Below are 249,414 nucleotides of genomic sequence, written 5' to 3'. Positions count from 1 at the left end.
AATATATTTCGCCAGGGCTTTATGCAAAACTGCAGAAATGTCAACCCACATCAGCACATGCAGCATGGTATTCGGTATATGGTGGGGATGGTCGATACAACCTTGTATGTCAACTAGTCTGACCACTCCCGCATAAAATAAGTACAGTGTCTCTATGCTATCTGGCTATAATGAAAGGTTGTTGTCCTAAAAAATACAGAAAGTTGATAATATTAAAACCGGGGCTTTGGAGCAGCCGTAAATTTGCATTGCTCCAGCTGCGGATACGGAGCTTTCTTCTATCATACATTAGCTCCGGAGCCGCATTATTACCACTGCCCTGGCTCCAGCTCCGGCTCTGAAAACTATCGAAGGTGTCTGTCTATATCAGGGGTGGGCAACCCGCGGCCTGCGGGCCATATGTGGCCCGCGAGAAGGTTTTGAGTAGCCCGCGAGCTAATTTCATATTATATTATCGAAATTCTGTTATATTATCGAAATTGAATTGCTCAGATTGTGAACTTGCAATGCCAACAAAAGATATGATTAGTCTGGCCCCGACACTTGGAATGTTGATGACTAAAATATCAGTTCCGACGCATTGGCAGATCCAGGGTCCAGTCACATTTTTAGTAAATCGTCGTACATTACAATAAGTTAAAGAAGTAGTAAAGTTTTTCCTCACACTTCGCGTGTTCAATAGTCACACGATTTCTTGCATTGTAGCAAGAAAAATGATAATGAAAAAACGCCTGATATAGCCTGATTTATAGTCTCACTATATTCGCAATTACGAGAGGAAGTCTTTTCGCATTTGCGCTCGCAGAAAGATCGTCGACGATGAAATGTAGGCTCAAAATGATTGTCGTATATTAGCGGAAATCTTCGATATCGATATGTTCAGATGCCGAATATTCCTGTCCTTGCAAACTGAACACAGCGGGCAGTATACAGTCGACCTGCAATATACCCAAGTAATAATAATATTAACTTTGAAAATTTTACGCGCCATGTGCGGCTAGTGGGCAGCGCACTGGTTCGTCAATTTCATGTGGCCCTTTAGCCGAAAAGGTTGACCACCCCTGGTCGATATAGATTACTAGTTTACCCGTAGGTTGGTTATATATAGTAATCTAGAGTCTGTCAGCCGTCAGTAACATCGGATGCAGCAATGAAGACATAGGTGCCTCCGTGCCGGCTTGTGACGTCGTAATGAATACTTGTCAATTGTCGATAACATCATAGTTGCACTAAAACGCACTTTACTCCGTGCCATTGCTGTGTACAGTATTAGAATTCTGATGCGGCGTTTTAACACTGGCACTGTACTCGTTTACATAAACTCATACAGCTCAATTCAATCTTTAAATGTGCGATTATCATTCAACTGTAACTCTAGTAGGAGCAAGATGGGTGGATATCACGACGTTACCAATAGAAATTCGAAATGTAACAAATGGCCAATGGTTTGACTCGTTACCAGTCCATCCGGTGTCGATCAAGTTTATCGAAATATAATATTTTCTCGTTGAAACGAATCGAATAATCGAATTGAACGCATTGCGCCATGCCCATAACGAATTAAACTATGCAGTATGCACATTGCACATTTGTAAGTCACAGTGCGCGATAATCGGGAATACTTGAGTATCAAGCAGACATCAAGAATGAATTTACGAAACAGATGATTACAAATTGGAAAGTGCGTATCAAATCAGTAATATGTCTCCAACATGAAATACCATGGGGTCCTGACATCGCATTGAGTGGCTCGCACCGCGACAATAGGCCTTTTGCAGGACTTCGATCACGTGACTAGATGCGCATAGCAACAACAAATTGGTTAGCAAGCTACTTTCTCGCGCACCTGCTTCAGTGCTAAATATCGCATAGTGTACTGTTGATTTCTGGTTGTAAACGTTTCGGAAATTTGTTGTAGAAGTCATCAGAGATTCACCTATGCTAGATGTCAATCATGTACAAAGCATTTCGAATGATATCGTTAGAATTACGCAGAAATCCATCGGTAACGTAGTCGTATTACCGTACTCAACTCTGATCATATGTACTTAAATTTATGCATTTGAAGTAAAGCGATTGGCTTGTATTCTGGTAAGAGTATTTCTTAGTTCAAGCAGTACTATTTGTCTGTTGTGGAGCGTGATTTTGGATGGAAGATATGGCTGAAGCAGCCGGGACCCGAAAGGATCAGGATATACTGTCTGCTGGTTTGGGTGCTGGCGTGCTGCTATAAAACAAATGTCGCTGAACACATCGGAAGTATCTTTTGGGAGAACCTGCCGTCAAGACTAAGCAAGTCAGTGCACTTTATTGTTGCCTTATACAATGCCAATTTTATTACCAATACTTCGCAACTGCGATTGAAGTGGATTTGGCAAATCACACTCGATTTTGATAAATAGTTGATGTCACATATGTGCGATATTTAGCGAACTAAGGGAAGTAACTATCATATAACTCTTAGAGCAGCTCAAACGCAGTGACAAGATCGGTCATCCTATACCCAGACGTGGTCAACGTGGTCATTGTTGGGAACCGAGTAGAAGTTATGCCTTAATTTATACTCCAGTACAAGTAGCACTAATTACTTCCAGGACATGTCCAAAGTACTTCAAGTGGAAGTAGAAATGAATTTCTGAAAAGCGGTCAAGAAATTCGTTACATGAAGTAGATTTGGTTGAGGGTCACTTAGTTTTAGAAATTGATGCCATGTGACAACTGTAAACATTACATGTTGCATCTTCTTGATCAACGCAAAAGGGTGATGACACCACAAATAAGTGCAATTTTCAAAAATTAATTTAGTTACCGTGGTACTGGGGCTATTTTGCCCAGTTGTTATGACAACCTCACGCTTGAAGGGGATGCAATCATGCGCCAAAGCTACTTTCTAGTTGACAAAATCCCAAACCTGACAAAAAAGTACTACCTAAAAAGTGTCAAGTAGAAGTGGAAGTAGCCTAAACTCATAATGACGCTAGTACTCAGGTAAAATAGTACTTCGTTTCTGAGCCCCTCTGTGTATTGGCTCATCCAACTCAGAAACATCCTCTAAAGACGACTAACATTGTTTCTTTCGCATTGACTCCGTAATATTCTGAACTTATGATATTCTTTGATTCATTGAATTTACAAATAAACTTGCAAAGAAGATCGATTTATTAATTTTTGTGCATTCGATACCCAGAGCATAAGAAATAGTTGAAGAAAAATGGATGTTAACCTTATCAAATTCAATAACTGCCGAGACTGTTATGCATATGTATTTTCCTCTACCTCCATAGCCACTTGTCTAGACATATTCATAGCATCCACGGAAGAGCGCTTGTCTTGCTGTACACAAATGAAATATCATTTTCAAAGCAGACATCAACATCGGGAAAGAAGTTCAGGACAGTTAGTCAGTGGTCAGATCATCTGCTGACATTTTCTGTTGGCATGAAACCACGCTGCCTTCCACCGCATGACCAAATTATATGTGGTGATAATAATTGGCTCCAGGTTGAATTCTTGACGAGGGCATCATCAATTTCTTAGTTGCCTATGTTCGGCTCTCTTGGGATAATCCATCAGATCATTATTCCGTATGCATGTGGTATAGCCATATGTCTTGAAACTCAAGATATTTGCACTGTGCCATAGAGTGAAGTAATCCAATCCAGGCAATCAATCAAGTAATCCAGGCCCCGGGACAGTTTGTTTCACCCTCAATTGGAGCTGATGATCATTTTCCTTCGGGTAGTGCCGTAGTGGCACTTGGCAGCATGACAGAATGATCAATAACTTGTAATATAGGTGTAGAGGTCTAAACATTTTGAATTGTTTAACTGAGAAGTCATACAATAGATTAGGATATTTAATATATATATGGTATGTAGCACATTGCATGAATTCATAACACATCAACGTACTGGCACTGGCAGTCATTGTCTCATAGGCTTAAAAATAGCAGTATCCTATATTGCAATCGATATCAATCATCAAAATGCTGCAATGATTACCAACTACCGCTACAATACAACTATAGTATACTATTCACACCTAACTTAATGCTGCAATAAATATCACGCAGTCAATGTCCTGCAATGTCGAATTTTGTGTCATAAAATCATAGTTGACTACCAAATAACGGCTACAATGTCGATCATTTTGACGCAAGGAGTTTACATAGTTCATCAATCAAAGACATCCAACATATTTGAATCATTGCGCATCTCCATGACACTTGCGAACGTTTACAGCCCGAAAACAATAATATACTGTATCCGAAATACGGCTACGTTAACGACGGATTTCTGCGTAATTCTCACGATATCATTCTATGTGCTTTGTACAGGATTGACATCTAGCATAGGTAAATCTCTGATGACTTCTACAACAAATTTCCGAAACGTTTACAACCAGAAATCAACAGTACACTATGCGATATTTAGCACTGAAGCAGGTGCGCGAGAAAGTAGCTTGCTAACCAATTTGTTGTTGCTATACGTATCTAGTCACGTGATCGAAGTCCTGCAAAAGGCCTATTGTTTGCTGAGTGTAACGGCGTTTCGGGCTACTCTTCTGCCATCCCATACTTACGCTCGAAAATCCTTACTGGGGTGAATGACGATCATGCGCAGTAATGAATTCCAATTGGCATGCATAATTGCATACTCAATAACACTGTCCAATTTCGCGGCCCGATTGAAGTACTATCACGAAAGAACGAGTATTTGCTCGTTCGATTCATAGCAACGATGAGATAGAATTTCTCGGCTCGTGCTTGTCATATCGACATGTGCACCGAAATCAAGTTTTTATCCCCTCTTCCATTTCGCGTAATACATAGTGATAATTATTTTCAAACCGTACAATTGGCCAACAAGGATGTGCTGATGATGAAATTGCGCGTATGCCGAATACCCACAATATTCACAGGCATATTTCGCATACCGAGGTTCGGCACTCATGTAGGAAAATTAAACATTGAACATATGACTGCTTTGCTGTTAAATCCCCAGGAATATGGTTAGTCGGAAAAGGTAGCGCCAAAGAGGAAAATATTTCTAATTTCACGAAAGCCTGCTGTTGAATTATGTGAACTCAGCAGATATGGTTGTTGCATATATCGTCGCAGTGGAATCAAAGTATCTTATGTCCAGTTTTCAAATTCTGAAGCTCCCTTTTTTAAACTTGAAAAAAGTCGACTTTTCGAAAATTTTTGTATTTCTTTCTGTCATATCTTAGCCATGGTTATGTCTGTCTTAGTATATCAAAGTTAATCCGGGCCAATATATGGCTGAAAGAAGAGGAAAACTTCACTCAAAGTTAATTTTCTCAAAATGTGTAGAATGGACATAAGATACTTTGATTCCACTGCGACGATATAATAGCATCTTATGAAATACGTCGCAGCCGAAGCTACCCCGCAAATAACTGTCTCCGGCTCCGGCTGAATTTTATGTAGAGCTCCGGCTCCAGCTCCGGTAAAAATGCACGGCTCCGGGGCTACGGCTCCGGGTTCCGGCTCCAGCTCCAAAGCACTGATCAAAACAAAGAAGCAGTGACTGGGCTAGGGCTGGGCAGCAGTGTCAGCATGGCGAAAAAAGGTGATCAAGTAGGTCTTTTTAAAAATGATTTTACAGAGATCGGATAACAAAGTGCTGGTATCGCTTTTGATCCAAATAAAAATCCTTAAAATTCCCAGCGGCGTTTATAATATTAAAGGACTCGGAACATTCAAATACTTATCCCTGTAATGTTTTAGAAAGCATAACCGAAGTATTGTTGGTGGCGCATGATCGACACTTAGCTATATTACATTGGCAAACACAATTTTTGTTGACTTTGATCAGACAATAGTGTTTCGACTAACTTGTGGGCGCTGAATTGAAAAATGACTTCCGTTTTCTCTATCATGTCATGTTTTTGGGGTATGCCCACCCCATTGTCTCATAACCCACATAAAAGTACTATACTTTTAATATTTTGTGTTTATTGTATAAAACGTTTCAAAAACCACAAGCAGTCGAAAGTAAATCAATAGACTTCAAATAAACATTTGAACTGCTTTATTTGGTTGATTTAAACCAGAGGTTTTCAAACTCAAATGTGCTTGCGGGCCAATTTCCTAGTTTTTGATAACGTCACAGACCGCAGCATCAATGATAGAGATATTCCACGCATAATATCCAAGTAGGCATTATTTGACGGGAGCTTGCTGACAGGCATTCCACAAACATCGTGAAAATGTAATTTACTATTGTACAATTTACGCTTGACACGGAAAAAATCGCATTTTCAAATATTTGGATAAAATTGTTTTGTGACGGTCATGATTTGTGAAAATAATGAGTTTTAGGGTGAACTTTAAGTTCTTATATCTAAAAAAGATATGCGGCTATTGAATATATTGTCGAATACTTGAAATTCCAAAATGCCGCATGCGGCCCGTAGACCGCGTATTTGATGCTTTGAGATCTCCGATTTAAACAGATATTGCTTCTGCAGGTCAAATAAAGTGCGAGGTTTGGGGTCCAAATTTACGCTAATAACTCATAATTCTGTGGATTGTCTCGTTTGATACTCGAGCAATAGTCAACTAACATATCTAATCTCCAATCTACTGTGGTATCTTACCCCTATCATCTTCAGATATTGGGGGATGCTTTCTCCTTGCCAATCGCTGACTATGCCAAGGTTTTTCGAGAAATTATTTAGATATTTTAGCTTTTTTGAATACCTGCTGTTCGAAATAAACAAATGGCAGTGACACAAGTGTATCAGGGTTACATATGCGATGGGTTTCTGTATTGTTTTGATAACAGACAAGCATGTGGTCTGCTGAGGGAATAGACTTCGATTTCGGCTTGTAAAGGTGTCAGTCTAAGTACGGGGTGGGCAAATTACGGCCAGCGGGCACCGTTCTCTGCGGCCCACGAGAGTCTAAAGAAACTTATTAAAAATATTGGTGTATTAAAAATCGAATTAATGCAGGGACTTGATTAAACTTTTTCTTAGTATATTTCACCATGATAATTCGAAGGCAGTGGTTCTCAAAACTTGGGGCACACCCCCTTGGCGTGAAAGCATCTGAAGGGGGGCGTGAAGCTGAGCTCGACTGAAAATTCTTTCGCCCTCCGCGCGATTTCCATCCATATAGTTATTGCTCTGTATTTAGTTTGAATTTCATATTTAATATTCTCTCATTCACAGTCGTAAACTTCCATGCCATCAAACTACCCGTTAGGTTTGCTAGCATCCTAGTTGCGTTTTGTGATATGACGATAACACTGGACAGCAATTTTGAACGAATAATTTTTTGATTTTGATTTTGCACTTGATTTAGGCTAACTTTGGCGTGCTGATTCCAAAAATGCCACTGGTTTTCTTTTGTCACGTCAACTTTTTGCTCTGAGACATATGCCCAAAATATGCAAATTTTCACGAATGTTTCACGAATTTAGCCATATTCCGTGTCCGTTATTCCATTTCCGTGTCATATAAAAATCCACACTTTTACCACATAATAAGTTATATAGTCAAGTGCTCGATTGAATTATGTATGAAAAAGGCACTGGTATCGATATAGGCCGATGTTTTCACCCATGTTTGGTTAGGCAGTGCTTTTCAACCTTTTTGAGCCCCCTTCGCACTTTTTTTTTTCAAAAAAAAATTCATTCGCACCAGCCAGTCGAAATTCATTACACAAAATGAAAATGAAGAAACTCATCACTTTTGTATTGGAAGAGCTTCTTGGAGGTACAGAGCTTCAATATTTTTCATTCAGCGTATCGTATTATTGATTAATCAAGTACTGAAATCAATGCTGTCGAAAAATCACATATATAGCACTCCCGCTGTTCTCAAGGTGTTCGTTGTTTCCGGGTGCATCGTGCAATGATTTCCTTCGGAGCTTGGAAGGCTAACCCAAGAACAACATGCACTCGCAACTAGGGCTGGGCAAAATCGAGTACCTGAGTGATTCGATTCTGAATCACGTAAAATGCTTCGAGTCGAGTCGAGTATTCGAGTATCACTCATTATGACGCCACAACAGAATGTACTATGTCAAAGTTCAAATATGCCCCTTTTATGCCACCACGAAGAACATAATGCCTGTTATCCGTCACATTAACGATACTTCGGTATTTTTTCGTTCATACCGATTTCATTGCACTTCTTGACAATGTTGTGGGATGATCATGACTTCGGAAATGTGTTATTTCCAGTAACGTTCGTAGCTTTGTACTATGTCTCTTATGCTGCGACACGGCCAATCAAGGTTTCGAGGCTTCAACAGTGGAAAATAGTATCGAAACAATAATTCTCGTTAGCAAATTAACTTTCAGTTGCGAGGAGCGTATAATTTCAGTACTCGAAAAAATCGTCTTTTACTACTCGACTCGAATCATTAAAATTAATACTCGATTCAGATTCGAGTACTCGAATCATTGTGCCCAGCCCTACTCGCAACAATATTACTTTTCCACTAAGTCGACATGTTACGTCATCGCGATGTGAATGTGTTCGCATTTAAAACGCACAAAATAGTGAAACTGCAATTGAATCGTAGCATCAATGTTGCGACTAGCACCTTTCGTTCATTTTCTGACAACATTCGAAAATATGCTTCACCGTACTAATGTATGTTAGCCGATTGGAGGGTACGGTGAGCGTTAAAATCAGGAATGCATTGCTATACAAACCCCCACAATCTGAGTGATTGATGATAGTTATTTATGGATAGCCTTAGACTTCATTCCCTTCTCATCTATGGAGTACACAAATCAACATATATTTCAAGAATAACTTGCGGTATCCTTGTGTTGTCAAAGCCGACACTTCTTGAATAATTATAAGTCACATAAGATTCATGATTAACGCACAGTTATATCGGCCAGGGTTGCCAACTGCATAAGCTCTTATTAGGGCAAGCGTTCAACAATGACAAACTGACTGAAGTAATGCCAAATTATCTTTACTATCCCAAATATACTTATACATAAAGAGTAATAAGTTTCAACAGTCTAATTAAGCTTCAATTAGGCTGCAGAAGGAATATCGTAAGACATACGTCTTGGTGGATTTGATTTTGCGCTGCAGCCATCGGTGAACTAGTTGGCTCCAAGAGGACCCGCGTGAAGGCCTGTACGCAAGACCTCGCATCACACTTCGAGACCCTCTTATCTACACCTTCACCGGACATCGATGTGCTCGTTGCACCGCCTTCATTAGCAGCAATTCCTCTCGCGATCAATACAAACCTGATCACGCTAGCTGAGCTCAGGATAGCCATGCGTGATGTACCAAAATTCAAGGCCACCGGTACGGACGGCATCCCAACGGCTGCGTACACCTCGGGCGTTGCACCTTTTCTCCTCGACGTCATGAACGGTGTCCTCGAAGGCGGCTCGGTGCCGCCCGAGTGGCTCGAGAGCGAAATCGTGCCTATCTACAAGAAAGGCGCTGCGAGTAACCCAGCGAATTACAGAGGCATCTCCCTCATGCAGACCGCGGCCAAGCTGTTCGACCGAGTACTGCTCCTTCGCATACGTGAGCAAGTATCTACCAAGCACCTGAATGTCCAGAATGGATTTCGACCATCCCGCGGTACAACAGAGCATATCCTGGCACTGCGCACAATCATTGACACCTGCCGCTCACACAAAAAGAATGTCGTGGCTGTCTTTGTTGACTTTGCGAAAGCCTTCGACTCGGTCTCGCGCCCAGCCATGGCGAAGATCCTCAGATTCTATGGAATTCCTGAGGTGATAAGGTACGCCATTATGGCCCTCTACATTGACACACGAGCGCGAGTCCGAACAGACGACGGTCCAAGCGGAGATTTTACCACTTCGGCTGGCGTGCTTCAAGGTGACACCTTGGCACCATTCTTGTTCGTGATAATCCTTGACTTCGTGCTACGAACGGCCTTCCCGGACAACTCGGACTTCTTTGAATGGCAGCCACGGCAAGGAACGCGTACGCGTACGACTCGCGAGGCTATCCACGTAGGTATTCTTGCCTACGCGGACGACCTCGCCTTGCTTGCCCCGAATACCGCGTCGGCACAGCGCCTCATCAACCAACTAGAGGCCGCCGCCGCTCTTATTGGCCTCCAGATCAATGCCAAGAAGACTGAGGTTCTGGCCATACCAGCTCTGCCGGAGAACGCGACACCAATTCAACTGGGAGAAGTCAGGCTCAAGAATGTCAAGAGTTTTATATACCTCGGTATTGACGTCGCGGACTATGGAAAAGCACTGAAGGCGAGGCGAGCAAACGCCTGGGGCGCGGCAAGACGGCTACATTGCCTCTTCCTCTCAAGTGCCTCACCCCAACTCAAGACCCGCATTTTCCGTGCCACTGTCGAGCAGGTTCTTCTTTACGGAATAGAAGCCCTCACGCTGACAGAAAAGCTGGCTAAGACACTCAACGCCAACTACGATGCACTCCTCCACTACGCACTCGGCATCCCGGAGCACATATCCACCAATGCTCTGCGCAAACTCACAAAAACAGTCCCATGCCGTTTGCTGGCTGCTGAACGACGCTTACGCTTAATCGGTCATCTAGTGCGGCATCAAGACGATCAACCAGCCGCCGCCATCATCAACCACATTCCGACGGAGCCATGGCGCAGAGATGGCTGGAATAGAACCACATGGCGCTCAACAATAGAGACCGAGCTAGCGCAACGCGGGCTATCGCTCGAAGACGCCCACGACCGCCCACGCTGGAGGCGCTTGATAAGGGCCCAAAACTGATATCTTGATGTTCCTTTGTTTCCTGTTTTCTTTTGCCCTTTCATTTAATTGAAAGCCGATATATATATATTGCGCTGCAGAGGGTATATACGGAATATAACAAAGTTTGTAGTACAAAGACGGTACGAATACACACTAGGCAAACTTATACGGAATATAACAAAGTTTGTAGTACAAAGACGGTAGGAATACACACTAGGCAAACTTTTCTATGGATCAGCAAACTTAGCGATATCACCAATTATTATATGTAATAGGCCTATGCCTTACTTAATGATCTAGACTCGACCTGAGATCATCAGTCCAAGAACAGGAAAGCTTGTCAAAGCCTAAATGGTGTAGTTAAAATTCCACACAGGCTATTGCAATGGTCAGTAGATAAACTGTCCACTGACCAGTGACTTGATATAGTTCGATGCAATGCAATATAAAGACACCTATGGGCCGCACAAAATGCTCTGGCGGGCCGCGTGTTTGAGACCTCTGCTCTAATACTTGGTTAGGTACACGAGTAAACAACACTTGTTACAGATCTAATGCGTTAGTTGTTATAGTTGAAGAAACGCAAAATTCTTCTGTTTAAAAACAGGAATATGTGCCGAAATTACAATATTTTGCATTCAAATATGCCAAATGTCAACACTGGCATCGGCTACTATTACTAACATTCCTACAAGGTCCGTACACGGACGATGTTTCCGAGTCCGAGCAACTGATACTGATTCCACTAAATCTTTTTCCAGGCAGTGAAGTAACCCTCTCGCGCGGAAATATTCTCTCAAACTTTGCAATATACAATTGTACAGTACACGCATCGGGAGCGTTCCTCACTTGTGAACTAGAAAAGCCCCGCTATTTACCAGTTTTTAAAATTGCTTCCAAACGGTAAAAGTTAGGGTCTCACTGTGCTTTATGGTATCGTATTAAGTTTATTTGAATTATTCCACGTCAAAAAATTGAGAAACATGGACAATTTTCATTCGCACTCATCCGGGTTTTTCATTCGCCCCATTCGCACCACGCTGGTCATTCGCACTGATTTTTTTTTCATTCGCACAAGTGCGAACCGTCACACAGGTTGAAAAGCACTGGGTTAGAGGATGCATTCATCCGAGGATATCTCACACACATATTTGATGCAAACTGCAAGATATGGCAAGAAAAATAAACATGACATTTACTATCAGCCATAGGGCCAATGCCCCATTCAGCTTATCCAGTGCAACCTGAAACTCCTATACGCTTGATAATTTGGATCAAGATGAAGATAATAGGGATATCAGGTCAAATGATGAAGAATTTGAAATCGAAGTTGATCCAGAACGTAGAGTAGTCCATCAACACGAGTTATTGATCTGACATAAACTTTGGGACTTGGAATAGAAATCTTCGGAACTTTTAACATCCTTATGACGTGAAGAAAGATTACTTGGCTAGGTGGAGAAGGTATCTCACTTCAGATCAGTATAAACAGCCTTTTCTTCGTAGGCCTAGTTTCGGTAGGTTTGTGTATTGTGGTGATACTGGTATCGGCATGATACCGTTACCATGGATTGCTGAAGGACTTAGGAATCCCGATGTACAAGTCAAGTGAATGGCAAATGCCTACAGGTAGCTCAGGAGGATCCTAAAGTGTGCCATTCTCCAAAATGGCAAAGTCTTAGGTGCAGTAACAATTGCAAACTCACTTAGTCTTCGTGGATAATACAGAAAAGAGTCATACAGAAACAGTAATAGTAACAGTATCATGTCAATGATAGTATCACGGCAATGCACAAATCTACCGAAAGTAGTCCTACGATGAAAACGCCGTTTCTCATGATCGAAAGAGAGATGCCAAAAGAGAAGCAATTCGCGAGGATACCTAAAGTTCCGAATATTTCACTTCCAAGTCCCAAAGCCTATGTCAGATCATTTAACTTGTGTTGATTGACTACTCTACGTTCTGAATCATCTTTGATTTCAAAATCTTCATCATTAGGCCTGCCATCCCTAAGATCTTCATTCTGATCCAAATTCCCGAGCTTATGGGAGTTTCAAGTTACACTGGATGAGCTGAATGGGACATTGGACCTACAGCTTATAGTAAATGAGTAGTTAGATAAATGTGCGATCGGTGCGCATGCAAGGATTATAATAAACAAACAAGAATTATCAATATAAAAGATAGTGAAAGAATTAGCTCATTCTCAATTTTGCAGCAATACTCGAGGGGAATTCCCTTCTGACTGTGCGGCAATCAAAAAGGGGGAATAATTACCAATAGAGAGAAAACGAACAAAGAATCTGGATTGACCTTTGTACTCAGACATGAGACTTGAGTACTTCTACTTGTACTTTTCCACTCGCCTCCTGATTCTACCTGCCTTTATTCTGGGGTTTGCGAATAGGTTGAGCGTAATCAGCTTCCAAAATATCGATTGACCTTTTGTACTCTGGCCAGACGTGAAACTTATTGATTAGTAATTCTACTTGTACTTTTCCACTCATGATTTAATCTGCCTCGCTTGACCTCTGGACAAGGACACGAAACTACAGCTGACTTCGGTCGTACGCGACTGGGCTTGGTAATAGTTGCCTGCCGACAAATCGCCCTGACCTATCGTTTTGTGGTCCAATTTCGTGACGGGGCTTTGGGAATAATTGCCTGTCAAACCACCCTGATTGACTTGTCGTTTCGCGATTGACTCGATTTCGTGTACGGTGGGGGCATAGGAATAATTGCCGGTCGTGACGTCAATAAAGTTTTCTCCTGACCGGTGAGATCCTGGTGCGTGTTTTAGGTGTCTATACGTTCGGCTGTGCATAGTGACGCTTGTAGTCTGTTCCATACTGTCGTACTTGCTCTTGCTTTGTTGTCGACTTAAATAGTAAGGAGAAATGATCTGCTAATTGTCATAAATATGTGTGTTATTTCGAGTCATATCGAGAACCAGAAAGAATGTCGTGTATTAGAAATAGGTATTAGGCGCCCCCGACATAGATTAACTTAAATAAAGTAACATTGTGAATATAATAAGTAATTAAAGAAATAGCTGATTCTCAATTTGGCTTACATCAACGTGTTAATTTCCGATATTACGTACCTAGTAATTGGTGCAAGCAACTGCTGTTCCATACCTTTACCTCGTTCTAGCGTCTTAGGACAGACAGTCCCAACCAAACAATGTGACGGGTTCTTTTACTGCTTCACGTCTGGTCAAGCGTAATCATGCCGGTGTCTGTAAATTAGGCTTACCATATTTCGGAAATGAAAAAAGAGGACACTTTTTCAGAAATTTCAGACATGCAAAACTGGAGAAGAATTCTCAAAAACCGGTAAATTTTTCCCACTTCATGATCGCTCATTTAGCATGTTCTGTCCAAACCTCGTCTTCGCGGTCCCAACGAAGCCCGCCGTCACAGTAAAAGCATTTGGTTCTGTCCGAATCGACGTAGTAAAACCCCGCTTTTGCTAACTGTTCAACACTAGCCTTAATTTTATTCGGTTCCCAGCCCTTGTCGAACGTTGCGATTCTTTTTGACAACGACGACATGAGAGGATTCACGGGGTCAAGACAAGGAAATAGTTGCTCAAGACATCGCTTTTCGTCCTCGGAGGGTTCCTGTGGTTCTTGCAGATGTAAAGTGAGACGTCGTATTTTGTCGTCAAGCAACTTATCCAAATTGTCTCGTTCGTACTCGGTTAACGCCACATTCCCCGAATCGTCGCCACGTGCGAAACAACAATCCGGGCGATACGTCAAGTGTATTTCAGATATATCGTCTGTAGGCCTCCAATTGCGTAGAACGCCGGAACAGTTGAAGCACTGCGTTCTGTCCAGGTCACCGAGGTAGAATAAACCTTGTTTTGCCAACTCCCCGACCGCCCGTGGTATGGGATAGCTGGGCCATTTCTCAAAGGTTTCGCGACGCTTCGACTCCTTTCGCAAGTCGAGATTCCTAACCCGATACTCGTGCTCTTGATCAACGATATTCGCAAAGTTGATGTTGGTGTTTCCAATGGCTTTAAACTGTCTCAATAAACTTTTGAAATTCGATTTCACAATAGGTATGTTCAACGCGTCTCGTACACAATTCGCGTCATGATGCCGTGCACTCGACCCGGTCCATCTTTCTAGGTACACACTGCATCCAAAGCATTTGATTTTGTCTTCAAATCCTAGCCAGTAGTATCCCTCAGACGCTAAATCGGTGCGTGTTGCGTATGATACTTTAGAGAATTTGGCGAACGTGGCGAGTCTGTATAATTCAGTGCGGTGTGAACCGGAAGCGATATACACTCGTTTCTGTCCGGGCGGATCAGAGTATCTCTCCATTGACGTTATGCCAAGCTCTTTCATAAACATGGAGTACTAAGACAGAGCTTTTTGTGTCTAAACCTGTACCATAGCTCACACATATATATTCCTAGTTTATCCTTGCGAGCTCTATCGATTACTGGTTAGTTGTACTTTTATGTGTGATTGACAACCGTTAGCTGTCGCTATTGCACCATTTATATATGCGTTATACCAGGAGCGGTCAACTTCTGCAGTCCGCGGGGCGTGTATAGCATAATTAGGTCCTCGGTGGTGCGAATTGCTGAATCGATACCTTATTCGACCACCGATCAGCATATGCCAGAAATAAATCGTATTCAATCAATGTATTTTAACAACAGCAATGCCAATGCAAAGCCGTATCTCGCCGATATTAACGAGGACAAAGTGGATTTGAGAACAGTATTTTTATACAGGCACCGCCATGTCTGCTTCTCTCTCACGGTGCAATACTTAAATAAGATTTCATAGTGGTCTATAAGCCCGATACCCTAAATTGACAGAGACATCAATTCATTAAAGTTGTTTTCTAACGACATTACAGAGAACAACGCGTACCAGTAAACACAAACCGAATTGTCCCACTGTTGCGTCAATTCACCGCCGACTCAGTATGAGACACTCTCGACCAGCGAATGTACATTAGGCAACCGAAACAGGTGACCTTGCGAAGGGGGTGTTTTCGATAACACCGATACGGCAACTTAATTCTTTCTACTGACAATGTGATGGAGAGCGGCTTAATTCATCAGACAAAGACTGGAGGCAACAATAACTAGCAAACACAAATCTAATGGCCACACCGACATTAACAGGTATTCGATAGACCCGAAAATACCAACGTCACCCAACTGCTGTAATGACACGGGTACGATGCGGGGTACGAAGCATTTTGAACGGTGTTGCTCAGTTGCGGTTCTTGGCCTTCCAAGACCTCTGTTAGCATCAGTCTATCTCACTGTTTGGAGTGCCAATGCCAAACGTCGTAATAGTGATCACTCGGTCATGTGTAAAATATAGAAATTGACGCCTGGCCTATTTGCAAGACCTCATGGCTTTGGCAAACTTACTAAAGCGGAAATTCACAAAGTCACTTGCGTACGTGCTTTCATGCCTTTGAATGTTTGTTATCATCGAGTCTGGTCATAAATAGACATGGGGACAAATTTAATGCGTTCAGCACAATACACGTTTACCACATCTCATTCCGGACCGTAACCGATCGTTTACCGCACCCTCTATATGGAAAACGTCGCTTTTGCTCATAGGTAAGCCGATGATCTGTGAAAACACACGCGCTAACGTGCCATTTCGTTATTCCTTCAACGTCACATGACCGCCTATGAAGGCTTTTTGGGTGCCCACCAATACAGTGTTGAAACGTGATCCATAGGGACCCCACTGCGTGCTATACGCCTAAATAAATATGTGAAGTGGATGCAGAAAGTAAATTAGACAACGCAAACCAGTTGACAACGTCGATTAATAGACGGGGGTTGATAAATTTTGTCAAGTGACTTTTGAATGGATGTTATTTGTTTGTTGTTTGATGGATAAGATTGTATTCATTCATAAACTTTTAATATACTTCTTGTGGTGCTAAAGCTGAATATACAAATGACAGCGATTGTGGCACGCTCGATTGATCACAGCTGATTTACGTACATTGTTGACCGGTAAAGTTATTGTCATCGTTGTGTGATTTTTACTAATATACTCCTTGAGGTGCCAAATCTGATCGCACTAATAACACCTGTACAGACGAATCAAACAGAATTCCGCCAAAGGGGCGATACCAAGTCTCCTTGTACGTAAATTATTATACAACGACACCTATATTACAGCAGAACAATCTTGTCTGGACGGGGGAGGTCACGAAACATCTCCGGACCCGGCGCAGATTTCATCAGTTTTGGTTAAACCCGGACTGGATGCGGCCAAGTGTCTTTGAGAGTCGGATTTATGATACATCTTACCAGCCTAATACATGGAAATACCACGCCTTTACGTGCCAGTCGGATTTTTTGGACTTTGATTTTGCAGCCCTATAGTCGCAGTGGATTCCGATTTTGAAATCTCCCACTCTACTTTACACCTCACCTCAGGCTATAGATCGCATAACGTATGATCTGCCACAATTCATTGCCATTATTGCACCACCGAGCGCGTTTCAGCCAAATAAGGTCAACCCACTGATCCCAACGGGTCATTGTTATGGTTATTGTGTTGCGGTTACCCGATTGTTTTAAACAATGCCGATATTTCAGACTTGGAGGACATATTCTAGGTGGATCAGCACACGATCAATATTTTAATTTATATTTTCGGAATCGGTGCAACAGTAGCTTTCGATCAAGACCAGATTCAATAATTTCTGCGCTCGGGAAGATAGCTTGTGGATTGCCAGAAATCCTACAGTCGCTTACGCAAAACAATTCTGCATTCCAGCCCCGGCGAAGCGGAGCGAAGCTGCAAAATTGGTCGTTGCCATTCCATGTTTAATTTCTATAGTAACACTCTGTCGAGTCAATATATCCGTAGTATGATGCTGCCAATATGCTCGGCGGTGTTGGCATAACATGTGTTGAGGATATGTTACGGCACACACGAGCACAACTGATTGTCTGCGGCGAAATTAGTCGAATTCGAACGACAGTGCGTGGCTGCCGAAGCAATAGTTCCTTAGCATGATATTGTAAATATGCTTGGAGGTGTTGGCATAACAAGTGTTGAGGATATGTTACGGTACACGCGAACACAACTGATTACCTATAGCGAAATGAGTCGCTCTCGAACGACAAGTGCGTGGTGAGCTCGCGATCGATCGTACAGACGGGTAAAGCATTAGTTCGCCAACTGATCGATTCAAGTTGTACATCATGTACATTATACAAAAATAATATGCCGCGGTAAATTGTATATCATTTACAGACACCGGCATGATTACGCTTGACCAGACGTGAAGCAGTAAAAGAACCCATCACATTGTTTGGTTGGGACTGTCTGTCCTAAGACGCTAGAAAGCGGTAAAGGTGTGGAACAACAGTTTTTGCTTGCACCAATTACTACAATATTGGAAATTAACACGTTGATGCGAGTCAAATTGAGAATGAGCTATTTCTTTAATTACTTATTATATTCTAAATGGTACTTTATTCAAGTTAATCTATGTCGGGGGGCGCCTAATAATATCGCCTAATAATATCGAAAACACCCCCTTCGCAAGGTCACCTGTTTCGGTTGCCTAATGTACATTCGCTGGTCGAGAGTGTCTCATACTGAGTCGGCGGTGAATTGACGCAACAGTGGGACAATTCGGTTTGTGTTTACTGGTACGCGTTGTTCTCTGTAATGTCGTTAGAAAACAACTTTAATGAATTGATGTCTCTGTCAATTTAGGGTATCGGGCTTATAGACCACTATGAAATCTTATTTAAGTATTGCACCGTGAGAGATAAGCAGACATGGCGGTGCCTGTATAAAAATACTGTTCTCAAATCCACTTTGTCCTCGTTAATATCGGCGAGATACGGCTTTGCATTGGCATTGCTGTTGTTAAAATACATTGATTGAATACGATTTATTTCTGGCATATGCTGATCGGTGGTCGAATAATGTATCGATTCAGCAATTCGCACCACCGAGGACCTAATTATGCTATACACGCCCCGCGGACTGCAGAAGTTGACCGCTCCTGGTATAACACATATATAAATGGTGCAATAGCGACAGCTAACGGTTGTCAATCACACATAAAAGTACAACTAACCAGTAATCGATAGAGCTCGCAAGGATAAACTAGGAATATATATGTGTGAGCTATGGTACAGGTTTAGACACAAAAAGCTCTGTCTTAGTACTCCATGTTTATGAAAGAGCTTGGCATAACGTCAATGGAGAGATACTCTGATCCGCCCGGACAGAAACGAGTGTATATCGCTTCCGGTTCACACCGCACTGAATTATACAGACTCGCCACGTTCGCCAAATTCTCTAAAGTATCATACGCAACACGCACCGATTTAGCGTCTGAGGGATACTACTGGCTAGGATTTGAAGACAAAATCAAATGCTTTGGATGCAGTGTGTACCTAGAAAGATGGACCGGGTCGAGTGCACGGCATCATGACGCGAATTGTGTACGAGACGCGTTGAACATACCTATTGTGAAATCGAATTTCAAAAGTTTATGGAGACAGTTTAAAGCCATTGTAAACACCAACATCAACTTTGCGAATATCGTTGATCAAGACCACGAGTATCGGGTTAGGAATCTCGACTTGCGAAAGGAGTCGAAGCGTCGCGAAACCTTTGAGAAATGGCCCAGCTATCCCATACCACGGGCGGTCGGGGAGTTGGCAAAACAAGGTTTATTCTACCTCGGTGACCTGGACAGAACGCAGTGCTTCAACTGTTCCGGCGTTCTACGCAATTGGAGGCCTACAGACGATATATCTGAAATACACTTGACGTATCGCCCGGATTGTTGTTTCGCACGTGGCGACGATTCGGGGAATGTGGCGTTAACCGAGTACGAACGAGACAATTTGGATAAGTTGCTTGACGACAAAATACGACGTCTCACTTTACATCTGCAAGAACCACAGGAACCCTCCGAGGACGAAAAGCGATGTCTTGAGCAACTATTTCCTTGTCTTGACCCCGTGAATCCTCTCATGTCGTCGTTGTCAAAAAGAATCGCAACGTTCGACAAGGGCTGGGAACCGAATAAAATTAAGGCTAGTGTTGAACAGTTAGCAAAAGCGGGGTTTTACTACGTCGATTCGGACAGAACCAAATGCTTTTACTGTGACGGCGGGCTTCGTTGGGACCGCGAAGACGAGGTTTGGACAGAACATGCTAAATGAGCGATCATGAAGTGGGAAAAGTTTACCGGTTTTTGAGAATTCTTCTCCAGTTTTGCATGTCTGAAATTTCTGAAAAAGTGTCCTCTTTTTTCATTTCCGAAATATGGTAAGCCTAATTTACAGACACCGGCATGATTACGCTTGACCAGACGTGAAGCAGTAAAAGAACCCGTCACATTGTTTGGTTGGGACTGTCTGTCCTAAGACGCTAGAACGAGGTAAAGGTATGGAACAGCAGTTGCTTGCACCAATTACTAGGTACGTAATATCGGAAATTAACACGTTGATGTAAGCCAAATTGAGAATCAGCTATTTCTTTAATTACTTATTATATTCACAATGTTACTTTATTTAAGTTAATCTATGTCGGGGGCGCCTAATACCTATTTCTAATACACGACATTCTTTCTGGTTCTCGATATGACTCGAAATAACACACATATTTATGACAATTAGCAGATCATTTCTCCTTACTATTTAAGTCGACAACAAAGCAAGAGCAAGTACGACAGTATGGAACAGACTACAAGCGTCACTATGCACAGCCGAACGTATAGACACCTAAAACACGCACCAGGATCTCACCGGTCAGGAGAAAACTTTATTGACGTCACGACCGGCAATTATTCCTATGCCCCCACCGTACACGAAATCGAGTCAATCGCGAAACGACAAGTCAACCAGGGTGGTTTGACAGGCAATTATTCCCAAAGCCCCGTCACGAAATTGGACCACAAAACGATAGGTCAGGGCGATTTGTCGGCAGGCAACTATTACCAAGCCCAGTCGCGTACGACCGAAGTCAGCTGTAGTTTCGTGTCCTTGTCCAGAGGTCAAGCGAGGCAGATTAAATCATGAGTGGAAAAGTACAAGTAGAATTACTAATCAATAAGTTTCACGTCTGGCCAGAGTACAAAAGGTCAATCGATATTTTGGAAGCTGATTACGCTCAACCTATTCGCAAACCCCAGAATAAAGGCAGGTAGAATCAGGAGGCGAGTGGAAAAGTACAAGTAGAAGTACTCAAGTCTCATGTCTGAGTACAAAGGTCAATCCAGATTCTTTGTTCGTTTTCTCTCTATTGGTAATTATTCCCCCTTTTTGATTGCCGCACAGTCAGAAGGGAATTCCCCTCGAGTATTGCTGCAAAATTGAGAATGAGCTAATTCTTTCACTATCTTTTATATTGATAATTCTTGTTTGTTTATTATAATCCTTGCATGCGCACCGATCGCACATTTATCTAACTACTTAAATGTTATGTTTATTTTTCTTGCCTTATCCTGCAGTTTGCATCATGTATGTGTCTGAAATATCTTCGGATGATTGCATCCTCTAACCAAAAATGGGTGAAAGCATCGGCCAGGATCGATCCCAGTACCTTGTTTCCTAATAATTCAATTGACCCCTTGGCTACATAACTTATTATATGATAGAAGTATGGATTTCTATATGGTATGGAAAAGTAATATGGCTAAATTCGTGAAAATTTGCATATTTTGGGAATATGTCGTAGAGCAAAAACGTGACGTGATAGAAGAAAACCAATGGCATTTTCGGAATCAGCATACCAAAATTAGCCTTAATCAAGTGCAAAATCAAAGTCCACATATTTTTCGTTGAAAATTGTTGCCCACTGTTATCGACATGATAATCGTACGATGTGCCATTAAATCGGCGATGGCAGAACATTCAAATTGCAGAAGACCGCATGTATGTCAAGCGGGAAATCGTCCTATATAAGTCATTCCATAGTTTCTCAAGCTGTTCCTCCTAAACAGGCTATGATAGGCATGTTTCGAAGATAAATATTCATGTCGTTTTGGGGCGGCCTCTCGAGAATCTGGCAAGGTATCCGATTTTTGTCATGAAGTAACACCCTCTAATTCTAATTCTAATTCTAATTTTAATCTACTTCGTTAAATGTTCTTATGCTCCAATTCTAATTCTAATCTAATTTGTGAAATGTTCCTATCCTCTATTTCTAATTCTAATCTAATTTATTGAAATTGAAATCAATTTCAGCATTTCGAAATGCTTTATTTCGCGTTCTTCCAAACTCAAAAATCAAATCTCGGTCAACGATTGGTGACCCCAGGTATACGGCAAAACGAGCCAAGATTGGTGTGCAGCAGAGTTGGATCAATTGTAATTTGTAATTGAGCTGAATGTAATTGAATGCATTTTTTCATGTAATTCTAATTTTAATTGTAATTGAAGCATTTCTATTTTGTGTCATTGTAATTGTAATTATATTTTGAAAAAAAAATTGTTCAATTACAATTTCCAATACATTGTTATGGAAACCTGACAATCACAACATAAAATAATCAATCAATCAATCATTTATTCGTCACACCAGTAAAAATCCGGTACGAACCAGGATGACGACAAGGGGCCGCAAGGCGTTAATACACACTCCCCACCTGTAATAATTAGCCTATTTACGTCGGTTTTCTATGCGTGCCGCGTTATAACTAGATAATTCAGCCATGCTAAACTGTTTCCCATACTTCAGCAGCAACAGAAAACTTTTTAATTACAATATGGGCTAAACCAGTGGTTCTCAAACTGGGGGGCGTGCCCCTTTGGATGGCGTGAAAGCATCTGAAGGGGGGGCGAAGCTCCGGTAAAATGAAATTTTTTCCGCGCTTGGCGCGATTCACCTCCATTTCATAGTTATTGCTCTGTGTATAGTCCGAGCTTCATATTGGAGAATTCTCTCATCAACACTCATAACCTTCCATAGCATCAAACTATCTGTAAGGACAGCGAACGTTCTGGTTTCATTGTGTAATATAACGATAAGGCGGGCACGAAATATTTCACTGTCATAAAGGGGGCGTGTCTAAAACAGTTAAAGAACCAGTGGGCTAAACTAAATCCTAATATTTCAAAAATGGATGAACAGCAAATAAAGTCTTATGAAGCCTGTGCTGAACCATTTCCTACACCACGGTCAGAGTTTTATTTTTAAATCTCCGACCAGTATCGAGGCTTGCTGCAGCAATTTCAAAAATAAATTCAACTTTCTAACCAAGGCTTCATCAAACTTGATCACGCATTTGTGGAGCTTACCTCCAATCTTGGCCAAATTTACAGGGGCTAGAAATTTTCGCACCCAATGTTCATCAAATGCAATCTAACAGTTTCCAAGCAAGTGAAAATGTAAATGCGAACCAAACTGTTGTAATTCGTAGTTATCAGGAGGTTCTTTCCTTTTGCATTTATTTTAATTTTACTCATCATATCGGCATCATCCTTATCGCTGACGCCTCACCAATTACATTTCACTATCCCCACTCAGCTCCGAGTAGTCTAATCATTTGATTACGTTTCATTGACTGTCCTGTAGCCTATTCGCTGTTAGTCGCTCAAACTTTTGGTTGTTAACAGTCGCTTGAAACATTTTTCTGTGTTGGTAGTTTTCAGTACCCATGATTAGGAATAGTTCGACTACATTCCAGTTTTTTTAATTGAAGGGTATTCTACGTATCATGAATGAAACATGAATAGCTTGAGATTGTTGCTAATTACGTCGCTACGGGTGTCAAAGAACACCTCTCTACCGAATCAATTACATGTTTACCAGTAATTGTAATTATAATTGTAATTGTAATTTATGACATGTTTAACAGTAATTGTAATTGTAATTGAACTGAATTATTGTAATTGATTTAACTCTGGTGTACAGTACAGACGTTAACCATTCTCATGCTTATAAGAATGCCCTGTGATTCGATATTCAATCTTTTGCTGTATTTATTTCTCATTCACAATTTCATTCAATTTCCAAGTTTTTGCGAATTCAGTAATTTTAAATCTAATCTAATTTGAAAAAAAACTGTGTAGCTCTGATTCTAATCTAAATTGGAAAAAGCTGTGTAGCTCTAATTATAATTCCAATTCACGTCTGAAAAGCTTTTTCTAGTTCTCCGAGTCTGACTATAGGTTCTCCGATCACCATCTTGAATAATAGTATACTGCATATAACATACCTCGCTCAGTATAAAGTGATTATATCCAGAACCAGATCCTCCACTGCTAGCGGTATTGCATTCATCGGGAGTTCTACCGGCCACGGCATACCGACACATTACTCTATCGCAGTAGTTAGATAAATGTGCACGACGCCCCCATTCGCGATTTATAATAAACAAACAAACATTATCAATATAATAATTAATGAAAGAATTAGCTCATTCTCAATTTTGCATCAATACTGGAGAGGAATTCCCTTCTGACTGTGCGGCAATTAAAAAAGGGGGAATAATTACCGATAGAGAGAGAAAACGAACAAAGAATCTGGATTGACCTTTGTACTCAGACATGAGACTGGAGTCATTCTACTTGTACTTCTCCACTCGCCTCCTGATTATAATACATTGTAATTTTACTGTATTTTTCCACGATCCATAGCTGACCTCGGTCGTACACGACGGTGATAATAGTTGCCTGCCCTGACCCGTTGTTCCGTGGTCCAATTTCATGACCTGGGAGCAATAGCCCGTCAAACTGGTTGACTTATCGTTCCGCGGTTGATTCAATTTCGTGTATGGGGGGGGGGGTCATAGGAATAATTGCCGGTCGTGACGTCAGTATAGTTTTCTTTTGATCCATGAGATCCTGGTGCGTATTTTAGGTGTCCATACGTTCGGCTGTGTCAGGTGACGCTTGTGGTCTGTCTCATACTGTCGTACTTGAACCCGCTTGCTTTGTTGTCCACCCAGACAGTAACGAGAAATGATCTGTTATTATTATAAATATGTGTGTCATTTCGAGTCATACCGAGAATCAGAATGAATGTCCTAGTAGAAATTTGTATTAGGCGACCCGACATAGATTAGCTTGAATAAAGTAACATTATGAATATAATAAGTAATTAAACAAATAGCTGATTCTCAATTTTGCTCGCATCAACGTGTTAACCCCCAGTATTACGTACCTAGTATTCGGTGCAAGCAACAAATGTGGCTGTTCCATACCTATACCGCGTTCTAGCGTCTTCATAAGGACAGACAGTCCCAACCAAACAATGTATTTATGATGGGTTCTTTTACTGCTTCACGTCTGGTCAAGCGTAATCGTGCCGGTGCTTGTAAATGATATACAATTTACCGCGGCATATTATTTTTGTATGCTGTACATGATGTACAACTTGAATCGATCAGTTGGCGAACTCATGCTTTACCCGTCTGTACGATCGATCGCGAGCTCACCACGCACTTGTCGTTCCAGAGCGACTCATATCGCTATAGGCAATCAGTTGTGTTCGCGTGTACCGTAACATATCCTCAACACTTGTTATGCCAACACCTCCAAGCATATTTACAATATCATGCTAAGGAACTATTGCCTCGGCAGCCACGCACTGTCGTTCGAATTCGACTAATTTCGCTGCAGACAATAAGTTGTGCTCGTGTGTGCCGTAACATATCCTCAACACATGTTATGCCAACACCGCCGAGCATATTTGCAGCATCGTACTACGGATATATTGACTCGACAGAGTGTTACTATAGAAATTAAACATGGAATGGCAACGACCAATTTTGCAGCTTCGCTCCGCTTCGCCGGGGCTGGAATGCAGAATTGTTTTGCGTAAGCGACTGTAGGATTTCTGGCAATCCAAAAGCTATCTTCCCGAGCGCAGAAATTATTGAATCTGGTCTTGATCGAAAGCTACTGTTGCACCGATTCCGGAAATATAAATTAAAATATTGATCGTGTGCTGATCCACCTAGAATATGTCCTCCAAGTCTGAAATATCTGCATTGTTTAGAACAATCGGGTAACCGCAACACAATAGCCATAACAATGACCCGTTGGGATCAGTGGGTTGACCTTATTCGGCTGAAACGCGCTCGGTGGTGCAATAATAGCAATGAATTGTGGCAGATCATACGTTATGCGATCTATAGCCTGAGGTGAGGTGTAAAGTAGAGTGGGAGATTTCAAAATCGGAATCCACTGGGACTATAGGGCTGCAAAATCAAAGTCCAAAAAATCCGACTGGCACGTAAAGTACTGGTTTCTCCATATATTAGGCTGGGTAAAATGTAACATAAATCCAACTCTCAAAGACACTGCTGTAAGGGGAGTGTCGTTGTACATTAATTTGCGTACAGCGAAACTTTGTATGCGGTGGTGCAATAATGAGGATGAATTGTGCCGGATCACGTGATGCAATCTAGCCTTCTTTCGGTGAGGTGTAAAGATGAGCGGGGAGATTTCGAAATCTGACTCCACCCCGACTCGGGTTGCTAAATCAAAGTCCAAAAAATCCGGCTGGCTCGTAAAGTCCTGTTATTTCCACATGTTGTGAGGGTAAAATATAGCACAAATCCGACTCTCAAGGCCATTTGGCTGCATCCAGTCCGGCGATAGCTCGCTTCACCGTCGATCAGCTGACTGACCTTATTTTGCTCGGTTTCGGTGCCAGGGCTGGATACGGTCAAGTGACCACCCAGGCACGATAGTTCTACTATCTTTACACGATATGGAGATGATGCTGCATATTCATTTGCGTACAGCGAAACCTTGTATCGAACCATTGTCGGAATTATGTTCAACTATACAGGTGTTATTAGTGCAATCAGGTTTAGCACCACAAGAAGTATATTAGCAAAGTCCTATCCACCACAAAACGATAATACCTATACCCTACCAACAAACAGACAAACAAACTTGTCGCTTGAATACTTGTAATTTCATTGTGGTCAGATGTACGCAAATCAGCTGTGATCAATCGAGCGTGACACAATCGATGTCAGTCATCAACCCGCCTGTTTGACAAAACTCGCGTTTTCGGGTTGACAGCAAAACAATGCGATCCATTTGATGTCCCCGTCGACCCTCCTATTTAATAGGGTTACCATACGGCCTCATTCAAGGGAGCATATGTCCTCCTTTTCCCAGATATGTCACCCCTTCGCCCAAATGTACTCTCTTTCTGTCAGTTTGTCCTCCTTGTTAGCTTAACATACCCAAAAAACACCACGAGTAACGTAAAATGAGGGCCTAGATTACAAAAGTCGGGTACGTGGCCAAATCGGGAAAATGACGCTATGATGGTATTGTGCAGGCTATTACGTGGATACGGGGGCCTGTGTAAACATGTGAATAGTAAAAGCGCCCCAAACTACCGTGAAAAAGAACGAGCGCACTCGACATGTCGGGCCCACCTCAGTACAGCCAAATGATCCAATGTCGTAGCTAGAATAGCCTGGTTGGTGGTACATCATTCTCACAAGATGCACTTTGGAATGCGTGTGAAATCGACATCGCCCGTTACTCGACTGAAGCAAGTCGCCACTGCAATCCCTCTCTGTGTATACACAACGTAGGCCTACTAGGTACTGCAGATCCAGACGAAACTACGCATTCTAGCGAGGTTATCGAGATAGCTGGAGTGATTTACAACACATGCTAAATTTACTTCAAATGGAAGGACAAAATGTATAGCTTTTGAAGTACTCAAGTAGAAGTAGTTTTAAAGAAATGTCAGTATCGTGAAATCGCTTTCTATCCTAATTATAAAGAGTAGGCCCCCATAAAACTGTCGAGCCAAAATACAGTTTCGAAGCGACCCGGTAATTTGTAAATCTTATTTATGGGTTGCACGGTGTGTTCATTGATTAGAGAGAAGCAGACACGGCGGTGCCTACATAACGAGGCTGTTCTCAAATCCACATTGTCTTCGTTATTATCGGGGGGATATGGCTTTGCAGTGACATTGAGGTAGTTAAAATATATTGGTTAAACACGATTTATTCCTCATAAATGGGGATCAATGGGTGAATAATGTATCGATTCTGCAATTCGGCCCGCCAAGTACTTAATTTTCTCCGGCCCGCCGACCGAAGGAGTTGCCCGCCCCCTTGTATAACACATATGTAAATGGTACAATAGCATCAGCTAACGGTTGTTAATCATCCATAAATATACAGCTAACCGGTAATACAGCCCTCAAGGATAAACTAGGAATATCTGTGTGAGTCGCCTCGATTGACCCATGAGGCAAGTTTAGACACGAAAGTACTTTGAGGTGTGATATAATCCCAGTAATTGTACTGTATTTTTCCACGCACACGTACCACAATCGAAAACGGGGTTCGTCCTTCTGATTCCCAGCGTTTGCCTCGAAGTAAAGTATCGGGTATAAGTGACCATGGATCTACGCCAAGTCTGTCCACCACTTTTGAGTAGATATTTGGAAAGACCGGCTCGTGATCACCTCCATACAAGGCCTAATAGTTCTGCGTACAGCGAAACTTTGTAACGACCTATGTGCGGGCTGTGCATGTGTTGTTAGTGCAATCGTGTTTATCCCCACAGGAACGTAATCATTTGAGGATGAATAAAATCTTACCCACAACGATACCAACTTTAAACCCCTCAACGACTCCAACGGTATGTATTTATGTAGATTTCATATTTTTATGAAAAAGCTAATCGACCACAAGATACTGTTACGTACCATCTCTTTCGGTAGGGTTTGTTAGTATTGTAAAATGATGATCGGGAGCTACGGTCTTTTACACTAGGTCTAAAAGGGTAGGGATATTCGTTAGTGATACACCCGTCTGACGGTGGGGTATTCGACAAAATCACTCTGTTTTTGCTACGGAAACCATGATCACACTTACGGGCTCTCATCACTTCTCGTACGAATGCTTGTAATTTCGGTGTGATGTACTCAACACAGCTGTGATCACTCGAGTGTGACGCGATCGAAGTCGGTCCTATCAGCTGTCTGAGGAAACTCGTATACTCAGTAAGAGATAGAGAGAGAGAGAGAGTCTTTATTTTCATCCAACCAAAATACATAACACACGGCAGTGATGGTGGTACAGAAAATATGCTTGCACAGTATTCGGTATTAGATAGGAATGATCGATAAGACCGTGAAGGTCATCTAGTCTGATCACACCAGAATCAAACGGGTACACTTGACTCTAAACAGTCTGGCTGTAAAGGTTGACGACAATGCGATATATTTGATGTCCCCATCGATTCTCATACTAATGGGGTTGGCGTACGTCCTCCTTCTCCAGGAAAATATCCTCGCATAAATGTACTCCTTTTTGTGAATTTATCTTCCGTTTTAGCTTAAAATATCCAAAAAGACCGTGAATAACGCGAAATAGGGATCTACGAGAGGCGGGTAGGGTCTATCTTGCTGTTTTCGCATAATTCTGTTATTCAAATGTAGGATTTTGGTGTAGGTCTGATTTATAACTTTGTAAAAGTGAGGTAAACTCATTGCAAAACTACTTTCTGCTTTTAAAGTCAAACGTGCAAAGAGTAAGTAATTTCACCTGAAACGGTTGAGGAGTAAGTTACAACGACTTGGGTATATAGCACAAATACCGAGTACTCGAATCAGTAGCGTCTTTTAACACCATTACTCAATCCAAGTCCACAACATACCTAAAAACGGGGTATTGTTTTGTGTATTTCAGTGAAGAAAATTCAATTTAAATCTCAAACCACTTTATCCTGTGCCCGACCTCATTAAAAATCGATCAAAACCTGATCACCACCTGCGTAATCAATCCGCTGTGTGTAAAATAGTATACCATGTTGGTGTCGATCGTATATTAATTTTTCGTGCGATTTGCGTCGATCTGCTGTCGAACAGATATACTTTTGCCTATACCCTTGAAGTATACAGTATTACCGCGTTGTCTATATTACGGCTCTGTGGTTAGACAATACAGATTAGAGACGCCCCGGACTGATCAATATAGTCGGATACTCCCAATCTGCTCAGTCGTGGTTCTTGACCCTCCAAGACCTTTGTTAGCATCAGTCTATCTCACTGTTTGTAGTGCCAATTTCAAACGTCGTAATAGTGATCACTCGCTCATGTGTAGAATATAGAAATTGACGCCTGGACTATTTGCACGAGCTCATGGTTTATGGCAGTGGTTCCCAACGTGGGCGATTTGTCGGTCCAGGGGGGCGAAAATAGCCAAGGGGGCGATAGGGGGGCGAAAACGGACGAAGGGGGCGATAGGGGGGCGATGTCGCGTTGAAATGGCTGCATTGGCGTCCATGGCCGTAACTGCCACACCCAAGTTCCCAATTGAGATGGGGGGCCGGAGCTCGAAGGGGGCCCACAATTTTTTCGTGAATTAACATTAATTATAGAGTATTATTTTGGAAATTTAGGCAACTTTTTCAAAAAAAATTCGCGCTGCGCGCCATTTCGTGGTCGCGGATTTCTTGCCTATTGGATATACCCTTCCTCCAAGAAATAATACGCATGAGGTATAGAAATGGGCATCTCGGCGTCAGCCATTATCACATCATGACGCACCAAGACATATGAAGTTTCAGGCCATGTAACATGCGACTCCGAGAAGTGGTGCTAGAACGAGAAAACCTTGGCGGAAAAAGACTTATGCTGACCGACTTCGATATATATACGATATACATATATATTTAATTATCCATAGGCGCCTAAATGGCTGGCGTCAAATGTTCCTGTTCTGTCCAATCAGAACCTCACAAATAAATGCCATCTCGCAGAGAAAAATTAGTTGCCAGTGCCGAAATACCAATTTGAAATCGTGTGCGACTTTTAGTTTAGTGCGTATGAGCGATTTGAATATCTTTTGACATAGCAGACAGGCCACGAAATGTCATTACGTAACGAAGTCATTATACCCACGGGTCCGCCCGAATATGTTCAATTATTATTTACGGGCCCTACATTTTCCAAGACACCTCACTCAGCTTTACCGGTAAATCTGAATACATGAACAGAGAGAGGATAAAAAATTGACAGCAATATTTATGCAATTCCTGATCATATTGACCGATTCAATCATGAAAAATATAAATTTTTCGCGCTACGCGCGAATTAGGTCAGAGAAGTCACTTTTTTTGTTAGTCAACTCACCAAAATTTAGCTGGAAGAGTGTAATTTCGAGGTCGAGCCGAAAAGTTGACCTTTTTTTCTTAGTCAACTTGCCGGTGATTTCAGTATGTATGCCCATTTTTGTGTTCCCAATATTTGGGGGGCGATGATCGGTGTGGAGTTTGAAAAGGGGGCGATGAGTCGAAAAAGGTTGGGAACCACTGATCTATGCTATGGTCCGGGTCTGTGTGATGAAGTTACATAATTGTAAGTTCCGCTATACTTCATTAAATGCATTTCGAAGACTGTGCGGTTTAGGGTCTATACCGATCATTGTCATCTAGTAGTACCGGTGGTACGGTATCTCCTTATTTCGTATCACATGCATGAAAAATTGCATTGCAGTTGCTCCTCACGATTTGTCAGTTTCCGACGAGCAACTGTTCGTGGAGCTGGGTATTGATCTGAATATCAACTGCTCTGCATTGGGAACTCCGATTCCGAAAGTTACCTGGTATCACAAAGGCAACTACGTGGCACATCAGAAACGTGGACTCGGCAGCTCAACACTAGTGCTCATGGACATAGGTCCCGATGATTTTGGCATGTATGTGTGTAAAGCTGTGAACGAGATTGACGGACAACTGAGACTCATGGAAAGATTGTCTTTCATTGAAGGTAAATATGTTGCATAAACCCCATGGATCAGACCTGGGCAAAGTGCGGCCCGCGGGCCAAATGCGGCCCGCGAAAGGTTTCTTGGAATTCCAAACACGAAACCTGCTTTTTGAATATTGATGCGTGGACTAAAACCATATGCTGTATATACTGAACAACAAATTCAATGTAGCGAAGTATGAGTAGCAATTAAAGTCACAAGATATCACTCTTTCCAAATAGTTTAGTTCAAATCTTCTTTGTAGCCATTGTCACATTACGCATCACACGGTCAGTATTTTGAATTTTTATGTGATACGTTTCCAGGTCTCTAATTCGTAAAACAAGTCAAAAACTGCTCGCCATTACTATATGACTCATCATATCTAACACCGATAAAGGATGAACGGGCGTGTAAAAGAATGGAAGACGAAAGATGAAATTCAAAGAAGGTTTAGAGCGCTAAATAGGCTACTTATATTCTGTAGTCATAGCTAAACCTTTAGTTTGCGCCGAACATGTCGCCGAGATTTAGGATTTTGAATAAGACAAAAACACGAAGATAGACACTCGGTCAAGGGAAGGCGAATTTCCAAAAAACTGCAAGCTTCGCTCAACATCATGGCTATTTAAGCTGGACAGTGGACACTGTTAAAATTGAAATAGGATGGAGAGTGTAGCTAAAAATTTTCACTCGGCCTGCCGAAGTATTTTGTACTTCTCATTTGGCTCGCGGAGAAAAATAATTGGCCTCTACAGCCATAGATTTGCAAGGTCATTTGCGAACACAAAGTTGATCTCCGATAAAGGGTACCGTACGTCCGGATTTACCTGGTCATGTACGGAACCCAGGAACTGTCTCTAAAAGTCTATGAATCTCAGATATTATCTCAATTCTGAATTTCTATAGCTTGTCACATACTTTTCCATGTTAGATTTCTTGCTTTGATTATTGCTTTGAGAACTTAATAATGCGTTGACATTTTACTCACGCTTGGCATATATTTGACATATATCGTGACAATCTACTGCTAATTGGGTAGAAATTTTGAGTAATATCGTCTACTCAAATAAAATCAATAATTTTGTAGTTAAATTGCTGATGTGAGTATTATTACAAAAGTCATTCAAATATTCTGGTGGAGGATACATATTTTATTTTAAATGATAACAACATAACTTTCATGATGTTTGTTCATTTTCCAGGCTCAACGATTCTGGAGTGAGGCGGAAACTTGATTCTGGAAAAATGGGAATATAAAACTTTTTGGACACACCTGTATAATTGATGGTGTACAACTATAATGTTTTTATGAGATTTAAATGCACATCATATATACGAATCGTATGTATTGTATGTATTCTGATTCTAATAAATAATGAAAAGAAAATGCACACATCAAGTAATGCTTTCAATGCATTTATCGTTGTTGATTAAAAAATAAAAGTAGAATTTTATTGGTATAAATAAAAGAGGATGTTATTTCTTATGACCGCTATATCTATATCATTGCATCATGTTATTTCACGTAGTGAATGAGTCTTAGCACTTCAACAGTCTGCCGAAAGGGGTGATTATTTTCCGTATTATTGCATCGCCGAAAAGTTTATTAGAGTCACAAAACTTAAATATACAATTGAATTATGGTGTCCTACAGTGGTGATGTGGACACAAGCAAATTTCACGTCTTACTGCGATTGTATACGTAACATTTTTTTATTTGGCTAAAGGCAATTTGACAGTAATTTTCTTACTGACTTTCCGAGCGCGAAATTTGATAAAATTAGTGTCGATCGAGAGTTACCGGGTACTGATTACGAAAATATCGAATTTATTGTGATAGCGGTCCTAGAGTCCCCAAGATCATCCTCGAATTTTGATTGTAACGGAATTTGGCATTGTGACGCAGATATGCCCCCTGGAAGCAAGTGACGAGGAGCGCAAACCGGCACAGGGTATTGGTAATTGCTGCGCAAGCGATTGAGCATTCATTCTCTCATTCTCACTGCGCACTTGCATGAACACTCCGTTACAATGCAAAATGAAACGCTGATTTTGAGCGGTTCTAGAACCGCGAGCACAATAAAACCTATAAAATGGTAATCAGTACCGCCGTAGCTTCCGATTGATGCCAATTTTGTCAAATTTTACGCTTGGCAAGCCGGTCAAAAATTTCCAACAAATTGCCTTTAGCCAAAGTGTGAGTGTGACAAAACAAATCGCAGTGAGATTTGTTTTCGTCCACATCATTGTAGGACACTATGATCGAATATTACTTGAATAATATTTTATATGTGATATGAAACCACGAAACGGTGACACTGAGACATTGCTCGGTCTGGACGAATTTGATATCAGGATTGTGCAATTCCAAATTGGAAAAGATCACTGGCATACTGCCGTTCTCATTTATACATATTTATGTATACTCGCATAGAACGAAATGCACGGTTATTACGTAACAAACGTATCTCGAATGCGTGATCTCCACATAACCCCAAGATAGGCTCACCTAACCTTGTGACGATCGATCGACCGCGAGCTTGGAACCACTGTTCTAGAATGTGCCTGCTGCATGGATATACTTTGTCCTGAAAGCACAATTGTTGATACATTAATATATCCTTTTCGAAATTTAGCCCGGTATTCCGAGCTTGTGAAACTTGTATATCACACTTCCCCGTACCAAGTCATGTACTAGTTTTGCAAATCAACCGTCGACGTCCGCTCGAAAAGCTTTCATAAATGCATCAGGAAGAGCCATGACGCAGTCCATTGTTGACCGGTGCACCCGATCACCACTTTGTGCAAGACTAATTAGACCAGGGATCGGGTCGGCTATAGCTATCACTCGCGAGCCATCGATGGCTCTTTTAGAGACAGGATGAGGCTCTCTGATAGTTTTTTTAAATCGGCACTTAAAATTAGCATCTTGTTTATCAATATTGCAGCAACATTTAGGAAAATTTTGACAATGGCCAGAACAGAACATTCTTGCGTTGGCTGAGACAAGACATCATGAAGTCAAGATGGAGTCGCATTCAGAGCCTTGGAAACCTCTTTCGAAATCTAAAGATTTTTGTTCAAGTATTGACTGCTGATACATATCTGCGCATTTATCAATCCAATATAGTAGTTGCTTTCTATAATAGGGCAAATACGGCACCTTCCAGTTATTTATAAGGGTAAACATCGGACAAATATAATTCGCTGAGCTCGATGCGAAGGATGTATAATTGCAAAGACAGAGTGACTGTCGCGCTGGCTACCATCACTCGCGCATTCGCTGTAATCAACAAATTAAAATGTAGGCATGTAGCCCGTCGTTATGCTTTCGCCGTATAATTTGAGAATTGAGTATTAAAGTTCAATAAATGATATCATTGACCAAGATTCTCCGTTGAGGAAGTTATTATCCCGTTTTTTTCATACGAATTGACTGAACCGCGAGAGACTGCCAATAAAACAATTGACGTATGGCTATTGTCTACCCTCGCATGTAGTGCACGCATTCCTCGGAAAGCCACTTAAATGTAAAATCGTGTTACTTAGAAATCAAAAGTAGAATTTCCTGTTGTCTGCAATTGTTGGTTTTGCTTTGAAATATTCATTTTAATTGCCTTAGGTTTCAAAAAAATATCATACAGTTCTCATGCAAAATACAATTAAAAATATGTAGCTCACATGTCACAAGGTTCCTGACTAAGCTAGTGTTTCATGCTCAACTGTCGTTTCTCATTGTGTCGCATACTCAAATGTTGGGCAGTAGGCTTGATTAGTGCGGGTAGCATCATATGACAAATGTCATGTTACGAACTGCGATTTCGTGCCATAATGACGTTCGAATCTATAATTGTGAGGTAACAATTGAATGGCATAACTTTTGACTCTTTTGAATTTACAAATTAAAATATGGGGCCAATATGGCTTTTATGATGAAAATGGCTCAGGACCTCTGATATAGATTACGTATTATAGCGGAGGTCGGGAACCAATGGCTCTTTTGGGTATAAGATATTATTATTTGACAAAGTTTCAATTTTGTACCTAAGTTACCAATATTGTACCAACTATTTGCCACATAACGGTCAGAAAAATTATTCTCGTGGCAGCATAAACAAGTGTGGGGTATCGAAGATTAGGGGCCGGTATCCCTCTCTTCTAATCTTCACAGAACCGGCGACTGATATCACCCGCGAATTCGATCTACCCATCTTCACACTATACTTGAAATCTTGAATTGCATTATATCTTGATTGATCAAAGAGGATTGCAGACATGGCGACGCTTGTATGACGATGCAGTTTTGAAATACGGATGTTCTTCCTAATCTACGCCGAGAAATGAACTGCCTCGGAAGTGACATTCACAATTACAAATTCAAATTAAAAACAATCTAATGGATATTCATGTTCTTGATTGGTAGCCTTCTAGTATCGCCGGTAAAATGTAAATGTGAAGCGCAGCGTTATGTTAGGCCGATTTATTTGATAGGTCGAACGATATTCAGATTTTTGGAATCAGCGAGACAATTACATTCGATTATTATCAGTGATTATTAATATAAATTCTAATCTATTTACGATGAGTTGCGCTATCACAGATGAGGGTTGGCCCGTCTTTGATTCAACTGTGCCGTACCGCTCCGTTCGCGCTTTATTTTCGAACAATATATTTGAAAATTCCGTAATTTCGGGAGTAAAAATGTTCAAAATCTGGTCATTCATAAACATCGATAGAAAGTATAACAACGATCATTGACCGTTTCAAGGTGTGTACTGCTGTAGTAGCAATGTTTGGCTCCACCAGTCTCCAAAATATAGCGCACACTACGAATCCCATGTATACTATTGATACCAATAATATGTCACGAATTTTCAATTATGACGTACCCACAGTAGATTGACAGGTATGGCTCTTTTGAAGTTACAATTGAAATTATTTGGCCAATATGTATCTTCAGTCAAAAAAAGTTCCCGACCCTGTATTTTACTGTCCAATTGTGATTATAGGGCGGTTTCGATGTTACTGTTTATGCTCTGCGAATGCCATCAGACATATTTACTTAGGGATTCCTCAGACAGTCAGTATTTTTTGCCTGAGAAGCTCTTATTGTATTGGATAATCTCAAGTACTAATGTTATACTATGGTAAATATTGTAGACTGGTGAAAAGTCTCATTTGATATGGTTTATTTATGACAGGGGTCGCTAATTGAAAACGGGTCGCAGGCCGCAAATTTCGCAGAGGCCGCGGGCCGCAACTATGCATTTAGACAGAAAAATGCCACACAGTTTAGCAACCACGTTTTTAAAACTTTACGCCAGTACAACGCACTGCTCCTTAACGTTCGCGACGGTCATATTAGTAACCACAAAAGAAGCGATACTTTATAAAAGTAGTACAGATACAACAAGTAATGTAGTGCACGAACATAAGTGCCACTGTGATTGTGGTTACGTGGGAAGAACGTATAAACCATTATGTCCCCAGATTTATCAGAACACGTGCATCAGGCTCGGTGAAAACATCACCCTTAACTCATCTGGTTATGCTTGATGCTGACCGATCAATGGCCATTATTTCTGCCATCGGCAAACATCTGTTGGATAGTCCGATTTTTGCGAATAATTATCGTGGCGACAGATTTCGCGTCGTTGGGAGGGGCTGTTCACACTTCGATTTGTGTGCCTTGGAGTCGACTTTTATCAAAATACACCAACAAAAGGAGTTCGTGTACCACCTACAAAGTAGTACATTGAACGCTCTCTCATTCGAAATTTCATACTGGTGACGACATATATTGTGATACGATTGTTGATATACAATGTTCTTTCCAATTCTCTACTAGTTGCTGACGATTACCCCTGACGAGTGTCAGCCGAAAATATTCTGGTTCATTTCAATATAAATTAGGGTTGCCATATTTCTGTGACCCAAATTCCGGACACACTTTAGCACCCACTAGCGGATTTAAAAAGGAGTTATGACGTCACACTAGGAAAGCTTTCTCATAGACCAAAGGTGGTCACGATCTGGTTCAGGAGTATGTGGCTGCGTGTTGTGTAACCGCGACCGAAAGCACATGTTTTAAGCCCCTTCCCACCCAAATCAACAATGATTTTGAGCCCACCATAGGGTAGTCGATGCAACTTCTGGGGGGGGGGATAGCTATATAAATCTTTGGTTTCTATATGCATCTTGTCGTTAAATTTTTTGAACGTATTCTGTCAATAATTTTGGTTGTTCGGTTGTTCCATATATTACTATAGATAGTTACTACAGTCTCCGCCCACATGAGTTAGCGGTAGAGCTGGTGGAGGATGATGAGTTCGAAAATACAGGGAGCGTAATTGTACATCTTTAAGTCATGTTCATGCCCAACCGATAAGATCGTTTATCAGCCTTATGCCGGTGCGCACCACGGAGCTTTATAAATACCCCACATCCAGTGGTTTCCAACCTTTTATGGTCGCAACTCCATCTCCAATTTGAAAATGTTCCGTGGTCCAGATAAAAATTTGACGAGCTGATTACTAAAAGAAGTCAGCACCTTTGCCCGGACTTACTCACGGGCTATATTGGAAACTGATTACGTTCAACATACTCGCGAACCCCCGAATAAAGGCAAACGAACCACTATATCTTTGAATATAGCATTTAAACGGCCTTAACGATCTCTAAGAATATACTGTTCTCCTATAATTGCGACTACAATTAGGCTTATTCCAGTAAATGAAAGTTGTTTTTATTTATATTTTATTGCAATTTTTGCGAGGGTGTGGTAGTCTTATACTAAAATCAATGAATGTGATGGTAAATCGCACGCAGCGCGAAGAAAAATATTATTCATCAGCATAAATATTCCTAAAAATAATGTTTTTATGTTGTTTTACGAAAAAATTATGAGCCTACGTCGTCAAATCTTCAAAATTCCGGACATTTGGCATATTTTTGAAATTCCTCCCGGACGCTAGTTTGAACAGTGAAATTCCGGACATGTCTGGGAAATTCCGGACGTATGGCAACCCTAATATAAATATACTATTCAAATACAACAAGCATGATAATCACTTTCGTTTTATTTTGAGCTATGATCTGCGCACGATACCCGGCAACGATTTTCATCTACTAAACACTAAGAAATTAATATTGGGGCTGGCGAGACACGTTACTACAGCTGAAAGCCTGTTTCATCCTAAAGCTTGATCTTGTGGGAAAGCCCTAAGCCGTTATCTAAGTGTCTTGGCCTTGGCAGTGTCTGGATCATTGAGATTCAAGTCAATATATCCATTCCTAACGGCTGATTCTCTCTCGATGGCATGCTGTTGGCAGCGTCGAAGCCGTTTCAGCTAGTGTGGAATAGTGATGTTGGGCACCGGCGACCAACTCATTTTGAAACAACAACAACATTTTGAAACTGAAATAAATTGCAGCATTTTTAAATACTTTACCATGCGTTCTTCCGAAATCTCAAATCAGAGCGAGGGTCGCGTGTTGGTGACACCTGCATGGTCTATGACAGTGGTCCCCAACCTTTTTCATCTCGTGCCTCCCATGGCCGAAATCCAAGGCAAAATTTCCCCCTTAGGATAAATCTGCCCGATGATTAAAAAAAGGTCATTTTTACCGCGCAAACACCTGTTGACTGAGAGAATAAGACGGGCGGTACCGAGTGTTTTTTTTCAGCAGTGCTGTAATAACAATTTGTAGAAATCCAAAAACAATAGTCGTGGTCCCAATCATACAAATTCTAGAAGGGTTAACTCAACAGATCCCGACACTTCCATTTGTGTTTTCGGCTTACCATACACCAATCGCTAATATTACTGTTATGAAAAATCAGTATGTCTAAATTTACTGGTCTCGCGATTTTTTTCTCAAGCTTGCGTATGTATTTGGTTAATAATATTGGTACTTTCATATATAGGAGGGTTGACCAGACTCGAGTCTGATTCGAGTCACCATTTTTTGATGACTCGACTTGACTCGAGTCATTTTCTTAAAATACGGAAAAGACTCGACTCAGACAATTTGGGTATTGACTGGACTTGGACTCTGGTCATTGTGCATGACTCGAACCAAGCCATATCATTCGAGACTATAAGACGGCCAAGACCGACATTTCATTGTAATTTCGAAGAACAGTAAAGTGACCAGTGACCACCCTATTGGAATTTCGTCTATTGATCCTGGTACTTGACAATGCGACAAGAAACTGCTCAAAGTGAGGAAAATTGGTATATCATAAATCCAAATCATTCAATATGACCAAACAGTGTTGACTGGAGTGTGACTTGGACTCGGACTCGAGTCATATTACCATGACTCGGACTCGACCCTCTGCTCGGTGACTTGGACCCGGACTTGACTCAATGGTGAATTGAAAATTACTCGACTTGACTCGAGTCAAACAAAACTATAAAAGTGAGATTGACTTGTGACTCGGAGCCTCATGATTTGGTTACAGCCCTGATATATAACATACACGTGATCAGATTCCCTGCTGGAGCTCATTGAAATTTAGGACACACATCACGTTTCCGCTACATTGCACCAAGTTTAACATGTATTTTTTTAGATTGGGAAGCTGTTCACTAAAATTAATCAAGGCTAGCGATCTCCTTGACTTGAATCGATGACGTTGGAATATTTTGTCACTGTCTAAAAATGTTGACTTGAAAATATAAGATAAATATTTTCACTAGAGGCCTTGCTGTGATATATTCGGCACGTCATTTGCTCGCTTATGATATATTTGATTGAGAGGCCGTCGCTGGCCTACAAAATTGTCTTGCGAACTGCAGCACATCTGAACTAGTTTAAAAAAGGGGGGAGGGGGATATGTATGTGAAAAAGATATTTAAATAGCATTTAAACATACTTTCAGCAAACAAAAAACAGATATAAGGAGCATACGTTCGGATATAACTGGTTGGCGACATGACAGTTCGGACAATTACAATTTGGGAAATCCGTTACAATTCTAAAGTAGAATTCCTCCCTAAAAATTGCAAAATCCCCCCCAAGGAGGGAATTCCTCCTCGGTTGGGAACCACTGGTCTATGAAGATATTGTTGGTAGGCAAAACATTCGGTAGAACACTGAACGATTGTTTTATCATATCATTCGTTTGATTAACTTGGCCAGAGCTGGTCTGGTTTGCTCTATAGTTGGTACTGTTGTTTGTTTACTAACCAAAAAGATTCGGCGCTTATCGCGCGACGGCCTTCTGCACCACGGTCAATGATTCTGCAAAGTTATATTGGAGTATAGCGGAAGTAGGACTTGATAAGGCATGTGTGGTGGTATTTAGAGCATAATAGGTGAACTGTACTGTCTTGTTTATTGAGTATGCTCTGTTCATAAACAAATATTTTACATGCACTTCTGTTTTAGTATGCTGGTATTAGTGTTAGATTTCAACAGGCGAGCGGCTGTTTTCGAGCTGCTTAACGTAGCTTACTTCTCCATAGTAGGCAGCAGGGTGAGGTGGTGCAGCTGGGTAAAGCCACCGCGTGTGGTACGAGGGGTACTTGCTCGATTATCTACCCAATGAATGTCGATGTGTCGTTGGTTTTACGAGCTCTTCCCAACATCATCATTCATATGACGTCTTCACAGAAAATCCAAAAAAAGGACCAGACCAGAGACAAGGCGCGTGCGAAGAAGCTTCAATTAAGGAAGACAGCAATCGTGAACGAAATAAATTTAAATTTTACGAATCATGAAACATGAACTAGCATTCATTATTACGGAGAATTTGGATTGATATGATTACTAAAAAATAAAAATAAATTAGGTCGTTTTTTTCGATACAGCTTGCAAACGGCCCTCATACGTATTATGGGTTGGTGTTGACCATTTCGTAGTTTACATTGCTGTCAGAATCCTGATATTCCGTATTATGCCATTTTTTAGTTGTCTCTGTATGATCGCCTGGACATATGGTAATAACTCTAGTACAGTGGTATAGGCTTGACGATGTAGGTGTTGAGTGACTAGCTATTGTGTGGTCGACCTATCTTCCGTTTATTTTAGTTCAGATGTTCTCAACCGGGGCCCGCGAAGCATCTTCAGGGGGTCCTCGAAACCTCCATATGTACAAAATGGTTGATAACCTAACTTGTGTTTTTAGACTAGAGAAATCACGAAGTAATTTTCCTTCATAACTGCAAAAACTTCACGACTCACATAAACAGAATCGCTGCGAAATGAAACATTCAACCGTGCTTTCTCATTTTAGTTGTCAAATTAGTAATTGCCTACTGATACAATTATACCGGTATTGAGAAATGTTTTGTTGGATTTTGGAAAAAATTGTTAGCGAAAATCCATTTTCTTTTATAATATAGGTCTGCATAAGCGCCATTCCAGAATTACTTCAAAAAGATGAGGTACTAGATAGAAATGACAAGGCTGCTGGATGTTATATCGGTGACATATATGCTATGTTGCGATCATACTCTAATGTGCCGTCGGAAGCGTTCCGCATTATTATTACATTCGCCACCACCTATCATTGCGGAAATGGATTTTCGACACTTGTTCATATCAAATCGACGGTGTGGATTTTAAAGACATGGCCCCATATTACCAGAATTGCAGCTACAGAATTCGCTTTGAAATAATAAAAGCATTTGCTTGCACACTCGGTCCCTCTAATTTCTACAAAAATAGCATGACGCTGTTTTGAATAAAGGTCATTATTTTGTTGCTGTTTACCACTAGCCTGAAGTTATTATTTGCACGATAATGGAGCTAAATTTGAACTAAAACTGTGGGGGTCCGCAACGCCCAAAGCGGGTTCGCGAACACCATGTCAAAGCAATGCCCAGAACACTTCACTAAGGTGAGCACATTTAGTACATATATAAACTCGTTGGATACAGAAATGTAGGCTTGTGACACCCGAAGTGGAACGCTAGTAAGTGCATTCGGAAAAAACCGTTCTAGCTGCTGAAAACCAACTTAAGTCAGTTCAAGTTAGGCTGATATCTTCGTGTTGAAATATTGCACAATGACTCTTTTAATACGCATCACTATCTGGGAGCTTCAATTACCGAAGTCGTAACAATAAGTAGCTGTTACATTATTACAATATTCTTAACAGGTCCGTTCCATAAAATGCAGTACTCACTAATGAAATCTGTTTTGTTGTTATGTTCTGTACTGACGTTGGCTTTAGCAGGTGAGAATTCAAGGTTACAAATTCTTGGAAACCTGTACATTCGTCGTACATTTGCCAGGACTAGAGAACACGGCGAAATTTGGAGACACCATCCTCAAGTATTATGACAATCATCATGACCTCGTAATACCATTCGCTGCTTCAGTGAGCTGCAGTCAGAAGGGTGGAGAATTGGTTATGCCTAAGCACAAAAATCTCAACGATGCGGTGGCCCAAGTTTCATAGTTAGTATGCTTTAGACATTAAAATATAATTTCCGAAACAGTAGAGTCATTTTCTTCTTAAGCGGACGCCGTGTTTCGATCGGCGGAGGAGATATGTTTGGGGAGGGTAGTTATGAATGGAACGACGGGCATAGACAAGAATGGTCCAACTGGTAAGTTGCTTTTAATATAATTCCTCTATTTTCATTTCGAGATGGTTTAAAGAATTTACCTCTTTCAAGTATTTCAAAATGCACATCCTCGCGTTCGAAACAAAGGATACCCATATCGAGAGAATTTAAAGTATTCACAATGACGGAACGGATTGCGTCGAAGTGACATATTTGTTCGTCAATGCCTTTGGAAAAGAAATCAGAAAATATTGCGAGGAGATAGTACGAAATATTTAAAAATATTTTCGGATCCTGGTTGATCAAACGCAACCTGACAAGGGGATCAGGGAAATTTACAAAATATCACTTTGACTGAATATATCTATGCCTCAAACATTGAAGATGTTGTAAAAATTGATTATTTCTTTGGTATCAGCAAACCTAGTAGTGGCCAACTTCGCGTCAACCTGGCTAAAGAAAAACATAACAACGTCCAATTAAACGAAGAAGTTTCACTTTGTTTTGCGTTCCGGCGCTAAGATGAGTACACCATGCAGTACAGGAATTTGTGATGTCAGCTGCGATAGAGAAATTTCAAATTAAGATAGTCAATATCCGCTGTTCTTAACTGGCGTTCCTAGAGCCCATCATAGGGGTCCACCGGCGATCAAGACTCGCACTCAGGTCATACGCATCATTTGTGATGACACAACTGTCTTGGCCATCATTGGCTGCAGGCGATTAGACATGATCAGTAGTTGAATTGTGACTATTCCTGTTACATCGTATGCAATGGCGTACCTAGGAAACGTTAGGTTTCGAAATTGTATCCGTGTCGTATTTGTATCGTATCTCTCGTGCAAAGTCTAATGTTACTTTTTTTATGATACCAGCGCCATGCATATAGTGGCCCGCAGTTGAAATGCAATAAATTCAACCATCCCTACAATACACTACCCACCTATACATCGTGAGAATAGAAACATAAACTTCATTCGTTCAGTTTAAATTATACGAGAGGGTTGGTGAAGGTAAGCACAGCGCAATTTAAGCACTGAGCCGTCTAAGAAACAGAGATACGTTGCAACTGGCATAATCTGCTACTACTACGACAACGTAAGCTGTGATCATTCGTATGGGGTAAATTTATTTGTGAGGCAACAATGGAGGATCACTGAAAGGTGCAATCAGTGAATGACTGGCTGCTCTTACAAGTGACACCGGCGTATCGCGAACATACATAATATATGGTGATTTAATCAACACCGTTTACTTGACGACTTGAAATTGACTCGTAAATTTGGCCCCGAGTCACGAGTCAATTCACATTTGTGAAGCGCCGAGTCAAGTCAAGTCATTTTTGCAAAGTGACTCGAGTCAAGTCAAGTCATACGAAAAAGTCTAAGAAAGTGATAGCGCTGCATCGGCGAGCTCAATTTCGTCCGTTAACATCTATCAGTGAACATAAATGTATATTATATTATGCATTCTACTCTCTTACGTATTCTGATATCTAGGATCTTGAAGGTATTGTTGACACTTGATCTACTCCACAAGTTCTATTGTGAAATTGGCGTCGTATGTTTTCTATTTCTCTAGGCTAGTGGTGCTAAAATTCTTCAAAGAATTCACGAAACGGTCCTGTGGCGATATACTATGACTCACTATCTCTTACGAATCAACACAAAACAATACGTTTGATTTCGTGGTGTTGATGGGGAAGGAAGCCGATTTTTGCGACCAGCTCGGCTGTGTTTTTGAGAACGCTACTATAATATCGTCATGAATCACATTTAACCTGCTTAAATTCACATTTCACCCACTAAAACGTTGATTGTGTGGCGAGATAGCGCAGTGGTATATTCCGCGGCTGCAACATCAATGGGTGCGGCTTCGAGTCCGACCGAGGTCGACTTCAGAATTCCGATACCTACGTGTTGGAGGTTTACCTGGGCTCCTCCTCGCCACATCATCCGCGTCAGCGGTGTCTTACAAAAGCCTAGAGGTGGGCCGTGCTATAAGTCGGCAGCTACTGAAAATAAGATGAATATCGGCCTGCTGTAAATGACCATAGTAGTCGACAGACACCATGAATACCCCAAAAACAAACAAACAAACAAAAAACGTTGGTCTTGACCTAATCGCTGGGAAACATATCCTTCATATCCCATTTACTAGGGTTACCATAATTTGGGAATCTGAAAAGAGGACACTTTTTCGAAATTTTCAGACTTACAATACTGGAGTGAAATCCGGAAAAATGGTAACTTATTACCGAGTTTGTGGTTGGTTGACTAAAAATAAAGGCTGTATGTTAACCCCCTTTACCTATACGAGTAATTTCATGTTAATTTCACATTAATTCAATGGTTCCAGTAGGCACCAACCACTGTGCACGCAGTTACTTTTTTGTCGCGTGAAGCTCGAGGTAATGAGATTGAAAATGTTAAGGAATAGATTTTATCAATATATATAATTACTTTTTAGAAGGATGTTGTTATTTCGTGAACTTTGGTGATTGTCGCTAGACTCTGGTCTTAAACGAAAGCTAGTGTCACACTGATTTCGACAATACGAATTATATTTTTGTCAAGACAATGGAACGACCTCAAAACAGCCCCCAAAGTCTGAAAATCGGCATGGATCGGACCAATGGCTGGACGAAATTGGTCATCGTTATGTTCATTGTGTTGCGTGCATGGTTCCATTGTCCGGACGAGATATTATTTTGTATTTTCGAAATCACTGCTTCAATATCCTTCGATCATGGCTAATTATATAAAATTTCAGCGCTCAGGTCACCAGATGTAGCACTGCCAATTACGCTACTTTTAGATTACTCAGCAAAAAGACACACTGTTTGCCCATGCGTAACCGCCAGGAGTTGCGTATCTACTATATATCCGTATGTTAGTAATCTACAATCACATATCATCGGAGTCCTCACTCCGGTGACTGGTATATAGCCAATGCAGTCGTCAGCCAGAACTGATCTTTATTGGTTATTTTAGGTAAAAAAGCGCGAAATAATCGCTAAATACTTTTTCAAAAATCGCTAGATTTAGCGCTAGGCGCTAGATCCATATTTTATGGCACTAAACCGGATGAAAAATCGCTAGATCTAGCGCGAAAATCGCTAAATTGGCAACACTGCGAATCCGAGTCAGCTGTTGCAGTAATCATTGAAGCTTAGCCGATTACCCAATCAAGAACCGCGCTTTCGTGATTGCCCGCCTTTTCGCAACTCTGCTGTCGGTGGCCCGCCCACTCTTCACCAACGACTTTCAAACGCATTTAGACAAATCTTATCGACTTTTCTGCGAGCTTCTTTCAGGCCCATTATTGTTTTTTAACAATAATCTACAGAATAAGCCATGGATACGCAGTAGGCTATTCCAAACATTTTCCAAATTTTGAACAACCCTAATGCATATAGTGACTCTAAAGCACACGAAGTGCGACAAAAAATTTAAAATAGTGAGTAAATCTGTATAGTAACGATATAATGTCGAGTGGTTTAAAAATAAATTGCCTGAAATAATTTTGTATTTGTTTTTTCTGGATCATTTGAATTTTTGGGATTGTGGTTCACGTCCTAAAATATCGTTTCGCGGAGCTCAGTTTTAGAACCACTGCTCTAGGAGATCAGCCTACTCATGTTTAGTAATTGAAAAACGTCCATACCTGTACCCGTTCAGAGGACATGTTGGCTACGATCAAACCGAGTCAGTTCTCTCTTTGATGTCGCATCAGAGCAGTCAGTGCGGCGTTTGAATTACAATTTACCTGCAGAGGTCGGATTCATTAATTGGAATGTCTTCGATCACAACATGAATCAATCTAAACGACATTTACCTGGAAGACATCGTACTCATAAAAGTCTGAGGTGTATAGGCGGTACGCTGCGTATTTTTCATACGATTCAGATTTAGATACACGCCGTAACTGGATGGTTAAATGTACAACGTGGTACGGCAGAATAAATAACCTAACATCTGGACGTCGTTTAATTTTCTTGCGATGCGCTCTGTCACCAGGTTCGCGAAACATTATCCCAAACATAATATTGTCATGATTGCACTGCTGGCGATTACCAGTCAATTATCATCGATATGCATTAGCTGACTTTTAATGAATAGTTTTGGGTACCTTTAGGTTAACGGGAGAACCCAATGACTACCAAGGACAAGAAGACTGTATGGTGATGAATGCCGGGGGTAAAGGCAAATGGAATGACATACCTTGTTGTCATCGAGTTGGATATGTTTGCCAAATACGTGAGTAAATAATTTATTCTATACCAGAGTTTGTCAAACTTTTTGAAAAGGTGCACAAATTGAACGGTTACTCAAAGCCTATATTCACCTATTCTGCGCAAAAAAAACTGTAATGATCACAACCAGAATAAAGGACAACAAGTCTGTACTGCAATGTATAGGATAGGCCTAATTGTATATTGGCCTATGATATACGTAGCCCGTTGATTCGTGACCTTTACTTACCGGAATAACACCTACGGTAATCTGCAAGCTTTCGTGGCACCCCGAATTGTCGCTAGTCATAAAGATATCTCACAATACAGATCCAATACATCACATCAGATTATTGGTGCACGTATTGAGCTGTGCATCAAAAAATGTCGCAAAAGAATTGAAATATGATTTTAACGCAAAACGAAAACCTCGTGACGAATGTATTTTTACAAATCAATGTGACTTATGTGCAACAGCGTGGTACCGGTTGCATAATTACATATGCGCTTATAAATATTACATACAGAATTGACATTTCAGAATGACGGGGCTTCGCTGTTTGAACCCCAACCCCAAATGCCACTGTACACGACGCATCACCACCACAGTCACAATCCAACTACTGATCGGGTCTGATTACCTGTAAACAATGTCCCCTCTAATTCTTCGTCGCAAACACACGAACTGACTGGGCGGTGCCTTAGACAACAGTGCGTGACACCAGACGTGCATGTATTCATTCCAGCCACATGATTTATTGCTAGAATCAAACTACAAAATATACATTTCGTTTTATTACACGACTACAGATAATCACATTGTGACTGACGAACGGAAACCCCTCTGAACCAGGGTTGTAATGACTCGAGTCATGACTCGACTCGACTCGAGTCATTTTCTTGAAATGGGAAAATGACTCGACTCGACTCGAGTCAATATTTGGATTGACTCGACTTGTACTCGAGTCATTACGCATGACTCGACCCAAGTCATTGACTCGGCTTATCTTATATGACTTGGAAATGAAGAAATTTGCGAATCGTAATGGCTAGATCTACGCATCTGACGAATTCTACCGACTTCGCTATTTGTCACCACCGCATTCGTTGCACTTGTCTGATATCAGATATGCCGCCGTGAAGACAACAGAAAATGGTACATAATAGCAATGCATTGTACAAAATCATCCAGTGATGAAGAGGTAATAGATCCTCTGCAATCACAGTACTCAAGACTTTTCAATTATACAAGCAAACAATCGAAGCAAAGTTCAATTAGAGCCAATAAAATGAGTCAGATGGTCAAGAGACTGTGTGTACATGTGTAGATTTCAAGGCGATGATTCTTTGCATTTTTGGGCGACTAGAAAGAATGAGTATTCAATGCTCTTCAGTGTGGTTCAAAAATGCTTGTAAATTTCTGCATCTATAGTGCACTAGTGGAACGTGTATTCAGTAGATGTAGATTTATTTTACGGCTCTAACATATCTGAGGATCTCCTTTCCACATTAGTATTTTTGAAGTGTAACTCATTGATTTGATATGCTGTCTGTGAAAACACACAATACCCCCCCCCCCCGTCCATTTGACGTTTTGTTAGGTAGGTGCATTGTGCACGCGAGTAATAATGAATGGCTAATGTTGTGTGATGTATGTACAATATGGATGTTCTAAAATAACTTCTTTTTTATTTTACTGGGTGGTTACTTGATAAAATTGTTACGTTGCATAAAAAGAACACTGAATCTGGCTTAATTTGAAAAAGTAGAATCAATGATGTGAGAGGAGAATATTTTGGATTTGAAAGTAAATGGAGTATTTTAGTGAGAAATTCTTTCATAACAATATAATTACATACTAGTAGTAAGCCGACAATTTTTTCATATCCAAAATATTCCACTCTAATAACTTCGCTTCTTCTAGTTGGAATTGAGCCAAATTTGCTATGAATCATATTTTTGCACAATCTAACAATATCATGAGGTAGCCGGTAAAATTCGAAAATCTCTATTTCTAATTAATCCAAAATTTTTCTTTCATAGCATTGCTTTCTACTGGTTGGAATTGAGCCAAATTTGAGTTCTTTTGGGCAATTCAACAATTTTAAGGAGTAGCCTAATCTTTGAGGTTTTGTCCTCTTTTATGAGAATTTTTGTTAAATGTAGTGCAAATTCGATGAAGATACAGTAAATTAGCACTGAAGTAACGCTCCGTCGGCTATTTCGGGAACTGAACAGGAAAGTTGACCTTTTGTTAGTCAACCACCTGATAATGTGAAAAAACTGTACCCCTACATAAACATGCATCTGTTGATTCTTTATCAGCTGGTATCTAGACGTGAATTCGTTGGTTATCTATGAGCTATTTGTGAGCAATCGTCGATGTGCTCGCAATAATAACTGAATGCTTGTATTTGTGATGTATCAGACTGACAAGACAGATATTTTACGTAAAGTTCTAAGATTAGTAAAGTAATCATATTGGCGGCCTGTCTCGTCTATCTGTAGCATCGGTAAATGAGGCGAGGAACTGTCCGTTATCTGTCTAAATAAACATGTGCCAAGACAAAATAAGCATGTTTGACAAGCAAGGAATTCGATATCACCCAATCAGGATTGAAAACATAAGTTGAACATGACTTCAATACTGTGACTTGGACTCGGACTCGAGTCATAACACTATGACTCGGACTTGACCCTTTAAACGGTGACTTGGACTCGACTCGGTGATGAATTGAAAATGACTCGACTTGACTCGAGTCAAAATCACAAAAGTAAGATTGACTCGTGACTCGGAACCATGTGACTTGGTTACAACCCTGCTCTGAACATCATGTTGCCTCCACTTGAAGTTAAGCTATTGAAGCCATTCTTTTCGGAAAGTCACCGTTTCTGAACTGCAGCTAAAATATTTTCAAAATATGCCCCATAGCACACGTGCAACTATGTTGTGTCACAAAGGGTTAAGAAACAATGACGCGCGATGACGGATATTGCATGTGTACCATGGTGCATATTATCCTTGAAACCGAACGGAAACCGCTCTGAACATTATGTTGTCTCAACTTGAAGTTAAGCTATTGAAGCCATTCTTTTCGGAAAGTCACCGATTCCGAACTACAGCTAAAATATTTTCAAGATATGCACCATAGCACACGTGCAACTATGTTGTGTCACAGAGGGCTAAGAAACAATGACGCGCGATGACGTATATTGCATGTATGCCATGGTGAATATTATTTTGGATGTCCTTTCATTAGCAGTTCTAATACGGTGGCTGCTACCAAAAATGTGTCACTTGTTGCATACTTTATTCCTTGATCTCCATCAGGATAGTCGGTATAGCGGAAATATATTGGAATCGTCCAATCGTACCAGAAACAGATTTATTTTGTGGGGATCACACGATTGCAAGTTGGTGTTTTTATACAGGTCGCATCATTTCCCTCTGCTGTTCGCATTTGTTGTTGTTGACTTTGTTGCTATTGTGTTTCATATTCATGCTGATTCGACTACATTAGCCATTTTACATCAGGCCGACATTCTTCATTATTGTATTGCTTTTTAATTGGCACATCTCAATGGAGCTTATCGCCTATTCAGGCCTTGGGCTTCACGACACAAAGTTCAGTATGTTCATGGGTCTTAGCTTTATCGAATTGTATTGAGGTGAGCGGCGAGGAGCCCAGATAAACCTTCGACTCGTAGAAGTTGGTCCAAACCAACTGCACAACTCGCTTCCCATGCTTCACCCCATCTCCGGGGAGATCCGGGGTTCGAATCCACCTCTATCGGCTGCAGTGTTTAACCAACTGCAAAACTCGCTTCCCTATTCTTCACCCCACGTCCGGGGATGGCAAGTAATGGTTACTTGCAATTTATAGCTCCCCGCGATTTTGTTTACCCATGATTATACGATATATTTTCATGTCATTTTTCTTCGAAATTTCGCCTTTCAAACTTGTTTAATTTTTCCTAGTTATAAAATACGTTTGGTCGGTCTAACAATTACAAGCAGTAGCATATCAATTTATATTCTTATTCTATTCAGCTAGTGACAGGTCTGTTGCCTATGAAAACAGCGAATTCACAATTTACACTGGAAACAGTGCAAGCTCCTACTTTCAAGCGAAACAATTCTGTGAGGAAAGGAGATCCAGACTTGCTTCACTGAAGAACGGGAATGATTTTAAATCATTGATCGCGAAGCTTAATATGTAAGTCAATAGTTTTAATGAGCAATGGACTGAGAACAAATTGACGACATGACATCTTCTCATCTCCTCGAAAGTTCTATAATGATATCACAAACGCAATAACTTCGTCTGGAAGTGAGGAACAACATTGAAAAAGGCAATTGCAAATGGTTGTTTCTATACCACATGATGAATAACACTTTATTTCATGATTACATCTGCTTCTTTCGAACCACGAAACTTCAAGGTTGCAACCTTGGAATCTTAATAAACGATTTATTTATAAGCTGTACCTTATAGCCATTCATACGATTGGAAGCTGAGATAAATGCTTTGGTCCCCATACTTATATATATATCAAGTACAATCCACTGCGAACCGGGTTAATGGTGCCGTTACTAGTATACGTCGAATTACTCATCACCAGCTTCCATAGTAAGTGTTACCGAGTGAAATTCACGCCGAGGCTTTAACGTAACGTTGCTATTTCCAAATAAAAAAATCTACGGGCTTAGCAGTAACTTTATTAAATTTCAGATAATTTTTTCGCAATATCACGATTCTAAAACGAGATAAATATTATCTTCTGTAACATTGAACCACACGATGACCAAGTTTATAATGTTTAAAATGGATTCAAACTTTCATTTCTCACCCTTCTCACCAAGTATAATAACGAAAAATTATATCTGGATCGGGAAATGTGACTTGCTGTAGGTGCAATCGATTCAGTTTCAACGTTAAGACCAAAACTTAACAATAGAGAGAACCCCACAGAATCGTATATTCGATCGAAAATTAGAGGATGCATTTGTTTGCAATGCAAATATTTTGAAGTGTGATCAGACTAACTCCAGCACACACACATGAAAAAGACTTATTCGGTAGCAAAATAACCGGAAGCAGCCAGACAAACGCAATGAACTATAATATAACGAAACGCAGTTATCGTGATAATGTCGCCAGAGCAGATGCACTCAGTTAAACGTTACGGCTCAAGAGGCAGCAATCATATAGTGTGGCAACGAATTCCGTTCGAATGTGGTATTTATCCATTTCATTGAATATGGTATGCTGAATCCGCTGACACATAACGCTAACTATAATCGATAGAGCGAAATATTTCAAATACAGCAATCAATGGATACTAGATGCGGTGTACCTATATCTACTGTTTGAGAAGCACCAAAGCAAAATTCCAGCTCGTCATTTCAAGTAAGCTGAGTAAACAAAGATCAGTGTTTCTTGCCTACATATTTCACCTATATAACGAAATCCCTTCCCGAATTTTGGCATACAGTTATGGACCGATCTTTACAGTCCCGTGTTCTAAACTAAGGCAAAATTGCGACCGTGCATTTAACAATGGCGTTGAAAATGCTGTGTGTTGGAAGTATTCTTATATAAATCGTTAGTAAACTCGGTAGTCCTGAATAATTGCAATTGCAATCGAAAGAATACCGCAACAAAGACACGGCTGTACATTGCCCTGGCATAGGGGTATATAATGCTATATCAAGCCCTCTATAAACTAAATATCAGTATCCTTACTCTTACAATATGCGACATATAGCACCCCAGTCAAGTTGTTGTCATGTTTTTGATACTATTGGTAATTTGTAGAACTGCTGTGATGCGATTCTGGATCGATAATATGGAAGTTGGATATTCATGTAGCAGTGTATCTCACAACGGTGTTTCCAGCATCGACAATTGCCTGAAGCCTATGCCATTTATTTGTGAGGAAGGTAAAACCTATGTACGATTTTCATGAATATATCATGGATATACCCGCTCATTAGTGCGGAGCAGATCGACAAATTCTCTGGTCCTACACCGATCAGTGGCGGCTCGTCCTATAGGGCAACTGGGGCATTGCCCCACCTAAAATTCTGTTCAATAACAATTTAACCATTTATAGACGCACAGCAATCAGTATATACCGAGATCACGGCGAAACCCGCATTATTCTTGTGCTTTCGCTAACAAATGCCCATACATAGCGAAGTCTCTGCGAAAATCGAATTCTCTTCTGTGTTTTCGCTTTGTGAATGCCTAGCCGGGGCTTGCCCCGGTAGCGCTCATAACAAGCTTTCACTATCTATTCTCTCAAAGCCGCGCACAATAAAGAAACGGTGATTTACTCTCTCCTATTCGTAAAATGGCCGAGCAAGTGGGGCAACTATGCCTGTCGCCCTTAAGGTGTAACAATCGTATCTATATCTGAACTCGGTTACCGTGATATGCGTTGACTCGACCTTTGCTGGTATATGTCGATTTTGACGGTGTTTCGCACCATAATAATTCTTGAAACTTGGTACGATATGTCGTGAAGGTAGTATTTAGCACTGCTCCAAGTTTCAGGCTTGCTACTCAAAGATAAGGGTGGTAATGTCGTTTCCGAAGTTCAGTGTGTGCTGATCTATCATGTACATTGTACAGCAAACAGATTTTACTCAAAAGCCGGTATTGGTCTCTATTGATTTTAACGATGTTCCATACCTAGATCTGTCATGAGCTTTTGCACGGTATGTCTTGATTTTAGTATCGAACGCGGTGCCAAGTCTTAAAGTTGACGCTCAATGATTGAGGCAGTTATTTCGTTTTCGAGGTCGAGTATGGTAGAGATGCGCGCTGATCTGATACTTAGCCTACCTACATCATTGCGGATCTCACGGAAAAGCCGGTGTCTGTCTGTGCTAATCTAGTCTGCGTTCCATAACGAGATCGGTGATGATATTTCCAATGGTATATCTCGATGATCGCATGAAACAGCTAACTAAGATTCTCGGTTTGCATTCAAATATTCACATAATTTTATGTTCGCCAATGTGCATTTCACTGTGAAATTGTGGCCTTCAAACCATTTGCTTACAATCCCCTGTCAAATGCGATAGCTATTTCATTTTCGATGTCGGCTAACAGCTGATCATTCGATCAGCCTATTCCTCGATCTATTTTACTCAAAGTTCGGTGTTCGTCTGTTTGTATTGATTTTGACAGTGTACCATGCCGGAATGGGTTATGAGATTGCGAATGCTACTTCTCGATGATTTCATGTAACAGTATGCTAAGTTTACGGCTTTCATTCATGTATTTATTGATTAATATATTTTCCGACGGCGATTTGGCAGCAGACAGTAAGCCGTATGTGTTGCGTCACAATCTCCAGTTTCAAGGCCAAAATGTACTATGTTGTTCCGAGACCGAAGTTCCGAGGCTGCTGTCCAGGTTCTTCAAAGACCATTCAAATTGATGTTCTGGATTCAATATGACAGGCCCAATCTATGAGATAACAATTGCGTATGTGTCCGAAGTCGTTGACCTTTGCAGTTAGGCTTACGCAATCTCTCGAGTTCTAGTCATTGGAATTAGTCTGGTCAAGTCAAGTGCGAACATGAATCGTATTGAATCTTTGCTCCGTACGTAGGCTAGTTTACGCAGTTGCCTTTAGAGCGAAAATTAAAGGTCTAGAAGACTACTCCTTGTCGCTTCGACATATTCCTGTCTTTTCATTGTATCGCATTTTTGTGGTGTATTGAACTGATAAAATTGCTAATAAACCAATGATGATGATGATAGAAATTGTCCAGTCCATTGATCCAATCGTACGCCGGGTACCTCCGCTTTGGTTGCCTATCACCTGGTCGTAACTCGTAACCACCAGCTCAGTGGTCGTAACACACCAGGATCGTGTACGAAACACTTTCGGACGGCCTATCGATTTGCGTAATCTCTAACTCTACCATGAAATCATAACGCATGCTACTAAGGATGACCTGATAATTGATTCGTGGCATAGGGACGATTCTTAGTTCACGTACATTATGTAAAATAATCCTTTGATTAAAAAAAAATGAATAAAACATTTGTTACCACACTTCAAGTCACGGCTCACCGGCAAACCTCTCGCGGCACCTACGTTAAAATCACTGTTGTCGGGAAATTCATGTGACCATCATATTAAAGTTACTTTTTTACGTTGGAAAACGCCATTGTGACGTCATGTTGATAAAAGTCGCTCGCAGCCCTTGCCCCACCACCCGATATTGTCACGAGCCGCCACTGACACCGATCCTGTGTTTCAAAGCTCTGGTCCGACTCCGGTCTGGCTCCGAAGCCGGATTATGGAAATGACCGTGATCCGGTCCGGAAAACCCCGATAATAATAATTATCTACTCACAGGATGGTATTGAATACTGATTGAAACGAAGCAAATAGGACCTTATAAAATCAAAGATCAAACCCAGCCCTTATATGAAGAAAATATCTCAACTTGGACTTAGAATGGGGCTCATTTTCATGAACGTTTCACTTTATCTATTGATTCGAGGGTGGAAGAGGGCAAGGATGCGATATTTTAAGTAGGAGAGCTTCGGTAGATGCTCATCTCTACCACCGAAAGGCACCGTCTTCATACTTATACATTGCGAAAAACCTACCAAGATGTACAAAGTACTCAGGGTTGCTACTCATAAAAATTGAAAGTATCGCCCCATATTTTTACTCAATTTGAAGAACAACTATATATAAATAAGAAACCCTTGCTTTTCATTATTTACAAAGTAAAGATCACGGTGAAACTAGCACGATATGTTATGTAAAAGTAAAGCCTACTATTCCTCTTCTTCCAGACATTCATGAAAATCATTTTATAGTTGCACCTCTTGACTTATACATATCTGAAGAGCAAGTAAAGGTCGAACCTGGCGTTGATTTGAGAGTCGATTGTTCTGCGTCAGGGGTTCCCATTCCCAAAGTAACTTGGTACCGTGACGACATTTACGTTCGTCATCAGAAACGTGAAGTCGGCCGTTCAACGCTCGTGCTCAAAGATATAAATTCCGAAGACTTCGGCATGTATGTTTGTAAGGCGACAAACAAAGTCGGTGGCAAGTCAAGAAACATGGAAGGGTATTCCTTCATTGAAGGTAAACATGTATAGGCTATATCTACACAAGGTCATACATGTATTAGATCCATATTCATGGTCCGAACATATTATGCAAAAGGTTGAAATAAAAAGAAACGTGGTAAAACCATGGTTCGGAACCGCCGTTTGCGGACAGGTAGCGGTCCATTTTCACTGTCAGTCCACCAAACAGCTTGACTGTTTTCCGTTTATAAGAAAAATGAATTTTCCAATTTTTATTGGATTGGGAAATTAGGACCGCGTATTATCTGCATCGTATAATATTGAGTTCATGCTTTCGTTGGTCTTAGCACTCGCCACTACGATGCAAGTAGGGTAACTAACTGATTAAAATAGCCTTGTCTTAAGACCAGCTATATGTGAAAGCTAAGAAGGCTCATTAAACAAAATTCAGCTGTCTACACTACAATTTTGCGACATTTGTCCCTAAATAGAGGCTATAAGTAAACAGCAAAGTCGCAGTTCTCTCATATGAAAAGGAACCGATCAAAATCGAATTAGCGGTATACTATCAGAACGACAGCAGCGAATTTCTCATTGAATTGAACTTTCCACTATTTGCTCGCAAATGCATTAGGGCAGTGGTTCCCAATCTTTTTGTCTTTGTTGACCACTTTTAGACCGTCACGTTTCCGTTCAAATTTATCTCAAGTATCATTTAACCGTCGTCTGCCCTATGTAAATATTAACTATAGGCTAGTCATAAACAGTAACAAAATTACTTTTCGCGGAGATAACATCATACTATGTGTTGAAATTCGGCATCAGTACGCAGTCATGTCATGGAAATCCACGCCTTCGATTTGATATAAACATTGTCGAAGATATATTTCCATAAAGATAGCTGGTGTCGATTGTAATATTAACGCGTACGGCTTAGGGCAACACCTTTGGGTACGATCGCAACATATGTAGCACCTAAATAGAGAAACAGATTTTTTTATGAAAGTCAAGCCCAGTCATTTTCAATGCAGCACACATTGAATTTATTCTGTAATAGTGATAATGTATATTACAGAAGAAATGGATCCCGTGACGAGGTTTCAATCCCGTTACTGCTGGGACAGATCAGGAAAAAACTTCAGGAATTTTTAATTCAAACTTGTGTTCAGTAACCTGCTGAGACCGACGACTTCAAATCCAAGATAATTTGTAAACCCTTCGAAGTCACGCTGATTGACCGTACTACTCAAACTTGATTTTCTTTCAAACTACATCAAACCCCGCTAAACGACAATATATTTGTATCAGTAGGCTATTGGAACTTTGGCAATTAAAATGACTTTGCACAGTGGGATGTTTCATCTCAGCTAGCCATGCTGTTGATGTGAGTCTTGAAGTTTTACCCGGTATGAAACAAAACTGCATCGTGATTTCCCTATCCCTGTGAGCGATACGAAATGAAACATGCACCACAGAGATACGCACGTTAGCGTAAATGACAGATCTGTGGAGTAGTGATCATCACACAACATTGTGGCAAAGTGCAATGAAATCGGTAGAGTCCAAAATGTATCAAATATTCGCTAATGTGATACAGAACTGACATTATGTTCTTTGTTGACGCATATAAGGTAACTATTAGATCTTTCCACAACATTTATACTCTTGCGACGTCTAAATTAGTATTACTCAAATACTGGACCCGATTCTCGGTTCAAATCAAACCACTTCGATTCTCGAATTTGCCCACCCCAACTGAGAACCAGTGTGTTATAATGCACACCTGATTTTCACGCAAACTTAAGCAACGACGATATCAAATTATTGAGAATTGATTCGATGTATTTGAAAGACGATGTGGCATGAGAAATGACACTAACAACTGACGTATATGAAATCGAATATTATATGCGTCTTCGTATTATATGCGTCTTAACTACGTTGATAATTATAATTAGCCCAAGTATCATGCAGTTATCTTGGGCCGTCCACGTCTCATTTCGGTGAGGTATTTGGTTGGTTTCCTCAACAAACGAGTCAATGTCTAATATTCATCGTGACTTTGTAGTAGGGTTACCATACGTTCTCTGTTAAGATGATTTGTCCTCTTTTCGACTTTTTTAAAACTGTCCTGGGAGGACTCCCAAATGTCCTCTCTTTTTGTGTGATTTTGTCCTCTTTTCAGAGAATTTCGGTTAAATGTACGTGGTAATTGGACTGAGATGTATGAAATTAGCGGCCAAGTAACGGGTAGACGGGATTTTCGGACCTTGGGCCCGAAAAACGACCCTTCTTTAGTCAACAGATCACAAAGTCGAGAAAAATATACCATTTTCTCAGGATTGTGCCCCAGTATTTTTAGCTGGAAATATTTGAAAAAGTGTTCTCTTTTCAGATCCCAAAATATGGTATTGATGATTTTACTATGGTCAATTCAAGTACATTTTAATGTGTGCGTGTGTAGGTGAGTGCGTCTGCGTGCGTATTTAAGTTGTGTTGTATCTTATTCTCCCATTCTACGATGGTGAAGAGGCTCGTCTACCTCTCGTGAGACGCACTCATGGTATACACGAACCAATCTTCAAACTCCGTCCACCCAACATATCACTGATTTACTTGAATTCCAATCAAGAAGACATAATTTATACTTGCTCGCATTTTACTAATACCAGCCATTCACGTTTCAGGCTCAGAAAATCAGAATTGATGGTGATACGGAAAGTGATATTTCATGACGACTGAATAATTGTTTTTGCTGTCGTCGAAGATGCAATTTTAATGAATATATGAGTATTCCTGTATGTCTGTTTTAATAAAGCTAGTATATTAGAAATCAAATGAAACAGAAAATCTTATTCATATACGTCTTTGTGTAGCAACATAACCGGTAGGTGAAATTGAACAGTTGAGGATCAAAAACGGCTGTGTAGTGAAGCTGTGTGATCATACAATACATTCTATGCTCTAAAATGGAAGCGGGGAAATTTACAGAAAGAGAATAAGGCAGGATAAAATAAACGATATCTCCTTATAAGCTCATCCCTGGAGTATCTCAAACTGTAGCATAAAGCATTAGTATATAGTTACGATCGAGCAAAATGAGTGGAGTACCCATCAACAACCGTTCGTTTCATTCGATCTATTATGAATATCTCTCAAGGCATTGGTAATTGCAGGCAAGCTGAAACTTGTCAGCACTCAGCACTATATTAGCAAACATAATATATATTTTTATGATTGCTTCCATCGTGGGAGACACTTCACATTCACCACTGCCAGCGCTTTGGCGTATTGATGCACTGATATGTGAAGTAGCAGCTTTCTGAACTGTTTAATTTGCAAAACAAGTCACTTTGCAAAAAGTAGTCACTCCGTTCACATGGTTTCGCTATATATTTCTTCCGATTAGCACAAAACCATATCGCTGTCACGAATGTGATCCTGACCGTACCTCTTTTCGAATAAACCAACTTCCATTCCGAAAGTAAAGTACGATCATGCACCGTTCGGATGGTGCCAATCTGTTTCGTGTAAACGCGAACCTTTTTGAAAGGTTCTGCGTGGAGGCGATCGTGAAACTCTGACGTCACGTGACGTCATATTCACAAATCCAACTCTACATTTCCGTAAAGCAGGGGTAGGCAAACTTTTGAGCTCGCGGGCCGCATTCAACATCTGAATCCATTCGCGGGCCACACTATATAAAATTGGAATCATAAACCAAAACGCAATATTGCTGGTATTTGATTATATAGTGAGGAGATGGAGATAATATATATGCTTATATGAAACAAACCAAACATTGCTATGATGATATCGTACACGCGCCAGAAACAATGGCGAGATTTCATAGGCTGGTCGACTACAATAACCAACTAGTCAAAACTATAGAGATGAAAGTCTGTTGTCCCGATTCTTAGAACAGAATTTAAATTTAAATCTGTGAGTACACTGAGCAGTGATCTGTTCACCTAGACTTATCAATTCTGCTTTGGATTCAGTTCCAGGACATTCAATGCTGACAGCATCATAACCATGTTAGCTTCAAACACGCTTCTGCTAGGCTATATGTGTAGATTTTGCACCCCCTTATCGTCGTATCATAAAACGGAACCTGGATGCTATAGCAAACCTAACGGATAGTTTGGTGGCATGCGACTATTCATGGGAGATTTTTAAATATGAAATTCATACTTATGATTCCATAATCATGATTCAGAAGTAAATCGCGCGATGCGCGAAAAAACTCTCAGTTGAGCGCAGCTTCGCGATACCCTTCAGATGCTTTCATGACCCCAAAGGGCACGCGTCCCCCAGGTTGAGACCCACTGCCTTAGAATTATCAAGGTGAAATATACTAAGAAAAAGTTTAATCAAGTCCCTGCATTAATTCGATTTTTAGTACGCATTTTATCAATATTTTTAACGAGTTTCTTTTGACTCTCGCGGGCCGCACGGAACGGTGTTGCGGGCCGTAGTTTGTCCACCCCTGCCGTAAAGCAATACATTAATGTACACAACAACTAGCGACGTCTCGGGTCACATTATTCGATAATGCTGAAGTACATGCTGAGTTTTTAAACGTAACACTGGAACAATCAAATACTATAATAATTCCACACAATCAATTTCTTCGGTCACTTTGCCAACCCAATTTCAACGATGACTCGGCTTGACCGGACGTGAAACACCGGTTTCTATACTTGCGCCAGATATTATCTCAGAAACAAGTTATACAGTAGCCAACACCCTAATCGGGTATCCAATAAGGATGTCAAATCAAGAATGATCCCGTGAGCTTGATAGATATTTACGTTGGATATCAATGCATTCTTTATATCAAATTCGTTGATGCAAGTATAATTGATCAATTGACTAAGCTTAATTCGCCAACTTCCTGCATGTGGCGCATTTCGACATTCGACTTCATACACGGAAAACTGGCAGCTCAGACTTTCTGTGCACAGGCACCGTTTCAGCACTACGCATTTGGGCACGTGCGCAGCTTTTAAAAGGAACGTTGGTTGGAATGCATATTCCCATATGTCATTTCCTCGTACCGATAGTGATAGCTACCAGCGTCGACGCGGCAGTGGGTTAGATCAGCCATATCATTGCGCAATGTTGTACTGCTGCTTTTTCAAATTGGAAACCAGTCTGCGAGCTACGATGGTTGAGCAACGCGGGAAATTGCTGCCAAGCCGAAAAATGTCAACACTCACTACTATATTCGCAAACATATTATGTACTCTTTATGATTACTCCCGTCGTGGGAGACGTGATAAGACTCCATATTTTACGGTGTCTCCGGCCTGGAGTATGATTGATAAACTGGTATGTAAATCGGCCGTCGGTTGACACATGATATTGTGTACACGCCTTCCCCGTCAGTTAGATTGCTATAACTCAAGGGGCAAAGCAATCAATACCGTAAGAATGTTGAAAACTCCCATTTCGTGTTATATAAGCATTACAATGAGGGGTTGTCTAGTGGTATGATCCAAATCGTCTCTAAAGCAATGCGTTGCGGGTTCCCGATCGAAGTTGACCTCGCAATCTTATGAAGCTAAATGCTGGATCTTTACTCACGATTATCATCACCATCCGATCACCGTAAGCATGAGGTTACAAAACTTTCAGCAAAAGTCGGCAGTTCAATACTCGTCTAAAATAACCGTATGGTATAAAATCACCAATGATATCATTGATGTCGAAATTCAACGAATGAGTGACGTGCGGTCAGCGGCGGTGCCTCACCTGTCGTCACGATGACTAAACGAAAATTGTGAATTATTCAATGATTTTAACACAAATAATTATAAATATTTTTATCGATGTTCAAAATCACGGAATCGGCATATATATTCTTCAATAATGTACCGCAAAAACAGAGGGTGGGTGATAGCGGAATTCAAAATAAACAGCTCAGATATTGTGATAAAAGGGCATCAATCTAATGCTATTGTCACACTGATTCCGAGAATCTACATATGAATCAATTCAGCGCTCCATACACCCACAACAAGATCGTTAAGAAATGTGCAATTCATATATTTTTACGTACAATAACAGCGGTAGAGAAACATGAACCAGGTGAAGCACAGGTAAATTGACCTCATCCCTTGCTGGCTAGCAATCCGACAATCACTGCGCAGCGTTACAATGCGCTATCAACTTTTGAAAACCGATGGTGCAGTATGGATCGTGTAGGTGCGACGGGCAACATAGTGATCTATCTTTAGTTTGTATTTCCATCAATGCCTTCATCACCTCCCCTCAATTGTTGAGATGTGTAGTAGCTCCTTACGTGGCCGGCGAATGAAGAGTGCTAATGTGATAAATACAAGTTGCCAACTGAATCAGCTACCATTTTGAGTAGCCTACATATATTTGTGAATCTGACTCTAAGGAGCTCAGTTCCACACCAACCATGAACCTCACCACACATAACTCCCATAAATACGAAAAAAACGACGTTCATTATGTAAATTCGGGTCAAATTTGCTTATATAAAGTGTAGATGGTAGATCAGGGGTATGAAACTGTCAATCTCAGAGGTTGTCAAAGTAGTCATCATTGCAACAAACAATATATGCTCAAATTGCCAAATTTATTACACACGAACCATTTCAGCCGACTCACATCAGGAGCAACGTCAGCAAATTCTGTTATCCATATATATATATCTAGATAATATTAATGCTGAGACGTAATAATGACAAAAACGCTACACAGATTCATGAAATGAAGATAATACCTCACAGTTACAGTATAACAGAGACGGACAGGTTTCACCAATCTAATGCAGTGATTCCCAACCGCGGCCCCCAGCTAGCCTTTCTGCGGCCCCCACAAAAATATTGAGAAATCGATTTATGAAAAATTTTTATATTTATAAAATACTCTTGCTTGGCTTGAAGTCTGGAGTTTTCAATTAGGATTGCAGGAAAGTTGTGAGTAGACTGCTAAGATTACGTCACTGCTGTTTCAATGCAAATGTGCCCTAACTTTCCAGTTGAACGAGCAGTACCTATAGATATAGGTATAGATATAGGTATTGAAAGGACCGTAACTGCCGCACCCCAGGTCCCCCAATTGGGGGGAAAGAGCTCGAAGGGGGCCCAAAATTATTTAGTGAATTAGCATGATTATAGAGTATTTTATGAAATTTTATGCAACTTTTTCAAAACTTTTTCGCGCTGCGCGCGATTTCAAGGTTTCAAGTACCTTCATTATTGGATACTCTTCCACTAAAATAAAATACGCAACATTTATAAAAGTGGGCATATCGGCGTTGGCCATTACCGCGTCACGACGCACGACGACATATAAAGTTTTAGGCCATATATCATGCGATTCCAAGAAGTGTGCCAGAACGATCGACAGCGAGAAATCCTTGGCCGAAAAGGACTGCCCTTACGCTGACCGGAAACTTCGTTATGTATATACAAAATACATATAGGTAAAATTGACCATAGGCGCCTAAATGACAATCCGAACCTCACGAGACAAATAGGCTACCATCTCACAAGAAAGAATTATAAGCCTGTGAAGAATTACCAATTTGAAATCGTGTGCATCTTTTAGTTTAGTACGTTTGGGCGATTCTATATTTTTTGATATAGCAGACTGGAGGTTACGAAATAACATTACGTAACAGAGTCGTACCAACGGGTCCGCCCGTCCAAATATGTTTAATTATTATTTACGAGCCCTACAGTTTCCAAGACACCTCACTCAGCTCTACCGGTAAATCTAATTACGTGAGCAGAGAGGACAAGTAATTGATGGCAATATATATACAATTCCTGATCTTATTCACCTATTTGACGAAGTGCTGTTATGGCCCTGGGTATTGATAACTAATTTACGGCTAGATGTGCAACAAGTGACTCACGATTAAATACGCCGAGATGCGTACTGCTAAGCAGGCAAAAAACAGCATAATTGGTAATCCTATAGCTCGCGACCCAAGCGTCCGAATAATTTGATATGGCGGTGTTTATCGAAAGGAGGTGTCGCACTGATTCCCAAAATACGAATTGAAATCTCGCCAGGGCAACAAAACTACTCCGAAATAGCTAGCAAAGGTTGATTGTTCTGAACAACGGGAGCGCAGCAACACAATGGCCAATGGCGTCAAGCGAATGATTGGAACAATGTGAATTTTCATATTTTGGTGACTATTATGGGTTCCTTTCATTGCCCTGGTATTCGTGCGGCCCCGACCGTACTCTGAAACTCGAAATTTGGCCCTGCCACCGAAAAAGGTTGGGAACCACTGATCTAATGAATAAAGCCAATAAGGTTACCACGTAGGCATAGATCGTAGTCTATCGAATTTGTTATTCTACATTACGATTTTCGGTCGGGTTGTACTTGTTGATGAACTGTCAATATCACCCGTTTGCCCCCTACAACCTATCTGATTAGTATTACTGCGCCATCTAATGAATATGTATGATTCCAATTTGAAGAAGCTTTATTGCAAGTAAAAATTTATGTGAGTGAACCTAATGTAGGGGGGTCATGTGGAACCGATGGATCAATAGTTTGAAAATGATCTCAGGCCCCAAAATGTACAGCCTATGACAGCAGATCCTTTGCTGGCTCAACACTTTGATACAAGCCCCACCTATCGCGCATATATACATGAATATCCATATTTTCCAAAAATATTATGAACGTTTAAAATATGTGACTTGAACGTATCATCGGTTCCCACCCGGTGGGCCCAATGGCAAGCGTCCCGGGGACCTATGAGACATACTCTCAAAAACTCAAATGCTACAACTTTCCTTGCTGTGTAATATATTCTAAGCAACACGAACCCAACAAGGGATGTTTGAACGCAAACGTCAAAAATAGAATTAATAACACCTCAAATGTTGCCATATATCACGTTTCGATTTAGGCTCGATCTTATAAATTTTAGGGCACACACATATTGGCCGTAAATAGACATTGTGACTTCCAAGTAGCTCGTCATAGATTTAAAACATCGCAGGCATGCTTCAGTTGTTGCATGATTAGTTAGTTCAACTATTTCGATTGATTTGGCTATTGTATCATCGGTCCCCTCATTTGAATTTTATAAATGACTCGAAAAAATTTCCACTCAAGGAAGGGATAGAATAAAAGAATATGCGCGACTATATAGCCTAATACATGTCTTACAGTTCACATTAAAATTGGTTGCTGGTTTGTTCGTTACAAAGAAAAATCTATGCTTCGATCGAAATTTATTTTACGACCCCAAAACAGGAAACATCTGTCAGAGACCCCAAAACTCGCGGATGTTGAAGTTTTTTGTATGAGAGGAAATATTCTGCCAGCATGCAATTGCATACAAATTCACGGAGTGTAATTACGGAATTATCATCGAAAATTTTTCAAGTATTTTCTGTCCTAGTGATCCATCGGTACCACATCTCCCGTACCCATAATAATACACTAATCTACAACCCTGTAACAACCTGTGCAGGTTCGAAGCCGAGTATAGAATACGGTGCTTTCTGGTTGGGAATTCACTGATTCGTTTTGATTAAGGTCAAGTATTAACTCCGGTTGTAATATATGCGAGCATATTATCAGTGATGATAATGTCTCACATCATGACGTTACGTGCGGCGGTGCGGATAAAGTACTTCTGCGGTTTCAACGGCTCGTTGAATATGAGAAAGTTGAGACTTGAAATGTATTAATTTGTGCTTCCAGAAATTGCAACAGGCGTATTCTGAATTTCAAACTATAATAAGTACTCTACAGTGTTCCCTATCAAATGCTTTCACTTTAGCTAATCGAGAAGCTTACAGTGAGCAAACAACAGTAACATAATACGAAATATCGGTTCGTGATAAAAGGGCGTACCATTTCGGATCTCGATTACAAATATACGCTCGTGTCTATGTCACGAAAAACACTGGATACCATAAAAGATATCGTTATCTGAAATAGGCACCTATATTTTGTTAGAACTAGTATTATCTCTATGCCTGATTATGTAAGAGATGCCGTGGGTTTATGAGGTTCAACTTCACAGTGCTTTCAACGTCACGCTGTTAATAGAGGGACTCATTGTGCAGTGACCTTCTGCAATCTCTTTGTATTTAGAAGTTAATATCTTGACCTAAGATCCTAAAATTTAAAGCTTTAGTCGAAACAGACTTCCCCTGTCCCTTGACTGGAATGTTTGGTCAATTTTTCCACGCGGTATTGAGAAATTCCGGCTATAGTGGTTTCATGCCAGCAATCCCCATGCGTTGACCGATCTTAGGTATTGCTATTAAAGTCTGTAAACTATTTTTCATACATTTTGTAGGTCTATATTTGTCGTATCACTCTCGAATTGCATAATAAATTGTTTTCATTTTTTCGCATCGTCAGTAACGACAGCGCTTCGTCCGTGCAACCTTAGAAGTTTCATTCATCTAATTTTCGAAAAAATAATCTATTAATTACATATTTTGAAATTATATTATTCTTGATCTTGGGCCCAACCCGTCGTAGTTATGGCATTGGCCTAGGTACAGATTTATAAATTTGGTTGCAAATAAATCTTTAAATTTTTCTACCACTTGTGCAGATCTCCGTGAAATCACGCTGTATATATCACTATGTTCAGTGCTATATTATTCTTGTGTGTAGTCACTTCTGCGTTGGCAGGTAAGGCATTTTCGGCAGCTGTGACTGTTCTTTACGCGACTTTCACTTTCCACAAATTCATTTTAGGGTTGAAGAATAGCGCAACATATGGGAAGACTGTGCTCAAGTATTATGTCGGTGAACAGGATACAACATTATTCGGCACTGCCGTAGTGAGTTGCAGTCAGAGAGGTGGCGAGCTGGTGATGCCCAAAGACAGAAAGCTGAATGATGCTGTTGCCAGTGTTGCTCAGTATGTTATAGCCTGTCCTTCGCAATAGTAATGTGCTACGTTACAAACGTATCCATTTCGAATCGCCTAGGAGAAACGCTGCTTGGATTGGGGGCGGCGATCTATTTGGCGAGGGTAACTATGAATGGATCGACGGCAAGAGGCATGAATGGACAAATTGGTGAGTTGCAGAGACAACGATAGAGGCGGTCTTCCTTGTCAGCCGTGATGCTCCTTTTAAATGCGAGAACCAATGATCACATGCGTAGGTGGAGCCAAACATGGTCACTACAGCAATCTATATAGGCCTACCTAGCAGACATGGCGTGATTACTTCATGAATGTAATCGATTGCAATCACGATTACTTCTGAATCACGCGATTACGATTACAGCAAAATCAGGAAGTGGTCGATTACGAATACGATTACATTGGAAAAGTAATCACGATTACTCACGATTACATTTATTTTGCTTCTTAGAACTAATCTTACAAGATATATTGAAGACAATATAAGGATTGCGTCGAAAAGGCCTAATCAAATAACAACAACTTTCTCAATAAATGATGCGCTATTTGCTTGTTACGTCATAATATACCCATTGCCAACTAAATAAGGGACAATTTATCGCATCCAACGATTTGCATTCTTGCCAGGTCCTTAACTGCCGCACCCCAAACTCCCCAATAGGGTGGTGACAGCGGTCGAAGTGGACTCAAAAGTATTTGGTAAAACCAACATAAATTAAAAGTATTTTCGTGAGATTTGATAAACTTGAACATTTTTTTTCGGGCTTCGCGATTTCAATGTATCCTGGTAGCTTGATTTTGAAATGCATACCTCTCAGTGAGAGAGTGAGAGTGAGAGCAATTAACACACAACTCTCGAACATGAGGTTTCAAGCAGACAATAATGATGATTACAAACGCGAAATCGCGCAGCCAATCAATAATTGTCTCTTGCGATTTCTAGCTTCGCGTTAATTAGCTCTCATCGCGGCAATTGTTTACAGATTAAAACAGCGATTTTGGCGGCATTGGTACATTTCCGATTTACGTTCGCGAAGCATTTTGGGAGTACATTGGTCAATTCGCAAATTCAATTTGCATGTCGACGGCCGCCAACACATACTAATTGACTTACGTGTTGACGGCTGCACAAATTTCCTTCTACGGCCGCTGGTTGACTAACCCTGGACTAGAACTAATTCCACTTCCCGGTGCATGCCGCGATCTTATCAATAGAAATTCACTGTCTACCAAATGCCCAATAGTTTAATATTCGATATTGTTGTTCTCGATACGAGTACATCCAGCAATCAAGTTGATCGGAATATAGAAGGTTCCCGTTTCAAACGAATCGAATAAAATCAGAATTTGCGCCACCCAGAATCTCGTTATGCATCAATATTTGACAATGGCATGGCATCGCCTACTGCACTTTAATAACGAATGGAACACTGAAAAATGACTTTGTGCGGCAATTTCGGAGTACGAATATATCAAGTAGAAAACAAAAATATGGATGGTTGCAAACGAGAAAGCGTGTATTCTAATCAGAATCGTTTTGAGTTTGACATAGTATTGAGTAGCTGTCGTTGCAACAATTGTTTTCTCATTATATCGGTGTTTAAGCTGTATTGCTGCATTTCCCGATTAATCTCACTGGCAAAGCCTTCTTAGAGAAACGAATATGCGCAGAAATGAATTCCAATTTGGAGGCACACACCAACACACCCTCCAATTTCGCGCTCCGATTACGAAGACTATCACACGAAGCTAGCTAGCTCAAGAATGGTTTTTTTAAACGAATGTGGGCGTACATCATTTAGAATTTTAGATTTTAAAAATGCAGATCGTCTATTTGGGCGGATGGTCGGGAGAGGAGATCTAGGACGGTGTTCGGTGTTCATGCTGACGATTTTACGCGTATGATGAGCTTGCCAAAGAGTCCGGTAGTGCAGTCAATTTGAGAGTCCCCGATCTCTGATGAACAATTAAATACGCGCGCGTAATACGCAGCCTCGATGACAGTTTTCGCAAATCAGAATATCCGAACCTGACGGCACCGATTTCAGGTGGTTCAGACCTGTGTCGTCTTTTAGAGCTCAAACCATGATACACATCTTCCGATCGTTACGTTTAAGTATTAGCGGGAATCAATTACGTACGAGTCTCTTTGCATTCGATGTTATTCAGTTTCGCGAAGTTGCTCTTTAATCAATGTAACATAAAACAATCACCAATTAGCGTAAACTCGACCGCATTGTCTCCAAACCAGCGAGAGATAGGAGCCAAAGCATGCTAGGCCCGAGACGAGATAGTTAAGCCAGCAATGGTATCTTTCGCACCAGGCCTATCGCAGATGCTCAATTGCTCATGTATATGCCAGCGATGATATCGTGTACGCCAGGCCGAAGACGCCAATACAGATGCGATTGCGCAGGCAATCGATAGTATAGAGTGAACCGGGCCTATTTCAGATGCATGCTTGTTCGAGACGCGATAAACCGGGCTAGCGACAATTGCCACGCGCACGGGAATGAATGACCTAATTTCGCGATCATTTCAGCGGGAGATCATCACAGAATCTACTCATTAATTGACAACATGCTTGTCGCAAATCGGCCCGGCGGAACAATGATAATACAATTATTGAATTGCAACTGAATATTAGAGTTAGCATGGTCGTTTCAATATGACATGGTTTCGCGTTTCAAAAGGTTTCGGTTCCCGAAAGCCCACTGGCTTCGTGCCTGGCACACGCGCGTATCGAACTCGCCGATTTCTCTAACGAGGTCGCGTCGATTCGGCTGATTAATAATTATTGGTCACAAATCTCACTTGAGCGTTTGATCATTTTGTACGAGGTAACCTAGTAAGTCGGCGCCTATGCCTCTCACCCTCATGAAAAAAGTATGCATAACTTACAGGAATAAGCATTTCGGTGCCGGTCATTACCGAGCCACGACATACCAAAGACAAATGCAGTTTCGGCCAACATGCGACTCCAAGAAGTGTATTACTAAAGAAAGACCTTGACCAAAACTTTGAGCATGTGTCCGTTGTCAATAGCCGCGCTGGGTGTGTGTGACTAATAATCCTATCCTTAAAATCCGAGCCCACAATACAAATGCCACCCGGGCAACCCACAGAGGAATAAAGACGGGGCAATTATTTGTGCATGCGTCTCACGAAAGTTTTTCTTTTCGTCATCTACGTTTGGGTGACTGCAATATCTTTTGATGTTATGTAACAGACCGGAGGTCGCGAATTAACAACATACAATAAAGTATTTACAACAACATACCAGATGTTATAATTATGAATTACGCGCCCTCAGCTCCACAGGTAAATCTGACTATCGGCGGGCTGAGAGGAGCTTAAAAATGAATAGTAATATATTGCAATTACTAATATTGTTGACGATAAATCAGTCTTCAATTTGAAAATTTACAACCTTATTGGGGCCCAAGACCAGCGTTCGGAGTGCGGGACGAATCGCTATTTTGGTCCTTATTCTAGCTAGCCTACAACCCACGCTATCATGGCATGAAAGCGGGTGGCTATGGCAGCAGGTAAAGAATTGCGAAATAACGATTGGCGCCCGTTTAAAGTATAGAGTCATATGAAAATAAGAAAAAGTGACCATAAAATTCTGCCTACTACTTAATACAGATACTGCACGCTGCCGTTACGAGAAACGGCAAAGAACGGTTCGGTTATGATATACATCAGCAGCTGTTGATTTTTTAATCCTTCGTTGTGGAAATTGTAATGTTGTATTTGGCGAGTACAAAATTTCAAATCTTTGCTCGGTGTAAGTAGCCTACGTACGATGGTGTGAACCTCTGAAACGTTCAGGTTCGTGTGAATGTGAACCTTTTTGAAAGGTTCTGTGAGAACACGAACGTGAACCTCATGACGTCACGTGACGTCGTATTTCTAATTCCAACCCTACATTTTAGTGAAGGTATAGCCTATATTAATGTACACGATACCTATAGCGATGACTCGGGCAACATAATGCCACTATGCTAAAGTATAAATTGACGTTTTAAACGTCGGCAAATGTTTCAACTGGGGCAATCAAATGGTATAATAATCCCATAAAATCAACATTTTCCGTCGCTTTGCCAACAATTTCGACGAGGACTTGCAAGGGAATATAAGCTTACGCCTTACACACCTGCTAGATTTTTTACATTAGACAACGATATCAATTCCTTTGATTGGTCGAATAAGCATAATTCTCTGGCTACATGTAGTGCATCTCGCTCTTGATGTTGTGTCAATGCTGGTCAAGCTCACAGCAGAGAGTCACCAAATATTCACAAACGGATTGTTAGTTATTTCGAGCATAATTTTTGAGATTCTCAAGGAGCATGCTCGTTTGGCTTTGATCTTTTTATGTTGCCAGCGCCATGCATTGAGTGGCCAGCAGTTGAAATGCAATAAATTTCAACGAAAGCTGCTATAATGAAGTGAAAACTGTAATATATGAAAAAAGGTTTACAGTTCAGAACCTAACAAGGTTCGTTCGTGAACGTGAACCTCTAAATTTCTAAGGTTCAACACACACAGAACGCGAACGTGCCCCTCACGTTCACACGATCCCTGGTATTACGTACTGCATAGGCCTGCTGCTAGCAAAACACCAACAGACAAATTGCGTTTGACTGTAAGCATAACCCTTAACCAAACATCAGTACATAAGCTACCATTCGCAACTAGGCAGAATGGTGATTATTATCCTGCTGCGAGGTAGTGGCGTCTGGAGTGTTGTTATAACCTGATATATCGCAGGGCAGGTGTTCTTACAATCACACTACAATGTACGTCGAATATCTATTTACATACAATGTGTGGATACGTTAAGCAATCATGAGCGAAGCTAATACTTCTGACGTAATAAGGAGCAGTGGTGTTTGTAAATCAGACGTTTGTGCTATCATTAACCTGGTATAATATCTTTTCCTTGTTCGCGAATGTTGAGTTCATGTAATAGTCCTTGTACAAATAAAAAGTAATAGCTCTTTCACAAAGAAATCGATTAGATATGGGAAGTAGTCGATTACGATTACGATTACTTCGGAATTTTTTCGAATGTAATCGATTGCGATTACGATTACTTGAAAATGCTGTAATCGTCGTTAGTTAGTAATCGATTACGATTACTAATCGCGATTACCCCATGTCTGCTACCTAGTCTTAGCCTAAAATTTTGAAACCTTCAATTAATATTGGTATTTTCTATTGATGTTCATGAATGACTAGATTTTGAACGTTTTCCTCCCAAATTCACATAATTTTCATTTTATTGTTCGAAAATAAAGCGCGAAACGAGAGGTATGTCACAGACGGGCTAAGCCTCACTATTGATAACGCAATTCATCGTAAATAGCTTATAATTTATTATAACTGATATTAATACAATGTAACTGTTGCACTGATTCCGATAACCTGAATACTGATCGACTTCTCAATTCTCAAAGTAGTCGGCGGTAACATATAACGTTGCGCTACACGCCTATTTTTTTGCCGGATAAGCTATACTTGCCAGCCAAGAACGTAGATAGCTATGGCGTTGTTTGTAATTCGAGTTAGGTATTGTGAATGTCACGTCCACGGCAGTACATTTCGCGCCGTAGATCAGGAAGACAATAATGCGTATTTGATAACTGCGTTGTCATATTGGTGTCGCCAAGTCTGCTATTCTCTTTGATCAATCAACGTATCGCGCAATCCAAGATTTCGAGTCGGGTACTACATCAAATTCGCGAGTGATCTTGGTGGCCGGCCCGACAGAAACTTAAATTTGATGATTTTGAAAAGAGTTCGAGCACCTAAACCTGAAGACGGTATTGCCTTTACCTGTCAAAGACATGTTTATACAGCCATGAGAATAATTATTCTGCGCGTGATGAAAATTAACCAACAACTCTCTACAATATTGATCAATTCAGTATAAAAATAAATATTTGGCAAAGAGACATATATGGCTCACGAGCCATAGGTTCCCCACCACTGGCCTGTGGTGACAAACCACTGCACGATGAGTTGCCGCTCTAGGTGCCGCGCTCTGACTCGCTCTGGCGCACACTGTCGTTGCGAGCTAACGCGAAAATCTCGCCGTATGGTGACGATTAATAACGCTACTGTACCGTAGCGTCTTTTGAGCGTCGGCCGGAGACACTTTGTTCAGTAGGGATGTTCAAAAATAACTTTTTTTCTCAAATTGTAATGGCTACTTTATAAGATTGTGAGGTTACCTAAGTTGAGCCTACACACCAAATTTGGTACAATTCCAGCCAGTAGCCGCTTTGCTACAGGAGAAGAAAGTTTCTGTATAATATATAAAAATAAATAAATACAAATTTCGAAATTTTCTGTTCATCCCATGGAAGTGTTGGGTTGTCAACTTTTTATTTATTGCATCGCATGGAAAAGAAGCTTATTGCTACAATTGCAATAATAATATTAAGTATGCAACACAATATCGTTTTGTATGCAAAAACTGATATTCACAATATTATAACATGTATAACAAGTTTCAACATAAATTCGTTGACGGTTTCATAGTTTTCAATAAATGCCAGATTTGCCCACGGTTTTTTTTGGGGGGAAGCTGCCCGTTCGATATTGACAGGGTCTTGCGAGTTGAGTTTCGGAGTAGCGGAAAGTCTTCGCGTTGGTAGCATCCGCTCGTATGGCAGGTTGAAATGGAAAACTAGGGCCGCAAGAGGGCAGTGTTGTTCAAGCCTAGCGCGCGCGCCCGCTCTTTGATTTCGCTCAGAATTTCTCCCGTTTTATCGTCTTCCTCGATCTGGGGTCTCCTTTGAATTCTTCTTAGCATTGAATTTTGGATCCATTTTGTGTCAATTTCCGGTCTGTTCCTGATTTTTCTGTTTCTTGCTTGCCAAATGGTCTGTTTGAAAATAGAGATCAATTTAATTAGCGAATTGATGTTACTTCTCTTGGTGGGTTCATTCAGCTTCATTAGTATGATGCTTCCAAGATCGGCATTCTGCTTCCGTTCGTTGGTGGTTTCTTCCCAAAGGTCTAGAAAGAGACGTATTACTGTTTGGGTGGCTTTGCATTTGGTAAAGAGGGGCACGTGAGTTTCTGTGTGAATTTCACAAAAAGCGCAATGCGCCGTTTTCGCGGCCAATCTTGCATACATCCTATCCCTGGTTGGGAGTAGGTTGTGGGCTATTCTCCAGTTGAGGTGCATTTGGTCTTTCGTTAGGCAGTTGCTGTGGATGTTGTTCCAGCTAGGACCCTCCATTTCCCTTATTTCTCTGCGGTGCTCCTTTTCCAGCGTGTCTTGATATATTCTCTTGCTTTTGTCTATATTCTCCTTTTCTATTTTAAGGTCTTTCAACGTCTCGTTGATCTGTTTCCAGTGCACGAGTGGATGAAAAGAATGGGGTCTGGAGTTATTCAAAGGGACTGTTCGGTACCTTTTCAAGAGGATGGAGAGCTGGTGATCTAATCTCCTTTCCCAGTCTTCCTTTGGTGTTTTTTCGGAATTTTCTACGAATCTTCTTGCGTGCTTGGTGAAAATGAAGTCCGTTATTCTTGGAATGTCGATTAGATCGAGCCCCCCTTTGTCCGGTTTTTGGATCACTTTTTCGTAGTCCATTTTTTTGTCCTTTTCAAAGATAAAAGTCATTATCTCTCTTCTTAACCTAGCACGCATACCTTTTAGAAATCTTGATGTCGCGGCCGCGTATGTAAAGAGAGGTAAGATGTTTGAGCGAATGAGTGATATCTTCTCGTGTGCCTTGAAGTTCATTTTTTGCATTTCTTGCAGCTTGTCCACTGCAGTGTCGAGCGCGTTTTTCCATCGCGGTTCGGTTGTCTTTTCATCCTGGGTTATAGTGAGACCGAGAATTGTTAGTTGTTTAACCCACATAGTTTTGTGTGTTTTTTCCTCCATTTTTTTCGTTCGTAGCTTATGGCTTGCGTTTTTTCCTCGTTTATCTCTAGTGCGCTCGCTTCTCCAAAACTGCGGATAACGTGCATTGCTTGTTCTGCGTCTTTTTCTTCGGCCAGCGTCAACGTTACATCGTCAGCGTAGGAGAGGACGACTGTTTGTTTTTGGAAGCCCGCCAGTCTGTGTCCCTTTATTTCCTGACTCAAGCGTTGTAGAAGCGGCTCTGTGACGATAGTGAATATTAGCATTGAAAGAGGGTCACCTTGTTTTATTCCGGAGTCGATGCGTATTTTTCCTTTGGTTTGTCCGTTGAGGGATATTTTCGCTGTGCTCTTTTCATATATTCTGCGGATGAATCCCTGAAAGAGAGGGCCGAAGCCTGCGTTTTTAATTGTGCCGTACATGAAATCATGGTTTATGGAGTCGTAGGCTTTTTAAAAATCTACCGATACCATCGCTCCTTTTTCCTTATCTTTCATGTCCGCGGCAATTTCTCGTATGTGGAGATTCAGGTCTCCAATGCGGCGTGGCGGATTGACAAATTGCTGCTCATGGGTTATCAGCGGGAGGACAGTTTTTATTCTGTTGGAGAATATTTTCGTTAATATTTTGTAATCTACATTTAGTAGAGATATAGGCCTGTAATTTTTGATATCGTTTCTTTCTCCTTTCTTGTAAATCACCTTGATTATTCCGCTTGCAAAATTTTCCGTTATTTCTTGTTTCAAGTAGATTTCATTGAATACCTTCGTTAGTTCTTCTGCGATTGTGTCTATATTTTGCATGTAGAATTCTGCGCTTATTCCGTCCTCTCCCGGGGTCTTGTTTTTGGGTTGCTGCATTATTGCCATCCGTAGTTCCTCCTCTTTTATTTCAGCTTCGATCTTTTCTCGCTGTTTCTCGGACATCCGTTTCTTTTGGAATCTGTAATATTGGAGTTTTATTATTTCGTTCGTGTTTTTCTTACTGTATAAGTCCTTGTAGAAGTTCTCCACGATGTTTCTTATTTCTTTCTCGTCTGTGGTTATGTCACCATCTGACTTCTTTAGTTCGCAGATTGAGGCGTTCTCTTTCCTTGTTCTTATTTGTTTGCAGAGCGCGTATGGATCGTAGTCGAGTAACGAGTCTTCTGCCGCTTTTGCTTCCTTCCGTAGTTTCCATAGGTCTTCCATTTCCAGTTTCCAAAGTTTTCGTTTTATTCTATTGTATGCAGAAAATGGGAGGTTCTTTTTGATCACATTTTCTCTTACTGTTTCGAGTTCTTGTATGTTTTCCCTGTGCCGTTTCTCGTTTTGTCGCCTCATTTCCCGTGCTTGTTTGATTGCGAGGTGTTTAATTCGTTCTTTTATTGCGATCCACCATTCCAATTTGGCGTTGTATAGGATCGGGTACAGAGTTTTCCACTGGGCCCATTTCCGTTCCATTTCGATATGTTTGCAATTCAATGTGGAAATACCTTTTGTGGCATAGATTCTATCTATTCTGGACATGCCCGTGGGGTAGAAGAAGGTGAAGTCCTTCTTCTCTCCGTTCTTTGCTCGGTAGAGGTCACGCACTCCCATCGTTTGCATTATCGCATTGCTGTATCTGGCGTCTCCATCGTTTTTTGCTGTATGTGTCGGTTGTCGATCCAGCTTTGCGTTGTCTACTCCATTGAAGTCCCCGGCTACGATGTGGTTGGTCGTATCTCTTGTTATTGCCGCTAATTGCCTTAGCTGACCCCTTCTTAGTGCTCTGTTATTAAAACCGTGCAGGTTTGTTATTGTCAGATTTTGGGTACCTGTCTGTATCCTGATTCGAAGGAATCTTCCGCTGGCATCTGCTTTCTGGTTAGTCACCTTCATGTGATTTATTCTATTGGAGAGCAGGATTGCCGTTCCAGCCGTTCTTCCGTTGTCGGAATTCCATATGGCTCTTCCCCCCCATTGTTTAGTCCACTCCTGTTCGGATTCAATTGTGGCGTGGGTCTCCTGGAGGCAGGTGATATCGGCTCCATTTTTCTTAATAAAATCGTATATCAATTTTCTTTTATCATTATTGTTCATACCATTGGTGTTCAACGTCAGAATCTTCAGTCGCCTGTCCGTCAGTGTGCTGTTGAGATTCCTTTCTTTTTCTGCTTGGGTCTTGAGCACTTGGGGCAGTGATTGTACATCCTCGCGGCGTCCTCGTTGACTAGCGCTCCACAGCAGTTGGTGATCTCGCATACTCGTTTACATATTCCGCAGATGATTTGCGTCTCTTTTCGCATTTGCTTTCCGTTTATGATGAGCCAAATTCGGCTCAATTCCAACCAGTGGAAGCGGAGTTATGGCCGTCGAAAAATTTGGATTTGAATAAAATAGTATTTACGGTGGGCACAACTACAATAAATATTTAAAGAATTGGCCACCGTAAATACTATTTTATTGATAATCCTTTCGACGGCAATAACTCCGCTTCCACTGGTTGGAATTGAACCAAATTTGGGTAACATCGTTTCTGTAGACACCCTAACACTTCGATGGGGTGAACAGAAAATTATGACATTTTTGTTAAAGGCCTTTGTTTAAAACACTGTTTAAAACATGTTTTAAACAAAGTCTTTTAAAACACTGTTTGTTTTAAATGCAGCCCTAGTTCCACTATTGCGACACCAATGGGTTGCGGGTTCGAGTCCGACCTGGGTCGACTCCATGATTCCTACCCAAGTGTCGGAGGTTTATCCAGGCTTCACATCGCCACGTGATCCGCGTAAGCCAAGAAATATTCCTTGCTTCAAGTCGGTAAGCACGGAAACTTATATTAAAGAATATAGGCCTGGTGTAAAATGACCAATGGAGTCGAAACACCATGAAAGTCAAACAACAACAACACTCTCGTACTTAGCAATGGAGACTGTGATACATACTGCTTCATTGTCTCTGTAATTTTGCTGCGAAATAGGTATTGGAAAACATATTACCGAATAAATATGTGAATGATCGTCGTAAACTTAGAAAACTGTTAGAGGACGTCCTCGAGATGTAGAATACGCAATCTCATCTCTCATTTCCGTCAAAACCAATACAAACCAACAGCGAATTATGTGTAAAATTGACAGACAAACAGAGGAAGCTTGTTGTGAGCGCTACCGGGCATGCCCCTGCTAGGTATTTACAGAGCGAAAACTCAGAAGATAATTCTATTTTTGCAGAGACTTCGCTATAAATAGGCATTTACAATCGAAGACACAAGAAGAATGCGATTTTCGCAGTGGTTTCGGTGTATATTGATTGCTGTGCGTAGATAAATGGTAAATCATTGATATGGAACAGAGTTTTAGTTGGGACAAAGCCGCAGTTGCCCTATAGCAGAGGTTTCAAACACGCGGCCTGCGCGCCGCATGCGGCTCGCGAGAGCATTTTGTGCGGCCCACAACGGCATTTTGGAATTTCAAGTATTCGACAATATATTCAAGTGCCATATATTTTTTTTAGATATAAGAGCTTAAAGTTCAATCTAAAACTACTATAAAAATCACTGGGATCTCAACAAACTTCACTATCACATCACTTTTAAAAGTTACCATGAGGTAGAAGATCAGCTATTACGTCACATTTCTTGACGATAGAACACGATGATTCGTGCCTTAGAATTGTGATTTGGTTTGGTGCGACCTTCTTGTAAAATTACTCGGGTTTGGATTGACTGAGTGATTAAATAAAAATGACTCGAGTTGAGTCGGATCAAACGTTAAAATCAGACAAGGACTTGTTAATCGAAACGGTGACTTGTTAATCCTACGGGCGCAACAATCTATGAAACTGTCACGGAGAATAGTTATATATCAAAAAGTCGTAGCTTGCGCTGCCTATCTAATCAGGTCGGTATGGCAACCGTTGGCATTCTATGACCTGCGTGACGTAGGCTATAGTTGGTTACATGCTGGGTGTTGTTTGTTCTCTTTGTCCATGTTATTATCGTAGGCGAGCAGGGTAGCACTGCGCTCCACAGCTGTAACACCAATGAATTATTCGCCTATTGGACATTTCTATTTCAGGGGTTCTTAAACAGGGTCCGTAGACCCCATCGGGGTACGAAGCACCACATCCGGGTGTGCGAGATGCATTGTGGAATTAGGCCTATATGCCGTGTAATATTTTCTTGGCCAATTTATTCAACAGGAAAATAGTCTTGTGTGAATAGGCTTTCTGATTTTAGTATAGGTACCATCAGAAATTGTGTTGAAAATCGACAGGCGCTACGAGAAATCCCATTGAAATCACAAGGGGTACGATCGCTAAAAAGGCTAAGAAGCAATGCTATTACTGTGGCTCAATAATTATTATCTTCAAGTTGTTATTCATATGTTCCAATAATAATCGAAGGCAAAATCTAACGCTGATTTAATTTGACTTAGGCAATGACAATAACAATAGCCTACATTTATCACGACGTTATCAAAACCAGGATTAGGCTACACCACTCAAATGCTCTGATATCAGATCAATCTTCAGTATATTTTAAAATATACTACATAAAATTGTGGCTCGTCAAAGGTCCACTAGCTGCACTATTATAACCCGACAGTTTTACGATGTCATGATGCATCCTCTCGTATTATATCTATAACTTATTATTAGAAAAAATATGCCTGGCACAAAAAAATTATTCAAATATTTGAAAATGTGATTTTATTTCGTGTCAAGCGTGAATAATGCAATAGCAAATCACATTTCCACGATGTTTGTGGAATGCCTGTCTGCAAGGACCCGTCAAATAAGGCGTAGTTGGAACCTATACATTGAATATCCCGATTATTGATGCTGCGGCCCGCGGCGTCATCAAAAACTAGGAAATGGCCCGCGAGCACATTTGAGTTTGAGACCTCTGCCCTATAGGATGAGTCGCCACTGCAAAAATGACCATCGATGATTGGTCAATACTTTTGATATTGATACTACGAATGGTGTGAACCTCTGAAAGATTCAGGTTCCTGTAAATGCGAACCTTTTTGAAAGGTTCTGTATGAACGCGAACGTGAACCTATGACGTCACGTGACGTCATATTGCTAATTCCAACCATACATTTCAATGAAGCGATAGCATATATTATTGTACAGTGTACATCAGTGGTTCTTAACCTTGCCTCCAGCGCGCCCCAAGGGGCGCTGGCGATTTTGAAGGGGGCGGAAACGCTCAGGGGGCGATATGGGGGGCGCTGGGCTCAGGGGGCGATAAGGGGGCACTGAAGAAAAATGCCGTAGGCGTAGATGATGTGTTAGTAGGACATCTTCTTAATGAGTATTCCGAACAAATTAACATTCCACAAATCATGCCTAACCCCGAAATTTTTAGGCGTGCTATACGACTATGTTTGCTACATATGTTTACATACATGTAGTGGGTTATTATAATTCATAAACAACGAATTGCGCGTACTTTTGGATCGCCAATTTCCCGTTATTGAAAAAAACTGCCGTCACAATTGCTAGGGTTATTTTCAACAAAATGTTTTGAATTAGGTATTATATCCCGCAGCGCACAGCGTGTGTAAATCGAAGAAGGAGGCATTGTATATCACTTTTGATTGAGAGTGAGAGCCCCTTATGGATAAAATAAGTTTTGACGCTTTGTGCACGAAATGAATAACTAAATATACTTGTATTTGAGAGCTACAAAATTAAATCGTCAGAATATTTCTTTATCGTATCATAAGGGATGATACCACCTCGCATGAACGTCATATAATATGAGTTGCTTTGTTTGGAATACATTCATGTTAATATTATTAACTGGGTACAGTACTAAATTCAATGTGGGCAGATGTATGCATCCAATTCTCATTTGACTTACTTATAGTTACACAAAGCAGTAAGGCAATATCCAATACTATTAATTTCCCCGTATTGCCAATCGCCGATGTTAATTCAGGAGGGTCCAAACCAAAGGGTGTTTGACCGACTATGGCCGTACCCGTTTGTTGATATAACAACCTTGATTTGACCCTGAATATGTCACACACAATTATTATATGATGATTTATTATAGTCGAATGGTCCTCGAGCGATTAAAGCGCGAAATATTTCCAATACCAGAGTCCCAATACGACCGACTGAACTTTGACCTCTTGCCAAGACCGAAACTGCTGCCACCCAAACCCCCAATCGGTTAGCTCGGAGCGTGCCCTAAATTATTTCGGTGAATGAACATAAATTAAACATCATGTTTTGACGACTCTCCCACGAAAGAATACGCATAATTATAGAAAATAGAAATAGGCATTTCGGCGTCGGCCATCACCACGCCACGATGCACGACGACATATGAAATTCCGGTCAATATGGGACTCCGAGAAGTGCGTCAAAAAGATCGTCAGCGAGAAAACCTAAGCTGAAGAGGATTGCCCTTATGTTGAGCGTGAACTTCGATGCATATAAGTCTAATCGTCCGTGGGTGCTTAAATCGCTCGTGCCGAATTATCATGTCGTCGCAATCTGCACCCCACGGGACAAATAACATCCATCAGAGAAAATTATTTGCCAGTGACGAAATACCAATTTTGAATCGTTTGCTTACTTCAGTTTAATACGTTTATGCGTTTCAATAACTTTTGACTGTATAGCGGACAAGAAGTAACAAAATAACATGTAAATAACTACCTAATTTTACCAACGGGCACGGCCGAATATGTTCAATTATTAATCATGTGTCCTTCATTTTCCGATACAAAAGCTCACTATAAGCGGCAAGCGCTACTGGTAAATCTGATTACGTGGGCTGAGAGGATAAAAATTTTATAGTGACATATAAATAAATGCAATTACAACCTATTTCATTAACGAATTATAGAAAATTTTGGCTCCTGGGGCGACCCGGCCACATAAACTTTGCTGACCATCGAAATCACGCGACGAGGTTCTTGGGGGCCAAATCCTCATAATTTGGTTTATCACGCTATGGCTGCCCAAGACAATAGTTTTTAGGGGGTCTGACGAAGTGCTGTTACGGCTCTCCCTCTCACGCATTGCCTTTATTACAGTCCTTACAATAGGCCTATGTGGTGGGGGGGGGGGGCGCTGAAGCACGATAATTTTTGAAAGGGGGCGCTGGAGGAAAAAAGGTCAAGAACCACGATACCTACCGACGACCTCGGGACACATAATGCCAGGATGCTGAAGTACATATTGATGTTGTAAACCTCGCAAAATGTATCAACTGGGGAAATCAAATGATATAATACTCCCATAAAATCGATATCTTCCGTCGCTTTGCCAACAATTTCTACGAGTACTTGCAAGGGAATATAAGATTACGCCTTAACGGTCTAGGCCAGACCTGACAATATATTCGACATCTAAGTATTGCTAAGTTAATATTGAGCAGAGAGTAAAACGGGTTTCTATACTTGCTACCGATATTACTTCATTGACAAGTTATACAGCAGTAGCTAACACCGCAATCGCACGGATTTATTATTCTACAAACAGAAACTTTTGTACTCAAGAAATCAGTGATAGCACAGAACGCCACGAGAGCTATCCGTGGTGCAAAGCTCCCATCTACTCAATTCACTATGAGTATTTGTCGTCCAGATGGCCATGACGACTTTCCGTTGGTATGTGGCCGTATGCTTATGTAATCGAAATGCGGCCGTGTATAGCAAACAGTTTGAACACTCAAGATTAGGGTTAAATACGGAATCAGTGTATTTTGTGGTAAGGGATGCACGACTTTAGAGTAAACGGTAAAAGGGTCTGCCATGATGAAAAGGGTTTAAGAGCCCTGCTATATTGCATGCAATAGCTACAAGCTATTCAATTTCAGCAGAGAATATGCACGCTAACGAATATGGCATGGAAAAACTTCTAAACTCAGTCGGATCGAGCTCGGACCGGTATATGTTATATCCATGTTCCCATGTCAAACTCAAATGGACGGACCAAGGGTATAGATAGACCCTATGCTATATTATAGTAGGGTCACCATACGCCCTCTTTTAAAAGAATTTGTCTTCTTTTGTGACTTTTTTGAAAGCAACCTTGGAGGACGCCTGAATTTCCTCTTTTTTGAAAATATTTGGTCAAATTTATATTAAAATTCGACTGAGTTGTAGGAAATCAGTACACAAGTAACGTTTCAGCGGGTATTTCGGGAGTTGAAGCAGCAAGTTGACCTTTTTCATCTTGAGTCGAGTCGGGAAAATGACCTATTTTAGTCAATCAACTGCAAACTCGGAGCAAACTTACCAATGTTTGCGGATTTTACTCCGGTACTGTAAGTATGAAAATTTTGAAAAGATGTCCTCTTTTCAGATTCCCAATACATGGTAACCCTATAGTGCAGTGCTCTTTAACCTTTCTCGGATTGGTGAACCCATAAAGTTGTTCTTGGGAGTGCAGGCCCCCTGTTTACTTGAAAGGTAATAATGAAGTAAAAGCGTATATGTTGTTGTTGTTTGCGGTATTCATGGTGTTAGTCGACTATTATGATCATTTAAACCAGGACCAGGCCAATTTTCTTCATTTCAATTCCATAGCTGCCGATTTGTAGCACGACCCAATTCTAGGCTTTTATAGGATGCCGCTTACACGGATGAGATAGCGAGGGGAGCTGACCTGCAGGCCTTGCGGCCCCTCGTCGTCATTCTGGTCCGTACTGGATTTTCTCTGGTGTGACAAAAAATGATTGATTGATTATTAGGTTTTTGAAAATAATTTGTTTGCAAAAATCCATTTTCTCCTGTGATATGCATAACCACCATTCTAGAATAGCTGGTAGATAGAATTGACTACGCTGGACGTTTTATGTTCGCTTAAAATCTGTATCTCAATTTTGATGTTATATATGTTGTGGTCATACCCAAAGCTGTCGTCGGAACCGTTGCGCGTTAGTATTACATTCGCCACCATCCATCGACACTCGCTCAAATCAAATCGACAACGCGGATTTTCAAGACACGACTACTTATTTCAAAAAAAAAATTAGCTATAGAGTTCGTTCTAAACCAATAAAAGTATTCCCAATTTCTACATAAATAGTAGTCTATGATGTTAGTGTCAAGAATGGACATTTTGTTGCTGTTTAGCACTAGTCTGCAATTCATATTCGCACAAGACCGAGGACGGTTGCATGATACTGGAGCCAAATTTGAAGTAAAACTTTGGGGTCCGCGGGGGTATGCGACGGGCCAAAAGGGGTCCGAGAAGACGAAAAGGCTGAGAACCACTGGTCTAAAAGCTTCGAGTGATTAAATTCGGCAATATGAACATAATATTTGTTGCAAAATTGTATGATTGCATCGAAATCGGAATTGATTCCTATCCCATTCGAAAAGCTTTGAGCGGCGCCTGAATGAATTCATGGAAATCCCCATGAGTTTTTCATTCTTCATTTATACGCATAGGTAATATTGATAGGTCACTGAAGTGGCGATATAACGGCCCAATTGTGAGTTAGAATATCCATCTTGTAAAAATCGACTGATTTTAGGAACGACGGTGAACCAAATGGTGCTACAGCGGAGGACTGCCTCGAAATACGGGCAAATGGCAAATGGAATGATCGGACTTGCTGTTATGAACGAGGATACGTTTGCCAAATACGTAAGTTTTTTACCTTGATAGTCGCTGAGTGACCAAATTATATGGAAGTGTAGCCTATAAATATTTTTGTCTAACGATTTTTGTATCTCTGATAAATAACAATTCGTGTCAAAGGTAGAAACTATTATAGAACGTTTGTCTTCCAATAGCCTGTGAGGTTATACAGCGAGTCCGTTGTCTACGGATAACGTCTTACAAATATACTCAACTGCGGCGGTATAGCTGGTACGAACGTCCTGACGAATGAGTTCTTGACTTGGTTCAACAGACGAGCATTGCCTTTTCCAGATATATATTGTACAGATAAATCAAACAGTAGGTTTTGTACGATATGCACTTGGTTTTATACCAACGGTGAATAGAATTGACGTGATGTGGTAATATTCCATAACAGTTAGGAGAGAAAGAGCAGGGTTGAATGGCCGGTGGTCTAACTTTGAATGATGAGAATTAAAAACGTGGTGCGGTTACTCGTGATAACGTGGCGCTATCAAGCGTATGATGTTGTGCACGGATTCCGCAATTCTGTTGATGGTTCTCCACATATTTATGAAGCTCAGACGATTTAGTTTATTATGGATTATATTTCTATGGATGAGCTTCTAGGGCAGCCCTGATAACCAGTAGTTCAAAGGTCACGAACACGCGACCCGTGGGCCGAATGCGACCCGCGGGGTCATATATTGCGGCCCGTGATCTGATTCGAGATTTCGGATTCAGGCTTAGGAAAGCATCTTCAAATGCTGAAGTTGATTTGACTTACAAAATATTGTTGTTCTTGTTCAAAGTTAGATATTCTCCTCTTCCCAACATCACTATTCCTCACGAGCTGAAACAGCTTTGGCGATGGCAACAGCATTGCATCGAGGGAGAATCTGCCGATATGAATGGTTATATTGTTTAAACGTAAAATGACTCAAACACTACCAAGACCGAGTCGCTTAGAAAACGGCTTGGACTTCCCCACAACATCAAGCGTTGTGAGGTGATAATATCATTCCGCTAGTACCGTGTGTCTCGCTAGCCCTAGATTCTTTAGTCACTGAAAAACGTAGTTGTATATTGTACGCATCTCAAAATAAAAGTGATGATCTTGATACGTTTTGCTGTATTTGTATTTCTTCCATAAAATATTAATTCTGTTGTGGTAACTATACCCGTCGCCCATGTTGAGTGCACCGTGATTGCATTCTTGCAGCCCGTAGTCTCTACGAAATTTTCTCGAAGAACCAAATACATGGATGAACACAAAGTATATTTTTATTCGTTTCAGCTGATACCAAGTCTATACCCTACGAAAACAGTGCATTAACCGTATATGATGGGCGCCTTGATCAGAGGTATTATCTGCAAGCTCAGCAATTCTGCAAAAAGCGTCGATCTAGACTAGCAGTGCTGCATGATCGTGAGCAATTTCAGTCTTTGCTCTCGAAGCTGGAAAAGTAAGTGATAGCTGACATTCTATAAACGGCATAATGAAGGTATAAGTAGCCGATCTTCACTGGCGCTCTTGTGAAGATTATTATCTGTCGCGGATACCTGCTCGAAACGACTGGTTCCTGAACGTAGGCGACTTGTGTTTCTGTTTATTCCGTGTTTGTCAGTGCTAAAAAACAAACAAAGCTAATCGAAACATAATCAACACGAAAGCTTTTGTTTCGAACGTTGACAATACCTATGTTAGTTGGCTCCGTATTTACCCCGCTAAAATCATGACGTCAGTGACATTTGAATAGTTCGTATATTCGTTTTAATGACAGCAAATTAAAAAAAATATGAAATAACAGAGACAGTTAGTATGTTTAACAGAACGTAAGCCCTCTAGGTAGGTAGACGATACATCAATCCTACGAATGTCGTATTAGTTTGCTCAGAAATTTCGATTTCAACATTTTAGGCAGTAGTGCCAGAATACATTACGATAACGCCTCATCGCGAAGCGGGGATGTCAAACATAAACGTACCAAAGCCTTAGACGTTAATACCCAAACAAAACAAAAAAGTCTCATGTCAGCCGAAATATTCGTTCTTGTTCTATCTGGCGAATAGTCCAGACCTCATATGCAATATAGATACTCGGACAGTCAAAAGATAACACTGGTCAACACAATTTTAGTTGACTTTGATCAGACAATTGATTTCGAATAACTTTTTGGCACTGAATTAAAAAAATGACTACCTTTTTTCTCTATCACGTCAAGTTTTTGGGTTATTCACCCACCACATTGGCCCATAACGCACATGAAAGCACTACTTTTAATATTTGGTGTTTATTGTGTAAAACGTTTCGAAAAAGCAGTCGAAAATAAATCAATAGACTTCAAATACACATTTGCACTGCTTTATTTGGTTCATTTAAACTGATATTGCTCCTACAGCACAAATAAAGTGCGAGTTTAAGGGTCCAAATTTACGCTAGTAACCCATAATTTTGTAGGTTGTCTCGTTTGACTCGAGAAATAGTCAGCTAACATGTAAGCTCCAACCTACTCTGGTATCTTACCCCTATCATCAGATATTGAGGGACATTTTCTCCTTGCCCATCTCAGACTATGTCAAGGTTTTCCGGGAAAATATTTAGATATATTTTAGCTATTTTGATTGTCTGCTGTCCGACATAAACATATGATAGTGGCCCCGTACATGTCTATCAGGGTTACATGTACATCCTTATTGTCTGACCACTAACAAAACACAAAATTTCAAAGCTGACACATATGATCCAATCGGACTTGTGATATTGCAACAATGCAGTGTTTCTATATCATTCCAGGAGTTTACTGAGAGTGCAATTGTTACCGCACCTAAGACGTTGCCATTTTTGAGAATGTCACACTTTAGGATCATTTTTGAGCTACCTATAGGCGTTTGCCATTCACTTGAGTTGTAAATCGGGATTCCTAATTATTCCAACAATGCATGGTAACGGTCTCATGCCGACGCCAATATCACGGCAATACATGAAGCTACCAAATGTAGCACTACGAGGGAAACACCGTTTCTCATGATCGAAAGTGAGATATCTTCTCTCTTTCCATGTAATCTTTTCCCGATTCGCAATAATGCTAAAAGTTCCGAATATGTCTATTCCAACAATCACTAATATTATTTGTGTCCGAAAAAAGAATACCCTACAGTCACTGTAATAAGACGTAGTAAGCAAGTAGTGAAGAATTGCGGCAGACTGTGACCGCGGGCCATTTTATCATGTAAGACCGAAAACTGCATGTCTGGGGAAGGGGCGCTGGAAATCCCTTCGCGGGCCGTATCTTGAGCGCTTCTAGTGAAATGTATTGAATACGATCGGGGGGTTAGGATTTTTTTCATATTTACCACGATATCAATTCATTAGGGGTGAGTTCATGCGTAAATTCCGGTAATGCAGGCCTTCTCGTGTTGACGAACTTACGCGTAAGATCCACTCTCGCACGCTAAATTCAGATTCACGATAAATAATACCCCACAGTAAGTTGTAGTAAGCAAGTAGTGGGGGATTGCGGCCGCGGGACACATTTCTCATGCACGACTGGAAACTGTCTGCGGGCTGTGTGTTGCCAGTCCCTGGCCTAGATCGATACCAGTACATTTTCTTAATATTTCGATTGAACCCCTGTCCATATAACTTATCATGTGATAAAAGGATTTTTAAATGGTGGAGAAAAGTAATATGGCTAAATTCATCAAAATTTGCATATTTTGGACATATGTCGCAGAGCAAAAATGCGACGTAGGAGAAAACCAGCGGCATTTTGGGAATCAGCACGTCCAAATTAGTCTAAAAAAAGTGCAAAATCAAAGTCAACAAATTTTTCGTTTAAAACTGTTGCTCACTAGGCACTGTCTAAGGTTACCTGCTTTAGCGCCTTTAAAACATGTATGTGTTACTCCCTTCGGGACCATTGACTTTATTGCATATACCTACATATAAGCGACGAACAGCAACATGTTTTTTCAATGCAATCTCTGAGACTCTCTCGTCCTGCTCTTCAGTAATCTACAATTAAACATTTTCAGCCCAATCATGAGCTCATTTTGGGTGTACAGCGAGCAAGATGGAAACTCGTGCATCAGTGTGTCAAACGACGGATTGTCCGATTCCGATTGCCTTCAGTCATTGCCATTTATATGCGAGCAGGGTATGACCGGCGATTTTATGTGCCGTAGTTATATTTGGTCAATACAAACTGATCGATTTCATATTGAATTCGCTGATCCACCCACCGATGTTGGAAAATAGTTCCGAAAGTTGGGAAAATTATTTATCCCTACTACTCATGGTATTGTATCGATTGGCAATTATTTGTCATAACCATCGATAACTTGTTGTATTCATGGTCTTTGTCGTCTACTATGGTCATATTACATCATACCTATGTTCTTTAATTTTGATTCCGTATCTGCCGACGTTTTGCATGGGCCATGTAAGACACCGCTTACACGGATGAGGTAGCGACGAGGATCCTACATAAGCCTCCAACACTTATGTACAAATTATGGAATCGACCTCGGTCGGATTCGAACACACAACCCATTGGTGTTGTAGCCGTGGAATATACCACTACGCTATCTCGCCCCTGTACTATCAAGATCGCAAATTTTTATGATATTGTGAAATAAATTGAGAATCTGAAATTAAAATCACGATTGCCCGCGGGATTATATACAAAGTACCAATGATTTTACGCGAGCGGCCATGCAGCATAGATGTCATAATGAGTTTACCAAGCCATCGGCCATGTGGGAACTACATATTCGCGACTCACTATCACAGACGAATACATATCAAAACGTCAAATTGTTGTGAGGTTGACTATCGGATAAACGATAACTAAATTAGATGATAGACATCAGTGCATTAATATGGATATTATATAGATTACTACATGTAGAGAGGAAGCGATCAAAAGCTATACCGCATAGTTATGTTCGGTTCGGTCTCCTTCGGAAGAAATCCAGACATGATATCGTAACGTCAATGCTGATATATATATCGTGGCACACCTATGACGTGTAAATACGCTGTGATTAGTGCCGGCGACGAGCGACTCCTCCTCAACATTATGTTTATTTCAATAAAATATCCCTACAAAATCGCGAATGATACAAATTTGGCACTGAAATACCTCTTCACTTCACATCAGGAATATCTATACCAGGGGTCACCAACACGCGGCTCGCGAGGAAATATTTTGCGGCCCCCGACCGCATCCTCATTTCAAATTTCGGAAGATCGCTTAGTAAATCATTTCGAAATGCTGAAATTGATTTCAGTTTGAAAATATCGTTGTTGTTGTTGTTCCAAGTAAGATATGCTACTCTGCGTAACATCATTATTCCACACTAGCTGATACGGCTTCGACGATAATAATATCATTCCATGGAGGAAGAATTTGCAGATATGAATAGGCATATTGCCTTGACGTGCAATGGCCCACCATTGCCAAGACCGAGATGCTTATAAAAAACGAATTCAGGGTCCCCGAAAGACAACGCTTTACGAGGAGATAACTTTCCAGCAAGTACCATATCTAGCTAACCCAGATATTGATTCTTTAGTTCAGGGGTGGCCAATCTGGGGTAGAGGGACATTAAGTGGCCGTCGACGCTTAATTCGATTAGGATGTGTTGGCGGCCGTCCATATGCATATGGAAGCTAAGAATTGACTCCCTAATTAATGAGAGGTTTGAATTATTCTTGAAGTTTTCCTCGCGCATCGCGCGGTACAATACGGACTGTTTTCTATTTTAATATTGTAGATTCCTTTGTAATCTGAGCCCTACAGTATACAGATGCGAACAGCAGCAGAAAATGATTCGCCCCATAAAGAAATAACAATTTGTAATCGTGTACTCCTTATCACGGAGCAAATTCGTTTCTGGTAGGCCTACGTTTAAGCGATTCCAATACCTTTCAACTACACCGCCAATCCTGATGGGAGATCACGAAATAACAGCATGCAGCAAAGGCGATAAATACCAATTGGTCCACCCAAAGATGCAGCACGGAAATATTAACTTCGCTAAATTTTCGAAGACACCCCTGCAAAAACTTTGCCGGTGAATCTGATCACATGCACTATAAAAGGATAAATATTTGATAGTAATATGTGAAACTATACTGATATTATGGACGATATATTCAATTATGAATATAGAAAGATTTTCGTGCTTTGCGGGACTAAAAAACTACTCCCTGTGGCTATTCATAACATGACTACTCGCGATTTCCGAGCGCATATAGTAAGTCAATATCAATGAATTGATTAGTCCGGAGTTCACTGACAATGGACAATTGGACACGGACAGTTTAACGTGGGTATTTGGCCTCAAGTTAGTTCACTACAACTATCTACTGCAGAGGTCTCAAACACGCGGCCCGCGGGCCGCATGCGGCCCGATTGAGCATTTTGTGCAGCCCGTGACGATATTTTAGATTTTTAATAATTTGACAATGCATAAGTGTCACATATATCTTTTCCGGTTATAAAGTGAATGTTCCCTTTTAAATTGCTCCGAAAGCCTGAAACTATTCATCAAACTTCAGTATCACATCAATTGCAAACGTTGCCGCAGTGGAAGATTCACTATTTCGCCACATTTCCAATTCATGATGACAAAACCTGACCCTTAGACGATTCATGACTGAAATTTGTGAGTTGGACTTGGACGTGACCTTTTTTAGAATTACTCAGACTCGAACTAACTCGATGGCAAAATGAAAATGACTCATAATACCGTGAATTGGTTAGAACCATGGACGCAACAAACTAGTCGCGTGGGGGATAGTAATAGATCAGAAGGTCGCAGCTTGGTATTTCGCTAACTAAGCAAGTAGTTCTGGCAACCATTGGCCATCTGTTAGTTACATCTTTGGTCGCTAAACCATGCTATTAGGGCCACTCAAGGGTACCGATAGTACCGTAGTGGTACGCCCCAACGATGTAACAACAATGGGCCGTTCCGACATTTCAATCACTAGGACACATTCATCAATATATCTATATTATATTTATATTTTTTTCTGCTGCTATTATTGAAGATATTTGGCCATGCGATTAATAGCCTACTTATCAGAAGTATACCCGAATCCTGGATTGGAATTTCAATGCTCAACCTAAATAATGTTTTGTTATCAGATCAGTCTCTATTATCAATCTGTTAAATTCAAAATATTCATAGTAGCTGCAAAATTGTAACCCGATAGCTTTTATGATGGCATCATACGTTTGTCCGTCCATATGGTGTCTATATCTTATATCTTATATATTATGTTTAATCGTTGAGTTGAGTACAACAACAATTCTATTCAAATAGTTATAAATGTGATGAATCTTTTCGTGTCAGGCCTAAATTGATACAAGAGTAAATCACATTTTGGAACTAGTGAACTATACACCAACATTACCCGTTCATGGTGATCACTTTATTGACTAAGTATTTTTACACGTCAACTTTTTTTTTCCTTTATAATTCTCTCGAATTGATATTTCATGACTCGGCTGATTTCTCGTTACGAGGTTTCAGTTTTTTTCGTTTACGCCCATTACGTAAAATACTCCACTTGATACCTATTATAATCGTTGCACTGCCTTTCTTATTTTTCTACGTTACATAACTAGCTTACCATGACTCAGCATAAATCTCGTAAAATACTTGAAACCTATTACAAACAATGCGTCGCCGGGATTATTTTTGTACGCCTGATACCTATCACAAAGTTACTTAACGATTTACCAAAATTATAACATCACATTTTACTACTTCCCAATACAAACTACGTATATCCTGTATTTACACCTAAATTTTAAGAACCAATTCTCTTACCTTCAAATTTTGTCCTTCTCCGTTGTGTTCCGTATTACTCTTACCGCCGTCTATTGACTTGCTCGGTTTCGTCGCCTCGTGTTCCACATACGACTTAGTGTTCTACTTCTAAGATATTTTACGTATCCTACCCATATTACAATCACCAGAGCTATCAACCCGGTTACCACCATAATCACAGCCACTGGTTCCAGTGTAGGTATCATTTTCGCACCTTCCATAATCATCCTATCGATCAATAATAATCCTCTTACCTTATATCCACCTTCCATCCACACCAGTTTGTGTAGTCGTCAAGTATAGCTCGGATCAGTCGAATTTGGGGTTGTCTTTCCCACGGTGGTTCTTGATAGTCGGGGATATTCAGGTGCGGACGTTTCGAGCCCTTGGTTTTTCTGCCCAGTCTATAGCGATGCGTTATCCATCGTTGACGTCAAGGTAGTAGTCATTAGTTCGACACTCTTCGTGGATGAGTCGTCGTTGTTGTCTCCTGATAAATACAAAATGAGTGTTTCGGTACTTGCCTTACGGTTGTGATCCGGATCTTGGTAGTCCGTTCTGATGCCGATTCCGCCATCATCCTTGGAGTCCTGCAGAGCGTCCGCAGTAGTAACTGAAAGTACACGCGTTGCCCTAGGTGCTTCACCGCTGGTTTGCATCGTTTCCTCGGGTTGGTTACGTGCGCGAGTTTGCAACTGCTGCCTCCCATGAGCAGTCACAGTTTGTCTTACAGTTTTATATCGCCCTTTTTTTTACATGCATCGGTTGCGATTGTGTAACTTGCACCAGCGTCGTATTCATCCGCCACGCCAGAGCTATGGGTAGTAGGTGTTTCAGCGTTGTAGTGCATGGATTATAGGCTTTCGCCGCTGGAGTTACCCACGTCTAACTGTAGTAAGCGATCATGTACACTTCTTGGGAAGGGGGTTTACCTCACATCCGTCTTGTTACTATCGAGTGCGGCTCGCCTTGTCTTGTAGTCTTTCATTCATTTTCTCAGGAACAACCAAAATAGCCAATTTTCATTCGGCAAAACCTTGTTCAATAATACTAAAATCAGGTATCTATTGCTTCCTTTAGTGCCTTCGCCTGACCCTCCCGCGTCAGGTTATAAGGGCCAGAAACGAAAGGCTTGGTCGAGGGGTCCTTACGTTCGATGTCGCATTGGTATTTCATGGATTGGGGGGCGCTGAGGTGGCCCCGCAGGTCATCAAGTTCGGAAGTAAATGGATCATAAACGGCTGTCAAGACTCCTTCAGGAATGGCGATATTTTCTAGGCTAGTCAAAAGTCAGGAGGTTTGTATGACAGTTGCGCCAGTGCTACCGATTGTGCACAGAGACTTTCAAGCTCCGTCTTCACGCTGGGACTGGTGTCTTGTTGTAAGGTTACATAGTAATTGGGCCAGTTATTGGCCCAATGCGAATCTCGTGATGAACGGGGTTTTGGTGTTGGTGGAGAGAGGGCGAGGTTCTTCGTTGTCAGCGGGGATTCCCGACCTATTCAATCTGACCTCTAATCTCGGCGTGTGCCCACGCCTACCGTCACGCCGGCGGACTCGGTCGCCGCCGGGGGCCCGTTTCTGGGGAGACGTGCATCTTAAAATCCCCAGACTCCTTGCCGGTCATGACCAGACATGTGTCCGGTTAGCCGGTAACAGCTGCTTTGTTTGGGAAATTACTCATAACTGTGGCTGTCGTCATGCATCTATGGGCCGAATCATTACAGTTATTCGGACAAGTGCATCCACGAGAGCATTCAGGACCAGTTTTCTCGTGCAGGTCCTTATTTACGCCAGCGGGCATTCCACGCTCGACATCTACTGTTGCTGTCGCATGCAAGCTATGGGCCGAATTGTTACAGTTATTCGGACAAGTGCATCCACGAGAGCTTTCAGGACCAGTTTTCTCGTGCAGGTCCTCTTTTGCGCCAGCGGGTATTCCACGCTCGACGTCTTCTGTTGCTGTCGCATGCAAGCTATGGGCCTAATTGTTACAGTTATTCGGACAAGTGCATCCACGAGAGCTTTCAGGACCAGTTTTCTCGTGCAGGTCCTCTTTTGCGCCAGCGGGCATTCCACGCTCGACGTCTTCTGTTGCTGTCGCATGCAAGCTATGGGCCGAATTGTTACAGTTATTCGGACAAGTGCATCCAAAATCATAGATTCGGAAACTGGTCAAACCAAAACTGATCAACGTGAAATATGTGAAGCGTTTAACCATTTCTTTTCATCAATAGGTTGCAAACTAGCCAACCAAACTGCTCCATCACAGCGAACTTATGGCCTTTCACCAGAATCTTCCATCTTCATGAAACCTATCACAAGTGCTGAGGTCATAACTGTTCTTGCATCACTAGAAAACAAAAAGTCTCAAGGTTATGATATGCTACCAAATTATATTGTTAAATTAATTGGCACTCAACTTAGTGATAGTTTGGTTACTCTCTATAACCACTCATTAAATCTAGGAATCTTCCCAAACGATCTCAAAATAGCTAGAGTCATTCCCATATTCAAAAATGGTGACAGAGACATTATCTCAAAGTACCGGCCAATATCTATCCTGTCGCCCTTTGCAATTATCTTTGAAAAACTATTATTTCAAAGACTGAATGATTTCTTATGCCACAAAAAATTGTTAAATCAATGCCAATTCGGATTTCGACAGAATCATACTACCTCTCAAGCTGTTATTCATATGACCTCGAAACTATATGATATACTGTGTGCGAAGCAAACTGGATGTGGAGTATTTCTCGACCTGAAAAAGGCTTTTGACACTGTTGATCATACTATCTTAATAAAAAAACTTGAGTATTACGGTGTTCGTGGAATTGCAAAAAAACTTTTCAGTTCCTACCTGATAAATCGATCCCAATTTGTTGAAATCAATTCAATCAAGTCATTGGAACTACCAGTAACTACAGGTGTTCCACAAGGCTCTGTGTTGGGGCCACTATTATTCATCATATTTATAAATGATATTGTCTACTCCTCCCCAGGAAATATCACTCTCTTTGCAGATGATACTAGTATTGTTACATCTGGATTTGACTATGCATCTGCCATTAACAATACTAACTCTGAACTAGCCTCCGTTAGCAATTGGGTGTCTTCGAATAAATTACATATCAATCCCCTCAAAACCAAAATTCTAGTATTTGACTCTAAAGGATCTCTCAACAATGCGATCACAGAATTCAAACTAAAGGACTCTTTGATTAAAACCAGTCAATCTGTCAAGTATCTAGGTATTATTATTGATGATAATCTAGTATGGGACCATCACATCAACTACATAGCAAGCAAAATATCTCGTGGCATCGGCGCACTCTATCGCCCGAAGAAGCTGGTTCCAATATCACTTCTCCTACCTGTTTATCATGCGCTCGTCCACTGCCATCTTACATATGGAATAACAGTGTGGGGCTGCTCTTACAAGAAGCATATCAACAAGCTCCAGGTATTACAAAACAAAGCCATTAGGATTATATCTAATATACCTGCACGTAGCAGTGTCAGTCCTGAATTTAGAAAATTGGGCATTCTCAAGGTCTCGGATTTGTATGAATTTGAAATTGTAAAAATCCTGAAACAATATAATGAAAGAACACTACCTGAATATTTCGACAACTTTTTTCAATGCCCCAATTCAATTCACCATTATAACACAAGATTCTCACAGAATCAGTCCCTATTTGTTAAATTGCATTCATCAAGACTGTCAAGAAATTCCCTATCTTATATAGGTGTGAAATTTTGGAACAATGTACCAACTTTCTACCGTACTCTTCCTTATCATACATTTAAAGCTCGCTATTGCAAATTTATATTATCCAAGTACTAAGAACATATCTCATGACCACAGTGATGTTGTTTGTTGTTTAGATTCATTTAATATGCTACAATAATATTACCACTGTGTACATGGGTCAAATTGTTATTTTCTGATCACACTGTTAACTATGGTAACCGTCCTTCACTCGTGTTGCTGTCTTTTATTTACTTTTGTTTATTTCGTTACTCTTTGCGGTGCTACTCTGAGAGAAGAAATTGATCCATATTATAATTAATACTGCCAATATGCTTGGGTGACTCCGGCCTAGAAGACTTCGGTCATATCGGGTCTCCCAGTCTATACCATGTAAATTATAGTTAGGAAAATTTTAAAAATGTATACTATTGGACGTGAATGTTTGTGGACATTGCCTTTACTATATTTCATGGTTGACGAATAAAAGAACTCTCTCTCTCTCTCTCTCCACGAGAGCTTTCAGGACCAGTTTTCTCGTGCAGGTCCTCTTTTGCGCCAGCGGGCATTCCACGCTCGACGTCTACTGAATGGTGCCGTCAGGGAACTCACTCGACACATCTTTGGTTAGTGCCAGCAGTGCTAACTGACCAGACACTTTCTCGACTAGTGCCAGCAGGGGCTACCTGACCCAACACTAGGGATTTCCCGTATTTTTGACCTCTTGGGAAACAAGTTAAGACAGTTGCCGTCGTAAGATCGGCGTATTTATGATTGGTGCCAGCAGGGATTCCTGACTCGACACATTTCGCGCCAGTGGTGATTACCATCTCGACACTTGCGCCAGCGGCAACGGCCTGCGGCGACACAGACAACGTGCCGGCTCGACGCTTATCTGATTTGCAGCTTCCATCAACCCATCATCGGTTACAGTGTCGCGAAGACTGCTTCCGACTTTGGTTCCGTCCCGTTGATCACACGAGATCCCGTCATGAAGCGTTACTAAAGACAACTCTTCGTTTGCATTAGGCGGAGATTCAAATTCAGTCGCTATGTTTGGTATTTGTTGTACATGATCAATCCATTTTAGACCTACAATATCGAGAGGTCTCCTTTCTCGATCGCAAATGGAGCCGATAGTCCGTTGAAATTGATTATTACTAAGGAGTCAACGTGGGAGGAGTCACCTATATCACGTAGTTTCATGTCTATAGGTTGCCGCTCCTCCCAGCTTGGCGGGTATTAGGTTTCTACGACGTTTTTCAATTTGAGGACGCTTCCCGTGTCGGCGCAGAAAACCCCAGTTGTGATCCTTCGACGATCTTTTCTTTTCATAGATTGGCGTTCGCAGATAGTAAGGAGGTAATCGATGTGTTCGTCTTCAGACTCTCCCCCGTCCACTGAAATTGCCAAGAAATGACGTTCAGCCCTGGAAGACGTTCAGTTGGTGCCTCCATTTGATTATAGTGTAGCTTCATGGCGCTTGCCATGCAAGTGTTCTACACTTGGTTCGATTTACTTCACAGAGCTCAACCCCATCTCCTGACTTTTCCACATTCTTCCACACCCCTTATACGGCCGTAAACCAAACTTTACGCTGATTGGTCGAGAGACAATGGCCATGGATACGACGCAGCAACGGAGGACGCTGCATTTACCTAAGCCTAGTTGGCACTACGATGTATTCCTATAGCCGTCTAGACTGTATAAAAACGACAAGATTACAGTTAAATGTTTATTTCGTCATCAATATTAAAATTAGGAAAGAAAATTAAAAATTTAGTAACGTATACTAAAATATAATGCCTAAATACTGCTGAGTATATGAATGTAGTGCTACCAATGGCAATGAACTGGGGAAGAACAGATTTTTCCATTCATTTCCTTCCAACGCAAAGGTCAGGAAGGCTTGGGAATGCAGAGTAAGAAGGCAGGATTTCAATCCTACTTCCACAAGCTTCATTTGCTCCTCATCGCCGACCTCACTGCAGTTGCAGTGACTTAAAAAGCCCAGAAATCACAGTGAGCCAAGATACAAGTCGGCAGCTAACGACCCGATGAATCGCGAGCCGATGCGTGAGAGAGTGGAAAGAATGTCAAAGACAAGAATAAATGCATTGATCAGTTCAAATACTGTCATGTCGTGGAGCACAAAGCCCTAAACAGACTAAAAGCACCACTGTTGTGTACAATAATAATAATAATAATATGCATATTCTTCGGAAGGCGTTGAATGCACCACTGGACTAAAATTATACTAGTGAATCACAGCATCATTTCTGTAATTTCGATTCTTCATTTTCAATCATCTCTACCTCTGCTCTGTAACCCTTGCCAATTCTTCATCTACTGCAATTCTGTAATCTGACTTAGACTCCATGTATTGCATAGGAATAACAATTTGACTGCATTACTGAAATTTTAAAAAAATTACTCCAATCTCGCCATTTTCCTTTGGGTGCAGGTTGCTCCCCGGATTATGTGTGTATTAACCAGTTTCTTACTGTGAATAAAGAATATAAATAATAATAATAATTTGCTCCCACCACTTTTGCAAGGAAGATTCTGCTGCTAGTGCATTATAGATACACCAATACAGTCACGTCTAAATAGAGGTGCGATTCCCTGTCGCAATCTCCGTGGTGAAGCAGAAGATATGCGCATTGCAAAGAGGCGGACCCTGAACTCCATGCCGTGTCAACTGTCTTCCTCCAATGTTGCGGATGCTGCACATGCAAATCTTACATTGTTATCGGGTGATCATGATTTAGAATCGCCATCGTGTAGTCTTGAAATGGAATCTTCAAATCCATCACCTGAATCTTACGGTTAGAAGCCAACGAAGTCAGTCATATGCAGATTAACTACCTAAGCCCAGAGGACATCAGAACAGAGAGGATGTGCAGAATGGGGTAAATACATAGGGCTCTTCGACTCACAAGTAGCAATTTTGGTAGGGTTTTGGAGTGCTTTGAGGGGAACAAGACAGCAGGTAGCCTACTCCATATGCAACATATCTTTTCAAATCACTTCAAGGACAGTACAGTATGAACAGGTATTCAATATCGTGGGGGTTATTGCACGAAGAAAGGGCCATTCAAGACTACTAAGCATCACTCATGTGAATGTAGCTAAGATCGGTCTTGTTCTTATTCCATATGGATATCTGGGTGCTTCACATGATAGAGTGATTCTTGCTGAGCAAACCTCATCCGCACTGGTGTGCTTGAGGTATCGTAACAGCACATGCGATGAGCTCATGAAATTTGAACTTGGGCAGAAATCACAGAAAATTAGTTTATATTTGACTGCTGCTAGATAATTACAAGTAAATCACTCTTATTGGCATCAAATTCAGGCCCAAATGTGTGTCACAAATAGTCCTGCCTTCTTATACTCTGCATTCCCAAGCCTTCCTGTCCTTTACGTTGGAAGAAAATGAATGGAAAGATCTGTTCTTCCCCAGTTCATTGTCATTGGTGGCACTGCATTCATAAACACTGCAGTATTTCGGCATTATATTTCAGTATATGTTATTGAATATTTTATTTCCTTTCCTAATTTTATTATGGATAAAGAAATAAACATTTGACTGTAATCTTGTCGTTTTTATACAGTCTACACGGCTATAGGAATACATCGTAGTGCCGACTATAGGTTTAGGTAAATGCAGCGTCTTCCGTTGCTGCGTCGTATCCATGGCCATTGTCTCTCGACCAATCAGCGTAAAGTTTGGTTTACGGCCGTATACAACACGGTTTTGTCCACGTTGATTGAAGCATTGGTTGTAGATTGATCGAACGAAGCAGTGACCGTGAAAGGTCCAGCGGCTCAAACTATTGATACAATAGACAAGCCCCTTAGCCTAATTCAACCAATACTCCAATCAATTATCATGCAGACAGAATTGAGGTATCTATGCAAAACTAGGTTAAATATGCACACGGAAAATACATCAATTATAACACAAGTTAAAGCTTAACCGATTCATCCATGCACGTTTAAGAACAGTTCAATACTCCAAGGTGTGTTTACACCATAAATGCGACGGTCTTTCGTACCGAGAATATACATGCATATAATATACAAGAAATATGCCAATTGATGCCACAAAAAACGATACCACACAGAGTTCAAGTTGACCAATTTGCAGACCACCTTGTTTATAAGAGTTTCCAAGCCTTCTAGATACAGATATCAAACCGCAATTAGTCCAGGAACTGACCCCTTGTTTGAGTCGTTACTTCTTAGGATCATCAAGTACTTGCGTGTCGATTCGGAGATCGGGCATTCCAAGTCCAACAGAACGCAGGGTTTGTTGAGCGTTCGTCGTAGCTATATTCCGAATGCAATAGCTCTATGTTCTTGGCTCTTTCCATCTTTAGCTCATCGGCTTTATGGAGCGATTCCAGCAAATTTAATCGAACTTCTTCATTTATGTATACATTGCAATTTCGGTTAGCAGTCGCTCCCATTTCATCGCACTGCTTTATTTCTGTATACTTTGCAACTGCAGCAAGCAGCCGATCCAATCAATAGCATGTCAAGATTTTTCAGAGGGACATCGGAACATCACCCTTCAATCTCAAAAGACGTCAAACCCTTCCGCAATGCCTCCGTCAATGTCCGGTTTTCTGGATATAGTCTGCTACTGGATGCTTCGTTTGGGGCTCTGTTTCAGACTGGCGGATTTACATTGGCATAGAGTCACAAGTTCGCCGAAACTAGCGGACGCACCGATGTCGTCTTTATATGCAATAATTGGATACTACAACTGAGTGTACAATTCATGTGGACATCATACATGGCATAGATATGCATACATATATCAGTCATACTTCGGCTCACTTTAAAAGCTCGCATACATGAAAAAATGGTGGCGCCATTTTTGGTAAAGCAAACTGATGGTATAGCTAACACTTAACATGCATACGACACAGTCCCAGAAAAGCACAAAATGACACCATCTCACTTATAATAGTCATATGTGAACCAATATCCTAATTGTAATCATGCTATATTCCTTAATTTCCAGTATTGATGTGCTTAAGCTTTTTTATTTATTCGTATATATCGTGCTTCATAGGCAATAGACTAGGCTTATCGCGAATTTCGAACTCACATATGCTCCAATGCCTTACCCCAAGAGGTCTTTAAATACCCATGTTTCTATTGTCCTATGGTCCATTACACATCAAATTTCCAAACTTTTGTCCCGTTGGGGTGAAGGGTCCTGACACTAGTATAGGGGCGGGGTCAGTTATGACGCCTTATTAATACCTACAGTTGTAGTACTCGCTATTAAATTACTGCAGTAACAACCAACTATTCTCATTTTAAATGTTCATAACTTATACCTATATCTAAGACATGTTAGCGTCATCTTAAAGCAATATGATGGTAGATGTCAAAGATTAGGTAAATGCAGTACTTGAACAATATAAGAAAGATAGGCGTCACGTTGCAATAATACGTCATAGTAAACCCTCACATGAAAATACCCCTTTGCAGATTGATCTTTGCCAATACAGTAAACTTTCATAGTTCGTACACGTAATGATTGCAATGCGACAAAATGGCATTCGTCAGGCGCATTCACTTCGTAAAGTGAATACGCGGACAAAGTGGGTTTTAGGCTAGTGTCATTTTCCATCATCGACACATCAGTTTCGAAAAACGAATGTGTGGATAAGTTCAACCATGGGTTACTTTTCTAAGGTCTTTATATTAGCAGTACTGGGCTGAAGTATTCCTAATGTTATAGGCCTAGTAATTCCGGTTACATTATACTTCTTTATTAATCCTAGTTAGTGACCAAGGTATCGATGTTTATTAATCACAATAGTAGCCCTAAACTTTTGGAATATTAGTCGATCTTCTCCAAGGTCTAGCACCAAAGGTATCGATGTAGCAATTTGAAATCCGCTGACATTGTTGTTTGCGATTAGATAGTCGGCAACTATACTGGCGCTTCAGCGCTACGACGTAAAATCGACACAAGGCCCGATATATGTGACAACACAAAATGGACATAGTAGCCAACGAACTGACCCGCTGCTCCATGACCATTTACAGCGTCTCCACAGGGGCATTGACGTCCTGATCAGAATGGTATTGAGTGTATTGACCTTGCCGGACTAGCAGCGCTTGTGACGTTCAGATATAGGTAAATATATTTTCAGTTTGAGTCAGACCCGGACAACTAGAAAATTTTCAGCTTTTCCTAATTAGATAAGATTTAGAGCTACACAGCTTTTCCAAATTATGTTAAAATTAGAATTAGAGCTACGCAGCTTTATCAAATTATGTTAAAATTAGAATTAGAGCTACGCAGCTTTTTCCAAATTAGATTAGAATTAGATTACTTGCATTTCGTTCTAATTCAGTGAAATTAGACAACTAGAATTATTTAGTTGTCCAAGCCTGGTTCGAGTCGCCTGCTTTCAGTACCAATAATAAATCCAATTTGACTTTGTCCTTGTTATTACTTAATGCGACAAGTTGGTATATTTCTGAAGCTATTTTTGAGTTAGTGCGTTTCATCTTACGTCAGCGAGGTAAATTGTCCTCAAAAACACTAAACAAGAATGCTCTAAAATGCTGACAAAACCATGGGATATCTAGGTACAAAGGCACCCGCCTTATTGTCGGCATGAATATGCACAGCGAACGGCACATATTTATTGACGCACTGCGATACTACACATTTACAACGCCGCAACATACCCTACGGAAACATTATCGCTGCTAGTGATTATTTGTCATCCTCACTAATTCTTGGTCCTAGTTCGGCCCATATAAGCTTACACGAAATAATAGGGTGTTTTTCGGCATATTCAAATCTTGTCCGGAGTCAGGCTCACTTTCAACTAGACACTTTCATCTCGCCAAATCTGTCGCAGTTAATTACTACACGCGACAGGATAGTTAGTACGACTGCCCTGGATCGCAGTTTCGTGGTGTTTTGAAATGATGAAAATATTATAAAAACTGATTGACTAAACGCGGCATAAGCACTCGTCATTTCCTGCTTTTATATCTCTAGACATTAGTATCTCTGGACTTAACTAAACTATACTAACTGTCCTACTCAAATTTTCGCGTAAATGAATTACATACTTTTCGTATTGATTATTCGAGCGGGTTTCTGCAGATATGGATCAATACCGTTAAGCATGATCCGTTTTGAATACTATCGATAAAACGTGTTAATATGGTGTAGCCTTCTTTGCTTCATCCATGGCGACTAGGACTATATACCGCGCATGTTTGAGAACAAACGGCAACATTCGCGAAGGATTTCATATGTCATCACCCATTCGAATTACAACAGAATATGACTGATATCCAGAGGTGGTCAGCAACGAAGTACTTCTACTTTTTGGAATTACTCAAGTAGTTTTCCTCTACTTCTGGTACTTATTTAAGTAGATCTGATTTTCTCTACTTCTACTTCTACTTCGTGATATTTTGTGATCTACTTACTTACTTTTCGCTATTTTCAGTTTGTCAAGTAGAAGTAGTCTAATCCCCCAATACGAACGATAACTTGAGGAATTCCGCGGCTGTTTTCATGGAGTACCAACATTTAATATTCATAAACGTCAAGTAAAGCCCAGAAATTTTATTGCGCTTCGCGCATACTAGTGATGGAGTGACAAATATGTTTTCATGAAAGAATCAGTGAATGTAATTTAGATATCGGATTGCTTGGTTCCTCTCACACCGCATTGTCGCCCATATCAAATATTTCATCACAGTGAATATGGCCCACCACAACATTTGAAACTACCGTTTCGCAATCTAGCAATTACCTATCATATTGTAATCTAGCAGCCCCTTACGTGTCTTGATAATCTGAAAAATCCAGCTTTTTTGAACGTTACACCTGTTTTAGCAGATGACCTTTTAAGCTTTGTGGACAAAATACAGGAAATATATAATCCGCTTTTTTGCGAGTATCATACTTTTACTTTCATAGATGTTAAAGCATAAACACATGTGTAGTAATGCCTCCATTTTCCGAAAATAAAACTAGCCTACACTAAATATAACTTTTGCGATCCACAATATTTGTTATTAACGTATAATAATCACGCAAGGTGATGTAACCGTATCCGATACATTTTCTACGTATTGCTCTTCGCCTAAACTTGGGGCCTTATAATATGGGGTAGGGCGCCATCCCATGATATTCTCTAAAAACGGGATGCTCTAGTAAACAAAGGATAAGTATCGCATCTTCATATCAATACTATAACTTGCATCCCATGATGCGAAACAATACTTATTATGTCGAAAATTGATACCTCCTGTGATGCATCAATACGAATCAAGCTCCCTGCACGTGCCGCATAGCTCAATTCGCAGCTTTTGACAGTCCATGCGAACGAATTAAGACTGTTTTCAAAACTACTTACTTACTTGAGTAGATTTAAAGTCAGTTAATTCTACTTCTACTACAAGTAGTTTTAGGTGGCTTATTGAAGAAGTACTTCTACTTGTACTTGAGTAGATTTTCCGTCACTACTTCTACTTCTACTTGAGTAGCTTTCTTGACTAATTTGACCACCTCTGCTGATATCATCCACAAGTCAGTTTTTCTTTTCTTTAGCAATTGTCATATAATTCGGACCCTCTCTGTCTTTCAGCGTTCCCTTTATTTGAATTCAAAACGACTAGCACTTTTTATACAGTTGCACTGTGTTCCAGAATAGCTATAACCATAAACTCTTGTGACTTCAGAACAGTGTGGAGATCAAACGACTACCTTCGAGTCACGAGTCACCTTGAGACATTACACATTTCGACCCGAGCCCAGCCAAGTACCGTCAAGTCATCATTCAAGCCAAATTGAATTTTCGAAGTAAGCATGATGATGCAAAGTCACTACACTTTGCCAACTGGGTGTAGGACAAATCAATTGGTCATTTATCTTGAATCAAATACTGAATAAACTTAAATATACATACGCTCTGATCTTCGATGACGTAACCTCGGTGCAACAATGCCAGCCTCGTCCGTACGTAGATACGGTCTTTCTCAGCTTCAATTCCTCCGCTTCGTGTTGGAGTCCGAATTGGACTGGATAGATGGTGATGCGAGGCGGCTTATATGCATTTCTGATTCAAAAACAACCTAACATTTTTTCGCCCACAGCTGGTTATTAGTTTCGGGCCCAGTTCGTGAAGAGGTATTTCTTTCTTTATTCTTTTATGAGTAATTGTTCGTGTTCCAGCTATGGCCATTAACTAATTGTTTTCGGCTCTATCAGCTACCAAAATGGCACGACTTCGTGTGCGAGTTAATCTCCCTCATCATCATAAATGACCCATTATAACGACTTCGTGCGCGAACAGAAATGACCAAGCGTCACGACTCGTGCTCGGCTCCTTATTTGGATAGAACATTCGTCGTCATTATGATTTCGTGCCAACCCAATACATTGCAGTACCTCGCTCGCTGCAATCACCTTTCTCCCGCTCAGGGGAATACATTACCTTTGGGTTGTCAGTCCTTTTACAAGCTTACTTAGCAACCCACACACAACAACGTCTAACAACAAGAATTCTCCAATTCGGGTTTTCATGCGAAGCCTAGCTTGAACTCCGGGATCTTAATATTTTTAGGCGTCAGAGGCATACCCTGTACGACTTAAGCCTCGCTGACCCATAATTGACCGAAGCGCCGACTTGAGAATCGCAAATAGCCCCCCTTTTTATCAAAAAGACCCCTATTGCTCATCTATTTCTTTAGGCCGCCAGCGGGCGCTGTTGTTTCAATATGCGCACACGAAATTCATTCGAGGTTTTCATAAACTGGATTATGGTACATAAATTGACAACATATGTCTTAACAATCGTTCTTTTTACGTTATATTGAGGCATAACAAGTTCATGGATCCTTTATTGACAACTTGACCTTTCCTTACGCTATTCTCAGGGTATAGCTTGGCCCAGCGCTGTTCGTAAATGACCTCTGACCATAGTGACTAGGGCAGGGGTTCAAAGGTATGAGACGGACAAGAATTAACATCCTACAGGTGGTATATACTGGAGAGCACAGATACTACCCCGCGAACGATTAGGCGATTATTGTATCTTCCTTATAAGGGTGAAATCAGAATTCACATTTTCCTACGCGCCACGTTACATACCTGTGACAATGTATGCCAATGATTGCTAAAACACGGCGCTTGTCACCCGCGTAAATAAACATCCAAATTGAGTGCGAATTTAGGATCACGTACAATTGTTGGTTTTCCTGACATGAATTTATTGAACTAATTTCAACAGGAATTCCAAAGGTCGTGTATTTCTTGCATTCGCGACGTGTCTCTAAGGCTACGCGTAGCTCTTCATATAGGCTACCATAGTCGGAACAATATTCTCGTATATATTTATCGCGTAACTAAACGCCCGGATTGTAATTGGCGCAGCGGCGATTCTTTGGCCGGCCGGGTATTTAACTTCAATTTAACTTTCTGCTTTCTTTCACCGAATAGTCACAAAAATGCGGAGTTTAAAAGTGTCAACAAATTGCAACTGTAGGTCCCATTACTTTGGTAAGTTTAAAATTCGGCTGCGTGTCTGTATGGTAACTTTAGTGCATCTCTGTGGTATCGAGTTACCGTATGGCAACGATTATGAAATTTGACTCCTTATAACTTCCTGAATTTGCATAGCACATCAGTCATTAACCGTTAGTTTGAAATATGTGGTTGCCGTGAATCACTAACTGAAGCTGGCGAGTTCAAATTTCGCTTTAATCCAAAATGGCCGACAACTTATTCCAATCGTCATTTTTGGTATCTCCTAGCCAATATCCTTGGTTCACGTATGATACATCAATAATTTCAAGTTCAGATTACTCATCCCTACATTTCCACCATTTTTTTACGCTAACACGCCAAATTGTATTGGTGTTAAATTCACCTGTTCCAGATCAAATAAACTTAAATAAAATTTATGCTTCGTCATATTACACTTCTTTGACTACCATTCTCTCGAATTACATTCAGTGTTCTACGTGTAACCCTGGGTACTAGGTATATGTGAACCCACATTTTACGATGTGTGTTTACTGACAGTCTGCTGGATCGGCACCCTTTCAATAGGACTATTCATTCCCGCCAAATAAGGCATACTTGGACAGACATAGAATACCACTATAAATGATGCAGCCCGCGGCGTCGTCAAAACCGGAAAACTGGCCCGTGAGCACATTTGAGTTTGAGACCTCTGATCTACTGGAATACGGTCGTAGGCTACATAAGTAATCGAAATGCTGCCGAGAATAGCAAAAAGCTTGGTTGTTGGGAGTGTTATTAGGTATCGTGCGCAGCTCAATGTTCAAAATAGAATGAAAGTGATGATCATTATATTTTTTGTTGTATTTGTATGTCTTCAATAACAAATCATTTCTTTTGTGGTAACTATGACCGTCGCCCATTTTAGAGAGCCCATCATAGACTCATGAAAACATTGTTGTTAAACTGCGTCGCTTATTTTCATCTCGATATTGAAGTCTTGCGGCTCGTAGCCTCTACGATTTTTCAAAAGTGACCCGCGACCCGTTTTGAGTTGGCGAACCCTGATCTATACGGGAAAATGTCATTATTTCCGAATTAGTTGTGTCAATGTCACGTTGGGATTAACAGAGACGTGACAGATCTGGAGATAATAGTCGACAGCGGTCTGCGGTCTCTTGCAATAGTTAAGATTATCAATTGTGCGGCATATCCTCCTTCCGCATCACATGCATCTAAATTGTTTTGCAGTTGCTGCCCACAATGTGTCAGTTTCTAAAGAACAACCGTTCGTAGAGCCGGGAATTAATCTGAATATCAACTGCTCGGCATCGGGGACTCCCCCTCCGAAGGTTACCTGGTACCGAGACCACACCTACGTGCAACATCAGAAACGTGAACTCGGCAGCTCAACATTAGTCCTCAAGGATATAGATTTCGATGATTTTGGCATGTACGTGTGTAAAGCTGTGAATGAGGTTGACGGACAACTGAGAGGCATGGAAGGATCTCTTTCGTCGAAAGTAAATATGCTGCATATATAGTCTGTACCAGTGGTTCTTAAACCTTTTTCCTCATTCCCTACTTCGGCTTTTTGCCCAGTCGACCTTGCCCATATTCGTAAATCCCTATTGCTCACCCTTTTAAATGCACCATCCACATACATTTGGAGAGACTTTGTTTGGTAAGCATTCTATACTGATGCGAATTAAGACACCAAGGATTGATAGGAACGACCCGTGTAAAGTAACCAATGATTGCTGCACTTGCTCAAAGCTTATCTCGACAATCGTAGATACAAAGTCGAGTTAACTAGGGCCATGTATTCTTTCAACTTGTCGCGGTCAAGTTACTTGCTTATTTGAGTGCACCCTATACTGCTGGGACGTCTAACATTAGACAAAAATATTTGCCTCTTACGGCAACATCAAACTTCTTGTGTACACTGGTGAGCCGCGAAATTCCGTCAAAGTTTTATTGCACGTCATGATACTGCTATAAACGTGTTTGATGCTGTAATATTGGTTAGTCGGAATTCCAGATGAGTTTTTGTCAATAACACGCCATAAAGTTAACTACGCATATAGTCCAGAGCAGTGACCTGATCGTGGTGTTATGTCTCAATACCAATATTACTGTATATGTATTAATTTTGAAAGTGCGCTTATTTTTGGCGAAGGAATGGTTTTTGGCGAATACACATTGAAACATCACTTGGGCGATCATATGTCAGAGTTTCCCAGGACATGTCCGAAAGCTCACTGTCAAAAATTTGCGTCTAACACTTATGCCTCAATATAGAGGATCATCGTTTTACCACACATGCCAATTGACTGATAACATATATGTCTGTGGTTCGTTAGTGACGTCAGTCGCCCAAAGTGTGCCCTGGCAGTCGGGACCAAAACAACACTTCATCATAGACCCCCAAAGCATTGGACTTGAGACCCTAAAGAGTGATCAGCCAGCCCCCACGATACCTTTTAACGAATGGTCGGAACCCCGAGTTCATTATATGATTAGTCACTATTTATCCGTTGCCTATTCGAGCAAAGCGCGAAGGCGTTTTCAAAGTCGTGACTGAATTTGATCAATATTCCTTGAAATTTCATATATTGCTGATCCTCCAGCAGCCCACGTTATGATATCTACTGATAGATCTGAGGGAGGGGTTGTCTTCGAACACTTAGGACTCCTTAATTTTAAACAATTAAATAATTATACGGCTGAGGGGGCCGTTGTATATTAGAATCACCAAAACGTACCAGGAAAACTAAAAGAAAAACCTCTTTCGCGAGACACAAACGATTCCAAGCCGATAATTTTTCACTACATCCATCATATTCTGCGATTGCCAAGACAGAACTATTTGGCCAAGCCATTTTGGTGCCAATATGAACAATGGGCAATTGTACATTTATATACACAAATCGAAGGTCACAGCCGATATGTTGTGATAATTCTCGGTCATGGTTTTCTCGCCGACGATGTTTTTGAGATAAATTATCGCGGAGTTTCAGGCTGTTCGAAATTTTATATTTGCTGATGTGCCGTGGCGTGGTAATGGCATTCGCCAAAATGTGTATTCATATATTATATATTATATATATATTATTATTATTATTATTTTTTTTTTTTTGGGGGGGGGGTACCCATAATTCTACTATAAAATACTTTATAATTTACGTTCATTTGGGAAATAATTTGGGGCCCTCTCAATGGGGAAGGGAGGAGGTAGGATGTGGAAGTTATTGCCCTACTGGCATTGTGTTTGCAAATCACGTGTGGTGATACGTAAAGTCACAACCTCGGTAGATATGACAATTGCGGATGTGAGTATTACCGTAAAAGTTAATTAATATTTTCATAGAGCACACTAAATTATCTCAAATGACAACAGCATAACTAAGCAGCCGTCGGTAATGTCTGTTTACATTTCAGGTTCAGCGATTAAGAAGTGAGGCGGAAACTTGAATTTGGAAATGCGGAGATGTATGACATAGATTCATAATTAGCATGGTATACAATGCTATAATACTATACTATATATGTATTGTGTGTATTCCGATGCCATAAATAATGAAAGAAAGAATAGAATGTACATAAAACACCTTTGCCTGTTGAATAGTACCTCCGCATTGGTATTATCTGAAACAGATAATCATACCCAGTGGTTCCCAACCTTTTTCGATGGCAGGGCCAGATTTAGAATTGCAGAGTACGGCCGGGTCCGCACGAATACCAGGGCAATGGAAGGAACCCAAAATAGTCACCAAAATATGAAAATTGGCATTGTTCCGATCATTCGCTTGACGCCATTGGCCATTGTGTTGCCGCGCTCCCGTTGTTCAGAACAATCCCTGCTAGCACGCCCACTTGGTATCAAGGTGGAATTTAAGTGGTTAGGTGGGATGGATGATCGGAATGGGTTAGTAACATGTAACCCACATCGAAACCAAGCGGGATTTCCATCCATAAAGATGCGTGGTTATACCATACCAATCCCAGGTAGATTGCAATAAGTCTCTTCTAATTGTACCTATCAATTTGAACTCGGGGGAGTTTTACTTGTTGAGTTTTTGATATCAAATCATCTTGAAACATGAGAAATCCACTTATGGAGGAGCTCAAATTTCCCATATATCACCCACACAGGAACCAACCTTATTTTCCATCAATGTTATTTGGTTTATTTCATCGAATAATAAAGGTGGTTCCATATGTAGTAAAGTTTTCTAGCTATTATGCTATCCCTGTTGGTTGCTCGAACCTCGAACATTAAAACCCCTACCATGCTTTACTTCGGTAATGTGATTTGAAATATTTAAATTTGACCGTTTGTCACACTGAAGTGAACTTAAATTTCCGTTGCTAGAGTACTCAATTCCTCACAGCGTGCGGTATAATTTTCTTGCGTAGATCCCATTACCTTTATCCCTTATCTGTATCTATTATTTTTAACTCAGGATTAATTTTACTCGTAAAATTTCTGTGATCAAATAATTGGAACTTGTTATTTTCGTCAATGAAGAATGGTCGACTTTTCATACGGCTCCCACATGTGACCGAGTAGTTTTCCGAAATAGATGCTTCTTTTATATTTTCCTACAGCAAGGTTTGTTCATCTATATAGTAAAGTCATATTATAATCGGTTTCCGATTTATTCATTTGCGATGCTGGTCGCTGGGACATTTCCAAATTGAATTCCACCACCATATGAATTGAATTCGGGTACTGGTGACGATAAGCGCCTAAGAATCGGGCGGCCTCGGTTCGACTCCCGTTGGAGGTTTGTCCGGGCTCCTCTTCTTGCGACATGAGACCCGAGAATGACTCGACGAAAGAATGCACTGACAAGTTATGGAAATCGCTAGCAAGGGACGTGGCCTCGAAAATGATCAACATCGAGAGTAACTGTGACGGCGGGCACTCTAAGCCGAGGTAGATGTCAGTCTAAAAGACGGCAACTGCGCGTCGGTCGGCATCCTCCTATCTGTTCATGACATCGCTTTGTATCTTATCGCATTGTACATTGTGTGTGTCTTGTTCAGTTGAAAATATAACTCAACGATTACACTTAAACAGTGATGATGGCCTCACTCACCCACCGTGAAGGTTATTATATACTCAGATTATCGTATATATTGTTTGGTTTGAGTGAGTGTTGGTAGCAGGTATGTACTGTACAGTATACAATGTTAAAGTTAACTAACGTGTAGGACTGTAGGGTTTACCTAACATCGCCTTAGCACATATCAACATCGAATTCTCGGCCCACTTACACTGCTACTGCCACAAGGACCGGGATCGTAATATTGTCTTCGCTATCAGCTTGGTGGGTTACCCACATGGTTCCCCAGAAAATACCTCTGTAATATGGGGCCAAAAATGTACGGTTCCCGATTGGTTTCACCAGCTGGTTACCACAATTCATCTCACCTTGAAACCTTATGGTACCCAAGTAGAAGTGCTACCTGGGATCAACCTTTGCTAGCTATTTCGGAGTAGTTTTATTGCCCTAGTGAGATTTCAATTCGTATTTTTGGAATCAGTGCGACACTTGCTTTCGATAAACACCGACATATCAAATTATTCGGACGCTTGGGTCGCGAGCTATGGGACTGCCAATTATGCTGCTTTTTGCCGGCTAAGCAGTAGCCTACGCATCTCGGCGCATTCAATCGTGAGTCACTTGTTGCACATCTATCCGTAAATTAGTTATAAATATTTGTGTGGGGGCCGCAAGAAGGCTAGCTGGGGGCCGCGGTTGGGAATCACTGATCTTACCTAATGTAGAGGCCTTTGCTCAGATAGGAAGTTTATTCACTCAGTCGTACTCAACAACCCAACAGCGACGAGACCAAACACAAGAAGAGACACGCCTAGCATGAAATCACTAGAGCATCACAAGGGCGCCAACCCAGATAGGGGGCGCACGAGGGCTGCCACATCACCCTCCCATCTATTTTGAGAGGTGCTACTCAAGTAGACTCTCACAAACAAATACAAGCAACAAGCATTAGGTGAAAAAAAAAACTTTCACATAACATAGTCATTAAACCGTGAGGGCATTTGTCTGCTACGGCCGGGCAGGACGCTCGGTATCTCTTCCGACACAGCGATGTCGGTCTCACCGACTGAATCGTCCTCCAGAGCTGGAAGTGATTCAACATCATCCACGTAAGGATGTAAATTATCCACATGCACAATGCGATATCGTTCGGAGTCCACTTGTTTTATCCGATAGAGGAATTGTTCAATTTGCTCTTACACAACCCATGGGCCGGTCCAACCCGACCTCAATTTTGACTTCGCGGGTGGATGAAAATACCAGCACAAGGTACCAGTTTCCAGAATCAAGGGTTTAACAGATGGATCGAAGTTTCTAGACTGGCGGATAGCAGACTTACTCAGTTGCTCACGGGCATACGCAAAAGCATCGGTACTAGCAATATCAAACCACTTGACAAACTCAGTATAACAACGATAGGCAGTGTTACATGGCGGTTTACCGAACATGATATCAACAGGAAGGGATATCTCTCTTCCTAAAAACAAACGAGTAGGGGTATAACCAGTAGATGCATGCACTGATGACCTATAAGCCATGGATAAATAAGGTAAATGTTCATCCCAATTGTCTGGGGCATTGTTCACGAAACTTCTGAGCATTTGCAGATAAACCCGGTTGTTCCTTTCTGTGAGTCCGTCTGATCTAGGGTGATAGGGAGTAGTGCAAGTTTTCTCAATATCAAATAGCATACACATTTGCTTAAAAAGGTCGGATTCAAATTGCACACCCTGGTCCGTATGGATTATAGACGGCGCACCAAATCTGGTGAAAATTTCAGTCACAAGTACATCTGCAGCAGAAGCAGCCAACAAGTTTTTCAACGGGAATGCTTCTACCCATTTTGAGAAGTAGTCAGTACATACCATAATGTACTTATAACCCGACTCCGTCTCATTCAAGGGACCCATGAAATCAATAGAAATTCTGTCAAATAGCTCAGCACATAACATTTTTTGCAAATTAGCCTTGTGACCACCATGAGGAGATTTCGATTTGGTACACACAGAACAGTATTTAATCCAACTTTCAACATCACGTTTCATTCCAGGCCAATACACCCTATCTCTCAATTTCTTATAAGTACGATCACGGCCCAAATGACCTGCTGTTCGCAATGCATGAAACTGGTGAAAAATATCCTTACGAACCGAAAGGGGCAGGACTAATTGAAATATTGGTTTACCCCCAGGATTAGAATGCACAAATTCACGATAAAGTACCCCATTTCGCAGACTGATGAGTCGCCATTGCGAACACAAGTCCCGGACCAGTTTTGGCTGAAACAGAAGTTCAGTCCCAGAAGGTCTACAATCTCTAGTTTCCTTCATTGAAATGACTGTTTTCAAGTCTTTGTCTTTCATCTGCAGCTCCTTCAAATTTTCTTCAGTGTATGACCGCAACCAGTTTGACAAATCAGGTCCTGTAGATGCAGATTCTTCAGCAACCTGCTCCAAACTTCCTACGATGACCGCAGCACATCTTGTTGCTGGAGGTTCCGCCAAGTCACAACAGTCCGAGCATTCCTCTCGCTCACAGCGTCTACGGAACTTCCTGGAGAGACCATCAGCATTCCCATGCAACACGCCTGGACGATGTTCTACCGTATAATCATAGCTGCTCAGAAACGCAATCCATCTTGCCACCAAGGGCCATGGGGTTCGCTCGAAGTGAGAAGCCAACGCAATGAAGAATGATCAGTCCTCAAAATAAATGGTCAACCCCAAAGGTAATGCCGGAAATGCTCAATTGCCCATCTTGCAGCATAAAGTCCTCGATATGTAGCACAGCAATTCCTCTGTGATTTGTTAAGAGTAGTAGGGGAGATGTGGTACCGATAGATCACTGGGACCGAAAATACTTGAAAAATTATCCATGATAACTCCATGATTACACTCCGTGAATTTGTCTACAGTTACATGCTGGCAGAATCTTTTCCCACATGCAGAAAAATTCGACATGCGTGAGTTATGGTGTCTGTGACGAATGATTTACGTTTTAGGGGGTGTAAAGTAAATTTGGATCGACATTTGCATGTTTCTATATCACCTTTCAGACTAACAAACCCGCCAGAATTTTTGATGTGAAGTATCGGGCTTGTATCAGGGTATATAATGGCACATATTTTTTGAATCAATACCATCCTCGCGTGAACTATTTTCAATTCAATTAGAATATTTATGGGTTGGGGGACCTATGGTACCATAGCCAAATCAAGCAAAATATATGGACCAACTAATCACTTTCCAACAGAAAACGCGTCTACATATATATAGGCTGTAAATCATAGTTACCTGTGGTGTTTTGTCGCTATTACGAGGTATTTGAAAGTCGAAATATCGATTTGCGGGTAATATGTATGTGGCATTAATTTTGTAAGTTTGGGCGAAAATCAAAACATGATTTTTGCCAACATATGAGTTGATATAATCTATTTTATTCTTGAAGGGCGTGACGAACAATTCTTCATTGGCTTGCTGTAGCTTAGCTTATAGTACACAACAGAACAAGTTAACAAATTTGAGTTTTCGAGCGTATGTCTCATAGGTCCCACGGTCGTGTGCCTTTGGACCCACCGGGTGGGGACCGATGACACGTTCGAGCGACAGATTTTAAACGTTTATAAATATTTTTTGAAAAGGCGGATATCCATGTTAATGTCCGCGATAGTTAGATCTTGTATCGAAGTGTTGAGACAGCAAAAGATCTGCTATTCTCGGCCGAAGATTTGAGGGCCAGAGATCATTTTGCAATTTTTGATCCATCGGTACCACATCTCCCCTACTTGCATAAGCGATTACCCTCTCAAGACCCTCTTGCTTCTGTGAGAGAACCGCACCCACACCAAAAGCGCTGCAATCAGTGTCAAGAATGAACACTTCACCATCTTCACGTGGGTAAGACAGTATCGGAGATTTTATCAATAACTCCTTCAAGGTGTCAAACGCATTTTGGCATTGATCGTCCCAGTTAAAAGGCACATTCTCCATTGTCAGATGTGTCAGTGGGTAAGCGATGGACGCGAATGACTTCACATACTGCCGATAGTAGTTTGCGGTGCCCAGGAAAGCTTGGAGATCCTTCAACTTGCCAGGAACCGGCCAGTCACGAATCGACGATATCTTTGTCTCACTGCAGCTAACCCCTTTGTCTGAAATTTCATGGCCAAGATATTCCACACGTCTTTGAAACAACCTGCATTTAGTTGGTTTGAACTTTAGTCTCGCCGTGCGTATCCTGGAGAAAACGTGTCGGAGGTTCTCCATTTCGTGCTCAAACGTTTTTCCAAAAACCATCACATCATCCAGGAAAACCAGGGCTCGCGACCATAATACATCAGCAAGAACTTTCTCCATCAATCTCTGAGACAGAGCTGGCGAATTTGCCAATCCCATGGGAAGTACAGTAAATTGGTAGTGGTTATGACCTGGAACACTGAAGGCTGTTTTGGGGCGATCCTTAGGATCTATTGTGACTTGGAAAAAACATGAAAACCACGAGGCGCCTCCCAACGAATCGAGAATATCTTCTATTCGAGGTAATGAGTACGCATCTTTGACCGTCACGCTATTCAGTTTTCTGTAATCCAGAACAATTCTCCAAGAACCATCTTGTTTAGGAACCAGCATAATTGGTGCATTGAAAGGAGAATCAGACTCCTCTATCACGTTCTGTGCTCTCAGCTTTTCCACTTCTTGAATAGCCAACTTGCGTTTCTCCCAGCCCATGCGCCGAGGACGCACTTTGACAGGCTGCTCAGTGGTGAGAGTGATTCTATGCTGCAAAACTTGCGTCTGTCCGAGTTTCCCATCCGGCCCAATGAAAACATCCTGGAATTCAGTCAAGAGATCCCGCACTGCCGACTGCTGCTCCCCCGTTAAGTCTTGAACCCCATCCAACATGGAACTCAGATGACCTGGAAATTCGACCGTTTGCGATTTCGATTCTTCACCTAAATAGGACTTCGCTTCACCCGGGGGCACCTCTTCATCTTCACTCTTCCTTATACTGGCAATGCCGGAAACTCTTCCATGTACATCCTGGAAGTTGTCTGCAGGGCAAATCATGCCAACAAAAGTGCCAGAGGGTATCTCAACCACACGATCTGAATCATTCACAACCAGAACTGGCACCAAGCATTCTGATGCGGTTACGAAAGCAGGACACACATACACTCCCGACTTATTCTGTGCCCACGAAAAATCCCTGACCGGCTCAACTACAGCCGTAACTCCCTTAACATCCACTGGCCAAGGGTGGTTATTCTCTCCAGTCACACATAATTGACTGTGAGCGGGGACCGAAATTGATTCCCTAATGTTTATACGGCTGCACGTGACATTATTGGAGCTCATTAATTGAACCGAGTCATCACCCACTTGCATTACTCCACGTCTGGCATACAAGGTGACATCAAAATCCTTCAGAGCATCCATACCCAAAATACCAATTTTCGCTCCGAGCTCAGCCACAAACACTCGCATCGTCACACAAACTTTATTTATACACATCTTGAGTGTGCAACTTCCATGCACTACTAGTGGTCTGCCATTAGCCACTTTAAGTCGATTGTCATCCGGACTCGATTTTAGCTCACCGACATCAATAAACTCCCGTAACCCAAAATCTATGAATGTTACCGGACTACCGGTATCAACCAAAAATTTATAATCTGCCCTGGCAATACTAACAAGTGTGTACCAGTTGGTTGAAACATTGAGGGAGCAAATCAAGTTATCAAGATCATCATCAACTGTATTACAAGCGGGGTTACTGGTTTCGCACCCCGCTACTGCGAGTTTAAACGACCGTTCCAATTTCCATTATTATCCATAGTTGGCTGAGGTTGAGGGAAATATTGTGTTTGCGCATTGGGCCCATGCTGCCATGAACTATTCTGATTGTAATATTGACATTGATAATCATAGTGCCCTGCATTTCGACAAAGTGGACAAAAGGGTGCCCTACAGAAACGTGCAGAATGACCAGACTTGCCACACCTGAAGCATTTACCAAAGAATTTCGACTTGGGACTTTCACGGTTTCGAATTGGTGAATTCGGACGACTCGCATTATTGTCTGGGACATGATTTTTATTAAATAACTCAGTCAACTCATTTCTCAAGGACTTAATCTGGTTTTGCAATTCACCAATACATTCATGACATTCTGATTTTGAGTTCAAGTCAGCCTTGCGAGTAGTGTTATTAACCACTGCCACATAAGGTTTTATTGCGCCCGCATTGGCCCCATGAGTAGCAGCCATTGACTCATAGTTTTCAGCAGCACGAACTAACTCCTCTAAACTGTCACTTTCACGCACAGCAAGCATACCACACAGTGTAACATCAGAGAACCCTTGACAAAATTGTTGACGTACCAGTAACTCTGCAGCATTACCGTTTATCATCTTGTAGCCTTTACGTACCAATTCTCGAAGAGCAGCAGCAAATGCAGCAGGGGTCTCATTCGGCTTTTTCCTTCGGCTGTTGAACTTGGTTCTGTAGTTTTGTCCTGATTGCTCTTTCCCAAAACGTTTCCTGAGGTGCCCCACTATCATGTCGAAGTTTTGGGAATCCTCGGCAGAAACCTCCTTGGCGTACTTTAGCGCGGGACCTTCCAGGCTCCAGCCAAAATATGAAAGAATTTCACGTACACCCCAAGATGGGTTGCAGCCAACAACATACTCAAAGTGGCTTAGATCAGTGGTTCCCAACCAGGGAGGAATTCCCCCCTTGGGGGGAATTTTGCAATTTTTAGGGGGGAATTCGACTTTAGAATTGTAACGGATTTCCCAAATTGTTTATATTCGAAGAGTCATTTAGTCAACCAGTTATATTCGAACGTATACTCCTTATGGCTGTTTTTTTTTGCTGAAAGTATGTTCATATGCTATAATTGAAATTTCTTTTTCACATACAAATCCCCTCACCCCTTTTTCAATTAGTTTAGATGTGCTCCAGTTCGCAAGACAATTTTGTAGGCCAGCGACGGCCTCTCAATCAAATATATCATACGCGTGACGAATCTATCACTACAAGGCCTCTAGTGAAAGTATTTATCTTATATTTTCAAGTCAACATTTTCAGACTGTGACTAAATATTCCAACGTCATCGATTCAAGTCAGAGAGATCGCTAGCCTTGCTTTATTTTTAGTGAACAGCTACCCGATCGAAAAAGAGATATGGTAAACTTGGTGCAATGTTGCCGAAACGTAATGGGTGTCCCAAATTTCAATGAGCTCCAGCAGGGAATCTGATCACGTGTATGTTATATATCAGGCCTGTAACCCAGTCAAGAGGCTCCGAGTCACAACTCACAAGTCAATCTCACTTTCATAGTTTTGACTCGAGTCAAGTCGAGTCATTTTCATTTCACCATTGAGTCAAGTCCAAGTCCAAATCCCCGAGCAGACGGTCGAGTCCGAGTCATGGTATTATGACTCGAGTACGAGTCCAAGTCACACTCAGGTTAACACTGTTTGGTGATATTTAATGATTTGGATTTATGATATACTATTTTTTTCACTTTGAGCAGTTTCTTGTCCCATTGTGAAGTACCAGGATCAATAGACGAACTTCCAACAGGGTGGTCACTTTACTGTTATTCGAAATTACAATGATCAGTCGGTCTTGGCCGTTTTATAGTCTTGAGTCATATGACTTGGTTCGAGTCATGCACAATGACTAGAGTCCAAGTCGAGTCAATACCCAGATTGTCTCGAGTCGAGTCGAGTTGTTTCGTTTCTGTATTTTGAGAAAATGACTCGAGTCAAGTCGAGTTATCAGAAAATGGTGACCCGAGTCAAACTAGAGTCTGGTCAACCCTGCAATATATCAACATACCACTATTGTTGGCCAAATGCATGCGCAAACTTGGGGAAAAAAATCGCGAGACCAGTAAATTTATGGATACTGATTTTTCACAGCAGTTATATTAGCGATTGGTGCATGGTAAGCCGAAAGCACAAATGGAAGTGTGGGGGTCTGTTGAGTCAAGCCTTCCAGAATTTGTGTGATTGGGACCAAGATCATGGTTTTTGGAGGTCTACAAAGTGTTATTACAGCACTGCTAGAAACAAACACTCGGTACCGCCCGTCTTATTCTCTTAGTCAGCAGTTGTTCGCGCGGTAAAAATGACCATTTCTAATTATCATCGGGCAGATTTATCCTAAGGGGGGAATTTCGGCTAAAATTTCGGCCAAGGGAGGCACGAGATGAAAAAGGTTGGGAACCACTGGCTTAGATGGTCTTCCAATGTAACGTCCGTTGTTCCACTGAACTTATTAGGTAGAACATTTGGCGTTTTCGATTCCAGATAAATAGGCTTACCAGGCACTGGTATTTCAGTTGATTTCTTGCTGCTCGAAAATATGGTATCGTTGGAATTTATGCCATCCGGGACAGAAACACATGGACGATCAACACTGCCCATGTCGTCAGAACTAGTCTGTTCCGGTACAGTACGTTGCATTTCTCTCATTAACGAAAGAATCCTGGTCTCCCACGCTTGCATTTTTCGGTCGATCATCTCTTCGACAGCAAGTAGAATTTTTTCTGAGATGCGCTCAATCTGTCCCGATACTCTACTTTCGGTGTTGGTCATTCTCAGTTCGAGGTATTCAATATTCGTTCGCAGCACTTCTAGTTGATGCGACTTGATCTCTTCTTCGATCTGTCTGGCCTCGGAAATTAACGACTGAGGTGAACTATCCATTCTGGTCCTGGCGTGCTCGCCAATGTAGAGGCCTTTGCTCAGATAGGAAGTTTATTCACTCAGTCGTACTCAACAACCCAACAGCGACGAGACCAAACACAAGAAGAGACACGCCTAGCATGAAATCACTAGAGCATCACAAGGGCGCCAACCCAGATAGGGGGCGCACGAGGGCTGCCACACTAACATATCTTATCCTGGCAGTGGCTGGATAGATGACATAGAGAAAATTATGTCCGTATATTCGCTTTCTGATCACGTAAGCAGCATATTACTCAAGCCATATCTGCTGCCATAACTCGTCAGCTCAGAAATGATAAAAAAAAAGCGACCTAGCGCAAAATGGCCATTCGTATCGAAACACCATTTACAGCAGCGGGTATCAACCGGTGTGTCGCGGTCGCGGCACACTAGTGAGCCAATTGGACTGCTCAGTGGTACCGCGAGAAAATGTGGTAAACATGGTCGACGAATAAATAAAATTTGGTAATCCAAATTATGAGTTTGGCTTAGTCGGCGATTGTGTTATTTGTACTCGGTCAATTGACACACAATGTATCATGCGATGCAATGAACAAATAGCGGGATGTCAAACAGATCAAATAGGGTTTCATTTCTCAATCTGGCACCCCTCAACCTGATGCCAATGTTCTGTCTTCGTATTTCCTTTTTTGGTCTACCTCGCTCTTTTCATCCTCTTCCTTTTGTTTTACCTTGATCTTTCTCAGAAAACTGTGAGCACAACGACGTAGGAGAGGGGAATCTTAGGAAAACATTCTATGATATGGAACTGCTACTGCCCAGAATTAAGCCGGGGCCAACAGCACCGCCAATAACTTTGTCCACTCCACATGTAGTAGCATTTGAGAAGGTGATAACTAAACAAAAGATCATCACTCATCCAATTAAGCCGTGATCGTGAGGTTAATTCAAAGGTGTTGAACCTTTTCTAGTCACCTCATCAGAACCGGGACTGAGCATGAAGAGTGACGACGCAGGTTAATGACTTATTTATTTTATTTTGTTAGCAATAATCTTGCCAATTCTGCGACATCTTTTGTCATTTTACACCGGAACGTTATTGCTTTTTATGATGTTTTTCCCCGCGAAATATTTGTCCCTTTGATTGAAGAGGTTGCGAAGCACTGATATACACCATGAAAAGCCCACGTAGGCCTACGTCTCTCGGTCCGAATCCGTCCTGCTAAGCGATGAAGCAAATAGTATAAAATCTTTAACGCAGGAAGCACTCACACAGCCCACGATCATAAGCTTACAGTCACAATACTGACCCAGAAACAGCGACATAAACGAGCAATGACAGAGACCCTGCTCAGGCAAAAGAATCATTCATAACCAACAAAGTATAGTCGGCCCACCATCTAGTCGGGGCTCTATCTCGATTAGAACATTCAGTTTCTTATTCGTTTTCCGATTTTTGATCACCCTCATCAGGCGGTCAGAGTTGTCACACTTCTCGCCCTCCCACACTTCCTCTTCGTTCAAGACCAGTTCCTCAGTTATTCATTGGCGTCACCACTACCGGCAACGTCACATCGTTCCTTCACCATGTGCCTAACATCAGCAATATGCTTGTTTCTACAGTCCTCAATATAACAGTGTCTACAACTATCCCTATGACCGTTCCATCCCTCCATGATGTTAAATATCTCGTATTTGCAAGCTTCACAAAAGATCTGACATTTCATTGTTATTTCGAAGAATAGTAAAAAGTAACCAGTAAACCACAATGCTGTTATTTCGCTTATTGGGGCTGGTACTTGAACATGCGACCAGAAACTGTTAAAAGTTAGGAAAATTAGTATATTTTATATGCGAACGATTTGATATCACCCAACTGAGTTATAAACTGTGGTTTTAACAAGACTTCAACTCGCAACTGAATAGTCAACGCAATGACTTACACCAAGACTCGAGTCATAATACCATGACCGGGACTCGACCCTCTGCTTGGTGTCTAGGACTCAGACTTGACTCGGAGGTGAATTAAAAATCACTCGACTTGATTCGAGTCAAAACTTTAAAATAGTGAGATTGACTTGTGACTCGGAGCCTTGTGACTTGGTTACAACCCAGGCATAATGTTTGTAGCTACAGTTCATAATATGCACATTGCACAAGTCACGAGTTTTTGGTAAACTGAGCAGTCTTCTGGCATGTTGGACCAGCGCCCTGATCCGTCAGGATCTGGATTGGCGGTACCATTTCCAGGAAGACCGGATGAATATTACGGATAATATCGCTGTCACGGGCATGACCTTGGCCACAGTGTTGCAACCAAGTCACTAGGTTCCGATCACATGTCAACTTGACTTTTATTATTTCGACTCGAGACAAGTCGAGTCATTTTCAATTCACCGCCGAGTCAGGTACGATTCCAATTCAGGAAGTCAGAGCGCTGAAACACGAGTCCGAGTTCAACTCATGGTATTTACTGTTCAGTAGCGAGTTACAGTCAGGTTCAACTCACTGCTTTTAAACTTTTAGGGTATATTGAAGGCTTCATATGCGTATTATGCTTATTTCTCCGACTATGAACATGTTTATTCAAACAGATAAAAGAGTTTCGTGGCCAATTTGCAATAGTCGGTCCTGATATGAGAGTCTCGAATAAGTCATATAAAATGTGTCAAGTCATGCCCCATGAGTCGAGCACGAGTCGAGTCAATACGCGAATTAACTCGGGTCGAGTAAAGTATTTTTTGCATCTTTATGATCGACGATAATATCCGACTCGATTCATCACAGCTCTGCTTGGCAGCGACTTCTCAAGTATAACCATTCGCTGCTAATTAGATGTTGACAAATACCTATGAACTCGTGCTGAAATTGGAACGAAATCAAGAACGGAAACTGTTTCAAGATGTCAAGTGTATTTTCAAGCGTGTTGAAAAGCGAGCATTCGTTTGCGACAAAAATATGGTGGCATGTACCCCGCAAAAGCTATGTATCTGTGATAAGATACATCACATTTTTCTCGTCAGATAGGGACCATTAAGCTGAGGATCAGGTCGTTACAGTACATCTACTTTTGAATTGAAAATTAATTTGAAACACAATTGATTACAGCATTCAGCTAGTTTCATTTTCAAGCATGACCCCACAGCAAAGTGACTGACGGTTCAATCAAAAATCATCTGTTGTAATCTATTGTCTGGTCACATATCCCATCGCATTGATAAATTGCTGGCAAGTTGAAACATGATAGCTCAACACACTATATTTACATAGCAGAATATATACTCCTTGTGATCGCTCTCTTCGTGGGAGACGTTCATTTGCGTATTATTGCGGTAGCATCAGGCTCACTAATAGTCAGTTTTAGTCGAAATAAAATCTTCTCATTGGAAATTTACACTTTCGTACGTTTGCCTTGTGTTAAGTCGAGTGTTATCTCGGGTCAATAAATATACATGCGCTATCATTATAATTGATGAATTTTTTTTTCTATAATGACTTTGAGTGCGGAGGATGTACTTCAATGGTTTCAGCAGCTCGTTGAAGATGGACAATTTGAGACTTGAACCATATTTATTTTTAGTCCTCCGATAATTTCTGACAGGCGTAGTCTGTAAAGTTGAAACTATTATTGTATATATACGTACTCTGCAGTGTTTGCTGTAACGCTCTTCCACTTCAGCCAATCGAGAAGACTGGTGAGTAAACAACAGTAACAAATATAAGCTTCACATACTAGAGATCGGTTCGTGATAAATTGCCATATCGTCTCCAACAAATTAAGTTCAAGTGGTTTCGTAGTTGAGCAATACATTTGCCCTGTGGACCACTGTTGTACAAGGCCTCAAGAAACTCGCTGCTGCTTATCGGCTGTGTCCATTTGCGGTAGTAACAAATTACTTTGATGACCAAATTAACTCTTTTTTATCTTCCGCCAGATCAGTGGTTCTCAACGGCCGGTCCGTGGCAAGTGTCCTGCAGGTTCGCCAAATATGTTAGACTTGTGGATTTATATCCCAAAATGCAAGACGTTGGACATTTTTTTAATACAGTGGTTCCCAACGTGGGTGATATTGCCCCGCAGGGGGCGATTTGGCGGTCTAGGGGGCGAAAATATCGAAGGGGGCGATAGGGGGGCAAAACGGACGAAGGGGGCGAAAACAACGAAGGGGGCGATGGCGCGGTAAAACGGCTATATGGGGTCAGGACCGTAACTGCCGCGCCATAAACCCCCCAATTGAGGTGGCGATCTGGAAGAGGGCCCAAAATTATTTCGTGAATGAACATAATTTATAGAGTAATTTTTAAGAAATTTATGCAACTTTTTCATGAAAATTTATTACTGTCATCTAACTTATTTTGGGGTACCCGTCCCACAACAAAAATACGCATGATTTATGGAAATGGAGACTTCGGCGTCGGCCTTTACTGCGCTACGACGCACCAAGACGTATGAAGTTATAGGCCACGTAACATACGACTCCGAGACGTATGCCGGAACGATCAGCAGCGAGAAGACCTTCGCCGAAAAGAAATGCCCTTGTGATGACCGGCTGGTGTCGAATGTTCCTGTTCTGGCGATCTGAACCCTACAGGACAAATGCCATCCCGCAGAGAAAATCTATTTGCCAGTTAATAAATACCAATTTGAAATCATGTGTGTCTTTTAGTTTGGTAGGTTTTGGCGATTTCCATACATTTTGACATAGCAGATATAGGAGGTCACGAAAAGGCATCATGCAACGAAGTCAATATAACAACGTGTCCCCCCGAAGTCGTTTATTATTATTTATGGGTCTTCCTGTTCCAACACACCACACTCAGCTCTACCAGTAAATCTGATTACGTCAGCAGAGAGAGGTTGAAAAAATTAATAGCAATATATATGGAATTCTCGACCATACTGACCGATTAAAACATGAATTATAAAAATTTGTCGCGCTTCACGCGTTTAGGCGAAATACGGTGACTCACCAAACAGTTCATGAAATAGGGTATAGCTAATATGTAGCGACAAAAAGTCCACTGGCCGAGGGGGGTCTCGGGTTTGGTTTATCACTCTATAGGGGCCCAAGACCAACGTTTTTTTTTTTGGGGGGGGGGGGGCTGACGAAGTGTTGTCACGGTCCTGATTGGAATCAAGTTGGAGAAATAACTTTTTTTGTCAACTCACGAAAATTTAGCTGTAAAAGTGTAATTACGAAGTCGAGCCGAAGATTGGGTTTTTTTTATTATTAGTCAACTCGCCGGTGATCCCAGTTTGTGTACCCATTTTTCGGTTCCCAATATTTGGGGGGCGATGATCGGTTTGAAGCTTCAAAAGGGGGCGATGAGTCGAAAAAGGTTGGGAACCACTGGTTTAATACATGTAATCAACGAGAGACGATTGGGCATTTTGTTCGATAATGCAATCGCTCATACGCATGCCCTAGGGTTCATCTAGTCTTCTAGTTCAATCATACACAATATTCCGTTATCCCTTAGCTCACTATTGAAAACACTTTGCGCGGCTCAATCACTGATGGACTCTGTTACATTGTCCCCTAGCGACATATTGCCCCATTAATTAATAGACATGGTCCGAAATGCCTTGGTTACCAAAAAGCACCCATCTTCTATCTGCATACATACCTTGCGGGTGAAGGAAGTGTTTCAATCAGTGATTCAAAAGCGCGGCCCCCAGATAGCCTTCTTGCGGCCCCAAAAATATGTTAAGAAATCGATTTATGACTCAAAAAAAATTATAGAATGCTATTGCTTGGCTTGGCCTCTGTAGCTTTTAATTATAGAACTGCAGGAAAGTTTGTAGTATAGACTGCTAACGTTACGTCACTGCTGTTTCACTGCAATGTGCCCTAACTTTCCAGTTGAACGAGCAGTAGCTATACTATTGATATAAATAAGTATTGATAACTTTCAAAACCGAAGGAAAATCATGAAAAACTGGTAAATTTTTACCACTTCGTGGTCGCTTGACTAAAAAAGAAAAAGAGGCTAACTCCCGGAAAAAACAGTTTTTCTTTCACATTAACAGGTGGTTGACTGAAAAAAAGGTCCAGCTCCCGAAATAGCCGCCGTAGCGTTCCTACAGTGCTGACTTAATGTATATCAGTCGAATTTGGCCCTATATGTAAACAAAATCCGTAAAAAAAAGACATTTGAGCGTCCTCCGAGGAAACTTTAAAAAAAATCAAAAAAGAGGACAAATCATCTTAAAAGAGGTCGTATGGTTACCCTATGATAACTAGGTGTGCAACACCTTACTCACGGCTGAATACGCCGAGATGCATACTGCTTAGCCGACTAAAAGCAGCATAATTGGTAGTTCATTAGTCAGGGCCGTAACTGTCGTAGCCCAAACCCCCCAATTGAGGAGGGCCGAGCTCGACGGGGGCCAAAATTATTACGTGAATTAGCATAAATTATAGAGTATATTTTGACATTTTATGCAACTTTATCGAAAAAGTTTCGCGCTGGCGCGATTTCAATTTGCCACATATCTTGATTATTGGGTACTCTTCCCAAAGAAAAAATACGCAAGATTTATAGAAATGGGCATATCAGCGTTGGCCATGACGGCACCACAACGCACCAAGACCTATAAAGTTTTAGGCCATATAACATGGGACTCCAAGAAGTGTGTCAGAACGATAGGCAGCGAGAAAGACTTGGCCGTCACGGACTGCTTTTATGCTGATCAAAAACTTCGAAATACGAAAAACTTCGTTATATATACAAAATACATATAGGTTTAATTGTCCATATAGGCACCTAAATGACTGGCGCCGAATGTTCTTTTCTTGGCAATCTGAACCTCACAAGACAAATACCATCCCGCAGGTAAGAAAATTGTATGCCAATGAAGAAATGTCAATCTGAAATCGTGTGATCTTTTAGTTTAGTAGGTTTGGGCAATTCTACATTTTTTGATATAGCATAGACACGAGGTCACGAAATAACATCATGTAAAGAAGTCATACCCAGGGTTTCACCCGCCCGAAGATGTTTAATTTTACGGGGTCTGCAGTTTCAAAGTCACCTCTCACTCAGCTCTACTGGTAAATCTGATTACGTGGGCAAAGAGGATAACCATGTAATTCCCGATCTTATTCACCGATTTTATCATGAATCATCGAAATATTCGCGCGTCGCGCTGTCTCACTAAACAGTACAACTTGAATTTCGTGGCAAAAGCGAACAACGTGATGCGGGGTCAGTTTATCACCCTATTGGAGCCCGAGGTCCTGAAGAAGTGCTGCTACGTTCCTGCCAACGGGTATACCCCCGGAGATGTTTATTTACTATTGAGGGGACCAATACCTTTTCAAACACATCTCACTCAGCTCTACCGTTAAATCAGATTACGTGAACAGAGACAGGATGAAAATTGATAGCAAAGCATGCAATTCCCGATCATATTGACCGATTCAGTCATGAAACTAAAGAAATTTCTCGCGCTTCGCGTGTTTAGGCGAGAAAAGCTGATTCACCCAACGGACACCCAATGCAGCAGATAAGTAGCAATAAACAGTGTACAGGTTTGAAATCTCGCCGGGGCAATAAAACTACTCCGAGATAGTCATGATGACTGTTTGGGTCCGTTTCATAGCCGTAGTATTCGTGCGGCTCCGTCCGTACTCTGAAATTCTAAATTTGGCCCTCACACCTAAAAAGTTTGGGAACCACTGATTTAAATGGTTTCAGCGACTTGTTGAAGATGAGCAAGTTGAGACTCGATGAATATCAATTTGTCGTTTTCGAAAATCTGTAACAAGAGTATTCCCTGTAAAGTTGTTCTACTTCGGCTTTGTATGAAAAAACTTCATTTTATCGAAATCTGGCTCTATGAAAAATTCCTGTAGTTACATCACGTATTATCGCACAAATAATTGATAGTTTTGTAGTACAACGAAAGATACTTTCCTAACATTCTCGGGTAAAGTGTCTGTCCTTACTAAGTAGCTTGCCAAGATCGAGAACGAACGTTCAACAGTAGCAGTGGTTGGCTGGCAACACTGAAGTTGTGCTTACACACCGTGTTGCTTCATTCTGACAATGTTGTATACGTCACTACGTCGCACTATAATTAAAGTTCATAAATTATACGTAAACAGGGTATTTTGGGGTATTAAAGTTATTGCTGTCGTTGCGATTGATTGGATTGATTGTCGGTAAAGATGTGTGCTCGTTTGATATACTTTACAGAGTCGTTTCGGCCACCTATCGGTTGTGTACGGCAACCCTGTAGTGTTTGTTTGATATCCACTAATCAGTCAAAGTGCTAAAGATGAGGACACGATAAAGAAACCGACCAGTAGCTAGGCAACTATTCGACGGTTGCTACAAACGTTGTCATCTCATTGGATCTCCAGTAACTGCAACAAATAAACGCTCGAGCGGTTGTCAATATCACATTACATGTGAGAAAAAGATTGGGTACTATAAAAGATAGTCGATTTCTGAAAGATGCACCTATTCAATGAGAATCGCATGGCCTGTGGCCTGATTATGTGCCTACAATGTGAAGTCATGTCGTGATTTTGTAAGGTTCTACTTCACAATGCTTCGTTCTCAATGCATGGACTCATTGTGCAGTGAGCTTCAGAAATGTTTTCTCATTGGTCTTTTCTTCGTAAGTAATTGTTAAGGCTATATTATCTTGCTCCAGAGTCACGAAGTGTATTAGCCTACTAAGAGGTTTGGTGTATTCTGGTCCACGTGATGAAGTGTTGATAAATAATACCCGTCTCATGTTAAGAATCCATGTGCGTTAGCCTATATCGTGTATCCATATTGATAGCAGTAAAGCATGTTTCATAGACCTTATAGGTCAATCTATTTTATTTGTATACGCACACATAACTGTCAACATTATCAGTATCATGAAGTGGTAAGCGACCATATGAAATGCAATAGTCGCATAGCGTGATGTTCTAACGCTTCGCTTGTCTGGAATGTCACAAATTTATAAAAACATCGAAACCTTTATAATTCCTATAATGGTTATAGGCTATGTAATTCTGGTCGATGATATTTCTCTAATTCTCTATTTATGCTTCGTTATATTCAATGTGCTTTGATATTCTACTAAAGATTGTTTTCTGTAGGCTTATATATAGATATAAGCTAAACTGGAGCTAAATTATTCCAATTGTGACGTGACATCAGCGTGTACTCAAAGTACTATTACGGCTTGTCTCATTTCCGTACATTATCCATATTTAAAAAAAAATCCACGTTTATATGTAAATAGCGCCAAGCCAGGGTTGCCGACCCCTGAGATAGTCGATATGGATGAGGCAATTACTACCGTCATCATTCAGTGACAGCCTCGAATCTTGGTACATGGTTAGCTGACATATTCAAGATATACCATACGAAATCTTGTCTCTCAAACAGGGATAGAACACCGGTAAAATAAACACAAATCAATAGCAAATTTTGTGTAATATCTGTTATGCGGTAGGCTCCTTCTAGTTTAGAGCACATCTACACATATCCGATATGGGTAAGGAAATTACTACCCGGATCATTAAGTGACAGCCTTAAAACTTAATACATCGTTAGCTGATATGATCACGATATACGATCTGTACAATATGCCGCCAATATCAAAACATATCAAAAGTGACTTTTGCGTAAAATCTGTTATGCGTTGCATTTAGACTAGCGTCAACTTAGCGCACACCTATCGTGATGGTTATTTTCGACATTTCGGGATGCAAATGCAAAAAATAAAATTCTTTAAAAGCCAAATATAATTATCTTTGTAAATTTTCGGTGCTAAAAACTTCAGTACACAAGTGAATAGTATATTCATACTGAAATGAACCCGAATATTTTCGGCCATGTTTTGGCTGACGCTCGTCATGGGTAATCGTCAGCAACTAGTAGAGAATTAGAAAGAACATTGCCTATGTCGTCCTATTTTGTGATACGATTGTTGATGTACGATCTTCTTTTGAATTCTCTAATAGTTGCTGACGATCACCCCTGACGAATGTCAGCCGAAAATATTCGGGTTCATTTAATATGAACGATAATGAACATACTATTTCATTGTAAATATAGGTTTTCATTAACGTTTTCGATAAAAACGTCATCAAGAATTTACAGGAGTTTGTATGAAGTGAAAAAACATGTGTTTATAGCAGAATTCCTAAATTGAATTCTTCAGGGGACCTGAGGACTTCCATACAGGGGGTCCATGAACGGTGAATGGAATTTTTAGGCTAGAGGCCAAAAAGTCCATTGATTAAATCTGGATTTACTGCTCCTCTGTTGATTTGTCAGTCAAGCGGTTAGTAAATAGGCGATATCCATCGATTAGGAAGTAGATGATATTATTCTATTAGGAAGCAGGTCAGTGATCTTCAGCTTTCTTGTTTTTACCGACCTCTTCTAGTCCGTCACGGACCCCACAGACCCCCAGTTTTAGTTAAATATTTAGCGCAATTATCGTGCAACCGTCATCTGTCTTCTGCACATAATTAATGTGGGATACTGATAAAAAGCAACCAAATGTCATTTCTTGAAATAAACATCATACTATTCATGTAGAAACTGGAAGACTTTTATTATTTCCCAGCGAATTCTGTAGCCTCAACGCAGCCGTGTTTGATCCCTCGATTTGATATCAACTAGTGCATTTCCACGATGACAGGGGGTGGCGAATGTGCACTCTTAACGAAAAGAGTGTATCTTTCTATCTCTGTACCACCCTTCATCTACGGGTGTGAAAATACACTCTGGGCATACCAAACAAAATCCTAAACCCGAGACTTATACCGCGGTATAAATCGAGAACAACATTTTAATCCAAATTATTCATGCAAATATGAACGTAGGAAGGTATACATGTAGCGGAGTAGGATAAGTAAGCGCAATAAAATTCAAGTTGCTATGTGTCTTCGTGTACCAGCCTATTCGGCCCTTTGGGTGTGAATACACACTCTTTTTGCTGAGAGTGTCACAATAACGCGTAACGCTTCTGACGAAACCTTCGGATATGATCGCAACATATATGGCACCAATATTGAGAAATTAATTTTAACACATAACGTCCAGCCTAGTCATTTCTATCTAGCAGCTCATCTTTAAGTCATTCCGGGATAGCGGTTATGTATATCACAGCAGACAAACAAACATTTTCATAACCCCAACAAAACACCCCTAAACAGCAATGTATGTATAAGTACAGTAGGCTATTGGCAATTTGACGATTAAAATGAGTTAGGACAGTATAATATTTCATATCCAGACGATCATCTGTTTATTTGAGTCCTGGGGTTTTAACAGTTATGAAGCGAAACTGCCTCGTGAGTTTTTTTTTTTAATTTTAAAAATACAAATTAGGGTATTTTTTCGGACCCCCGGTTGAGAACCACTGAAGTAGATGATTTCTTCCTGCTAAAGAACTGTTTACTATTGAAACTAGCTATTGAAGAAGTACTCGGTTTCGTATCGGTTAAATTTGATCTCCAACATTGTTTTCAATTCGGATTTTAATCTTGATGTTTGATGACAAAGTGCATGTTTTATGACTTCCGTTTCATACGAAACACCAAACCGAAGCGTTTTACATGGTTAATTCGAGTCTATAAATATGAGTTCATGGCGTGGTAGAAATTGCCAAAGATGTAATCTGAAAAATGCCCACAATAATCATGACTGCCTATACATAGTCGCTTCGGATGAGGCAATTACGCGAAATTTCGAATTTTTGTGGTGGATTCCTGAACTGAATATGTATATATAGATATATCGCTCGTTTCTGATGAGATTATATTTCCCTAATTAATGCAGTCGACGCTACGCATACAATTCAGTCAATGAATAAGCCGATCATTTTGTCACTCTCATGTTTTTACGAAATGTTTTCATTAATAGTTGAACTGTATCTGGATAAAATTCCTAAATTTATTAACTACATTCAATTATATTTTCACGATGTAACACATTTTCATCTTGAATGCAACCCACTACTAAAGGGTGGCCAACCTGCGGCCGTAAAAGGGAGTATGTAAATTCTATTAGAATGTGTTGTCGGCAGTCGCATGCAAATTTAATTTACGAATTTACTCCTGAATGATAGAGACATTTTAATTAAACTTGATTTTCTTTGCGCTGCTCGTGATGCAATACGACTTCATTTTCGATTTTAATACAGTAGTGCTCTTTGCAATCTGAGCCCAACAGTACCGATGTGAACAAGGAGGAGAATGATGCGCATCGTATAGAAATACCAACTTGAAATCGTGTGCTCCTCACGAAAGAATTTTTTTCTGGTACGTTTGGGCGATTCCAATATTTTACCATCATAATACCGACATTATGACAATCCTGATGGAAGGTCAACAAATGAGAGCATGCAACAAAGTGAATAATAACCATTGGCCCGCTCGAAGATCCATCTTAATTTATAACTTGCCCCAAATATTCTGAACAAAAACACTTCATCACATCTAATACAAAATCTGATCAAATGGGCTAAGAAAGGATAAATGTTTGATAGTAATATGTGAAACTACTAACAATAATGACGATATTCTATCGTTAATCTGAAAATATGCGCGCGACCATATCGAATCCCAGCAACTATTTATGACATGACCACTCGTGATTTCGGTGCGTAAAGTAAGCCGACATGAATAAATAGACCGATCTGGAGTTCTGGGGAAATGGACATGGACACAGGACAGTTAAACGCGGGTATTTAGAGTCCAGTTAGTACATCACGACTATGTCGTGGAATGCGGCCGTAGGCTACATAAGGGGGAGATGTGGTACCGATGGATCACTGTGACCGAAAATACTTGAAAAATTCTCCATGATAATTCCATGATTACACTCCGTGAATTTGTCTACAATTACATGCTGACAGAATCTTTCCTCACATGCAAAGAAAATTCGACCTGCGTGAGTTATGGGGTCTGTGACAAATGATTTACGTTTTAGGGGGTGCAAAGTAAATTTGGATCGACAATTGCACTTTTCTATATCACCTTCCGGACTAACAACATCTCCATAATTTTTGATGTGAAGTATAGGACTTGTATCAGGGTATAAAATGGCATATATTTTTCGAATCAATACCATCCTCGAGTGGACTATTTTCAAGTCAACTACAATATTTATGGGGTGGGGGACCTATGGTACCATAGCCTAATCAAGCAAAATAGATGAACCAACTAATCACTTAACAACAGAAACTCGCCTACATATATATAGGCTGTAAGTCATAGTTACCTGTGGTGTTTTATCGCTATTACGAGGTATTTGCAAGTCAAAATGTCGATTTGCGGGTAATATGTATGTAGCATTAATTTTGTAGGCGAAAATCAAAACATGATTTTATGCCAACATTTGAGTTATTATAATCTATTTTTTCTTGAAGGTCGCGACGAAACATTCTCCATTGGCTTGCTGTAGCTTAGCTTATAGTACACAACAAAACAAGTTTACAAATTTGAGTTTTTGAGCGTATGTCTCATAGGTCCCATGGTCGTGTGCCTTTGGACCCACCGGGTGGGGATCGATGACACGTTCGAGCAACAAATTTTAAACGTTTATAAATATTTTTCGAAAAGGCGGATATTCATGTAAATGTCCGCCATAGGTAGAGCTTGTAGCGAAGTGTTAAGACAGCAAAAGATCTGCTATTCTCGGCTGAAGATTTGAGGGCCAGAGATCATTTTGCAATTTTTGATCCATCGGTACCACACCTCCCATACTTGAAATGCGACCGTGAATAGCAAATAGGTTGGCCATTCCGGCTCTACTAATTATTGCTAGTACAGATTTATTAGTATGACTGCGGAAATAATTGAATTGCCTTCCCTTCTTGCGCAGACATTAGGAAAACGCTGTAGTAGCATTATGCTGAAGGCCGTGTTATTCGTATGTTCAGTGACGTCTACGTTAGCAGGTAAGGTGTTTTCTGATGCATCCACTGCTTTTTTTACCGCTTGCGCATGTCGCAAATTCATTTCAGGGTTGAAGAATAGTGCATCGTATGGCAATACTGTACTCAAATACTATGTAGGCCAACAGGATACAATAACATTCGGAGCGGCGGTAGTGAGCTGCATTCAGAAAGGGGGCGAACTCGTGATGCCGAAAGATAAAAAACTGAACGATGCTGTCGCCAATGTTGCTCAGTTAGTACATAGTGTCACAATATTTCAATGCTCCGTTACAATTTGGACATTTTGAATTCTGAAGAGGGGCTCGTGCTTGGATTGGTGGCGGTGACCTATTTGGCGAGGGTAAATTCGAATGGAACGATGGCAAGGATTTCGCATGGACAAATTGGTGGGCTATATTCAGATCGCCGTTTATGTTTTTCTTTTCTGTTGCATCCAGATGTGATTCGTGGAAATGATACAGCATGAATGACGCTGAGAGGGAAGACGGAGTAATCAGTGCGCTAATTCTTGAAAAATCTAGAGGTGGTCAAAGTAGTCAAGAAAGCTACTCAAGTAGAAGTAGCTACGAAAAAAATCAACTCAAGTACGAGTAGAAGTACTTCTTCCATAAGCAACCTAAAAGTACCTAAAGTGAAAGTAGAATTGGCTGACTTTATATTTACTTAAGTAAGTGAATAGCTGTGAATACGATCGTAATTCGTTCACATGGATTGTCAAAAGGTGCAAATTGAGCTATGCGAAAGGTGTGGAGCTTGATTCATATTGATGCATACCAGGCGAGGTATCCAATTTTCGACAGCATAAGCATTCGTCCCCATCATGGTACGAAAGTGATAGTATTGATATGGAAATGCGATATTAATCCTGTTTACTCGAACTGCACGTTCACGTTCTAGAAAATATGATGGTATGGCGGCCGCCCCCATATTATAAGCCATGAAGTTTAGTCGAAGAGCAGGAGAAATTGTATAGGATACGGTGTACGCGCTTTGCGCGATTAGCAAACGTTAATGAAAAATATGCCGGATCGTAAAAATGCCATACTGTGTAGCTTTATTTCCGGGAAGTAAAGGCATTACTACACTTGCTTTTATACTTCAACATGTAGGCTATGTCATCCAGACAGAAGAACTGATATTAATTAGAACTCAAAGTATATGATACTGGGAGTTGAAAGTGAGATATAATACTTCTTCTAAAAGCGGAACATGTATTTCACGTCTTTAGTCCAGGAAGTTTCCAAGGTTGGTATGCTAATACAGCTCTAAAACTAAAAATAAGTTAGAGTCCACTTTTCCAGATGAAGACACGCCATGGACTGCTAGATTATGATATGATAAGTAAATGCTAGATTGCGAAACATCAGTTTCAAGCGTTATGATGAGCCATAATAATATATACTGTGATGAAATATTTGATATGACGAAGGGCGACGATGCGGTGTGAACGGAGCCACTTCAACCCGCAACTTAAATTACATTCACCGATACTATCTTGAAATGATACTGGTTACCCCGAATCCACTGCGCGCGAAGCGCGACGAAAAATTTGGGCGTTACTCAAATTTTATGAAAATGAAATGTTGATGCTTTGTGAAATAACTCCGAAATTCCTCAGGCTATCTTCCCGTTTAGGGGATTAAACTACTTCTACTTGACAAACTGAAAATAGCGCAAAGTAAGTAAGTAGATCACAAAGTACTACGTAGAAGTAGAAGTAGCGAAGATCAGATCTACTTGAGTAAGTACCAGAAGTAGAGGAAAACTACTTGTGTACTTCGAAAAAGTAGAAGTACTTCGTTAATGACCACCTCTGGAAAAATCCCTCACGGAACTTCTGAAGATATGTTGAGCATTTGGAAGCTCGATGGAGTAATGATTTATGAAATTTTAACGGGATATGGGTGAAACATGAAAAGCCGGCATGTTGCGTGTTTTATCAATGATATTCCCAATTTTCAACTACGAATCATACGCCACTCTATACAGACGCCTATTTAGTTTGGATTCCCGCACCTTGTGAAGTTACATTCTCGCACACGTGACAACCCAAGTACCTCAGGAAAACAGTGTAGATTGATGACGAATTACGTTTGTTATTGAAAGGAACTGAAGCCATACTGGAGGATTACATGGTAATGATTCAGTGCCGATCAGTGATCGATTTCACTCGGTTCTCTCCGGTTTCATAGAACAGAACCAGCTGAAAACTACGACACTAGTGATTGAACCGGTTGACAAAAATTCGAATCCAAACACTGGCGCCAATCCCGTGAAAGGCTTACAGGCTATGTCGGTGAAATATATTTCCATGCGAGGCACCGTTGATTAAGTCTTTTATCAAATGCAGGGGGCGTGATGCAATTCGCTAGTGGAAGGCGAAAATGGTTCGGACGACTAGAAGAATACATCTGTCCAGTCTAGCCTAGTCATCGTTCAATTGTTGCCAAACCGACCAAGATAGTGATTTTATTGAATTATTATAGCATTTGATTGTTCTAGTTGACACATTTGGTGACGTTTAAGAAGTCAACATATAGCCTACTATAAGCATTGTGGCATAATTTGACCTGATTCGTCGCTAGGTATCATGTACCTTGTACATTAATGTACTAATTTGAGGGAATGTAGGGTTTGAATTAGCAATATGACGTCACGTGACGCCATAGGTTCTTGTTCGTGTTCAAACAGAGCCTTACAAGGTTCGCGTTCAAACAAACCAGTACTTTTCATGAGCTCGCACCATCCCTATAGTAGATAGTAAAGTGGGCGTTTAACTGTTGCGATACCAACGGTTTGCTAGTTCGAGTCAGAGTCCGACCGAGGTCGACTCCAGAAAAAAAATGATGTCGCCACTGAAGTTTGAAGAACAACGAACATATCAGGAATATCGACTACATTCAGGTTGAACGGAGAGCCAAATAATAGTAATGGAGACGAGGACTGCGTTGAAATAAATCTCGGGTCCAGAGGCAAATGGAATGACGAAGGATGCTGTAATCCACGCGGATACGTTTGTCAAATACGTACGTTCTTTGATTTGACATTTCATTGATTGCCGACCGATATGGATGTGGATTTATGTTGTTATGTAACAATATTTTTAGCTCTGAATGTAAGTCATCTCTTAAATAGCACCAATCAAGGATAATCCGAGAAATATCAACGTAAAACTCCAATACCTCCGCTTCTACTTGTTGGAATTGAGTCAAATTTGTTTTGCATCGTCCCTGACGACAGCTCAACAGTTTCATGGGGTTGACAGAAAAATTTGAAATTTTTTTTTAAATAATTTTCCTGTTTAAATTAAAAATTTTAATTGGATCTGCGGAGCCCTATACTTTTTAGAATTGAACCAAACTTGGCGTGCAGCGTTTTTTTGGGTAACCTGACAATTTGATAACCGAACGACTTGAATCTGGAAAAAAAGTTATTTTTGAACAGCCCTACTACACAATCGCATCTGCAACAGGCCTGGTACGAATGATAGCATCTCCGGCCTAGTGACCAACTATCGCGTCTCGAGCCTTCCATGCGTTGGCTCCTATCTCTCGGTGGCTTGGAGACAATGCCGTTAGGTGTATGTTGATTAGCGATTGCGATTAAAGAGTGCCATCGCCAAACTGTATGACATCGAATGTCCGTAGACATGTGCGATTGGGCGTGCGCCGTGCATGCCTAATTGAATTCCGCTCATACTTGAACATAACCATCAGCAGATATGTATCAAGGCTTGAAATGTAAAAGACGAGAAAGGTTTGAACAATCAATACAGAACAGATTCCATAACAACTTGGACATTTTGCTTTGCGCAAATCGTCGCCGAGGTTACGGAATATGCTTTGATAAGCGGCGTATTTAATTGTTCGTGAGCGATCAGGGACTCGCTAATTGATAGCACTTCCGGACTCGTTGACAAGCTTATCATACGCCCAAGGTCGTTAACACGAGGAGATAGTATAATCGGCATTTACGCATGCACTCAACCCTCATCAATCGATGCTATATTAACCCTAATTATTAGGGCAAGTTTTTGTTGCAGTTATATCCGTGGAAAGTTGAATTTATTTTTGACAAAAGTTGCATTTATTTTGTTCACAAAAGTTTCACTAAAAGACCACATTTTGCCATTTTGCTCGGTTGACTAAAAAGAAGGTCAACTTCCCAATTCCACTCCCGAATACAGTTTCCCATCCGCATTCTCTATTGATTGACTAAAAAAAAGTTGCAAAATGTTGCAAAAAGTTGCATGAAAAAAAATGGACAAACGTTGCAAAAAGTTGCACTATAAGATTCCTCCAACAGCTTAAAGCAGCATTCTACATATCTTCCGAGTATTTAAGAAGCTGCCGAAAGCTGTAGAAAAAAGTTGCAAAAACTTGCCCTACTAATTATCAACTCTGTCGCATTATGACGTCATTCCTTTGTGACGTCATCGAGCCCGAATACCTAAGGAAAATTAGCCTTCGGTGCATATGACCCCCAGGTTAGGGTATACAGCCGATAGTGTGAAAATATAAAATCAAATAGAAGAACCAAACGAATGGACATTATTCGTTGCAGCCAAACAAAAGTCTACACCATACGAGAACAGTGCATTCAGCGTATACGATGGGAACATTGATCAAAGGTCTTATCTACAAGCTGAGCAATTTTGCAAACGTCATCAATCCAGACTAGCACTGCTTGATGATGGCGAGAATTTTCAGAATCTGCTGTCGAAGCTGGAAAGGTAGGTTGGGCTTCAATAAACCGCAGTATCAAATTGTAAGACCATATTTCCATGCAAAGGATTTTTCGTCTCGTTGGTCCCCTGCTTGATACTACAGATAGCGATATTAAACGATGGTAGCCAGATTTTTCAAGGAGGCGACAGGATACAACCAGTTGAGAACCGCTTCCCTAATGCAAATTTATATATCGGTTGGCTGTAAAATAGTCGTGCCACACAATCTCCGTGACGCCTTCTTGCCACTCGCTATTCATCTCGACTTAATTATTTACAGCCCGATCATGACACAATTTTGGGTCAACAGTGAGCAAGATGGGAGTTCGTGCATCAGTGTGTCTGACAATGGTGTTTCCGATGCTGACTGCCTTCAGTCACTGCCATTTATTTGCGAGCAAGGTATGATTGAAGTTTGTGTACCGCAACGACCATAAGCGAATTCTTTCTAATCGATTCTATTTGGAGTTGGACATTCGTTGACCTACCTCTGTATTGCGAATACCTATACGAATTCCGTAAAAACTTTCACCCATGTGAAGAATCGACTGTAAAATATTTGACGCTAAAGTCGCATCGCATAGTTTCCATTAATATTGATAATATTAATATAGATACATGTGAAAACAGTGGATAAACAAGTGCTGTCATTATGCGATAGACCTGTATATCAGTTTCGTTGGTTGTGTCTCAGGGGGTCTTCAACATTCTGTTTACGTGTATTGATATGGGTTAACAATTGTTTTATATCTCCGTCTATCGTATCACATGTATCAAAAATTTATTTCCAGTTGCTGTCAACGATTTGTCAGTTTCTGAAGAGCAACCGTTCGTAGAGCCAGGTTTTAATCTGAATATCAAGTGCTCTGCATCGGGGACTCCAATTCCGAAAGTTACCTGGTACCGAGATGACACCTACGTGCCACATCAGAAACATGGTCTCGGCAGCTCAACACTGGTGCTCGAAGACATAGGTTCCTATGATTTTGGCACGTATGTATGTAAAGCGGTGAACGAAGTCGGTGGACAACTGAGACGCATGGAAGGATTTTCTTTCGTTGAAAGTAAATATATTTCATTCTTGGTTTGTATATTTTCGCTGTCTCTGTCGTCATGGTGTTTCGCGAATATACATTTTTTCGGATTCATCGCGCTTCTGGACCCGAACAAAGTGTCAGACTGTCGGTCCAGGATACATGCCGAAAAAAGTCCAGGATTACTAAACATTTTCTCGTACTGCCGATTTTTCTATGGGTTGCCCCTTTGCCAGCTTTTTAAGAGCTTTTGACAATAGTAACTGTCTGTGTCAGTGAATATGCTGTCATCGTTATGTGGAATTGAACGGTGGTGTTGGCGAGAGACTACAATTAGTATATGTTCTAATATGGCTTAGTCGGATTCAGTATGACGATGCGTTTCATTTAATATTAATAGAATCGATTAATAAACTGACCTTTTCTATTTTCGAATGATTTCGTTGCAAGCGCATTTGAGCATTCGTATATTTGGCATCGAATTCAAGTATGTTTGGCTAAACTCGGGAGAAGCTATTTCTACTTCAGATGAAATTAAAGCCATTTCTTCTAGTTGAAAAAATAACAATAATTTATTCTGATTTTTTAATTCCTAATAAGGGTAACCCTACTTCCCATGCCTAAGTAATACAGTTGCTAATTTGGGTATTAATACAAAATTATTATTCAAATATTCCCATGGAGCAACGTAAATTATCTAGAATGATAGCAACACAACTTCTTGACGTCTTTTTATATTTCAGGTTCAACGGCTCTGGAGTGAGGTGGAAACTTGCTCTTCGAAATGTGGGGATTACTATTCCAAATGTAGCTGTATAATTATGATGTATTCCTATGATAATACAATACCATAATATTTTAAATATTGTATATGTATCGTGTGTTTTACGATTCAAATAAAGGAAAAAGAAAATTAACAGAATGTAGAACAATATGCTCATATTATTCGCCCTGATATCTTTTTTGTTGTTGCTTTGATGTCTTGGTGTAACCTTTCACCTAGATCAGCGGTACCCAAACGGTGGGGAATTCAATGGTTTCTGGTGGGGAATAGACGCATTTGTTCAAAATTATTTACAGGACAGTCTACATCAGTGGTTCTTAACGTTGCCTCCAGCGCCCCCTCAAGGGGCGCTGGCGATTTTGAATGGGGCGGTAACGTTCAGGGGGCGATATGGGGGGCGCTGGGCTCCGGGGGCGATGTGCGGGGCACTGAATAAAAATGGCTTCGCATTAGATGATACGGTAGTATGACATATCCTTAATGAGCATTCAGAGCAAATTAACATATTCCACAGAACGCGTCAAATCCCGGAATTTTTGGTCGCGCTACGCGACGATGTTTGCTACATATGTGTTCATTAGTGTAGTGGGTTATTATAATTCATGCAAAACGAATTGCGAGTACTTTAAAATCGCCAATTTCCCGTTAAAACACTGCCACCACGCTTGCTAGGGTTATTTTCAACAAAATGTTTCGAATTAGGTATTGCATCTCGCAGCGAACAGCGCGTGAAAATCGAAGAAGGGGGCACTGTATGCCTTATATCACTTTTAAGAGTGAGAGCCCCCTTGTACATAAAATAAGTTTTGAAGCTTTGTGCACGAAATGAATAACTTAATATACTTGGGAGCTGCAATATTAAATCGTCAGAATATTTCTTCATCGTATCATAAAGGATGATACTATCTAGTGTTGTGGTCCACAACCTCGCATGAACGTTCTAATCTATATGAGTTGCTTTGTTTGGACTGCATTCATGATAAAATTTATCACTGGGTACAGTAGGCCTACTAAATTCAATGTGAGCAGATATATACATCCCATTCTCAGTTGACTTACTTGTAATTACACAATAAAGGACTAAGACAAAATCCAATAACATTAATTTCCCCGTATTGCCAATCGCAGATGCGAATTCGAGATGGTTCGAGCCACAGGGTATGAGACCGTGCCCGATTGTTGTTATAACAACCTTGATTTGACCCTGAATATACCACACACAATTATTATATGGTTTGTTATAGTCGAGTGGTCCTTGAACGCGATTAAAGCGCTAAATATTTCCAATACCAAAGTTCCGAAAAGACCGGCGGGACTTTGACCTCTTACCAGGACCGATGTTGCTGCAACCCAAACCCCCAATCGGTGAGCTCGAAAGGTTCCCTAAATTAGTTCGGTGAATGAACATAAATTACACATCATGTTTTGACGACTCCCCCACGGAAGAATACGCATAATTATAGAAAATAGAAATAGGCATTTCGGCGTCGGCCATAACCAGGCCACGATGCACGAAGACGTACGAAGCTCCGGTCAATATGGGACTCCGAGAAGTGTGTCAAAAAGATCGCCAGCGAGAAAATCTTAGCCGAAGAGGATTGCCCGTATGTTGACAGTAAACTTCGATGAATAAAGTCTAATTTTCCATAGGTGCTTGAATCGCTCGTGCCGAATTATCATGTCGTCGCAATCTGCCCCCCACAGGACAAATAAGATCAGTCAGAGAAAATTATTTGCCAGTGAATAAATACTAATTTTAAATCGTGGTTTACTTTAGTTTAATACGTTTATGCGTTTCAACATCGTTTGACTATATAGCGGACAAGGGGTAACATAATAACAACATGTAACGAAGTAATTGTACCATCGGGCACGCCCGAATATGTTCCATTATTAATTACGTGGCTATCATTTCCAATACATCAGCTCCCTCAGCGCTATTGGTAAATCATGATTACGTGTGCTGAGAGGACAAACGTTTATAGCGACATATATATGCAATTACCATATCTATTCGTTCTTGCATTATAGAAAATTTTTGCGCCTAGGGCGACCAGGCCACACAAACTTTGCTGACCATCGAAATAATGTATCGGGGTTCTTGGGGGCGAAGCCCTCAGAAGTTAGGTTTATCACGCTATGGGTGCGCAAGACAATCGTTTCTTAGGGGGCTGACGAAGTGCTGTTACGGCCCTCCCTCATACCCATCGTCTTTATTACAGTCCATACAATATGAGGTGGGGGGCCGGAGCGCGATAATTTTTGAAAGGGGGCGCTGGAGGAAAAAAGGTCAAGAACCACTGGTATACAGTCAGGCGCGCATTCAGAGCGCGAAAAAGGGGGGTTGCGTTACGAAATTGGCCATTATGACGTTTTATTTTTGTACGGCTCTCCGTATCCGCCGGCGTTCAGCAGCCCTCTCTGAATTAGGGCTGCCTCCGGCTCGGGGTCTTGGTTACACATTTTTTGTTTCGTTGTTTTTTGTGCCAGCGGCCACGAAAAACGTTGGGTAAGCTAAGGCGAGTCCAACGCATGTTTAAGTTTTTCCAGTTCCTTTCTTAGCTCATTTCGCATTTCTAATCTACTTTTCAGAGTTCTACATGTTTGATTATAGATCACTTTGACTACTTCTTCATTTTGTTCCATCTGGTTTTCTTGATCTAATTTTTTCCTGTGTTGTATCATTTTCTGTTTATATATTGCGACTATTATTCTAGCTTGTTCTCTCTTGGTTTCGGTGTCTTCGTTCTTTATGACATTTTCTTCTTTTAATTCAATTGGATCCCCGTCGGTGATGCGACTTAGTTTTTCAAGTATGTTTTTTGCTGTTGGGCAATCGTATACAATGTGTTTCACTGTTTCCAGCTGGTTCCCGCATTGTCTACACTCTGTGATTGCAATATCGCCTGTTCTTGTGTTTAATATATATTTTTCCTACCTCTTTGCTCCGAAGAGGTAGCCTTCATTTGCGATACGATAGCTAGTCACCTTTTCTTTATTGTTTAGTAAATCATTTAGGTTTTCTGGAAAGTGGATTTGCATCCAATTAGCCTCTATTGGCGCTTTGCTATGCTTCGCCTCCAAGAGTTTATTCGTCGCTAGGTATATATCTTTGTGCGTTGCTTCTTTCCATTTTTCGATTTCCCATTCCAGGTCTTCGTGGATTCCTACCATACTCCTCCATTCGTCTGTTAGTTCGGTTTTGTGTGGCATATTATTTAATTAGCTGGTTCGTGGTACAGAACTTGAATATAGCTTTCAATACAACATCCATTGTAGCAGTATATTTATTAAACTCGAAGACTTTTCGGGTGCCTCTTTTCAAGAGTTATCGGCACACTGAAGGGATTTCAACAGATTTAAAAGCAAAACCAAAAAGGCAAAGTATGACGCAACAATCAAAATCACAGACCATGAAATTCGCATTGTATCAATGGCAACAATAACAAACTACGAAGTATACGGACATACGGTACTATAGTAGCAGCGGTTGCCAGTAAACTCGCCCCAAAGTAAATCCGGCCCGTCGAATGCGGCCCTCGGTCACTTTGGCCGTCGGTGAATTCGGCCCTCGGTAAATTCGGCCAGGGCCAGAGTAACAACAACAGTTACAATACCATTATCTAACCTGAACCCTAATCCTAATCCTAACCTAACCCTAATCCTAACCCTAACCCTAACCCTAATCCTAACCTAACCTAACCTAACCCTAACCCGAATTCTAACCTAACCCTAATCCTAACCTAACCCTAATCCTAACCTAACCCTAATCCTAACCTAACCCTAACCCTAATCCTAACCCTAATCCTAACCTAACCCTAATCCTAACCTAACCTAACCTAACCCTAATCCTAACCTAACCCTAATCCTAACCTAACCCTAATCCTAACCTAACCCTAATCCTAACCCAACCCTAATCCTAACCTAACCCTAATCCTAACCTAACCCTAATCCTAACCTAACCCTAATCCTAACCTAACCCTAATCCTAACCTAACCCTAATCCTAACCTAACCCTAATCCTAACCTAACCCTAATCCTAACCTAACCCCAGGGTTGTAATGACTCGAGTCACGATTTTCTGATGACTCGACTTGACTCGAGTCATTTTCTCCTAACCTAACCTAACTTGACTCGAGTCATTTTCTCCTAACCTAACCCTAATCCTAACCTAACCCTAATCCTAACCTAACCCTAATCCTAACCTAACCCTAATCCTAACCTAACCCTAATCCTAACCTAACCCCAGGGTTGTAATGACTCGAGTCATGACTCGACTCGAGTCCGACTCGAGTCACGATTTTCTGATGACTCGACTTGACTCGAGTCATTTTCTCAAAATACGGAAATGACTCGACTCGACTCGAGTCAATCTGTGTATTGACTCGACTTGGACTCGAGTCATTGCGCATGACTCGAGCCAAGTCTTATGACTCGAGACGCAGACGGCCAATACCGACATTTCATTGTAATTTCGAAGAATAGTAAAGTAACCACACTATTGGGATTTTGTCTATTGGTACTGGTACTTGAAAATGCGATCAGAAACTGCTAAAAGTGAGGAAAATGAATATATTATAAATGCGAACCATTCGATATCACCAAACAGAGTTATAAAAAGTGGGTTTAACAAGACTTTAACAGGAAACTGAGCAGTCAACACAATGACTTGGACTCGACTCGAGTCAAATTACCGTGACTCGGACTCGACCCTCTTTTTGCTGACTTGGACTCGGACTTGACTCGGTGGTGAATTGAAAATGACTCGACTTGACTCGAGTCAAAACTATAAAAGTGAGATTGACTCGTGACTCGGTGCCTTGTGACTTGGTTACAACCCTGCCTAACCCTAATCCTAACCTAATCCTAACCTAACCTAACCCTAATCCAAACCCTAACCTAACCCTAATCCTAACCCTAAACCTAACCCCTAACCTCCAAATCACTTGATAATATTATAATTATGTAATATAATACACATTATTAGTTCGTAATACAATTTCACACAATGTTCTCCGAGGGCCGAATATACCGATTGAATTCGGCTGTCGGTAAATTCGGCCCCGTAAACATCGGCATATATATATACATATATATATTTATACGCATACCCTGTTCTCCAAATCAGTTGATAATAATATAATTATGAAATTAATTCACATTAATAGTTGGTAATAAATTTTTATAAAAAATTCTCCGAGGGCAGAATTGACCGAGTAACCAGTGAATTGACCGGTGAATTCGGCCGTCGGTAAATTCGGTCCCCGTGAATATCCGCGCTATCTCCCGTGGTTACGCGATATACGCATACCCTGACATCCAAATCACTTAATAATAGTATAATTATGTAATTAATTCATGTTAACGGTTGGTAATACATTATAATACAATATTCTCGGTGGGCCGAATTTACTGATGTAATGGCCGAATTTGCCTGGGCCGAGTTTACTTTGGGGCGAGTTTACTGGCAACCGTAGCAGCACAGTTTGTAAATAAACAATTACACGCACGGAACAACACGCACTAATGAGAAATTTGTAGGTTATAGAGGAAATCTTTCTGTCTGCATAAAATAGGTTTGCTCAACTGAATAATAGTAGACTCCAACACTATTAAATGAAACACAGACCTACCACGCGCAATGACAGTGAACATATTGTCATCATAGTGCTGTGCACAGGCAAGGTTTTCGCTCAGATGCTGACCGATTGACGAAGCATATGCTTGGCAATCATCATAGCAGTCTGTTTTTGCAGCCAATTTGCACTGACGTGCGAGCTCCGTGCGATCATTTGCGCATGTTTTTGACCGAATCAATTTTGGTATATGCTGCTTAATACGCTCAAACAATCTTTGAGATGTACGTCCTACATACCTACTATCACAGTGGCACTTGTATTGGTAAACAACATTACTTGCATCAAAGGCAGGAAGTACATCTTTTCGAGAGTTGGGTAACAAGGGTTTCGTCGTGTACACTACATGCGTGTTGACGCTGTAATAGCAACGGTGAACAGCCAATTATATAAGCTTTTCAAATCGGCTAGACACGTTACCTAGCCAAGGTAGGTGTAAAAATGCCGGGCATTTTTCTGGGCCATATTTTGGAGCTATATCCGATTTTTTCAATACCCTAGAGATGGAGCATTTTAATATGTGGTCCGGATAGCCATTTTAGGAGAGAATGAAGTGGATATCATCCAATTCGCGTGACAGTTTTTCCGGTGAGCAGAGGCGCAAGGCGCGATTAACGAGAGATGAAATGAGGTTTAATTTACGCCGCTTCGGGCAGAATGAATCCCAACGAATATAATTACCAGTGAAAGTAGGTTTTCTGTACACCGACGTTAAAAACGTTTGTCCTGATCTCTCTACTAAGACGTCTAAAAAGGGAAGGGCAGCATCAGTTTCCATTTCCACGGTAAATTGTAGAGCTGGATGGAGACAATTCAATTTTTCGAAGAAATTATTACACTCTCGCTCATTTTTAAAGGCAACAAAGGTGTCATCGACATATCTTAAATAGAGGAGAGGTTTTGCGACGTTTTCAAACAATTTCTTTTCATGGTATCGCACGAATATATCGGCCAGACTAGGTCCCAACGGTGAACCCTTCGCAATACCATTGCATTGACGGAACATCGTGTCATTGAAGCTGAATTCAACGCTACTAGTAGCAGTTTGCAACAATTCAAGAAATATTTCACGCGGTAGTTTCGGAGGTTCAAGCGTGCCATCATAAAGCGCGTCTGCGCAGATTTCGAAAGTTTCCGACAATGGTACGTTAGTAAAAAGACTTTTCACATCAAATGAGCTAAGAAATACATTGGACGGATTTAATTTTGTGCGTTTTAATTCGTTAACAAACGTGAACGAGTCGCGAACGCAGTGGTGCGTAGGCCTATACAATGATCGAACTGGCTCAATGACGGTGTTAAGCCATTTGGCTAAATTATGTTGTGCCGATCCACACATGGGGCGAAGAGGTACGTTATCTTTATGTGTTTTCGGTAAACCGTACATACGCGGCCGTTGTGATCCCGTTGGGCGTAGAGACTCGTACAGATTTGATGGAAGTACTCCATCCTTCTTCAGTTTGAGAAGGCGACGCTGCAGCTTCATTTCTAACTTGCGCGTGTTATCGTTCATGTCGGCAGGACCCAGGTTGGTGAACTTTGACGAATCTTGAAGAATGGATTCCATTTTCATGTTGTAATCTGCCCGGTTCAAAATCACAACTCCAGAACCTTTGTCAGGTTTTGTGATGCAAATTTTTTCGTTTGAACGTAAGGATTTGATGGCTTTAAAACAATCCTTGTTCATCAGAAAATCACCGGCGTCCACTGGGGTGCCACAATACGCATGTGCAAGATCATTGAGCTTTGCTTTCATCGCAGAAAACTATTCCGGAGTGTAATAATTTCTTCGAAAAATTGAATTGTCTCCATCCAGCCCTACAATTTACCGTGGAAATGGAAACTGATGCTGCCCTTCCCTTTTTAGACGTCTTAGTAGAGAGATCAGGACAAACGTTTTTAACGTCGGTGTACAGAAAACCTACTTTCACTGGTCATTATATTCGTTGGGATTCATTCTGCCCCAAGCGGCGTAAATTAAACCTCATTTCATCTCTCGTTAATCGCGCCTTGCGCCTTTGCTCACCGGAAAAACTGTCACGCGAATTGGATGATATCCACTTCATTCTCTCCAAAAATGGCTATCCGGACCACATATTAAAATGCTCCATCTCTAGGGTATTGAAAAATCGGATACAGCTCCAAAATATGGCCCAGAAAAATGCCCGGCATTTTTACACCTACCTTGGCTAGGTAACGTATCTAGCCGATTTGAAAAGCTTATTAAATCGGCTGTTCACCGTTGCTATTACAGCGTTAACACGCATGTAGTGTACACGACGAGACCCTTGTTACCCAACTCTCGAAAAGATGTACTTCCTGCCTTTGATGCGAGTAATGTTGTTTACCAATACAAGTGCCACTGTGATAGTAGGTATGTAGGACGTGCATCTCAAAGATTGTTTCAGCGTATTAAGCAGCATATCCCAAAATTGATTCGGTCAAAAACATGCGCAAATGATCGCACGAAGCTCGCACGTCAGTGCAAATTGGCTGCAAAAATAGACTGCTATGATGATTACCAAGCCTATGCTTCGTCAATCGGTCAGCATCTGAGCGAAAACCTTGCCTGTGCACAGCACTATGATGACAATATGTTCACTGTCATTGCGCGTGGTAGGTCTGTGTTTCATTTAAAAGTGCTGGAGTCTACTATTATTCAGTTGAGCAAACCTATTTTATGCAGACAGAAAGATTTCCTCTATAACCTACAAATTTCTCATTAGTGCGTGTTGTTCCGTGCGTGTAATTGTTTATTTATGCGTGTAATTGTTTATTTACAAACTGTGCTGCTACTATAGTACCGTATGTCCGTGTACTTCGTAGTTTGTTATTGTTGCCATTCATACAATGCGAATTTCATGGTCTGTGATTTTGATTGTTGCGTCATACTTTGCCTTTTTGGTTTTGCTTTTAAATCTGTTTGAATCCCTTCACTGTGCCGATAACTCTTGAAAAGAGGCACCCGAAATCTCTTCGAGTTTAATAAATATACTGCTACAATGGATGTTGTATTGAAAGGCATATTATTTGTGAAAAGATTTTTGTTCCATTTCCTGATAGTCGGTCCTAATAGGTATAATTCGTGGTGGTGCCAAAATTCTGTTGGTTCGACTAATTTCGCCAGTATTCCAATTTTTTCCAGTTTACAAGTTTTAGTTTTTGCCTCTAAATGCGGTATTTCCATCCCTCCTTCTTTTTTTTTGTTTGGTTAGTTTCTGTCTAGCTATTATTTCAATCTTTTCAGGCTGCCACACAAAGTTGAAGTATAGTTTGTTCAGAGTCCCTATCATCTCGTTGCTGGGTGTGCTTGTCTTGGCTTGGTGTATGATCTTAGGCGTTAGCACGGTGTTGAGTATTAGCTGTTTGCCATACCAGCTGAGGTCTCTTTTACCGTAGTCGTATAGTTTTCTTCTTATTGCTTGCGTAGTTTTGGACCAGATTTCTTTCTTTTGGTTTTCTCCGATGTACTGTCCCAATACTTTTATTCCTGGCTTAATTTGATTTTTCAGGTTTTCGCTCGCTCGTCTGCATCTCGGGATATTAAGTTGGAAGATCTCGGTCTTGTTTTCGTTCAGTTCTTGGCCGGTGGCGGCTCGCTGTAATCTGAATTCTTCCAGCACCCACTTTACCGATTCGTAATCTCTCGTAAGAGTGGTAACATCGTCTGCGAACTGTTGTATCTTCACTTCACACTTTGCTATCCTCATTCCTATTATGTTTCTATTTTTCCTTATTCTTTCCGCTATCGGTTCAGCCGCTAGCGTATAAAGGTAGGTACTAAGGGGACACCCTTGTTTGAGTCCCCTCTTTATTCTGATTTTTTCTGTGGGGGCTCCATTTAGGTACACTGTGTTGTCAGAATTTTGGTATATCGTTTTTATTAGTCTAGTAATTTTAGCCCCGAAATTCAGTCTTTCCATTATTTCGAAAAGATATTTGTGTGAAACCATATCGAAAGCTTTTTTATGATCAAAGTTCGCGATGACCAGTGGAGTTCTTTTTTCTGCAGCGTAGTATTTCGTCGCATTTACGTTACGTAGTACGTCCGTCATCGATCTGCCGGAAATCGAGGACTTTGGGGACTGTCCGATTACGTCCGGCATATCCTGCTTCATCCTATTTGCGATAATTTTGGTAAGTATTTTGTAATCTACATTAGTGAGTGAAATAGGTCTCCAATTTTCCAACTGTTCCGGGGCGCCTTTTTTGTATATTAGCTTTACCGCAGATTCACCCCAGGATTTTGCGATTCCCGAAAATGCGATTGCATTGTTATAGAGTAGAAGTAAGTCTTTCTTAATCAAGTAGTAGAAGGTCTTATAGAATTCGGCCGTTATTCCATCTGGCCCCGGTGACCGGTTGTTATGCTGTGACGAAACGGCAAGTTTCAGTTCCTCTAGCGTGATAGTATCGTCCTGCATATTTGCCTGTTCTTTGGTGAGGCTCTTTGGTAGGGAGTCGATTAATTTCTGTCTCTCTTCTTTCGGTCCGTCGCAGGCTCGTCCCCAACGGCTATTGTAGAAATCCCACGTGGTACTCAGTATCTCTGATGGTTCTTTCGTGTTCCTGCCCTCTTCCGTTTTTATGCTAGTGATAAGTTTATTGGTTTTCCTCTTCTCCAGTTTAGAGTAGAAGTAGTGGCTGGGTTTTTCTCCCTGTTCTATTTCCTCTCTGTAGTGAAGTGTCATAAGAAAATTCATTTTATCCTTTTCGATCTTTTTCAATTCCTTGATTATCTGTTCCCTCTTCTCCGGTGTTATGTTCGGGTTTTCTAGTTCTTGACGTGTTTGTATTTGATGTTCGGAGCGTTTCTTCGTTTCGTTTATGCCGTAACTTATAGAGGTTTGTTTTATCGTGAGTTTCAGATGATCCCACCACTCGCCTAGGCTGTTGTGTTCACATTTACGAAGACTTAACTCGTTGTAGAGGTCCTCGACTGTTGCCCTGAAGTTTTCGTTTTGAAAATGGGCCGTGTTGTTCCTCCAGGTCCCTCTACCCCACTTGGTTTGCTTTCTATTCTCTATTTTGACGACCATGACCATGCTACAGTCACCTACCTATGTGTCTAAGGTGTCTGCTGCTGTGCCGGCGAATATACGACAACAGCAACAGACAGTACCTAAAAGCTTGAATACGGCGTTTACTACCGATTACTCTCGGTTCTCACGGCTCGACTGCTATCGTACACGTTCTTCCTCAACGACGATCAACTGACAAATGCGTTTTATAACTTGCGAAATCAACCATGAAACTTGCGATTTTTGGTCACGTTTTCCTACTGGAAGAAATTATTATTTTACACAAAAACAGACAATGGTGCCTCATATATGCAAGTTAGCCGCGGAAGCACCCATTCACGCCACACATCTACAGCGTGTAATGCCAGTCACCAGAAAATGCATATTGAATTAGTTTCGTTTGTTTTATTCACAACATTGGCGTTTATCAACACATTTGTTCATTTGCGCCCGCACATTAATTTCATCTTTAGAGGTCAGATTACGGACGAGTTCCATTCGCGTGCTCTCTCACAATCTGTTTTCATGGTTTTCGTGCGTCCGTATCTAGTCTTTTTGCTGCCGCGTTTTTACTCCGACTCACCTTCATGCTGTTCTTTTCATACACTGCAATCGCAGCGAGGTTAGCGATGAGGAGCCCAGATACACAAAAGCATATTCAATTGCCATTCAAAATAGTAAGAGCCTAATAAACTACACTGGTCAACACATATTTTTAGGCAAACGAAGTAAGAGTGGTTTTGGGGGTTCTGAAGGCCTCTGATTCCGAATATGACCTTAGTTTTTTTCAAATTGGCTCTTGTTGTGGAGATAACCCATGGGGCTATTTTGACCAAAATCTCCCATTTTCGCGGTAATGAATAGATATAAAATCCGCTCAGTCGTACATAAAGTTTAATAATTCAATCTACGCTATATTAAGGGTAATAGATTTATCATAGTTACAGACTTTCACGGATATCATGTACATAAATAAACTCCAGTCATGTATATAATAGGTATTTACCTAGATAATCAAATAACGTGGCAATAATTCAATCAGTTTTACGTTGACCACCTATTGTAAATTTGAAATAATCAGTTGGAATATAATAATATTAGATATTCCAAAGCATACTTGTTTTTTCTAGGATTTTCGCCTGTAAGCTATTTAGTGCAGTTTCTCGAAAGGTCCCGGTATTGGTTTGCCATAATATGTTCAATTCTTCATCTCATCTGCCCTGATATCTTTCTTTTGTTGTTTTTATGTCTTGGTAGAACCTCTCACCTTGCTAATCAACAAGATGATCAGGAAATATATGAAAATGACTAAACAAGAAGAGAACTTTTATGCTCATGTTTGTGCTAAAGTTTTCGATATGCAGCTACTAATTTTCGGACCACTGTTTGTAATTGGGTGCTTTGTGATCATCTAAAAAGTTTATTTGCTACATCTTCGGAGAAATTACATGCAGTGAACTCCTTCCTAATGTGAAATTGGAATCTTTCATTCGAATTCGAATATACCAGATACCAGATTTAAGCTTCTCGTTTAATAGGGTTACTAGGTATACCCACTTTGTTGACTCAGCGGAAAATTATCCATTTACCAGTCAAGAGAAATGAGACGCATTTGAGTATTGCAGTTAAGCTTTGCAAGGACGAAATTTATAGTTTTATACTCCTCTTTAATCTTGGTAGAATGACCAATTGATACAGAAGAATATGGATTTCCGTTGTGCCAAAATACAATTTTTAGGCGTTCCAGACTGCTTTTTTGACAAACAAATATTTCGCATCATGTCATGTTAATATTGATAGAATGACTGAGAATGACATGAGGGTTCTTATGGTCAATTATCTATTTATGCACAGTGTAAAATTATGAAAAACTACGATTTCCTTCCTAGCAAGTTAAATATTTAAGGGTAAATACAGTAATTTTAGGCTCTTTTGGGGGTATAAATATCTTTTGACAAACAGTCAATTTGGCAATACTAATGTGATATTCGTAATCAGCAACCTCAAAAACCCCAGAAATGGCTATCAGATGTTCTGCCTAAAATAATTATTTTTATTTTGTTGGCCAGTGCTATTTGCTGTAGTTTCAGCGCCTTAAAACGCTTTTTCTATTTCACTGCTAATCTTTCATTCAGGAACCTTTGTGTCATTGCATCGAATTTGGAATTAATTTCTATGCAATTCGAAGGGCCTTGACTGCCCCCAGAATGAATTCATGAAAATCACCGAGAGTTTTTCATTGGTAATTTATACGGAGGGATTATAGCATACGTAAACATAGGTCGCTGAAGTGCTGATGTCACCGCCCGATTTTGAGTAACACTTAAAACATCTATATTGTAAAAATTGACTGCTTTTAGGCGCGACAGTGAACCAAATGACTTTGATGAAGGGGAGGACTGCATCGAAATATTGTCAACTGGCTTCTGGAATGACCGCCCTTGCTCTTATGAACAGGGATACGTTTGTCAAATATGTATGTTCCTTATCTTGACACTCGCCTATAGTCATACAATGATATAGAAGTGTGTAAATATTTGTGTCTATCGATTTTTTAACTCAGGCAATTTTACTCCGTGCCTGGAATAACAACCATGAATCACAGGATCGAATGACCGATGGTACATTTTGAATAATGAGAATTGAAAAAACGTGGAGCGGTTACTCGTGATAACTTTGCGCTATTAGACGTATAATGCCGTACACCAGTGGTTCCCAACCTTTTTCATCTCGTGGGTCCCTTTGACGAAATATGAGCCTAAATTCCCTCCTTAGTGGAAATCTGCCCGATGATTACTGAAGTTCATATTTACCGCGAAAAAAACATAAACACACACACGCACGCACATATCCTTCCCGCAGCGAACTCAGTCTGGTGTCACGCGATTCATAGATGTGGTCATGGTCATGTTAATTCACCAGGAACGGGTTCCATGGCTTACCATGCACCGATCGCAAATATAGCTGCTGTGAAAAATCAATTTGCATTGATTTACTGGTAGCACGATTTTTTTCTCAAGTTTGCGTATTCATATGGCCAATAATATTGATACTTCTATATAGCATACACGTGATCAGATTTCCAGCTGGAGCTCATTGCAATTTAGGACGCCCATTCCGGTTTGGAAGCATTACACCAAGTTTAACATATCTTTTTTACGATCGGGTACCTGTTCACTAAAAATAAAGCAAGTTAACTAGCGATCTCTTTGACTTGAATCGATGACGTTGAAATATTTTGTCACTGTCTGAAAATGTTGACATAAAAATATAAAATAAATACTTTTTGCGATACATTCTGCACGACATTTGCTCGCTTAGGATATATTTGGTTGAGAGGCCGTCGCTGGCGCAAAAAAAATTGTCTCGCGAACTGCAGAACATCTGAACTAGTTCAAAAAGAAGGTGGGATTCTTATGTAAAAAAGAGATTTCAAATAGCATTTGAACATACTTTCAAAAAAAAAAACATAAGGAGCAAACGTTCCGTAATAATTACTCGACTATCTGACAGTTCAAACAATTTTGGAAATCCGTTACAATTGTAAAGCAGAATTCCCCCCTAAAAATTACAAAATTCCCCCAAATGGGAAATTATCCCCGGCTGTGAACCACTGCCGAAAACGGATTCTGCAGAACCTTAAAACAACTAATGGTTCTCAATTAATAAAGAAACTCGGACGATTCAGTATATTATGTATAATATTCCTCCAGATGAATTTCTAATACAGCCCTAATAGCCAGTAATTAATATCAAACATTGTGTGAGTGTTAGATATATTTGAAAAATTATAAAATCGAACAACCAAATGCATAGATAAACACAAAGCCTATTTTCATTCCTTTCAGCTGATACCAAGTCTATACCATACGAAAACAGTGCATTCACCGTATACGATGGGTACAATGATCAGAGATCTTATCTCCAAGCTGAGCAATTTTGCAAAAGGCGTCAATCTAGACTAGCAGTACTGCATGATCGTGAGAAATTTCAGACTTTCCTCGTGAAACTGAATAAGTAAGTGATGGCTGACATTCAATAAACGGCTTAATGAAGAACAAGAATCCTCTATCCCATTTCGCTCTTGTGATCTCTCGTGGCCCCATGCTCGAAACGACCAGTATAGTCGGAAGTGCTTTCACTTATGTCGATTCCATATCTGAGAGTATGTAAAATCAATTAAAGCAAATAGAAATAAAATCAGTACGAAAGCTTTTCTTTCAAAAGTTTGACAATGCTTTTTCCATGTGACTCTGTATTTGACATCGCTAGATCATGACATCAGTAATATTGACATAATTCATACATTGGCTTTGATGACAGCTAAATCAAAAAATATATTTTACCAAAAATAGATTTAGGTTAACAGAACGAAAGCCCTATTGGTAATTGGAGGATACATGAATCGCAAATACGCCGCACCAGTTGACTCGGACATTTCGATTTAACATTGTAGGCGCAAGCCAGTATATATGACGATACCACAACACCGCAAAAGTAGGCTACCAGGTAACAGGGCCTGGAAAAAGGCTGCTTTTCTGCCTTAACAGAACAAAAACATGTCGCATCTGCCTGCATTTTCGTTCTTGATATATCGGTGAATTGTCCCGTCTCCGTATGCTGTAAATATATTAGGACACTGATAAGATAATCTGTTTTAGAAAACCTGCTTTAGCGCGCTTGAAACGTGTCTTTCTTTCTCTCTTTCTACCTTATGTAAAATCAGTTTTTTAATGAGTGATGAAAGTCGTTGTAAGGAATTCACTCGATACAGCCAGTTCAGGGCCACCGTCTTAAAGCATATGCTTTACTTAGAGATAAGCGAGGAACACCAACTTGTCTTGCTATACACTCTCTCTCTGACTCTCTCGTCCTGCTCGCCAGTAATCTCGAATAAAATATTTCCAGCCCAAGCATAACGCCATTTTGGGTGTACACGGATCGAGATGGAAATTTCTGCATCAGTGTGTCGGACGATGGATTGTCCTATTCCGATTGCCTTCAGTCAATGCCATTTATATGCGAGCAGGGTATGACTACAGATTATATGTGCCGATGTTATATCTAGTCAATACTGATGTCTAGCAGCGAATGCACTGTAACTGATTCCATATATCGTGTCACATTCGCTGATTCCGTCCCTATTAGCCATGCTATGGGTCGATCGGCAATTAGTTGCCATTGCCCCCGATAATTACAAGATGGCAAATTGTATTGATATTGCGAAATATCTTGGGAATCTGAAATTAAAATACTGATTAACCGCGGGATCATATACAACGGAGCAACGATAAGCCACAAGCGGCCGTGCAACATAACTGCCATAATGAGTTCAACAAGCGGTCATTTAAGTGGAAATTACATATTCGCGGTTAGCAGTCATGCAACGAATACCTAACGTTGTTGTTGTTTTTCAGTTGCTGTCCGCGATGTGTCAGTTTCTGAAGAGCAACCGTTCGCAGAGCCGGGCAATAATCTGAATATCAACTGCTCTGCATCAGGGACTCCAATCCCGAAAGTTACCTGGTACCGAGACGGCACCTACGTGCCACATCAGAAACGTGGAATCAGCAGCTCAACATTAGTCCTCAAGTACCTAGACATCGATGATTTTGGCATGTAGGCCTATGTGTGTAAAGCTGTAAACGAGCTTGACGGACAACTGAGACGCATGGAAGGATTTTCTTTCGTCGAAAGTAAATATGTTGCTTTTTCCATATCAGTGGTACTTAACCTTTTTTCCTTATTCCCAATTCTGAGTTTTGTCAAGTCTTTCTTCTCCACATCCTAAAATCCTTATGTCCCCCCCCCCTTCAAAATTCCCCCTACCCCCATTAAATTTCGTGAGACTTTGTTTGATAAGGACGCTCTATTGACATAAAATAAGACGCCTAGGATTGATAGTGACGGCAAGTGTAAAGTATCCAATGATTGTTGTAGTTGATCGGAAGTCGAGTTAACTAGGCCCATGTATTTTTTTACATTAAGTCGTTATATTGTAGCAAATTTTGAGTTAACCAGAGTAATATGCAACATGTTACGGACAAGCTACTCGCTTTTTTGAGTACACCCTATCAGGGCTGTGGAGTCGGAGCGGAGTCGGTGGAGTCGGAGTCGGAGTCTGGGTAATTTTCGCTTGATGGAGTCGGAGTCGTGAAAACTATAATAGCTGGAGTCGGAGTCGGAGTCGGTCGGAAAATACTGACTGGAGTCGGAGTCGGAGTTTGTGAGAATGACCCTGACTTCGACTCCGACTCCGACTCCAACTTCTATATCATGAAAACATTTGCTTTCGAAGAATTTTCAATAGAATTTCTATGTACCACCAATCACTGTTATTAATGACCATACAGATCAGGTGCGGCCAGCCCGTGGCACGCAGGCCAAATTTGGTACACGAGAAGGTTAGGTGTGGCCTGCGAGGTAATTCTCGAAATTATTTATGACTTCAGGTAGAATTGCAAGGCCCACCAAAATTTGATTAGCATGAACGCTAAATTTGATGATGACTAAAACAAGAGTTCTGACGCATTGACGTATCCAGGGGCCAGCCACATTTTCCCCAGATCTTCGTATATGACCATAAAGTAGAATATTTCATAGCAGATTTATTTGACTTGAAATTTTTCTCGGTACTTCGCATGATTCGTTGTCACTAGATTTCTTGCATTCAGTATTTGAGCCCCCTTCTGAAAATTATAAATACCTATTATTCACAGAATTGAGTCTAACTATATTCGCAATTAGGAGATAACGTGTCGCCCAACATGCGGCTTCGCTTGTGCACTCGCTGCGACATCGTCGACCAAACATTTGCACAAAATGATAGAGGCATGTTCACTGATACCGTCGATTTTGCTATGTCTAAACGTCGAATATTCCTGTCCTTGCCAAATGAGCCCAGTGGTATACTGATGCGACCCCCAATGTATGTTAGCAACATATTTGATATATTTCAGTCATTATCTTGCCAAAAAATTTCGCGCTTCGCGCGACAGGGCATGATTCCGCACTGCACAGTTGCATGACATATTGTTATCAATTTTAGAGCGTATTAATATAAGTCTTGTTTGCAATGTTACCTAATTCGGTTCGCTCCTATCGGACGACTAGAAAAAGGTTATCAACATTCCAGTTGCCCGTGCAATGGTTCGTAAATCTCATGTGTCCCTTTGGCCGAAAAAGTTGCCCACCCCTGATATAGATAAAATTAGACATTACTTGCAAATTACAACTCTGTTGCACAGGGGACGAAAATCGCAATATACGTTTTCGCGATGCAGTCAAAATTGATGCAATTTTTGGAATTATACCATGATACTGTGACAGAGCAAATGCATCGGCTGGTTTTGTAAAATTGTAAAAATGACGTAAATATGACCAAACGATGCTTCCCACTGGACAAAATTAAAAATATTTGTAGTGTAGCTTAGCTGTTTGGGTTGAACAAATGAATAAAAAAGACTGCAAGTCCCAATCCTTGAATACTTGATTAAGTACATGTAGACTAGACATAGGCTATGGTCTTTGACTACTTAACTAAATTCTATTTGTGACCAATGTCTATTAGTAGTAAGAGTGTGTGTGCTTGTGATCAGGATAGTGTGCAATGACAAAATTAGTAAGTTCAATCTCTTTATTAGTTGCTGAATCATACACAAGAGCTACACTTGGATTTTTATCTACATTTTTATTATACAGGATTGGATATCTGCCATATTTGAATGATTCACACATTTCACGATATTAGAGAGTCCATGTTATAAAAACTTGAAAAAGGAAGGATATTTAGCAAATTTTTCTTTCATGTTAACTGCATAGTGAATAATTCGAGCTGTTCCACAATGAAACAATTTAGCATGCCACCGTTAATCATATGTTTGCATATGTTTAATGGTTGTATGATAGTCATTCAACCGACAATGTGGCATATAATTTTCGAAGTAAATTGGTAATAATGCTGGAGTCGGAGTCGGGAGTCGGAGTCGGTACGTTTAAAGACCCATGAGTCGGAGTCGGAGTCGGTATATTGAAAATGTGTGGAGTCGGAGTCGGAGCCGGAGTCGGTGGTGAAATTTACCGACTCCACGGCCCTGCACCCTGTACACCTGGGACGGCTGACAGTAGACCAAATAATTGCCTTTTACTGCAACATAAAACTTCTAGCGTACTGGTAAGCCGCAAAATTCTGCAAAAGCTTGATTAGACGTCATAATGCTGCTAAAGGTGTATGCGACCCTAATATTGATTACCAAGAATTCAAAATGAGTTTTTTTTCAAATAAAATGCCATAAAGGTAATTACGCATGCAGTCCAGAGCAGTGACTTAGTCACCATGGTGGTGTGGTGCGTCTATACATATACTCTATGTATTTATTTTGAAAGTGAGCTTATGTTTGGTGCATGGAGGATTTTTGGCGAATACAAATCTAAACTCCACTTGGGCGATCATACGTCAGAATTTTCCGGGACATGTCCGAAATTTCACTATCAAAATTTTCGTCTAACACGGTGATTCCCAAGTGCGGCCCCCAGACAGCCTTCTTGCGGCCCCCAAAATATAATAGGAAATCGATTATTGACAAAAATAAAATATATATTTATAAAATACTCTTGCTTGACTTGACCTCTGTGGTTTTAATTATAGAATTGCAGGAAAGTTTTGAGTATAGACTGCTAACGTTATGTCACTGCTGTTTCAATGCTATGCGCCCTAACTTTCCAGTTGAACGAGCAGTAGCTATAGATATAAATAGGTATTGATAACTTTCAAAACCGGAGGAAAATCTCTCCCTCGTGGCCGCTTGACTAAAAAAGAAAAAGAGGCTCAACTCCCGGAAAATACAGTTTTTCTTTCACATTAACAGGTGGTTGACTGAAAAAGAAACTTACCGGTCCAGCTCCGAAATAGCCGCCGTAGCGTTCCTACAGTGCTGACTTAATGTATATCAGTCGAATTTGGCCCTATATGTAACCAAAATCTCAAAAAATAAGACATTTTGGCGTCCTCCGAGGACACTTTAAAAACAATCAAAAAAGAGGACAAATCATCTTAAAAGAGGACGTATGGTAACCCTATGATAACTAGATGTGCATCACGTGACTCACGGTTGAATACGCCAAGATGCATACTGCTTAGTCCGTTACAAGCAGCATAATTGGTAGTCCTATATATTCAGGGCCGTAACTGCCGCACCCCAAACCCCCCAATTGAGGGGGCCGAGTTCGAAGGGGACCCAAAATTATTTCATGAATTGGCATAAATTATAGAGTATTTTTTGAAAATTTATGCAACTTCTTTAAAAATTTTTCGCGCTGGACGCGATTTCAATTCGCCGCATATCTTGATTATTGGGGTACTCTCCCCAAGAAAAAATACGCAAGATTTTATAGAAATGGGCATATCAGCGTTGGCCATGACCGCAACACAACGCACCAAACCAAAAGTTTTAGGCCATGTAACATGTGACTCCAAGAAGTGTGAACGATCGGCAGCAAGAAAGCCTTGGCATAAAAAGGACTGCTTTTATGCTGACCAAAAACTTCGAAATATCAAAAACTTCGTTATATATACAAAATACATATAGGTTTATTTGTCCATATAGGCGCCTAAATGACTTTCGCCGAATGTTCTTGTCTTGGCAATCTGAACCTCACAAGACAAATACCATCCCGCAGGAAAGAAAATTATATGCCAGTGAAGAAATACCAATCTGAAATCGTGTGATCTTCCAGTTTAGTAGGTTTGGGCAATTCTACATTTTTTGATATAGCAGGCATCAGGATGTCATGAAATAACATCATATGAAGAAGTCATACCTAGGGGTCTGCCCGCCCGAAGATGTTTAATTTTACGGGGTCTGCAGTTTCAAGACACCTCTCACTCAGCTCTACCGGTAAATCGGATTGCGTGGGCAAAGAGGACAACTACGCAATTCCGATCTTATTCACCGATTTTATCATGAATTATCGAAATATTCGGGCGTCGCGCTGTCTCAATAAACAGTACAACTTTAATTTCGTGGCAAAAACGAACAACGCCATGCGGGGTCAGTTTGTCACCATATGGGAGCCCGGGGTCCTGACAAAGTGCCGTTACGTTCCTGCCAACGGGTTTATCCCCGGATATGTTTAATTCCTATTGAGGGGGCCGATACCTTTATACAGACACACCTCACTCAGCTCTACAGGTAAATCAGATTACGTGAACATAGACAAGATGAAAATTGATAGCAATACATGCAATTCCCGATCATATTGACCGATTCAGTCATGAAACTAAAGAAATTTCTCGCGCTTCGCGCGTTTAGACGAGAAAAGCTGATTCACTCAACGGACACCCAATGCAGCAGATGAGTAGCGGTAAACAGTGTACAGTTTTGAAATCTCGCCAGGGCAATAAAACTACTCCGAAATACCCATGATGACTGTTTGGGTCCGTTTCATAGCCGTAGTATTCGTGCGGCCCCGACCGTAGTCTGAAATTCTAAATTTGGCCCTCACACCGAAAAAGTTTGGGAACCACTGGTCTAACATATAAATATACATGATCATCGTTTTCCATACATGCCAATTTATCTGTTTACATATTTGTCTTTTGTTCACTTATGACGTCAGTCACCTAAAGTGTGCCCTGGCAATCAGGACTGAATCAGCACTTCATCATAGACTAGGGTTACCATATTTCAGCAACCCAAAATAAACGACCTTAACGATCTCTGGAAATATACCGTTCTTCTATAATTGCGATTACAATTTGGCTTAATCCATTAAATGAATGTCGTTTTTATTTATATTTTATGGCAGTTTTTGCGAGGGTGGTAGTCTCCATATTAAAATCAATAAATGTGATAGTAAATCACGCGCAGCGCGAAGAAATATATCATACATCAGCATGAATATTCCCAAACAATATTGTTTTTATGCTGATTTACGAAAAAAATTATGAGCCCACGTCCAAATTTCGGACATTTGGCATATTTTAGAAATTCCTCCCGGACGCTAGTTTGAACAGTGAAATTCCGGACATGTCCGGGGAATTCCGGACGTATGGCAACCCTATCATAGACCCCCAAAACACTGGACTTGAGACCCCAAAGAGTGATCTGCAAACTTCTTGGGGGCTGGATTTTGTCAATAATCTTAGAAATTTCATATCTTGTTGATCCTCTAGCAGCCCACGTTATTATATTTATCGATAGATCTGAGAGAATGGTTGGCTTCGAAAATTTAGGGCTCTCTAATGGTAAATGAATATTAAAATAATTATACAGCTACGGAGCCCTGCTCTATACTGGAATGCCAAAACGTACCAGACAAACTGAAAGAAAAACCTCTTCCGTGAGTCGTACATGATTCTAAGTTGACATTTATTCACTGGATCTATCATATTCTGCGATTGCCCAGACAGAACTATTTGGCCCGAGCTATTTGGGTGCCAATATGAAAAATGGGCAATTGGACATTTATACGCATTAATCGAAGGTCTCCGCGAACATACCGCGATAATATGTGTTGGTGTGTCGTGGCGCGGCAATAGCAGGCGCAGAGATCTGTATTTTTATCAATTAAATTATTCTAGTTTTAAGAGGTGTGGCTACCCACAAATATGCCATGAAATACTCATAATTCCTGTTTATTCAAGAGATAATTTGGGACCCTCATTCGAACTCGGCCTGCCTCAATCGAGAGTTGCCCTCGGTGTGTCTGTAAAACGAGTTTGGTTTAATCCCATCTATGGATGCTGTCATCACTATTATATGCAATAGGGGTTTTGCCGAGTTGCGAGATAGTTTAGTTGTAATCCACAGCTGCAACACCATTGGGTTGCGGGCTCGAGTTCGACTGAGGTCGACTCCAGAATTCCCACACAAGGTTCCTCCTCGCCATCTCATCCGTATAAGTGGTGTACTATATGAAAACCTAGAAATGGGCCGTGCTACGGAATAAAAATGATGAAAATTGGCCTGGGGTAAATGACCATAGTAATCGACAAACACCATGAATACCACAAACAACAACAATGTGGCAAAATAGCGTTGTGGTTGTGGTATGATCCACAGCTGCGACATCAATGGGTTGCGGGTTCGAGTACGACCCAGCTCGACTCCAGAATCCCCACCTAATTGTTAAAGGTTTATCCAGGCTCCTCCTCTACACGTGATCCGCGTAAGCGGTATCTTATAATAGCGTTGAAGTAGGTCGTACTAAAAGTCGGTAAATACTGAAATAGAAAATAAAAGACTATCGCCCTGGTGTAAAACGACCAATATAGTACAAACACCATGAATGTCAAACAAACAAAATAGAATACAATATGACCTGACGTCGTTAGATTAGATTCAGTAGCGACTTTTTTCTTTTTCGAGATATTTTCGCCAGAACTCACTCAAGCGTTCATGCGCAGCTCACATTCCGAGTTATCGTAACCATAATCTCCATGCCGCTTAATATTACAATTGCGGATTTGAGTGTTACTATAAATGTTATTTAAATATTGTAATAGATCCGACTAAATTACCACAGATGACAACAACACAACTAAACAGCCTTTCGATGATGTCTGTTAATGTTTCAGGTTCTACGATTATGGAGTGAGGCGAAAATTGGTGGTTCGAAATGCGTGGATATATGAAATAGATGTGTAATTATGATGGTACAATGCTATAATACTATACTATGTCGGTATCGCATGTACTCCAACACTAATAAATGATAAAGAGAACAGAATGTACATCGAACACTCTTCACTGCTGTTGATAGTACATCCATGTTGGTATGATAAGAAGAAGATAATCTTAATGAACATATTTTATTCTGGTGGTGGTTATATAGATCAGTGGTTCTCAACCGCCGGTCTACGGACCAGTGCCGGTCCGCCAGATATATTAGAATTTTATATCTCAATGCTGAAATGCAGGAAGCTGCGCGATTTTCCACTAGAGAAAAAATCAACGATTTTTTTGTGGCGAGATAACGCAATGGTTCGACCCACAGTTGCAGCATCAAAGGGTTGCCAATTCTAGTCCTACCGAGGTAGACTCCGCGATTCGTACCTAAGTATTGGAGGTTTATCTAGGCAGCCCCTCGCCACGGGTTTGGCGTAATAAGTGGTGTCTTAAAAATCCAGGAGGTGGACCGTGCTGCACTTTAGTCGGTAATACATAATCATAATGAAGAATATAGAATTGGTGTAAAATGAGTTTGATGACCGATATAGTCGAGACACCATGCAGGTCAAAACAACAAAATAACAAATTGATTAAGAAGTGCGGGACTGTTTTTCGTATAGTGTCGCAACAGAGTCACTATTCTGCTTTTGGAGTGCGTCACAATGGTGCAAGAGTTACAAGAAACTGTATAAAACTCGTTTCGAACAAGATACATGTGTAAGCTACGAAGACTTTTGAGCAAATTTCGTTGAATTCCGACATAACAATCAAGCGACACTTGGTAGTACAATAAAGGCCAGAGCGAATAGCAAAGTCACATCTCTCTCAAAGTATATCGAACCATCACAATCAGTACTTCGCCAGCTTCGCCTAGCCGGAGCTTCAATTAAACGACGTTTAAATATCTAGGATCAAAAGGCATCCGGTTGGTACCGGCTGCCGATTTTCCAAAATTTTACTTCGCGTATGAATATCCATTATCTAAACGGCATCCAATAAGTGACAGGCATTTGTCGTCATTTAATTTAGGGTCAATTTTAACTTATGAACTTTCACCGGTTCGCAACATTCATTTTGATGTTTTACCGGCCCGCGAGGTCAAAAAGGTTGGTATAGATGACGTAGCAGAAATTGGCGACGTTAATATGATGTCCCTGCTCACTCTCTGGTCGCGAAAGCAGAGTTTCACACCAAGTCTAGAACGAAATTAGGCCATGCCATAAGTCGTCAGCCCAGAAATAATATAAAAAAAACATCGGCCCAACGTAAAATTGTCAATCATATCGAAACACCATTTACACCATGAATGTCCCATGAATGGGCCCGGATCCAGCCTGCGAAGCAATGCTGAGAAAATAATAAAATATTGCGTCCTCCACCACATTTCTGTCGAGAGTTGAGATTGTTATCAATAAATACTTACACTTAGATTATCTTCGAAGACCGCAAATGTTGAACATATTCATACGCCACATATAACTGCCCGGTAGCAGTTTCGCTCTACTGGACATTAGTAGTGTGTGATATGGATAATTATTATAATATAATCCGAGAACGTTAAAAAAGTAGGAAAGCAGTTCAAAGGTTTCCGGAAAAATATATAATTATATTAGATGATGCAAATATCTGTGATCGCACAGCTAATTCAAATAGCCCCCATCCAGGGGTGTTGAACATACTGATCGCGGGGCCCATTCGTTCGGCTTTCGAGCAATTCTGAGTATATGGAAAAAAAGTTTGTATACCGTGTTTGTTGCTAGAATAGAGCCCCATAGTATAATATGTTGCACTATTATGTGTTGTAATGGTCCCCAACCTTGGGTCACGACTTTTGCCTGGTCTCAGAAGATCGCGCTGAATTTACTGAATCTGGTCTTGATCGAAAGCTACTGTTCCCATTCCATGTTAACATTCGATACCAATACAATCATCAAGATATGCCTTACAGTTTATCATCGACGCCGCTTTGTCTGCTGGGAATTATAGGACAAATACAGATGCATTTGTACGATAAAGATTCTGATGCAATGTTTTGTCAAGGCCGACACTGTTATGACTTGAGATTGACTGGTAAATTTTGCTCCGAGTCACGAATTAATCAAAATTTTTGAAACGACAAGTCAAGTCGAGTCATTTTTGCAAAGTGACTCAAGTATAGTCAAGTCATACGAAAAAAGTGACTCGAGTCTGACTCAAGTCAAGTCATGATACGAGTCATCCCAACACTGGCTGTTAGTCGACATCGGAAACGAAATAGATAGCGCAATTGACAATGTTAGAAACGAGATTGAAGGCTACAAGTTCGCGGTAAAATGACAGTGAACAACATAAAATTAAATAAATATTTGATTTCAAACAGAGAAACTTAGTAAACTGTTACTTGAGATCATATACCATTCGAAATATCATCGCCTATTTCGGTATGAAATTCAGCTAAAATTAGCACAGACCAATACCGGCTTTTGCGCGAAATCTGCAATGCGGTATAGGTAAGTATCAGATAAGCGCACATCTCTACCATACTTGATCTCGATGACGAAATTGCTGCCCTAATCAGGGCGTGTCGACGTTGAGACTTGGCCCTGCGTTCGATACTAAAATCACGACATACCATGCAGAAGCTCATGAGAGATTTAGGTATGGAGCATCGTTAAATCAATAGAGACCAATGACCGGCTTTTCCGTAAAATCTGTTAGCGATAAATGACGACTCAGCTCTCACTCTACTTAGGAAACTAAATTACCACTCACATAGTTCAGTAACAAACTTAAAACTTGGCACAGCGTTCGATACTAAAATTAAGACATATACCCTGCCAAATCTCATGACCGATCTCGCTAGAACATCGTCAAAATCAATGGAGACCAATACCGACTTTGAGTAAAACATGTTTGCGATACTTGGCTTATCAGCACACACTCAACTTCGGAAATGAATTACTACCTTAATCCTTGAGAGGCAACCCTGAAACTTAGGCAGTGTTAAATACCACCATCACGAACGACATAACATACAAGTTTCAATAATTATCATGGTGCGTCAAGATCGACCCGTCAAGATCGACCTATACCGGCAAAGGTCGACTCAACGCATAGGACGGTAACAGAGTTCAGATATAGTTACAACTGTTACACCACACAGGCGGGGCAAATCGCAAACTTGCCCGGCTTGCTCGGTAACTTGATAAATAAAGAGAGTAAATCACAGTTTCTTTATTATACATTTTAATAGTATATTCATATTACAAATATATTAAAACCCGAAGCTTTTCGAGCCAACACTCTTCAGGGGTAATCGTCGGCATAAAGAGAATTTCAAAAACTTGCATATAACTACATTGCATACAGCGAATTGTGACGTCATAGAAACAAAACAACATCAAGTGCAGACAAACCGCGAGCGCAGCTAGTGACCGATTTTTATCTGAAGCAAACGTTCCTTCTGCTGGCATAAGCGTGGTTGATGGATCTTAATGAATGTCGATTCCAGCGCGGACAAGTGGAAAAGTGTGCGGCCCCTACCGAAAATTGAGAATCCGTCGTCACTATAGGTAGCCTATTGGCGCAAGTAGCATGCTCAGCTAAATGCCTGCCAATGGCAGAGTTCATTGCCAGTTTCTTCATTGTGAGCGGTTTTGAGAAAACAGAAGGGGAAAGCTTGTTATGAGCGCTACCGGGGCATGCCCCGACTAGCATTAACAAAGCGAAAAAACAGAAGATAATTTGATTTTTGCGGAGACTTCACTATACATAGGCATTAACAAGTGGAAGCACAAGAATAAAATGAAATTTAGCCGTGATTTCGGAATATATTGATTGCTCTGCGTCTATTAAATAATTGTTAAAGAATATAATTTTAGTTGGGGAAATGCCCTAGTTGCCATATAGGACGAGGCGCCACTTTACATCACCGTATGTAGCCTACAACGAGACGAGTATCTGTGGCTACGCCGTTAATACAGACACTAGTCGCAGTACGCCTGCATAAATGTGCTGAAGAAGTGAAGCAAACACAATTCACAGTCGGTTATGTCTTCGAGAAACCGTGTGTTTATCGCGTGTTTTACATTGGCAAACAAATATTTTACGAGGGTACTTCTGATTCGAGTGGGCAAATTTGTTTAGCGAATGGTCTGCAATTTGAATAAAGTTTTACATAAATTACTTCGTACGCTGGTTCATGATGACTTGCTGTTACGACATATCCTGTTTCTACTTGACCTATCTTCGTAAATTTCACCAGCAGCTAGCCATACTCCAGTACCATATGGAGATATGCTTATTGTGTCCTGTACGGTTGTCCAAAATTTGGAAAATCTTAAAAATAATACGTATCCATGTCTCATTTTATATAGATTATTGATTTAAAAAAAACGTCAATGATCCTGCAATAAGCTTATATGAAAGTCGTTAAGATTTGACTAAACGCTTTTGAAAGTAGCTGCCGGAGAGTGGGCGTGACACTCAACATAGAACTGCGGAAAGACTAGTAGTCAGTGATGAAAGGATATTGATTTATGAGAATCCTAATCCGTCCGACAGCTCGATTCTCTGAGGAACCAACCGTCCGAATTAGAACAATCGCAACAGAAAATCTATGTGCATCCGAATAATACCGTCCAAAATTGGAAAAATCCGAATAGAATCCTAATTGCACATCTGAGCAGAGTAGTCTTTACAGAGGCTAAAGTTAGAATTAGCTGATTTATATTTGCTTGGACCTTTAACAGAACAACTTTAGAATGCTACCAGTCCTATCAGAACGTGTTTACTGTCCGTGTTTGCTTATCGAGCGAACGGTATCTTCCATTGACTTGAACTCAAAAGTCACGTCTGGTCAGTACTATCTAAAAATATCCGAAGCAGAAGTTACAACCATACAAAAACATACGAAACGAAATCTGCTATAAAATCCGAATCCGATCCGACTGTCCTAAACTTGTGCAAAATACGGTTCGAACCCTATCCGAGTTCGTCCGATGTTCATCACTGCTGGTAATTACCAATGATGAGCGGATAGTGCTTTTCGAGAATCCGAATCCTTCCGACAACTTCAGTCTCTGAAGAAATCTCGCTCCGACTCTGAAGAGCTCAATCACAGACTCCGAGATAATCCGAAGACTCTCGTCAAGTATCCGAAACATCCATATCGGTCGAGGTAGACTATTAAATAACATTGCCGAAGAATCCCAAATGTACAACTCCGTTGAAAATAGTTCTACACCAGAATATCATTAGTTGTATCTCTGAAACAGAACGAAAGAAAAATGAATCGAAAATTGTTCTAGCAAGCATAGGAAGGAAGTAGCAAGGGTAGCACACAGAGAAAAAACCGTTAACTTGAAGCAGTGTAACTGAAGTTCATCTCTCTTGGGAGGTATTGTATTCAAGACCGAAGGCAAATGACAAAAAATAATATTAAAACAACAATGGCAAACCATAAGCATTATTAGAACAGCAACACAAATTGCAGAGATTTTTAGAATAACAATGTCGCTGAAAAATAGCCGTAAAATGCGTATAGACTGAGGTTTCGCCCCCAGAGGCTCGGCTTATCACCCAAGACCAAGTTTTTTTTTTTGGGGGGGGGGGGCTGACGAAGTGCTGTTACGGTCATGATCGCAACCTACATTTAAAACTAAAAAATTCAATGAGCAGGTGCCGAAATTTAGTATTATAGCAGCAACCTACAATGCGCTTAAAGAATCATTGCCATGAGCAAACTTCTTGAACAAGTAGAAGCACACAGCTAGCATATGCGGTTGTGTTCATTCAAGCACAGCTGATTAACCTATCATGAGCCGTGATTTCGTGATTACTAGTCTTCCCGCCGTTCTATGGACGCTCGCACGCTTACTTTTCGGCAGCTTTTTTGACTTGATTTGAGTGGACGAATAAAACGTGTAATGACTCGTGAAGACAGACTGTTACTTATAGCCGATATAGTTCGTATCGACCATTATGTTTTCAGTTTAATTGTTTCCGTATTTTGATGCTACCATTAAATATGTCTAATAGTGTTGGGACTATAATTTGGAATGATCCCGTCCTCCGTTACTGATTTTATGGGCGAAGATAGGTGTTTTAGCATATGTTTTACCGTCTCGTTTGGGCTACATATGTGTCGTCTATAGCAGTCATGTGGTGTTTACCTGATACGAATAAAGTATCAAATTAAAATACTGATGATGAGGAACACGATGAAGGAACCGATCAGTAGCTAAAGGTAACCATTTGACGGTTGCTTCGAACGTTGCTCTTTGGAGGGATCTCGTATATCTGCAACGAAGATATACGAGAAGTCAAATATCACATGACATGTGCGGAAAAGAGTGGACGCTCTAAAAGATAGTCGCTATTATTTCATAACCATCTGGTGTTTGGTCTGTGTGCATAATTTTGAGTCTACAATCTTTCTACTTCACCTATCCCAGCGATCGGGAACCTATGGCTCGCGAGCCATATATGGCTCCTTTGCGCATAAGATATGGCTCTTTGCGAATTTTTTTATTATTGTTCTCAATTTATCAATATTGCAGCAACTTGTTATTAAATTTTCAACACGACCAGTATAATTATTCTTGTGGCAGTAGACCTATGAACATGTATTTGAGAGGTTAATACAGTGGCATATTCGGGGTAAGGGGCTCCGAACCCCTTTTCAAAATCCTCAAATCTACTTGCTGTAGCGCCGGCGATCAATATCACTCACAAATTCGATGTATTTACCACGAAATCTTGGATTGCACGATACGCTGATTGAGCTAAGAGACTATAGGAGAAATGCCGACGCCTGCATCACAATGCAGTTTTCAAATACATATTGTCGACCTGATCTACCTGCGTGATTTTGATAGTAAAAATGTTCAAAATCTAGTAGACAGGCGAGGCACTGCTGTATAGGCCTACTGCTGCATAGTGACCATGGTTGGCTCCCCCTACGAATCATAGGTGCTGCATTCAAGATTAGCATCAAGACGAACCTACGATTTCGTATGACTGAAGAAAGTCTCAAATTTTGTATGACGCCTAGCCCCAACAATTATTTATCAACCAGACTACAAAGTCATCAGGAATGCCATGCAACACCAAAAGATGCATTCACTGTACAACCGTGTATAATGTAGATTCCTACTTTAGTGTTACGTCTGTCGGAAATCTAAATGGTAATTGTCTTGAGCTTAGAAAAATATCACATGCCTCTCAGTGCAATACATATAACTTGCAAAAGATCTATGTAACTGAAGCTACCATGACGTCACGATTTTTCAATTATGACGTAGTAGTTGATTGACATGTATGGCTCTTTGGGAGTTGAAATGGAAATTATAGGGTCAATATGGCACTTCGGACGAGAAAGGTTCCCTACCACTTACCTATCCATTTCGGCTACCTATTTGTCGTGTACAGCAATTCTGTGGTGTTTGTCTGTTACGCATAAACTAATAAATAAAAATGCTGAAGATGAGGAACACGATTAACGAACAGACCCGTAGTTAGACAAGCATTTGACGGTTGCTTCAAACGTTGTTATTTGGAGGGATTTCGAATATATGCAACGGATGAATGCTCGAAATCAAATATCCCACTGTGTGTGCGGAAAAGAGTGGATGAGATAAAAGATAGTCGCTATTCTAGTGGTTCTCAACCTTTTTGTCTTCGCGGGCCCCCTGAAATATTAGTTCAAATTTAGTCGCGCAACCGTTTCACCAGCCAGCATTGTTGCGTCACTAGGTCACTCCATAACAATGAAAAATTTGAGGATGATTATGGGGGTTCCAGGGCCACGAGCGAAATAAAATTTATATTTTCGTAATCAGTACAGCGGCAGCTTTCGATTGATATCTGTTTTATCAAATTTATGCTCGGCAAGCCGGTCTAAAATTACCGTTAAATTGCCTTCAGCCAAATAACAAGTGTGACGTAGACCAATTTCACTGAGCCGTAAGATTTGCTTGTGTCGACACCATATAGGACACTATGCTGTAACAAAATATCTCAAGACGGCAAAATATTTGTATCGGTAGGCTATGGGCAATTTAGAAATTAAATAAGTTTGTACAGTAGGATATGCATCAACGATCGTGACGGTGGAGGCTTGCTGATCAGCTGTTCAAGGAGTCTGCTAACGGCGGTGATTCTGTAAGCGCATTATAGGTTGGTCCACAGATGATGATTTAAGATTAATTCAGGACAATGATGAGTTACAAAATACATAATGAACTAAGAACAGATGCTTCTAAAAACTTTTAAAACATGACTGGATTATTTTGAAGGAAACCGTTGTAGCCTGCCTGCAGGCCTTGTTTTCATCGAGGGAAAGAACAAAATCACGCGAATAAATATTGCAAAGGCGCTTATGCAAGTGGCGAACGAATTTCTAGTTTCAGAAGGCAAGTACTATCATTGAATACAAATATTATACTTACCAATGACACTACTTCCTCTAGGCTTATTAGGCTCTTGTCGTGGTATATAATGGCAGCCTTTAATGATGTAAGGATTGGCTGAATCAGCTGTTAATGCTTGGTACTTCTCGGATTCTTACAGTAAAACGTCTCCAGCCGTAAGTGCTGTCAAAGTCCTCAAGATATGCACACTGCAGGGTTGTAACCAAGTCACAAGGCTCCGAGTCACAAGTCAATCTCAGTTTTATAGTTTTGACTCGAGTCAAGTCGAGTCATTTTCCATTCACCACCGAGTCAAGTCCGAGTCCAAGTCACCGAGCAGAGGGTCGATTCCGAGTCATGGTATTATGACTCGAGTCTAGTCCAAGTCATTGTGTTGACTGCCCAGTTTACAGTTAAAGGCTTGTTAAATCCACTTTTTATAACTCTGTTTCGTGATTTCGAATGGTTCACATTTATAATATTCTAATTTTCGCTATTATTAGCAGTTTCTGGACGCAATTTTCAAGTACCAGTGCCAATAGACGAAATCCCAATAGTGTGATTACTTTACTATTCCTCGAAATTACAATGAAACGTCGGTCTTGGCCTTCTGAGTCTCGAGTCATATGACTTGGTTCGAGTCATGCGCAATGACTCGAGTCCAAGTCGAGTCAATACACAAATTGACTCGAGTCGAGTCATTTCCGTATTTTGAGAAAATGACTCGAGTCAAGTCGAGTCATCTGAAAAACGTGACTCGAGTCGGACTCGAGTCGAGTCATGACTCGAGTCATTACAACCCTGGCACAGACTATGCTGATAAGACCCGCAAAAAGACAATTCGCTTGTATAGCTTAGCATTTTCCTAATGAATCTTAGATCACTACCGGTTGCATCACGATTAATGCTTGAATCAAACCAGACATCGATATAAAAAGATATAAAAATGCATTAAAGGGGTGCGATATTTTTTTCAGAGTCCTAATGTAAACTACCTGGTCGGCCCACATACTATCTTCTGATCGTACAGGATTGTGCTCAGCATCTATTTTGCATGCTGTGCTGTACCAGTTTGGCATGACCAATATACATTACCTGTATCCAGAAAAGCACGAGCCCTTGGCATATAACCACAAGCATACCAGACCCAACTTGGGTCGCAGGCAGGATTCTAAGGTCAAAATCCATACCTTTGTTTCTCACTATGATGGTTTATAATCAGCGCTATGCATATTAGTAATGTTCAGTATATCAGGGATCACGTGGACTCTACTCGGTCAACAACGCAATATTAGCAAACAGTGGAATTGTCAAAAAATCGATCACAGACCTTTTGATTATGGTTATATACAGGGCCGTAACAGCACTTCGTCAGGCCCCCCAAAAAACTTCGGTCTTGGGCCCCCATAGGGTTATAGACCGACCCCCCTCCGGTGATACCCTGTTTATCGCTATTTATCATATTAGCTGGGAATTTGTTTACTGAATCAGCTTTTGTTGCCTAAGCGCGCGAAGCGCGGGAAATTTCTAGAATTCATGATATTAAGTCAGTCAGTACGATCGGGAATTGCATATATATTGTTATCAATTTTTATCTTCACTCTGCTCACGTAATCAGATTTGCCGGTAGAGCTGAGAAAGGTGTGTTTGAAAAGGTAGGAGCACTCAATAATAATTAAACATCTTCGGGCGTATACCCGTTGGCAGGAACGAAACAGCACCTCTTCAGGCCCCCAAAAACGTGGGTCTTGTGCTCCCATAGGGTGATGAAACGACCCCCCCCCCCATCACGTTGTTCGCGTTTGTCACGAAATCAACTGTACTGTATCGTGAGCCAGCGCGAGGCGCGAAAATTTTCGATAATTTATGATAAAATCGGTCAATCAGATCGGCGATTGCATAAATATTATGCTATCAATATATTGTTCTCTCTACTCACGTAATTAGATTTACTGGTAGAGCTGAGTGAAGTGTTTTGAAAACGGGAGGGCCCGTAAATAATAATTAAACATCTTCGGGCGGTCGGACCCGTTGATATGACTTCGTTACATGATGTTATTTCGTGACTTCCAGTCTGCTATATCAAAAAATATAGATTCGCCCAAACGTGGCCTTCTAGACTAAGAGACGCACACGATTTCAAATTGGTATTTCTTCACTGGCATAAACTTTTTCCCAGCGGGATGGTATTTGTCTTGTGAGGTTCAGATTGCAAAGACAGGAACATTCGGCGCCAGTCATTTAGGCGCCTGGACAATTAAACCTATATGTATTTTGTATGTATAACGAAGTCTTCGCTCAGCATAAGGGCATAGACCTTTTCGGCCAAGGTTTTCTCGCTGCCGATAGTTCTGGCACACTTCTTGGAGTCGCATGTTGTATGGCCTAAAACTTGATTGCATGTCTTGGTGGGTCGTGGCGCGGTAATGGCCCAATACCCAATATTAAAGATAAATGGCTACGTGAATTCGCGCGCAGCGCGAAAAAATTGCAAAAATTTTCAAAAAATACTCTGTGATTTATGCTAATTCACGAAATAATTTTGGGCCCCCTTCGAGCTCGCCCCCCCCCCCACAATTGGGGGGTTTGGGGTGCGGCAGTTACGGTGCTGGTTATATACTACTACCAAAACAGTGGCTCACTCTTCGGCAGCTACTTTGAAACGCTTTTAGCAAATCTTAACGACTTTCCTGTGAGATGATTGCAGGGTTATTGATGTAGTCTATATCAGTGCTCTTCAACCGGGGTTTTCGTACACCCTAGGGTGTACCAAAATTTTCAAAGAGTGTACCACTCGGATGGGGTGTACAGGGGTGTACAAGATCCGAATTACAATGAGCCGATGGCTAGCTATCACAGAGGCAGGCTTATGCGTCAGTACAAGTTGACGCACTGGTTAATGAGCAATATGGCAGTGCTCTTCAACCGGGTGTTTCGTACACCCCACGGTGTACCATAATTTGTAAAGGGTGTACCACTCGGATTGGGTCTACAGGGGTGTACCAGATCCACATTATGATGAACCGATGATACGATGACTATAGCTATCACAATAAATACGCCAGTTTATGTTTCAAAACAGATTGACTGGATGTGTAATATTATTCAATGTGATGTCATAAGCAAATGTTTCTAATCATTTAACCTTTGGTAATGGACTTATTACTTCCTTTTCGAGTAGAGTGGGGTAGAGTTAGCATGTGCTCAATGTTCAGCTTGCGATATCTGTCTGATGATTCTCGAGAAAACCACCGCTACAGCTCGGATATTTTGAATTGGTGCTTCCGCGGCCAGCTTATGAATAGCGCAGAATAGATGCTTGCGCAGCCAGGGGGTCGGGTTTGCGAACCACTGCGTTAGATGGTGGTCCAGTAACCTCGAGCCCTGATTCGTATTTAGCATTTCCTATACGTTGCAGCCATGCTCAAATGTTCATCCTTATTTCGGCTAGGCCAGGGGTGCTCGACCTGTGGACGTACGGCCTCATTCAGCCGTAATTTTGCGACCTTCTACACATATTTAAATTAGCGTGTGTTGGCTGCCGTCATTATGCAACCAATTGCTGCTGGTTCGAGTCTCGGCTCTGCCATGTTTCTATGTGTCGGAGGTTTATCTAGGCTCCTCGTTGCCGACCACCTATTAACGTAGCGTCTTGAAAAGCCTATAGAAGAAGAGTGAGCCGAGCTCCAACGTCAGCAGCAGAGTCCTGAAAGTGGACGCACGTTAGCGAGAGAGAATGAAGAATGGAAGTGTGCGTGCAAGCGAAAGTCGTCCTCATTACCCAAAGCAAAGACACTAAACTTTAAGAAATGCACTGTCGTGGCGCACAAATTCTAAACAGGCGACTGTCATTGATGTGTAATAAAAATATTATTAATAATAATACGAACAATCCTGATGGGAGGCCAAGAAATACCAATATGCAACTATGTGATTAATAAGAACCGGGAGATGCATCATCATTAATAATGTACCCAATATTTTCGAAGACACCCTCCATCAGCTCTATACGGGTTAATCTGATCACGTGAGCTGAGAATGAATAAATTTTTGACCATTATATGTGAAACTACCAACAATTTCGATGAAATCCATTCAAGAGGCAAAATTTTCGCGCTCCGCGCGACTACACACATAATTATAGTGTCTTTTCTTGACATTTATACTCGCGATTTTTGTACATATATTATATATTGTAAGCCTGTAGGGATGTTTTGCTTCTACAATAAGAAAATTTGCGCATTGCATATCTCAAGAAATAAGTGAAGGCACAGAACACCACAAGGGCTCTCCGCGGTGTCAAGTTCCCAGTATCAAATTTCATATGAGTATTTGTCGTCCATACACCATGGCGTCTCCCCGCTGGAATCCGGACGTATTGTATATGTAATCAAAATGCGGCTTTCTGCGTTATCGCTGTATTATACGGTCAGGGGTGTACGAGTTTTGAAAAAATGTTAAAAGGATGTACCACGACGAAAAAAGGTTGAAGAGCACTGGTCTATATCATCAATAATCTATAGAATGAGACATGGATACGCATCATTTTTGACATTTTCCAAATTATGGACAGTCATAGTGTCCACTGTAGACTGTACACTGTACAGTACAGTACAGCAGTATGCTTAGCAACTTCTTCACCACTGACAAAGTAGCGTTGGGATCAGCAGCGTCATGACCTGACTCGGGTCAAACGTTTTCTGAAGACTTGAATTTACTCGAATCACTGCTCTAAAATGACTTATTTGACTAGAGCAGTGGTTCCCAACCTTTTTCCACCCACGTACCATTTTGAGGTTTTATGCAGTGCCCGCGTACCACCTATATAAGTTACGTGCGTTTCCACCATTTAAGACGTCATACTCAGATATTTAACCTATGCGAGGTGTATTAACAAATTCTATTGAACTAAGCCAGGGATGTCAAATATACGGCCCGTGGGCCGGATCCGGCCCGCCAGACGATTTTAATCAGCCGGCATAGCAATTCTGAGTACTTTGAAAAAAGATTATATCATCAATCACATCCACAGTAATAAACCAAATTACAACGTCCGCGTTGACAGTTAAATATCTTGTATTCATCACAACCCATACGCAGGACTAACGCCAGATTATGACTAAAGCAAGGGTTGCCAACCTTTTTGCAATCCACGGCCGCATAGTCGAAGTGAACGAGCTGATGGACGCCAAATACCCAGGTTAAAGTGACTATGTCCATTTCCGGTGAACTCCGGACTAATCTATTTAATGATAGGCTTACTATGCGCACAAAATCGCGAGTGGTCACTGGAAATGTTAAGGAAGGAAGTCATCATATTCGCGCGTAGCGCGAAAAAAATTCAGATTTACCAATGAATTCCGTCATTGATATTACTAGTTTTACATATTACCCTCAAACATTTATCCTTTCTCATCCCGTGTGATCAGATTCACTGGTATAGAGTTGATGGAGGGGGTGTTTCCGAAAATTTAGGGCAAGTTATAAATGATGTTGCATCTTCGGGTGGGCCAATTGTCAGTTTGTTGCAAGTTGTTATTTTTCGACCTCCCATCAAGATTGCCGGTATAGTGAGAAGTAAGCCTACACGATTCCGAGTTGGTATTTTTCTATGGGGCGCATCATTTTCCTCTGCTGTTCCAATCTGTAATGTGGAGCTTTAATTGCAAAGGGCCCTACTATATTAAAATCGTAAACGAAGTCACATTGAATCGCGCGCAGCGCGAAGAATATTTCAAGATTAATTAAAATCTATCAAGTAATCGGTAGTCAATTCGTAAATTCAAATTGCAGTCGACGGCCGCCAACACATACTAAATGACCTACGTGTTAACGGCCGCACAAATTTCCTTCTGCGGCCGCATGTTGGCCCCCTATGCTCTAGTCCAGTGGTTCCCAACCTGTGTTACGCATACCACTAATGGTACGAGAAGGTCTTCCAGTTTACTAGTTTTACATATTACCCTCAAACATTTATCCTTTCTCATCCCGTGTGATCAGATTCACTGGTATAGAGTTGATGTAGGGGTGTTTTCGAAAATTTAAAGCAAGTTATAAATTATGATGCATCTTCGGGTGGGCCAATTGGTATTAGTCACTTTGTAGCATGCTGTTATTTCTTGACCTCCCATCAGGATTGTTAGCATAGTGAGGAGCACAAGATTCCGCGCTGATATTTCCATGTGAGGTGCATCATTTCCCACTGATGTTCGTATCTGTATTGTGGGGCTGTGATTGCAAAGGGTGTTACTATGGTAAAATTGAAAAATGTAATCGCATTGAATCACGCGCAACGCGAAGAAAATTTCAAAATTAATGAAAATCTTTCTAGAAATCGGGAGTCAATTCCTAAATTCAAATTTCATGTCGGCGGCCGCTAACTCATACTAATTGAATTGCGTGCCTACGCCCACACAAATTCCCTCTCACGGCCGCAGGTTGGCCACCCCTGGACTGAAGCAAAGGGAACACATGTCTACTTGTATCGCCGGTAATGCCATTGTTTTAGCGGTATTTAACTGTATTCAACCGGACAAACATCATATTTTCGCATTGTTCGCAAATAATGGTGTTGCGACTCGCTAGAATGAAACCCCTACTATCCGTGTATTATCTATATATGCTTGATAATAAAGTATTCCAGCGAGAAGCAATGGCACGAGGCAACATTTACGATTCCGTTGACTGGTCCGGCCCGCGAGCGATTTCATGACTTTGATCCGGCCCGCGATGCAATTTGAGTTTGACACCCCTGAACTAAGCATTATCAGCCAGGGTTGATGGGATGTATGGAATTGTTTTTTTCACCACCAGTCACAAGAAGAACAGCGTAATGAAATACCAACATACAACAAAAGTCAATTTATTTGATGCGATGGCTGCATTTGTTTATTTTCCACTAGCTTGTCGATGCGTGGCATACGTTTGCTTACAGCGCATCGAAAGTCATGTATGGGCGCAACAAGTCGGTTTAGTTTCTTCGACTTGATAATCATCAGGGATGAAAATACTTGCTCGCATTTCCACGTATAAGAGAAAAATTAGCAGCTATGGGAAATAGCGTGAGACGACAGCTTAAAAAACTCAAAATCAACCTCGCCTGACTTAATAACTCCCTTTGATCGAAAAAAAAACAGAATCTGCTCGCGTACCACCTGGAAGACCTTCTCGTACCACTAGTGGTATGCGTAACACAGGTTGGGAACCACTGGACTAGAGCATAGGGGGCCAACATGCGGCCGCAGAAGGAAATTTGTGCGGCCGTTAACACGTAGGTCATTTAGTATGTGTTGGCGGCCGTCGACTGCAATTTGAATTTACGAATTGACTACCGATTACTTGATAGATTTTAATTAATCTTGAAATATTCTTCGCGCTGCGCGCGATTCAATGTGACTTCGTTTACGATTTTAATATAGTAGGGCCCTTTGCAATTAAAGCTCCACATTACAGATTGGAACAGCAGAGGAAAATGATGCGCCCCATAGAAAAATACCAACTCGGAATCGTGTAGGCTTACTTCTCACTATACCGGCAATCTTGATGGGAGGTCGAAAAATAACAACTTGCAACAAACTGACAATTGGCCCACCCGAAGATGCAACATCATTTATAACTTGCCCTAAATTTTCGGAAACACCCCCTCCATCAACTCTGCCGGTGAATCTGATCACATTAATGGGCTGAGAAAGGATAGATGTTTGGTAGTAATTAATTTGTAAAACTACTTATATTAATAACGAAGTTCATAAGTAAATCTGAAATTATTTCGCGCCTTGCGCGACAATAAATAGCCCCATAACATAATCACTGATCACTCGCGATTCCGGTGCGTATAGCAAGCCTACATGATTAATTAGATCAGTCCGGAGCTCACCAGAAACGGAAATACGCACTCTAACTTGGGTATTTGGCGTCCAGCTAGTTCATTACGACTATGCACTGGAATACGGCCTTAAGCCACACGAGTAGTCGAAATGCGGCCGTGAATGGCAAAAAGGTTGGCCACCCTTCGGACTAGACGTATAACATGTGTAATGACTCGTTAGATACCAATATCTGGAGACTGTTACTCAGCCGATATAGTTCGTATCGACCATTATGTTTTCATTTTAATTGTTTCCGTATTTTGATGCTACCATTAAATATGTCTAATAGTGTTGGGACTATAAGTTTAAATGATCCCTTCCTCCGTTATTGATTTTATGGGCCAAGATACGTGTTTTATCATATATTTTACCGAGTCGTTTCTGCTACATATGTGTCGTGTATGGCAGTCATGTGGTGTTTAGCTGATACGAATAAAGTATTAAATGAGAATTATGAAGATGAGGAACGCGATGAACGAACCGACCCGTAGTTATAGGCAACCATTTGACGGTTGCTTCAAACGTTGCTATTTGGGAGGGATTTTGAATATCAGAAACGAATAAACGCTAGAAGTCAAATATCACATGGCGTGCTCGGAAAAGCGTGGACGCTATAAAAGATAACTGCGATTGCCTAACTCATAACCATTTGGTGTGTGATGTGTAGTGTATGCAATGCATCATTATGACTATACAATATACATACTTTACCAAGTCGTTTCGGATACTTATTTGTCGTGTCGAGCAATTCTCAAGGTGTTTGCCATATACGCATAAAGTATTAAATGAAAATGCTGAAGATTAGGAACAGATTAACTAACCGACGCGTAGCTAGGCAACTATTTGACGGTTGCTTGCAGCGTTGCTATTTGGAGGGATTTCGAATATCTGCAACGAATAAACGCTCGAAATCAAATATTAGATGGCATGTGCGAAAAAGAGTGGACGCTATAAATGACAGTCCCTATTCACTCATAACCATATGGTGTGTATGCCTTGTTATGAGTGTACAATACGAAGACAGGCCTTGGCTTTGTGAGGTTCAATTTCTCAGTGCTTGCAACGTTTCGTTCTCAGTCACTATACATGGACTCGAGATGTGGCTAAATTCCGGAATGTTTTGTCATTACCCTAGTATTTGGAATTAATTTCCAAGGCCCTTGCTCCAGAGTCATGAAGTGTATAGGCTTACTCTAAATGATTTCCTTGTCATGATTACGCCGACTCTTAGGTTTGGTGTAATCTTCTCCACATGATCATGTGTTGTCAGATTCTGGTTTATACTAGTCTCAGGCACACAATCCTCGTGCGTTTGCGGTTAGTCTGTATTGGATATCCATATTGATGTCAGTAAACCATTTTCATAGACCTTGTAGGTCTTTACATTTTATTTGTATACAAACACTAACTGCCAACAAGCGATCATATATAAAATGCCATGTCTATGATGTTTATATATATTCATATATCCATGCTCCCTGGTATTCCATGTAGGACGTAGGTAGTATTTTAATTAATATATTTTTCTGTATAGGTAAATACTGTAGTAAAATTGCTTTAACCCTTTTAATATGGGGTCAATGTTTGCAGAGCTGACCATCACTTTTCAAATTCACACCGTGGCCTCACCAAGTCTTAAATCGGAGCTGTTCTAGTTTAGAAGTGGGCGGAGTATAGCCTTCTACCGTTTCCTGCCTCGATCGACATGACATGTCGAAGGTTTTTAAAAAGACTAAATAAACAAACTTTTTTTCTGAAAAATCTTTTTCTCTCTCATTTTTCAAGACTGACACCCAGGATAGGGTCAGAGAGTCAAAAATCATGCCTCAGTGCGTAGCCAGCACCGTTGCCTGGTTTTGAACAAGCCGTAAACCGTAGCCGTAAACCGCGCGGTTCGCCAGATATCTAACAATCAAAAATACATAAAAAATTTACATATGGGCGTGGTCAGTGAGGGGTCATAATGGACAAGTTCAAGATCAATATCGAATCGAACCTCTACCGTCCAGTCAATGGCATGAAGCAACGCGTTATACTTTCTCTTGTCATATCCAGCCATTTGCAGGCATAGTAAACCAGTTTATGACTCATATACTCTGACTCGAACTTGGACTTGAACTTGACTATGTTCTTGAAAATCACCGAAGCGTGACCATAATTAACAAATCCCCTCAGAAAACTTCCCAGAACAAGGTTTGATGTTCGAAAAGTAATTGCCAAGTCGACTTCTGATGTTCTGGCAGAATTTATGACTATATTTCCCACTCGGAAAATATCTGGAAATAACCACTTTTTTCAGCATGCGTATTTTCGACCGAACTAGTCATGTATGATTTACGGTACTAGATAATTGTCATGCCTTATACCTTGAAATTAGGTATCAAATAAATCAGAAGATAGCTGGCTTTCCATAGAAACCAAAAGCAGCTTGCTACGACTTGTATCTTTGGAGAAATTGAGAGATGAACTTGAACTTTGGTCACCAGTGACCCCCCCCCCCATTAAAAGGGTTAATAATAACGTGACTTCATGGATGCACTATGTAGTGTTCGGGTGACTCGAGTCATGTATTGACTCGTGACTGGAGCAAATTAGTGTCAACTTGTTTTAATTGACTCGACTCGGCGTCTTAAAAATATGGATTCACTCGTGAATCCAAGCCAAACTTTCGAGTCAATATCAAGTTATGAAGTAATCGGTGTCAACTAAGTCGCTGTACCTGCACGTACATGTTTCCGACACCGAAAGCGTAGCCTTGTTTTCCGCAAATAAATTGAACAAAAACATAATTATTAGAGCTTACGTTGTCGCAAACTAATAGTATTCTATATCTAGCATGAGTCTTTCTTTCTGCTCAATGCCTATCATAGCGACACTCCACCTACATTTTAATCGCACTGATATATTATTGAATACATTCATATTGCTCGTCAACAATTCGAAAAAGTGTAAATTGTATCGCATCGATTTGTAGGTGGATTGTGTGCATTGCATAATGTCAACTCATTCTGACTCAAGTCACCGTCAAAAATAGGGTGACTTGACTTGACTCGAGTTTAAATGTGCAATGACTCGAATTGACTTGTCATTCGAAGGTAGTGACTTGAACTTGATCACAATACTGGCACCTTGGCACGTATTGGACAGAGAGCACGCTGCGGCTATGATGTCCTAGTACTGGAACGAAAACGGTCCACGGGTCCCTAAAATGTTGGTGATCACTGCACTACAGAAATTTCGTAAAAAGTTAAGATCTATTTCGAAAAAGTTGGTGCTATAAATTAAAACCATACTTGCTCATGTATCTGGTCTGAACGATAGATATATTATTGCATATGTGGGGAATCGAGATGGCTATCTGGAATACATTGGATGGTGGCGACTTGATTGTATTTGAATATCCAAAGAATATGAGTACAATGGATGAGATATTCCAATATTAGATTACATGGGATGTCCTAAAGTCACTGTGTGGCATATGTGTTTTAAGTGAGCACTTGCCCTGATATTTTGTATTTGGTGGATTCCTAAATTTAGGATATAGATATCGCCATTTCCTCCTGAGGCTATATTTTTCTAATCAATGCAGGTGACGCCACGCATATACAATTCAGTCTATCAATCCTCGCGTTACTATCATGCAGCATTGGCAAAAAACTTTCGTAATAAGTTGGAATGCTCACGGAAGATTTTCCTATCGATATTAGGTTATATGATGTATTTTTCTCACTTAAAACAATTCCACCTTGAATGCAATCTCCGACTTGTTATCGCATCTACAGATATATACACTTTTGCAGACCTTTGGAAAAAACTCTAGTAGCATTATGTTGAAAACTGTTTTATTGTTATGTTTCGTGACGTCTGCGTTAGCAGGTAAGGGATTGTCGATAGCTTCCATTGCCGATTTCCATCGCTTGCAGATATCGCAAATTCATTTCAGGGATGAAGAATAGTGCAAACTTTCGCAATACCGTACTCAAATATTATGTCGGCCAACAGGATACAACAACATTCGGCGCTGCGGTAGTAAGTTGCATACAGAAAGGTGGCGAGCTGGTAATGCCGAAAGAAAAAAGATTGAATGATGCTGTAGCCGAAGTTGCTCAGTTAGTATATTGACATCACATGACTTATATGCACCGTTTCAATTCGGCCATTTTGAATTCTCAAGAGGGGATCTTGCTTGGATTGGTGGCGGTGACCAATTTGGTGAGGGTAAATTCGAATGGAACGACGGAAAGGATCATGAATGGACAAATTGGTGGGTTTAATGTAGAGCCTTGGTATTGGTCCCAATTTTTCGTCGCATGACGAGCGAATTCGCGCCTTTTTAGCGTTTGTGCATCTCAATTCATCCGTCGCAGAGCAGTTCAATGTTTTTGCATAGTTAGCTGGTGGATATGAAATAGGCCTATATATTAAATGGCAGGGTTTTGATTCGGGTGCAGTAAAGAATTGCACATTTGCAATTTAGCGGAGTTAAGTAAAAAGACAATTTTCAGGGAGGCGAGAGCCGGTGACTTCAACTGCTTGATATCGTTCGGGCTGGAACTCAGTTACTCTAGGTCTTGTATGTATACTAATATGTGGTGCTCATATCATTTTTATGTTTGGTCCGTTTATGTCAGGGTTCGGAAGAATTTTCGTCAAAGGAAACATAACCCTACATTTCCAAATGTCAATGTAAATCCACTGTGGCGACACATTAAATTTTGATGACTTCATAGCGGACAAAAATATGTTTAAAACAATATCCTTGTTTGTTTTGAATTGATTTTCGTTTTAAATGGAACACCTGTCGCATTCACATGCTGATAAGTGGGGAGATGGCGTAGTTGCATAATCCATAACTGCAATAGCAAGAGATTGCATATTCCAGTCAGATCGATGTCAACTCCAGAATCCCTGCCCGAGTGTTGCAGGTTTATCCAGCCTCGTCCTTGTTATCTGATCCGCGTAAGTGGTGCCTTGAAAAGTATAGAAAAAGGCAGTGACACAAGTCAGCAAATACGGAATCATAATAAACAGCATCGACCTGGTGTGAATGGCCATTGTAGTCCCCAAACCTGTAACCAGGTCACATGGGTCCGAGTCACAAGTCAATTTCACTTTAATAGCTTTCACTCGAGTCAAGGCGAGTCATTTTCAATTCATCATTGACTCAAGTCCGACTCCGAGTCAATGAGCAGAGGGTCGACTACGAGTTATAAGGCTAAAACTCTAGTTGGAGTTCAAGTCATTGTGTTCACTGTTCAGTTATGAGTTCAATCCGGTCAATCCACTTTTATCGACTTTAATTAAATCATGCAGAATGGCTTTCATTCAAAATATTGTACTGTCCTCAATCCTAACAGTTTCTGGCCTATTTTTCCTAATATCGGGACTGATAGACGAAATACCAATAATGTGGTGACTTCACTATTCTTTGAAGTTGCAATGAAACGTCTGTCTCGGCCGTCCTACTCTCGAGTCATATGACTTGGTTCGAGTCACGCACAATGGGTCAAGTACAAGCCAAGTCAAAACTCATATTGACTCGAGTCGAGTCGAGTCATTTTACGCATTAAACACAATGACTCGAGTCAAGTCGAGTCACAAAAATCAGGACTCGAGTCGGACTCTAGTCGGGTCATGACATTACAAGTACGGAAGGTGTGAACGTGAGGTTCACGTTCGCGTTCTGTGTGTGAACCTCCGAAATCTATAGGTTCACATTCACAAAAGAACCTTGGTAGGTTCTGCACTGTGAATATTATTCATATATATTACAATTTTTCATGTCATCATAACATCTTTGGTTGAAATTCTTTGCATTTGAACTGCCGGATACTTTATGCATGGCGCTAAGAGCATTATAAAATCAATATTAAATGAGTATGCATGCATTCTGTCAATCACAATAATTTTACATGCTTTGTTACAAAATTACGAAATATCTGACTTTACGTTTGTGAATATTCAGTAACTCTGTGCTATGAGCTTGTGCCGCAATCATGTAACATCAAGAGAAAAATACGCTACACGTAGGTATAGTCTGTCAATCAGGGCTTCGGAGCAGCCGTAAATTTGCATTGCTCCAGCTCCGGCTCCGGAGCTTTCTTCTATCATACATCAGCTCCGGCTCCAGCTCCGGAGCAGCATTATTACCACTGCTCCGGCTCCAGCTCCGGCTCCGGCTCTGAAAACCATCGAAGGTGTCTGTCTGTATCAGGGGTGAGCAACCCGCGGCCTGCGGGCCATATGTGGCCCGCGAGAAGGCTTCGAGTAGCCCGCGAGCTAATTTCACATTATATTATCGAAATTCTGTTGTATTATCGAAATTGAATTGCTCAGATTGTGAACTCGCCAGGCCAACCAAAAATATGATTAGTCTAGCCGCAGCACTTGGGATGTTATTAATGACTGGACTAAAATATCAGTTTCGACGCATTGGCAGATCCAGGGTCCAGTCACATCTTAGTAAATCGTCGTATATTACAATAAACTAAAAACGCACTTTACTCCGTGCCACAGCATTAAAATTCTGATGCGGTGTTTTAACATTGGCACTGTACTCATTACCATTAGGCCATTACCATTACCATACAGCTTAATTCAATCTTTAAATGTGCGGTTATTATTCAACTTTAACTGTAGTAAGGGCAAAATGGGCGGATATAACGACGTGATCAATAGAAATTCGATTTGTACCAAATGGTCAATGGTTTGACGTTCGATATTGGTGCACTCGTTACCAGTCCATCCGGTGTCGATCAAGTTTATCGGAATAATATTTTCCCGTTGAAATGAGTCGAATAATCGAAATAAACACTGTGCCGTGCACATTGCGCCATGCCCATAACGAATTAAACTATGCAGTATGCACATTGCACATTTACAAGTTAACGAAACAGATGATTACAAATTGGAAATCGCGTATGAAATCAGTAGTTTGTCTCCAACATAGAATACTATGGGGTTTTGGCCTACTCTTCTGCCATCCCCTATTAAGCTCGAAAATCCTTACTGGAGATGACAATGATGCGCAGTAATGAATTGCAATTAGCATGCATAATTGCATACTCGCAATAACACTGTCCACTTTCGCGGCCCGACTAAAGAACTATCACGAAAAAACGAGTATTTGCTTATCCGATTCCAGGGATATATAGAACTCCGGGATGGCTGACTTCTTTTTGGCCTATACATTAGTAGGGCTATATATCAAGCTGCAATCTACCTCGAAATCTTCACTTTTTTCGCAAGTTAGCGATGTAGGTGTTTATACAATCAGGTTCCTTCACCTTTTGCCGCCTTCCTGGTGAGTAAGCAAGACATTCTAGAAAACATGGGTCTTCCCATACCTCATTCTTTATGCTATATAGACAAATAAGCAAACTCTTACAACGTTGAATATCATTAATTTCAATCAGTAAATAAATCATGAATACAGTTTATCCAGAGGTAATACATAGAAAGGTGGATAACGAAGAAAATCAGCATTTTCTAAACGTTCAATACATTGTTTTCCAAACTTTTTCAGTGCGGATGATATTTTTGAAAAGTATTTGGGAGAAGTAATATAAGTCAATCCGGGAGGAGTAAATCTATGATGACCGAGACTTTTTGAATTGTACGGGCTCTTTCGAATACTACAACACGCCAAATATTTCTCCACTTTTGCATCAATAGACATTCCTGAGCTTTATCCTCATTGGGTGTGCAGTACATCCCGAATCAAGCTTCTGAAGGGTTCGATACTAATTCACAAGTATTGGAAATTATGTGTAATGGTGATGCGTCCGGCTTCTCGATCGATTGGTCGTAGGTTCGATTCCCAGTCGGGTCATACAAAAGACTCGAATACTAGTATCTGCGGCTATCCTGCAAGGCACTCAGCATTCCCGGATAGCATGAAGAAGAAAAAGAAACGGGTGCAGACTAGGTGACCTTACGGTCGTATAGCATCTCGATGGTGCAGGCGAAAAAGAATATCATCTCTCTTGAAGATTTTCGGATATGATGATAGCTGATTCAATGGACTGAATAGATATTAAAAGTGTCGCTGCTGAGACACAAGACACAAATTTCCAGATGGTAACGCGAGTATAGTATAGCAGGATATCCACTGATGATGTGCTGTACAGGATGGAACATCGCATTTCGTTTCAGGAATCTGCAACAAAAATTAATAATTTAGAGATACAAATCAACCATAAGCCCAATCATTAAGAATAGCTTGATGTGGGGATTCAACCCAGTGGTTCTCAACCGACAAATATGTTATAGTGTTCCAATTATAAATGCATGAAGCTGGACACTTGTCCATTAAAGAATGGAACATCAAATTTCAGATTGAATCGGATTTTTCTGCATGGTGTTGTAATATAGAGTTCATAGTCTACTCTAGTCTTGATGTACGTCACAATGCTGCAAGTTTACGGAACGAAATATCCTACACCTCTTTTAGCAACAGTTATATGGGAAAGCTATAAGGCTATTACAAAAAAATATTTAAATTTGGACAGTACGATTTAGCAATCCTTAGCAGAGGAATAGAGGGACTAGATAACTGATAAGCTGCTGGTATTTCTTTCAAAAGCAATCAAACAGTCAAACTGAAGTTGGTGGCAGAAACCTTGCAGAAACTTCATTAGCACCACATATAATATCAAAATACATTAAATGTTGTTTCCAATATTTGGTTTTTTTTGCCTACATTAGTCCTATATGCAATTTAAGTTGCAAGGTGTGCAAGATCAAATAGGTCGAGAATTGCCAACCGCTGATTTAACTGCCATAATATTTCAGCTATTGAGTATAATGAAAACAAAATGCACAGTTGATAAAGTGACAGGATGATCTTTACTGTAGCATAGTACCTCAAGCCATAAGCAGTTGATTCGCTCAACACACATACAACAATATATTTAGATGGATTTCAATCCTTCATCTGATATAGCTCACCAGAATCAGACAAACTTACCCATGCATGCTGAGGAGAGGTCCTGGCTGTGTTGCAAGAATTTGACAAAACCTTTTAAACTTTGATGTAGTTTCCAGATGTAGTTTCCAGAGTTTTTCCCACAGCTTTTCCCAATTGCCACATCCTGACGATACAGTTAACTTATCCATCATGAGGGAGTGGCCGACATCAAGTCGATTGATGTGATGAATAGTCCTGATTTGTATCTTCAAAAGTTTCAGTGGCCAGCAAATGCTATATTTTGTGTCCGTCATTCTTTACATTTCACTGCAACGGAGGTTTCTTTCCAGTATAGTGGCATTTGATTGCCAGTCATGTACAAACATATTTATGTGTCACTAGTAGCCTATCGGCACCGTATCTGTAAAAACAGATTGAATTTAAATGGTGCCTGGACTGTTATACGATTATGTAAACTTCCAACTACCATGTATTGTATTCTAACACTACCATGCTCCTAGGGTTTGTATTTTACGTAAAAGTCTAAAAACCATCCAGACTGTCTGACTGAAATGCAACTTGCATACCGGTACTAAGAGGCTGCAATTTCCGGTCATTTCAAGCTATACAACTATATAACTGTATTATGGCAAACCATGGGTAGGTATAGAATGGTTACGCTCGTTCGATACTCCTTCCTTTCCTTTGTTTTGCATCATGTTAACTACAAATAGGAGCGCAGCATGGACAAACTCTAATCATCGATTAACCTATTACATAAAATCCTACTACTGTTCATGTTCACACCACGCCTCTCTGTGGCGATCGCGATCGCCCTCGTTTATGCTACCGTCCTATTCCGCGCTCGTTCGTCCGCTGCGATACTGCCGGCCGTGCGTATAATATCGTCAAAACCTAAGAAAATCGCGCATCTCTGGCCGGAGCTAGGCGCCTGGAGACGGGCGGCGTTTGCCGGTTCATGAATAAACGTGAGTATTTACACGATTTTCAGGCAATGTCTGTATCGTATTCGTGCATCTCCCACTCACCGCAAATATCTTTTTATTATTAAACTATAATACATCGTAAATATTCGCCATCACGTGGAGAAGAGTGATCGTCATTATGACGTCATAATAGCAGAAGGAGGGATGGAAATACCGCATTTAGAGGCAAAAACCAAAACATGTAAACTGGAGAAAATTGGAATACTGGCGAAATTAGACGAACCAACTGAATTTTGGCACCACCACGAATTATACCTATTAGGACCGACTATCAGGAAATGGAACAAACATCTTTTCACAAATAATATGCCACACAAAATCGAACTAACAGACGAATGGAGAAGTATGATAGGAATCTATGAAGACATGGAATGGGAAATTGAAAAATGGAAAGAAGCAACGCACAAGGAAATATACCTGGCGACAAAAAAACTCTTCGAGGCGAAGTATACCAAAGTGGCAACAGAGGCAAATTGGATGCAAATACACTTTCCAAAAAACCTCAATGATTTACTCAACAATAAAGAAAAAGTAACTAGCTACCGAATCGCAAATGAAGGCTACCTCTTCGGAGCAAAGAGGAAGGAAAAATATATATTAAACACAAGAACAGGCGACATAGCAATAACAAAGTGTAGACAATGCGGGAACCAGCTGGAAACAGTGAAACACATTGTATACGATTGCTCAACAGCAAAAAAGATACTAGAAAAACTAAGTCGCATCACCGACGGAGATCCAATCGAATTGAAAGAAGAGAATGTCATAAAGAACGAAGACACCGAAACCAAGAAAGAACAAGCTAGAATAATACTCGCAATATATAAACAGAAAATGATACAACACAGGAAAAAATTAGATCAAGAAAACCAGATGGAACAAAATGAAGAAGTAGTCAAAGTGATCTACAATCAAACATGTAGAACTCTGAAAAGTAGATTAGGAATACGAAATGACCTAACAAAAGAACTAGATGAACTTAAACTTGCGTTGAACTCGCCTTAGTTTGCACAACGTTTTTCCATGGACGCTTCAACAAAAAATAAAATAAGAAAAAGGAAAGGTCCAGAAAGAAAAGCGACCCAGAAAGAAGAACAACAACGAAAGAACCGTTATTTTAATTTGAAACCATTAAACCCCTTGGTTAGGAAATTGAAAAATCAAATAAAAACAAACAAAACTGTGTAATGAAGACCCCGAGCGGGAGGCAGCCCTATAACTAAGAGAGGGCTGCTGAACGCCGGCGGATACGGCGAGCCGAAAAAAAAAAAAAAAAAAAAAAAAAAAAAAACGTCATAATAGCCAATTTCGTAACGCAAAAACCCTCCTTTTTCGCGCTCCGGCTACGCGCCTGATCCTAGTAATTTTATATATTGCTGTTCCTCTAGCAGCCCACGTTATAAGATTTACCGCTAGATCTTAGGGAGGGGTGGTCTTCGAAAATTTAGGGATCTTTATTGATGAATAAATAAATATTTAAATAATTATACGGCTACGGGGGCCAGCTGTATACTGGAATCATCGAAACTTACCAGGGAAAATAAAAGAAAAACCTATTTCGTGAGACGCACATGATCCCAAGTTGATATTTTTTCACTGCATTCATCATATTCTGCGATCGCAAAGACATAAGTATTTGGCCGGAGCCATTTGGGTGCTAATGTGAACAATGAGCAAATTGACATTTATATACATGAATAGAGGATGCGGCAGGTATGGCCCTAGTGCAGTGGTTCCCAGCCTTTTTTCTTCATTCCCCGCTTCCCAAAACTACAGTCGTATTTCCTTTTAACTTTTGTCCTTGCGGAGCAGCTAGTTTCTTGTTTGAATACCCAAGACACACAACCACACCGATACGCAAGACAATCGCCTATGAATGCAACATAAAACGTATTGTAAACCGATAGCGGTAACCCTAAAAAATTAGCGAAAGCGTTATTTCACGTCATACTGGTCGTGCTGGATGCGTTTGTTACACCATAGTGTCGTATATGGTGTGTACGCAAGCAAATCTGACGACTCAGTGAAATTGGTCTACGTAACACTTTCAATTTGGTCAAAGGCCACTTTACAGCCATTTTTGACTGCCTTGTCAAGCGCTGAATTCGATAAAACGGGTATCAATGGAAAGTTGCTGCTGCACCGATCACGAAAATATAAATTTCATTCTGCTCATGGTCCTGGAACTCCCAAAATCTGCTTCGCATTTTCCATTGTGATCTAGTTTTGAATTGTGACGCAACAATGCTGTCTGACTCTTTCTTTTTAGCTTCACTCTCGTTTTGCCAGACAGAATTGTTGCGTCACAATGTCAAAACTCCCCACCGGGTGGGAACCACTGCCCTACTGGCAGTGTGTCTGTAAATCACGTGTGGTGAAATCTAAAATCTCGTCAACGTCGGTTGATATTACATTGTTAATGTGATTATTATCAAAAAATTTATTCAAGTATTCTCGTAGAGCACACTGAACTATCTCAAATGATAGCAACATAACTAAGCATAGGGTTGCCATACGTCCTCTTTTAAGAGGATTTGTCCTCTTTTTTGAATTTTTTGAAAGTGTCCTCGGAGGACGCCCTTTTGTCCTCTTTTTTGAGATATTGTTCTCTATTTTGAACATTTAGGTCATATTTAGAGCAAAATGCGAGTGATATGCCGTAAATAAGCACAGAAGTGACGCTCCGGCTGGGCGAAAAGTTTACCTTTTTTTCTAGTCAAACACCCGGCAATGAGGAAAGAAAAACGGTATTTTGAGCCCTAAGCGGAAAGTTGGCCTTTTTTCACCGATTTTGGAGAATTCTTCTCCGGTTTCGCAAGTCTCAAATTTCTGAAAAAGTGTCCTCTTTTTAGATTTCCAAAACATGGTAGGCCTAACTAAGCACCTTTCGATAATGTATTTTGATATTTCAGAATCAACGGTTATGGAGTGAGGCGGAAACTTGATTTTCGAAATGCGGGGATATATGACATAGATGTATAATTATGATAGTATACAATGCTATAATACTATACTATATATGTATTGTGTGTATCCAAATTCTAATAAATAAATAATGAAAAGAAAGAATAGAATGTACATCAAACACTTTTGCGTGTTGAATATTACCTCCGTATTGGTATTATATGAAGAAAATATTCTTACCGAACATACCTTATCCAGGTAGCAGCTGTGTAGATGACATAGCGAACATGATGTCCATATAGTCACCCTCTGATCACGTGACACGTGAGCAGCGTATTACACAAAGCCATATCTGCTGCCATAACTCGTCACCTCAGAAATGATTAAAAAAAAACATCGACATAGCGCAAAATGACCACTCATATCAAAACACAATTTTCAGCAGTGGGTATCAACCAGTGTTTAGGGATGACTCGAGTCATGACTTGACTCGAGTCAGACTCGAGTCACCTTTTTCGTGTGACTTGACTTCACTCGAGTCACTGTGCTAAAATGACTTGACTTGACTTAACCCGGCGTATCAGAAATGTGAATAGACTCGTGACTCGGAGCAAAATTCACGAGTCAATTTCAATTCATCAAGTAATCGGCGTCGATAAAAATCACTGTATCTTGCATATGTTCTGACCAAACCACTTGTTTTATTGAAATTGAATTTGGATAGAGTTCTCAACCATGGGCACAGGCTCGAATTGTATCATATCAATTTGTAAATGGGTAATTTATTGCATCTTATCAATTCGTTTTTCTGTTCTCTATTTTGGCTTGACTTGACAAGTCGTGACTTGACTTGACTTGACTCGAGTAACCTCGAAAAATCGAGTGACTCGACTTGACTCGAGTCACCTTCGAAAATCGATTGACTTGACTTGACTCGAGTTAAAATGTGAAATAACTCGAAGTGACTCGTGACTCGAAGGTAGTGTCTTGATCCCAACACTGGTATCAACCGGAATGTCGCGGCACACTACTGTGCTGATTGGACTGCTCCGTGCTTCCGCGATAAAATACAGTACAAGGACGACGCATTAATAAAATTTAATTTGGTCAGACAAATTATGAATTCGGCTTAGTAGGTGATTCTATTATTTTGACTCGCTTAATTGACACACAATGAATAATGCGATGCAATGAACAAGTAGCAGGATGTCAAACAAATCAAATACGGTTTCTCAATGTGGCACTCCTCACCATAATGCCAAATTGCCAACTGTCTTTATCTTTCCTTTTTCAGTCTTCCTCGCTATTTTTATCCTCTTCCTTGGATTCTTCCTTGATCCGATCTTTCTCTGGAGGCTGTGAGTACAGCGACGTAGGGGAGGAGAATCTCAGATAAAACCTCCGATGATATGGAACTGCAATATTGCCCAGAATTATACCGGGGCCTCCACTGCCAATAATCGTCGTACGTTAACTCGACCACATGTAGTAGAATTTGAGAAGGGTATATATAACTAAACAAAAGATCATCACTCCGAAAATTGGCCCGTGATTTTGAGGTTTCTTCGAAGGTGTTGAACCTTTTCTAGTCACCTCCATCAGAACCGCCCAGCAAACACTTTACAGACCAGAGACGTAGAAAAGCTGTTCTGATTTGGTAGATATTAGAGCTCAGCGGGTCAGTAGAAAAGGGGATTTAGTGTCGACTCAATTCAATGTCTTTTCTATGTATTTTAATAATGTAAATATCACGCAGACACTACAGCGTTTTCTCATCAGCGCGCGGGATGTAGATCCACTGGTTAAAATACCACCCTAACACATTCCTTCCTGCTTCACCTATTTAGGCACACCTGATCATAATAACATGCCGTCACATATGCAATGGTATCCACTACCCCATTACCTTGTATTATATAAAGATCATAAAACAGATAATAACATGCAATGAGTTGGAGAAGCGAAAACTAATTAGAATTGACACTATTGAAAAAGTCAAGACAACTAACAACACAATAAAATGAGGATTAAGAAACATAACTGAGTGGATAATATGTCTCTGCAATGAGTTATGAAATTGCATTCAAGTGTAGGCAGATACAAAATATTAGAGTTACTATGACAAAAATGAAGCTTACAATGAAAAAAAAAATGATACATATTAGGATACAGCACATGAAAAGTTGACTATATAGTCAATAGACCGAACCAAGAGCACCCAAATTTCAACATATTATCAAAATGTACGGAAGTAGATATTGAGGTCAGCGGATTGCATGGATTTAGTGACAGAAAGGTTTATGTATCAGTTATGGCACAGTGCACATGGATTAGGTTGGAGAGATACTTAAGTCTAGAAAGTGGAATGATACCCTTCCTGGAAAGCTGAAGATCTAACAATATTGTGCACAGAGAACAAAACATTCGAGTGGCTGCACTGGTATAGACATAAACAAATTATTAGAAATGACAGCAAGATAACCAACAAGACAATAATATGAGAATTAGTGCAGTTTCGCAGGCTGTAATGATACTCAGCCAGGGAAGTAATTGACCTGCAGAGAGCAAAACGTTGTAAATAAAGCGAGCGAAACCTCCGACAAATGATAAAATAAAACATTAGAATCGACAGTCTTACTAGAAGCAGAATAACTATCATGACGGTATAGAGAACAGTAGTCCGGGAAGTGACCATCAGAAAGTACTGCATACTGGCCGAACATATCCATGACCACAAACAAATGGTCTTTTAATCGTCAATATTGATACCAAATGACACCACCCCTATTTCACCGCAACATTTGGCAAATACAGCGCTGGAGTCAACCAGTGCAACCTTATACATAAGCGCTAACCGAACGCCATATTAGATTTCTTATCTACTACTTAGCGCTTCGCGGATGGAAATGCGTATCATAGCGAACGGACGCGACTTGTCACACTCTTGCTATTTCTGCTCCTTATTTCTCTTCGTTCCTCTTCTCTGTCATGTCAGCTTGAGGAGAGAAACAGTCGGACGCGTTTACGGATCGTGAATTCCTGGCTTAAGGGTGATTCTTCCTCCAATTGTCAGCACCTTGAAAATTGAGAACAATGTTGTTGCAAAATGCATGACAATTTGCAAGTTAATCATTCTAATTATTAAAGTTATGGCCCGTGAATCGTTACAAGTGCGGTAAACATAAGAATTATTATTATACTTCAACTACAAATACAATATATTATATAAAATACAATACTTTGTATAAAATAAATACCAATTCTTCTACGTTGATCGAGTCCCAATAGATGAAATATGTCGAAGAATTTGCTCAAAAATTTTATATAAAATGACCGATTCCGAAATCTTCTCAAAGTGCACCTTTCAAAAATTTGATTTCAAGACTCCCAACATTTTACTAGACAAAGTTGGATGGCTTTACAAATACAAGCAAACAGTTTGTATCGCAATTGACAATTATGTAGAGAGCGCTACGAGACATGTGAGTAGGCCTACCCTAAAACGTTTCTGTGACACGCACATTGTTATCAGCCTATACACATAAATTTTGGGCATAGGCTTACGACTATCGCGCGAAGCATTAAAAAACAGTCTGCAGTTGCTTAAGTCTCAAAAAAAATGCTGAATCCACACCAGTGCGCTATCATTCGGAGGTTCGCAAATTTTATCATAACATCGAGCCGATGCTTACATTTACAGTAAATATACACTATTTTGCGACTCAAACTCGAAGGTCCAACACGACTGAACTTTGGATCAAAGCCCACTATTTGAGAAACCCTGCAGCATCATATCATAGTCAAAAAATACCGGCACGAAATTCCAAACATCGGTCAATAAGGGATATGGAACATTCATCTAAATTCAACAAATGGTGTGAAATATGGCCTGACAAGCTGGATATGATAATTAACACCACATCGAGTGAATTTAGCAAATAAATAGAATCATTCTGCTACGAGTTTGGAAGATTTCACTATGATTCATTACAAAATTTGTACTTGTATCTCCTGCAATATCAATCCCTTTACCAGATGCAGTGGAATCATGAAATATCAATTGAAAGTATACTCTATGATCATTATTAGGGTCTGGTATACTTTCCTACCCACGACGAAAGCTGTTCCTGTTGTGAATAATATATCTCAAATGTATATATTAGAACTATTCGGCCATACCTGCTTCATCTGGAGTGGTATGTTCTCTTGGAACAGTGTAATGGTGTAATAGTGTAATGGTTATGCGTCCGGCTTCTCGATCGGGCCAGGTCATACCAGAGACTCGAAAATTGGTTTCCGCAGCTATCCTGCTAGGCACTCAGCAATTACGGATAGCATGGAAGAGGAAAAAAACGGGGGCGCAGACTAGATGACCTCACGGCCGTATCGCAACTCCGTCGTCAAAGCATCTCGATGGTGCAGGCGAAAAAGAATATCATCTCTCAGTCACAGAGTTTTGCTTTTGCAGGCTCCCAAGTCGGTTCTCTTCTGCGCGCTCTTTGGAAAACATCAGTGCTGCTGTTTCTGGAATCGGAAGCAGTAGCCAACATCATGTCAGATAGTCTCCCACGGTTGCCGGTGAACTCGGCACTTAGTGAATTCGGTAGCACAAACTCGGCACTAGGTGAATCTGGCCCTTGGTGAACTCGGCCCTCGGGAAATTTTGTAATAAATTGAATGAACTATAGAATATAAACATTCACATTCTATAGTAATAACAGCTATTAATATGAATTATTCACCAAGTGTCGAGTTTGTGAGGCCAAATTCAACAAGTGCCGAGTTCACTGGTAATCTCTCCCATATGTTATGATACAAGGCTGACATCATAAGAATGCAATTTTTCTCATCTTACATGGATCAATGTAGACGATCAGCGATTTCAGCAGCACATCAATAATATACCGGTAATGCATTCACTTCCTTGCCGGGCATCATACTCATAAACTATTTAATGTATGTTAAATGGCTGTAGCTAATATCCTGCCACAATGCGATGTTGCAAATAACCGAAAATACGGTACTATTGTTATGTACACCGAAACAGATCAGGCGAAATAAAATAGACGTAATTCTGGACGTGTTCGAAGGAAGCCATTCAGCTCTCGTCTCCGTATACCACATGCAATTACATCGAAACAACAAGATACCTCGCAAGCTATAAATAAATATATGCTGTTTAGTTTCACCCAGTGCCTCTGTCGGTCACAATTCTGATCGGGTATTTACAATGCAATAAAGTAAGCAATTACTCATACAAGAAGTGACGCCGGTGCTACCTGCCAGATGCAGAGAATGACAAGAAATTTTAAATCAGTCAAGCATCGATGATCATTGATGACGTTACGTAGAGTGAGCCTTTCCAAAGATATTAGTATTTACATGACATTCACTAGTTATTTTCGAAATAAAACTAGGACCCATGCCCAGTGTACAACTGTACATACAAGACAACGAATATACTTATAATGAAGGCTGTAAATGAAAACATAGACGGTTCGATAGACCAATTCGAGTTTTCACTGTTTACAGCCGTATGCAGTGAAACCATAGTGTCCTTTATGGTGTCGACACAGGCAAATCTCACGCCTCAGTGAAATTGCATCACGTCACAATTCCCATTTGGCTACAGGCAATTTGACGGTCATTTTTGACCGGCTGGTCGAGCATTAAATTTGGTAAAATGGGTATCAATCGAAAGCTGACTCTGCACTGATTACGAAAATATAAATTATATTCCGCTCGCGGCCCAGGAACCCCACAATCAGCCTCGAATTTTTCATTGTTATGGAGATTGGCATTGGGACGCAACAATGCTGTCCGCTCTTTTTCTCTTGAGCTAATCTCCCGTTTCGCCAGACAGCATTGTTGGGTCCCAATGCCAATCTCCATAACAATGAAAAATTCGAGGCTGATTGTGGGAGTTCCAGGGCCGCGAGCGAAATAAAATTTATATTTTCGTAATCAGTGCAGAGTCAGCTTTCGATTGATACCCGTTTTACCAAATTTAATAACGGCATACGGCATACGGCACACGGCAACATACGGCATGTGTAACACGCTTTTTGCATCTTTGAAATGACGATTTAATTTGGAGTGGTATAGAACGGGGCTGCGCCATTGGTTTCTGATTTAGCTTCTGGTCAGCGATGCTTGAGCTAAGCCAAAGTCATGAAATAGAAGGTATTAGATACCAAAATCGCTAAAATATGTATATGCTACTTGCTACCATTGAACATACTATTTCATATATTTTATTTATTTATTATTCAACACTAACGTTATTCTCACTCCGCGAGATTTACCTCCAGCTGGTCGTTCTTCTCTGAGTTTCATATTTTAAAGGTATCTCATCAACAGTCATAACTAGGGCGATTTTTACCAGAGAAACGGAAGATTTTGACCTTAAAAATCGAAATTTCTATACTTTTTGACCTTAATAAACTTGATTTGTTACAAAATTTAGACCTCGCGTATGTAAATTAGGTGTTTTTTGCACATAATGTTAGTATTGTACAACATATCGTCATTTCTGGTTAGAACTGTTTATCCTGAAGACGTAGTTTGGCACGAAAAACTTTTTTGAATTGGAAATTGGCAAATTTTTACATGAAAAAACTTAGTTTTCACCGAAATCTGACCCTATGAAATATTCCAGTAGTTAGGCCTACATCACGTCTTATGGTACAAATAATTGAAATTTTTGTAGTATAACGATAGGTACTTTCACATTCTCGGGTAGAAAGTGTCTGTCCTTACTGAGTAGCTTGCCGAGAATGGAGAACGAGAATGGAGAACGAACGTTCAGCAACAGTGGTTGGCTGACAACACCGAAGTTGGTCGTACACTTCTGGTTACAGACCGGGTTGCTTCATTCTGACAATGTTGTCTACTCGGGATGGTGTAAACCTATGGAAGGTTCAGGTTAGTGTGAACCCGAACCTTTTTCAAAGGTTTAGTGTAGGGTTACCATATTTTGATGAAGCAAATTCCGGACACTTTTTGGCGCCCACTAGCGGATTTTTAAATGAGTTGTAACTCATTGACCGTCAATATGACGTCACACTGGAAAAGCATTGTCCATCGACTGTATTGTATACACTATACAGGGATGGAGTGGAACATAGGTCATGAATTGGGCCATCTGCAATGTGAGCTCTGGTGATTGCTACTTGCTAGGGTCTGCAGTAGATTCCTCCACGCGCCGGATGAAATCATCTAGAGGGCCGTGTCTGGCCTGTCAGGATTGTGTTTGGCAGTCCTGCTATACTGTTAGGTCGGCGGGCTATCTGTATATGTGTTTTAATCAGATACGAAACAACATTTTTCTTCTCGCCCTCTTCCGCCCAAAAAAGCACTGATATTGGGCCCACCATAGGATAGTCGATGTAACTTGTTGGGCACTTACTATATACATTTGACTGTTAAATTTTATGTATGAATTCTGCCAATAATATTGATTCTTCCATCATCATTGGTTTATTATTAGCAATTTTATCAGTTCAATAAACCACAAAAATGCGATACAATGAAAAGACAGAAAGATGTCGAAGCGACAAGGAGTAGTCTATGGAATCTGACACCCACCTTGGCCTAGGCGATGTAAAGAGGAAGCATGCACATTGAATGAAAGTAAAGAAGGTAGTATAGAAAAAGAATGCGACAAGAAATAGGGCGGCATGTCATGGGAAGCGAGATCGATAGTTCAGTCGTGGTCCGGTAATCTTGAGGATGGACTTATGTTAGGCTACTATAAAATGCACCAGAAGGTTGCACACATCCGGTGATTTCCAACCTTCTATGGTCGCGACCTCATTTTTCACTAATGTTCCGTGGCAAAGCTCAACATCATCGCGATCACCAGATAAAGGCGAACGACACCAAGATTTGGAACCACTGTCTGTGATTGAAGCATCCAGTCGGCCTTAACCAGCTCCAGGATTATACCATTAGCTTATAATTGCGATTACAATCAGACTTATTTCAGTAAATGATGGTTATTTATATTACTTTTGATTGCATTTTTGGAGAGGGTGGTGCCTGCTGCCATACTAATATCATTATACGTTTCATTAACTCGCGCGCGACGCGAAGAACGATTTTGAATAGCATAAATCTGCTTGAAAATATAATATTGTTTATGTTGATTTACGATAAACTTTTGAGCCTGCTTCAAGCCTTCAAAATTCCGGACATTTAGGCATGTTTTAGAAATTCCTCCCGGACGCAGATTTTTTAGTGAAATTCCGGACATGTCCGGGAAATTCCGGACGTATGGCAACCCTAGTTTAGTGTGAACGAGACCGTTAACCTCATGACGTCACATGACGTCATAGTGCTAATTCCAACCCTATATTTCAGTGAAGTGATACCCTATATTATTCTACACAATACGTAGCAACGACTCGAGCCACATAATGCCACAATGCTGAAGTACACATTGACCTTTTAAACGTCGTCAAATGTATCAACTGGGGAAATCAAATTATATTCCCATAAAATCAATCTCTTCCGTTGCTTCGCCAACAATCTCGACGAGGACTTGCAGGGGAATACAAGCTTACGCTTCAACGGTCTAGGCCAGACCGGACAATTTATTAGGCGTCTGAGTATTGCTACGTTGGAATTGAGCAGAGTGTAAAACGAGTTTTTATATTTGCTACCGATATTACCCCATTACCAAGTTATACAGCAGTAGCAAAGCCAACACAACACCCCAATCGCACGGATTTGGTTTGTAGGGTACAATAAACATGTGAAATCAAGATTGACCCCGTAAGCCTGCTTGACCCCGTAAGCCTGCTAGATTTTTTACATCAGACAACGATTGGTTGAATAAGCAGCATTTGCTGACTCCCTACATGTAGTGTATTTCGCTCTTGATGATGTATGATTGCGGATCAAGTTCACAGCAGAGTCACTAAATATTCACAAACGGAAAGCTGGATATTTCGAGCAAACATTTGTAACAAGGCAAGTCAAATTTTTGAGATTGTCAAGGTGAATGATCGTTTAGCGTTGATTTTTTTATGCTGCCAGCGTCATGCATAGAGTGGCCCACAGTTGAAATGCAATAAATTTTAACCAAAGATGTTATAATGAAGTGAAAAATTGTAATATATCAAAAGGTTCACAGTGCAGAACCTACCAAGGCTCGTTTGTGAACGTGAGCCTCTAAATTTATGAGGTTCGCACACAGAACGCGAACGTGAACCGCACGTTCACACCGTCCCTATTGTCTACGTCACTATACGTCGCACTATAATATAAGTTCATAAATTATGCGTAAACAAAGACTTGATATTTGTATTCTAAGTTATTGCTGTCGTTGCGATTGATTGGACTAACATATATATCCCAAATTCCAAATTATAGGTATTACCGGGTGTGACAAAAGAATCACATATGTGACTTATCCCATATATTGCGTACGGATTATAGATTTTTCCTTTGGTTTGTTACCGTGTTTTGATGCTGCTTTCATGTTTTGATGCTGCTTCCATTGGTACAATTGTCGTTGAAGATGTGTGTTTGTTTGATATACTTCATCGAGTCGTTTCGGCCACCTATCGGTCATGTACGGCAACCCCGTGGTATTTGTTTGATATCCACTAATCAGTCAAAATGTTGAAGATGAGGAAACGATGAAGTAACCGACCAGTAGCTAGGCAACCATTCAACGGTTGCTACAAACGTTGTCATATCATTGGATCTCGAATAACTGCAACAAATATACGCTCGAGGGGTTGTCAATATCACATTACATGTGAGAAAAAGATTGGGTACTATACAAGATAGTCGATTTCTGAAATATGCACCTATTCAATGAGAATCACATGGCCTGTGGCCTGACTATGTGTCTACAATGTGAAGTCAGGTCGTGGTTTTGTAAGGTTCAACTTCACAGTGCTTCATTCTCATTACATGGAGTCATTGGCCTTTTTTTCGGAAGAATTGTTAGGGCTATATTATCTTGCTCCAGAGTCAACGAAGTGTATTAGCTTACACACAGGTTTGGTGTATTCTTCTCTGCGTGATGAAGTGTTGATAAATAATAACAGTTTCATGTTAAGAATCCCTGTGCGTTGGCCTATATCGAATATCCATATTGATAGCAGTAAAGCATGTTTCATACACCTTATAGGTCCATATATTCAATTTGTATACGCACACATAACTGTCAACAGTATCCGTATCATGAAGCGGTAAGCGACCATATGAAATGCAATAGCCGAATAGCGTGATGTTATAACGCTTCGCTTGTCTGGAATGTCGCAAATTTATAAAAAAAAGAACATAGAAACCTTTATAATTTCTATAATGGTCATAGGCTATGTGATTCTGGCCGATGATATTTCTCTAATTCTCTATTTATGCTTCGTGATATTCAATGTGCGATTGTATTCTACTAAAGATTGTTTTCTGTATGCATCTACATAAATATAGGCTGAACTGGAGTTGAATTATTTTAATTGTGACGTGACATCAGCGTGTACTCAAAGTACTATTACGGCTTGACTCATTTCCGTACATCATCCATATTTTTAAAAAAATCCACATTTATATGTACAATATTTGGGGGTTTCCCACATTATAATCAATAAACTATTCTTTAGTAAATAGCGCCAAGTCAGGGTTGCCGACCCCTGACATAGTCGATTTGGATAAGGCAATTACCACCCTAATCATTTAGTGACAGCCTTGAATCTTGGTACATGGTTGGCAGACATATTCAAGACATACCATACGAAATCTTGTCTCTTAAACAGGGATAAAACACTGCTAAAATAAACATAAATCAATAGCGAATTTTGTGTAATATTTGTTATGCGGTAGGCTACTTCCAGTTTAGAGCACACCTACACATAGCCGATATGGGTAAGGATATTATTCCCCTGATCATTGAGTAACAGCCTTAAACCTTAATACATCGTTAGCTGATATGATTGCGATATACCAACTGTACAATATACCGTCAATATCAAAACATATCAAAAGTGACTTTTGCGTAAAATCTGTTATGCGTTGCATATATGCTAGCTTCAACTTAGCGCACACCTATCGGCATGGTTATTTTCGACATTTCGGGAACCAAATGCAAAAAATGAAATTCTGTAAATGCCAAAAATAATTCTTGGTAAATTTCCGGAGCTAAATAACTTCAGGACACAATTGAATAGTATATTCATATTGAGATGAACCCGAATATTTTCGGCCATGGCCTACTTTAGTAGTAGTAGAAGGGAGTATGTGTCGCCGTCGACACTAAATTCAATTAGTATGTGTTGGCAGCCGTCGGATGCAATTGAATATACGAATTTACTCCTGAATTTCAGAGACATTTTGATTAATCTTGGAATTTTCTTCGCGCTGCGCGTTACGCAATACGACCTAATTTTTCGATTTTAATGTAGTAGCGCCCTTTGCAATCTGAGCCCGACAGTATCGATGTGAACAACAAAGGAGAATGATGCGCCCCGTATAGAAATATCAACTTGGAATCGTGTGCTCCTCACAAAGACATTTCTTTTGGTACGTTTGGGTGATTCCAATATTTTACCACCATACCAACATTATGACAATCCTGATGGGAGATCAACAGATAAGAGCATGCAACAAAGTGACTAATAACAATTGGCCCACTCGAAGATCCATTTATAACTGGCACTACATTTTCGAAACGAAAACCCTCCCTCAACTCTACCGCTAAATCTGATCACATGAGATGAGAAAGGACGAATGTTTGAAAGTAATACGTTGTTGTTGTTGTATAAGTTTAATATTGGTGCTCGACTTCTAATGGTCTTTTGCACCAGATCTATGATGAGAGTATCACGTATCCTTTTATATCTTTATAACTCTCGACCGGTTAGTAGGGCATATTCTATTAGAGTGCCCATGGTAAGAGGATTGACCAGTAATGTTTCCAAGCGGAAAGGAACGGCGTCTCTATTTTGGTCCCGCAGATACTGTCGAGGGCCTTCATACTTGCTGCAGTGAATGACGTAATGCTCAACGGTTTCAGGTACGCCGCAGCTTTCGCACTGTCCAGTATCGTGAATCCCTAATCTATGTAGATGAGAGTTCAGTTTGCAATGACCGGTTTGCAGACGGATAAGTATAGCGTAGGCTCTTCTTGGCAATGATAGCACCGGGGCATGGAAACTCGTGGTTCGGAACAAATTTGGGTAAAAGGAATTTTCCGCATTGCTGAAAAACTCTGATTTCCATTTGGACTCGCAATGCTCTTGAATGAGGGACTTGCATTCCCTCGCTGTAATCTCAATGGTTCTGCTGTGAGTATGCTCGGATGCTGCTTGCTTTGCCAGCTTGTCAACGGTCTCGTTACCGCTGATCCCCTTGTGACTTGGGACCCAAATTAAGGTGACTGAGATGGCATTGGAAGATAATACACATCTTTCTGCAATTTCCCGAATTATATCGTTTTCTGTGTGGCTATTTTCGATGGCTATTTTCGATGGCCACCAAGACACTAAGACTGTCCGAGAGAATAAGCAGATCGGCCAATTGTGGGCACTGCTCGACTGCCCAAGACAGTCCTTCTCGAATTGCAATCAACTCCGCGGAAAAAATTGACAGTCTTCTGTCTAACGTGATCTTACCAACTTCCCCTAAATCCTGGACATAATATGCTGCGCCACACGTTTCCTCTGATTTCGACCCATCTGTAAATATCTTCGTATGATTTTGAAAATGATCACTGATATATTCCTTGCATTCGATCTGAATTTGGAGCGGATTCTCCATTTGTTGTGTGAGTAAACACAGATGAGTATCTACTACACAGTTTACAACCGACCAGGGAGCTATTGGGCACGTTTTTCGAATGGTGATTTCCTCGAACATTGGCAGTCGTGACAGCATGTTAAAAGTACAGAAGAGCGAAGAATCCGGAAAGATCTCAGGCCAAGAGTCTTCAATACTGTGGGAGCAAATGTGTTCATTGTTGGCGGCAATTTTACATCTAGCTACTGCGCATGCACGCAAGTGTCGTATGTGTACCGGTCATTCCCTGCACGAGTGCAAAAGTGCGTGGATGGGAGTGCTTCCCATTGCCCCACTGCATATTCCTAATGCCTTGTTTTGCATCTTTTGAATTGCTTTCATTACATATTTTGGAAATAGGAGATATGCTTCGTAGCCATATTCGACGACGGAGCGGATAAGTGCTCTATACAATGAGAGGAGACTTGATTTTGAGGCACCCCATTGTGTGCCGCACAGCAGGCGAAGTACGTTTATACGCTTGTTGCATTTATCTACTACCGAATCTGTGTGCTGTCTGTAAGATAGTCGTGAATCAAAGATGATTCCTAGGTAGGCTATCTATATTCCTATTCAACGGGAAGCATACAGTTCGACACTCTCAGCTGAACCGCTGGTGTTTTACGTTTCCTGGTGAATAAAATTGCTGCTGATTTTTCAACATTTATTCTGAAACCCCACTCGTCACACCATTTAGATACTTCGTTCAGGGATTTCTGTACGTCAGATAATAGCGTGTCTGTAACCAGCCCGGATTCCCAGAGACAGATATCATCTGCGAATAGGTTGATATTGGAAGAAATGTTTTCTGGCAGGTCGTTCATCATGACCGTGAAGAGTAGGGGGGAAAGCACGCTGCCCTGTGGAGTACCGTTATCTATGGAAAAAATTCGTGATAATGTTGACCCTAGTCGAACTTGCATGGTTCGTTCAGACAGGAAAGAGTCAATCCATTTGATGATATTTCCAGAAAGTCCTATTTTCACCAGTTTTGCTAACATCCCGCCACGCCACATCCGATCGTCGGCCTTCTCTAAATCCAGGAAGACGGCAACGGCAGATCGCCTATTCCACAGGGCCTTGTATACGTCATCATGGAGTGACAAAACAGAATCTCGGGTCGATCGATTGGTTCGAAAGCCGCTCTGTGCCGGATGAAGCAATTTGTTTATTTCGAGCCACCAACGTAATCGATTACATATCATGCGTTCCATAATTTTGCAAAAGTTACTTGTGAGTGAAATCGGTCTATACGAGGCTGGATTACCTGGTTCTTTATCGGACTTTAGAAGTGGTATCACAATCGAGTGATTCCAGCTTTTTGGGCACTTTCCTTCTAACTACAATGAATTAATACATCTTAGGATATCTTCTTTGCATTCGGTCGACAGGTTAGTGAACATGGGATAACACAGTTTATCGTGTCCTGGAGACGAGCTTTTTCTGTGTTTGAGTACCCGTACTAATTCTATAAAAGAAAAGGGAGAGTTAATCTCCTCGTGATCGCCAGAATCATTAAATGCTGGGACGATTATTTCGGATCGCAAGAGTTCCTGTCGACGCCTAGTCGGTTCATCGATAGTGTCCCCGCTACTTATTGAGGCGAAATGTGCACCCATGGCGTCTGCCTTCATTCTGTTGTCGGTGATAACGATGCCGTTCGACTGAATCGTATGGATGCAATTCCAGGATACGTTACCGCTCATGGAGCGTATTGCTCGCCAGACCCGAGTTAGTTTGGTGTTGCTGTCACAAGAAGTACAGAAATCGTGCTAATGAGAATTTTTCGCTTGCAGCACAACCTTTCTTGCTTCTGCCCGACGTCGCTTGAACTCGATAATATCTTCTGTGCGGAAGCTGCATTTCATTTTGCAATATGCGGCTCGTTTCAGTCTAACTGCCTTCGAGCATTCCTTGGTCCACCATGGTATGCTCTGTTTCGCCACTGGTCTGGTTAGAGGTATGCTGACAGATGCTGACGATATTATTGCGTCGGTAATAGCCTCCACCGTATATCGACCGGACTCCTCAATCATTGCAAAGTTTGTGCCACTGACCTTTCGGAATTTTTCCCACTTGGCCTTGTGAAGCGACCACGATGTGAAATGGCTTTCTGTCGGATCGGATCTGGGCACATTTACTGTCGTAACAATAATGTAGTGGTCACTACCCAGTATAGGTGGTCCGATACCGTTGTTGACATCTTGTGTGCTACATCTTTCGATGCAAGGGTCAAGTCTAGTAATGATGTAGAACCAGGATTCGGCATCGCAATATTAAGTCTCGTCGGTTTATGGGTGTTCAACACTACCATGTCCATTGAATTAATAGCGAAGTGAAGATGGCGCCCGTATCCATTCATACGTTGGCTTCCCCACGTAGGATGATGTGCGTTGAAATCGCCAAGCACGATCGTTTTTGAGTCGCATTTTGAAAACAACCGCTCTACCATGGAACGCGATATATGACGGTTCGGCGGGATGTAAACGTTTATAATTGTCAATCCCACTGTTTGAATTGCCTGTGCCTCAATGGGCCCCATATCGGCAAAGTCGACTTCGTTAAAAGTTAAGCCTTGTTTTATGAAAAGACACAGCCCACCTCCATGAATGTTCCGGTCTTTGCGCACCAGGGTGTAGTTGGCAATTTTTGGTTTATACTTGGATACGAGACGTGTTTCCTGGAGTGCGATCAATTCCGGTTTCTTTGTATTAGATGCAATGAAATGTTTCAGTTCGTTTATTTTTCTGTAGATGCCTCGACAATTCCATTGTAAAATTGTTAGTTGGAACTTTCCATTTCGTTATCCCTGTGACTACTATCCTTGTTAAGTCCATCGCGACCTCTGACGTGTGGTTTTGTAAACCAGATGGGCTTGAAATGAGCTCATGTTGCGGATGTGCACTGGTTCGTTGGATTAGCCCTGTTTGATTTGTGACGGGGTGGGTTGGCGCATTCTGGGGCATGTTCATGTTATTGGCGACGACGGAATTATTCATCGTTGATAGAGGACTGCATGTACCTAATCTTGTTTCTACCCTGTGAACGTGGTTGGAGACTTGTCTACTTGGTTTGTTGATCGGTGGCGTAACTGAGGAGTCTCGTCGAGTCTTTTCCTCTACGGAAGAGAGTGAAAGTGAAAGTGCCGGAGTGTGAAAGTTTATCCCGAGGTTCTGTCCGGCTGATCTTGCTATGGTCTCAATATCTAAACCTTTACCCTCTGCGATAGACGTCAATGTGCCTCGAATGACTTCAGCGACGAAGCTGAAGAATTCCATGGCCGGAATAGAGATCATTTCCGAGCTTGGATCACTGACTCTTGGTGTATCACCACTAGGATTAATGTTGCGACTCGGCAACGATGGAAATTCAGTTTCCGATACTATGTTCGGTGCGGACTGTTGCTGTTGCAACGTTCGTTTCGCGTCCCAGTAATTAATGTTCGAGTTAGTCATTATTGTGTTAAGTTTGATCTCTTGTCGGTATCGTGCGCATCCTGCGTAACCCGCGAAGTGTGAACCTCCACAATTAACACAGTATGGTTCGTTTTGACAATCTTTGTACATATGTCGCTTGCCGCATTTTGTACATCTCTGGGCGCTGCGACAGAATTTTGCTTTATGTCCAAATCGGCTGCAATTGAAGCAACGGACAGGCTGAGGGTTGTATTTTCGGATCCGGAAATTCATGAAGCCTAACTTGACGACTGTTGGAAGGATAGTCGATGCGAAGCACAGCAGTACCGATCTGCTGTCGGTTATCCCTGAATTCGTTCGATATGTGAATCTACGTACAAATGAAACTTTCTGATCGGTCAACTCATTTTTAATTTCTTCAGCCGTCATTTCTAATGGCACATCCGAGATTACACCCCGAACTTCAATCGCTCTTGTCTTGTATAACTCAACTTTCACAAAGATAGGCTTTTCTTGTGTGCCCAGATTGTCACAAGCTAGTAACTTTGCAAGTTGTGTTCTATTATTGCATTCTACACATAGTGAACCGGATGGCAAAAAGCGAATATCCTTATACGGACCTTCAAGCAAATTGTGAAGGTTCCTGTTTATGACCAAGGTGCTGCAATTTCGAAGTGCCTTTTCCGTGCCAGTTATAACGACCGAAAGCGTAGGCGCGGATTGACCAATATTAGACGAACCTTTAGGTTGAGGTCCCCCTAGGGCCTCGTCGGCGGAGCGCTCATGCGCTCCATTTTGAACTGACATTATCTATGCTCTCCCTACCAACAGTAATACTAACTGCACGGACGAAAGAATTTAGTTGGCTACACGTAGCAGCTCTCGATGTGAAGTATCTCGCTAAGGCTTGATTACCCCGATGACGATCTGCAATTTACGCACAACCTTCCTCGGCGACGTCTACCAGCCAACTGATAGTAATACGTGAAACTACTAACAATAATTACGAAATTCATTCCTATATTTGAAAAGATGCGCGCGGCCATATCGAATCCCAGCAACTATTCTTAACATGACCACTCGCGATTTCGATGCGTAAAGAAAGCCGACATGAATAAATAGATTTATCCGGAGTTCAGCAGATATGGAAATGGACAGCTTAACATGGGTATTCGGATTCCCGTTAGTTCATGACGACTATGCCGTGGAATGCGGCCGTAGGCTACATGAGTAATTGAAATGCGACCATGAATAGCAAATAGGTTGACCACCCCGCTCTACTAATGATCGCTAGTACAGATTTATTAATATGACTGCGTAAATAATTGAATTGCCTGTATTTCTTGCGCATACATTAGGAAATCGCTGTATAGCATTATGCTGAAGGCCGTTTTAATCGTATGTTCAGTGTCGTCTGCGTTAGCAGGTAAGGTGTTTTCTGAAGCATTCGCTGCTTATTTTTACCGCTTGCGCATGTCGCAAATTCATTTCAGGGTTGAAGAATAGTGCATCGTATGGCAATACTGTACTCAAATACTATGTAGGCCAACAGGATACAATAACATTCGGCGCGGCGGTAGTGAGCTACATTCAGAAAGGGGGCGAACTCGTGATGCCGAAAGATAAAAAACTTAATGATGCTGTCGCCAATGTTGCTCAGTTAGTATATAGTCGTCACAATACTTCTATGCTCCGTTACAATTTGGACATTTTAAATTTTCAAGAGGGGCGCGTGCTTGGATAGGCGGTGGTGACCTATTTGGCGAGGGTAAATTCGAATGGAACGATGGCAAGAATTTCGAATGGACCAATTGGTGAATTGTATCCAGATCTTCCTTTAAGATTTCTATTTTCTGTCGCATCCAGATGCGATTCGTGAAAATGATACATTCAAAAGGACGCGCATAGACGAGCGAATCCAATGTTCTGGCACTCGCGCTTCTCAATTCACCCATTCGCCCAGCAATTCACTGTTTTCACGGGGCTGATAATTATAAAAGTATATTAACCGGCGTAGCTTTGATGCAAATGCAGTCAAGAAATGTACTTTTTAGAGGAGTCGAGCAGTAAGACAATTTTCAGGGGACGCGTGACGAGACGTGTTCAACTGATATCGCTCGGGCTTGAACTCACATAACTATATCACACTTGCAAGGATACAAATATTCGGAATTCATATCAAAAGTTTGACAAGGTTCACTGTTCAGTAAAGCAAGGGTGGGCAATAATTTTCCGGCGGGCCGAGTGAATTTTTTTAGCTATATTCTCGATCGTATATTTTAAATTTTATTTTTAAATTACATTGTTAATAAATGCTGCTCAGTGAATGTGTTGATATTAGGTAATGAGAAAGTGGCGGTCGATTAAAAAAATATCTATATGCTGTGATGATTCGAAACAATGTTAAACATGATATAGTTTAGCTCTCTTTAAACCCCTATCTACGTTCTTCTATTAAGACTCTTAAACAGTGGTTCTCAAACTTTTTTCGGCACGCTTCCCTTTGTGATAGTGAACAATTTCGCGCCCCTTATCATGATATCACAAAATATTAAAAAGTGCTACCAGAATGCTGGCGCTCCCCAAGGATAGTTTGATGGCATGGAAGATTATGGCTGTTGATGAGAGAATTGTGAAATATAAAAGTCGGATAGTACACAGAGCACAAACTAGGTTTATATAGCGCGGAGCGCGAACAATTTTTTCAATAAACTTTGGCTTTTCGCCATCTTCTGATGCTTTCGCGTCATCCAGTTCGAGAACCACTGCACTGAAATGTATATGCAATAGTAGAAAGCTTATTTTCTTGGTCGCTGCCATCCGAGCAGTGCGCAGCTTGAATGGCCTTTATGTTGAGCGAAGCTTGCAATGTTTCTGAACTTCGCCCTCTCCGAGTGCTTCGTGTTATCGTCATAAAACCGACATTAATCAAAATCATTAATCTCTGCGACATGCCCGGCAAAAACTGAAAGGATGGGTTTACCCCTGACTCCAGTATGCGAATATTTAGTGCTCTAAATTCTAAGCCTAAACCTAATTTGAATTTCAGTTTTCGGCTTCCCTTTTTTTGGCATGCCCGTTAATCTTTTATGAGTGATAGATATGATGAGTCATATAGTAATCGCGAGCACTGATTGACTTGTTTTAGAAAATAGAGATTTGGAAACATATCACATACCAAATTGAAACGCATACCGTATAATGCGTAATGTGACAATGGCAACAAGGAAGGTTTGAACTAACCTATATGGGAAGAGAGATTTTTTGTGACTTCAATTGCTACTTATACTTTGCCACATCGCCTTTATTTTGAATCTGGATTAGGCATGCCAGGTACGTAGGCAGCGTAATCGTGGCATATTAATTACCAGGCTTCAAAGTTAACAAATTTCCTTTTCATTTGGTACAGCCTACATGGTTTTAGTCATTCAAAAAGCGAATTTATGTTCTGAATTCCAAGCAACCTTTCGCGGGCCGCACAGAATAGCTTCGCGGGCCGCATTTGGCCCATGGGCCGCACTTGCCCAGGTCTGCTATAGTACAATAAAACGATCTCACCGCTGATTCTTCAAGTCGAGCGCAAATCCCGTGCATTAATCAGAGCTACCTCGAGACGTCCTCACTCGACGATGGACGGATCGGAATGAGTAATCACAGTAAGGGTCATGCCGATATTGCTAGTGTGTTTTCGTTAGGCAACTCATCTTATCGCGTAATTTATGATATTTGGTGGAAATATTAGTTACATCAAAAAATTGATCAATCAAAATTTCTATATAATAGCGAGTGAAAGTGAAGCGCAAGCGAAGGAAAAGTTATCGATACATTGTTTTACACCGTTGTCTGGGAAGATGTAATCAATGATTTCCATGTCACTCCAGAAGTTGTCGAGGTATATATTAGCTCATATGGTTCACCCTTACCCTGACGATGAGTCACAACTTGCTTCAAGTAGGCCCATGTTTGATGTGACAAGTCAACATCGTCGTGATACCATATCGTTATATAAATACACCCACAACGGTCAGTCGGCTTGACAACCGTCCATTTCAACACAACTTCTAATGGTATATATCAGGGGTCACCAACCTTTTTGAAACCAAGAGCTACTTCTTGGGTTGGCCTACTATTTAAAGCGACGGGCTACGCTACCAGTTACTTCTGACGTTTATCCGTGCTCAGTTGGATTTCTTCACTTAGACACTCAGAGCACAGGGAGGTAAGGGTTTCCGCCCCTTACCAAGAACATAAAATTCTAACTCGTCGTCTCACCGGGACTCACACCAGAATCTCCGGGCGCAGTTGGGTTGCCGCACTGCGCGCCGAAGCGTCAATATCCGCGTAGAGACTAAGGAATATTAACTACATTCCCGTTAAGTCGCCGTGCGGACAAAGATGAGCAACGCCTCGATCGAAAGCGGCGTTCGCATTTACTTTAGGGTCGACCGACCCATGTTCAACTGCTGCACATATGAAACCCGTCACCGCTTGGACTTTAAAATCTATCATTTCAATATTTGCTACTGCGGCAAGTCTCCAAGGGGTGAACCGTAATGATATAACCGACGTATATGGGTAGAAACTAATCTAATAGGCTACAAGTATACTTGTTATACGAACGAAAATAAATGTAAGGAAATGACAATCAGATCAAGTATGTCTGCGAAGCTTCCGCAGTTGGAGGTTGAAAAATACATTTGCTATTCAAATACCCCCTGCGGTAGGCCTACAGATGAATGAAGTGGGCGTGTTTGCGCAGCAGATCGAATCTCGAGAGTAGGCCTAACACGTTTCGAAGTGTCAGAGCATTATCTGGGATTCACCTCCCAAACCTCGACGTTCTTAAGGCGTATATAAAATATATGTCCAGATTCCAAAGGAACACGGAAGGACGGGAATGAACAGAAAATGAAAGCGCCTAAAATATGTCAGTCGAAAGATCAAGATCAGAGACTTTTACGTTCGGTTTTTGGGCGAGATAAATGTGAAATTATGACACCATAGTTGGACGTTTCGACATCTTCCTATTTGTTCATTACACACATTGTGTCTCGTGCATGGTACAGGTTGTGTCATGAGCTGGTAAAAATGATAGAATTACAGAGTAGGTCATGGATTGTTCTCGATTTTCTGATTGAAAGTAGCCCCGTGGCCTTTAAAGGCGTCAAGGGACCTAACTTTATATGTACATGACAAGTCAGAGGTTATAATGATGTGGAAGCAATTGCGAGAGCCAACCTCTTAGTTACATCATCAAAAGATGTATTATTTTAAAAAAACGTATCTATTCGCCATTTTTTTATTATATTTATCATAATATATGCGTAATGCAAAGCTCAGCCGATTAGAGTGATTTTAGATGTCCATATACCAAACCAATAAAGCGTCAAAAGTCTCATTAACCAAGTTTTGAATTATCGACGACCACCTTCGTGAAGCTCAATCAACATATACTTCTATGTCACAGAATAAATTGATGATAATGCCAGTGATTTTGAGTATCCCATAAGTCACAGTATAAGTATAAATGATTCGTGTATTACTTTTATGCATGTAAATCAGAAACAGAAACATGACCTTCAATATGTACATGCAATACAGTGCATATGCATAGTCAGTTTGAAAAGCAGAACACTAATTCTAACGACAACTTTTGCAACTATACTGTCCAATTCAGTTCAAGCCTCTCCGCCTTATTTTTATCCTAGTTAGGATACAGTTGCACTATAGATAACCAGCGTAAACCGGTTTACTTTTCACTAAACAGACAATATGATTATACAGTTTCTGGTAACGGGTTTATTCTTTACTGAGCAAGGTTTCGCTTTTGCGATTCGAAATGAAACCACCCTGATTGAAGCACTGCAACAAAATATGATACATATGCAACTGGATATCAGCGAATTGAAGAAGACTGTGTTGCGATATCACGGTAGGACGATCACATTCATGATTAATGCTTATTCCTACTGTATGTACATATTACGAAGCACCTTAAACCACGAGTGACCCCAAGTCACTAGTCTATCATACTCTTACAGTTTTGACTCGAGTCATGTCGAGTCCTTTTCAATTCTTAACCGAATCAAGTCCTAGTCAATGTCGTGGTGCGGAGGGTCGAGTACAAGTCATAGTGTTAAGACTCGAGTCAGAGTTCGTTGTGTTCACTGTTCAGTGTTCAGTTTCGAGTTCAAGTAATGTTCAAACCAAATTTTGACAACTCTGCTTGGGTGATATGATAACGAATGCCCCGCATTCATAATACGCTCGCTCGTACCAATTTCCGGTTCAAATGGTGATTTACGAGTAGGCCCTATTTATAGACTGATAGACGAAATACCATTAACAGGGAACCTTACGGACTTACAAAAATACGAAGTTACAATGAAATGCCTGTGTTGGACATCCGCGATGATTCTGGAACAAGTCGAGACAATACTAAAATTGAAACTAGTCGCGTCGGGTTATTTTTAGTAGGCTATATGGGAAATTGACAAAAATGATAAGATACTACGTCGCAGTCTGAAAATATTACTTCGTCGTGATTTGTTACGACAGAAAGTCAAACAGTTCTCTTGTTGTTGTATGTATCCCCATTTACTAACAAATACGATTTGTTAGCGTTACTCGAAAATGGTCTTACAATCTGTAAAATTTCATTTTCAGAACTGTGATAAATAAAATTTATTCCGACTTCTTCGCTGTTTACTTACCAACCCAAAATCTTTCCGCGCTGTTCAATATAACGATATTACAATACTGGTCTCGTACTCAAAGCGACTGGGATGTAACAGTGCTTTTAGCGAACATATCAGTGCCACCGTTCACTTCAATTAGCCTTAGAAGTGTCAACTATTCAATATGACTTCTTTCCCTCGCTCCGGTAACAACCCATCGTTCATAAACTACAATCTGTTAGGTTCGTCACAATCTAGTCGCATATTTCATACATCGATATGCGTGTAATTATTGCTTCATTTAGACAAGCGTGACGTCAATGACGACTTCCGTTGCTACTTTGCTATTTTCGTCGGCGCGGTAACGACGAACCAAGATGCCGCAACCCTGGCTTGTAAAAAGTACGGTGCAGAACTTGGGAATATATATACGAAACAACAATATGATGATATCATGACATACCTGAGACCTTGGATCGATTCACGCATCGAAGACGGTGCGATAACAATACGAAGTGGAATGTACTTCAAACCTAGTGTAAGTAAATGAACACACTCATGGATTTTTCTGATGCACTAAATCCGGGGTGGCCAACCTGCGGCCGTAGAAGGAAATTTGTGCGGTCGTGAACACGTAAATCAATAAGTATGTGTTGGAGGCTGTCAACCTGTAAATGGAATTATGATTTGACTTCCTAATTTTTAAGTGATTTTAATCAACCTTGGAATTTTCTTTGCGCTGCACGTGATCCAATGCGACTTCATTTTTCGAATTTAATGCAGTAGCGCCCTTTGCAATCTGAGAAATGCAGTACAGATGTCAACAGCAGAGAAAAATTATGCGCCTCATTTATAAATACCAACTTGGAATCGGGTCTTCGACACGAAAGAAATTTTTTTCTGGGGTATCTGGGCGATTCCGAAATCTTTCCACTATACCGACAATCCTGATATGAGGTCAAGAAATAACAGCATGCAACAAAGTGACTAAATTACAATTGGCCCACCCGAAGATACATCCTTTATAACTTGGCCTGAATTTTCGAAAACACGTCCTCCATCAACTTTACCGGAGAATCTGATATCATGGGCTGCGAAAGGATCAATGTTTGATAGGAATATGTGAAACTGCTAATATTAATAACGAAATTCATTCGTGAATATGAAATATTTTCGCGCTTGACGCGACCATGACAAATCCAAGAGTCTATTCATAACATGACCACTCGCGATTTCGGTGCGTATAGTATACTGATAATAATTAATATATTAGTCTGGAGCTTTACCAAAAATGGACATTGGACATGGACAGTTTAAAATGGGTATTTGGCGTCCAGTTTGTTCATTACGAGCTATATGCCCTGAAATGCGGCCGTAGGCTAAATGACTAATTGAAATGCAGCCGTGAATAGCAAAAAGGTTGGCCACCCCTGCACTGAACTGAACCAAAAGTCTCATGACTTGGTTAAGTCCTAATTATTACCAAATTGGTTAATTCGTTGTACCGATCGCTGACGATATAGATATAGATCTCATTTCCGACCCCAACAAATGCGTGAAAAGTAACACCTTGGTGGAGATATTGGTAATATATAGTCAGATCGATATAATGTACTTTTATCTCAATTTTCACTCCTACGTTTTGGCGTGATTTAGGCCTGTGGTGCCCAACCTTCTTGAGCTCAACCGAAACAATATCGATTCGCAAGAAGCGCTTTATGAATTTTTTCCTTCCAACACATGTTTCGCAGATCGGACGGCAATGAGAAGCTAAACTGAACCTAAATAGCTGGTTCGTGGTACAGAACTTGAATATAGCTTTCAATACAACATCCATTGTAGCAGTAAATTTATTAAACTCGAAGACTTTTCGGGTGCCTCTTTTCAAGAGTTATCGGCTCACTGAAAGGATTTAAACAGGATTGAAAGCAAAACCAAAAAGGCAAAGTATGACGCAACAATCAAAATCACAGACCATGAAATTCGCATTGTATCAATGGCAACAATAACAAACTACGAAGTATACGGACATACGGTACTATAGTAGCAGCACAATTTCTAAATAAACAATTACACGCACGGAACAACACGCACTAATGAGAAATTTGTAGGTTATAGAGGAAATCTTTTTGTCTACATAAAATAGGTTTGCTCAACTGAATAATAGTGGACTCCAACACTTTTAAATGAAACACAGACCTACCACGCGCAATGACAGTGAACATATTGTCATCATAGTGCTGTGCACAGGCAAGGTTTTCGCTCAGATGCTGACCGATTGACGAAGCATATGCTTGGCAATCATCATGCAGGCTGTTTTTGCAGTCAATTTGCACTTACGTGCGAGCTCCGTGCGATCATTTGCGCATGTTTTTGACCGAATCAATTTTGGGATATGCTGCTTAATACGCTCAAACAATCTTTGAGATGTACGTCCTACATACCTACTATCACAGTGGCACTTGTATTGGTAAACAACATTACTTGCATCAAAGGCAGGAAGTACATCTTTTCGAGAGTTGGGTAACAAGGGTTTCGTCGTGTACACTACATGCGTGTTGACGCTGTAATAGCAACGGTGAACAGCCGATTTAATAAGCTTTTCAAATCGGCTAGACACGTTACCTAGCCAAGGTAGGTGTAAAAATGCCGGGCATTTTTCTGGGCCATATTTTGGAGCTGTATCCGATTTTTCAATACCCTGGCGATGGAACATTTTAATATGTGGTCCGGATAGCCATTTTTGGAGAGAATCAAGTGGATATCATCCAATTCGCGTGACAGTTTTACCGGTGAGCAGAGGCGCAAGGCGCGATTAACGAGAGATGAAATGAGGTTTAATTTACGCCGCTTCGGGCAGAATGAATCCCAACGAATATAATGACCAGTGAAAGTATATGTTTTCTGTGCACCGACGTTAAAAGCGTTTGTCCTGATCTCTCTACTAATTCGTCTAAAAAGGGAAGGGCAGCATCAGTTTCCTTTTCCACGGTAAATTGTAGAGCTGGATGGAGACAATTCAATTTTTCGAAGAAATTATTACACTCTCGCTCATTTTTAAAGGCAACAAAGGTGTCATCGACATATCTAAAATAGAGGAGAGGTTTTGCGACGTTTTCAAACAATTTCTTTTCATGGTATCCCACGAATATATCGGCCAGACTAGGTCCCAACGGTGAACCCATCGCAATACCATTGCATTGACGGAACATCGTGTCATTGAAGCTGAATTCAACGCTCCTGGTAGCAGTTTGCAACAATTCAAGAAATATTTCACGCGGTAGTTTCGGAGGTTCAAGCGTGCCATCATAAAGCGCATCTGCGCAGATTTCGAAAGTTTCCGACAATGGTACGTTAGTAAAAAGACTCTTTACATCAAATGAGCTAAGAAATACATTAGACGGATTTAATTTGGCGCGTTTTAATTCGTCTACAAACGTGAACGAGTCGCGAACGCAGTGGTACGTATACAGGGATCGAACTGGCTCAATGACGGTGTTAAGCTATTTGGCTAAGTTATGTTGTGCCGATCCACACATAGACAATATGGGGCGAAGAGGTACGTTATCTTTATGTGTTTTCGGTAAACCGTACATTAGGGCTGTTCAAAAATAACTTTTTTTTCCCGATTCAAGCCGGTCACCTCTTAAATCGTCAGGTTGCAGTAGAAAACCTTGCTCACCAAATTTCACTCGATTCCAACCAGTAAAGGCCTCCGCAGATCCAATTAAAATTTTTAATTTATTATAAAAAATTTAAAAAAAAAATTTCCAAATTTTTCTGCCAACCCCATGAAATTGCTGAGCTGTCTTAAAAGACGTTGCAAAACAAATTTGAGTCAATTCCGATCAGTAGAAGCGGAGTTATGTGAGTTTTTCGATGACATTTCTCGGATTATCCTTGATTGGTGGATAATCCGCGTTTTATCAACGAAAAACTCACATAACTCCGCTTCTACTGCAACCTGACGATTTAAGAGGTGACCGGCTTGAATCGGGAAAAAAAAGTTATTTTTGAACAGCCCTACCGTACATACGCGGCCGTTGTGATCCCGTTGGGCGAAGAGTCTCGTACAGATTTGAAGGAAGTACTCCATCCTTCTTCAGTTTGAGAAGGCGACGCTGCAGCTTCATTTCTAACTTGCGCGTGTTATCGTTCATGTCGGCAGGACCCAGGTTGGTGAACTTTGACGTCGGTGTACAGAAAACCTACTTTCACTGGTCATTATATTCGTTGGGATTCATTCTGCCCGAAGCGGCGTAAATTAAACCTCATTTCATCTCTCGTTAATCGCGCCTTGCGCCTCTGCTCACCGGTAAAACTGTCACGCGAATTGGATGATATCAAGGGCGTAGCCAGAAAAAATATTTGGGGGGGGCGAAAAATTCGATGACGTAAATGAACCCCCCCCCCTTAAAGATAAGGAAAAAATAGGTAAAATCGATGGACTTGGGCACTTATTGGATGATTAACACAACATCTGGGGCGATCGTTATATATATTCCACTCACATACGGATGTGTTCAAATGATGATTGTGGAAAACCAGGACGACAACACTTTCGCGCGAATCGCGAAAATTTTTCATGGTTAATGAATGAAATTTGTTCATTATATTGGTCTTTGCATATTGCAAATACGTTTTCATTATCAGATTTGCCGGCAGGGCTGATAAAAGTGGTGTCATCAAACATTCAGGGGGCAATTAAATATACATCTTGAGCTATATGTTCATAACACACGGCAAGACTATTTACAGTTTCTAGAGCAGGGTGGCCAAAGGGCCACATGAGACTTACGAACCATTGCGCGGGCCACTTGAATGTTGATGACCTTTTTTAGTCTTCCGATAGGAGCGTACCGGATAATAGGTAACGTTGAAAACAATACTTATAATAATACGCATCAAAATCAAATGACAATTATGACATGAAGACTTGGTGTGGATCCCCAACCTAGCTGCGCGAAATATTGTACATTATATAGTCATATACGACGATGTGCGAAAAACGTGGCTGGCCCCTGGCTACGCCAATGCGTCGGAACTCAGAACTGATATTTTAGTCGGCAAAATCCCAAATTTCGCGGTCCGGCTAATCAAATTTTAGTTATTCGGTTTTGGTAATTTATTTTTTGATAATACTAGTAATTTCGAGAATTAACCCGCGGGCCTCTCTAAACCTTCTCGCGGGCCACGGGTTGGCCTCCCCTGTTCTAGAGGGTGGACGCCGGATGGGACATTTTTCATTTATTGCTGTTACTTCATAACTTGCGTAGAAAGCTGTCACCACTCAAGAGATCGAGCACACGCAAGGTCCAATCCAGAAAAACAATTTATTTTTATTTTGTTTGGGGGGGGGGGGATTTATGACTTTAGGGGAGCTCTCCGTGGGAACATCTCGCAGAACCGTACATCCTGCCATAGGCAATTTCATCACCTGTATACATACGATTCCTAGACGCATACACACACATACCCTATGGAAGCTTCCAGTTGCCAACTATAGCTTATTAGGCGGTCGTTGTACGGATGAGCCCAAATCGCTGACATAAAGTGATGAACAATCAGTGTGAATTTCGGCCCTAGTCGCGCGGAGCGGAAATTTTTTTTGAATAAATGAAAGAATTTGATCAATAATATTGGTACGTCTAAATGAGCAAGTGATGTCCATTCTTATTACTTTGTTCGTAACCTCTGGTAGAGATTGACGCTACTTTAAAGATTGAAATCGCTGATACATACCAGACCAAATTAAAAAACTCCTTCGATCAGACTCGTTCAATTTCAAATTATCAATTTTTAACGGGAGGTGTTGATATTTCCCTGTGCCAGTTGCGTTTATGTTGGAGGGGTCTGATTGCAGGGACAGGATCATTCGGCGCCAGCCATTTAAGCACCCGAAAATCTATATCGAAGGCTTCGGAATACATGGGTGGGTTTTATGGTGGTCAATCATTTTGGGAGCGCACTTTGCGGAGTAGCATGTAGCATACTTTATATATCTTCGTGTGTCCCGGAACGGAAGTTGCCGGAGCTAACAGTCCCCAACCCCCATACTGAACTGACACTCCTACAGACTCAATCAACCCAACGACCTCGGGCTAGTCTAGTGTATCTACTGGTACTGTTGTATTCTCATAATTGAGAATGCAGCTAAATTCAATAATGCGTATTTGCGGAATATATATTTTTTTCGTGATACCGATAACAAAATCAACGGACACTAAATCGCGCGAAGCGCGAAGAAAATATTTAGGTTGCATACATTTGCCCAAAAATACTGTAATATCTATTGATTTTACGAAAATTTTCAAAAAATTTGGGGGGGGCGACCGCCCCTTTCGCCCCCCCCCCCTGGCTACGCCAGTGGATGATATCCACTTGATTCTCTCCAAAAATGGCTATCCGGACCACATATTAAAATGTTCCATCGCCAGGGTATTGAAAAAATCGGTTACAGCTCCAAAATATGGCCCAGAAAAATGCCCGGCATTTTTACACCTACCTTGGCTAGGTAACGTGTCTAGCCGATTTGAAAAGCTTATTAAATCGGCTGTTCACCGTTGCTATTACAGCGTCAACACGCATGTAGTGTACACGACGGAACCCTTGTTACCCAACTCTCGAAAAGATGTACTTCCTGCCTTTGATGCAAGTAATGTTGTTTGCCAATACAAGTGCCACTGTGATAGTAGGTATGTAGGACGTACATCTCAAAGATTGTTTGAGCGTATTAAGCAGCATATCCCAAAATTGATTCGGTCAAAAACATGCGCAAATGATCGCACGGAGCTCGCACGTCAGTGCAAATTGGCTGCAAAAACAGACTGCTATGATGATTGCCAAGCATATGCTTCGTCAATCGGTCAGCATCTGAGCGAAAACATTGCCTGTGCACAGCACTATGATGACAATATGTTCACTGTCATTGCGCGTGGTAGGTCTGTGTTTCATTTAAAAGTGTTGGAGTCCACTATTATTCAGTTGAGCAAACCTATTTTATGTAGACAAAAAGATTTCCTCTATAACCTACAAATTTCTCATTAGTGCGTGTTGTTCCGTGCGTGTAATTGTTTATTTAGAAATTGTGCTGCTACTATAGTACCGTATGTCCGTATACTTCGTAGTTTGTTATTGTTGCCATTGATACAATGCGAATTTCATGGTCTGTGATTTTGATTGTTGCGTCATACTTTGCCTTTTTGGTTTTGCTTTCAATCCTGTTTAAATCCCTTCAGTGTGCCGATAACTCTTGAAAAGAGGCACCCGAAAAGTCTTCGAGTTTAATAAATTTACTGCTACAATGGATGTTGTATTGAAAGCTATAAACTGAACCTCCAAGACGTAGGTAGGCCAGTGTTGGGATGACTCGAGTCAACGTTTTCGTATGACCTGACTTTAGTCGAGTCACTTTGCAAAAATGACTTGACTTGACTCGACGCTTCAGAAATGTGGATCGACTCGTGGCTCGAAGCAAATACGCAAGTCAATTTCAAGTCATCAAGTAAACGGTGTCGATTAAATCACAGTATCTTGAGTATGTTCTGATTGTTCGCGATATGCCGGTGTCACTTGTGAGAGCGACCAGTCAGTCATTGCACATTTCACTGGTACTCCATTGTTACATCACAAATAAATTGACCACAAACGAAATGATTACAGCTTTACGCTGTCGTAGTAGTATAGTAGATTAATGTAATAGCAACGTATCTCGGTGCTTACATGACGCAGCGCTCACCTATACCAACCCTTTTGTATGATTTAAATCAAGCGCACATATAGTTAGGCGATTATATTCTCACAGATGTGTAGATGGGTAGGTAGTGTATTGTACCATATCAATATGTTTTCACTTCTCGAGATTTCGTATTCGATCCTCAATTTTAGATGGTAATTACAGACTTTAGCATGCAGCTGTACAGTTACTCACGTATTTTACTAGCAGTTCTACGTTTGCGTGATTGTTATGACGATTTTTTGTATGTATTTAACTTTATATTCGCTATCTGATTCAATATAAATGACCAATTAGTCAGTCTTTCACATAGCGAGCAAAATGTAATGACTTTGAATCATCACTAATATTTCGAATATTCAATTTAACTTGCATTGTGACTTGACTCAGTACTTGACTTGACTTGACTTGACTCGAGTTACCTCCATAAAAAAGAGTGACTTGACTTGACTCGAGTCAAAATGTGCAATGAGTCGAGATGACTCGTGACTCGAAGGTAGTGACTTGATCCCAACACTGAGGTAGGAATTCGAAAGTTAGATTGTACGACTACGGTAATCATCACCATCAATCTCATTGATTAATTCACAGCTAATTCCAAGCGCCACACGCATTTCAAGTCGCAGAATATGATCTAATTATAAATTGATGTGTTGGGGCAATCACGACAACTCTGTGGATACTAATCATGATATACGTAATAAAAATACAGTATTCAAAGTTCCGACACTTATTAAATATTTTTTAGTCGCGAACGACGTATTTGTCCGATGGATCACCGGCTCCTTTCGTCAAATGGAGATACAATTATCCAATCACGAACAGCCATTGTACAAGCATTGGTCTGGATGTATTTCCAAAAGGATCCAAGGAGAACGGAATGAAAAACTTAAAACGGGATGTTGGAGTTTTTGGTGCATTATGCCAAATCAATATCGAAAGCATTTCAATTTGACCTTTTACGCTATTTTGTTAGCACTGTCAGTCTGTAGGCCTTAGATCAGTGGTTCCCAACCAGTAGTAGGCCTACGCGTACCACTGGTGGTACGGGAGTAGATTCTGTTATTTTTTCGACGGAAGGGAGTTATTGCTTCAAGTGGGGTTGATTTTGAGTTTTTTGAAGCCGTTGTCGTCTTGGTAAGGTCGTCGTGCGTAGGGGCAATCCCACCAATTACGACCAACAGGGAAGAGATCTAGTTGTAAAGCATTGCGATTCTTACCTAATCAAATTGCGTTTTAGTATATTTGACCACAAGAATTCCATAGAAATCCATTACAGAAATTGGCAGTTTTTTTTCTGTTTCGCTGCCTTCGACAGCTCAACACGGTGAAAACATTTTTGCGTGCGTAACTGATGTAGGTGGTACGCGAGCACTGCATAGAACCTCCAAATGGTACGTGGGGGTAAAAAATTGAGAATCACGGCCTTAGATGAATCATATATCCTGTCGTGGAAAATTTACCTCCGCTAATTGTTAGATGAACTAACGACATTTTTAATATTTTATTATTGATTTATTGAGCTATTCAAGTAATTTCTTGGTGAGCTCGTTCTCACACAGTTACTCTGCTTCATAAGCCTTGTCAATATTTGTTCTGAATCCACCACTTTATACCCGCTGTACCTGTTTCTTTATCGACATGTATCTGGTTTGTTGAATTATATTCAATTCTCTGCTAACTGGATTACGCTGTCAACCATAGTTGTGACGCGACTTGAGTGAAAAGATAAAAACGTAAGATCAGGATTCCGTGTTCGATAAAATGATACTCCGCATCGTCAGACCAACGCATAGAATCACGTAGATTAAAATTCAATTATTTGGCGAATGCATCAGGAATTTGCTCATTGCACATGCACATGCACATGCATCCTAGTACACGTGTAGTGTATGTGCAAGTATATAACTGGTATAACTGCATCAGTCATACAGAATAATTCTTTAGTAAAAACAATTGATTCCTTGATGTAGGCATACCCACCCAACAACATATTCGAGGGGAAGTTACGGCTTACCGGAAATTAGAGGTGAGGCATAGACGGGTCATGCCTGATAGCGCAATTCATCATAAACTTTTCGGAATTCATAAAAAATGGTACTAATTGAATGCTAACGTCACACTGACTCCGAATATCTGAATAATAATAGTGTCAGAGCGCTATAACCCCGTTCAAATCAACAAGAAATGTGAAATTCGGCTTTTTGACATACAATGGCATCGCATAGAAACAAATATCAGGTGAGTCACAGTTGGATTTTCGACATTTATTGTTGGCTAATAATATGGTTACCATACGTCCTACTTTAGGTGGATTTGTTCTCCTTTTTCATGAAATTGAAAATGTCAATGGCAATTATTCCTCCTTTGTAGCTTTACCAGCCAGGCGATGACACAGGGGCACATCTAAGAAACACCATAATTGACGTGAAATCTGGCATCTGGACGTCGGAGTGGATCTTTAGGGAGTAGAGTTGTGAAAATTACCGTTTTTTCAAGTCAACGCAAAAGCATTTCCTGTAAAGATTTAAAAATTAACCGTATTCGATATCGTAAATTTTATGATTTGTATAAATGGTTCACTTTCCGCATCTCAGAATATTGTAACCCCAGTAAACAGTCTGACAATGGCAGCGGAGTGATACAATGAGTTATCGACTTTGCAAATCGCGGGTGTATAGAATGAATCGTGTAGCTGTGCCGTCCAACATGTAGTGTTGAGCAAATACATTCCCTTATAGTGCTATGTAATTTCCATCCAACCTACTTTCAATTGTGGATATAGATATGGAAGATTCTTACGTATAGGCTGCATTTAAAGAGTCGTAATGTCAGAAAAACATGTCGACAACTGATTCAGCTGCCATTTTGGATTAATGTATTTGTAAATATGACTCTAAAGGAGTCAATTCCATACCAGCTATGAAACTCACTCCACGTCACAGATACCAGGCTGAGTACTACGATTAAACGGACGGGCAGGCAGGGCAGGTAAAAATTTACACAAGCGTCTCAGCAATTTAAAATGAATCTGATTTCTTCGATTGGATGGTGAAATTGTCATATATAATTGCAATGACCTGTATAAATATTACACCGACCGAGATTATTTCACTGACACGGTGGTCATGCAAGTGTAGCTAATACATGTCGAATATCAATTGTAATGATTCAAGTTGCGAAGTGAGGGTCTATTTTTAGAACAATGAAAATATTTGCCCTTCGGAGAAAGAGTTATTTTATCAACGGAATATGTAGTGCCGATACTTTTTTTAACCGTTGGGAGCTTTGGAATTGAAGCATCGATTGGTATTATCATAGTGTCTGTAACATGACTATTGACAATGCTGTGTATGCGAATGTTCACAGTAACGACATTTCTATAAATATTGATCAAAACGCAAATCATCACAAAGGGCATTGATGTAAAAATTGAAATGAAAATTGTAACTACATGGCATTATTCCCTGCATTGATGGTTCTCTAACAGACTTGGACAACTAGATAATTCTAGTTGTCTAATTTCACTAAATTAGAGCGAAATGCCAGTAATCTAATTCTAATCTAATTTGTGAAATGTTTCCAAGCTGTAATTCTCATTCTAATATAATTTGCGAAATGTTATTATGCTCTAATTCTAATTCTAATCTAATTTGTTAAATGACCCTATGCTTTAATTTTAGTTCTAATCTAATTTATTGTTTTCCTGACAATCCCTCTTTGTCCGAGGCATTCTGCAGCGAGTTAACAAAAATACCCCTCTCGCGTAGGGAAATCCAGCGACAAGCCGCCATCGCCTTACTTAAACCGTACACGTGCAGTCATAGAAGTTATTGTGACGATTAACAGCCTGCTAACATAGTAGCTTGTAGTCTGCGAACGACATTCTAGCTTTTAAAACTTACGCTAGTACAACGTCGTTCTGACCAACATGGGCGGTGCTCATGGTTACCACAAAAGAAATAATATTTGATTAAAGTAGTACAATACAACAAGAAATATCATGATCATAAACAACATTTTATTTTGAACTATATGAGCTGCGCACGGTACCCGACAACGCTTCCGATATTGGGGCTAGCCTAGCCAGACATGATACTGGCTGAAAGACTATATCACATTCATAAAGATTGATCCTGAGGGGACGTCCTATACCGTTTTCTAATCGTCTCTGTCTTGGCAGTGTCTGGGCCAGCCATTGCACGTCAGGGCAATATGCTTAGTGATACAGCTGACTCTCCACCGATGGAATGCTGATTGCCATCGCAGAAGCCGTTTCAGCTAGTGTGGAACAGTGTTGTTGGGCACAGGCGAATAGCTTGTTATGAAACAACAACAATGATTTAAAACTGAAATCAATTTTAGCATTTCGAAATGCTTTATTTCGCGTTTTTCCAAAATATCAAATCAGATCGCCGGCGCGATTGCGGTGACCCCTGGTATAGTAAAAAACGAGCCAAGCTTGGTGTACAGACGTTAACCATTTTTATGGTTATGGGAATGCACTGTGATTTGATATCAACTGATTTTAACTGTATTAATTTCCCATTCACAATTTCATTCAATTCCTAAGTTTTTGCGAATTTAGTATTTCCAATCTAATTTGAAAAAAAATGTTCAGGTCTAATTCTAATTTTAATCTAATTTGGAAAAGCCGTATAGCTCTAATTCTAATTCTAATCTAATTTGGAAAAGTCGTATAGCTCTAATTCTAATTCTAATCTAATTTGGAAGAAGCTGTGTAGCTCTAATTCTAATTCGAATCTAATTTGGAAAAAAACTGTGTAAGTCTAGTTTTAATTCTAATCTAATTCAGAAAAGCTGAAAATTTTCTAGTTGTCCAAGTCTGTTCTCTAACTGGGGGCGTGAAAGCATCTGAGGGGAGGCGCGAAGCCGCATGAAAGAAATTATGTTTCTTGAACTGGGAATGAGTTTAATTTGTTCTGGAACTTCCAGATTTCAACAATGGCAATAATTAGGGATGGTGTGAACCTCTGAAAGGTTCAGGTTCGTGTGAACGCGAACCTTTTTGAAAGGTTCTGTGTGAACGCGAACGTGAACCTCATGACGTCACGTGACGTCATATTGCTAATTCCAACCCTATCTTTCAATGAAGTATTAGCCTATATTAATGTTCAATTGTACGCGATACCTAGCGACGACTCGGGCCACATAATGCCACAATGCTGAAGTACATATTCGCGTGTTAAATGTCGCCAAATGTATAAACTGAGGCAATCAAATGATATAATAATTCCATAAAATCAATATCTTCCGTCGCTTTGCCGACAATTGCGACGAGGACTTGCCAGGGAATATAAGCTTACGCCTTAACGGTCTAGGCCAGACCGTGCGATGTAGTCGGCGTCTGAGTATTGTTACATTTATATTGAGCAGAGTGTAAAACAGGTTTCTATACTTGCCCCCAATATTACCCCATTAACAAGTTATACGGCAGTAGCCAACACCTCAATCGCACGGATTTGGTTTTAATGATACATTACCATATGAAGTCAAGATTGACCCCGTACGCCTGCTTGATTTTTTACATCACAAAACGATATCAATCTCATTGATTGGTTGAATAAGCATCATTCGCTGACTACATGTAGTGTATTTCGCTCGTGATGTGGTGGGATTGCGGGTCAAGCTCACAGCAGAGAGTCATATCTAGTTTTCCGTTTGCAATCACAAACGGAAAGCTAGATATTTCGAGCAAACTTTTGTAACAAAGCAAGTAAAATTTTTGAGATTGCCAAGGTGCATGCTCGTTTATTGTTGATTTTTTTATGCTGCCAGCGCTGTGCATATAGAGTGGCCCGCAGTCGAAATGCAATAAATTTGAAACAAAGATGTTATAATGAAGTGAAAATTGTAATATATGAAAAAGGTTCACAGTGCAGAACCTATACCAAGGTTCTGTTGTGAACGCGAACCTCCAAATTTCCGAGGTTCACACACAGAACGCGAACGTGAACCTCACGTTCACACCATCCCTAGCAATAATCCTAATTGTATGTTCTATTTTAATTGTCAAAGTTGCGCCGAACCATCCACACACTATTGCTCGATTTTGACTGGTTCCGAACCTTGCACTGATCAGAACATGTCTCTGAGCAATGAGCATGAATGAAGTGTAACTGATGAATGCATGTTGCTGTGTCATTGGTTGTTGTTGGCTAATGGCAAAGGTCTCAAACACGCGGCCCGCAAGAGCATTTTGTGCGGCCCGCGACGGCATTTTGGAAATTGAAGTATTCAACAAGATATTCAAGTGGCATATGTCTTTTTTAGATATTAGAACTTAAAGTTCACCGTAAAACTACTATAAAAATCACTCAAATCTCGACAAACTTCACTTTCACATCACTTTTAATAACTACTATGCGGTAGAAGATCAGCTATTACGTCACATTTCTACTTCATGATGATAAAACATAACCATTTGATGATTCGTCACTGAAAATTTTGATTTGGTTTGGTGCGACCTTCTCATGAAATTACTCGATTTCGGATTGACTCGGTGACTAAATAAAAATGATTCGAGTTGAGTCGGGTCAAACGTTAAAATCAGAGAAAGAATTGCGACTTGGAACATTGACTTGGTAATCCTACGGACGCAACAATCTATAAAACTGTCACGGGGAATAGTAACATATCAAAAGGTCGTAGCTTGCGCTGCGTAGGATATATAGCCGTGGTCCGGAACCTATGGCTCGCGAGCCATATATGGCTCTTTTCGGTGTTAGATATGGCTTTTTGACATATTTTTAATTTTGTGCTCAATTATACCGATATTGCAGCAACTTGTTAGTAAATTTTCATAACGACCGGGATAATTATTCTCGTGTCAGCATAAACATGTATTTGCGAGGTCAAGACAGTGGCGTATCCAGGGTTACGGGCTGGGACGCCTTCGCAAAATCCTCAAATTTAAGTTGCTGTAGCGCCAGCGACCAATATCCCTTGCGAATTCGATCCACCCGACATCGCGCGCTGCGTAATCCTGGATTGCACCATACGTTGGTCGATCATAGAGAATAGAAGACACGGGGACGCCTATATGACAATCTAGTTTTCAAATACACATTGTATTACCGATCTACACCGAGAAATGGACTGCCTTGGAAGTGACATTCCAATTACAAATCCTAATTACAAACAACGCTTCGCTATCCACGTTTTTTATTCGTAAGTAGCTTTCTAGTACTGCTATTAAAATGTTGGCGTGTAGTGTAACGTTTATGTTACCGCCAAATACTGAGAATTGAGAAGTCGATCAATATTAAGATTTTCGGAATCACTGCTATAGTTATATTAGATTAATATTAGTTTTGACTTAATTATATATTCTGAGCTATATTTACGTTGAGTTGCGCTATCACAGAATGATTATTAGCCTACGGAATTTGACAGAAAAAATATGGCGCCCACGGCAAATTCCATGTAATGACTTCGAATCAGTACTACAATGACGTCACGAATTTCCAATTGGGACGTAACAATTGATTGCCATGATTGTATGGCTCTTTGGGAGTTCAAATGAAAAATATAGGGCCAACATGGCCCTTCGGACGAAAAAGGTTTCCGACCACTGATAAATAGCTGTATCTGATCTGTGGCAACCATTGGCATTCTGTGACCCCCGTGACGAATAGTTGGTTACATGCTGGGTGTTGTTTGTTCTCTTTATCCATGTTATTATCGGTGGCGAGTAAGGTAGTAGTACGCTCTACAGCTGTAACACCAATGAATTCTTCGCTGATTGGACAATGGACATTCTATTCCAGGGGTTCTTAACCAGGGTCCATAGACCCCATCGGGGTACGAAGCACCCCATCAGGGTGTACGAGATGCATTGTGGAATTGCCGGCCTACAAGCTGTGGAATATTTTTTGGCCAATTTGTACAACTGGAAAATAGTGTTCGCGCTACGCGCGATTTTTTGTGAATGGGTTTTCTGTTTTTAATATGGGTACCACCAGAAATTGAGTTGAAAATGGACAGGGGTTACGAGAAATCTCATTGGAAGCACAAGGGGTACGATCGCTAAAAAGGTTAAGAAGCAATGCTATTAATCTGGCTCAATAATGATTATATTTAAGTTGTTATTGATATGTTCCAATAATACGCGAAGGCAAAATCTAACGCTGATTTAATTTGACGTTGGCAATGACAATAACAATAGCCTACACTTATCACGACTATATCGAAGCCAGGATTAGACTACACCGCTCAAATGCTCTGATATCAGATCGATCTTCAGTAGATTTTAAAATATACTACACCAAATTGTGGCACGTCAAAGGTCCACTAGCTGCAATGTTATAATCCGACGGTTTTACGATGTCATGATGCATCCTCTCGCATGATGTCTATAACTCATTAATTAACAAAATTATGCCCGGCACAAAAACAATTTTGATGAAATACTTGAAAATGTGATTTTTTTCGTGTCAGTTGTGAATAATACAATGGTAAATTACTTTTCCACAATGTTTGTGGAAAGCCTGTCTGCAAGGTCCCGTCGAATAAGGCCTATTTTGAAATTATACATTGAATATCCCTAAAATTGATGCTGCTACCCGCTGCATCATCAAAAACTAGGAAATTGGCCTGCGAGCACATTTGAGTTTGAGACCTGTGGCTTATTGCCAGTCAACAAAATGGGATGTGATTGTCCGGCTTATCATACACTTTCGATGCTAAAAAGATACTTCAAAAGATATAATTTTCGCAGTTCAGCTGCAGACTCCTTAACCCTTTTATTGCCGCGCTTTAACCCTCTCGCCATTGCAGCTTATAACCGGTATTATCCCTATCGTTATCCGAATCATTGTTGCGTTCTGCCAAACATATTGACCCTTATGTTCCACGACTTCACAATTTGACCATATGTTTTCATTATCGTGTTAGTTATAATAAAATCCACCACGATCAAACATACTAAAAAACGCCAAATACAGACAGACAGTCATACATAATGAATGGAAGGACACGTTGATTTCATTCGAACAGAAAGAGATCTTCTTTCCGAGACAAGTTTGATACAACTATTCCATTTCTTGAGATGAGCATATCTTCTCTCTTGAATTGGAGTATTGACAAAATCTGCTTTATCAAACAAGTCCATGCATCAGTGATGGGATGACTCGAGTCATACTTCGAAAATTCAATTTGACTTGAATTCCGACTTGACTCGTGACTTGACTTGACTTGACTCGACTTGACTCGAGTCACCTCCAAAAAACGAGTGACTTGACTTGACTCAAGTCACTTCCAAAAAACAAGTGACTTGACTTGACTCGAGTCACCGATGAAAATCGATTGACTTGACTTGACTCGAGTCAAAATCTGCAATGACTCGTGACTCGAAGGTAGTGACTTGATCCCAACACTGTCATGCATTGGTGGGAAGAAAGGGCAAAGGCAACGCAGGGCTACCATCAGCAGCCTACTCACTATGTGACACGCTAACTTCATTCAGAGCCCAGTTGTAAATGATTTCTGCCCTATTTAGGCTTGGTATGTTCTCTGACTTACCTGCTATCCGAAACACCATTCGACTACCAATACACATCTAACCGAGCACGTGAAAATATTCATCAATAGCCCGAGAACTATCTCTTACTCAACTTATCGCAACGATGAATTTCATTCATATTCCCTTTCATCGCTATAATCTCGGAAATACAATTTGCTGGAACGGACGGAAGATAATTTAAACTGAAATGTACAGCCGCAAACCACACCCGATGACTTATGACAATCACTCCACATTAAAGTGCTCACAAACGTGACAAAGTCTGACAGAAGAACCGTCACGGTGAAGCCACGTGAAAATCATGCGCAACTTGATTAGTTAATAACACTCCCACCAATCGGCAACCCCTACACCATTGTACCAGTCATTGAATATGTTTTTTTTAACCGAGAGACAGCTTTAATCAAGTAGTTTAATAGAGAATATAGACTAACAATATTTAGGTTTGGTGCAAAAGGACATAGTTGCTAAGCACCATAACCCCCATATACATACATACATACATACAACTAGAGCCCGACCGATATTGGATTTCTGAGCCGATACCGATAAGACCGATATCCAGTACCTCCACCGATAACCTCGATATATTCAGCCGATATTCAAAAGATATGGAATCTAGCTCAAGGCCCATATTTAAAACCTCAGAGCATTTATTTCAACAACTTTACAGCCATTGATATGCTTGAACATGAAATAAACGATCTAGGGGCTATAAAATATATCAAAAGCACCAATCCAGCGGTTGCAGATTACAGTTCACGAAGCACAATTTCTTGGCCCTTTCTCCAAGGAGTGAACTTCTGTGGTCTTCCATAAATGATGTATAGATTAGTAATAGTACTAAACACAGGGAGCAGTCTTCCACTTGGTACCATAGTTAGTGGCACAGCAAGAATTGGAAATCTTTCTTCATTTCGGTTCCACCGCTCCCTTGCAGGGGATCTTTCCTTCAATGGTCTCACCAAATATTGATATTCTTCTGGCAGTGCACCTGGAGTCTCCAGCATATCATTAACAAAAAGCTGAAGAGAATGTGCAAAACAACTCAAATTGTCCACGTCTGCAACTGTTCCACCCATCCTCCTTGGGCCTTGACCATGGCCAGCATTTCAACAATCAATTGATCAATATTTTACGCTCTTTTGACAGAATTGGCCAATGTCATCACGGAATCAAAGATTTTCGTATCAATTATTGGCTTTACTCCACGTTTGCTTGATCTTCTTGCTCGCGTATTTCCTATCATGGTGGGCTCAGCAGCCCTCCGTCAGACGTCTTCATACATTACTGGTATAATTAGCTCTGTTGGCACCGAACCAATAGCACTATCTTCAGAGAAATGTTTCGACGCGACGCTTTTCTCTATCATCACGAGGGTCAGTCCAACATGATTGATGTTATCATTTTTCTTACTGATTGAAATCTTCTGCAGACAACTATCCATCCAGCTGCTCTCTGTCTTCGGTGATCGATTACTGAAGGGGGATTCCCACAAAGTCAGCGGGGCATGACGGTGGTTAGTTATCTGTAATAATTTTCAGCTAGGCACGCCTACTGCCCTGTATGCACTATATGCAGCTTGGCCATTTATTTTGATAATTTATCGTCCTCGCGTCTTCTATCGACTTCTCTGACTCCCTGCCAACATGTTGTGACGTCACGAAAATAGCCGATATTTTTTTACCTTCAATGGTCGATACCGATATTTCTCTCCAAGCGTGATATCGACTCGATATTATCGGCGAGCCGATAATCGGTCGGGCTCTACATACAACCAATCTCTCTGGCCGACGGTGGGAAGAAGAACAATCGATTTTTTGAATTCGAGAGCGATCAGTATTTGTACGTCAAAGGTGCCGTCTCACTGTAGTGAGGAAACGGCTGCGATCCCTTCTTTCCTTCACTATCTTCGCTTGGTTCGGCATTAAATATATAGTAAGAGAAACTTATGAAAATCTGTGAACTATATTGTTACCAATCAATTTCTTCACCAATATGTTTGTTAAGGTGTGTAATAACATGTGTTAAAATGTTGAAGCTCAACTCTTGTGGGAAACCCCCCCAAAAAGCTGTTAAATTTGACGAATTAAAAAAATATAAAATAAAATTAAAAAAATCTTTATCGCCCATAAGTAACTTCGGACGGGTTTAATAATAGTTTTCCATGTTTATCAAATGATTGTTAACACTCATATTTCACTATAGGCTCTGCTTTGTGAAAAACGCCACACCCACTTATTCATGCACAAAATAGCCTTTATTTCGCATAGCCATGTTCACTGAAGAGGTTGCTTATTTCTCATGCACAATATCAGACATTTCAACAGGCAATGCATATGCCTTCATCGATGTCAACATCATCGTGACTGAAATTTTTGCAATATAAGGCCTTTACATACTCCACAGGCCGAAATGCATGTGACCTCATTCTTCTTTCAGCTGTACATTTGGTCGCTGCAATCTCTATGACAACTACAGCTTGTGAACTGCAATAACTCATCAGGAGCCATATGTTCCAGTGTTGGAACTGGCTCATATCCATGCACGCCTATTGTCCATCCGTAATCGCTGGGATTCGGAGACATGTTCTGTAAAATAATCCAATCCCGGGTCTGCAGGTAGGCCTACTCTCAGAGTGAACGTTGTGCAGCTGCACCCTCTGCTAGAGGTAGTGTCTCTGGTTTGATCCCTCGTGCCGCTGTCTTCCTCGAGAACATGTATCTTTCGGTGAACTGTTGTAACTATCAAAGACCATAATGACATTTTGAAAGCAACGGGCCAGATACTGCACGTAACTTGGGTAATTGTTGGCAATACCCTGTCACGTCTGACGTTGCTCCCACTTCACCATGTACAGAAGCCATCCACCATCAATTGTGAGGGTACAACATGGTTGGTTAGTCAAATCAAGTGGGTCAGTTAATGCCTACAGGGTTGCATCCAAACATTCTGTCTTGGTAGCCTTGTTCATCTTCTGATCTTTTTGCTGAACAGGGACAGCGGTAAAGGAGTGAACTCATACTGTGAGCTTGTCGCAACATCCATATCCTGCTGGGTAAAAAGATCAGTCGGTTGAACAACTTCAATGTGAATGTTTTACTCGTAAACCTTTAGACATTTTCTTTGCGATGACAGGGCTTTCACCTTTGACATGAAAACCATGGTTGATGTCATTCACTTTCCATCCAGGTTGATTTGCATGGCCATCCTAACTTCAGCTGCTCCCTCAGTATTTCGACTACGTTATCATCCGCACTTGTGAATCCAGTTGAGAAATACATGAGCAACCCCTTTTATCCATCGTTGACGAATGGCTTCATTTCATCAAACCATTTTAGGTCAGGTTCAATGGCCCCTGCATCTCGCTTAATCTATGTCTTGGTAAGGTCTCTGGTGAACGAGTAGGCCTACATGTCTACTGAAATCCTCCTATATTCGCCGGTTGACATCTGGCAGATGACTGAGAGTGATCACCCAACATCTGTGCCCGGAAAAGCTGTTGCTCATTCTTCCTCTGCTCGGCTCATCAACGTGGTTTCCGTGGGCCGCAGAAGTTCTAATGCATTGGTTCTCAAACTGGGGTGGGGGTCGTGAAGGCATCTGAGGGGAGGGACGAAGCAGCCTGAGAGAAATGATTTTCTCGGACTCGGATGGGTTTAATTTGTGCTGAAACTTCCAAGTTTCAACAATAATCAACAACAATTTCAATAATCCTAATTAGGCCCATATTTCGATTTGAAATGTCATTATTCCACCGTACCATTCAAACACTGATGCCAGATTTAGAGTGATACCGAACCTTGCACTAATAAGAAGATGTCCCTGAATGAAGTGGAACTGGTAAATGCGTTTAGCTGCCATTGGTTTTTGATTTAGGTTGTGGTCAGGTCCGTTCGAGCTACGCTCAAGTGCAATAGAAGGGTTTAGGCGCCAAAATCGCTAAAATATCTATGTGCTACATGTTATCATTGCACAAGCACATGGTAATGTTTAGTCAATTATTTCGTGGCGGGATATAGGGCAGTCGTGTAATCCGCGGCTGCAACACCAATGGGTTGCGGGTTCGAGTCTGACCGAGGTCGTCTTCAGAATTCCAATACCTAAGTGTTGGAGGTTTATCTAGGTTCCTACTCGCCACCTCATCCGCGTAAGAGGTGTCTTACAAAAAGCCTACAAGTGGGCCGAACACGAAATAAAAATGAAGAATATCGGCCTGTTGTCAACAAACACCATGAATACCACGAAAACAAACAAATAAAATTTTAAAAGTATTAAACTGGAACTCCATATTTGAAAAGTGTCTCAATAGCCATACCTCCCATGCCACCAAACAATGCGTTGGGATCGTGAACATTGCTCTTTTTCATTTTTTTCGATATGACGATAAGAGGGTGGGCGATATTTTTTACTATCAGCAAGTGGCGTGTCGAAAAGACTTTGAGAACTAATGATGTTGGCCTGCAGATTCCCATTATGGTCTGCGAGTCACTCGGTTCTGATAAAAACCTTAGGCATGTCTACCATGTAGTGGTAGCCTCTACCCAGAGTGCAGGTGCTCTTCCTCTTTTTTCGAATCGATTGAACGTTTCTTCAAACGTTCGCTCAAATACTCGCACTACTGGGTCACAGTGTCTGGCTCCCATTTCTCCATCAGCCACCTTCTCAATGAATGACTCCATGTCACCACGCTTATCCGCAGTTAGGGCAATTTCTATGGTATGTTGATAGATAGCTGCATCGATGAGGAGGTGAGCGTGGATTGCCCCGTCAAAACATCCTCCATCGATGATGTGGCTGGTTGTTGTACTTCCAGCATAGATCAACTGTATCGCATATAGTAGTAGCTGAGAATATTCTATGTTGTAACCAATTGATCCCAGATATGATTTCAATAGATGAAAACCACCCCACCTTGGAATGACTGGTAAATTTATCTACTTCAATATATATATATGCTTCAGCCGAATCGGAAGATCGACGGTCACTATAGCGACCCCAGCGCGCTCTGTGCACTCATTGTGGTGGTGAAACGGTTTTGAGGTCATCAGGGTCTCCTTCAATAACTGGAAGGAACTCGATCAGTGTGCGCCGTTTTGCATCTAGCACTGATTCTCTTCATCCAGCCATTCCAGTTGGAATGTTGAAACTCAGGATCGTTGGCTTTAATAACCCAAGCCGCCGCTCATAGTGTGTTACCTGGGTAGATGAGAGGCTGATCCAAGCTGATCCATGAGTTAAAGATCATAAATTATGGTGAAACAGCGACAATGCATTCAGTAACAATCGACGATGAAGGTTCATGTTCGCTTTTTTACTTCGGCACAATTGCGTCCACCTTACATATTGCTGCATGGCTCAGTACACTGTATTTGAGGAATTACTGAACTGGTTTTAAGCCTATATAGGCCTATGTGTGTTTTATCCAGTACTACCGTAGACAGAATTTGTTGAATCGTTCGGTATCGAATTACTGAACACTACTTAACGGTATAACTATATACCATCAGGGCCATTGCTTTTACATGTATTTCCACAAAACACTCTGTAATAAAATGTAAATTTAACCAATCAATTGAGAATCATGAAAAACCATTATTAAACCCATCCTTAGTTACCTATAGCCGATCACAAAATAAAAATTCAATTTTTTTTTTTTTTTTTTAAATTGTCAAATTTAACGGCTTTTATTCTGGGTTTTCCACAAGAGTTGAACTTCAACATGTTGACACATGTTATAAGAGACATTGACAGACATATTGGTGAAGAAATTGTTTGGTAACAATATAGTTCACAGATTTGTGAAATATTTCATAAAATGCCCTTACTAATACAAACTTTTGTTGACTGTGCAGTGGGCAGTTACGTTTGAGCTCAGCTCAAGGGGGTTAATAGAACGGATTGGGCACCAAAACCACCAAAATATCTATGTGCTAATCGCTACCACCGCATATGGATATGTTTACCAAAATATTCAACTGGCAATTACTTCGCGCTCCGTACGACTTACCTCCAGTTCATAATTATTGCTCAGTTTATAGTCTGAATTTCATATTTGAGAAGTGTCTCAACGGCCATAGCCGCTTCCATGCCACCAAACAATTCGTTGGTATTGCAAACATTCTGGTTACTCTTTTTACTATTTTTTGATATGACGATGAGGGGGACGCGAAATTTTTCACTATCATCCAGTGGGGCATGTCGAATAAAGTTTTAGAACCACTGGTCTATATGTGGTCGCAAAAGGTACACACATTCTACTTTGCATTATACTATGTGATACTGGAATACTCGACTACACGCGTAATACTAGAATTGGAATCGAACAACCTTGGTAGTCGTTTTTTCCCAGCTCTACTTACGAGATTGATATTTTTGAGAGTCAATGATCGACATCAGTGGCCTTAATTGTAGGATCGGTATCCTATCTTGGTATGTGCCCTGAACTCGTCATCAAAGGGCAACAAATTATACACACGGATTTGCAAAACAACTTTTATGTACCACCTGTACAACTGTATATGAGTGTGAGTGCTTTTTCCAACAAATATTGATTTAAAGATCTTTGCTGATGCTTCCTCACAATAATTATTCTGCGCTATCCTAAGAGGACTAACGGTTGCGTGGATTATTAACAGTTGTCCAGACACATTTGTTGTTGCTTCTGTTGTCATATGTACGTTCGACAATAGTAACCATCCATTGCCGTTCTTCATACAAACACCAACCAACCCCGGACATATCCGATTGGCAAAATATATGGTCTATCAAACAGGAACAGAATTCTTCAAGTATAAATATTGTATGATGGCTAATAAATCAGGTTTCGAATAAAATTATAAAGTTCCGTAGTCCCCCCGTAGCAATATCTTCGTTGTTGATCAAATATACAGCGGAGTGGCCGTAGATGTTTGATTTATTTTCTTCGCAAGGCTATTATATTCTCCATGTAGCCTATACCTTACATTAAACGGTTTTGTATTGGCGGTACTGCCTCTGTGAGTAACTATTTCTGATTGTGCAGTTTCTTCCCTTCTCAGAATGTATTGTCGCCGACTTGTTTCTGATGTTGACTTGAGTAAAACTGAACTTTGACGTAAGATGGTCAGATGGCTTATAAACATGTTCCATCGTTGCTGTCTTGAGAAACCTCTGGCCAGACATCTAAACAATTTTTAAAAATGTGCCTGCTAATGGAATAATTTTTCTATTTACTCCGTATTGTTTCGCAGGCAGGACGAAATCGCCTGTCCAGGTTACGCCCGCGTGCCGTTTGTTTGACACCCCTGCACTACATTCTTAGAATATTTCTTTCATCCATATATACCAGTGCTTTTCAACCTGTGTGACGGTTCGCACTAGTGCGAATTAAAAAAATTTCAGTGCGAATGACGAGCGTAGTGCGAATGGTGCGAATGAAACATCCGGATGAGGGCGAATGAAAATTGTGCTTGTTTCTCACTATTTCCGACGTGGAATAATTCAAATAAACACGATATTAAGTACAGTGAGCCCGTTAATTTTATCGTTTGGAAGCAATTCTAAAAACTTGTTGGGCTTTTCTTGTAGGCTTTTCTAGTTCACAAGTGAGGAACGCTCCCGATGCGTGTATAATGCATAGTTTGAGACAATATTTCCGCGCGAGAGGATTACGTCACTGCATGGGAAAAAGAAGGAGTTGAATCGGTATCAGATGCTCACTTGCTCGGAAACATACACCGCGTATGGCAGTGGCGGCTCGTCCTATAGGGCAACTGGGGCATTGCCCCACCTAAAATTCTGTTCAATAACAGTTCTTTACCATTTATAGACGCACAGCAATCTATATATACCGAAATCACAGCGAAAATTTTGACGATGTTCCATACCGAGATCGGTCATGACATTTGGTACGGTAAGTCTTAATGTTAGTATCGAACGTTGTACCAAGTTTCAAGTTTGTCACTGTACTGTGTTAGTGGTAATTTCGTTTCCTAAGTCGAGTAAGAGCTGACTCGTCATTTATCGCAAACATATTTTACGCAAAGCCGGTATTGGTCTCCATTGATTTTAACGATGCTCCTTACCTAGATCCGTCATGAGCTTTTGTATGGTATGTCTTGATTTTAGTATCGAACGCTGTGCCAAGTCTCAAGGTTGGCACTCAATGATTAGGGCAGCAATTTCGTTATCAAGGTCGAGTATGGTAGAGATGTGCGCTGATCTGACACTTAGCCTACCTAATGCATTGCGGATTTCACGCAAAAGCCGGTGTATCTGTGTTAACGCTGACTGTGTTCCATACTGAGATAGGTGATGAGATGATGATATCACGAAACGGTTTACTAACATCCTCGGTTTGCATTCAAATATTTACTTTTATTTTATATTCTCCAATGTCAATTTCACCGTGAAAATGTGGCATTCAGGTCATTTGCTTACAATTACAACCCCTGTCAAGCGCGATAGCTGTTTCGTTTTCGATGGCGGCTAACAGCTGATCGCTTGATCAGCCTATTCCTCAGTAAATTTTAAGCAAAGTTCGGTGTTGGTCTGTTCGTATTAATTTTGACAGTGTACCATACCGAAAACGGTCATGAGGCTACTTCTCGATGATTTCATGTAACAGTGTACCAAGTTTTCGGCTTTCATCCACGTATTTATTCGGTAATATATTTTCCAAGGTGATTTTGCAGCAGACATATAGACACTATATAGACCAGCGGTTCCCAACGTGGGCGATATCGCCCCCCAGGGGGCGATTTGGCAATCTAGGGGGGCGAAAATAACGCAGGGGACGATAGGGGAGCGAAAACGAACGAAGGGGGCGATAGGGAGTGAAAGCAACGAAGGGGGCGATGGCGCGTTAAAACGGCTATATTGGAGTCGGGACCGTAACTACCGCATACCAAACTCCCCAATTGGGGGTGGGGGCCCGAACTCGAGGGGGGCCCAAAATTATCTCGTGAATTAACAATAATTATAGAGTAATCTTTCAGAAATTCATGCAACTTTTTCAGAATTTTTCGCGCTGCGGGCGATTTAATGATATCATATATCTTGATTTTGGGGTACCCGTCACCCAACAAAAATACGCATGATTTATGGAAATGGGAGACTTCGGCGTCGGTCATTACTGCACCACGACGCACCAACACATATGAAGTTAGAGACCATATAACATGCGACTCCGAGAAGTGTGCCACAACGATCAGCAGCGAGAAGGCCTTGGCCGAAAAGGAATGCCCTTGTGCTGACAGGAAACTTCGATATACATATATGTTTAAATGTCCATAGGCGCCTCAATGGCTGGCGTGGAATGTTCCTGTCCTGACAACCTTAACCCTCCAGGACAAATGCCATCCCGCAAGGAAAAAATTATTTGCCAGTACAGAAATACCAATTTGAAATCATGTGCGTCTTTTAGTTTGGTACGTTTTGACGATTTCCATATCTTCTGACATAGCAGATATAGGAGGTCACGAAATACCATCATGTAACGAAGTCAATGTAACAACGACTCCACCCGAAGATTTTCAATTGTTACTTAGAGGTCCTGCCTTTTCCAATACACCCCCTCAGCTCCACCGGTAAATCTGATTTCGCGAGCAGAAAGAGGATAAAAAATTGATAGCGATGTATATGTAATTCCCGACCATATTGTCCGATTCAAACATGAGTTATATAAATTTCTCGTGCTTTGCGCGTTTAGGCGAAATACGGTGACTCACCAAACAGTAGGGGAGACCGTGGACAATTGTAACACTTTTCGTATTTTCCAACATTACGTGTATTTCTCGTGGAAATTTCGCTTCCAAAGTTTTATATAAAGAAGCCAACAACTCGATAGTTGATATGAAAACTAAATTGGAACTCAATCAACAATCAATCATGGAAATTTTGGGTCGCAAAAATCGCTGCTCAAATGTTACAATCGCCCCGTACCCAGGGGCAATTGTGCCACCCTTGCGGGGCAATTGTAACAGTGTTATTTATAACTAAACACAAACTAAATGAACAACGAAAACGGAAGCACAAATTGTAATATTGCATGAAACTAAAGGAAGAGACGTTTGAACGCTTCCAGGCTACGCCCCATCGCATTTATGGCATCTGAATGCAATATCACCCTTCGTGTCTTGTTCAAGCTTAAAGTGCACAAGAGACACATTCATTCCATCATCTCCCTACACATATTCGGCCTCTTCTACCAAGGTTCTGTTGTTCAGCGGGCATAATGGTTTGGTCATTCGGTCACCTGCGAAGGTGCGAAACCGACCAGGCTAACATATCTTGGTTGAATGGGCCGATGATAGTATAGTAAAACGAGGACGCAACATTGTGTGGCGTCAAAGCTATAATGACATTTATCTGTGCTGTAGAAAATTAACATAAATGGTTCATATCAAATATCAAAATGTAAGTGGGCCATGATCAATGTCAGAGGACGAGAATTAAGCCATGACTATTGAAGTTCGACACACTAAAGGTCGATCAACATGAGAAAGGGTGGTTGAATCACGAAAATAACCGAACCCTCAGATTCACATCAACACTATTGTATGGCCGTTTCGACAGATGATCATGTTAGAATTGGTATCGCAAGGCAGTATCTGTTCTGGTGAACTTCTGGCTGTTGCAAGATTATTCTGCAGTAGATGAATGGTAATACCAACATATGAACAAAGACATTCAGAATTGATAACATATTGTAACGGGGCAAAAGTAACAGAGTGTTACGATTGCCCCTGACACGCTCGACCATGATTAGTGTCTCAGTATGGTACCTTCCCGGCGATGCAAGTCCTGTTCTTTCCATCACCACGGTAGACTATAGTAACATTGTTCCAGCTACACATATTACGTTGTAACTACTTGAAGTACTATTCGTCTAGACAAATTATTTCAGACCAGAAAAACTTTACTCAAGGGTCAAAAATTTCGTTTTTTGCAAATTATTCCGGGGTTTCGAATCGTAGCTCAACGTAACTCCAGGTATAATAGGAGGGATAACTACTGCATGCGCACTTAAAATATCAATCTGATTTCTCCATCCTACTAGCGGTGAGGCCGATTGTTACATTTGCCCCTAGTTACATTTGTCCCCGGTCTCCCCTACATGAAATAGGGTATAGCTGATATGTAGCGACAAAAGGCCCACTGGCTAAGGGGAGTCTGCGGTTTGGTTTAACACCCTATGTGGCCAAAGACCAATGTTTGGGGGGCTGAGGAAGTGCTGTTTTAGTTTCCCAATATTTGGGGGGCGATGATCGGTGTGGAGCTTCAAAAGGGGGCGATGAGCCGAAAAAGTTTGGGAACCACTGAACTAGAACGTTTTTTTCCGAATGCACTTACTAGCGTTCTACTTCGAATGTCTACATTTCCTACATTTCTGTATCCATCGAGTATATATATATATGTACTAAATGTGCTCGCCGTAGTGAAGTTTTCTCGGCATTGCCTCGACATGGTAGCCCTCATTCATCGAGATGAATATAGTTTTTCTCCATGAACCCGCACAACCGTAAAGTATGCTATGATGCAAAAAAAACCTCAACCTTTTTGTGTTCGCGGACCCGCTTAGGGTGGTTACGAACCCCCACAGTTTTAGGTCAAATTTAGCTCTATTATCGTGCAAATAATACCTGCAGGCTATATAGTGGTAAACAGCAACAAAATGACCTTTCTTCAAAACAACTTCTAGCTATTTATGCAAAAATTAGGGTGAGCGAGTGGCGCAGTGTGCTAGCTAATGTAAATTTAGAAATTGGGAATACTTTTATTATTTCAAGCCGAGTTCTGTAGCTGCATTTCTGGTAATACGCGGCCGTGTCTTGAAAATCTGCACCGTCGATTTGATATGAACGAGTGCCGAAAATCCATTTCCACAAGGATTCCTCATCGCTGATCCCGCTGTACTAACAGTGTCGAAGATGCTGAAAAAGACAATGACATTGAACTGTACAATATCCATGTCGTGGTGCAGGCCTAAAAAAGGCTATAAGCGCCTCTGAAATGTCTTGAATTAATAATAATAATTTCCACAAGGATAAGTGGTGGCGAATGTAATAACAACGCGGAACGGTTTCGACGGCACCTTTGAGTATGATCGCCACATATATGGCACCGATATAACGTCCATTCTCGTAATTTCTATGTAGCACCTCATCTTTTGAATTAATTCTGGAATGGCGCTTTTGTATGCCTACATCACAGGAGAAAATGGATTTTCGCTAATAAATTTTTCCAAAGCCCCAACAAAACATCTCCAAATACCATTATGATTGTATCAGAAGGCAATTACCAATTTGGCAACTAAAATGAAATTGCACGGTAGAATGTTCCATTTCGCATCGATTCTGTTTATGTGAGTCGTTAAGTTTAATCACTTATGAATGAAAATTACTTCGTGAATACTCTAGTTTAAATAGTACAAGTTAGGTTATCAACCATTTCGTACATATGGAGGCTTCGAGGACCCCCTGAAGATGCTTCGCGGACCCCGGTTGAGAACCACGGAACTGAATAAACGGAAGATAGGTCGATCACAGAATAGTTAGTCACTCAATACCTACATCGTCCAGGCCATCATACAGAGACAAATGGCATATTATATGGAATATCGGGATTCTGGCAGCAAAGTCAACTACGAAAAGGTCAACACCAACCAATAATACGTAAAAGGACCATTTGGGAGCACAACCGAAAAAAAACGACTTTATTCATTTTTATTTTTTAGTAAATTTTTAGTAAAATTCTCCGTGATAATGAACGCTATAGTTTATGTTTTGTGATTTGTAAAAAATGTACTTTTTTAAGATCAGAAAATATGGTAACCCTACATCATACGATGTGATATACGGTTAGGAGCATGTGCGGTTCTTTAATATAACATTACCCATGGCCTACTGATACATGTTTCGATATAAATTTATATTTATATCGTTCACGATTGCTGTCTTCCTTAATTGAAGCTTTCTCGCACGCTCCTTGTCTCTGGTCTGGTCCTTATTTGGGATTTTTTGTAAAGACGTCGTGGGAATAATGATATTGGAAGAGCTTGTAAAACCAACGACACGTCGACATTCATTGTGTAGAGAATCGAACAAGTACCGCTCATGCCACACATGCGGTGCCTTCACCCAGCTGCACCACCTCACCCTGCTGCCTACTCTGGAGAAGTACGTTACATTGATCAGCTCGAAAACACCTGCTCGCCTGTTGAAATCGAATACTGATAAGCAGCATACTTAAGCAGAAGTGCATATAAAATATTTGTTTATCAACAGAGCATACACAATAAACAAGACAGTATAATTCACCATCTATCATGCTTTAAATACCACCACACGTGCCTTATCAAGTCCTACGTCCGCTATACTCCAATATAACTTTGCAGAACACTGACCGTGGTGCAAAAATCCGTCGCGCGATACGCGCCAAATCTTGTTGGTTAGTAAGCACACAACAGTAGCAACTGCGCAGCAAACCAGACCAGCTCTGGCCAGGTTAATCAAACGGATGATATGATAAAAGAATCGTTCAGTGTTCTACCGAATGTTTTTGCCTACCAACAATATTTTCATAGACCATGCAGGTATCACCAATACGCGACCCGCGCTCTGATTTGAGATTTCGGAAGAACGATTAGTAATGTATTTAAAAATGCTGCAATTTATTTCAGTTTAAAAATGTTGTTGTTGTTTCAAAATGAATTGGTCGCCGGTGCCCAGCATCACTATTCCTCACTAGCTGAAACGGCTTCGACGCTGCCAACAGCGTGCCATCGAGAGATAATCAGCCGATAGGAATGGACGTATTGACTTCAACCTCAATGATCCAGACTCGTACAAGACCAAGACATTTCGAAAACGGCTTAGGGCTTTCCCACAAGATCAAGCTTTAGGATGAAACAGTATTTCAGCTGTAGTAACGTCTCTCGCCAGCCCCAATATTCATTTCGTAGTGCTTAGTCGATGAAATTCGTTGCCAGGTATCGTAAGCAGATCATAGCTCGAAATAAAACGAAAGTGAATATCATAATATTTCTTGTTGAATTTGAATAGTATATTCATATTGAAATGAACAGGAATATTTTTGGCTGACACTCGTCAGGGGTGATCGTCAGCAACTAGTAGAGAATTGGAAATTACATTGTATTTCAACAATCGTATCACAAAATATGACGTCGCCATTATGAAATTTCGAATGAGAGAGCGTTCAACCTACTATTTTCAAGTACACTAACTCCTTTTGTTGGTGTATTTTGATAAAAGTCGACTCCAAGGCACACAAATGGAAGCGTGAGCCAACGACGCGAAATCTGTCGTCTCGATAATTATTCGTACAAATCGGATTATCTAACACATGTTTGCCGATGGCAGAATTAATGGCCTTTGATCGGTCAGCATCAAGCTTAACCGGATGAGTTAATGGTGATCTTTCCACCGAGCCGGATGCATGTGTTCTGATAGATATGGGGACATGCAGGCTCATGCGTTCCTGCAGACGCTTTGACGTGCTTCCCACGTAACCACAATCACAGTGGCACTCATATTCGTACATTACGTTACTTGTTGCATTTGTACTACTTTTATAAAGTATTGCTTCTTTTGTGGTTACTAATATGACAGTCGCGAACGTTGGGGAGCACTGCGTTGTACTGCCGCAAAGTTTCAAAAACGTGGTTGCTAAACTGTGTGGCATTTTTCGTCTCAATGCATACTTGCGGCCCGTGGCCTCTGCGAAATTTGCGGCCTGGAACCCGTTTTCAGGTAGCGACCAATGTCATAAATAAACCATATCAAATGAGTCTTTTCACCAGTATACAATATTTACCATAGTATAACATTAGTACTTGAGATAATCAAATACAATAAGAGCGTCTCAGGCAAAAATCACTGACTGTCTGAGGAAACCCTAAGTAAATACGTGCGATGGCATTCGCAGAGCATGAACAGTAACACCGAAACCGCCCTATAATCACAATTAGACAGTATATTACAGGGTCGGGAAACTTTTTCGACCGAAGATACATATTGACCAAATAATTTCAATTGTAACTCCAAATAAGCCATACCTGTTAATCAACAGTGGGTACGTCAGAATTGAAAATTCGTGACATATTATTGGTAGCACTAATATATATGGGATTCGTAGTGTGCGCTATGTTTTGGAGAGTGGTGGAGCCGAACATTGCTACTACAACAGTACATACCTTGAAACGGTCAATGATCATTGTTAATATTTTCTATCGATGTTTATGAATGACCAGATTTTGAACATTTTTACTCCCGAAATTACGGAATTTTCATATATATTGTTCGAAAATAAAGAGCGAAAGGAGCGGTAAGGCACAGTTGAATCAAAGACGGGCCAACCCTCATCTGTGATAGCGCAACTCATCGTAGATAGATTAGAATTAATATTAATAATCACTGATATTAATCGAATGTAATTGTCTCGCTGATTCCGAAAATCTGAATATTGCTCGACCTATCAGATAAATTGACCCAACATAACGCTGCGCTTCACATTTACATTTTACCGGCGATACTAGAAGGCTACCGATCAAGAACATGAATAGCTATTAGATTGTTTTTAATTTGAATTTGTAATTGTGAGTGTCACTTCCAAGGCAGTTCATTTCTCGGCGTAGATTAGGAAGAACATCTGTATTTCAAAACTGCATCGCCATACAAGCGTCGCCATGTCTGCAATTCTCTTTGATCAATCAAGATATATTGCAATCTAAGATTTCAAGTAGTATGAAGATGGGTAGATCGAATTCGCGGGTGATGTCAGTCGCCGGTTCTGTGAGGATTTAGAAGAGAGGTATACCGGCCCCTAACC

At 40.8% G+C, this 249,414-nt stretch overlaps 6 protein-coding genes and 1 long non-coding RNA gene across 8 annotated transcripts; 5 read left to right on the top strand and 2 right to left on the bottom strand.

Annotated features, from left to right (window-relative positions):
* Positions 1–31,160: 31,160 nt before the first annotated feature.
* On the top strand, positions 31,161–32,944 carry LOC145439417 (kin of IRRE-like protein 2). 2 transcript variants are annotated; one of them, XR_013915197.1, is made up of 3 exons: positions 31,161–31,486; positions 31,793–31,917; positions 32,672–32,944. XR_013915197.1 is itself a non-coding variant. In XM_080316897.1 (2 exons), exons 1-2 carry the CDS (start codon positions 31,195–31,197, stop codon positions 32,689–32,691), a joined length of 312 nt encoding a protein of 103 aa, XP_080173023.1. In that variant the 5' UTR covers positions 31,175–31,194; the 3' UTR covers positions 32,692–32,939. The 2 variants fall into 2 exon arrangements, 1 of the variants encoding a protein (XP_080173023.1); XM_080316897.1 differs by lacking the exon at positions 31,793–31,917 and having other exon boundaries at positions 31,175–31,486; positions 32,672–32,939.
* Positions 32,945–42,575: 9,631 nt separating this feature from the next.
* LOC145439416 (uncharacterized) lies at positions 42,576–59,099 on the top strand. The gene is made up of 8 exons (XM_080316895.1): positions 42,576–42,657; positions 42,716–42,881; positions 42,944–43,033; positions 47,129–47,250; positions 51,277–51,442; positions 53,045–53,169; positions 56,081–56,353; positions 58,986–59,099. Exons 1-8 carry the CDS (start codon positions 42,594–42,596, stop codon positions 59,003–59,005), a joined length of 1,026 nt encoding a protein of 341 aa, XP_080173021.1. The 5' UTR covers positions 42,576–42,593; the 3' UTR covers positions 59,006–59,099.
* A 7,924-nt stretch (positions 59,100–67,023) lies between these two features.
* LOC145439415 (uncharacterized) lies at positions 67,024–157,369 on the top strand. Its single transcript, XM_080316894.1, has 6 exons — positions 67,024–67,195; positions 67,266–67,355; positions 154,038–154,153; positions 155,526–155,694; positions 156,586–156,707; positions 157,095–157,369. Exons 1-6 carry the CDS (start codon positions 67,149–67,151, stop codon positions 157,298–157,300), a joined length of 750 nt encoding a protein of 249 aa, XP_080173020.1. The 5' UTR covers positions 67,024–67,148; the 3' UTR covers positions 157,301–157,369.
* On the bottom strand, positions 73,584–76,477 carry LOC145439411 (uncharacterized). Its single transcript, XM_080316891.1, has 3 exons — positions 76,364–76,477; positions 75,797–76,037; positions 73,584–75,695 (listed from the first exon to the last, which is right to left on the bottom strand). The coding sequence occupies exon 3, from the start codon at positions 75,114–75,116 to the stop codon at positions 73,905–73,907; it is 1,212 nt and encodes a 403-aa protein (XP_080173017.1). The 5' UTR covers positions 75,117–75,695; positions 75,797–76,037; positions 76,364–76,477; the 3' UTR covers positions 73,584–73,904.
* On the top strand, positions 134,377–141,247 carry LOC145439410 (uncharacterized). The gene is made up of 8 exons (XM_080316890.1): positions 134,377–134,477; positions 134,544–134,709; positions 134,774–134,863; positions 137,382–137,503; positions 139,041–139,209; positions 139,484–139,605; positions 139,995–140,267; positions 140,981–141,247. The coding sequence occupies exons 1-8, from the start codon at positions 134,429–134,431 to the stop codon at positions 140,998–141,000; spliced, it is 1,011 nt and encodes a 336-aa protein (XP_080173016.1). The 5' UTR covers positions 134,377–134,428; the 3' UTR covers positions 141,001–141,247.
* A 30,620-nt stretch (positions 157,370–187,989) lies between the features above and the next one.
* On the bottom strand, positions 187,990–189,975 carry LOC145439409 (uncharacterized). The gene is made up of 2 exons (XR_013915196.1): positions 189,575–189,975; positions 187,990–188,764 (listed from the first exon to the last, which is right to left on the bottom strand). It is a non-coding gene; the product is annotated as an uncharacterized LOC145439409 (long non-coding RNA).
* Positions 189,976–215,395: 25,420 nt separating this feature from the next.
* LOC145439569 (uncharacterized) lies at positions 215,396–225,038 on the top strand. The gene is made up of 3 exons (XM_080317069.1): positions 215,396–215,559; positions 216,610–216,842; positions 224,788–225,038. Exons 1-3 carry the CDS (start codon positions 215,400–215,402, stop codon positions 224,992–224,994), a joined length of 600 nt encoding a protein of 199 aa, XP_080173195.1. The 5' UTR covers positions 215,396–215,399; the 3' UTR covers positions 224,995–225,038.
* The last annotated feature ends 24,376 nt before the right edge of the window (positions 225,039–249,414 follow it).

Source organism: Botryllus schlosseri, chromosome 5 (genome assembly GCF_051294905.1).
Source record: "Botryllus schlosseri isolate E-star chromosome 5, Bs_hap1, whole genome shotgun sequence".
NCBI lineage: Eukaryota > Metazoa > Chordata > Ascidiacea > Stolidobranchia > Styelidae > Botryllus > Botryllus schlosseri.
Note: the sequence above shows the minus strand (reverse complement) of the source record. Positions and strands in the feature narration are given on the sequence as shown.

Bases quoted from the DNA above. Each gene is read 5' to 3' on its own strand.
- LOC145439417 (XM_080316897.1), top strand. From the start codon at position 31,195: ATGAAAAATTGCATTGCAGTTGCTCCTCACGATTTGTCAGTTTCCGAC. The intron at 31,487-32,671 runs GTAAATATGTTG...TTCATTTTCCAG, and splicing joins AAGATTGTCTTTCATTGAAG to GCTCAACGATTCTGGAGTGA.
- LOC145439416 (XM_080316895.1), top strand. From the start codon at position 42,594: ATGCAGTACTCACTAATGAAATCTGTTTTGTTGTTATGTTCTGTACTG. The intron at 42,658-42,715 runs GTGAGAATTCAA...TACATTTGCCAG, and splicing joins ACTGACGTTGGCTTTAGCAG to GACTAGAGAACACGGCGAAA. The intron at 47,251-51,276 runs GTGAGTAAATAA...TATTCTATTCAG, and splicing joins TGGATATGTTTGCCAAATAC to CTAGTGACAGGTCTGTTGCC.
- LOC145439415 (XM_080316894.1), top strand. From the start codon at position 67,149: ATGCCCAAAGACAGAAAGCTGAATGATGCTGTTGCCAGTGTTGCTCA. The intron at 154,154-155,525 runs GTATGTTCCTTA...CATTCCTTTCAG, and splicing joins GGGATACGTTTGTCAAATAT to CTGATACCAAGTCTATACCA. The intron at 156,708-157,094 runs GTATGACTACAG...GTTGTTTTTCAG, and splicing joins GCCATTTATATGCGAGCAGG to TTGCTGTCCGCGATGTGTCA.
- LOC145439411 (XM_080316891.1), bottom strand. From the start codon at position 75,116: ATGGAGGAAAAAACACACAAAACTATGTGGGTTAAACAACTAACAATT.
- LOC145439410 (XM_080316890.1), top strand. From the start codon at position 134,429: ATGCTGAAGGCCGTGTTATTCGTATGTTCAGTGACGTCTACGTTAGCA. The intron at 134,478-134,543 runs GTAAGGTGTTTT...AATTCATTTCAG, and splicing joins AGTGACGTCTACGTTAGCAG to GGTTGAAGAATAGTGCATCG. The intron at 140,268-140,980 runs GTAAATATATTT...TTTATATTTCAG, and splicing joins AGGATTTTCTTTCGTTGAAA to GTTCAACGGCTCTGGAGTGA.
- LOC145439569 (XM_080317069.1), top strand. From the start codon at position 215,400: ATGATTATACAGTTTCTGGTAACGGGTTTATTCTTTACTGAGCAAGGT. The intron at 215,560-216,609 runs GTAGGACGATCA...TGCTTCATTTAG, and splicing joins GACTGTGTTGCGATATCACG to ACAAGCGTGACGTCAATGAC. The intron at 216,843-224,787 runs GTAAGTAAATGA...AATATTTTTTAG, and splicing joins GAATGTACTTCAAACCTAGT to TCGCGAACGACGTATTTGTC.